This window comes from Nyctibius grandis, chromosome 7 (assembly GCF_013368605.1).
Source record: "Nyctibius grandis isolate bNycGra1 chromosome 7, bNycGra1.pri, whole genome shotgun sequence".
NCBI lineage: Eukaryota > Metazoa > Chordata > Aves > Nyctibiiformes > Nyctibiidae > Nyctibius > Nyctibius grandis.
In genome coordinates this window covers 42796001-43051564 of record NC_090664.1, presented here as the reverse complement: position 1 = coordinate 43051564, position 255564 = coordinate 42796001, and the positions used below count along the sequence as shown (strand labels likewise).

Genomic DNA, 255564 nt, shown 5'->3' with positions numbered 1-255564 from the left:
TACCACAGCCCGAAATACGAGAGTTGGGTGCTTGCAGCCACAAAGGCTTCACTCTTTAAAATGCTTCACACCAGATGCAAAGAAATCCTCAAAGCCATGAGCTGCTGCTGGGTGCTGTAAGCGCTGGGTTACTGCCACCATGCAGCAGAGCCAGGCATGAACAGGCCCCAGCAGCCCCCACCAGCACGGTCCCGCCATGGGACATGGCACCCAGCACCACAGCCTCTCCCCCAGCCTGGCAAATGAAGCCTCTCTGGGAAAAAACGGGCAAAACGAGCTAGCCAGCAACCTGCCAGCCCATCCCTGCCTGCACACAGCCAGCACACAGCACTCCCCAGCTATGGGCAGGGGCACGGATGGAAACTGCAGACTCAGAAGCCAGGGCTGGGGGACACAGAGCTGTGTTTCTCCCAGGCCCAGCAGCAGTTTGGGCTGCTCTTAAAGACCTCCACTGATGGAGAGGGTAGGGTCTCCCAGACGGTCTTACCTAGCACGTAATTCTCATCCCACTCAGAAAGTTTTTCTCTTTGCACATCTAAGCAGCCCTTGCTGCAGTTCACTTTCATCTTTTTCCTTACTCTGTCCTTATATATTGCTTTTATCCCATTCTGCAATGTATATGGTGAGCTATTTTTCCCTGTGTCTCTACACACCAATAGTAACCCATGAAACTATAAAAGGTTACTGCAGCTCACATCTCCTTCTTCTAGACTAAGCAAACTCAATCCTCTTAAGCTTTCCTTGGATGTCACACAGCTGTCTGGTTTGAGCATGGGATAGGGAAGCATGAGTTCCCATCCCCCTCAAGGAGATGCCTTCAGCAGTCACCTATTAAATAAAAATAAGTTGCAGAATAGTCTTCACTTCTCCATCACCCTTTGATACCCACCCTCCCGTCCATCCCCAGCCTTTGCTTTACAGGTTTGTCCAACCCCACTGGTGTGTCCTGGAAACTCCCACTGCTGATTGCCACAGAAGGTCTGATCTGGGTGTCCCTGAATCCATCCCTGAATCCCTGATTTCCTGCCACTTCTGAGACTAGAGACCTCCCAACTCCCAGAGCTATGTGGCAATCAAGACACGTTTTGCTTCCCAAAGCAATTAGCCATCACTTAGGCACCTATGCAGATATATGCACCTATAGCAGAGTGGCTTAAGGTCAAGTGCTGTAGCTGTCGTGCCTAAGCACTTGCTGGAGGTCTGTGCCTGCCCTCATAGGGTTTTGAAGGAGAAAGGTGTGCAAACCAGCCTGCTTGACATCTGTGGGGACATATCTTTGGAAGGAGCAAAAGCTCTGATTAAGAGCTGATATATCAAAGTGCTCCAAAATTTACATGCCTGCTCAGAAGCGTTGGCAAGGAAAACTGGCATTAAGTAAGTAACAGGGAGGAAGGTGAAAACAATCAAGTGCAGCCACCCTAGCACTACGTGGCTGAAGTGTTCGCTCTTATCCTTTCCCAGTATGACAGGTTTGGGTGATGTCAAACCCCCAGTAACTGCAGTTCTCACTGTCAATGAGAACAAAAGCTTCGCTGAAGCACCAGGGACCAGAGCACAGGTAGAAAGCGCTGCTCCAAGAGCTGGGCTCTGGGCAAGGGTGATGTAGCCTGAAGCAGCACTAGCAAGCTGCCTCCCCAGCTATCACCAGGGCACTGCAAAGGGATGCACCGACCCCCCAGATACATGCTTTGGAGAGGGAAGAGGAAGAATTGCTTTCAGAAGCTGTTACCAAAAGCAGCAGCCCTGGCACAACCTGCTGCTGTCTCCCTAGAGTGCATTGTAAAACCTCGCAAACATCCTGGATAGGGCCAGTGCCACGAATTGGGGCAGACCCTGGGGTTCCCCTCTGCTGCTTGTTGCCCATATTGCATCCCTCTGTGGCTCCTGCAGAGAAGCTGTGGGTGCCCCCTCCCTGGCAGTGTTCAAGGCCATGTTGGATGGGGCTCTGAGCAACCTGGTCTAATGGAAGGTGTCCCTGCCTGTGGCAGGGGGGGGGTTTGGAACTAGATGATCTTTAAGATCCCTTCCAACCGAAACCATTCTATGATTCTATGACTCCGTGGTACCCACGTTGTCCTGCCCTAACCTCTAGCTTCTGTGAATCAGGTTGTCTCGGGGAGAGCTGCCCTGCTGGCTGCACTCCAGGGAGACAAGGCAAAGCTGGAATTACATTTCTGCTCACGGCGTGAAAGCCAACACCTGAAGGACAGTGCTGTTAGCTATGTTGTGGCAGCTGGAAGAGGATTTTGGAGACAGAAACACTGAACACATTTAGCTTGATTATAATTTTCAAGACAAAGCTGCTTGTGACAACGAATTATTTAACTTGGAGAGGTTCTCAGCATCTTATAATTATGTACAAAAAATCAAGGCTCTGAACGTTAAGAACCAAGATTAAAGAAAAAATAAGGTACTAGCAGATTTTTCCTAGTCTAGCAGATTTGTCTGACAAATGAAAAGTAATTACCTCTGTATTACTCTTTCACCCTGAATTGGTGATCAGCACCACACCTGCATCACCAGTAAGGCTGTGGCAAAGCCTGAACTTCCTGTCATTTCCAGCACCCATGAAAAGGCTGCACGCTACCAAAAAGCTTCGATTTAAGCCCTGAAAAGAAAATACTGTGAAGCCATGCAGTAGTATTTTGGGGGCTAGTAATGCTCTCCCACAGGGCATCGCTGTGTGGAAGGTGTGCCCGAGTGCCCTTCCTGACAGATAGCTCCAGGCCTGCAAAGCAGAGCCTCCGATTCCCTTTTTTTTTTGTTCACACAAAGTGTTCCCCAATCAAGCCACAAAACTCTGGGTGAAGTTGGAAGAGCTGGAAATTATAACTCAGGGCAGAGCAGATGGCAGAGTCACAGTGACTGAGTTACTGCTCCTATGATACCACCGTCTGGGCCCCCTCCCACCTGCCCTGCGAACAAACCCTGGCAAAGCGTTTGCCCTCCCCCAAAGCCCTATTCCCCACCAAGCTGGCCGGCAGCATCTCGCACTATTGCACGGAGTCACTTTTTACATTAAAGCCCTGAAAAGAGAGGGCACACGTAATCAGGAGGAGTCTAGTGCTCTTTTCGCAACCATAACCCTGCTCGTGTTCAGCCCAGCAGAACAGCCCTGTTCGCTCAGGGTGATGAACTCGTATCTGTCAGACTCTTTCCTAGGCAGGTGAAATATCTAACAAATTCTGGCCCCCGTTACCCACTAAGCACAAATCGCTTCAGAATTGCCTTGACCTGATCACATCGGTTGTCCTTGGTCCTGGTCATCATTCTCATTACCTCTCCTCTGCAGAGCACACTCATGAATAGCTACCAGGCTGCAAAAATCCCCCCTTCTTATCCCACTCACTGAGATGTACTCTGGATACAGCCCTGCATGGGCAGGAAGGCCCTGGCTCCTCACCCAGCCAGCCACGACAACCTGTGGCAAGGCTCCCAGGGCAGCTGCAACTCATGCCATCGTGGCTCCTGCCGCTATGGGCACAAGCAGGAGGCAACAGCCTGGGCCAAAGGTGGGCTGGATCCTCTGACTGAAGAGCGCCTTGGAGAAGACAGGCGATGCTCACCAGCCCAGGGACTGGTGGGTTTTCCAGGGAGATTTTGGCCAAGTCCTCTCCTTGCCTGAGACCTCACACTCCTTTTCTGTTTGCTCAACTGCCTTGCAGGGCTTGGCTACCAGCACAGTTAAGGTTACAGCTCATATTAGAAATACCCATCCAATTATCTGTTGGGCCATGTTTACCCTGTATTTTCCTGGCTGCAAGTAGTCATGGAAGGCACACACCACTCACCTCAATGAAGCCAGCCGGTCCGGGCATATGGTCTTTTTATTCTCACCTGCTTTCTCCTAAAAAGTGACATGCAAGAGCTCTGAGCTCCCCTTTAAAGGGGTCTTGTAGTCTTCCCTTTGAGAGTGCTGCGAGGTCTCCGCCACGCAGTGATCTGTTCACAGCATAATTATTCTCCGTCAGGGCCTCAGAGACTGCGAGAGGCTCCTGACATTTTTTATTGCCTGGAGAGGGGTAATTTTTCATTGCTTTCCTGAGGACCCTTGCACTTCGCAACAGTAATGGAGCATCCAGCTACACCGAGCTGCAGCCTGCAGTTTATTTTTATCTCTTGATGGACATAAGCTGAAGGACTTCCAACTAAGATCGGGAAAATAGGGAAGTATAAGCCAAGCTGTTAAGCAAATTATTGCAGAAGCTCATAGCAAACCACAGAGTCTTCCATGGTGGATGTAACATGATTTTGAAATTACAATAACAAGATACTCTTTACCAAATACTAAGCTATAAGTAAAAAGTAGCAGGAGAGAAGGGACCTCAGGTTACACTAAAATAAATAAACTCTCAAATACAACCAGCAATATCATACATGCCTCTAACTTTGTCTCCAGCTACAGATCTAGAGGCCAAATCCCTGCTGCAGCTGGTATGTGGTTGTGTCAGCTGAGCTGCTGGTGGAGGAAAGACATCCCTTCATCTCTGGGATACACACTAAGGAAAACAGAGTCCAGAAACCTACTTTGGCAGGATCCGCACATCTCCAGCTAGTTACTGCATTTTTTCACATAGTCTGTTTAAAAGTAAGTAATTGTAAGAGAGAGCACTTTTGCAAGCAGCTGGTAAGCAAACAGCAGAAAAGGGTTGAAATTTGAGTTCGGATTTGAAATGCTGTCACATGTAAGAAGTGTTTTCAAATACTTCAAATTTAACATCTAATTTGACTTAGCAAAACAGATGAGCAACAACCTACAAGCCTGAAAAACAAAAACATCTGAGTTTTGCCAACCCTTCCCGGTGATTTGCCAAAGAGTAAGTATTTTAGTTTCCAGCTCTTAAAGGGAATTAGCTCTGAGAATGAAACTGTAAGGCAAAAAATAAATTATCATCTTTTCATTTATTCTTCTGGTAGCATTCCTAGCGCTGCTGAAGAAAGGCAGGCGGGCTGGGCTGCCTTCTCCCCCTTACAAAGGGTACAGGGGGGCTGGGGGGTACAAATAGGACTAGGGGACACTGTCCTGGGCAGGGCAAATCCTTGCTCTGGAGTGAACAAAACGCCTTTCTATCCTCCAATTACTTCTCCCTTACGTTAGACAATCCACACTTAGGTCATAGAGTAAAAGTCAGTCTATTTTCTTTGGCATAGTCTAGGGCAAAAATGAGTACGATGCTGCTTTGCTCCAGACAAGGGCCTTTTTTTTTTTTTTCTTTTTAAACCCAACCCTAAAATTCAAATTAGCCCCCAGCTCAAAGCCTGTACCACCAGGGCATGAATACTAAATAGCCTGCTCCCAGTCCAATCTGTTCACTGCCTGGCTAATGATTATTCTCCATAGAAACCCTACAGGAGTCAGTTATTATTCTCTCCTCATGCACTTGTATCTCTCTTGTATTTATATAAGATTAAGAAGCCCTGTTAGGTTTTTACCTCTCTGATTGGAGCTTATTTTAACCTCAATTAAGCCATCAGCCCGGCTTTCTGAAGGCAGAGCAATAGCATAGCCATTATCATTCTCTCCACCTTTTGTATGAAAATGATGTTGAGGATTGGTTGCTTTGGGGATTGCTCTGTGGCAGGTAACCAACGCCGGGAGTCAGGGAGGATAAATGGTGCCAGACTCCCAGAGGTGCCGTGGCACTGTGTAATTATTGTTCCAGACAGCTGAAAGCAGCAGGGTTTCTGGTTCCCCTGCTTAGTTTCAGTCTGCCATGATTGCTGGCACAGAAAGATGCTGATTATAAGTAAACATTAATTATGCCCTGCTACCCCACTGCTAGCATCGCTGGGCTTGCAAGCAACAGAAGCACAGTGCTGCGCTTGGCTCCCACTACTGAAAAACCATCTATACAGACTTCAACGTCCAGGTTTTCATCTTGCTTGGTCAGAGGATGCTGCTCCTAAATACCATCCTCATGCATAGCTAGAGTTTTGGTGCTTTTTGTACCACTGCTTATGCGCTGTACTTCAATGTTGTTGCTAAAATAATGACTAAAGTACTTATTCTTTGAAGAAGGTGAGCTCAGGTGATGCAGCAAGCAATTCTGTTATCTGCTCCAGAGCAGACGAATCATTTTAGCATCTTTAAAGGGAAAAAAAAAAAAGAACAAGGCAAATAAAACTTATCAATCATCCTATATGTCAAGGTAATTTTTTTCAGATGATGTGTTTTTTTTAAATGGCAGCCTATTCCTCCTTCATTTTTTTCTGTGGCTTTCAGATTTCTTTTTTCTTTGCTAAAAGAGGCTTAAAAATGCAGAGCCCACAGCGTCGCAGATGGTAAACACTGCTCCTCGAGTCGCGTGGACAGTTACAAAGTGATTTCTGTGGCACTTGAAATGCAGCCTCCAACGCTGATGGAATTTCACTGTGTCGTGATTGCACCGCACTGCAGTGAAATAGGTTCAATTTGATTATCTGGCTATTCCATTTCGCCTATATTTACAACCCGCCTGACCTCTGGGGGAAGGGGAGGACAGGCAGCCAATCATGCCGGAGACATTTCAAAAGGTCAAAGCAATACAGCGTTTACCACTATAATTCACAGGCTCCACAATTCGGAGACTGTGCTCCCATGACAAAAATTGGCAGAAGAACATAGTTAATGTGAAATATTTGTCCATTCCCAGAGCAAACATAGAAAATAGAGAATGTTTTAAAAATTCTCCCCTTTCTCCTTTTGGCACACAATGATGTGCAAGCTCATAAAAGCAGCGCACGGACAACACCGTATTTTTTTAGAAGTTGCCCCTGACTGGTGCTGAAAGGTTTCTGTTGGACTGGCTACCTGGGAGCTGACCCCCCCCTTGTACGCAGCCTCAGCTCTGGTGTTAACACATTCACAGCCCCACGGGGATGCTTTTGAGCATGCTGCTGCCGCTGCCGCTCCCAGATGGGTGTTACCCTCCGCACCTCGTCTCCACCATCCCTGGTCAGCAGTGAGGCCGTGCTGTCCTACGTCGCATCAGTGGCTCAGGGGGCTTGGGGCTCAGGGGGCTCAGGGGCAGAAAGTGCAAATGTTAATTAAGTTTCATATGCAGTCCTCCCGTGCTGAAGTACAGACTCATTAAGGTCATAAACAACCACCACCCTTTCCAACTGGTTAGCTAATAAAATAGTGTGATGACTCCAAAGCATTATTTTAAAAATCTTGTATATTTAAAAGGCCCCAAAAGTCAGGAAGGAAGAAAAGCAGCTTTAGGCTTATGCAGATCAGTGCAGCTACCCAGTTCTGATTTTTCCATCACTCCCAAGTCTGGGTCCCAGGTCTGGGTAGCTACACAGTCTGGGTCCCAGGTCTGGGTAGCTACACAGTCTGGATCCACATTTTGCACGTCTTGTCTGATTGTATTTATTTAAACACTGTTTAGTCTTAAATCTCCACTGAAGTTAGGCTTGCCAGAGCTCCTGGGGCCAGAGGCGCTGTGAGTTAGAACAGTTTCATTTTGAAAACTGGACTGGTTTTTGTTTGTTTTAAAGTGAACACTTTGTATGACATCTCCTGAGAACTCCCGTCTATCATCTTACATGTTATTGGATTAATACAGGAGAGAGTGGAGTCTGAAAGGCAGCCGTAAGACCTACTTCTTAGCATCTTTTATCTTTGCAGGGAAGATCTATTTGAAAGGCAGCATAACAGAGCAGACTTGCTTGAAATAAGGTACTGCATCAGCTCTGCGAGCCAGCACAGGTCAGAAATACAAAGTGGTTCTTGTAAGGAAGCATTTCATTTAGATGCTGTATCAAGTTCGAAAAGGAGCACTTGGGGCTTGTGCTGCCTCTCCCCGCAGCTGCCATGAGCTCCTGGTCCTCCTCTTTGTCCCTAACAGAGGTCTCTGGTGGAAGTCCACCACTGCTCAGAGCTGAGTAGATGAGATTTCTGTCTGGGACAAGGGCGAGCACTGGCTTGACTAGTGCTGCTTGGACTGTTTCAGGCAGAAAATAGTTTGTTCGTGTAGCTCCCTCCGCTCCAGGCAGCAACACACCGTACCACCACCTTCTGCCCAGTGTTAACAGGGGTGTTTGATGAGACATCAAAATAATACCAGCTTGCAGGGAGGGGAAGAAGAGGAAATAAGACCTGTGTGCTGTTGAACGTGATAAGGCAAAAGAGCGAGGAAGAAAAAAGGAGCATGACAGAGACACAGACCATGCTTGTAAAGCATGTTCAGGTCTCACACACAGAGCATCTGCCCTGCATCCCAGCTCACCTTCACAGAAGGAGTACCCAGCTTGGGCCAAGGAGCAGCTATCTGGTTAGAAGGTGGTTGAAAGCAGCTTCTGCTCATGCACAGGTCTTAAAATGAGCTTTGCACCTGAGGAGGTAAGTACTGCTTTAACGTCGCAGTACCCGGCACCAGCTGGGTGTACTGCAGGACCAGGGAGCAGGACACGGTTAGGTGAGGTGTTTAGGGGTGTTTCAGCCAAGCTCAACCACTGGCACAGGTTTGGGTTTTTTCATACATGGAAAAGGCTACAATTTGCCTTCACCTTTGGTTCTTTTTAATCGTTCGTGTTTTGCTCCATCTCCTTCCATTTTTTTCCCTCACTCTTCATTTTGTGCTTCCCATCCTTCAGCAAGAACCACTGACCTCCACCCTCCCCTTTCCTGAAGCATCTCAGTATTTATAACTGTCAGCAGTTCAGGCTGTCCAAAATTCTTTAATCCAAGACTATTTTCTGGTGGATTATAAAAACCACCAAAAGTGGAAAAGTTTGGCAGGGTTTGCTAAGTGGGATTTCTGCTTTGGTTCGTGATCTTTGAGAGGAGCTGTCACAAAACCTACTCAGAGAAGCCTCGGAAGGAGTTCAGGAGAAGACCCTGAGGTGCCAGACACCTCGTCAGGGAGCATTGGCACATATATTGCTTGAGACAGAAATTCAGAAACCTGCTGAGAGATCACCCTCATGTTAGTGATGGGCCTTTGCCATCTCCACGAGGCCTGACCAAATTTGGCCAATTTTTGAGCCTCTGAAAACTCTTCAGATGGCTCACAGGCAATAAATGCTGGATGGAGTTTGCCAGCTAAAATATCTCTGCACTGAATGTGCTCCAGCTGAGGGGCAGCGAGAAGCCAACTGAGCTTTCCACGCCTCCCCTCGTGGGGCACAAGGAGTGGGCTGGGGCCTCATGGAGCACTGGGGATGAAACTACCTGCTCAAGAGCATTTTCCTTCTTCAGTAGTGTTTGTTGGTGCCCGGGGTGAATGCGTGATTGTACAGAAGAGACATTACCTGTGGTTAGTAAGACTGAATTTGTCAGTAAAAGACCAAATTAAAGTCGTTTTAGCAACCTTAATTTTAGAGTTCCTTTTCCTTTAGCCCTCAACAGCCCTACTTGAAGCTGTGTGGATAGATGAGATAGATAGAGATTCCCGCTGTAACAGGGCCACTGGAGAAGTTAATATTCACTGTGTTTAAAATATGCAAAAATTATGGCTTCTGTGAGAAACATGTTCATGGCATCGATAATGTCAGAAGTGTGTCTATTGTTCATCAAAATAATTGTTTAATTATTTATAACTCCATATTGCATTACCGAGATTTACACACCTGTTCAAATAACAGAGTTGCTTAAAACAGCAAGATGATGTCTTTATAGAAAAAGCTTGCGTAATGGGCATAACCTCATCTTGGCTAGGCTCTATCATAGATTGTCTATAATCTTAAATTACCGGGGTACGGAGTAAAAAGGAGATAAACCCAGCAGGCTAAGACTGGGGGTGGGGAATGCCGAGAAGGGTGAGAGACAGCGTCCGCAGAAGCGAGCTTCTCCCCACAAGCAGTCTGGAAACAAAGCTCAGCAAAAACCTTCGTGGAAGTGAAGCAAGGGATAAAAATAGCAAGGAAAAAAAAAAAGAAAACAAAACAAAAATACCCACATGAGGAAACGAATGTATCTCCAAGGCCAGATGAGAGAGTAACTCAGGAAATGTTTCTGCAGATAAGACAGCTCAGTAAAAAAAAAAAACCAACTCCTCCACCCCACAGCTCATGCAGTGGTGGTGGGAGGATTGCATTCACTGGACGTCAGCCGTAGCTAACCAAGGTGAAGGAAGGGCACTGTGTTGCTTTTACGGCTTACAGAGACCATGGCTGCTGCAGAAATTGGCCAGCAAAAAAAGGTCAAAATGCACAAAACTCTGCCAAAGCTGTCGTCTGCAATGTCAGGCACATGCATGTTGAGTGGAGCTGGCAAAAGGCGTCCGAGGAGCAGCTGGCTGAGGTGGAGCTGCAGCAGGCTGGAGCTGGCCAGGCCAGGTAAACAAATGCCCACGAGCAACACAAAGAAATGTTACACAACTAACACAAGGTTGCTTACAGAAAGCCTACAAAGGAAAAAATATCCTGTTGTGCTTCTTGCTAGCAAACCTCCTTCCCTAATTTGTTTCTATTTAATTCCAACAGTGAGCAGAAGGAAAAGCTTTAAGAAGAAAGAGGACAGACCTCTAACCCAGCACAGAGTCCTCCAGGCTGTTTACAGCCCTCCAAACAACTACAGCTATGCAGCCTTGACATTCCTGGTCTTTTACAACAAACTAGGCATTGAAACAAGATTTTCCATGTTTGCTTTCTTCACATTACAAAAATTAGAAAGGAACAAAAAAATTACAGGCTACACCGAAACACACAGACCCAAAGGGACATTCCTGAGTGTCTGCCCTGCGTCTAACCCTGGGCTGGCACGTTTAACTCAGCTGCTCTGGGAATGCCAGCCACGTCAACGGCCATCACAAAGTTTTCCTGTCATGGCTGTAACTGTAGCAGCAGGTTGGTGAAGAGCCACAGAAGTGTTAGAGGAACTCTATGGTCCACACGGGCAGTCAGTGCCACCATCCCTCAGAGGCACTGGCATCTGTGGCTTTAGGATCCCTGGAGCTTTGCCCTGCTGGAAACAGAGACAGAATCACCAAAGGAATGAGGTTGGAAGGGACCTCTGGAAGACATCTGGTCCACCCCCTGCTCAAGCAGGGACACCTAGAGCAGGCTGCCTGGGACCACGACCAGACAGTTTTTGAATACCTCCAAGAATGCAGACTCCATCTCCCTGGGCAACCTGTGCCAGTACTCGGTCACCCTCACAGTGGAAAAGGTGTTGTCTGATGTTCAGAGGGAACCTCCTGTGTTTCAGTCTGTGGCCATTGCCTCTGGTCCTGTTGCTGGGCACCACTGTAAAGAGCCTGGCTCCATCCTCTTTGTACCCTCCCTTCAGGGACTGACATACATTGATAAGATCCCCCCTGAGCCTTCTCTTCTCCAGGCTGAACAGTCCCAGCTCTCAGCCTTTCCTCAAGCGAGAGATGTTCCTGTTCCCTAATCATCTTCTTGGCCCTTCATTGGACTCTCTTCAGTATGTTCATATAGGTCTGGTACTGGGGAGCCCAGAACTGGACACAGCACTCCAGGTGTGGCCTCACCAGTGCTGAGTAGAGGGGAAGGATCACCTCCCTTGACCTACTGGCAATGCTTTCTTTGTCTGTTGCAGCCCAGGACACCATTGGCCGCTTTTGCCACAAAGGCACGTTGCTGGCTCATGTTCAACTTGGTGACCACTGGGGCCCTAGGCCCTTTTCTGCCAAGATGCTTTTCAGCAGGGTGGTCCACAGCAGATACTGATGCATGGAGTCATTCTTCCCCAGGTGCAGGATTTTGCACTTCTCCTTGTTGAACTTCATGACACCCCAGGCTGGCCTGAACTGAACCAACAGCCTTGCATAATCTGACCTGAAGACCCGAATCTGGCATTTCCCTTCTCTACCTGCTACTCCTCAGAAATACAATCTAGGAGGCTTGCTCTATACTCAGTTTAGACCCTACAGAAAACACATCAGTGTTGGAAAGTTCGCTTTCCCACCAAATAAGCATTTCATGGCAGTATCAGTACTGCTGGTACCTCCCTCCCCTTTCCTCCAGCTTCGCCATCAGAGCACTCATGCAGCATGGGTGAGCCCAGTGTTCAGCGCCTTGCCTTGTTCAGCAGGTACCAAAGGCCCCCATGCTATGGATGCTCTCCACTCGCTGATCACATGATGGCCACAGCTGCAGGGACAGCAGTCATCCTTTATCACAAGCCACACAGCCCAGCATTCTGCTTGCTCGTCATCCCTCCTCTAGATAACCACGGGGCTCTTCCTCTGGTGTTGGGGCACCTTGACAGGAGACCACAGCCACACCACTGGCCTGGGACAGACCAGAGCTCAGGGGAGCAATAGTGACCACCCAGGATGGAGGGAATACTCATTCAAACCCCACCTCTTCAACTGGTGCTGCTCCTACCAGGAGCATGGCACTGGAGCCATCCTGTCTTCGTCTGGCCTGGTCTGGAAAGAAAAGCCTTTTCTCTCAGCCTATTCTATGGTGACTACTTCAGGAAAAAGTCTGGGTGATGAACCCCTCACATGGCAGGACCCATGGCCCTAAGCAATATACCTCCTGGGTGACAGGTCATGCAAAACCTCTTGGATTATCCTTTTATATGGGGACCACACTCTGCAAGAAATGGCATTGCAGCACGAAGACTTTTTGATGACTTAGGCTTTAGGCTCTTGCAAAGAAGCAGCAGCAGAGGGGAATAAAACCCAACCTGCCAGGGCTTCTTCGGTGGCTGGCAGACAGTGAATCTCTGGCTTCTTCCCTTCACATCACAGGTTTATTGACTACTGGGATCATGGCTGTACCCACTGCCAAAACAAAATGAACATTCGTGCCCAAATTGTTAACAGATGTTGGGAACATCTCAGAAAATATAAAAACTCCTAAATTGGTCTTTCACTGAGAGATTAATACTATAATGTCATCCCTGCACAGTGCCGCTCACAGTAATCTGCCAAGCCAAAGAAAGTAACTAACAAAGTTAAGACTGTGCTGTAAGTCCAAATAAGGGAAGAGGAAAATGGAAGTTTATCTTAAGCTGTCCTTAGCTCACCTTATTGTGTCTAGACATGGCAGGTTGTCAGAGAACTAAGTGCCTTGAGAGTGGGTGTGCAGAAGATCAGGTCCCAGCTGAGCTCCCAGATAAGCAAAGCATGGCTGATGCTTGCAGACTGGAGCTCACTGGGAACCTCAGCAAAGCACAGTTGGATTTTGAGCCTGTGTTTTTCAGTCTCCCGATGTATAGAGGCACAGGGTGAATTTGAAAACAAAACCAACATTACAAGTCTTATGCAGAAAGGTGTGAGACTTTTGCTACTCTCCACTGCCTCTTCTGGGCATTTTGGAAGGGTCTGAAGAACAGCTTGCTAGAGACACCTCCACGGAGCATCCTGCCACCTGTTAGCTGATTTATAAAAGGAAGACAGCTTAATGTCAGCGTAAGGGCAATACAAAACCCGTGAAATTTTGCATTGGCTATGATCTAACACTGCAAACCCCCTACATGTACACAAAAACCACCCTCAAGTAAGGAAGATCACGTTGGATGAGAGGGGGAAGCTGGATTGTGGATTCAACAATTTTGATAGAAAACATATCCAAAGAAAAGGGCTACTAACACTGAACTATTCACCCTGCTGCTTAGCTAAGAGTTTAATCTCCCATGTGCTGGTGCTCTTTGAAACTATTATGGTGCAACAGAATTTGCTTGAGACATGGGGTTTTAAAGAAAGGCTTTGACATGTTTTTCCTTAGAAATTAGTACGTAAGATGCAGCAAGAGAAGGCGATCAAGGTGAGAAAGATTTGGTTACAAAGAAGGAAAAAGACAAAAGCCAAATGGAGCTGGGAAGGGTCAATAAGCATGAGCGGAGAGCAAAGCAGACTATAGCAATTCCATCGTCATTTTGCTCTTATGCCAGTACTGTATTTTGAAAACACAGTGTTTTTCTGTTCCCTGCGGCATATCCCACAAAGTCATGGGCTTGCTCTGCCAAAAGCCTTCAAGTTAACATGTTGTATATTTATATAATTAAAGAAATAAGAGGCCACTTCATTCACGGTATTTAAGCCTATATATTTCAAGATTTAAACAGGTTTTGAGTGACAAGGCTTAGTAAGGTTATTCCATAATTGCCTACTACGAAATTCTTCTAAAGTCTCTGACTGCTGCTGCAGACAGATGCTGGCATAGCCAGGCCACTCAGTACAGCAAATTCACCCTCTGTATTTGCACACATCCTTACACTCACCCCATCCCTATCTGAGATCAAAGACGACGACGTGTCCTGGTTCACAGCATAGCAGGAGCTGAAACTGGAAATGACATGTTTAGAGAGTGGTCATTTAGCACGAGCATAGGCTTCAGGAGTTTCCACTCGCCTTGATATTAAACAGGTGTTAAACAGTAGGCAATTTTGTAAGTTTCTTTTAACTGGAAACTGTCTGAAAGCAACAAAAACCTCACAGAGGAGGTTTTGTGAAATGTCAGAGGGAAACATCTATTATTCGAAAACCTAATAGGAGGAAAGCACTCCAGTTAGAAATTTCTCTTTTGCGCATTTTCCCTGTGCTGGGCAGTGCTCCTCTGGGACTCTCACTCTCTCCTGCCTGCAGCTTTGCTGGTTGAAGGCTCGCTTGCAAGTGCATAAGTATCTAGAGCTGCTAGAGGTTCCGTCAGGACCCGAGCCACCAGAGAGCAGCCGGGGTGAGGCAGCTCAGCATCACACAACCTTTTCTGGGCACGGGAGGCCATGCACCAGCTTAGCACCCTTTTGCCTCTTTAATTTGCTGCACTTCCAGCAAAACCTGACTTTTAAGCACCGCCAGTGTTCATCAAATTGTGTTGGTTAGGGGGAAATAAGATGATTTCAGGGCCTGTCCTTTAAGTGAAGTTTACTGGGGACATCAAGGAGGACTCTAAATACAGGGAATAACAGGTAGGAATGAATGATGAGCGCTTACAATATAGGCAGATTCATCATATTCCTCCTCTCAGCATCTACTGTTGGCCACCAGCCATAGGCAACTGGGCAACTCAGACAGGGATTTTCCTAAGGGATAAATTTGAGATGGCTCCTGAAAAGCTGTTGTTTCAGTTGCGGGCACAGCCCTGGCTGCTCTGCTGGGGCTCAGGGAGGGAAAATGATACTTTTCAGAGCATTATGCAGCTGGTGATTCAACCTCCCCTGACATCGTCTCCTTTGCTGCCACAACCTCAGGCGCAAGGATTCTGTGCATCCCCGGTTTCCCACAACCTCAGAAACACTTGACAAGAGCAGTTCAGTGGTGATGCAGTGGGTCCTAGGACAGAGCAAATGGGTTGCTTTTCTATCTAGACATGGGGCTCGGCGTCTGAACTGGGTCTGATGTACACCTTGATATTATCGATATGCAAAACCAGGAGACCTGAAGTAGATAAGCAAGACACACTTGGATTCTTATTTCTACAACCATTTCTTTATTTTTCAACTCAGCCTGAGAGCAGCAGGTGTTAGTATGTTCCCGCATAAGGGGAGAGAGGTTAGCACGAGGAACAGCAAAGTTTTTCCCCTCTGTTCCATGAGCAGGTGATGGCTAAAGCAGAAAACAAACCCAATCCTGGGGGACTTTTGTTAGCTCCGTTCAGTTTAGGGCAAACTCTCTGAGCCATAGACGCTGATTATTTACTGTTGTGCTCTCAGCTTTAAACTTCTCAGTGTGACTGTTTTGGGTAGAGTAAATAGCTTTTGTTTCACTCCTCTGCTTGTCTTTGGCTCCTGCATGTACTGGTTTATTGGATTAAAACACACAGATTAAGGGGATAAGCTAATCAACCAACAGGCATTGAACTCTTCAAGGCTGGAGCAGATGGTGGTGCGGTGCATACTGCCAGCTCAGCCTCAACACCCAGGAGCATCGGTCCTCCCAGTGCATGTCACTGTCGGTGTAGAGACAGGTTTGCCTTAGCCATTGCTGGGGCATCACACCCACAGGCGAGCACCACCACACATGCCCAGATGAGAAGTCACATCCATGTCCTATTCACCCGGACTCACCTTCTTCTAGGTCTGTGTGGTCCCGTTTGGTCTGTCTGCACCTGCACTGAGATCTCCTGGCATAATTTTAGACCCCGACCAAGTACTTTGTCCCAGCAAAAGCCTCAGGTGAACTCAGCTCAGGGCATGTGACACGAAAACCCATAAAAAGGACATGCAGGCATTTGTTAGTCACACATTTTCACAGGGCCCTATTTAGCCAACAACAGATGATTGGCACAGGACGGAGCTTATGCATGAGGCAAACCCTTACCAGGCATCCCTGCACGGATTCACTTGGGCACAAAAACCATGTGCTAGCGAGTGGGCTGATGGCAGGATCAGGGTGCTGGCTGACATGCATTTTTGCAACCCCCAAACCTTTAAACAAAAAAAGCAAAAAAAAACCCGCTTGTTTTTTTGGGAAGGGAAAGAATGACACACGTACACACGTAGGCACTTTATTGTCCGGGTGTAGGCTCAGCCAGATACGGTCTTTTTGTTTTTCCTCTGAGTGATCTCCAGAGACACCACACTTGAATTGTCCCGGCTCTTTGCATGGGATGTTTATTGCTGTGTTACATCTCCACGGTATTTGCTATAAGCTAGGCTCCTAAAATGCTTAGCGTGAAGTCCCTTTTAAGAAAGTTATTTGACATTCATCTGCTGCTCAGTTCCAGGGAAATTTACCTTGGACAGGCTGCAAAGTTATGATGTAAATACGTGTAGCTTCACATTACAGAGCTAACCCAGCCCCGCCTAAGGACCCAGCACTGAGCCCGCAGGGGGAACCCAGCAAATGACTGTTCAACCCTCCAGCAAAGTGCTCTGCCCTCCCCAGCAGAAGCAAGACTCTACCTTGGCAGACCATCGAACCCCGTGCCTCACACTTCACAGCTGGTGCAGTGCGACAGCCACCTCCTTGCTGCAAGATGTACGAGCAAGCCATCCTAACCACCTTTTCACGTGGCCATCGCAGTCACCCTCTCCTCCCCTCCACCTGCTCCCTCGCAGTCCTGTTTCCCATGTCCTCCCCTATGGTTAGCGATACTGTTGCAGGTCCATCCATAATCTGCCTGTGTGCTGGTCGTAAAAGAAGCACGTCTGATGCACAGCCATCAGCTCACAAGGCAGGCAGTGCCTTGAGCACAGCAGATTCACTTCATGAGTTACAAAATAAGAACAACCATCCCATTTTCGTTATTCTTCAAAAAATTCAAAGTGGTGCAGGAACCCTGACCTCAGTAATTGCCTCCTCCTCCAAGGCAGGAATTATGGGAAATAAAAAGGAGACAGTTTCTCATCCAAAGGCACGCTTTTAACCTCCTAGGAACACACGAAGGTGATGCAAAATGCCCATGTTTTGTCTGCAAAGGTCATATTGGGCTGAGACAGTGTGGGCTGACCCAGCTGGGCATGGGTTCTAAAAGCAAATAATGTGCCCTGAAACACTATTTCGGCATGTGTTCCTACTAGAAACGTGGCCAAAAGAGAAACCCTAGAAGCATTGATGGACAACAGTTTCACGTTTAAGGGAAGTCAAGACTGTGCTTTCCAGTGCCACAGCCACCGCTGCACAAACTTAAAAGCCCCAACCCACTCCTACCTGTGCTGTGCAAGCCACTTTCTCCAGCCTCTGCCCCATTTGTCTCCTTTTCAATTGCCTTGATTTTGCAGACTGAAACATATGGACACTTACTGCAGGAGCCTTTTCCCTTACAAAACCCCAAGTCTTGAGTGAAGTCATGAGCTTTGTGTGAATGGCTTAACCCTCACTAATTAGGAGCCCGCTTTTTAAGGATATATTTTTTAGGCTATACTGACATCTGCAGGTGCACCATAATGGATTTTTGGAAATTAGACATGCTATTGTTGATAAAACACCCTCCAGGTTTGCGAAAAAATGATGATTGCACTGCTCTGTCTGAAGGGAGTAGAGGAGCAGTGCAAGTTCCCACGAGAGGGTGCTGTGCATTTCAGTGGCCAAGCTCTGCTACCAAACCCACGCTGATGCTGTAAGAGAAGACTTAATTACTCCTTGCTCATGAAATTGTTCTCAGGCCAGTAAATCACATCAGGCCAACACAGTAAAGCACCTGCAAGCTGCAGCTCCTCAGGATTAGCAGAGAGTTCCATTTAGGTATATTTTTTCTGGTATTCTAACCTGTGTTGACAAATGGTGTCTTTAGTTTATTGTTAAACTAAAGCCAGAGAAATCTACATTTGGAAAAATGCAGAAGATTGTAGGTGAGAATGAGGGTCAAATTAACTTAGGTCATCGTTACTTGAACTTAGAAACACTCATCAAAACTGTATTCAGCCAGAATATAATGCACTTTACAAATGTTCCAAATTTTCTACAGTTCTACTCTCATAGTGAAGAAGTATTACATTTCTCCTTGCTTGCAAAACTGCAGCAAGATGCCATGTGTTCTTCAAAATCAAGAGGGATTCAGAGTCTCTTGACTTTAATGAAGCTGTACACAAAACAACCCATGAGAGATGCGACTTGAAGCAGTTGAAAGATAGAACGAAGCCCAGGCGCCAAGACAGGCGGGCGTTTCTGCAGCCTAACGTATGCCTGGAAGTTACAGAACTGAAAGAAATTGGCTGAAGCTTAACTACCCATGACAGTAGTATAGTATAACAGTTTTGCAAAGGTGAGTTGTTCTTAGATAATTTCTTCACAAATTAAACATACACAGAGAATTATCCTTGTTTTCCTCCCAAAGATTTTTCTGGCTTCTAAAAGTATTCTATTACAGATACAAGGCTTTCTGCTTTATCTCATCCTCAAAGTATTTCAAGGCATGAGGACTTGGACAGCCACTGCGTTACTTCTAGGCATTCTTGAAGTATTAAAAAAGAATAAATCCATGAAAACAACACACAGTCCTTTTAGTTTAAACAGAGAAACTTCCAGTATCTAAGCGGTAATTTGTTTGTCCCACATCAGATTAAAAACTCAGGCTCTTTGCCCACTGCCTAATAGACCTCAGCAGGCCCCCATGCACACCTGAGCACAGGAGCCCCCAGAGGAGGGGGCTGGAGGGAGACAATCTGCACCTTCTCCCTCGTAAACTGCCCTTGTGCAGTCCATGCTCAGGACCTGCACTGCTGAGCCCACGAGACACCTTGCAACTCATGCCAGAGGCAGCACGGACTGATCCGGGAAGCTGCTACTTTTTAAGATGAGGTTGGCATGGTTTAGTACCCAGTTATAAGAGGAATTATATGCCATGCAAATTAACCCCGTTAGCCGACACACAGAACAGCAGGAGAAAGCCAGGGATTAAGACACTCCTCTCTCTTATGTCAAAGGCCAGACTCTGCTCACTTTGTCTTTCCAGATACTGCTACTGAAGTCAAAGAAGCTACCGGAGCAAGTAAAGAGAAGGGAGTTGGACCACGGGAGTGCTAATGCTAGAAGAGCTTTCCCCCTCCCCAACCAAAGTACTACCTCTGAGTGTTGTCTCAGTGACTGTACTGGTGTAGAGCTGCCTTTGACTGCACCATTTCTGAGCTCTGATCGATCCGGTGGGTGCATGGAGAAGCCGATGAGGTGCCATCTCCTCTGTGAGCAGAACAGGGAAGGACTCAGGCAGCCTCCTCTTGTGCTGAGGACTAAATGTCCCAATCCCAGTGTACAGGAGGAGGCAAGTCAGCTAAACCAGCTGTCATAGAATCATAGAATGGTTTGGGTTGGAAGGGACCTTAAAGATCATCTAATTCCAACCCCCCTGCCACGGGCAGGACACCTTTCCTCTAGACCAGGTTGCTCAAAGCTTCATGCAACCTGGCCTTAAACACAGCCAGGGAGGGGGCAGCCACAACTTCCCTGGGCAACCTGTGCCAGGGTCTCACCACCCTCACAGTAAAGAATTTATTCCTAATATCTAATCTAAATCTACCCTCTTTCACTTTAAAACTATTCCCCCTCATCCTGTCACTACTTGTCCTTGTAAAAAGCCCCTCTCCTGCTTACCTGTAGGCCCTCTTCAGGTACTGGAAGGCTGCTATGAGGTTTCCCCGGAGCCTTCTCTTCTCCAGGCTGAAGAGCCCCAACTCTCTCAGCCTGTCTTCATAGGAGAGGTGCTCCAGCCCTCCCATCATCTTCGTGGCCCTCCTCTGGACTCGCTCCAACAGCTCCATGTCCTTCTTATGTTGGGGCCCCCAGAGCTGAACACAGTACTCCAGGTGGGGTCACACGAGAGCAGAGTAGAGGGGCAGAATCACCTCCCTCGACCTGCTGGCCACGCTGCTTTTGATGCAGCCCAGGATGCGGTTGGCCTTCTGGGCTGCAAGCACGCATTGCCGGCTCATGTTGAGCTTCTTGTCAACCATCACCCCCAAGTCCACGGTGCTGTCCTCTTCACCGTGCCTGGAAGGAGCACCCGAGGGTCAAACTGGTGCCTTGGAGCAGCTCTCAAAAAATTGTAGCAGAGCTTAAAAATGACTCCAGCACGCATTAGTGCAGAGTGCTAGGCAACTACAGACCAGGAGTATGTCAGAATGAGAAATGAACTCCAACCAACACCATGCACTCAGTACACAGGACTAGATTTACAAAAAAAAAGGGGTTTTAAGCTCTTATCTGCCAACTCTAACTCATCACCTTGAGTTACGTGCCTAAGCTGTCTGCACGCTGTATGATTGAGGGGAGTCAAACACCTATGAATAAGGAGTGATGAAAACCAAGCTGCAGGGTGAGGAGTTATCCTGCACAGCAGTTTGGAAACACCCAGGACAGATCTTGCTGCCTCCCTGTGTACCCAGATTGGAAGTCCCATGGTAAGAGCAGTGGCTTATTTCCAGCTGAGATTCACAGCCTTGGAGCAACAGTGTCTACATCCCTCCAGGCACAACTGTCTGCACCCTTTTATAATCCTGTAATGGCTTATTGTCTGATGAGGCAAGACACAGAAGTACAGCTCTTCCATGCCTTGATGACTTCGGGCATGCCCCTCCCAGCCCGGGGTGCTCTCAGTGAGAGTCTGAGGTGGGGGCAATGTGGCTTTTCTAGCCCCTCTAGCAGGAGTCACTCCTTTTGCAGTGCAAGAACAGGCTGGAAACCTGGAGCCGAAGAGGTTCAGAGAGACCAAGAGACTCACTCAGCAGATCATGTCCTATGTGTGAGCTGTGGAGCAGCTCAGCAGCCCACAGGACGTGTCCCAAAAGTCCTCAGCAGCACAACATCTCCCAGGAGTTCATCACTTGGCCATAGCTTTGCCACGTGGATGCTCACATCCTTGTGGTCAAATTCAACAATACAGCAAGCACACCCTCAAGCCAAGCAAACTAGCCATGAACCCATCATTTTCATCATAGTTTTACATATCTAGAGACGAAATAAATCTCCTCATCTCTTTGTTTCCACAAGAGAAGCCCTGGGGCAGGTAAGCCCTGCAGTATACCTGCCATACATTGTGTGCAGCACAGCCAACAGCCATGAACATGAGACAGCCATGAAACAGGTGAGGAGGAGAGGATGGGTCCAGTTCTTATACTGCCATTCCAGCAACGGTAACTACCTTGGAAAGTGATCCACAGGAGGACACAAGGGCCACATGCTTATTTCTGTGTGTCAAGAGTGTTGTAGTACAAATCACCTAACAGATGGAAGCAGGGTCATAAAAGCCATGGCCATAAAAGGCAGGGTGAGCCTTCCTCTTCTGTTATGAACATTGGACATTTAATAAAACAGGGAAAATTCACTGCATGCAAGACCTGCTGAGGACCTGTGCCGAGGACCTTGCTCACTCGCTGACATGACACAGCTTTAGTTCATCAAAGAGAAACATGAGTGCAGGTAAAAGTCTCATCCAAACCCTACTTGCTGAAAGTGATGGGGAGAGGAGAAAGGAAAACAAACCTGAGTCAGGACCTGGAATGTATGTTTTGGTTTGTGTTTTGTGATGGTCTAAACCTGAAGTTTGATCTGAGAGCTTCTGAAACAGAAGGAATTCAAATTCAGGTCCAGACTTCATATTTGGATCCATTCCAAGTAAAACTAAAAAGGACTGTCTTCTGCTGTCTGAAGGTTAGACACCTTTATCTGCCAAACTGTCTGTTACCAAGCATGAGTTTAGCACAATTTAAAAAAAAAAAGAAAAAAAAGAGGGGGCAGTGGAATACATTTATCTGATTTTTAAGTAGTGATTAAATAGTCTGGATCTGAAAATGCCAACTATGAGGAAATAAGACACTAGCCCAGCTCTGAAACGGGGAGTTTTCCAAGCTATTAAAAAACCATGTAACATACTGTCAAAATAAGATACAGGTAAACAAGAGTACAACAGGTGAAAAATGTGACTGCTAGGGGTGTGATGACTGTTCTGTTTGCACAAAACATTAATTTCAAGGTACTTGAGCATCTGTTATATACTTACTTCTGTTCTGCTAAAGACAATAAAGCAGGTGAGAATCACTTACACCTAAGAGATCATATGTTTGTGAGATGCTGGGAGGTGCACTCAGCAGAGAGAGAAATGCTTTCACTTCAGGGGAGAGCAAAGCAGACCGAATTTCTTCTTTGGACAAAATGCTCTTTATTATTGTAAAGTTACTAAGGCAAGTGATTTAAAATCATGTACACAGAATACAGCACCTGAACTACATGCTTCCTCTTCCTTGCTCCCAAGACATTAAACAAGAGTTTTGCTTTGGCTTTTGTGGACAAATATAGAAAGGAAAGTTAAAAGTGGTTGCTTTCCTTTACCCTTTGTACTGCATCCTCTCTTAAATTGTCAGGAGGGGAAATTGGACATGAAACGATGGCTCCCAAGCAGGTTTCTACCTCTAAAGAGAAACTCCCAGGTGCTTAGCTTAGAGCCTTAGGGGAGCAGCCCCGGGAGGACACATGGCTGCTGGGCTACTCTCCCGGGCAGGCCCCTGGGGCTGCTGGAATAACATGTTTTGTCAGCCTGGGGCATTTGGTGGGGAGCACCTGAGCTGTATATATTCCCCACTGGAAAGCCAACACTAGCCTCACTGTGCCCTCTCGCTCACCTGCCGCCTCCTCCTCAGGGCCTCCAGCAGCCCAGAGCCCCCAGAGCCCTCTGTCTTCTACTTATTTCTTTTGTAAAGATGATCCCAGAGTGTTTTGCCTTTGAGCCCTTCCTGTGCCCTTGAGGGAGGAGGTAAGGTAAGATCTGGGGGGGAGACGCACACGCTCATCAGCCCAGGGGTCCCCCGCACTGCCGCTGGGGAGCCCCCCGGCAGGATGCTGCAGCCCCTGGGAGGGGACCATGCCGGCATCGATAAACATTGTACCAGCGCTGCCATCATTAATCCATATGCTTTTTAAATAGACAACATAAACCTAAATAAAGCTGGGGAAAGTGTATATATAAAAATAGCAGGAAACACTGGAGACTTGCAGTAGCATCTTTCCTATACTTGGGGGTTTCCTTCTGCACAAACACAACAATAAATAACAAGTGCTTCAACTAACAGCTATAAATAGCATCTCGTGCGCACACTCAGATGATTTACATGCTTGCCCTGGAGTGATTGGGCTGGAATGAGTTGCAGCCTGTTCCTCTTCCTACGTGGCAGGAGTTCTCCCATTACCTAAGCTTCATTGTTTTTACCCTTTTTATTCCAGGGCTTCACGCATGGCTTGCTTGCTGCTCGGTCCCTTCCCGTGTCCAGCTTCCCTCCTTGCTAGCATTTCCAGCGACGGAGATGACACCTGATGGTGAGTTGATCAATGGCTGGTTTCCTTCCTCTGAACTCACCCCATCCCACACACACCACAGCCCATCAGCTTCCCAGATGTTCCCACTTGGTTTGTTTTCATAGGATATTTGAAAACATTTCAAATCCACTAACGGCTGGATGAAAATAATTCAGGCCTCAAGCAACTGTGCTGACTTTAATCATATGTGTCCTGTTGAAGAGGGGACGCATACACACACATACTGTACACACTCTTTTCACACATGTGCAAGTATACATGTTCTCTGATGCAAATAACATGTTTATTCTATTGGTTACTCTTGGTATGAAACAGTACCTTTTGAGACAGAAAATACGGCATAGCGCCAGCAAGAAGTTTGTGTTATTTGGATTGTTATGGCAAAGGCACTGGTGGAAATTTCCCTTGGGAAAATACATAGCACCTGAGATTTCTCCTTATATTCATGAACATATATAAATGAGCCTTGATTGTATGAATTGCTAATTGAGAAGATGAGGTTTAACTCCCCTTGCTATCCCGCCTTCATAGATGTAGAATTGCATTTGCCGTCTTTAAAGCTTTCCTGCCATCTCAATTAAATAGAGGCCAAAAAAAGGGGACTACTTTAGTAAAATACTCAGGGGTTCACAGACTTTTTAATCTGGTGTGCCAACCCTCAGTCTTTTGAACTACAGCTCCACAGACGAATGCCATCTCCTCTGCAACCCACATGTTGCTGGAGGTGGTTCAAAGACATATGGGGAGTGAGAGGCTGTTACAAGGAGAAGACAGCACTGCTTGTGCTGAAGGCGGGAAACAAGCCAGATGAGAGCTTGTGATGTACAGATGAAGTCGAGACTCCACTTGCTTGGCCCACTGCTCTGTCAGCCTTGGAACTCCCACAGGCAACCGCAGAGTCACAACCATCGACTGAGAACTGTTGGCCTAGGAGAAGTCATCTGCTGCTTTGATATTTCTTGTAGGGAGATATGGAGGCAGACCTCCTAGTTTATCACAGCCCCGTGAACATTCATGTTTCTCAAGCAGCAGTAACAACTGCAAAGAGGATGTGCCTGCGCTGAGGCTCCACGCAGTTGCAGGGTGCTGCAGAAGGGCTGGAGGCACTCCCACTTGTGAGGATTGTTCGCATGCAGCTGGATTATGCACATGATTGCTTCCAATGTCCACAAAAGGTTGAAGAATGCAGAGAAAACAGCTCAGACAATTGTTTATTTGTGTTAGAAAAGGAAAAGAAAGAGGCGCTCTCAGCGTAGAGCATCGATTCATGGCCAACCACATGTCTATGGGACTAGAATAAGCAGTGCCTCCACCAAAGGAGGTGAAAGCTGGTATCTCCTGCCAGGCTGAGCCATGGCACCACATCATGCTTCTGTCTCACCACAAGTGACAGGACAACCTCTCCCTAAGTTGAGCTCAGCAGAATTAGGGTCTCAACCTCTGTGCATCTATCAGTAGAGGGCAATGTAGTTGCAAATAACTGACCTGCTCCTGCTCCAGGTCCCCAACCAGCAGAAGGCATAGACCTTACCTAGTATTTCATATTGCCACGTGTGACCTAACAGTGTATCCTGCTGTTATGTGCCATGTTTAACATACCAGTAACACTATGTCATGCAGCTGATACTAGAATTAAGGTGTAGGGTATTTGTTTATGAAGGCAAGTTCCCTTGCGCTCACGGCTATTTGTGGCAGGGGGAAAGGAGGGGACACAGAACTGGAATGGATTTCCAGTGGGCGTTTGTTTACTGTGCTTTCGATGCACCGGTTTATCAGGCCAGGGAATAAGTTATAGCTTCCCAGCCTGCCTGTCTGGTTGCAAATTCCAGTCTGTTCCTCCAAGTTGAATATAGAGAGCAGCTGGCTGAAGCTAAATGAATAATACTGTCTCACAAAACAATAGTGCTGGGTTCAATAGGTTGCACAGACATCTATTTTGAGTTTGGATATTTAAAGACTAAGGAGGCATGACAGGCACATTTATGGGGCAGCAATTACCAGCAGCCTGCAGACTGTGTCTCGGATGTGAACAGATTAACACCTTCCTCCCTGTGTGTGTCAAATACTCCAGTAAAGAGTTCACCTCTACAAAGAAAGTGTCTCTGAAGAGCTGACAAGTCCTTCCACTTCTTGTACCTTCAGCATTTGCACATTGGATAACCTAAGGAAGAAAGTTTCTGTGCTACTATCAATATAAGAAAGAAGTGATGAAATGTAAGGCTGTTGTTTTACTCCATCCTGTGCCTTTTATTAGTGGAAAAAGGCAGAAAGATCTAACAGGCCTTTATGGTTCATAGTTTTCTAATTTCAGGGCAAACTCTTTTCTCTGCAAGAATGAAAGCACTGCTAAGAACATTCTTAGCACATAACGTGCCTCAATACTTAACAGCAATTATTGCTCTTTGAAAGCCAATGGACAACGGAGGTTATTTGCTGTTTTTGAATACAATCAGAGCTAGGATATAAACAGATATATAAGTTGCTTCTGCAGATACTTCATCTCTTTCTGTTTCATCTATGAATTCCTGCACACACCTATACTCCAGAAGGAGACCAGATTCCTGTTTCAGGTAGAACCTACTACTCTCTATCCATTTCGGGTGAAGCTGAACACGCGCAAGAGAGCAATTTGTGTAACTTTGTGGCCTGAACCTGCAAGTTTTTACTGAAAAGCATGGCTCTCAGGACGCTGTCATGACAGATTGAACCACTCTCAGGCAGGGCAGTGCTAGGATGAGGCCTTAAAATGTATTTGTTTTACAACCCAGTGTCATCAATCTGGAAACAAGCAGTTATAGGAACTTGCCAGAGCTTTTATAAGCTCATGGTAGCTTCAGGTACTTGAAAGCTCCAAACTTTGACTATTCTTTTCAGCAGGAAGGAAAAATACTCTTGTTTAAATGGTGCTTAAGGGAAAAATTCAATCTTTCTTAACAAGCTCACTGGCCAGTGTCCCTGGGGTTAGAAAAAGTCCTGATCATAGTAGGAAGTGACTCTATAACCCAGGTTTAGGGGCTGAGATATAAATGAACATAGCATCAGAAGGCTCCTTGTCCAGGCTTCCGCTCATTAGCAATGTGGACTGTCCCACAGCTAGCTCGTGCAATAAGGCATTACTAGTTTCATGACAAGTAATTCAAAATACCTACTAAAAGAAATTGAGCTATGTTAAAAAAAGAACACTAGGAAATCCAAAAGAGTTATTCATGCCAGCATTTGCTGTCTTTCCTGCAGTTTTGAAAGCAGCACATTTCTCATATTTCATCATGTAGTTTTATGTGCAGCAAACAACTAGGACAGTGAAAACAAGCAGCGGACAGAAAAGCTCAGCAAAAAATATAGTACACCACACTTCTGACTTTTGTCTGAAGATGGCACATGACACAAATGCTTTGGGCTCACCAATAATGTCCATATTAATGAAGCTGAGCATGTGATTACATGCTTTGCAATACTAACAGTATTTAGCCAAGGCTTTTAGAAAGCTGAAAAAGAAGTATATAATCATCTGTAAGAAAAAAAAGGTTCAGGTTCAGGTTGTGATTTCAAGAAAAAGTAGAACTAGCGTTCCAGCAGAATTAAACTTTCACAGCTGTATTTGTGTCACAAGGCTTATATCAGATAATTAAGGAGCATATTCCCACAATCCAATACTGCACACCTATTTACCTGGTTAATCTCCCTAAGGTCTCAGTAAAGAGTGGAAGGCTTTTTTAGTGTGCAAATCAAAGAGCCTAACCTGGAACTGTGCTCTAAAGGACAGGCTTGAGGAGACCAGCTGGCCAGTTTGGCCTGCACAGTGCCTTAGAGACATACAATAATGTAGGTCGGAAGACACCTCTGGAGGTCATCTTGTCCAACCTGCTGCTCAGAAGAGGGTCGACTACACCAAGTTGCTCAGGGCTTTGACCAGCTGGGTTTTGAGTATCTACAAGGACGGAGACTATACAACCTCCCTAGGAAACCTGTGTCAGGATCTTCTTTTGCCCCCTGGATGAAGTTCCAGCTGGTGTCTGCTGTCTCTCACCCTATTGCTGTGCACCACTGAAGAGTCTCGCTCCATCTGTCCTTTTGGAGAACCCCCTCCTGAAGCCTTCCCTTCTCCAGGCTGAACAAGCCCAGCTCTCTCAGCCTCTCCTTGTACATTATCTGCTCCAGACCCTTCATCATCTCTGTTGCCTCCCCTGGACTCACTCCAGTTTGTTGATGTACTGTAGAATCCAAAAGTGGGCACACTGCTCCAGAGGCAGGCTCTGTGTGGAGAGGAATCTTATCCCTCAGCCTACTGCCTCTGCTCATGCTCGTACAGCTCACTGTGGAGCTGGCCACCTCTGCTACGGGGACACACTGCTGACTCATGTCCAACATATGGTCCACCAGGACTTCCAGCTCCTTCTCTGCCAAACTGCTCTCCGTCCACTTGGCCCTCACCTGTCCTGCTGCATGGATTTGTTCCATCCCAGGTGCAGGACTTTGTGATTGCCTTTGTTGAGTTTCATGACGTTTTTCCCAGTTCATTTCTCCAGCTTATGTTACCCCTGAACAGTGGCAGCTCTGCCCTCCAGCATGCCAATTATCCCCCCCCGGCCCTGCCCCATTTCGGTATCGTCTGCAAACTGCAGGGTATAGATATAGGAAATAATTAGTGGGACAAAGTGCATCCAAACCCTCCGAATAAGCCATGTTTGAGACCTTCTCTGCACAGCACACTGGGGCAGCAGTCACATACAGCCCTCCTGGGAGTCAGGTGTGGGGACAGACACTCAGCACCTGGCAGTGCTGGTTCCACTGGTGCAAACTGTCCTGCTGCTTGCAGACAGTCGATCCGGGTGCCTGTCTTGTGTCGGATAGTCAGAAGTGTAGGATCACAGTGACTGAATGTCTAGGATACGTGTCCTGCCCTATCTGGAGGATTTGTTGTTGCAATAATGTAATATCAGGACAGTAAGCAGGAGAGAAATGTCATTATGTTTGTTATCAATCCTTTTGCCATCAGCCTGCACTGCTAAATTTTTAACAACCACGGGCATGGGAAATAACTTAGAATCTCTAACTGGGCTGACAGTTTCCCCTGATTTTAGCAATTCACTTTTTTGTCCTGATTTTAGAGTGCTTTTGCTGGGACCAGCTCTGTCCTCCACTGACAATGTTGCAGCTGGTCCAAATCCAACGGGCTAAATGCTCTGTTCCTATCTCTTACGATGTTTTACCGCTCTCAAAACTTTGCCAGAGCCATGTCTCCAATTTGAATTTGATCTAATACAAGTCACAGCATCCAGACAGCGAAGCAAACTGTGCAGGGAGCGTGGCGAGCCCGACCTCCGCTCACCGCCCCGCGACGCAGTGTGGTGCGGCACAGCTCCTCGCCATGGCCTCCTGCCCGGGCGGCTGGAAACAGCTCTTTGTGTCCGGTGGAAGATACCAAACCCTATTCTGTACCAGGGAGAGCCCTCAAGCAAGAACAAACCACTTCCCCTTACCTCATGCAAATGTTATTCGGCACAAAAGGTTACGCCGTTTCCCAGGGATGTGATTACAAAGCCAAGGAGACACATTCGCACTGCCTATTAATAAACGTTTGGTTAGTTAGACAACTTAAATCTTTCCTCTATACGCTGAGTGTGTTGGCAGTACCGGCCACGCAGGGCTCCCAGCTTCGCCCTGAAGTGTGCACAGCGCTCCCTGACTCCACGCTAAATAGGCTCCCACCTGCTGCGAGACCCGAGGAATCACTTGGCGTTGCTTGCTTATAAATAGCATACACCTAATCCGAGTGCTAAATTAAATTAGACTTAAAATATTCACACAGTCTACAACTGGTTCCCTGCTAATGGCAGCTAACACCTACACTAGTAAATGCTCTTTTTCTCTCCCAAAGCTCTTCCCTCTGAGGCAGCTCTGGCAGAGCTGCTCACTCCGAGCGAGCGAGGCTGGGACAAGGGATGCGTTCCGCCTCTGCCCCTCGCTGGTGTCAAGTCTGCTGTCCAAGGGGGCCACCCCTGAAGCCTTCTGCCTTTTTTTTCCCCTCAGAAAGTTCCTAAGTTTGCTATTTTTGCATCATGCACAAAGTACCAGCTCCTTTTAATTTTAAATATTAAAAACAAGAGAAAAAAGTTCACATCTTGCATTTTCAGAGATGCTGAGAGAGTGTGTACTGGGCACCTCTGAAAACACAAACCAGTATTAATTCAAGGTGTCTTAAAGGTCTTTACCTAAGATCTTTCATTTTCTCAGCAAGACACTGAATACAGAGATTGATGACATGGCCTTATAGTTTAAGGATTGCTGCATAATTGTTTCTACATAATAATACGATAAAAGGTGCTGTATTTTTAGCACCTAACTTTGGCCTAAAAGGCAACTTGCCCTGCTAGACTTCCAAGGAACTGCTGCAGGAGAAAACAGCTGCTGCCGTACATGCGGTTCAACAAACAGAGCCTGTATCTGAGCAAGTAATGCCTAGCCCAGGCTCCCGTGGCTGCCTTTACCAAGTTGGATGGTCCAGAAATTTGCAGGGCAATCAAATCTGTTAGCAGATGTGAACAACGAACTGCCTGGGTCAAAGCCCAATAAAAACTGTCTCCCCAAAACAGAAAGAAAAGTTTGAAACTTCTGGAAAATTAATTTTTGTATTTAAAAAAAGGAAATACTTCTCATTTTTATTTTAACCTTGACTTATGTTTATCAGAATGGTAAGGATGGGTAATTCAGAAAAAAAAAGGCCTTTATCTCTGGCCTGAGGAAAGTATTTGAGGGTTCACTCTTTTGTAACAGTTTCAGCTGCCAGACTGAAAAAAAAATCCATTATTCATACAGGTCTTTTCAGGATCTCTCAGCCTACGTGTCCCATATGGCAGGATTTAGGCTTTGAGAAGTAGAAAATATCAAATATTTGATGCAGTTTTGGGGTGTGGGGAGGAGAGAAAGACTAAGCAAATGTTTATAGTTCAGGTTCTCTTTAACCCATGTTAAAAAAAGTCTTTGAAAGCCACTGTGGAGGCAGCATTTAACGTGTTTAACCCAGAACTATATCTTCTGGCAAGATGGAATTGAGTAAGAGGCATTAAAAACAGCCTTCATAACCTCTATAAAGCCCTTGTACAGTTCCTTTCTGCTGGTGGTTATGAGCCTTGTTCTTAGTGGTGCGGAAGCTGTGCCAAAAACTGTATCCCTGTAAACAGGACTTCTGACTCCATCACTTTGGAAATGATAACATAGCAGTAACACTCAGGGCATCTGAGGAGATGACAGGCAGAGTTATAACAGGTACAAAATATTAATCATTTGCAAATTGTCTATTATTTGCCGAGTATTGTGTAAAAATAAAGATGCTGCCTGTTCTGACAGGCATATAGACCTTGGTGTTTTAACCAGTAGCATGCAGCCAGACTGCTGTGGCTGCAGGGCGAACCACTGCTTTCCTGTGCACTTCTCACCAGCAGACCTACACGTTAAAAACTGCTGCCTAAACAGCACAGCCACCCAGCAGGAAGGATGAAAGGGAAACCAGGCTTTTGAAAACGGTCTTTCTATTCCTTGCTTTACCTCAGAGAGCGTGGGCAAGCCAAAGGCTCAGGTTCCCCATCTTTAAAAGACTGGTGACAGCACATCCCTCCAAGGATGCCAAAGACATGTACACTTAAGACTGTGAGACTCTCTGACACTAAAAAGAGAGAAGTGTCCTAGACAGCCACAGAGTAGACAGGCTGCCCTGGAAAGCCCCGAGTGAGGAATGTGGCTCAGTATTTGCAAATTATAGTTGACACTTTTTTTAGGACTTAGTATTTTCTGGCAATGATAACACCCTCAAAGGAACAGACCTATAGTCTCTTGCAAATCACACACTAGAGCAGATGTCATATTTCTGATGCTTTTGTCCATTACTTGTATTTTTGGAACTCTAAAAACTCCTAAATCCTCCAAATCTAGATTGAACACACTATCTGTGTTGTAACATATGTATGCATAGCTGAAACCCTGGTTACGACTGTCAATAATAACTAGAGAACCCTAATGTGCTTAAATTTAAGCCCACTTAATTTGCAGAAAGCTATTCAGGTGCTGCCAGTCAAGCTGGGAATTTTAAGAATATTTAAGTTGTTGATTAAGTACTTAACATTACAGGTTAATGCAAAATCGTCTGTCCTACTTTTCTTGTGGTTATATGATGACCTGTATAAATATTGTTGTTCTGTCTCCTTCCTTCCACTGCAATCAGATCCACATCACCTCAAATAATCTATAACTAGAGGAGGTGCAAATGTGCACTCTCGTGTCAGGCTACCCACTAGCAACTTGTGCTGCTCATTTGCTCTCAGGGATGAGATGCAGATGTCCACTAGTCGTGCATGTGAGACCCAAACAAGGCGGGAGGAAGAAGTAGAAAGTCCACTGAGCTGTTCCTCTTTCCAGACCTGTAGTGAGGTCTCGTTGTGTGGGAAGGGAGGACAGTGCCAGCAAAGGTGTGGATAGGAATAGACACGCTCTTCCAAAAGCCTGGTTTTCATTAGAGCTCCAAAGTGCTATGAGTAGAGGTGAAACTGGCAACACGAAATCCCTCTCTACCCAAAACAGCCCCCATCTGAGAAAATCCTGACCCTGTCATCATTTTGCATATGAAAGCGGGAAGGTGAAACTCTTTCCCCTCTAGAGGCTGGGGATTTGTGTGCAGGACAGAGGGCCAACATCACAGAGCAGAACAGAGCATTTGCACCACCAGTGCCAGAGCTTTCATGGTGAGGCTTTGGTTTCTTTTTTCTTGAAGTCATAGACTCTGCAACAAGGGTTTACAGGATGTTTTCAGTATAAAACAAACTAAAATACACACAAAAGCTCCCCAGCAACTTTCTAATCCTTCTTAAAGAGAAATGCCAGAAAAGATGACCAAATGCAATGTAAAAGACTTGAAATTCAGAAGGTCTCCCATTCTTGTTGTGGGCTATTGTAAAATCTTGTGATTTTAGGCAGACGAACATGCTGCGTGTTGAGGCTCCCAGCATTGCTTTATTGAGCACCACATAGGCCAGAGCGATTCAGTACTTCTGGACTTAGAGGTGTAACTGGCCCAGACAACAAAGCAGAACTAAAATAAACCCCTTACTATGAATAGTGCATAGCCCCTGGTACTCCAGGAGACCAAATCTACCCCTTCAGCCAGTGTGTTAGCAGTGCTGTGCTACAAAGCTCCTATGCAGGTGTGTTTCTTTCTTGTGAACCTCATTTAGGGAAGAGGAAGCTGAAGACCTTAGATGCCCTCTGTCCTCAGATGTCTCACTTGCTGTGTTTGAGGCCAGGAACAGTTCACATTTACCTCCCCAGACATTGTTTCAAGAGCTGTAAAAAATCCAGTGCGGGGGTTGAAACCCATTAACTGGTTGGAGCAGAGATGACCTGGTGGCAATGTCCTCCACCTCCACATAGATTTGCAGAATGCACCTCATCTCCTTCAGCTACTGACATGCCATCCCCATAGCTGCTGCAATTACTTACACTTCTATGTGACACCAGGAAAGAGAATCATTGATTTCTTGCTTGTTTTAATGGAGTTTAGCAGCTAGAAGGGAGGTAGAACAAATGCTCCATCATCATCAGGTTCCCACAGGTTAGCACCAAGTGGTCCTCAAACCATAACTGGAAAAGCAGCTGATAAAGACAACATGTGCTGACATATACAGGGACTCAAAGTGATGGAGCGGTTCCTGGTACCATCCAAGGATTAGGATTTTTGGAGTTAGCTACACAAACCTATGTATTTGCTGAGTCAGCTTTTCTGCATTTGAGGAAATCAGATTACCACCTGCCTATTTGACTACTGGACTGTAAGGATGCAGTGGATCATTAAAATAATATATTCTTACAACATGATACACACGTTTATAAATGGCCTAAAAATCTACGTCTTGTAATAACGACACATGGAGTATGTGACTTTGGGTTGGTTTAGTCCTAAATGTACACGTGAACCGAACTAATATGTTGTTTAGTTCAGTGTTAAAGAAAATGCTCATGACTTATTTCTAAGTGTTTATTCTAGTATGTGTTCACTTCCCTGGGATTTGGATTTTTAACTGTATTCTCAGGGTAGTCAGGTTGTTGGTAAATATTCATTGGCAAAAACATCCCCACATGACTGGAATTCACTCCCAGCAGGCATTAAATTGGAACAGAGGAACAAAGGATATGCCAGACTTGATCAGACCACTGGTCTGTCAAACCTGGTGCCCTGCCTCTGGCAGCGGCCCATTCTTTATGCTTCAGACAAAAGCAAAAAAAAAAACCAACCAAACCCACAAACCCACCAGTCTGGAAATGCATCCCAGATACTTAACTCAGACTTACTACCTCATCTTAAGGAGCTGGGACTGGAGTTATAGAGAACGAAATAACTTTATACAGTATTTCAGAGAATGATTGTATTAAGTTAATTTTTGCTGCACTTTATTGATCATCTAATTAGGAGAGATCTTACTTTAATATTTATGCAGCTTCTGAGTTTCCCTGACACCACTGAAAATGAGCTGTGGCTTCTCAGGGGTAATTCTGGTGGGTGAGTGTCTCAGAAATCAATCAGATTTGGCTCTGGCAGTTTGACACACAAAAACTGCCTTTCACTTACAGCTTGGCAGCCCAAGTCCAGGAGAGCTGGACAGTGCCCTGAAGCCAGCACCTTGGGTGGCCTTTGCAGAAATTGGTTGATTCCAACAACTAGGTTATGCTTTTATTATTGTAGTTTATCCTGTATTAAGGCTTCTCTATGCCACCCTGCTCAGGACCCACTGTGGTGGCCCATGCACAAGACAGTCTCAGATCTGACACTCCCCACCCTCAAAGACTTTATGGTCCAGATGAGAAATTGTGGCAAGTGTATAGCATACTTGTATATGATATTGATCATCTCAGTACTTGAGACTGGCCTGACAGGGGGATTCAAAATCTGAAGAAAGTATGTCTAAAGACCCTTTTTCCTCACCTGGAAACAGAGGTGGTCTGATTGCTTATAGACCTGAAGAGGCTTGACCTGCACGTATGCCTGCCTCAGGCCAGTCTCAAGCACTTCAGCTGAGAAACCTTTGATGCCCACTGCACTGTATTACACAAGGGATATGTGTCATGAAGTCCTTGCTTTTGACCCTAGTAAACTGCAATCACGTATGTTGTGTGCCCGTGCTGTGTGAAACTAGTGCATGTGAAAAGTGATGCTCACAGAAGATGGGTGCAAGTGAACACCACTGACTGACTGCTGAGGAGGGTGGGCACAGTAAAAGGGACCAGTGCTTTGACCTTAAAAGCTGTTCTGAGCACATCCAGTCTGTATGGAAAACTCAAGTCAAGAAATGGACATCTGTGTTTTTGGTCTATTAACTTGAATTTGACAGCTTGGGCTTTGGCAGCCTGAAGAGATTAAAAGAAAAAATGCAGCCGAGATGAGGCTATCCTTGCACTAACACAGATAGCTGCGAGGGGATTAGAGATGGAAGGGAGGCTGAGACGCCAGGCACAGCGGTAGCGGTGGACCCAAAGCTCTGCAAACAGCCTGGTGCTCACTTTTCCTCATCTGGCAGCCATTTCTTTGAGGATTTGAGCTGCCTGGCCACTGGGTGAGGGTTTGCAAAGTGCCGGTGTGGAAAACATTTCCATCTGTGTTTCTGCATGCAGCTGCCAGCGGAGAGAAGCATGGCCTGGGAGTCCAGCAACACTCTGCACGCCCCATCTCCCTCAGGCATACCCTGGGCTGAGTGGCTTCGCTGATGGTTTCAAGCTCTTCCCAGTGCCTTTAGAGCTGGTACAGCTCTTACCCTGCCTCTAGGGAGTGTCCACGTGCTGACGGTAACTAAAAAGAGGAGCTCACATGTCTGACCGACATGGGGTATAAAACTGGAGGAAGAGAAAATGTTGAGTCTCCAATGGGTAACATAAATGTCCGAGTTTGTACATGTGATCTTATTTATGAGTAAAGTTCTTTTGTTTCATCGCCTTAAGAAAGGAATCGAGGTTTTTGCCTTATTGAGCCTGTAACAGGACAGCAGATTTAGAGAAAGGGACTTGTCAAATTTTTGCTGCTGGGAGTCTAAATGCCAAGAGAGATAGATGCATGCAATACTCATGCCAAGACATTTATTAACCCTTGCCACTGTTAGGACTGTGTCAGCGCACAATACCCTTCATCACACTGAAGCATCTAATGGTGATATGCTGATGACAATGAGATGTTAATGACAAAAGATTTTGCAGGCATTCTCCTTCGACCAGCAGCAAGAACCAAGAAGCTGAGACCGCTGTGTTGATTGTGGAAATGCATATATCCTGGTAAAGAGGCACTTCTGCGCTCAGAGTACTGCTGAACGTCATTCTGAAATATGTCAGTTTGGTGGAGGGGTAACTGTTCTAATACCCAACAGTGTTGCCTTCTGCCGGTGCGATGAAGGCAGGAGCCAGCTAGAAGGCAAGGGTCTTCAGTCTGTGCTGCTCCAGAAACTCACCCTGTAGCTGAGCAGCAGCACTAGCTGAATCTTCCAGATCTCTGAGAGCCTGTGACCACTCCAGCTCAGGGTCATTTAGCAATAACGCCTGATAGAGAGGACATTTCTTACAAGCTAACATGTGACCGCAGATGTTTTGAGGCTGAAAAAGAATCCAGTCAGTAAAGAGCAATAGGAAATGCCAACCTGGTTGGTCATTGCAAGTAAACAATTTGTTTAAAGGTGTGACTGGTAAGAGGGCAGGATTATACTCCCAACGCTTGTAAGGCTTAAAATGAAGTAAGGAGTAGAAAAGCACCATAAAAGCCCAGTTCTAGTCTCCAGCAAGGACAGAAACACTGAACATTTGGAATTATTTTTGATTACTCCTGTAAAACAGCATGCAGAGCCCTTATGGAGTGTCCAAGCTGCCATGTGGATTGTTCGGGGGAGCTGCGAGTGTCTGAGCAGACATATGGTGAGGTGAAGAACCAGCCGGTACAGGTTGACGCAGACACTGCCAACTCACTTTCTGCTGCTGCTGGGCAATTAGGCACATCAGGAACTCACTGATTTTTTTGTTCCTCTCCCCATGTTTGTAAGTGAAAAGATAAAATGTCTGCAGGGCTCACATACACTTTCCCTGCCGTTGTCTTCATCTGTGTCTCCCCTAAGCAGTCATCAAAAAATAAGACAAAAATAACAGTGTTTGAGCTGAATGTATCTCTGTGCAGAGGGATCAAGTAATGCCCTCTGCAGTATTCAAGCCTTGCCTTGGGACTGCATATTGCTCATGGGTGAAGCAGCCACACAAAGAGGGCTGTTGTATTGAATGAGTTCCTTCGGCACAATGAAAGTCTCTGCCATAAGAATAAAGCTCCTTTGTGCCGGCAGCGGAGCATTTCCAGCATGCGGCGGTGGAAGGAACACCCCTAGAGACTGGGCAGCATCAGGCATTTGCCATCGTCCTTTTCCAGCACGAGGCGTCTTGCTCTGATGTTGCCTTCTCACAGCGAAACACAGCAGCATTGATCTCAAAGAAACAAGCTACCGAAAGAGGCCTTCTCCTGCACCTGCCTCTCCCCCCAGGACGTGGGCTAGCTGAGCCAGGCCCGTGGTAGTCACACTGCTGTGGGAGGGAGCTCGGAGGGTGCAGAGCTGAGACCTCGCTGCTGCACGGTTGTCTCTGAAAGGGTGAGGGGACTGGGAACCGCTGCCGTGTGTATCCAAACCCTCCTGGGTCCTCCTGGCAAGGATGCCAGGCATGGTTGGGACACCAGCAGCTTGTAACCCCTTCTTCTGAGCCCTGCAGGGCCAGGGTTGCAATTCACATGATGGCTGGAGAGCTGGAAAGCCCCAAAGAAGCGCTTACACCCTGTGCAGAGATGCCTGTGTTTAAATGCTCTTCTGACGGTGGCCCAGACCTAGCCCATGAGCTGAGGGAGCCCCTGCCGCTGCTCCTTCCCGAATGAAAAGTGCTCTGTAAAGGCAGGAGCACTTGTGAGGGCTGTGCTCGAAACTATGTCTGAAAACAGATCCATGTCAACCAGACATTGGCTACCTCTAAAACCACATGAAAGGCCTGATTTTAAGATGAATCTGCCAAATGTGCATGGCAAAATGGCTGGTGTGACCACATTTCCCATTGTCCCCAGATCCAGGGCGCTGCAGTGCCATGAAGCAGAGCATTCATCCCTGGCAGCGCTGGCCAGGGGATGGAGCAGCCTCAGGCACCTCGATACAAACACTCCCATGGCTGCCAGTGCTCCCCAGCCCCGCAGCTGCTCGCTGGCAGGAGAGCAGGCAGGGCATGGGTTGTCCAAGCACTCAACCACTGAGCTGGGAAGTGCAGCAAGACCTGATTCCATCTGCTGTCACCAGCACAGGGCACTTTGCTGGCTTGTAAGGTGGGAGGTGGACAGACAAGCATGGTCTGCAGAGAAGCAGGAGCTGTTGGGTGGCTAATGGCAGCAGGATCTGTGGGAACCTTGGCATCTTGTTGGGCAGCACAGAAAATGTTTTTGTCTGGGTCTAGTTACAGCAGGACCTGTGTTGGGCAGGAAGATCTTTCACGGGGCTTGGGGGATGCAAGCAGAGGCTGCAGGTAGAAGGAAATGGTTCTGGATTTCAGGCTTCCCCTTGGTTTGGGGAAGGGATGCTGATGGTGGGAAAGCCAGGCTGAAGAGAGCTCCTGACCCATCGTGATCACTCCTGTTGACGTGGCATGAGACACAGCCCAGTCTCCTCTCCTGGGCTGAGGAGAAGGCCGACGGCTCCCAGGTACCTCTGACGGAGACTGCCAGGGCTTTGTCTGTGAGCAGTGGCTGCTCTTCACCGCTGGAATGCCTGGGGAATTTGTGCCTTAAAACCCACCCTGGCTCCAGCGCAATCAAGTGCTGGGACGAGAGGGACCAATTAGAGGGACCCGTGGAGAGCGGGAGAGGCTGCAATGCACTTGCTGTCACTTCAAAACGGTTTTCTTTTCTGTATATTTAATATGCAAATATTTAATGGGGTGTATTAGAGCATAACAGCCATAACTTGAGACGTTTCAGTCAAGATTAAACAGGTGCCGAGTCTTTCTTTTCAAGGCCCGGCACAGCTGCGAGCCTGCCCTCCCCAGTACGTGATTACAGGATGCTGCTGGAGCCTTTTCCACATCCCTCCCCCCTGCTGCCTCACCCGCTCCCGCAAAGACCCTTTTTTTTTGTCTTTCTGCAGGAGACTGTCCTCACCGTTCAAAAGGAGCAGGAAAAAAGAATCGTGATTTATTAGCTCTGGTGTAGAGGGCAAGGTTTTGACCTCAGGTGTGAATCTGAGAAAAATATTATTTTCCTGACAGCCAGCCCTCTCGGAGTGAATTAAAACTGCTATTGTGAGGAAATGGATTAAAGCCATTTTGGCCTTTATGACAATATCGAGGCGGTTACTTTATAGAGCGTCTAGGATGTAGACTCGCCCCAAGGTGCTTTATAATCATCGGTTTAAAGGGAGAGGATTTGCCTGCAGAGATGAATCAATGGGTGTATTTTATGAAACATTAATGACTGCTTTTGTAGATGTAAATTTGGGGGTACGCGCCTGCATCACTCCGTGCCTGTCCCGCAGCTGCAACTTAAGCTCTTTTGCTGTTAGTGAGGTTCATAATCCAGCAGCGCAGTTTTGCTGGAGGAGCTTTACATCATCTTCTAATGTAAACAATACTGTAAGAGAGCCCGACAGCCTCACCGGATTTTCATTGAGCAATGATTGATGTGAAAAGGGATGGAACTGCAGTGATTCTGCATCAGTCACAGCTCTCACTGGGCTCTAAAACTGACCCTGTTAGCACAGCCTGACTTGGATCATTTGTCTCAGAAGTACCAAGGGATTTTAAAACAGCTGTGGATTCAACCATTTCAAATGGGAACATATTTTTGGTTTGTGGTAAGAACAACATAAACCGTATGTGTTTCAGAACTCGGGCCTCAGCATTCCTGGCTTGTTTTGTCAGTGAGTCTTTGCTCTCCTCGGCAGCATTCACACATGCAGCTCCACGACGGCTTTTTTGTTTTGTTTTGTTTTTGTTTTTCCACTTCAGGTCCTCCTCCCTTCTTTTTTCCTCCTGCCCCCAAAGAAAGAGAGAAAGAAAGAAAATGCATCACCTTTGCTTTTTACAGCTGGGGAAGGTTTAAGCTGTGGGAATGCTTAAGCAAAGGGAGTATTTGTTTTTTCAGCCTTTGATGTATCCCCCATCTGATGTGTTTTCTTCTAAATGCTGTTGATCATACAAGTGCCTACTGGTAAAAGCAAGTACCAGACATCATGGCAGAGCCCTGTGCAGTAACTGTGTGCTGCCAGCCCTCTCTCTGTGTCCAGATGGGTGTCCCATTTCACTAATGCAAAACTACTCTGATTTTCTGCTCCTCTCCCCAGCCCTTCCCATCACTCATCCCCTTCTCCTTCGGCAGGTTCCTTCCCCGCTGACATTTGTTCCAAGGAATGATGAACCAAGCTTTGGAGCAATTATCACAGTTTGCATTTCCCAAACCAGCTTGCAGCGTGTGTATTAAAAACACCAGCACTAAAAGTCAACAGGGTGTAAAAGGTAACAGAGTCTCCCACCTCAAAGCTAATGATGTTTTGCCATGTGAACAAGAGCTGTGGATCTTAATTTGCTGGCTCCTTTCTCATTTGTACAATTTTCAGCCGTTGCTTAATGAGGCCCGCCTGGTTCCCATAATGTGATATTATATTATCACAATGCTCATGTTAAAGGCCTTATATTTCACCCCAAGCTTCTGTGGCTGCTCAGCAAGAAAGAAAGCTCTAATGTGCCAACTTGGATTCAAATTTTGCAGCAGGTAAATCCTGATTTTGGAAATGCTCCTCCGCTTTCCTTGCGGCCGAGCGCAGCAGGGGTTGGGGAGCTGGCGGCTGCTCAGTGTGCCTGCTGTCCGAGGCAGGCTCGGTGCTACAGCCAGCGGCTGGGGATTAATATCACAGAGAGAGTGAGAGCCGAGTTATTTCCGCAATCCGTTCACATAATGGATGTGAATGTCAAGATGCCGCCATCTGAAGTATGAGCACCTTGGAACAAAACAAAAAAATTACTGGCGGTGTCAGCTTTCAGGAATGCTTTTCAGAGGTGGTGGAAAGCTGCACACGCAGCACCGACTTCCTCCAGCATCTTCCTTTCTGAATAAAGGGTGGCCTCAGGCCCTCTCCTCTTCCTCCACAGGCAGTCATGCACAGATCTCTTATAAACTAAACCCTGTGCACACTTACTACAATGTGAGCAGCTTTTCAGCAGGCAGTTTCTCAGGCAGGCACCCTGCTCGGGGTGGATTTGTGGCTCCAGTGTGTGCAGACTCTGCCAAAGGGCTGTGAACAGATCAGAGCATCTACAAACCCTGTCGGAGCTTTTATCCCCCTCTTCACTGCAGACTGCCCAGAGCTCATGTCGGACATGACACATGGGCAGTGTCCCCTGTACAAACACCACCTCTGAATCTGGAGCTCCAGGACCAAGCTGAAGCTGGAGCAGGGTTTAGTGCTAACCAGGAGATGGCTGTAATCACCCTGATATGGAGCTGTGCTCATGAGCTTCCTGGCTGGAGGTGTAAGTACTGTCCACATCATCACCATCACCACAGTTGGTCAGAATAATTTACTCTGACTGTGAGCTCTGATTACACTGGAGAGCTGTCTACTCTCTAGCTGTTAAAATACTTCTCATTTGATCTGAGGACACAGATAGAGAAAGATGCATTGCTCACATCTTGGCCTTGGATGCCCAGCAAGCCTCAGCCCCCAGGGCTGGAGCACTGCTTTATGGCATTAGTGGGAGATTTCCACTTGTATTTTCTGTTACTGACTTTGCAGTGGGTCAGTATGTGAGAGGGTGCTGCTCCCCATTGGAAGGATCCCAGCCCAAACCCTGTAAGAGCTTTGTAAAAGGGCCATGGAGGGCAGAAAGGGAGTTTTTCCCAAGAGTTCCTGTATTTGGTGCCTAAACTGCACAGTGACTGATGTCTTGGAAATGAAATAGCCTGGCTGTTACATCAAAAGAGCTGTAAAAGTAATAATTTCCTCCCAAACAGGCATTTCTGCACAAAAGCGGTGCCTAAAGATTTTGTCAGTCAAGAACCCTCAAAGCCTGGATATCGCTCCTTCCCTGCCCCAAGTCAGCTGCAAGGACATCACCGATATCGAAAATATTAGATGCAAAATACATATTAGATCCTTGGATCAGACCCTGCCCACGGTCGTCAGGGTACTTCTAGGGCTGAACAGTAAGTATTTCCAGTCTCCTGTCCTGTGTCACCAACTTTCCTATCATGTAACGAAGCTTCATTTCTAGGAGAACAGGAGTGCCCTGGCATTCAGACCTGATTGCCGGATTAGAATTTAGATTATTCCATCAAGGTAATAACAAGATCTGGGATCACAATCTCCTGGAATAATTTAGTAAGCCATGCAAGGTCACTATTGCTTCTTATAAATATGACTTGGACATAATTTACCTGGCAGTAACTTGACCTGGAAGAGAGAGGTTTATCTTCTTGGCATGCTGTGTCTGGGTAGCTCGACAATTTCTACATAAATTTCAGATCTTTCATTCTCCAGCTGGTTGTTATTACTTATAATCTCTTAATGCAAAAAGTATTCCTTCCAGAGGCCCCTTTCCTTGCCTTTCTTACCTTTTTTCTTTTTTAAAAAAAAGGATTTATTGCATGTTGTTTTGTCTGAGGATCTCAGGCCCACGCCCTTGCAGCCATTAGAATTTGGTCATTGCGCCAAAAGTCTTTGTTATGTTTAGGTGCCTCTTCACTTCTAAATGTTATGCTATATTATAACATGATTAATGTGAATAACATTGGCTTGTGTTGAAAACCTTTCCTTGTGGACGTAACCTGTAGCATTGCTTAGAGTCCCTTTTGTGTGGAGATGACATGTGGAACAGGGGAATTACAGGATTACAGTAGAAATGGCGAAAAATTGCCAGATCCTGGCCTCTCTCGGGGTAGTTACTGTGCAGGTCTTACACTCCCCGCTCCGTCCCTCTCTGGGTGTCTGAGGCCGGCAGTGGGTCGCTGTCTGCCCACACTGCGCAAGCGCACTGCCCTTCTCTGTGTCTTGGGTCACCCTCCCTATTGCTTGTCCCCTTCCTTGGTGCCAGCAGGGACTAAGCAGCTCCTCATCACCTTCTCGGCCGCCTGCCAGATGCTTCCTTCTGCTATCTGCAGTGCTGCCCCTTCTCCCACACCTACTGCTGCTCTTAGCTGAAGCACTGGGGGATTTCTGCTGCCCTTTGAACCTCTCTGGCTGCTGGAGCATGAAACACCCCCTCAGCATTTCCATGTTCTAGAAAGGGCAGTTTCACTTCTCTTTGGGGTTTTTGGGTTTTTGAACCCCAGGAGGGCAGCCCACTGCAGACTCCGCTTCCTGCTCCTTTACCAGAAAGATCCAGCACCGAAGAGCTGCCCTGTCCTCGTGACTAAGTGCTGTGGGAAGCCCTGCGCTGCCTTCACCATCGTAAGGGGAGCGAGGGGGAGGCAAAGCCCAGCTGGAAGAAAGTTGTGCCTCTAGTGTCGGCCCATTGCTGGCAAAATCCGCTGTGTGAACTGACTGACGTGTCCCATCTTGGTCACCAATGGTCCCAGAAGCACGTGGCGGCCACCCCCGTCTGTGCAGCGGGGCTTCCCTGGGGGAATCCCGAGGCATGGCCCACGGCCAGGGCACGTGCAGGGTGAGCCCCAAGGGATCAGGGTGCAGGGGAGCACTGCGGGGTCAGCCTGCCCTGCTGCATGGACGCAGCCCCTGAGAGCTGGAAGGTGGCAGGCCCTTGGTGTCCAGGCTCAGCTTCACTGCCAGAGTAGAGAGTCAGTGCCTTGACATGCCTAGCACCAACACTGGGCTTAGAGGATGGCCACCAAAATGCAGTCACCCTAGAAGGCAAGAAGCAGCTCTCTGGAAATGGTATTGTGCATTTGGCAGAACATATTGGCCTTCAATAAAATATATTGCAATGCAAACATCCGGTGTGATATAGCCATTATAGTTGTTGTCTGGGCCTATGCAGTTTCTCTCAACAATCTTTTATCTTTTCTGCTATGATTATCTGCACCCCAGTCATTACCAATGTCTTCTTCCCATTATTGTTGTACCTCATTTTAGCAATGTGACAAACAGCGGCAGCCTCAGAAATGACAGTTTTAAAGAGTGATTAAACCCTCACCCACACTTTTAAATTGGGACATCTGAGAAAGAGCTTTTATGTAAGATGATGCAGAGCATTACAGCCATCCCCATCAGGCTGGTGTTTTTTTTTCCTCCTCCCTCGCCTCAAGACATTGCAATTTTAGCTTGTATTTGCTTTTTTTCCAGCTCATGACTCCACTTCTGACTGGAAGGCACAGCCTCTGAGCAGGGCTCTGCTGATGTCTGTAACATGAGCACAAGGCTGTCAGGGAGCAGACGGCATGTGATGAAGAGAAGCTAAACTAGGATGCTGTGATTCAGATAACTGCCTTCCCTATTTCTGGTTCTGCTTCAAGGTCCACATTCTGCCGGTCATTGTCTTGGAGGTGGGGGTTCAGGGCCACAGCATCCCACCATGGCCAGCAGCCAGTGCCCAGGACCATGGAGAAGCAGAACGTGCATGAAGCAGAGCACCAGCTGTGGAAGAGGAACCAGCAAGGGGACTGGGTTGGAAATACCCCAAGGAACAAACATTTTTACTGGTCCTGTTGCAGAAGCTGAAGGATTTCCTGCTTCTCCGGCGGTGAGGAGCACTCGGCCCTGTGCGAGGGAGCTGCTCCATCCCCTCTGGCTTCTCTCTCACTGCTTTTGCTTTTCCTGGGCATTTCTCAGCAACTGTCCCAACAGACCGTCATCCCTAGCTATTCCTCCCGCCGCTTAGTCAAGTGCCTGTGATGGGTGGGAGGTGAAGGGGGCTGCTCCTGGGGAATTTATCCAGCAACCTTTGAACTATGCAGAACTGTACAACTTCAGCAAAATTTTAATCTGCGCCTGGAAATTGTAGGGTTTTTTTTTTATTGAAAGAGAGGTTTAATTGAAAATTCAGGGCTATGTCTCCTGTTGGGCTATTACTTACGATGAGTGTAATCACTTAAAGTGAATTTACTTTTAAATTATGGGGCAGTGTCACAGGAAAGGAACATAATTTAATTCCTGTAAGAGAGTTGCCCACACACATCTGAAAGCGATGCTCTTCCTGCACAGCCTGCCAGAAGCTGGTGTCTGAAGTGCATAAACCTGCAAGAGGCAGAAAGCAGAAACGAAAGTGTTGCTTGCCAATCTGCACTACACAAAGTGCTAAGAAAAAAAGGTTGCTCTACCCAACACACCTATTTAAGTCTCATATCTCATGGCAAATATTACTGAAGCACCCATTTAAGGCTGTTCTGCCATTGCAGATATTATGGTTGATGACAAGAAGGAGTGGGATTAAAGCTGCTCTCGTTTGATGTTCAGTAGGTGGCTCTGGAAGGAGCAGCTGCTGCTCCATTCCCACAGGTCCATAGTAAAACCTTTAATGAGGCAACAAACAGTGACAGCCCTGTGCTGCAATGTTGGTTGCAAGTGACCTCTCCCTGCCCCAGCCAGTGAACCCACAGTGCCAGCAGACTGTCGGGGCACAACATCTGCCTGAACTTCACAGTTGCTTCGGCCCAAATCCTCAGCCTAAAACCCTTGCTCAAAGGCCTCTGCAGCCCCGTCTCCCTTCCCTGTCCCCTCTCCCTGCTGGCCTCAGCCTGCTTCTGGCACAGGCCTAGTTTTCTTTTTTTTTTGTTTTTCCTTCACAATTTCTGTAATTTCCTTTCTGTGTCCTGTGCATCTCTCTTGCTGTCTGTGCCCTGCCAGAGGTGTCTTCCCCACAGCATCTCTCCCCTCTTCCTCCATTCCCTCCCCAAATTTCTTTGCCCCAGGGAAATGACACTTGCTGTGGCTGGGCTGCTTCATGCCCTCCCCATCAGCTCTGCCCAACTTCTGCTGGGTCTTCCCTCTCATGTTGCCCTGTGACCTCCTGCATCAAAGTCCAGCCCCACCACTGCCTCCCTGTATCTGCATTTCCTTCAGGGAATCCTCCTGCTTCCTGGAGGCAATATTAGACTCAAGAGGACACAAGAGGTTTCTCATGTTCTTCCCCAGCATCCCCCCACTCACCAGCCGTTTCCCTACTGACAGCCCTCGTGGACCACTGTATGGTTTGACGGTAACAGCATCAACTGCATCTCTGCCTCTCAGTCACAGTCACGCTGTGCCCTGACTGTCCTCTGCACCTGCCTGGCATCACCCCATACCTGACATGCACACGTTTGCCTCCTGCTGTCTCTCTTTGACTCAGATCAGTCACCCATCAAGGTGGTAGAATATAGAGGGAAGGAGCTTACCCTCAGTCCCCACCTGTTCCTCTCTTTGCCAGGCTTTCCTTTCCTTTTTTCACCACCTTCTCTCACTCCATCACAGACTTTGTGTGTTAACGTGCCCCATTTTGATTTTTCAGTACACTCTGAGCAGTGGCAGTTCAGTCCTCTTCTTGACCCAGACTGACTTGATCTGGACTGAATGCCCTGTCAGTGTTCAAGGCCAGATTGGATGCAGATCTGAGCAACCTGGTCTAGTGGAAAGGTGTCCCTGCCCATGGCAGGGGGGTTGCAACTAGATGAGCTTTGAGGTCCCTTCCAACCCAAACCATTCTATGATTCTATGATTCTATGACTTTATTTTCTCAGGATTTTTTGTTACCTTTTTAGAAACCTTTTTAGCTCTCTCCAGCTCATGCTTTTCTCTCTGCCCCTGCCCCTGCCTCTCAAAGGACCCCTCCCATATATTTTTTTCCTCCCTCTTGCATCTTACGCTCAAAGGCATATTTAGATTAGAAGAATCGGAGAAGCCTGTGCTTTTTAAGTTTCAGCAATGCTCTGGTCTTGGCAGATTTCAGTGGTGTTGCAATAGATTAATCTATTGCCTGGGAAACTGAAGCACCCCACCTGTGTCCTGCCCTGCCCTTGGTGGTGACATACACTTGGACTAAGCCAGGTTTGATGTAATTATTCCTTCAGTATGTCTCTCTGGGCTTATTATTTATCCTGTGTAAGATCCACTCTTACCTTTTTATTTCTAACACTGACCACATCTCTCCTGCCATGCTCTCTCCTTTACCCCCGCATCAGCAGATCATTCCAGTTCATTTCTTAGCAAAAATTATGGGTCTTCGTAAGTCACAGAATCACAGAATCACAGAATCTCAGAATCAATCAGGTTGGAAGAGACCTCAGGGATCATCGAGTCCAACCGTTGCCCTTACACCACCATGTCAACTAGACCATGGCACTAAGTGCCATGTCCAGTCTTTTCTTAAACACATCCAGAGATGATGACTCCAGCACCTCCCTGGGCAGCCCATTCCAATGTCTAATAACCCTTTCTGTAAAGAAATTCTTCCTGATGTCCAACCTGAACCTCCCCTGGCGAAGCTTGAGGCTGTGTCCTCTTGTCCTATCGCTAGTTGCCCGGGAGAAGAGGCCAACTCCCACTTCACTACAACCTCCCTTCAGGTAGTTGTAGACTGCAATAAGGTCACCTCAGAGCCTCTACCGTTGTGCTTCTCCTTCCAGTCAAAAGAAAACAGAGGTGAAATTAAACCGAATTATTTCGGGTGTTTTCCTCTGCATATTTGTAATCTCATCCTGAAGAGCACTTCAAAAGAGTTACAGAAGAGCTTGTGATGACTAATACAATGCAGTCATGCAATTAGCACCATGCTCATTTAATAATCTAGTCTTAGGAAAGAAATTGCCATTATGTCAAGAAAATTTATCAAAACCCCAAAACACTAACCATCTGGATATCAGGATATCAGTTCATCTTTTCTCTTCTGTCACTCGCTGCTGTATAACCTGGGTTATATACAGCAGGTCTGTGTGTGTGAGCCCTTTTCTTCTTCAGAAGTAATGTTTTGCCACACCTTTCATGGACAACAACCTAGTCCAGGAGATTTTCTCCAGTGATATTTGGTGTTGGAAGTTTCAGAGGAACATCTAAGCTTCGCTTACACGAAAGAAAGATAATTTTTCCTGCCTCTACCTGGCAATAAAGTTATATGCTTAGGGAGAAGGATTGCCTCTTGTGTAGTTTTACAGTCCCTAGGGTAACTACAGGTACAAATCTTATTGTTGCCAGTACATGGACTCTGTGTTTTTTGTTTGACTGTTGAAAAAAAACACTAAAGCTTTATCTGAGTGGAAAGCTTTCCCTTGTCCCCGCGGTTTCAGGTGCTGTCTGTCTTTCATCTTACTCCATCTCCCCGCACAGTATGAGCTGGGGTTAAGTCGGGTGCACTCTGCCATACCTGCAGCACGGAAAAAACATTTTTAAGTTGTCTTTCACCAGCACGGTGGTGAGAAGTCAGCTGAAGCTGTATCAGGAATAACAGTGATTTCATATGCTGTGACTCCGGAGGAGAAACACATGTTGCAGCAAGTACAGGGTCTAAAATAATAGACACTAGGGGGAAATAAAAGCATGTCAGTGGGTGGACTGTTAAGCCCACACAGCCAAATCCTGAGTGGTCCTAAGCCCTCGCAAGCAACTCTTGTTGCCTTCAAGAGGACTTCAGGTGCTTCTCTCCCCTCAGGATCTGGCCACAGGGCTTGTACTTAATGAAAAGCTCTCCACTGACTGGGTAGAGAGTGAAACATTTTTGAGCACAATGAAATTATTTTTCAGGATTTATGTAGCAGGTAGCATAGATCGGGGTTTGTAACAGCAGTACCTGTTCCCCTGAAAATGCTGGTCATGACTTCTGGTGCTGGGAATACCTTGCTGCTTCTGGACTCGCTACAGCAAAACAGTGTGCAAAATGGGGAACAAAAAGAGCTGCTGTCGGAAGGGCTCGTAGGTAGCAGATGCCTGCGTGACCCTCTGGAGAGAGGAAAATCTCTTCATTCAGATAGCTTTGGACTTCTGACTCGTCAGCCTTTGGACTTCTGACTCGTACAACTGCATATTGTACAAAACAAAACTTATATTTCAACAAAAGAGACAGACTTCTTTGTTTCCACGTGGCGTGGAGAGGGTCCCATATGACTCTTCCCAGGGATACAAAGCCATTGCTAATAAATCAGCATTTCAGTGCTTGTCCATCACACAAAAGGCAAATCTTTACTATGAGATTGTCTTAATATTATTATTATTATTTAAAGACACTGAACAGAAGTGCACTAACTCGGAGTATTACTTTCAGTAGTTCCAACAATGTCTGCAGCACACCTGCTCTCCGTGGTCATTTCAAGCCAGCTCCTGCTCTGTTGTTATTGGCTCCATACCAAGAGCCAGCAAAGCAAAAAATTTTTCACTTAAGCCCAAACTTACTGTTCTCCTGTCAGCTTCCCTGTAATGTATTACTTCACCATGTCCTTTGACCTCTTGCATTACTTTGTAGAGAAATATAATTAATTGTGAGCCACAGCTTAGCTCTGGGGGTTCAAAACAGTTTCACATGTTTACTCAGAAATTAACTTTTTTCCTTCCTTTTTAATTTCCAGGTAGAAAAGGTGATGAGGGTTAAACAAAGCATTGCTCCTTCCCAAAGCTCCAAACCCCAGCAAGGCTGGAAGGAGCTGATGGGAGGGAGGAGGGCAGGAGGGACAGACCTGAAACCCCCACTGTGAAAGGGGGTTTCTCAGCCAGACCCCAGCAGCCAGAGCTGTGCCTGGGATCTCAGGTGCAGGAAGGAAAGAGGGACACCTCTACTGCACGAATAGCCTCAGCCTCAGAGCAATAAAAAGGAAAAGAAGATGATGTTCTAGAAGAAACACAAACCAAACTATGGTCATCTAGTACGTAACTACCTAGGCTCTTAAAGGGGTATGGGTACAATGCTGCAGCCCTGCAAGAAGCTCTCGCCATGCAGGATGGACAGTGTGGTCTGAGATCCCACCAAGAGCGCTGTGGGGGACCAGACATGGTGTGCAGTGGCAGGCAGCCCCGGGAGCTCATGGTTCAGGTGTATGGCAGCAACAAACCTGTCGCCTGGCATTCAGTGCACAGTCTTTGCCTTCTGGCTCCAAAGGGTTGCGAGCAGGAGACCTGAGACCAAGTTTGCAACACAATAACCTTAAATTTACTCTGTGCAGTTAGGCTGTAAACATCATAATGGGTTTCTGTGCTGAGCTGGGGAGCTGGCAGCCTAGGGCTGAGTTAAGGCTGCTGCATCCAAGATGCTGATTTTCCTTCTCTTAGCACCACGAGGGTGTAGGTGATGGTGGATCTCTGCAGATCATTCTGTGTTTTGAGGGAATATAATAAGCTACCACTGCCAGCAGCAATGTCATCACTTGACCTTCTCGTGTGGCCTCCCTCATGGGGAGAGCTCAGCTAGTACAGTGACATGTTCCAGGGGGCCAGGCCAACAAGAGTATCTTTGCTTCCCACTGAGAAATCAGGACACAGAAGAAGTATTAAAGTGACCTGCCACTTTCCTTTATTCGCACAGTAATTCATGAGGATTTGTCATACAAATGATGACAAACCTCATCACTGGAGGAGGGTCTTATTTATTCGTCAGACCAATAGCACCTCTGTAGCAATCCTACAATTCCATAGAAATCCTGCTTCATTTGCGGATTCTTTTCAGAAGACCCGAGGTGTTTTAGAAGCCCTGAAGGACCCACTTAAGCCACTTTTTCCATCCTCTTTCTGTTGCAGAATTGTTTCTTATGTTGCAGGACATGCTCACAGCCCATCTGAGGGCGGCCACTGCAAATCCAACATGTGGGTGCTGTTAATCCCACGGAATTTTCTTAGGAAATGGAGGGGGAAGGGAAGTTGCATATAAATACAAGAATAAACAAAAAACCCTCATAAAGCCTCAGCACATTTCTATTTTTCCGGTACTCAGAGCCATCCAGCACCGTAAGCAACAAATAACTGGAGACAGAGAGAGATACTCAGTAACAGTGAGAGAGGCACTTGGGTTTATACTTCCAAAGGGATGTGAGGTTTCTAGTCCTTATGAACTTAACAATAGTCTCCTAGCTGATACTCCACAGAAAGCCCTGATAATCCTTTGCAAGCCCAGTCAGCACCTTTGAAGTAAATGACAATGTTGTCACAGTAAGAGCTCTAAAGAGCTATGTTGGCTCTTACATTGCTGGAATACCATCTATTTTGTACCACTCAGGTTCCTTGAACCAATACCACTCCCCAGGCTTACAGCACCTGACATATCTGCCATCAAGCTTCTTTGCTTCTTTCTTACTGCTTTTCCCAAGCAAGCTCTCCTATAACATCATTTTTTCTGTTCCTTTTAACAGAAAAAAACCTGGCTCCATAATAAACTCAATATCTAACTTTGCAGGAATGTTATACAAACAGCCCTGTTGGGACTGAAGCAGCAACCAGTCGCTGGAGATCCATGTTTCTACATTCTCTTACTTTAATTCCTTTTCCTCAATGCAGTCCTGAAAACACTCTTGTGTGGAAACTAGCAGGAAAAAGGTCTAGATTTAATATCAAGAAAGGTGCAAAGCTAGTCGGAAAACAGACTGTAGGTGGTTTTTTTTTTTTTAAAAATCAACATTTCATTGTCATATTGGGAGGATTAACTAATGTCCCAAACAGGTTTGTCACAAATCTGGCACAGAGTTGGCAAAGGCAGCAGCCAAATGCTACTATAAAAGTCAAAGCTGGCATGTAGCATCGTGCATCAGCTAAGAAAACATGAAATCTCACAGCACAACGCTGATCTAATCGTGATACATTTGACAGCTGGATGCCAGAAAGTTCTTTGCAGCTTACTTAATGGCACGATGGAGTACCAAATTGGCAGGGTGACACCCTGCCCAGGCCTGGCATGGTACACTCAGCCTCAAGTCTATGGCATGAACCAAACGTTCAATGTTAATGCATGATGCTTCCCACAAGGAGGATGTAGTAAGCTGTATGAGATTGCATGCCCAAGAGTGATCTTGCCCTTGGTCATTTTCTATACACATAAGCGAAGCAGAGGGCTCAGTCCGGGGCACTAGACTAGATCGCATTGCACCTTAGCTGCTGCTCACCACCTACCATACTGCTCCAGTAACCTGAATGGGAAACCCAGTACCGAACGGAGCTTTGAGGCCACATCACATCTGGTCCTTAGCAGGAGTGGAATAAAAACCAGTTCTGGAGTAACTGTTTGTAGCCAGGGACCAGGAGGAGCAGCTTCAGAGGCAGCAAACAACCTGATATTTTTTTATCAGAGAATTGTCTGCTAAACATCCAAATCATTATGATATCTGATAAAGAAGGGAAACCAATAGTAATTTATCTGCAACTTTATGGTCTTTTGTGTAAACTAATTCTCCTTGCCTCTCAAGCACAAGTCCATACGGCCAATGCAGATTGGCTACTCTTTTAATACCCGAACTGAGATAAATGATCATCTTAGTTGTTGACATCCATGAGTCATCTATACCGTCCCCTATAGGAAGGCAAGGTTTGAATTCAAATTGGTTCTGAAAAGCACAAAGGAACAGACAGAAATTGAACAGATGACAGTAAAAAACACTTAAGAGGGAAATGTCAAATGCAAAAGTCCCCAACAAACAAGCCCAACCTCCAGCACCTGCCAGGCAGCAGTGTGCAGAGAGGGACCCACAGCATTTAGAGATCCAGAAGCTGTGGGAGTCTTTGGTCGCGTCTGCCCACAACACAAGAAAAGGCAAATGTCATCCTGGGATACACCTGCAAGAGTGTTTTATATAAGACACAGAAGAAATTATTGTGCTCTACTTGGCACCAGTGAAGTCTCAGCTGGAGTTTGGTGTCCAGTTCTCGGCACCATGCTTTAAGGAAAATGGAAGTTGGACAAGGTCATATGAAAGCTCATATAAAAGACAAAAGATTTAGAGAATGCAGCCTGAGAGAAAAGGCTGATGGAGTGGGTGTCTTCTGTGTGGAAATGGGAAGATGAGGGGAACCTAACAACACTTAACTGTCGGGCAGAAACCTGACTTCTTTCTGCCCATTATAAACTGGGGATGTGAAGTGTGATGCCTTCCACTCTCTGCTTCCATTTGGTGGGCTTGGTACAGCAGGACTGCTTTTGCAGTGCAAATTTAGACCACTTGTTAGAGCATTTTCAGGCCTTTAATATGTCCTTAGAGGAACCAGAACTTCCTCAGATCAAAGTCCCTCAAGATTCCCCTCAGGATCTGGTTTTGCGGTCGGCATTCATCACGACCAACAGCTTTTGAACACATTCAGTTGTCTGGGAGATTGTACGGCTTAGTCTTGCCTTAGTCCTACAATTAAGCTGAGACAAGATCTGGGACACAATGGTTCTTACTGCTCAGTGTCAGTCTGCCTAGTGACTTCTTGCTCTAGGAAACAAAACCTGGACACACAGGGCTTGAGTCATTGGCAACCTGCACCTGCCAGGTACGACACAGGACCTGCAGAAGACCTGCATGTTTCTGGACCAGCAGTTGGACTCAGATGGCGCTTCCTAGGGGAAAAGGGCAACTAGCTTGTGCTCAAGCAGCTGAATTGTGCCCGCTGCCCAAGCAGAGGAAGAAACTTCAGAACAGCAGTGTGTTTATTAAATAACGTAACACAGGCACTCAGTGCATGCATAAAGAATTACACCACGCTGCAGTGACACTACTGGGCAGGAGACGAGGTTTCTGTCCATCCTACAACAAAGGCTCCCAAACTGAAGCCTGGGGCATTCACAAGCACAACTTGTCCAAGGACCAAGTGCAATGCAATGCCCAGCAGGGCCGGCAACAGGATGCGCGTGTGATAGCCAAGGAAGGCAGCAGGACAAGGGGGATGGCTGGGACAGGGGCTTTTTCCCCAGCACGTTACTGTAGCCACATATCCCTGCAGGCACTGCCTCTCCGTCCCTTACTGGAGCCGTTACTCCCAAACCCTTTGCTTACCCAGGGTGTGGAGCTGGCACAGACCCGCATCGACCCCAGATCCTGTTTCTGGGCCACACTGACCAAGAGTGCAATCATGCACACTTCCTTCCACATTTGTGCAAAAAGCATCCACCCTACACGTATTTCCACTGTATTTGAGGCCTTGTGTAGTCTTGGCAGAAGTGGATGGATTTTGCCCAGAATACACAATTTAGTGCTAATTATCTCTTCCTGCTGGGCTTTAGAGCACAGAGCTTTCAGTTCAAGAACAACAGCTACAAGAGCTAATGGATTGCTCTGTTACCAGGAAGCAAACCCTTTGCAGAGCGCAAAGGATCCTGCCCCGCTGCAGGTCTCAGGGAAACTCCGCAACAATAGGAGGATGGAATTCGTTAACTCTTCAGGGAAGGAGAGGACATGGCCAGCATCGTAATTACCTTCTGCCGTTGGTGCTGGGGGGAACACCACAACACAAAAGAGCATCTCATCCCTCCCAAGGCATAGCAAATTATGTTGTAAAAGTAAGAGAAAAAAACCTCCCCTTGTTGGGTCAGTGAGAGGCTGTAGGAGAGAAAAGGAAGGAAAAACTGTGGCTGAGATTCATTCCCTTCCATGTCACATAGAGTAAAAGTCCATATTTTCTGCTCTCATTTGGGGTGAGTGTATAGGACATGGATTAAACTGTTGCTTTCCAAACCCCATTCCTCATGTGCATTTATGCCACATTTAGGATGGCCTATGGGCCTCTCTGCTAGGGCTGCACTCACAAACCACTTCTTTTTTGATGACAGTCCCTGAGATGGGAAAGAGATTTGCACCACTCTGCTGGCAATTCAGCCACAGGTGATGCATTAATAGTGTATGGGAGTCACACTTGGAGCCAATAATAATTTAGTTCACCTGCACTGGCACTTAACAATCCAGCAATAACTGCTACAGAACTGCTCTCTGCACAGCTAATTTAGAAGCTTTATAGACCTACATGTGGTGATCATTGGACTCTAACATTGACATGTTACCTGAAGAAGAGTCCAAAGTACCTCCTAGCATGTCGAGTATTTTGCCCGGTGGTGGCCACATCTTAGTTTCTCTTCCAAGTGCAGTCTTTTAAGTGTAGATGCTCACCTACTTGAATATCCTTACAAGTGTAAGAAATAAAATACTGAAATACAGAGCAGATGCTTCAGTACCTTGGACTAGATCCATTATTGACACATGACCAACATTACATCCTTCTCAAAGACACTTTCTCACTTGCTCATATGGTGCACAGATGTAGGCTGCTGGCAGCAATCTCTAAGGCAATGTGGGCAACTTCCAGATTTTCAGCTACCCTTTGTCTCCATTTCTTGTGCACAATTCTGGACAGTTTATTCTTATTTGAGTCTCTGTACTTATCACACTAATACATACTCATTATTGCTGTATTTTGTCTCCCTCTTGAAAACAGGGTAAGGAAAACACTGCTAGATGAATAGAACAACACCCAGCACTGGAGGTGAGGGATGGTGTCCATCCCCAGCAGCGTTACTGCAGGCCACTGACATAGTCCTGTGACCTGACTGCCAATGCGCAGAGGTTTCAGTGGCAGCTCTTCTAGAGAACTTGTTACTACCAGTGGCAAAGGTCTTCACGATGTGGAATCACAACTACCAGCACCAAAAAGTACAAGGCTGAAAGGAATGAGAATCCTTCTTCCTGAGTCACTTGAGGAAACAGCTGTGCAAAGCCTGACGCCCTTTGCTGAGACGATGGTGAGCATCTTCCATCATGTTCAGACGCAGTTTCCTGTCTCTAGAACAAGTTGTCCAGCAGTGGCTCACTGGGAAACACCAGAAGAAAAAAAGAGAAATACTAGATTGATTCCAGGGAAGATTTTCTTCTGTGAAACAAAGGTAAATAATTCAGCTGCTTTATGACTGGTGGTTTTACTGAGAGGTATTGCACAACAGGCTTAAATAATGCTGAAGTATGACTGCCTCCAGTTTTATCTGGCTGTAATGTTTCCCTTTAGCTCATTGTGTCTTGGAGAAGGTTGGTTATGAAGAACAAAAGCCTTTCAGGGCTGCAGTCTGCTTGCATATGAACCCTTCTTGCCCGACCACAGTAATAAACACGTGAACTACATATTGAAGTCATTCTTCATAATGTTTTGTCTCATAACATTTGAAATTTAAGTAAGCCTTTTACTTTTACAAATAAATATTGAGCTAATTGTGTTAATAAACATAAATCAAAACTATATTTTGGCTAATAAAAGGCATAACGTACTCTTTCCATCCCACATGTGGATTGTCCCGGTTTCCAGCATGAGCAGGTCTGTGGGGGACCAGCATGAGCAGCCACCACAGCAGAAATCAAAGCACCTGGACACCCTGACCCCAAGCCCCAGGAGCCCCAGCCTCAGGCCTGCGGAGGCCCATCTCTCCCATCTCCCTGCCTGGTTGTCCTGTCCTTACTTCTTGCACATTTTTAGCAGGGTTTGCCATGTTCGTTTTCTGTCTGGATGGTCTCTCTACCTTACCACTGTCCCGAGAGACAGGAGAGACTCGACCTCAGCAAACCTGCTGCCCACCTTGTCCAGTAGAAAAAGGAGCCATGGCAATCCCCGCCTTTTAAAGAAAAGCATTAATTTGGCTCTCTTCACACAACACTGACGATGTTCCACCTACACTTTCCCCACACATCTCCTCAAAGGGCAAGACACTTGTCTTCTCTCCCTTAATTCTTGTTTTTTTTTGAAAAAAATCAATTGAAAAACTGAGAGGCAAGTCCCCAGAAGAAAAATAGAGCTTTTTGCAAAAAATGATAAGCAGCTTGAAACAGATCTATCTGGGGGAGATTCAAGCGGGGTGGTTAGACTGTAAACGTTGAGCAGGCCCAGAGATGTACATCTGCTTTTGTGCCACCTCTTCCAGCCCAATGCCCTGGGTGTGCTGCAACCATGGGAGAGTTGCATCATGCATGTGGGATTTAACACATTGCAGCAAAAGTGCAGGAAAGCCTTGGCCTGTCTTCCCTTCAGATGAGGCTTGGGATTTGAGCAGTAAGTACAGGACAACCCATATTGCACAGGGCATCCGGCGATTGAAAGCCAGGCAACCGCCGTACCACAGGCAATGCTCCAACCCCATCCGCACAGCTACAGCTTTGCTCTCCTAGAGCTCCTACGCTTCACCGGCAAGACATTACTGAAATTAGATCCCCCAGAATGCCTGTGGATAATGACTTATACTTATCTTTCCTCTAAAGATAGGGAAACAGGAGCAGAGACAGGGATATTTTTCTGCTGTGGAGACTTTTCAATTATTTATGATTTTCATCCTTGAATATGACATTTGTGATCTGTGATTTCTGCCTCCCACCCAACTTATTCCTGCACTGGGGTAGGATGCGGGCACCTGGCTGTCCCCCGTGGGGAGCTCTGCCACTTGGCTTTGACATAAAGGGACAATGCTAGGCAGGAGGACCCACTCGGACCCCCACAAAAAATATATTGGGTTTTTTTTTTTTCAGTAGGGCAGTACACTGCTTGCTGGAGGCAGGGGGAACAAGGCCGATCTTTGGGAATTTTTTGGAAGCTTTGCTGACTGTCAGACGGATACCTATAAAAACACTTACGTGGGATCAGGTCTGAAAACACTGCAGGTTCATTCTCTTCACTGGAGGGATTTCATATGGAGACTAGTTTAAGACCAGTGAGGTAACGGACATCGATGCATTTCTTTTTTGTTGTCACAGCTGATAGAAAGAGCTGGTGTATGTATTCACTGACATGATGTAGACAGCAAAAGCTAGATCTAATGTAAGTGCCTTTAATGGCCCTTGGCCCCTCCAGCAGGCACCCAGAAGTTTCTGCTCCACAGGTGCCCAGGGCCACCCTAGTGCCAGTGGGTCATCACATCTTTCTTGCCCAAGGAAATGTGAAGGACACCTAGTTTCAAGGATCCCAAAAATCTCCTGAGGAACCTGACCTGCTGGCTATGCCCAGAGCCCATCGCATGTGTACTGATGATTTCTGCACCTTGTGAAACACAGACACAGCCGGTGTTTTCTTCTAAAGGTTGGGTGGAGGAGGTACCTGTCCCTTATGCAGCAGCTTGTAGTGAGAGTGCTCACCAAGGATGCCGTGCTGGTGCTTGTCATCTCCTGCTCCATCATGGTGGCTGAACATGCATGGACCGATCCTTGGGACACAGCAATCAGCGCAGGCGCATCGTCTCCACCAAGGGACTGCTCTTCCCATGGGATCAGAGACAGGTTCCCTCTGGTGCCTGGACTTGTTCATATGGTTCTTGTCTCCTCTTCCCATCCTCTCCTTTCACCCAAGTCCTGAGACACCGTCTAAAGAGGAAAACTTCCTCAGTAAAAGGAAAGGGAGTGTCCTAGCCCTGCTCTGAAATAGCCCGTGTCTGCTGGGTTACAGTTTTCAGTCACTGATGAAATGATGATGGGCGAGTTAAGCGGGCTGTTGGGTTCCTCCTCCTGACATGAATAATTTTATCTTTTGGACATGGGCAGAAGTGGGGTTTGAAGGAGCACAGCGAGCCCTGCCAGGTGCAGGTCCTGGAAAAACACAGGTTCTCAGGGAGAAGGACCCAAGTGTATCCCTGAGCCAAGGCAGTGCCAGCTGATTTGCATCACATTTTAGTGCATCCAGTTTTCCCTTTGCACCGTGTAGCTTCCCAACACGGATCCATGGACTTTATTCCAGGGTCAGTCCCTTAAGTCCTTCCTTATGTCTAGCCTGTAGCCTCAGCATGATGACATCCTGCTGCCAGCAGCTCATTTGTAAGCCAGGGAAAAAGACCCAACCCATTCTAATTTGGAATATGCTAAATGACTAATAGAGCTAATTGTGGCCTCTGCTCTTGTAAGAGCTTGAAAGTGAAAAAGAGCTGATGACGTAATAGGGCAAAGGACATTTTCTAGCTCTGGCAATATCTCAGCAGCCTGGACTAAAGCAGCCCTGTGCAGAGAAGGTGCCGTGCTGCCAGCAGCCCACTCTTGCTGGGGTCTTGCTCGCCTTTGTAATTTACTTCAGTTTTTGGCCATCAGTACAATCTTAAATATCACCACTCTTGGCTTCATTCTGGTACCTACCAGAACATACAGAAACCCTGTGATGGATAAAGCAAACCCAGAAGAGTAGAATACCTGTAATCCAGTCTCTATTTGTTATTTTTACCAAAAGCAGCAGCATACAGAGCACAGACATAGGAATGGGAGAGTGGGGAAGCACTATTTTAAGTCAACCAGCACAGGAGGTTGTTCTTAGCTCAAAATCAAAATGACCTGCTTGCATCATAAAATAAATGATTTTTTTAGCAATAGCTGGAAGTCTGAGCAGCCACATATACAGTGAACAAAGAAGTTTGTTTACACAACACTGGTTACACTGCATTTCAGGGTAACAAATGTCAGTGCGGTACTAAGAGCAGAGCAAACCCAGTAGTTTGGGTTTAACCATGAGCTGTTACTGCTGCAGACTGCAATGAGAGATTCTTTCCTAAATTGTTTCCCACCATTGATATTGGGGCACGTGTCTTCGCCAAATAAACTCTGTGCAAATTGTAACTCTTTGGCAAACCAGCTTTAAATTCAAGTGGTGAACATTTCAGAAGGGGAAAATCAAAGGCATTAAGAAGATTATGAACCTTATAAGTAAGCATAAAACATCTTCAAATCGCATTTCAGCTAGATCCACTACTGGGACCAAACTGCTCCACCACAGCTAATTCCTACAGGTGCTGCTGTCCTCGGGAGGCAGGGATGCCCTGGGCAGCTCAGCACGAGCTTGGTGTCTGCTTTACACCAGTGTAAAAGGAGCAACCCCACGACCCAACCTGCCTTTCTCTTGCTCTAGCAAAAGCTTTGGTGTTACTGAGTGAACTGATCCAGCTGAAAAATAACCCAGGAAAAATGACTGGTTACTTGTTAACTGGATCAGTCCTGATGGGGCTGTACCACGCTGGGAGAGGGCAGAGGATGTGAGGGGGATAGATTACTCCTTCCAGCAGCAGCAGCAGCACTTGCTAATACTGACTGCAATGCTTGTTGAATCACAGGCTCAGTGTTTGGAAATACAGTTCTCAGAAGGTTTAAACATCTGCTTCTGGGCATTCCCAGAAGTCCACCCACATCAATGTGCTGACTAATCCATCAGAGCCCACAGACCGGGTCTTCCTTCACCTGTATCGCTTGGGAAGCATGGTGAAACAGGCTTAAACCCACTTAAACCCTTTGGACTGAGCTGCACACTGGTGTGGGAATAACAGGATAATCCATGATTACACCTATTTTACAGCACTCATGAGGGACACATGAAACTTGCGCCCAGTTTTTCCATCTAAGTGAAGAGGTTCAAAGGCAGCATGCTCTGTTCTGGCCCTCCTGGAAGACAAAGATTCTATTATTGGGTTAGTTCTACTTTGCATGACAGAATTTCATATTTGTTTGGCTGGAGAGTGAAAAAATAAATATGATTCTTAGACTGTGACAGAGACGAGGGTGTCAGTCCTGTTGGCAGTGTCCCATGTGAATAATGGCCAGACACTGTAGTTAGTACCATAATTCAAGTCTCCTTTTTGAAGGGAGTGCAATTGTCAACTACTAATTAGAAATTCATATTTGCTCTTGTGTATTTTTTCTTTTCTCTTTTGCCCTCTCAAATGACAGCATTAACAAGAGAGCAACCAAACTAACAAAACCCTCTATCACCTTACCTACCTTCCTTGGCTGGACAAGCAGTGACAGTTGGGTCAGTCCCTGTCCCTGACAGGTGGCCTTCACAAAAAACCCTACAAGGAGCAAGATGATGTATTGGGGCAGCAGGAGAATCAGCAAAGCTTTCATTCTTTCCCCTCCGTAAGAGTCACCAGCAGAACTCGAACTCCCCCCAGACCAACAGCACGCTCGCCACTTTGCTTGTAGCAGCGATCTCTGCATCAGCCCATGCAGGGAGAAACAGGTACAAAGAAATAGTTCTGGAAGTAAAATGCTAGTGGCAAGCAACCACCTAGCCAAACATCCCACCAGCTGGTTTCTGGCATCTGCTGGCCCTGAATAAGATGCTCTTATTGTATACAAACTCTGAGTCTTTGCTGCTTGAGCTGAAGAACCGGATTCTTGACTGCAGTGTAACAGGACGAGCTTGTCAGGCGGTACAGCTGCTGGAGGGTGAGCTCCGCTGTGCTGCCGAGAATCACAGAAATGCTCCATTTGCCATATTGCTTCAGAACACACTGTATGCTAAAGTAAAAGGCAGATGGCTCGGTCATGGTAGCAACCCCTCAGTTCTGTTCCCAACTCTGCCTGAATTGCCCTGTGCAAGCCATATTATCATTCATCAGTTAATTTTTTATCTGTTTTTTTTTTTTTTTTTTCCCCCTAAGCCGGGAAAACTGGCCTCATAATCAGGGTTGGGAAAGATATAGAAATTGTGAAAACACTCATCACAAGTGCAAATGCTAGAATTCCTTGGTTTATAACAGGACTCTCACTAAGCTTCAGGACCTTTCAAGAGCACTTGACACAACAGATTGTCTTGGAGATCAAAATGCCAGTATGAAGAACCCTGATTAAAAAGACAAAAAAAAAGATTCTAAAGATAATGCCATGTTTTAGGGAGCATGAGTTGCTACTCTCAAGGATTTGTAATTTACAGACTGAGGGGTGTCTGTTCTCCTGCCTTGGGTGATGCAGGCTGGCAGCTCTGCCAAAGCACGGCTGCTAGCTCCTGCCAGAGTAATTCTTTCGAGCCGTCTAAATAGGGAAAAAAGCTGATTCGAGGTCAACTTAGTCAGCTTGTCTTGATTGAAGTCCCTGTTATCTCTGCAGCGGCAGCTGAGATCATTTGACCTGGTCAGGCTGTAACCATGACCACTTCAAACACTCCCTAGCTGGCAGCAGCAGCAGCAGCAGCAGCAGCAGCAGCAGCAGCAGCAGCTCGTGGAAAGGTGCTGCTGGCAGCACAACCAGCTCCAACTGTCAGAAAGGTTAAACCTTCCTCCCCCTCACTCCAACACTTACTACTCACAAGGACTCAAAATGAAGTACGTACAAGTAAGACAGCTGTTCACCTCCTGGTTTGGAGGAGACCAGTGGCAGCATTGCATTTAGCCTGAGCAAAAGAAATCAAGGACTGCTGTCCACATAAGTGTTTTTCCATTATTGGGGTGATTTGATTGAAGGAGGGAAAAAAATTCCAAGTACCCTTTTTGTGTATAGCTACATGACCTTACAAACCTGTTGTAAGGCCTTGCTATTTTCAGAATTTTGCATACTTTTCCAATGAACTTATTTCTTGAACATTTCAGTCCAGCTTTGAACAATTTGGTCCAACAGATTTTATTCTTGCCCACTGAAAAGAGTAAAATGCTCCCTCTATACCTTTGCAATAGCTTACCTGTCATTAAAAATTTAGCAAGTTTCACAGAATTCAAGGGTTCCAGTGATATTCAACCGTCATGCAGCATTTGTGCCAAAAGAGAGAGATCCTGAAGAGCAAGGGATGGAAACAGGACCCAGTCATACAAAGCGCTATCAGACTCGTGGTCTGTCTTTGGGCCCAGGGTATGCTAAAAGCAAACAGACTTTCCAGGTAAAAGAGGAACAGAAACTCATGAGGAATGACACAAAGTTAGTGTAGGTGTATTTCAGGTTTTTTAGGGTTTAACTCATTTATCCCCTTAATTACCGAATTAACACGCAATGCAAATCTCGTGATTATTACACAAACCCTACTCTACACAAAGATGAGCAAACCCCAAGGACAGTCCCCAAAACAGAAAGGTTAAAATCTAAAAGCAGAATCAGAGAACTCGACACTCACCAGAAAACCAAAGGAAAGACCAAAATGGAATTCTCAATATATGTATTTTAAAGATTACTTCCCATTGTCCTTATAATTTTTAAGGATCTCTTTGAGGATATGCTAGCTAGTGTAGGGGTATGGCCTTGGAGAACTTTACCTGGTTGTAGATTAATATCACATGACTTTCACATTTGGCATGCTACTACGACAAAACTTGCCATGGAAGTGCTCCTGACATCAGCACATTTCATGTTTAATCCCAACTATCAGTTTATTTTCTAATTACAGTGTTAAAAAAGAGCAGATTTTTTTGGTGAAGAAATGAAATATATCATAATTTATTGTTTCCCCTAGAGACAACATACATGCAATGTGTGTAACTATTCAATAACTTTTAAGAGTTAATTTGATCATCATAACCCTTTTGTATTCATTTTTTTGTGAAAATCAGACTGTGAAAATATCATTAGAACAACTGCCCAAGAAAAACAAGAACAATAAATGATAAAATACAGACTTAGAAGATAAGTCTAATATTGAATTTCCATTATGAAATTTAGAGATTATTCTAGTGACAATTAAATAAGCTATTCTGCCAAGGAAAGAGGAAAAAAAGACCTTCTGTGTTTAAGTACCAGAATGTGAACTGCAAAACATTCAACAAAACCTCCATCCAAGCAAAGAATTGTGCGCAGACTTACACACTGGTAGTAAATACATTAAAAAGAACACCCTTTCAAGAGGTGCTCAGGACAGTACATATCAAGCTCTTTCCTCTCTCCTCCTCCTCCGCTCAAAAGCCATCCTCTATCTTCACTACAGCCTCCATGAGCAAAATGGACTTTTCTGATCCTCAAATCATTACCTTCACCTCTAATGGTCTCCTGCACACTAGAAAGTATTTTCATTTCTCTGCTATAGACTTCTGTGTTGGTTTGGAGTGTGTCTGCCTGATCCATCATCGCTTTGATGATAAAAGCCCCAATGTAGCATTTTGCTGTGGCAAAAACTCTGCTTTTAGTAGCGTCATATTTTCTCTCTTGTAAACGGCTTTGCTTCCCAATTGCCACTCCGGCTTGTGGCCACCACCATCCCAGGCACCCTTTGCCAGCACAAACATCAGTAAAGGGCTGCTTGTACAGACACTGACTGTGGGTTTACTGGCAATAATTGCATTAAAATAATTTTACTCAAGAGTGCGAACATACCACTTATTGCCAGCTTAAGCAATTCTTACTCCATCTGTCTGAAGAATAGTGCCTTTTAGGGTAACTGTATTGTGTCCTGGGTTGATATGCCACGGTGCATTCTTCTTCTACTAAAATTTAACATAGCTATTGAAACACACTGGCACTCAAATTAGCCAAACTAACAAAACTTCCTGATTTCTTTTTTAGTATCCATTAATCTGATTATTTGTAATCCCATACAATTTTTTAAAAAAAAAAAGTTCAAGCTCATACGTACAGCATTGCTGAGCATTGCTATGTTACCAGTTACACATATGGATAGGCTGCTCCAGAAAACCAGCGAGTAGACAGCAACGTGGCTATGGAGAATTTGAGAATGCCATCAGAATCACCGCTGGGATGCCACACGAATACTACTAAACGAGGAGAAAGAAGTTAACTTCTCTTCAACATATCTTCTACTTTTGTCTGTAGCCTTAAGTCCCCCTTTCTGCTCCTGTTTGCTCAGCATCTCAGAAGGGTATTCCCCATCCCAGGGCATGGAACTTATTATTTACTTCTTCTGTAACATTCTTCCTATAGTTATTCTGTAATATTTTTCCTATTCTCAAATTACCTGACAAAAGAGGACATACCAGTATCACAATTTTGCAACTGAAACTGATTTTGAAACAGCAATTAATTATATTCTGGAGTCACAGAATGGGTCAGTAGGAGAACCAAAACCAGAACATCAGGCTCAGGTCAGTCCTCTATCCCATGCTGCATTCAAAGGACACTTTTCTTTTTGTCAGTCTGGACTGGTGACTGTCCCCTGACTGCTTAGCTAAGATGTGCCACACATGGTGAGCATGAGGAAGAAACAGGAACAGACAACAGCCTGGGCACACAGGGCAACTGATGTGCTTTTCATCTTCTGACCAAAGAAGAGGTCAAAGGACAGTGAAGTTTTATTAAAACTACACTCCATTTTTACTGCTCTTTTCCAACTTCTATTTATCTTTCAAGGCCAGAACACAAAGGCTTTACACTTTTGCTTTCACTTTTTTTCATGTGTGAAACTTACTCTCTTTGAAACTGCTTTGCCATTGACTTAGAGAGAAAGTCCACGTGGCAGCAGCTGGACTGCTTCTGGGACCTTGGTGGATGGACTCCTTCACAACTGCCTGGGCTTCTCCACACTGCACAGCTATCTGCACTGCAGGCAGCTCACTGACGGCGCTGCCAATAAAGCCTGTGTCTCCTAAGCACCTCCACGTTCTGGATGAGTTTACTCTGCTAAATGAAGATGCATCACAGTTTTTGTGTTTTGAAAATGGATAATAAATGATGTTATAAGGTCACAAACATCAGAGCTTAACAGATGCAGAATTCAATACACCAATCCATTTTGAAGATAAAAATGTTAATAATGGTTTCATAGTTTAAGTAATGAATATAAATTTTCTGCCCCAAACTGATGACATTTCCTGAATCAAAATTGCTTGGACTTTGCTCTCTATCCAAGCATAGTTTTCTCTTGCTTCATTTAAGGTTCTGGAAATCAAAGTTACTGGCCTTTCACATGCAGCTGTCACTTATGTGAGTAACCTTGGATTTACTACCATTCTTTGTTCAATTACACTAAAGACAGTAAAATTTTCCCGTTTCAACTAATGTCTCACTGGGTTTATTACTATAGACAAGTAAGATGTTCCTGGAATATGAAAAATGTGAAAAATCCTAAAATATTTTCAAAAAGGTGTGTTTCATTTCCTAGAACAGAGCAGAGCCAGCTTTACCTGTGAGAAATCCTGAACTACCTGATTGATTCTGTTATGATAATAATTACAAGGCAACACTATTGATGTAATATAAATGGTTATTTTTTTCAAAACAGCTTTCTCATGTTTACCTCAATGATATTACTGAATTAGGAGCTTAGTCCACTTAAAAGTGCAGTATTTGGTATATTGTATAGAAAAATACAGACAAAGTAAAACAATTAACATATGGGATAAATTCTTTGTATGAATTAATGTTGAGATAGTAAGATTAAGAATTATTCAAAACTTAGATATGTGAATATAAAACAACTTATATGATATTCATGTAAAAAACCCAAAAATTAACAACTGAAATCCCCTTTTAGGGATTGTTAAAGAACAGAACTTTGCTTAAAGAACAGTCTCCAAACTTTGGTTAAACTGCAAAACATTGTAAACATGCATGTGTAATACAACTTTCAAGCCTTCATACTTACATTACTGAAATTATATGTATCTGTAATGCTGGTGCCGTACCTTTGGAAAGTTCAACAGCAATATATACATTAGCCTTTTCACTAGCTTATTGCTAAATCAACAAAATAGTTATAGACCTCCTTCCTTTAAAAGCAGTCTTATTGAAAGAGAGCACTAAACTGTATATTAGATAGATACAAGAGAAAAAAAAAATCACAAAACCACATGGATCATTTTGAAAACTCAGTTGTTCTACTAACGTTGGTAAATCAATAAACTAATGTAGCAATCCCTTTGCCTGCACACAGTCAAACCTGTCTTTCACTTATGTGCTCCTTACGTGCAATTAAAACTGAGTATCGACACTGAAGCAGGAACCGTGCCCGAATAACATCTCCTAGCAATAATTTAAAACCATTTGCTAAATTACCAGAATAATGACAGTAAGTCAGACTTGTTGACGCATTTTATTGTGAGATGGGGAGTCTGGTAAAAAACTAGAAAATGACCATGATGTAACAAGGAACTTAAAAATGAAGTTTCAGATTTGTAACATACATACATGAATACAGGAACAAATTGGCACAAAAATGTTAAACATTGTTCCCAACACTGTTTATAAGATTATTCTAATTTGGCTTACTAAGGAAATGAGAGTTTTATGGTTAGACTAATCTCTTAATAAAACTGCAGAGCATCATGCTATTAGTCACACAGTGAATTTCAAAATTTAAGAGCTTTATATTAAAAACTGGGTAAAGGTAAAATGAATTGATTGCAATTGTAAAATTAATACATTCCCGTTTTAATTCTTCTGTTCTACAGTCCAAGGCAAGTATAAATGTTAACATAACACTGTTAAATCAAATCTCAATGCAAGAGAACCGATTGCATCTCTACTTTAAATCTTATCAACTTTCCAAATTTTCATACTAAAATATATTATTGTATTAATACAAACTACAGTATTATACACTACACTGTGTAATAAATAAAGAAATATAAAAATAAGACACATAAATATAAAAGTTTTCTAAAACTAAAAAGGTACATATGTCAGTAAGAAGGGTATTAATACTGCCAGGTTTGAAGACATACAGTACAAAATGTTGCACAGATCTATGAACTAAAAGAAATAAAATAATACTGATAGGTAAAAATCAGCTAACATTGTTAATAAATGGGGTCCATAATAACTAACATTTGAAAATACTTATGAGCCAGATAACACGTCATGTATGTGTCTGAAATTAAAGTAAACCAATAAAGCAATAAAGCAGATTAGAAAATTTCCCTTGTAATTATTGTAGAGAAATTCTGCAAGTCAGGTATTAACCCAAAATACCACCAAATAATTAAATAATGAAATATACCAGTGTTATTACTTCTCTGATGGCTGAGTGTTTTTTTCCCCATGATTAGTTTAGAAGTTTGATACAAATCAACAAATGCTAGTTATTGTAGGCCACACATTGGATAAAGGCTGCGCTGAGCCTTTATAATACTGATAAATGGCACTTACAGCACACAGGTCTTGCATAAGGCCAAAGGAGATACAAAGCTTCATATCATATCCTTCATATTGTTACTACATACTCAAAACACAATTACAAACACTGATTTTGACGACTTTGCTGTCCTTACCAGTATTAACACTGTTAGTCCCTGCAATCAGAACTCAACGACAATCTTTTCAACTACATTTTTAATCACATGAGTAAGAAACTTCAGTTCTTCTACCATCTGCTTTCTTAAGGCTAACAATACACTTTAAATGATAATATGCTCTACTACAACATCTAATGTCATAAACCGCTACCTTCTAGGTTGAATTTACAAAGGTAGCCAAGCACTGTTTGCAACTGCATTACAGGTTTCTGCAAAAGGGAATTTTGTAGTGCAGAAGTTCTCACATTTTAAAACATAAGAAAATACTGAAGCGGATTTAGGAAATGTTTTACCATAAAAAAAAATCATATAAATCTCTCCCAATTGTACAGCTTAAAAATTGATCAACTTAAGAATGAAAATTAATACTGATAAAACAAACAATGCCAGATACTTGTCTAATAAATCAGGTTTCCTACAACCTGTTAAATCTTTGCTTCCAGAGTCACTGTATTTTTCTAATCTGCTTCATGTTATAAACTTGTTCCTAACTTTGAAAACTGTGTGAAAAATTACTAAGTTTGAGGTTCAGGCACACCTGGATTTCTTTTTTTTTTCTTTTTCTTTTTTTTATATATATATTTTTTTACACAGTAGTGAACAGAAATCACAGTATGCAGGCTACTGCGTTTCCATGAAAAGCATGTATAATATAGAACGAACTTCATTACCAATTTTTTTTTCCTTATAGAAAAATCTATCATTTAAGCTTTATTCATTTTCTTCTTCCGACACCTGCCCATTATTCTGTATAACTTCTGGTTCTGCATTGCTTGCTTGATTTAGAGCTTCATCATTCTTGCTACCTTCAGTTTTCCTTTCTTCTTCTTCTTCTTCCTCTTCTTCTTCTTCATCCTCTACTTCTTCTAGTTTTCTACATTCTTTTTCTTCCTGAAGTCCTTCTACCTCTTTTTCTTCCTCCTCCTCTTCCTCTTTTTCACTGTCTTCCTCTTCTTCCCTGGTTAGACTCTCTCTCTCATCTGAGTCGATCTGTGATGGAGATGCCCTGACACCAGCATGCTCGTTATTGAGGACCTCCTGGCCTGGCTCCTCCTGCTCCGTGCTGTCACGCTCTTCTGCCTCTCTTTTGCAATAGGAGTAGCGATGATTCATGTGTTGAGAGTAAGACCCCGAGTGTGAAAACCGCTTTCCACATTTGTCACATTGGTAGGGTTTTTCCCCAGAATGCAGTCGCATGTGTTCGATCAAATGGTGTTTGTGTTTAAATGCCTTTTTACAGATTCCACACTCATGAGGTCTTTTACCTACAAAATAAAGCACAAACAATTAGACATCTTACAGCTGAAGTTCTAACAACACATATTGTTGCTTTGATCATAAAATGCTGTTGGTGAACGTATTACCAACAGTTAATAATTTTATTTAGCAAGACATTCTACTCCACGCATTCCCAGCCCGGGTTTCTCACCTGAGCCCAAACGACAAGGGTGCAGTGGTACATTGACACAATTACAAGGGTAATTTGTAAGTTCTTTAGGAAAACTGAACACAGAAGGATAAACAGACTCTCAGACGTAACTTCTAGCACAAAAAGAAGTGCAAATATAAGTAAATTAGAAAAGGAGATATTTTTCTTGCAGTAAACATTACTTTGACTCAAAACCACTTTAACTTTTCTACATTGATGGAAATTTTAAATCAACTAAGCTTTTATGTTGGTTTTTGTGTACCAAGTCCTTCTTCCACGTTATAGGTAAAAGGAAAATAATTCAAAAATCTAGGCTGGCACAGGTAAGTGCCTTATGTACAAAACTTGCTGACTACACATATATTAACAAGAAAAATCTGCTTTGTTTCACTTAGTTCTCTTTCAGCTCTGTTTTCCAGCTTTCTACTTTGTTGCCTTGTTTTTAGAGTCTCTTATAAACGCAGCATGAGCCTAGTAATGTTATTTTGATTTCAACACTCAAAGTTATTACACAAAACAACTTTGCACAGTCTTAGCCCAGACATAAAAGACACAGTCAGACAGCAGTTTTCTGGTCACACTATACAGATGATCAACACCTCCGTGCCAACTTATGCCAAACAAGCAGCAAGGTGGGTGTCGGTCTTTTCTCCCAAGTGATAGGACAAGAAGAAATGGCCTTAAGTTGTGCCAGGGGAGGTTTAGATTGGGTATCAGGAAAAATTTCTTCACCAAAAGGGTTATCAAGCATTGGAACAGGCTGCCCAGGGAAGTGATGAAGTCACCATCCCTGGAGGTATTTAGAAGACAAGTAAATGTGGTGCTTAGGGACATGGTTTAGTGGTGGGCTTGGCAGTGTTAGGTTTATTGTTGGACTCAATGATCTTAAGGGTCTTTTCCAATCTAAATGATTCTATGATACTGAGCACTGCACTTAATTTAAAAGTAGAATGGAAAGAACAATTGTGTTACGAAAAGAAGGAGTTCGAAGAGTCTCAGGACAGGAAAGGTATGGAAATAAGATAGTCTTAACGAATACAACTTGAGTAACTTGATCAAGTGGTAAAGACAAAAGGGAATTTTTTAATCTTTTTAATTTTACATGTGAGATGAAATTAAAACATTAATATGCAGAAATATAATATAGGCACCTAACCAATAAAAAAAGGAAAATGTTTTTAAAGACATCACAGAAGAAACAAGAGAGCGACAGTTATTAAAAAAAAGACTAAAGATACCAGAGCTGGAGCCAAAAGGAACAACTATGAGAAATGAAAAATAAAAATCAAAGCCAAAATGGTGTTCTTTGAGTTTACATTCCATGTCTAATGAATGGCTGTTAACTTCAGTTAATTACAATTGTGGCTCAATTTGAAAATCCTTCACACTAGACAGATAGACTGCCTTTCATGTAAAGTATCATACACATACATGATCCTTTTTTCTCAATTTATAATTTTAATATTTGAATTTTCTTAATTTATAACAAAGCAAGGTAAATTAGAAGTAATACATCCTTGATTAGAGGCAGTGGCTCACAGATGATTGTCCATGAGCCAGATGGAAGAAACTCTCCTTTTTCTATTCAGGGTTTAGGTCTTACAAATTTAAAGAAACATAGAATTGCAGTTCTGTCAAACAAATATACAAGACATAGGTTTCTAAAGAAAGCTGAGCACAGATGACAAGAAGGACTATTACACTTCCCTACACTTTCCAAGAACTGGATTCCAGTTGCGATTATGACTTACACACCATCAAGGAAATAATGATCTGAAACTGCTTTTCCTAGTGCATACCTGTGTGTTCATACTTATGTCTCAATAATGAGCTGCTCTTCTGGAATATTTTGTCACATAAATCACATGCATACATCCCGTTTTCTGTCTTTCTCATCTTTTTCTTTGGGGGTGTTGAATCAGAATCATTTTGATCTTCCACATTTGATACTCCTTCTGAGCTAGTGTCTTGCCTTTCATCCTTAAGAAAAATTACACAAATGGTTGAGTTCAATTAAAAAAATGCACTGATGCAGTACACAATTTATAAAACGTAAGATGAAGCTGCACTGTTATTCTCATTAAATTCCATAAACAGCCAAACAAAATTATTTAGACTTACATAGTCAAAAAAATCTTTTGCTGCATCGCTCTGCTTTGCAGTCCCTGCCACCACACAGATGCACAATTCTCACAGGGATTGGTTTTAATCACATCCAAATCTGACTGTTGACCAGGTCTAAGCTACACTGACACATCATGTTTTAGGGCCCATAAAATAAACGTCATGTTAGGAAGGAAAAGAAGACTGCAGACCTATAAGCTACCTCTGTAAGTTGGAAAAGCAAATTTGATATCTAACTGCATTTTTCAACTAATGTTTGTCACCCACATTTTGCTATGTTGTGGATTTTATGGAAATCAAGACTGTATCATCTTTTGATGAAGTTTTCACAAAAAGCTATTTAAGTTACCATTTGAATTTGCACATTTGACTACCCTCTTCCTCATAAAACTACCATGAATACTACTTAATTCAAAATTTGAGGGACTTCAAATGTTTCATTAATAAAAAGCTTTAAAAACATCATAACTTTTGTCTATTTCTAAGCATTTCAAGTGCTGAAGCTCACCTGTAAGAAGCACAGTTATTTCTACTGATATCAGCAGTACCACTACACACAGCATTAATTTAATCATATATTATCAAATCTGAATATAAAAATGTACATGTTAGCTACCTCAAATGTTGTCTGTCTCATAAACTCATATAAGCAGCCTTGTAACTCCTCAAGGCTCCTCAGTCTCTGGCAATACAGAAGCCTGCATAAAATGCTAAACAGCCAATTTCTAAGATTTAATTAGAAACGCTCAGTCTTTATCTGAGCCACTTTCCTGTTCTGCTCTGTCCCTACCTCAACATGCACAGGTGTTTCTCAGGAGGACTGACTTCGATTAGATCACATCTGGATGTACCCAGGTAGGAACAGGGCAGGATACAGGAATGGCAGATGAAGAAGATAAATACCCGCTCAACTTCCAATTGAGAATACATCTGAATTTTGTTTAAAGTGCCATTATGGTGCAGGATGAGTTCAGCTACTCTGCAAGCCAAGAAAGCAGAGTAGCATGAAGGGAGTAGCCAAAAGTTCCAGAGTTTATTTGCTGGATGTGGGGAAGAAGGAGACATGGAGCCAACAAGAAACACAAGCCATGACCTTACTTTGCTTTTTGATCAGGAGAATTAGACTGTCTTTAAAATACTGAGCACTAATGTCCTAGAAGACACTTCTGAATGACTGAATATGGTGAAGATGCGACAGAACTATATAGTTTCCGTCAGTCTGGACTCAAGCTGTCTGAGCTAACTAGCTTTGCAGAGGACTTAAGAGTAACATCTGTTACCCATTAACAATCAAGCCAAATAATCCTGATACCTTATATTTACATTTTTATTTAATTTATCTTGACAGTTTTCTGTTTGTTCAGCGTGGATACAGAATGAACACAACATACAGAAATACAGGGACCAAAGTACCTGATTTCCATTGGCTTGGGTCTGTTTTGGTGGTGTTTCTTGAACTGCAGGACTAACTGTAGTAGAGTATGTATAAGCCACCTGTGGAATCAAAATGGTTTGTTTATTGGCAGCGAGAGCTCTCAAGCATGGAACACTGTTCTGGTCAGCAATGGCAACAATTGTAGGTAACTGGGCAGTGACTGTAGGTATAGCAATATTTATGGGATTGGCACTTGGTGGGATTACATTTACAATAGGATCAGAGTCTGTAACACTGTTGTCCTTTTGTCGTTCTTTTTTTGCACAAGTTAAGTTCAAAGGTTCTTCTTGGACAGAATAAACACTGTTCTGGTAAACACTAGTTATGGTAGATCTTTCCAATAGTTCTCCATGTTGCTTTGGTAGCGAAAGGTCAAGAGGTTCAATTTGTGGCTCTTGTACACCCTCTGCTGTGTACGTATAACCCTGTGAATTTCTTGATGAAGAAAGGTTTAGTGGCGATGGGGATGGCGTGCTACTGTGTGAACCATTCGGAGTTGATCCCCCTGGTAAAGTCTGAGATTTTGTTGTATTGACAGGATTTTGAGAGTTATTTGTGCTGTTCTGGGGTTCACTTACATTTATAGTTGCTGCTTGATCATCATTATCTGTGGGACTGCTTAATTTAACTTGTTCAGGAGAAGATGGTCCAGAAGACTGCAGAGAAATTTGTCCAGCTTGCATTTTTTCAAACCACTTCTTTACCACATCCACTGGTAGGTTTACTGAATCTGCTATTTTTGAAAGCTCTTCTGCGCTCGGTTGTGCATTTAATGCATAATACGCTTTCAGGAGCGATAAAAGGTTCTTTAAAGGTGGCTGACCAGGAGATAAGTTGTTCTCCCCAGTTTCTGATGGGACAGGGGAGTCAGGCTTCTCAGCTTCTGTTCCACTGGGCTGAGGAAGCTGAGGTGGATTTTTCGTTTCATAGTGCTTTAATTCTTGAAGTGCATTAAGATCTCCTGGACAGTCATCACAAAGAAGACAAGTGCTATCATTGGTCTCTCCTTCAAAGTTCTTATCTTTCTCAGACTTCACTGTAAGATCTTCCGGTAATTTTTCATTTTTGCAACTATTTGTAGGAACAGAGTTTTCTTTTTTTAGATTTTGTGGAACAACCTGAAGTTGACTTGGCTGCTCCAAGCTGTAGTTGATGATAATTTTGGTTGTCCCATCTTGGTCAACCAAAGGAAGACTGATAGCTGAAATGAGGGAATGGCCAGCTTGTGGTATAGATGCATTGCTGATTGTTTCTTGTTCTTTGGACGCAAGATTAGCATGATTGTTTTCCAATACTTGCCTTATTACATTACCATCCACTGCCACTTTAAGTACATTTTGAATGTCACTTAAGTTGATGCTTATGGGAGACACCAGACCTACTGTTGGTAGAACAACGGCTTGCACCACACCCTGAGGAGAACTGGTTGCCTGCAATGGGCTACCACCACTAAAAACCCCATTCTGCAAAGGAGTTGAACAATTAATTCCTGAAGCAACCACTATGGGCTTGAATTCATAATCCACAGGTTCAGTTTTAATTTGGTTAACAGGAAGTTGCTCTTGCAAGGGTTTATTTTCTATCTTTTGTCGTATCTGTGGTCTTGCTGGGCTACCTGGTGATGCAGAAAGGGAAGGGGAGGAGCACTGAGACGTCTTGAGCCCTGACCGGGCTCGACCATTCACGGGCATCAAACCAATGCACTTCTTACTGCTTATGTGTGAACTGTATGAACCAGAATGGGAAAAACGTTTCTTGCAGTTTGGGCACTCATATGGCTTCTCTCCTAAACATAAAAAAAAAAGAAGAAAAAAGGCATATGCAACAGTTTACTAAGTTACAGCATAACTTCATCATGCAATAGTAACTAGAAAAGTACACATAAAAATGACCTCTCAAAGAGTCCTAGGGAAAAAAAAAATCTTACACAGTGAAACGAACAGTAAGAGCAACTATGTCACCTATAGCTCTGATCCTAGGGTCCTTTAATAAGTTTGTGATCCACTAGTAGATATAGGATGGAGCCCACATGATCATGATACATGCCAGTATTTCCCAGTAACTGTCTACATATCACATAAATGAGTCTATATGATACTTGCAGATTTCATTAAACTCCATTCAAGCAGTACCACTACTAACTTCAGAAGCTGCATAAACTACTTCAGAGTGGAAAAAAAATTAGAAAACGATTAACTAAAGAAAAAATGCCATAAATGCAAATCATAACTGTATAAGGAGCTACGCACATTTTACTGTGGCAAACTCAAATACAATATATGCGTATCTTCCTACAACACTCATCAGCTGAAAACCAGGCAAAGTTTAAGTAAAGGGAAACCAGACACATGTAGAAGACAGATGTATATTTGCCTTCAGAGATGAATGTCAGGTTAAATTGCCAGGAAGAGGTGCACAACTATGCCATCATTACACCCCTGGTAAGAGTTGGCTTTTCAGGGGATCTGTGCTACAGAGGAAAAGAGAATAGCCAAAACAGCTGGCTTGCTTCAGATTGAAAAGTACATTGACTGAGGCTCTCCCACTCACAGACACAGGGCCACTACCCTCTGGAAATGAAATGAAGATGATATTTGCTGAGGGAGGACTTCTAAGTGAGCTGCACTCCATTGATATTATCATGGCTGAGCAACTGATAAGAAAGGAAAAGCTGGCCTAAAAACTTGTTTTCAGACTTTCTGTCAATGGGTAGATCTGGGTTAAAGACAGAAACTGGGAATTTTGAGTGACTACATCTAACTTATTGTTATATTATATATTAAAATATATGATTATATATTAAATTTCTTATAAATTGGAACTTTTCTTATAAATTTAAACTGTTGTGACAGTATATCACAATCCTAGACTTGTGTCTTGAGGCTATTTTAATACGACTAGTCTTGAACGATGACAATCACAGCCACAGCAGGAAGCATAGTTCTTATGTCCTGATTATTATCAATTAAAATTTTCTAGCAAGGCTCATAACATGCTGAATGATCTGCAAAGACAGAAAAAACAGACAAGTGAAAAAGGACAAGAAGGATGTCCCCATTTCTTCTGCCACAAGTGAAGTTTTCCTCAACTGTCAGAGCTTAAGCTGCAACTTTAAGTCCTCTTGAGTTATTCTACATATTTCCTGCACACAGTTGAAGGCTGGAGTCAGTGCTTACAGAGTCCCAGAAGGAATAAAAAAAAGGAAAACACTAGTATTTTAAACTTAGACTTACAAGACGGATATCACATCGAAGTTATAAAGAGTAGAAATGGCAACATTAGTACACAATTCAATGATTGGTTTATTTACCACTGTGGATTCGTAGGTGCTCCTTTAGGTGATGTTTATATTTAAAAGCTTTTCCACATTCAGTGCACTTGAATTTTCGATTACCACTGGACTGCGTCACATGTCTCTGTAAGACAGAATTCATAATTACTGCATAGGACAGCATGTTGGAAAAACATCGTGTATTTTCACATTGTAACAGAGAAAATGCAATACAAAACTGAAAGGAATCAATCATAATTTTAAGAGACTGAAGGTGGGATGCGTTACGCATGAAAAAGAAACAAGTTAGAAGTCAGGTTAAAACTGAGCCACATGTATCTTCTGAATAAATCTGGTATAGTAAAAAGAAAAAAAAAAGCAAACCCAAAATATATTTGCCCCTTCTTCTAACTTCAGTTGAAGCTTGCACTGACATGTTATGTGAGTAAGAAGTTCCAGGATGCATGCTAATTGTACTTGTGAAAGCAAAAAAACCAAGAAAAACCCCAAGCCCACCACCCACAGAATATGTCACACAGGGCAGAGAAACATTAAAGCATATAAAAGTCTGTTTAATCAGTTGACTTGATTTTTCCATTTACTTGCTTCCAGCGCTTACTGTTGGCCTTGGATTCCTCTATGTAATGATGCCACAGGATTGCTCAAGAGAAGATGTCTCAGTGACAACAAAGGCACTCTCAGTCACAACTAATTATCAAAATAAATGCAAAAAACTAAATTAAAATAAATAACAATATGGAGGGACTTCCCAAATACACAGCACCAAACCTCTTCACTATTTGCATTGAAGCTTTGTGGTTATTTTGTTATGTTTTGCCTTGTGAGAGCATTTTAAGCTCCAAATTATTTTTAGTTTATCTTTACTGTTATACTAGTTTAAAAAAAGCAAAAACTAAGACAGACATGCAAATTTATGTAGCATATATGTGATGTGTATATGCAAGATATATAATTTTATCACAAACTGTATAAATTTATGAATGTGTATTTTTAAATACAAAAATTACATACATTTTAGAAGTTGAAGCAGCTTAATTACCAACATGAAATGGAGGAATTAGAAATTTTTCTGTTCAAACAAATTGTTTATTTAAAAAAACAGTGGCTCCTTTTTATAGAGCTGTTTGCAAAAAGATACTCTACCACCATTTGGATGCAGCTGCAGATTTTTGGTAACTGGGGCAAGTATTTTCACGAACTCATTAATAGAGCTATTCATGTACTCTGGGGAAACAGCCTGCCTACGGGCAACTACCACGACGTGCCTGGTGTCATTAACTTCCTCTGGTGTGAAACCGTGGCGGGGAGCTCCTACACCTAATTCTGGTTTACCGCAGTCAGCAGCGCTGGAAGCAGACGCTCACCGAGCACTAAGGCTATTCCCTGAGTGCAGACATGGCAACTGGAGGCTGAGATCTGCGCTGGAGAAGTGGGGATGAATAAAAAGGCAGGATGATGTTCCTGTTCTCATTTACGTCTTTAGATCTGAAGAACCCGCAGCCGTGCAGTTTGCTGGACGGAAGTCTGAGCACTCTGCTACGAGATACGCTGTCCAAACTATCAACCCTCCCCGTTCTACACCCTGTCCTTTATATAATACAGATGCTAACAGAAGACAAATTGAAACAAGATAATCTCAAATCGCTTCCAAGTACTCTAATTCGACAGTTCCCTTGGGATAAGCATTTGGTTAAGCTGCAGTTTCCACCGCTCAGCAGATACTGCTCCCCCTCTCCTTGGGGTGGGCTTCTTCCCACCTCCTCCCAGGCTCTGCAGCGAGGTCTCCACTCTGACTTATCCTCATTAGCACTTGACCCTTATTCCCGGGTTTGTCAGCTGTCTTTGGCTAGTCCACACGGATCTTCAGCTTTGCTTAACTAAGTCCCTTGAAGATGATGTTCTAGATGATTGTGCCTGACTCACGGTGTTTCACTTCAATGATCCAGCTTCACTGAGTCTAGAGGACTGTGTCAGGATTTACGTAAGCCTGCAGAGAATCAGTTATTACTGCTTGACTTGACATTATACAAGTTAAAGGATCTCAGCATATATACAGCTACTGCAGATGCTGGACTACATAAATATTAATATTAAATATTAGTGCATGTATTCAATCTGTCGGAAATGTTTCTGCTCCAGTTTTTAAAATACAAAGTTCTGCTTCCAAGGCATGGAAGCCCACATTTCTCTTATCAAATTTTTAATGAGTTTTCCTATTTTCCTGGTCATAGATATAAGCTGCCTTGAACTTTCTGCTAGGCAGTGTTTCCATCTGTTTTGTCTTACCTCCTTATATCTGTAATTCTTTATTCAGCTTTCATGCTGTCTCTCCTATACTTTTTTTTGGGGGGGTAAATCTGGCACATCCTCAGAGTTACTCTCCCAGGATCTTCTTTGAAACTAAAGGAGAAATCATGACTCTTCTCTAAAGTACCATTTTTGATACTCTTTCACCTTAATTTTCTCAGATTCAAATGGTTTCCCCCCTCTTCCCTGTTAAATCCACATTTTTCTGTGCCTCTGATGTGTTATATATTTTTAATGCACTGTACATAACTGCTGTTTTCTGCTCATTAAAGAATTAACCACAGCATTCAAGGAATACTCCTCTGCATTCCCTTTAGGACTGAAAGAAGAAACATCAGCATTAAGGTCTGTAACCAGACACTAATACATCCCTTATCAAATATTTACTGTGCATAGGACTAATGTCCACTCTTTTCATACCAGAAACTGAAACTAATTAATGGGAATCCTCAAAAGTTATTTGGAGAATAGGAATTACAGGCACACTGGTGTTTTTCCATAGCTGGTTTGGCCATGGTCTTCAAGAACTGACATTTCTCAGTGCTGTCCATGGCAATATGAAATTTTAACAGACTACCTATGGGTGCTTTGTAGATTGATGAGAAGAAAAATAAAACAAATATAAGAAGCACTTATTCATACTTCAACATCTTTTTTGTTGCTTCACATGTGAAAGCAGATGATACATATGCAGCATTGCCTCCTACCAGCCATTAAGCAGTGTAGGAGCAGCCAGGGGAACCATGAGGGATGCTGGGGATGGGGAGGACAGGGGGGACGAAGGACAAGGTGCAGGGATGGCTCTCAGCTCTCTGCTGCACCAGAAGTAGCCGCAGTTTGGCATATTTCCCCCTTCCTCAGAGGGAGGCACAGTGTGTGCATATCTCTTCCACTGCCTTCACTACACCACAAATTATCTTTGCTCATTGCTTCCTTGTACAGAACAACTACAACATTGTCGCATGCTAGACGTTAACCAGCTAACAAAGTTCTCCAAAGAATCCGCTTTCAGGTGAAGTCCTTTAAGAATAAGACATTAAGTTTTGAAGATGCAGCTATTTAAGATCCATAACCAGGAGGTCTGTACCAGGACTATAACCAGAAGGTCTATGCAAAAAAATTAATTTTCCATTACACAAATGATGTAACCATGTATATGCACATGAAGCCAATTTTGAAGACATGACAACTTTGTGACAATAACATAAACAAATACATATTTCAAATTTACCAAGTATCTAAACTATTGTAGTTTTGATTCTGGCTATTGCTCTAGAGAAAAACCACACTTAAACGTGTGTAATATTGAGTTCCAGATAGTTCACAGGAACAACATTTATCAAATACAATTGTGCCTTCAAAAGTATAAGCCCATTAAAATATATCTGCAGGAATACAATTTAAGTTTCCCTTTGTAGCAATTCTTCTGAGATTGTTTACTTGCTTCGTATTTTTTCGTTCAAACTACACGCAAATATGGGAGAGGCTTCTAGCCCTTCCAACTACTTTATTCGTCTGCTTTTACGCTTCTGGTTGGAAAAATTGAAAATAAATGTGGTAGTTCACAAAAAAAGCATTATACAAAAAGCATTCATAGATTTTATAGTTAGAAATACAAGATGCATATAAGATGATAGTAACGTTAAAGTGGAAGACTAGCCAATAAGAGAGCAAGATAGAAATGAATTGTTCATGGGAAATGTATGTGAATAAACAAGAACTGCTGCGTCAGAATATACTGGTGAGGTTATTCCAAATCCTGTGACAGTAAAATCCCTGCAGTAGGATGGCCGATACTGGTAACAATTTTTCTGGTATAAAAATGTATAATAAATTTTTAAGCCTGTTAACTTTTTGGACTTAGTGATATTTTGCAGAATGGAGGTTAATAGGCAATGTGTAAAAAGCATCTCCTTTGTGTCACAGCCTTTCAGCTTAATGAAAGTTCTGTTGGTTTGGAGCTGCAAGAAGTATTGAAGCACCTTTCCCTTTACATTCTTTTTATTATTCACTGTTTTGCATCTTTCTATGATGTTTCCGTTTTCTCTCTAGAGAGTATCAATCTTTTTAGTCTGTCCTCAGAAGGGAACATCTCCAAGCCCCTCCCTCTCCAATCTGCTGGTAGAAAATCTTTATCTTTTTTTCTTGGATAATTCCTGACTGTTTCACTGACTTTCAGTTGGTTCCTGAGCCTCAGAGTGCCTCTGATAAGCTATGGAAGCATGTAATTGGGGATGGATGATAGGAAACTGTGGGGATAAAAGAAGAGAAGAAAAAGAGGGAGAAGGGAACAGAATCTCAGGACCTTCCATAGTGACGAGATGGTTAACTTATGGAAGGCATTTCAAGGAACCATGCCCTCAGGTCAGCTCATGAACCACAGAAAACAAGCTCAGAATATCTTTAGCCTTTTTGTTGCTTTTAGCATTGAAACGTTGTTTTTTATGCACAAATTATTTGTATATTGTCTGATAGCATGGACTGCATTTAAAAACTGCATCTCTCAGTTCAAGCAAGCGAATCAACACAATAGTTTGTTTCTTAAGGGCAAAAGTGTAAATTTTAAATTAGCCAAATAGGATTTAAGGAAGAAAAATTTCAAGTATTTCACTAAAGATTTGAGATTAGACTTGAATCACAATTTTTATGTAATGTTAGCCAACGAACAGAAAAAAACTAATGACCTATAAATGCAATAAAGCACTTCTGAAAACTAAAATTTAAACCCAACCATACTGCCTAGATAAATGAAAGCACAGGGATTCAGATCTCATCCTTTGACAGCTATGGAAAAGGTCTGACTTCAGCAGCACGTTTAAGTGCATGCTCCAGGACTGGGACTTCAGCATGTAGATAATCTGATATGAAGAGCTTACTTGCTCTGTACGTTTTCGCTCACATAGCAAATCATAGCGTTGTTACAGAGGACAATAAATCCTTAATTCAAAAACCACTTACTTGATCTCTTCCTGATTTGTGTGATGTCATGTGGCGGTCGAGCTGCGTTCTGTACGCAAACGTGTAACTGCACAAGGAGCAACTAAAGTTATCTTCATTTTTTTCATGGCGATATTTAATGTGTTCCTTCAGAGAGGTAAAACGTTTGTACCCTCGATCACAATACGGGCAAGTAAGCAGCTGGGAAAATGCATCGGGCGTTCCTACGCAGGAGAGGCAATACACCATATTTAAATAAATGTAAGCTCCAAACTTACTAACATCAACAGACATGCTTTACATTTACATATATTACTGTAAGAAAACATGCAGCTGCTAGAAGCTCCATCTGTTTTAGAAAAGGAATAATGATAATTTATACTTTTTCCACAGGCATTACGTTACTAACTACAGTATGGTACGGTTGCCCCAGTGTACACTGGAGAGAGTCAGCACAATATGATTACCCAAAACCACGTCTCTCGGCAAGTCTGTTGGACTTCCCAATACAGCACTAGAGCTTCTATATATGTATTTCTATTTAAAAAAGTGGTCTGAAAATTGTGCAACATGGTTTAAGATCTAGTAATCTTTGTAGATCTGGTTAGCTCTATCACAGACAATCCTCAAATCCTGTTTACCAATTTAAGTCTATCACTGAAACATTTAACGGTCATCCTGTTTTCAGCTCCTAGGGAATAAATAACATCTGCAAGCTGCAGAGAACACTTTTTTTCTTTCTCCTTACCCAATACAGAATTGTAAGTGAAAAGACAATTGAAAAAAATTATTAGAAATGTGGTTTATAATTCTGATATCTGGACCTGTTGGAGCGAGTCCAGAGGAGGGCCACAAAGATGATCAGAGGGCTGGAGCACCTCTCCTATGAAGACAGGCTGAGGCAGTTGGGATTGTTCAGCCTGGAGAAGAGAAGGCTCTGGGGAGACCTTATTGTGGCCTTTCAATACTTAAAGGGGGCTTATAAGAAAGATGAGGACAGACTTTTTAGTAGGGTCTATAGAGATAGGACAAGGGGATAGTGTGTTTAAACTAAAAGAGGGTAGATTCAGACTAGATATAAGGAAGAAATTTTTTACGATGAGGGTGGTGAAAGACTGGAACAGGTTGCCCAGAGAGGTGGTAGATGTCCCATCCCTGGAAACATTCAAGGTCAGGTTGGATGGGGCTCTGAGCAACCTGATCTAGTTGAAGGTGTCCCTGCTCATTGCAGGGGGGTTGGACTAGATGACCTTTAAAGGTCCCTTCCAACCCAAACCATTCTATGATTCCATGATACACAGATATGTACCTGTTAGCAGGACATACTATTTGGCATTTTCTGTTCTGAATGATTAAAACACTGAACGTTATTGTTCAGCATCATGATTTTCAGGATATTTCCCTGGGAACTTACTGGGCTAGGTCCAACTTAAATTATTAATGCAAATGTGTATTTTTCACAATTCCACGGAAATCATATTGCAAGCCTGTAAAACTAACTTGACAATTTGTGCCCTGTGCCACTGCAACAACAGATTAAAATCTTAAATTCATTAAATTGTAATTTTTAAGATGCTACTGTTCAGCATATATCGTACTCGAATTTTGCAAAACTTGCAAACTGCAAAATATTAGTAATTCAGGTCCTATTTCTGTATATAAACAGGCATGTACAGAGTTTAAATTTCAGAAATTTTTTTTTGCTAACATATGTAATAATATAAAATCTCTGAAACAGCAGAACAAAATTCTTAGCATTTCCACTTTCACTGGTCTCCCTTAGACTCCAGCACAGTAAGACAGCTGCCAGGACTTTTTTTGTTCTTTTATGTACATTTTTTTAAATGACTGGAACACAACAACTCCTAACCCTTTATACAGGATGTTCGTTCTTTTGCAAATCTTAAATATTCAAATAAAGGAACACAATCTGGTTGAAACTGCAGTTTTCACAGGTTATGAAAGCTGAACACTTCAGACAAGCAGCACAGAACGCAAAAACAATTTGAACGGGTTTTGCCTTCAAATATTTCATGATGAAGATGCCTTTAATGTTTCATGTTGAAGAAATGAACGAAGTATGACTTCTCATCTAGCTCCAAAGAACCTTTCTCATTTCATTATGTAATAATATTTTCAAAGTCTATTGGAAAGTCCATATTTCTTAATGGGCTTCCATTAAGAAAAATAACAATGGGTCATTATTTTATTTCACATACACATTTTTGTATAAACAATGTTTCTTTTTTCTCCACTGCTGTCTCTTCTGGAAAAAAGCCTAAGCCTTTCGTCAGCTGGCTACCTAATAAAAGAACTTCTATCCAACAGATAATTTAGGGGGGTTTATTTAGAAATACATATATAAAAAGTTATAACTCCCCCTAGATTATTCTCATATAAAACTATTCTCTTGCTTCAGTCTCATTATAATTCATAGAAGTTTGTTCTGTTCTTTCATATAATGTTAGTGAATGGATTTATGAGAGCTTGAATTTTTATTTCCAGTTACTGGAGGTTACCATTTAGGTACCCATATAACTGTATCTCAGTGCATGTCTTGTTTCACAAAACTGACTAGTGATGTTTTTTGCATGATGATCCCATCTCTTATAATTATTTAACTAAGATTTTGTTTTTCTTCCCAACGCTACACTTGTATGCATCGTTGTCTTCTAAAACACAACAGAACTTTTGGGTCAAGTAGTTAGTACAATTTATTTCATAACAATGGAACTGGTGGCGTATTTACCATTTTCATCCTGACCACTAGCTTCTGGCGTGCCTTGTCTCTGGTCCTCCTCAGGTGCTTCAGGGTAGATAACAGCTGTATCTTCTTGTTGAAGGAATTCTTCAACATTAGGGTCATGATTTTGTTCATTTTCTGCATCAGAATCACATTCATCTTCTTTTACTAAGAGTGAAAAACAAGACACAAGATATGAAATGAAGAGTTTAAAAAGAACAAATGAGATACAGTAATTTACATTTTCAAATCACCCTCTATCCAAAGATTTCAAAACTCTTTACGATACTAGTATAGTATCAAGCCCTTTAAGATGCAGGAATATGCCAAGTTTTAAAACTGAGAACCAGTGGCATAATGACATTTAAAAATTTGACTAAAACACAGCTTGCCTCTTCAACTCAGTACCTCTTTATAATTTTAGATTTAGCTGTTCCCCTCAACTTCCCTAAAAATCTTAAAGGCAACATTAATTATGATTTAACTCTTGTAGTTTGAAGGCCAGCTTACAGTCTTGACTCTGTTTGCAAAAGTAAATTTGTTGCTTTCAAGACATAATTTTTAATGTTATTTAAGACCTGTTCATCAGCGCAAGCCCAGAAGATATTTAAACTCTGAATAACAAGTTGGCTGGCTGAAATGCAGCAAATGAACTTTGAGTGGCTTGATCTCCATTGTTGGAAATGGCTACCAAGAAGGCTTCAGATCTAGTTAACATCCTTCAACATTTTCCAGTTTAAAACTTAAGAAAACAATCAATGAACAACTGTATTTCAAAGTTAACAAATACTAAATTAAATATTTGTACGATAAATATTTGCTACCAAGTATTTGCCTAAATACATTGTTGATAAGAGTTTACTTTTACCATGGTGTAACATTCAGTGAGAGTTCTGCCTGCAACACACTAAACCATGACAGATCTCCTCTGCTATTAATAATGTGAGCTATATTTTTAATAGGAAGGAAAAGTTTTACGATTCATCTCTCAGTGTGAAGTCACATACTCAATTTATTCTTTGACACAATCTTTTTATGATACGAGACAGTCTTTCTCATATATAGACTATAATGTAATACATAATGTAGTTCGTCATACTTGTTTGGGGAGACTTGACCTTATAGCAAGTAAAAAGAATGCATCAATCTACAGTTTTAAAATATCTATGTTTAGGCTGTTTTTTTTTTTTTTAAAATAAGGCTTACATCAATAATATCTAACTATTTAGTGTTAAGTGCATTTAAAAAATAACACATCCAAATCTTTTAAAAAGCTGGATGGGCTATACATTAAATTTTCTGTCAACCAGAGAAATAACAAAATAACAAAACATCTGTTTTGGTTTGATTCTGAAACTGAAGATACATATTTTATTTTGCCTTCTGTATAATCAATGCAGAGGAGCTGATAATAACATACAGTATTAGCTTAAGTTTATTTTAGTATATTCATTCTTAGTTTAAAACACTATCTATTGACCTGTGCTTGTATTATACACAACTACACTTAAGATCACAGAATGACAGAATCACTGAATGTTAGGGACTGGAAGGAATCTCGAAAGATCATCTAGTCCAATCCCCCTGCCAGAGCAGGATTACCTAGATCATATCACACAGGAACGCATCCAGGCGGGTTTTGAATGTCTCCACAGAAGGAGACTCCACAACCTCTCTGGGCAGCCTGTTCCAGTGTTCAGTCACCCTCACCGTAAAGAAGTTTTTCCTCATATTTATGTGGAATCTCCTGTGTTCCAGCTTGCACCCATTGCCCCTTGTCCTGTCAAGGGATGTCACTGAGAAGAGCCTGGCTCTATCCTCATGACACTTGCCCTTTACATATTTATAAACATTAATGAGGTCACCCCTCAGTCTCCTCTTCTCCAAGCTAAAGAGACCCAGCTCCCTCAGCCTCTCCTCATAAGGGACATGTTCCACTCCCTTAATCATCTTCATGGCTCTGCGCTGGACTCTCTCTAGCAGTTCCCTGTCCTTCTTGAACTGAGGGGCCCAGAACTGGACACAATATTCCAGATGCAGCCTCACCAGGGCAGAGTAGAGGGGGAGGAGAACCTCTCTTGACCTACTAACCACACCCCTTCTAATACACCCCAGGATGCCATTGGCCTTCTTGGCCACAAGGGCACACTGCTGGCTCATGGTCATCCTGCTGTCCACTAGGACCCCCAGGTCCCTTTCCCCTACCCTGCTCTCCAACAGGTCTGTCCCCAACTTGTACTCATACATGGGGTTGTTCTTGCCCAGATGCAGGACTCTACACTTGCCCTTGTTATATTTCATTAAATTTCTCCCCGCCCAACTCTCCAGCCTGTCTAGGTCTCTCTGAATGGCTGCGCAGCCTTCCGTTGTGTCAGCCACTCCTCCCAGTTTTGTGTCATCGGTGAACTTGCTGACAGTGCACTCGGTTCCCTCATCCAAGTCATTAATGAATATATTGAATAGAACTGGTCCCAGTACCGACCCTTGAGGGACTCCGCTAGACACAGACCTCCAACTGGACTCTGTCCCATTGACCACCACTCTCTGGCTTCTTTCCTTCAGCCACTTCACAATCCACCTCACTACCCGATCCTCCAGACCACACTTCCTCAGTTTAGCTGCGAGGATGCTGTGGGAGACCGTGTCAAACGCTTTACTGAAATCGAGATAGACCACATCCACAGCTTTACCATCATCTATCCACCGGGTTATGTCCTCATAAAAGGCTATCAAGTTGGTTGAGCATGACTTCCCCTTGGTGAAGCCATGTTGAGTGCCCCTAATGATCCCCCTATCCTTGATCTGTCTAGAGATAGCACCAAGGACAAGTTGTTCCATCACCTTTCCGGGGATGGAGGTGAGGCTGACCGGTCTATAGTTCCCCGGGTCCTCCTTCTTGCCCTTTTTGAAGACTGGAGTGACATTTGCTTTCCTCCAGTCCTCAGGCACCTCTCCCGTTGCCCATGACTTAGTAAAGATGATGGAGAGTGGCCTAGCAATGACTTCCGCCAGCTCCCTCAGCACCTGCGGGTGCATCCCATCAGGGCCCATGGATTTATGGACGTCCAGGTTGCTTAACTGGTCCCTGACCCAGCCCTCATCAACCAAGACAGATTCCTCCTCTATCCTGACTTCCTCTGGGGCCTCAGGGGTCCGGGGCTCCTCAGGACAGCCTCCAGCAGTATAGACAGAGGCAAAGAAGGCGTTCAGTAACTCCGCCTTCTTTTTATCCTCTGTCTCCAGGGCCCCCACCTCATTCATCAGTGGGCCTACATTGCCTCTAGTGATCAGCGCTATTCCTCGTTCTGCTCTTGTTTCTAAAGTCATTAGGAGATGTGGTGCTGCAGCGGCACTGTGGCCAGCCCTCATGTGAGAGGACTGCTCTGTGTCACTGGTCAGCTACACTTCCAAAAGGACTTCCGAAAGGAGCCCAGACTATTCTTCCTCAGCTAAAATATGGTTTACAGTTTAAGACCTCTAGTGTGGAAGAGCACAGCAGCTTATATAGAGAGGTGGGAGAACTTCAAAGATTTCCGAAGAATACTCACCTAGCCAAAATTCAATAGCACTTTATAAATAAAGACTCAGATTAACAAATACCTGTACATCCAACTTCATCTGTCTGAGCTTCAGGCCCCAGGATTTCCTTTGTTTCTTTTCCAGCTGAAATAGTACATTTCACAAAAAGAAGAATGAATATTTAAAAATAAAAAAATCCAACAACAAAAAAAAAGCCACACACACCACAACAACAACTTATTATATTTATTTCTTCTGCAATTTTTTTCCATTTCTGTATTGTTTAGAAGAACTGCATTTAAACACAATGTTCTTTCAAAAATATGGATTCCACATTATTTCAGCAGTGTGTAATCAGTTGAACCACAAAGATATTCCATGGTTAAAGAAATGAAATCTTAAAAGGAAGCAATACTAAATACTAACCATTATTTGAAGAGAGGTAAAGACAGGGACAGTGTATTTCTCCAGCAAATACAGAGTCCGCTACTTAAATAACCCTATCTACAAATGCAGCTATCTGATACACAGGAATACTATTTCTAGAAACCAGAGTGTCATAAAGCAAATACGTTTACATTATTTTCTCCAATTAGCAGTTTTCAGAAGTGATTGATGATTTGCTGGTGAAGTCTGCAAACAGCTACCTACTACACTCTCTTTCTTGTTAATCTTCTAGAAACCACTTATAGGCTGCGATTGCTTAAACAAACAAGGATTTTAAACACATGCTCCCCACTTCAGATCAACTGTGCACTACAAAAATGCTTCACGTCTCATTTCCAATATCCACTACAAGTTTGCAGGTACCAGCCGTCCGTAGAAGTAATGCGTGGAGCCTACCTGCCTCGAAAGCTCCACCAGCTCCTGCCAAGCTACAGCATTCAAGGATGGAAGTTCTAACTCACTACAGGTTGTTGGTTCAAACCAATAAACGGCCCAAGTTGTTCCTAATTTACGTTCGTTGGGTAGCCTGGACCGGGAAGTTCCTATCGGAAAGCCCACTGCTGCCGTTGCTGTCAGTAGCTGGCTTACAGCAGGAGTGCGTCAGAAAGCTATGTTGTTTTTTTCACTGCTTTATCAGTAGTATGCTATGCTAATATATGGGAAATATAAGTGTTATTTGTAGTTTTATTATGGAAACCTTCAATGCCTCAAGAGCTACGCTGCAGAAAAAGACCTTTACATGATACAGGAGGTTAGGCTACACAACTGCTATGATCTGAAATGACAATTGCTACACTTTCATTTACCTTACTTAACTCTACTTCAGTGCAGGGAAAATTCATTCGGTTTGGCTAGTTAAAACCCCAGAACATTCCAGCTTTTTCATTACAGGAGAAGCCAATGTCTCCTTTACACAGAAGATGATAAATTCTAGGAGAACTTTAAGTTCTCAGACAAAACTAGCTTCCTCAAAGGAAAAGATCATAGAATCATAGAACGGTTTCGGTTGGAAGGGACCTTAAAGATCATCTAGTTCCAACTCCCCTACCATGGGCAGGGACACCTTCCACTAGACCAGGCTGCTCAAAGCCCCATCCAGCCTGGCCTTGAACACTGCCAGGGAGGGGGATCTACAGCTTCTCTGGGCAACCTGTTCCAGTGTCTCACCACCCTCACAGTAAAGAATTTCTTCTTGTTAATTCTGTCTACTTTGATAAAATCCCACAGACCCAAAATATGTGGAAGCTATATCTGCAGATAGTCATAAACAAGAAATACGCTTAAAAGGAAACTGTAACTCTTAAATCTTACTTTATTTTTAATTGTCATCTAGAAAAAATCCCCAAACAGTCTGTATTTTATTGGTCAATACTGGATCATGAACTAATTATATTTTTGGCTTACGATACCACAGATTTGGTTCAGAATTTCTAAGATGGATGATTGCACGCAGTGCAAATTTAAATCCAAAATTTAATTTCTTAAAAACAATCATCATGCAAACCCACTATTCTTCTTTAAAAAGGGTTTGTGATTTTTCTCCATTACGAAATAGGCTTCATAGAAGAGGGGGAATATCGAAAATATAGAATATAGAATATATAGAAATTTAAATTAGAGTGTCTCCAGCAAATTCCATTGGCTTCACTACAAATGAAAGATAACGCTTCCCAAGGGAATGTCAAGGAATTTATGGCATTATAGATTAATCTCAGTGAAGTTAAAAACCTTCTCAATTCTAGTAATCATAAGCTCTGTTTGATATTGTCTCTACCCAATATCTAAAAGTGGGGTATAAGACAGCGAGAAGCACTTTTCCACAGGGGGTGGTCTTCCTTAATGCTGCGGGAATAATTAATAATTTGAAAAATGTTAAGTCATAAATGTTAAGGCTCTGGGGACAGCTTCTAGCAGCCTTCCAGTACCTGAAGGGGGCCTACAGGAAAGTGGGAGAGGGACTTTTTACAAGGGCGTGTAGTGATAGGACAAGGGGTAATGGTTTTAAACTGAAAGAGGGTAGATTTAGATTAGATAGTAGGAAGAAATTCTTTCCTGTGAGGGTGGTGAGACAGTGGAACAGGTTGCCCAGAGAAGCTGTGGATGCCCCCTCCCTGGAAGTGTTCAAGGCCAGGCTGGATGGGGCTTTGAGCAACCTGGTCCAGTGGAAAGGTGTCCCTGCCCATGGCAGGGTGGTTGGAACTAGATGATCTTTAAACCGTTCTATGATTCTATAATGTTAGCTATGACTGATCAGCATAGGAAAGCAACTTTGCAATTGTGTCCTCAGAAGCCCAATCACCATGCTGCAAATACAACTGGTGGGAAGCAACGGGAAGGGATGCGATGATGGGGGAACAGATCTTAAGAGACTGTTACACCAAGAAGAAATCACAGCTCTGAATTCAAGAAGAAATTTGAGCTACGTGCTGAATGACTGCTTAAATACAGGTCTCCACGAATAGTATCTAAGGCATGAATATCCATCTTGGCATTACATCTGGACACACCAGATAACTGTAAAACATGTTCTCGGACTTCCGTATCTCATCATGGCTTATGAGCAGCTGCTTGGAGATGTGGTGGGACTTCCTAGGGTTAAATGCTAATGATTTTCAGATCACAGGCCACACGTGTACCAGCAGTGAACACGTATGACACTATCACTGTGTCATCGGCCAACTGTAAAGATCTCTGCATGGATAAGATAACTGATCAAATTTAAACCACTAGCAAAACAGAAATTTCGTTTGTAGGCAGAAAGACAAACCTCACTGAAATTTCCACTGCAGTCTTATCTTCAGAGAAGGGAATAAATTCCAAAGCCCATCAAGAGAGATTCTAATCTAAATTCTTTAGAGCTAATTTTCTGATACGCATGTAGCAAGCACTATTTAGAGCTTACAGTACTGCCTGGTTGTTTGCTTCTGTGAGTAAAAAGTTGATTAAAAAGATGCCATACCTTTTTAGCCTTCCTCCCAAATGAAATTAATACAAAATAGCACAGCAACCCTCCTCAGCAACCCATCCCGCTGAAAGAACATAAATCATCTTATAGCACATAAACTCAAGCTAAAATTTTATGAGTTAAAGGCATTTTTGAGTTCCAGGAGGAGCTTAAACAAAAAACATAACTTCATTATTTTTTAAAGGTTATTTCAAGGTCTGGACAATTTTTTTAAAATTTTCAATTTTTCAAAGCTATCTTAGTTCCAGGTCTGAGATCTCTAGATTTCCTACATACTTAGAATACATAACAATACTTTTTTCAAGTGTATTAAAATAATAAGTCAATAGGTTTAACCTTTGCTTTTAATTGTAGCATAGGTTTTACTTTAAACTAAAGCAAAAAAAAAAAAATCCTATTACAGAATCATTGCACACATGAATGCTGGCACACTGCCAGTAACTTGTGCAGGATACACGTGGTTCACTTTTTGAAACCCGTATGACTGTTTCAGTTAAACCTCTTGAGATACACACCTTATATTTAAAACACCTGTTCTGAAGGTCTTTTAGAAATTCAGTTAGAATGACTGGAAACGGAAGGAAACTAATCTGATACAGAAATGTTACGTGCGTTGTTTCTATTCTTGGGCATTTGTGAACAGAATAAATATGTAAAAAAACTCTGTGTGTCAAGTTCAACCAAAACCAGGAACTTTCAGTACTACTTTACTGATGAAACACAACTTGCTAAAACTGCTGCAGTGTAGGTTTTCTAAAAAGAGTCACCAGTCCTGAAGATGGTATTAGTGCTGCATGGACACCTACCCCAGTACCTTTCCCTGTATGAGAGAGATCACGTATTCAATATCTCTCTCTTCAGATTTCTAATATGCAACCAAGACTGATGATATGATTATCAGCTCACACCTTTCCTTCTAGGAAAGCTGTAAAAAAGTAAATAGTGCTTTACCATAGCAAATCAAAGCTCCATAAAACTTAACGTAGCCTTCATTTTTCTCATGCAGTTATCATCAGAAATTCAAACAGTTGATTTAAAAAAACCTTACTGTCAAATAAAAAACTCTCCAGACTGCTACAAAAGAGGCTTCAGAATACATAATTTTTATGAAAGAAGTTTATGGCAGTTTGAGCAAGCCTGTATGGCACTTGTTTAATCTTTTGTCTGTCTAAACACTGATGAAAGCCTGTCTATGTCAGCAATGATTGCCTACATCGTGATTCTACAATTATAGCAGAATTTGGTTCAAATGCTCCATTTTAGCAAACAAATTTTAAAAGGTTAAAAATGGTACATTTGAAACGAGGGGTCAAAAAAGATGCCATCACATGTCTAGAGCTCTGAAAAAGCCCCAGCAGGTTGTCTGAGGCAAGACGCTGTGTCATGACTACCTACTCCAGGAAATGTTCAGTTCAAAGGGTCTTGACCCAGCACCTCTATGAGCCATTGCTGCTCTTCACTCCATTTTTCAGGTTTCCTACACCCATGGCTCAAAGAGCTGAAGAAACAGTCTACACACAGCCCATTTTTATGTAACTGCAATTCCTGATAGATATAGCCTGCAGATATTATAGCAGAACGAAGAAAATTACCTACCTAATAATTTAGCTCCAAAATACTAATTTCCTTGCACAGCATACCTTGGCAATAGCAGCTATGTAAAAACAGGCTGAGTTGATGCTATTCTTTGAACTCTCAGCTGCTTGCTCTCAGCTGGATTGCACTTAGGGACCATATGACTGCTTTCCGTTTATTTAGATGTGAGGTCATGCAATTTGTCTTAAACTACCAGTTTTAACAAGGTGGATGCTAAGGAATTGCGGCTGGAGTTCAGACACAAACAGGGATATGTCTGAAAATATTCTGTATCTTTCAGGGGATTAAGGCCAAATTCCGCAATAAATTCCACTAATTTATGCATTTATCTCAATTTGGTTCAAATATAAGCATGCTGTGTGATATGATGAAACTCAGTATCTGATTCCACAGTAAAAAAAGCCCATTTCCTGATTGCTTCAAATTTTCAGCTTCTAAAGCTGCTGCATAATATGTACAACATATACCTCCTTCCAGTGTTCTCACAATACAGATTCATTATGAGTAAGATAGACAATTCTAAACCTAATAATGTAAAAAATATTTTTTCTGGCTATATTTTACAAGGGAAAAAGCAGAAGCAGCTCACATGCAGAAATTTATACTTGAATATTATTTTGTTTCATGTTTTTGGCTTACTGCTTACTCCCCAAGCTGAGCAAACCCTGAACCTTACTGGGAGCTACGGCAGAGACCTGCCATGCAAAGACTTGGAAAAACTAAAAGCAAGTAACTAGTCTCTGATCACCCTTGAGAATGCTGGGTTCACAGATTTGAAGCTCCTGTTTAACAATGCCAAAGGAATGAATGCACCTCTGAATCTGCCTCAAATATTAAATAAAGAACATAAAATATATTACAATAAATACATTGAAAATCTTCTTTTTTTTGATTGTGAATATTCCATGTTATTTCAGTAACAAAGTGACCAAAAAAGTTCTATAGAGTTTTCGTTTTGGAAACCTTTCTCTACATACCATCATCAGTGAAAATGAACGTACCTTCATCTTCCCAGCAACTGTTTGTGCTCCCTTCTCTTTCACTGTTTTCTGGTAATGCTGTATGGTCTGTTGGCAAGTCATCTTCTGGCACACTAGCATCACAGTCTGCTGCATCAGTTACACTTTCTTCTTCCACTATATGCAATTTATCTTCATCATCTGAATCTGAGTTTGCTTCTACCACGTTATTATAATTGGTGACTGTGAAAAGACAAAAAGCAAAATACTGATCAATATACTCTTAATTTACAGCATGGAGGTCCAAAGCTTTCAGTACTGTGGCCAGATGCTATCTCTAGGGCATCTGTACGGAGTCACATTATTATTTCTTCTTTCCATATGGGGATGGTGGTGGCTTGTGAGCAACTTGGACATAACGGCGGCACACAAGGAGACATCTGACAGCTGCTGGGCTTCCACCACTGCTAGGAACCATTATATCCCTCACTTCTGCACACCCAGCGTAAGGCTGCACAAGAAAAGCCAGCAGACAACTCCAGAGCTGTCTTCTGGGCCACACTGAAGCATCAGGCTTCCAACTGGATCACTCCAATATGGATACCAGCATTACTGTATGATTCCTTTAAGAATATTATGGCCTGGCCAATAGTCTGTGAAACACTTAATGCTCATAAACAACATCTTGTTACAGACAGATGTGTATAATGAGGATAGGCTGTATGTATATTGCAATCAGTGGAGTACAGCAGGTACAAACCTGCAGGAAAACAACTGGCACTGAAGACCAAGCAACCCCAGGCTGGGCACACTCCAGAGAGGGTAGCTCAGTGGCTCTTGTCCAGTCCCATGGAGCCAGCCCCTGCCTGCAGTTACGCACGTGAGCTGGGCTCACCCAGCCCATCTTCTCGCTGGCTTTTCCTGTAACCGATGCCACCCCATACTCCAGGTATGTGAATCAAGGAGCAATAAATGGGAACAATAAGGAGATTTGCTTCAGAAGGGCTAAGGTGCTCCTGATCCATGGTAAAATGCTCTTGTAGTTACACTAAAGATTCAGCAGGATGAATGTGAAAGGAAAAATCTCAGAGGTGACTTAGAAAGGAAATCTTGCAGAACATTTTCCCCAGCTACCATGTGTCCTGGTTTGGCCTAAACCAGGCCGATTTTCCTTTCAGTGATTTTTACTTTCAGCTCAGTCTCCTCTAAGTAACTGCATTTTCTGAAACTAACTGCATGTTTTTGCAGACAGTGTCTGCTTCCAGGACTGATAACGCTCGAAGTTTGTAGTTATCACTGAGGCACCGGTAGGGATGTTGTGCAGAAAGGCTCTTGCTGTACTTATTCTTGAGAGAAACCAAGGTCACTGCTGAATTCCTCATTGCTTACGAGTGAAGAGCCGAAGGGGGGTCGCAGCTGCAGTGGGGAGCAGACAGGGCAGGTGACCCAAAATTGACCAACGAGGGTATTCCATCCCATACACGTCATTCTCGGTATAAAGTGGGGGGATCACGAGGGTCTCGCTCTTTCTGCTATGGCCGGTGTCCAGGGAGGACTCCGTCTGTTTTCCTGCTGCCCCCGATCCCGATCCGTGCGTTCCTGAATCCAGCTCTCGACCGTCGCTAGGCCCAGGCTGGGCCTTCCCGGAGCCTGCCCTGCAGTGCCGGTGGTGACGTGGCTGACTTCAGGGGAGCTCAATCTTGGTTTTGTATATATATTTGTATATATTTGATTATTTCTATTATTATTATACTTTTTTTTTTCATTATTATAGTTTATTAAAACTGTTTTAATTTTCCAACCCAGAAGTCTCTCTCCCTTTTCCCTTTCCCTTTCCCTCTGGGGGGAGGGAGGGGGGATAACAGAGGGCATCTGCCGCAGGTTTAATCGCCAGCCCAGCTTTAAACCGTGACAGATTTATTGGCGCCCAACGTGGGGCTCGAGAGAAGCTCCGACAGGTTGCTCTGATAAGTCGAATCCCAGCTGCAGTGGGAGGAGACCCGGAGAGCTCAGCCAAGAGAGTATCAGATTTCTTCCTTTGAGATTTACAAGGGGTTGGAAATTAAAACAGATAGCTAAGATGATAATGTTATTTGTGAGCCTTGTGTTACCTCTTTTCTTTATAAAGCTTGTTTTAGAGTTATGTGTAATGATACCTTACTTGCCGTATGCGCTGTGTGTTAGTGCTTTCATGTGGTTTAACAGGGCGTGCTGGTCGAAATGTGTCTTTTTGGTATGGGTTTTGATACTGATTTATGTCATGATAAACCGGGCAGTTATTATTCCGATCTCTTATCTCTATGATACAATGATGGGCAGCTTTAATCGCGAATCCGTAGCTGCGCACACTGGGCGTCTTTTAACTGATTTTGATAGTATCTGCTCCTTTTTTGCCAAGCTGATTCCTGCAAAATTCGAACAGGGCATGTCGTTATTTTCGTGTGTCCTGAATGCATTACTGGTGTGCTATGTGATTAGATGTCAGTGCAGCAACAGCGGGAGGTATCATGCTGCCCCTGTAACCAGGAGAAAACACCGAAAGAAATCAACTAGTAAAGTGAAGGATGATGACTCAGAGGCTTCTAAGGCAGAGCCAGCACGGGACCCAGGTGAGGGCCCTTCTCAGTCAGAGTCAGGGCCTGACACAGAGGGGGGTTTCCTTGATCGTCTTTTTAAAGAAGGCCCATTACACAAGAAGGACAAGAAAGGTCCTTCTAAAGCAGAACAATCACAGGAGGACTCGGACTCGGAAGTAGAGATAACCTACCACTCCTTATCCCTGAAAGAACTGCGAAATATAAGAAAAGATTTTAGTCGTTATGACGGTGAGCCAATAATTACCTGGTTGCTCCGATGCTGGGATAATGGGGCAGATAGCATAGAATTGGATGGCAGAGAAGCCAGACAGTTGGGATCCCTGTCCAGAGATGGTGGTATTGATAAGATGCTTCCAAGAAGGTCGAACAGTATCAGTCTCTGGAGGCGACTCTTGTCAGCTGTAAAGAGCAGGTATCCCTATAAAGATGATGTTATGAGCCACCTAAGCAAATGGACCACTATAGAAAAAGGTATTAACTACCTTAGACAACTAGCTGTGCAAGAGATCATTTATAAACACCCTCAGGACATTGTAGATCCTGTAAATCCTGATGAAGTGGAATGCAACCGATCCATGTTCCGGAAGGTTGTGAAGAGTGCTCCACCAACACATGCCCATACATTGTCAATATTAGTCTGGGGAGAAGATGCTATGGCACGACCTAGTGTGGGCGAAATGGCTAACTATATGCGACAGTATGAAGATAGTATTTCTTCCCCACTGCAGGCCCGTGTCTCGGCTGTGGAAAAACTGACTAAGGAGAACAAGGACTCATTGAAACAACTGTCAGACAAACTGTCCAGGATCGAGAATAAACTTGACTCTCTACCTACACAGGCGCGCGTTGCAGCCTTTAGGAGGCAACGCCCTCCTACTGGACCGGCTCAAAGGAAACGGAACACGTCACGAGGTATCCTGTGGTTTACCCTGCGTGATTATGGGGAGGACATGAACAGATGGCATGGACAACCTACCAGTACCCTACAGGCACGAGTACGTGAGTTGCAAGCTAACAGAAATACCAGAGAGAATTTTTCTAGGAGGATGGCTGCTCCAGTTACCAATGAGCAGGACCCCAGTCAGGGTAGATGGGCCTCAAATCCTTTTTTTCCAAGAGTGAATAGGGGAAATGAAGGTCCAATCCCCGTGAGCAGCACGAATCCAATCTTTAATTAGAGGGGCCCTGCCTCTAGCCAGGAGGAGGAGAGGGATAACCGGATTTATTGGACTGTGTGGATTCGATGGCCTGGCACATTAGAACCACAAAAGTATCGAGCCCTGGTAGACACTGGTGCACAGTGCACCCTCATGCCATCGAATCATAAAGGGACAGAATCTGTCAGTATCTCGGGAATAACAGGGGGATCTCAAGAGTTATCTGTATTGGAGGCCGAAGTGAGCCTAACTGAAAATGAATGGAAAAAGCACCCCATTGTGACTGGTCCAGATGCTCCGTGCATCCTTGGCATAGACTACCTTAAGAAAGGGTATTTTAAGGACCCAAAAGGATATAGATGGGCCTTTGGTGTAGCAGCTGTAGAGACTGAGGACATTAAACAGCTGTCTACCTTGCCTGGCCTCTCAGAGGATCCTTCTGTTGTGGGGTTGCTGAAAGTTGAAGAACAACAGGTGCCAATTGCTACTGCCACGGTGCACCGACGACAATATCGCACCAATCGAGACTCCCTGATCCCCATTCATAAACTGATTAGACAATTAGAAAATCAAGGAGTGATTAGCAAGACTCGCTCACCCTTTAATAGTCCTATATGGCCAGTGCAAAAGTCTAATGGAGAATGGAGATTAACTGTGGACTATCGTGGCCTAAATGAAGTTACGCCACCGTTGAGTGCTGCCGTGCCAGACATGCTAGAACTTCAATACGAACTGGAGTCAAAGGCAGCCAAGTGGTACGCCACCATAGACATTGCTAATGCATTTTTCTCTATTCCCTTGGCACCAAAGTGCAGGCCACAGTTTGCTTTTACCTGGAGAGGTATCCAGTACACCTGGAATCGACTGCCCCAGGGGTGGAAACACAGTCCTACTATTTGCCATGGACTGATCCAGACTGCACTAGAAGAGGGTGGAGCTCCAGAACATTTGCAATATATTGATGACATCATTGTATGGGGTGATACAGCAGCAGAAGTTTTTGACAAAGGGGAGAAAATAATTCAAATTCTTCTGAAAGCTGGTTTTGCCATAAAAAGAGGCAAGGTCAAGGGGCCTGCCCGGGAGATCCAGTTTTTAGGGATTAAATGGCAAGATGGGCGTCGCCAGATCCCGATAGAGGTGATCAACAAAATAACAGCTATGTCCCCACCAACTAACAAAAAGGAAACACAAGCCTTCTTAGGTGTTGTGGGTTTCTGGAGAATGCATATTCCAGATTACAGCCAGATTGTACGCCCTCTTTATCAGGTGACCAGAAAGAAAAATGATTTTCAGTGGGGCCCTGAACAACAACAGGCTTTTGAACAGATTAAACAAGAAATTGTGCATGCAGTAGCCCTTGGACCAGTCCGTATGGGACAAGATGTTAAAAATGTGCTCTACACCTCAGCTGGGGACAATGGTCCTACCTGGAGCCTCTGGCAGAAAGTGCCAGGGGAGACTCGAGGTCGACCCCTGGGATTTTGGAGTCGAGGATACAAGGGTTCCGAGGCCAATTACACCCCAACTGAAAAAGAGATACTGGCAGCATATGAAGGAGTTAGAGCTGCCTCAGAGGTAATTGGTACTGAAGCACAGCTTCTCCTGGCACCTCGATTACCAGTACTAGGCTGGATGTTCAAGGGTAAGGTTCCTACTACTCATCATGCAACTGATGCTACATGGAGTAAATGGATTGCATTAATTACACAGAGGGCTCGAATAGGAAACCCTAATCGCCCAGGAATCTTAGAAGTGATCATGGACTGGCCAGAAGGCAAAGACTTCGGAATGCCACCAGAAAAGGAGGTGACACGTGCTGAAGAAGCGCCACCGTATAATGAACTACCAGAGGATGAGAAGCAGTATGCCCTGTTCACCGATGGATCCTGCCGTCTTGTAGGAAAGCATCGGAAGTGGAAAGCTGCTGTATGGAGTCCTATACGACGAGTCACAGAAGCCACAGAAGGACAAGGTGAATCAAGTCAATTTGCAGAGGTAAAAGCCATCCAGCTGGCTCTAGACATTGCTGAACGAGAAAAGTGGCCAAGGCTGTATGTTTATACTGACTCATGGATGGTGGCAAATGCCTTGTGGGGGTGGTTAAAGCAGTGGAAGCGAAGCAACTGGCAGCGTAAAGGTAAACCTATTTGGGCTGCTGAACTGTGGCAAGATATTGCTGCTCGGCTAGAGAAACTAGTCGTGAAGGTACGTCATGTAGATGCTCACGTACCTAAAAGTCGGGCAACTGAGGAACATCGAAACAACCAACAAGCAGATCAGGCTGCTAAAGTGTTCCAAATAGATTTGGACTGGGAACATAAAGGTGAACTATTTTTAGCTCGGTGGGCTCATGACACTTCAGGTCATCAAGGGAGAGATGCAACATACAGATGGGCTCGTGACCGAGGGGTGGACTTAACTATGGACTCTATTGCACAGGTTATCCATGATTGTGAAACATGCGCCGCAATTAAGCAAGCCAAACGGTTAAAACCTTTGTGGTATGGGGGACGGTGGTTGAAATATAAATATGGGGAGGCCTGGCAAATTGACTACATCACACTCCCTCAAACCCGCCAGGGTAAACGTTATGTACTTACCATGGTGGAGGCGACCACCGGATGGCTGGAAACATACTCTGTGCCCCATGCCACTGCCCGGAACACTATCCTGGGCCTCGAAAAGCAAATCTTGTGGCGACATGGCACACCAGAGAGAACTGAGTCGGACAATGGTACTCATTTCAGAAACAGTCTCATAGATAACTGGGCCAAAGAGCATGGCATCGAATGGGTATATCACATCCCCTATCATGCACCAGCCTCTGGGAAAGTTGAACGGTATAATGGGCTGTTAAAAACTACCCTAAAAGCAATGGGGGGTGGAACCTTTAAAAACTGGGATAAGCATTTGGCACAAGCTACCTGGCTAGTTAACACCAGAGGATCTATCAACCGAGCTGGCCCTGCTCAGTCAGACCTTCTACATACAATAGAAGGGGATAAAGTCCCTGTGGTGCATGAAAGGAATCTGTTGGGAAAAACTGTCTGGGTTCTTCCTGCTACGGGCAAAGGTAAACCCATTCATGGGATTGCTTTTGCTCAAGGACCTGGATGTACTTGGTGGGTGATGCTGCAGGATGGTGGAGTCCGATGTGTCCCTGAAGGTGATCTGATCTTGGGTGAGAATACTTAATTCTAACTGCATGATGTTAATTGCTGCATAATACTAACAGTGTTCATAAGTGTCTTTCAGGTTGAAGCAGTGGTGATGAGACCGGAGCTAGCTGCAAGTGGCGTCCAGTAACCTCCTCGAGACTGACATCTTTAACCTGCAACCCGTGGGCACGAACTGTGACAAAGCTCATATCATCTCTCCTACCCTGGGAGACTCCTAGCTAGATGGAAACCCACAATCCTGAACTAAATGAACTTGATGAACTTTTTTTTTTGTATAGAGATGAATCATAAACTAATGTTATCTGTATATATTTTAAAATGAAAAGTTAGTGGTGATCTGAGTATGACGTGAATGGTATGGAATAAGGGGTGGAATGTCCTGGTTTGGCCTAAACCAGGCCGATTTTCCTTTCAGTGATTTTTACTTTCAGCTCAGTCTCCTCTAAGTAACTGCATTTTCTGAAACTAACTGCATGTTTTTGCAGACAGTGTCTGCTTCCAGGACTGATAACGCTCGAAGTTTGTAGTTATCACTGAGGCACCGGTAGGGATGTTGTGCAGAAAGGCTCTTGCTGTACTTATTCTTGAGAGAAACCAAGGTCACTGCTGAATTCCTCATTGCTTACGAGTGAAGAGCCGAAGGGGGGTCGCAGCTGCAGTGGGGAGCAGACAGGGCAGGTGACCCAAAATTGACCAACGAGGGTATTCCATCCCATACACGTCATTCTCGGTATAAAGTGGGGGGATCACGAGGGTCTCGCTCTTTCTGCTATGGCCGGTGTCCAGGGAAGACTCCGTCTGTTTTCCTGCTGCCCCCGATCCCGATCCGTGCGTTCCTGAATCCAGCTCTCGACCGTCGCTAGGCCCAGGCTGGGCCTTCCCGGAGCCTGCCCTGCAGTGCCGGTGGTGACGTGGCTGACTTCAGGGGAGCTCAATCTTGGTTTTGTATATATATTTGTATATATTTGATTATTTCTATTATTATTATTATACTTTTTTTTTTCATTATTATAGTTTATTAAAACTGTTTTAATTTTCCAACCCAGAAGTCTCTCTCCCTTTTCCCTTTCCCTTTCCCTCTGGGGGGAGAGGGGGGGGATAACAGAGGGTATCTGCCGCAGGTTTAATCGCCAGCCCAGCTTTAAACCGTGACACCATGAAAAGAGAATAACTCATTTCCAGCCTGGAGATCATACCGTGAGAGTCTTGTGGACAAAGGATTACACGACAACACACACATTTCTGTCATATGGGAGCAGATTATTATTAAAATAGTCTTAGTTTGTAAGCACAAAAGATCAGATAAGGCCATTTCAATTTCAACTGTAAGGATTATGCATAATTATTTTCACAATCTGTTGAAATGTCTTGTTACTCATACTGAAGTTAAACTATTAAACATTTATGGAAGATCTATATGTGCATTACTTCTTTACTGCCAAGTTTGAACTTCTTACTGAAATGCTTCAAAATACAGTTTAAGAAAGAGAATAAATTTATCAATAAATAAACTAACAAGACTTGTCTTGGCCATGGTACTCCTTTAGTGGTTATCAGAATTATACCTGGGAGGCACATAATCCTGCTCCTTTGCAATACCTGCATCCTGTCACTGTTAGCACATGAGAAGCCAGACTTGATTCTTACATGGGAAATCCTGCCTATTAAGGTAGATAAATAGCAAACTAGACTTCTGAAGTTACTTTTTTTTGGAAAAAAAAAAGTAGATATTCTAGTCATTTAAAAATACATTTAAGAAGGGAAAGCGAGTAACATTATGAATTGACAAGCTACTTTCTCATTGAAAAATGTAGTACATCCCACTACTCATGGTATTGACATCTTCTAAGACAAAAAATTTAGGCAAATTGCCTAAATACTAGTATTGTCTAGGGAAGTGATCGTCCCTCTGTACTTGGCACTGGTGAGGCCGCACCTTGAATACTGTGTCCAGTTCTGGGCCCCGCACTTCAAGAAAGATGTTGAGGTGTTGGAGAGAGTCCAGAGGAGGGCGACCAAGCTGGTGAAGGGTCTGGAGGGTATGACCTACGAGGAACGGCTGAGGGAGCTGGGGTTGTTTAGCCTGGAGAAGAGGAGGCTCAGAGGTGACCTTATTGTAGTCTACAACTACCTGAAGGGAGGTTGTAGCGGAGTGGGAGTGGGCCTCTTCTCCCAGGCAACTAGTGATAGGACAAGAGGACACAGCCTGAAGCTTCGCCAGGGGAGGTTCAGGTTGGACATTAGGAAGAATTTCTTCACAGAAAGGGTCATTAGACATTGGAACAGGCTGCCCAGGGAGGTGGTGGAGTCACCATCTCTGGATGTGTTTAAGCAAAGACTGGACATGGCACTTAGTGCCATGGTCTAGTTGACATGGTGGTGTCAGGGCAATGGTTGGACTCGATGATCCCAGAGGTCTCTTCCAACCTGATTGATTCTGTGCTTCTGTGTTCTGGTCTATTTCAATCGATAAATTGATATTCACTTGTATTCTGTAACTAATTTTGCAAAGTAAAATAGGTACTGGAAGGGATGATGTAACATTTTGTGAAAGAGAAGACACACATGTACACCCTCATTAAAGCAGAAGAGATTTAGGAATTTATTTACCTGAGCAACGGTAAATGCAACTTATAAAAAGTTTAAGAACAGACACAAAACAGAAGGAAGTGGAAAAATTATTTTAGCCTGTTATCTTAGCTGTTTTTTACTGTGACGCTTAGATGCAGAGGATTATTCATATAAAATACCAATGTATTTACCTTTGCCACAGGCAAAAGAGATCAGCAAGAGCAGGGATCAAAATTTAGCCACAATATATATAGGCATAAGTTCAGATTTCAGTAACTCAGATAACTAATACTTGATTTTTAAAAAATAAATTTCCTGTTTAGTTTGGGAAATTAAGTGGAATCCCTTATATTAGATTTAGAGTGTTTTTTTATGGAAAATGAAAAAATAATCAGAAAGTTTGTCCTGCAGAATTACACTTACAGAGAAAACCTGTCTCTTCTCTTCCTCATCATATATTTTTTCATTTTAAATATATTCTACTCATTATGGCTCTATTTTTTCCATACATTCTCACAACACTGACTCACGTGCTAACTCAGCAAAATTTAGAAACTCCTCATCCTTCATAAAAATTGAGGAATAAACGGTCTTTGGGATTTTGCTTCCTTCCACTGAAGATCAGTTGTCAACAAGGCAACACAAAAAAATCAGCAAGTAATCTGGCTCTAACATTCCTGTTCTCCCCTTATGGAGAGCTTTGGGTAATCTGGGGGAAATAAACTGCCAACCTGCATCTAAAAGGGCTTGGCACATTCGGGATGGCCAGGCAACCCACACACTAAACACAGCACAAAGTCGAGCACTTAAAATTACGGAAACATCCATGTATCTATACACAAGTCTAACTAAATGATTATACGCTGCTTTCCCTCTACAGGATCTTTGCCTCATCTAGTGCAGTGATGGCAAATATGCAGGGAATGCTCCATTTTATGGAGTGAACTAAGTAATTGTAGGATCCTGCCTAATTTTTTCACATTGCAAAGTGATTACGCACTCTTTTTATCCCTATCAGCCAGCAGTGTTTTCAAAGCCTCAGTTATAGGATGTTAGCCAAAATGGGATTCCTCATTACATATCATATATAATGTTACATATTATAGATATTTATATACAATATATTACAACTATATATTATGTAATTATATGATTATATATTATATATCATTTCCCTACATGGCATTCAGCAGGAATGCTTCAAAACTTGTAATTAACTGAACTGTAGTAGGGAGATGGTATCTCCATTTTACAGAGAAGAAACTGGCTACTTAAAAACCAGAGGATTCTTTCAGCAATCCTGGCGTCACCACGTCAGCATAAGGCATTTTGGGCCTTACTTTTCAGAGGACTTTGCATTTTCCCAGCATTTTATATATTCAAAGCACACTTGCGTTCATTCCAAATGCAGCTGTGCTCAGAGCCCAGGCACCTCGGCCTGCGTGCCAGAGCAACTTGAAACATAGAGATCATCTCCAAAATAAGTGACCTTCCAGAATCACATAAAAACTCCTTGAAAGAGAGAGAATTAAAATTCACGTCTTTCAGTGGAGCTTTCAAATGCCTTAGAGAGCGTGCTTTTGATTCCTACAGCCCTCTACTTAAATTACTATGCTTTCCAGCAATTAAGGCAAGGGTTCTGGAGACAACAGCTTCCTTTAATAAATACCCCTGATTCATTCTCCAGGCACCATTCCTCCTGTGAAAAAATTATGTGATCACATAATTAAAGATCTTATTGTTACACATACATGCAAGGGACAAACTAAAACAGTTTGAACAACCTTCATTCTGACATTTTCCAACTTGTTTTGAATGCTTGACTTTCAAAGTCAAGGGTTTGATTTCAAAGAATGTATTAATATTCTTTAATAGAAATGATGGTTAAAAACCAATCAAACCCTGTAATTTACTGTATTTTTAGCTAATTAGAATTAAAATCCCCTTACATGGTACCATACTGATGCCTGCACGGCTGCAAAACTTGGCTTTAGCAGTGCAGATCTGCTCCTGGTGCCCTACGAGACTAAGTGGTGGCAGCAGCAGACTGCTTTTTTCAGTTGCTTCAGACACGTTTTGGCAACATGTTTCACAGCTCTTTAAAGACATTAAAGAAACCCTGGAACTACGGCACCCAGCATCCAATTCCAGGGGTAACCGTCCTCCCCCTCTCCGTTCTCCAGTCCAATTCTAGAGCCAAATTTAGACCTTCCCTATCCGCACATCATTTTGAGTGCTTTCTCCTCTCATCCTCGATGTTTCCTCAGAATAGCCACCACTAAAAGAAGCCAACAAGCTCACTAGCCTCACTTGATGCCTTCACCACAGCAACTGCTGAAGTTGGGAGGAATACATTTAATTAAACATTTTGGATAGAGATTGAAATACACTCAATAGAAAAGCAATATGTAGAGATTACTGCTTACAACCTCTGAAAGAAATTCAATTGAACATACATAAATGATGACTTCAAGAGGCTTCTAATTTGGCCAAATATTCCATGTAGAAAATAAAATGCACATGTAAAACCTCAGTCAGAAGAACAGTTACAGCTTTTCAATGAGCTAAGTGCAAATATTTCAAACGTCAGTAATATTTACTTTTAGTTAATGTCTAGTGACTACCTAAACAAAATAATTCAGCCTGGATCCCAGAAAACTGGCACAAACAGCAATCAGTGTCTGCACGATGAGACACTGCTCTGTGAAAAGCAAGGACAGATAGAGAGGTTATGTCACCCTCGGCCACCACCGCTCCAGGGACGGCCGTCAGCAGCAGGGGAGAAGCAGCACACCACAGACCGTAATCTTATCTTCAACTGTAAAAGCTAAATCTGACTCAGATCATGAACCATGGCTGTAAGCCTCTGAAAACAGGTCACCAGACAAGCACGTATGATGCATAACAGACATACCAGCCTATTCTGTCCACCTTATAGTAACTACATCATAAAAATGTACATTATTAAACAGTTTCATTATGAATTTCAGCTTTACTTTCACAGATCAATAGAAAAGAAGCACCCGCGGGTGCTGAGGGAGCTGGCGGAAGTCATTGCTAGGCCACTCTCCATCATCTTTGCTAAGTCGTGGGCAACAGGAGAGGTGCCTGAGGGCTGGAGGAAAGTGAGTGTCTCTCCAGTCTTCAAAAAGGGCAAGAAGGAGGACCCGGGGAACTATAGACCGGTCAGCCTCACCTCCATCCCCGGAAAGGTGATGGAACAACTTGTCCTTGGTGCTGTCTGTAGGCACATCAAGGATAGGGGGATCATTAGGGGCACTCAGCACGGCTTCACCAAGGGGAAGTCATGCTTAACCAACTTGATAGCCTTTTATGAGGAAATAACCCGGTGGATAGATGATGGTAAAGCTGTGGCTGTGGTCTATCTCGATTTCAGTAAAGCGTTTGACACGGTCTCCCACAGCATCCTCGCAGCTAAACTGAGGAAGCGTGGTCTGGATGATCGGATAGTGAGGTGGATTGTGAACTGGCTGAAGGAAAGAAGCCAGAGAGTGGTGGTCAATGGGACTGAGTCCAGTTGGAGGTCTGTGTCTAGCGGAGTCCCTCAAGGGTCGGTACTGGGACCAGTACTATTCAATATATTCATTAATGACTTGGATGAGGGAACCGAGTGCACTGTCAGCAAGTTCGCTGATGACACAAAACTGGGAGGAGTGGCTGACGCACCGGAAGGCTGCGCAGCCATTCAGAGAGACCTGGACAGGCTGGAGAGTTGGGCAGGGAGAAATTTAATGAAATATAACAAGGGCAAGTGTAGAGTCCTGCATCTGGGCAAGAACAACCCCATGTACCAGTACAAGTTGGGGGCAGACCTGCTGGAGAGCAGCGTAGGGGAAAGGGACCTGGGGGTCCTAGTGGACAACAGGATGACCATGAGCCAGCAGTGTGCCCTTGTGGCCAAGAAGGCCAATGGCATCCTGGGGTGTATTAGAAGGGGTGTGGTCAGCAGGTCGAGAGAGGTTCTCCTCCCCCTCTACTCTGCCCTGGTGAGGCCGCATCTGGAGTATTGTGTCCAGTTCTGGGCCCCTCAGTTCAAGAAGGACAGGGAACTGCTAGAGAGAGTCCAGCGCAGAGCCACGAAGATGATTAAGGGAGTGGAACATCTCCCTTATGAGGAGAGGCTGAGGGAGCTGGGTCTCTTTAGCTTGGAGAAGAGGAGACTGAGGGGTGACCTCATTAATGTTTATAAATATGTAAAGGGCAAGTGTCAAGAGGATGGAGCCAGGCTCTTCTCAGTGACATCCCTTGACAGGACAAGGGGCAATGGGTGCAAGCTGGAACACAGGAGGCTCCACATAAATATGAGGAAAAACTTCTTTACGGTGAGGGTGACCGAACACTGGAACAGGCTGCCCAGAGAGGTTGTGGAGTCTCCTTCTCTGGAGACATTCAAAACCCGACTGGACGCGTTCCTGTGTGACATGGTCTAGGCAATCCTGCTCCGGCAGGGGGATTGGACTAGATGATCTTTCGAGGTCCCTTCCAATCCCTAACATTCTGTGATACTGTGATTCTGTGATTTTCAACATATGTATTACAAGTGACACTGAAGACTAAATATTTATTCAATAAAAATAAATTTTAATATCGTTACTATATATCTTCTGAAATAAAGATGAAATACTCATTAAAAAAACAATACATCTTATGAACCATAATTACTTCTTTTCCTGTTGATCACTTTCTTGTGACAGTATCTTGATTCTTAAAGAATAAATGAGTATCTGTAGTTGAAGCTTTCACTGCTCTAAGAGTAAATGACTGCAAAATGAATTGCAGAAAATGATCTTTGCTATCTGTTTTTTTACAGCCCTAAATGCAGAGAAGATGTACGATGTTGCATAATTCTAATTAAAAAAAGAAGTATGTTCAAATGGAATAGCGATTAAAGTGCTAAAACAGAGAAATATATTATTTTGCTGGTTGAAAACAGCTAGGAAACCACAATACATATCTTTAGTCAAATTCAAATATGGTATTTAAAAGGAAAAGAATCTTTAGCTCTCCGATTTAAAACCAGCGAACCCAGGAAATTTAAGGTGAAGACTAACATTGTGGTGATGACAGACTGTAGCATACACTATAATGGGAGAGTACCCAAACAGCTGAGTAACCTGGGCAGCAGCAGAAGGAAAACTTCTCAGAAAGCTGGCAGCAGGTACCCGCTCACCGCTCCCCCATCCAGATCTGCCCTCAGAATCATCAGATAAGATGAAAGTTAACAGCTAGTTTACTTTACTATTCCCAACACAAATAATGGCCCAACAGAGTCCATAGCACTCAAATTCTGATAGGAATTTACCCAGTTCAACAAGAAAAAAATATGTGGTGGAATACATATTGGAATACACCTGAGATCAGGTGGCAATGGCACAGAACTGCACTAAAAAGAGGACAGGCTTCAACAGAACCAATCCGTAATCTCGAATATGTATTACCAGGGTCTAGAAGCATACAGAGGGAAGGATGCTTTGAACCTGATCTGTTACAATCTTTTATTTCAATACTTGCCAGTGGTCACTGTCTTTTATGTAGTCTGGTCCAACATTCTTACTACCTGACTCTTTTATATCTCTGCATACTTAATCTGCAATCCTACCTACTTCCAAAGAAAAAATAAACACAAACTCCCTAGAATTTTTTAAGAAGTTGGATACAGGTATCCAAGACATTTGAGTTCTGTGGGCTCAGTATCTCAACACTGAAAAGGCTGGAGATCTGGAATAGGTGTGAGGGATTCTAATATTTGAGAAATCCTACTTCTAACAGTTTTTCCAAGTTCTAATAATAAATTTTGAAAACCTATTCGAGATACTGTTAGAAAAGAAACCTTTGATTCTACAAACTGGAACAACTCCTGTGCTCTGCGAAGTGCATTCTTGGTTCACAGATTTCTGCTCTGACAGCCTATGGTCATCTCTTGGAAACCATTTACTCTCTGTCAGCTCAACTGAAAATCTTCACCTATATGTTACTTTGCTCTAGTCTTAAAAATATTTTAAGCAAAATACATTGCACAGGCAAAAACCTGATAATTTAGCATTCAGTATTTTATATTTAGATTTTGGGGTATACTATTAATTTTATTACTACTCCTGAATGAAATGTTGTGCTTCTGCCTCTCCACTGATAAGCTGCCCAGTACCTTTAGTAAAAGTTAGACCTTTACGTTCTTTTCACATTTTTCATCTCAGTTTAATGCATACATTTGAAATTAATAAGTAACTACCATGCAATAATATATACAGAACCATGTTATCATCTGAAGTAGAAACACAGGGAAGAGCTTAAGAAAAGGGAAGCCATATGTTGATGCTTCTCCTAAAATTCTCTGCCTGTTTCCAGAAGTTTTTGGCTCCTGGAATTCCTAAATGAAACGTGTTGTCTTCATACCCAATAGCCTAATTTTCTGGGAATTTGTCTGGTTACTTCTTGAATTCATGAAAAATCTGGCATCCACATTATTCTGAGGCAAGCAGTTTCACAGCTATGTGTTGTGGGAAGAAAGAGTTTCTTCTGTTGATTTTGATCCTGCTCTGCACTAGATTCTGTAACCCCAACCCCAGAAGTGCTGTTCCTGAAGGGCAAAAATCCATCATGGGACCCTGCTCTTCCCTCCACATACGTTGCTTTACTTTCATCTACTTAGAATTTTATCTGTCTTACTACCGCTTGGCTATTTGGAAACACTGTCATTATTTCCCAAACAAGTACAAACAACCCTTAGTGAAAACACTCGCTGCTTCCCCATCATGTCATAGGCTCCATCAGGCAGCAGGGTGACTTCCCGTTATATGCAGCCAGCAGCACCAAGGGGAGTGGAGGCAGCAGAACATATCATGTTAGGCAGCTTGTTGAACTCAGTAAAAATACACTGCAGTGAGATCTTGTTATGTCGAAAGTATGCGGAAACTATCATACTCTTAACTAACTCAATCAAGAAAAAAAAGAAAAAACTCTGCCAGAGATCAGTTTCTGAAATAATAAGTTTTAAATTTAATTTAAAAATATACTTGTAATTTTCAAAAAAGTCATTCTGCTTTTAAGAACAGTATATGTGCTATAACTGAATAAAACTGTATTTTATATATAAAAGGTTGAATCACTGTTTATTTAGACACATACACACGTGAGCGTGCTCACACAGGAAAAGGGGAACTGGATTCAGTCCTTCTGCTGCCTGAAGGGATCAAACTTACATCTCCCATGTGTGTTTATATAAATATATGAATAATTGTAAAACTGTAGGAGTAAATATTTACATGTACTGAGCACATTTCTGATAATTGTTTAACTAATAAAAATATCTTTCAAAATGTTTTTACACCTCTTAACTGAATATTAACGTCCAGTCAAATGCAGCTTGACACATATTTTGATTGAATATTCCGACACAATAAAATACATAAAATTCAAGAATCTTAATATGCACTAAGGTATATAAATCATCTCAACGCACATGTACTGGATTATTTGGTATTCTGGTCAACGCAAAGAAACTTTGATTTTAAAATAAATGCTCTGCAAGCAGACTGCATACTAAAACATGCTCTAAATGCTGTACCAAAAGTAAGACTGAATGTTTGGCTTGGCTTATGCAACACACACTAAAATCAATGGTGTAAATACAAATTTTCTGTCTTGTCAATTTTAAATCATGGTTTTAAAATCAATCAATCTTTGACATTAAAAACAAACTGACCCTCAATGCTGAATTTTTCTATTGATATGGCAAAGTCTGGAGCAAAGCCTGATGATCTAAGTCAGGACCAGCTCCCCAGCATTAGGGTAAGGGCTGCAACTCTGGCACTAGACTCTGAGATGACATAAGCGTTACTTGGAGCAAATCTGGCAAATATTCCAGCCTCAGTGATTAAATTTTTTGCTGCTTGCCTTTGTTTACCTGCTCAGTAGTTCAATTTAGGGTTAACTGAGTCCCATATGCACAATTACATTGGAACAGGACAGTTTGGTAGCGTACCACTTAGAAACCCAGAAGCAGGGTTTCCAGCGGGGCAGACACAGTGGAGTTTCTGCCACCAAGGTGAATAAAGGCAGCCAACAGCCAGCCAGGCTGTGGCTGCCACCTCTGACCACCGCTTTGGTGAGAGCCGCTGGGGAATCTCTGCTGCTTCGGCCGCTCCTGGCAGGCGGCTGCTTTACCAACTACTTGCTTTGCCTATGACTAACAAGAGTTCTGGGCAGAAGAACATACGTATTCCCTCCATCCCTCCCAAACAATTCAAACTACATACCTAAGACATTAGATTTTACTTCTGTGTAATTTCTGGGATGCTGAGCCCAACACTGAGTCAGAGGAGGGATCCAGAAACAAGTCCCACTGATTGTAAAGGATTTGTAAGAACCGTCAGTTCTGATGGCAAGGACAGCGAGCTTGTACCCACACTAGCAGGCAGGGTGGTGGAAGGGAAACAGAAATATATGGCGAAGCTGCTGACTCTGAGGACCTAATGTTCACACTCTCTGTTTCAGTGTGGTCTCTTAATAAAACTAGCTCTAGTCTGGTCTTCTGGAGTAAATTTTTGTTAGTGGTTGCAACACACTTAAGAGTGCTCCCAGAGCATTTAGTTTACAGAAGAGGCATGTGCCAAATCAAAGCACAGTAAGTGAGGAGATGCACTTAAAAAATACAGTCCTGATCTGAATTAAGACACTGAAGGATGTGTACCTGCAGCCAAACACCTCTGGAAAGGATACACAGTTCTTGCCTGCAGAGTCTGAAGGATAAAACTTTCCATTGCTCATTGCATTATAGAAATTATTAAATGTGTGCACCAAAATCTCAGCCTGTAGAGAGCAGGGACTTTTGGGGTCATCTACTCTGTTCCCCCCTCCTACAAGCAACCAGGTCATATACTCCCTTTCACAATTTACTTTTGAAGGGATCAATCAAATACTTGACAGACTCCTGAGTTCAGGACATACCAGCAATTGAAAGGAAAGCTATACGTGGTCTTTCCAAGCAGCCCAGAGCTTGTGGTGAAAGATGCCAGCCAGAACAAGCAACCACTGTCTGTTAGAGATGAAAGTGGATGAGGTTGTGTGACAAGTCCTATAGATTGAACCCCATACTCCTCAAAAAAGAGTCTGAATATATACCGCTAACAAACATCCTGACAGAGAAGCTGCAGTAGAAACACAGGAAAGCTTGAAAAGGACCTTTAGGAGACAGAAGAATGATGGCACAGAAGACATGGATGCCAGCGAGTACCCAAATCACTCAGCACTGCAGTGTGGGGTTACAGATGAGTGAATGGCAATGGAGCTCTAGGACTGGTAACAGGTTGTCATATGCAATACATATAGTCCAGTAAACGAGAGACCACCGCCACCTCCTCCCTTTGTGTTGCTTCTTGTCTGAAAACCTTTTCTACCACTCTCTTGAAATACCTTAAGATCACAGGCATGGTTGTTCCCATCTGCAGTACTGACTGGCATCACCTCTGAACATTGCCAAGAACCATCTAGTAAGATGACCTGACCACAGCAACCATATGTGTTTAGGTAACTCCTGAGATTGCAGATGACAAGTTCAACTGGGGACACTGGTTTCACACTCATTAGAAAGGATCACCAAAACTATGCAGGCAGACCTCTCAACAAGTGGCCTTAGTAGAGAGGACCTTTGGGTCACCAAGTGGGAGCTCTTAAAGTAGCCCACCTACTGTATAGTTTTAACTGTCCATCACCTGAGCAATACAATCACAGCAGCTGTACACTGGGACACTATAGAAGCCTTTCCTAGAAACGGTAGCCGCCAAACGCATGCCACTTTGAATGGCTTTCCAGATTCTGTAATGGTGCCTTAATGCTACATGTTAAAAAAATAGAGAAGTTACAAGGGTGAGAAACAACTTTAAAATCAACTCCAACACTCATATGAGAATTTATTTGCATGTAGAATTGACATGAGTCCAGAGACGAGAAGTAGGGAGTACACAGAAAAGTATTTCAAGTATCTAGTCTCGGTCCAATAACAATTTTAAAATACAGGAAACTATATGTTTATGTATATATACATACATACATATACATAATTACTTATATATTTTCAGGTTTGATAACCTAAAACTAGATTTGGAAATGTATACGTACACCATCATATAAAAATGATATAATTTTGAAATATTTCTCTTATTAGGGCTATTCAGAAAAGTAACTTCAATGTAATTTTCAGCACACTGCTTTGAGACTCTTCATTACTCTGCAGCTTTTCTGTGCTAAAAATGGAAGCTTTATAGCTTTGCAAAATGAAGGCTTTCAGTCTTTCAGTGAGACAGAGCGACTTGCAATAGTAATTTCTCTATTGGATTTGCAAATGATGTTTCTTTTTCTAATGAAAAAGCTAACTATTGTCCAAATAGTCTCTCCTTCTAGTCTCTGGATTGATGCAAATTCTACACGCAAATATGAAAATTCTCAGTGGCAGCATGAGTTGAAAAATGGTATTATTACAAGCTGCTTATAGGTTTGGAAATATTAAAAATGGTCCCAAAAGAAAAAAATTAACATTCAGAAACAAGACAGGTGAAGGTATATGAGAAAATTAACTGTACCCTATGCATGTTATCACCATTGTACAAGCCAAGGTTGCAGAGCTTTCTACAAATGAGAACTTAACTCTGTCTGTGTAATTCCATGCCAACTGCTGCTGTCAGGAAGTTTTACAAAAACTTACTTCTAAGTTTAATACTTTAAGGAAGTGTTTACAAAAACTTAGAGTAATGGACAGAAAGAACCGTATCCCCTCCCAGCATTTTTTTTTTTAAATCTACTAGAAGAAAAAATAATTTCAATAATTTCATTGCAGCTTTAAACATTTGGCAGGGGAGAAGCCATGCCTTGGTTCATTTTTCTCTCCTGCAGGTCCCCCATTTTATACGCTGTCCCTCAGGTAGCCTCATAAAATGCAGAAAAGTGTTCACTCATTATAGGTGACAAAACTTCTGCTATGCAATATGGAAGTTTTTACAAGTACTTGTATTTGTGAATGCATGTGGACAGAATAAATACCAAAGAGAAGGTGGAGACAGACACACAATGCACAGGCAGCAACTTCTGACTAAATCTCCTGCTCTCTGTCCGTTTTTGTCTTCCTAAAGAACACACGTAACTTTCCCACAAAATTATACTGACAGAAATATCAAATAGATAAAATCCTGATGTTTATGAATTTTTTTAAAAAATCTGAATTTTCAAAGAATATACCAATTCTGGTATATTCTGGGGACCAATTCTGGGTAGGTGGCAATGACCTAGTCATTCTCTGCTCCAAATTAAAGAGGCAAAAAGTAGAAACCTTTCCCTCATGTCCTATTTCATCCCAGGTAAGTTTGCATTTCTGTCAGCAGAATTAGTTTTAGACTCTATCATTTTACTCAAAAGACTGGAAAAAACAATCTACACATCCGACTGGTGTCCCTCACAGCCAAGTACAGTCTGATGGCCCCAATGGCTTACTGCATCCGAGACAACAGAGCATGGTGATCATCAAAATTAAGCATGAAATGTATAAATATCTGAGAAGCCTTCATCTTTTAGTACCTCCAGTTATGGAACAACTGGAAACACTAAACTAAACTGAGGAAAGGCTGAGAGGAATAACTATTTCCATAGGTTATACAGTCTGTTTTACTCTTCAAAAATTATCTGTCCACTGGTGACTGTATCACTCTGCCGTATGTTCAAAATGCTTTATTTATATGATCACCACATTGTTTCTACAGAGTTCCTACTCCAGCTGCTTGACATTTTTTTCCATTATAAAACTTCTCACATATAAAAGAAAGCTAGCTAAGAGAGGTATTAAAAAGGCACAGTCATTAATTACTTTCTCAGACAGGTTTTTAAAAACAGATGATTTATTACTGCAGTAAAAATTAACCCTTGCACACAAATAAATGTCAGCCTCTTTAAGATGAGCCACAGAAAATTGTCTCATCATTAATTGGTGGTGTAGGTATCAATGGGTATTGGTACTAGGTACCAATGGGTACCAATCACTTGGGAGAACGTGGTCAGTAAGAGGAATTTCTTTGATTGCAGCAAGATGGAGGTATTCATCGTAAGACATATACAGGCATAAACAACACACACGATAGTAGCATGCCTCAAAATTACATACAAGTTCCCTCATACTGACCAATTTGCTAAAAAAGTGCAATATCCTATTTCTGTTCATAACTGTAGCATAAATTGAATACAACCGTAACACAGTTGCTTTAGATTTATTCTTATTAGAGACTTAATCTGATTTACAGTTTGATAATTACCTTAATCCATACGCAAAAACTTGACAGCTGCATTTTAGCATTGTACATAAAACCTCAGGTTAGTACAAATGATCAGTTGTAACCAAAATCACTCCACGATGCTCACTCAGCCACTGCGTGAAATAACACCACTCCTGAGGCGCTCTGCACGGGTATCAGTTACAGAGCAGCCACTCGTGCCTCAACTGGCCTGAATCTTGTGTCATTAACTCAGGTATCATTAGGCCAGGTTAATTCTTCAGGAAGACACAGCTGACATGTTTATAGAAATGTATATTATATATTTCATAATACTAGTGATTTTATATAACATCATTACCTATATACCATATAGGTAATATACCATATACCATATACCATTATATATAGTAAATATTTATTTAACGGATAATAAAAAGACTAATTCAGGAGTACCAGTTTGGCTTATAAAGGTTTGAGATCCTCTTAGGTACAAGGCAGAAGAATGATACTCCCAGGTGCAACATGTTGTATACCAGAATAGCCTATTACAGCAATTCTTTCTTGCCCCCAAAGTTTTATGACTATCATGAAGTGCCATTAGAAAAGTCTTCAGCATTAAGAAAATTATACACATGGTAGAGATATCACCATAACGAACTACATGCCTTATGAAGCCCTGACATTTTTCTTTACCAATTCCTTAATTAATAGAACAATAAATTACGCAACTTTGAACAATGTTGCATAAATATAATCTAAATTAATAAATTATAAAAATAAATTTATTTAGAAAGTATAATTTTATTTTCATTTAATATTTCACAACATTTTTTCTTAACCTCTAAGTAATTTCTTCAATATACTTCTTGAAGGAAAGCTAGTTTGTCAAATGCATAATGGTCAGCTATTTATTCTGACTATAGGTTTAAACACTCCAGTAGTATTCAGATAACTCCCCTGGCTGTCCCCTGCTTATGCCACAGAACAAGGGAATTATTCTTCTTTTTAATTTGTCTTTTAAGTTGACAAGCTACATTAAGGCTTCACTCTGATTTCACATAATAACAGAAGAGCATTTTTAATGGTGTTCTAAGTTTCAGTTTTCAAAATATGGGTCCTGACTTCTTGATTCACGGTAACTAATTTGTAGATATCATATGTTATTATCACAACAGACTGTTATATCCAACATTGCTAGTTCACTTTTCCTGAAACTAAAAATTACAAAGAGATGTTAGAATACCAAAATGCAGATGGACATAGTTTCATTTTGTAATCTGGTCGATCTGGTTTGCTTCATGTAGCTTTGCATCTTGAATAACATGAGTTTATTACATATACTCATATATGACATGTACATAATTTTTTTGCATTCATATTCACAGCTAATCAACCAAAACATTAGCAGTAGAAAATTACTGTCTGGGAGTGGTATGACAAGTTCCAAGTCTCTCCAGTTTTTAATTATCTACTATATTTTTACAACACCCATTTTTACATTACAGATTTTTCACATTACTGATTTTCAATCCTTTTAAAATATTAAATCACTGACCATTTATATAATTTATTTGTGTGAAGTGGGAAATAAAGCACCATCTAAATTCTAAGTGTGGCTTGTTCATTTTGCAAGATAATGAACAGCTATCATTCTCAGAAATCTATTGCAGCGTAGGAGCATGAATAAAAAGACAGTAAAAAAAAATGCAATGGATTTACAGTGTTTTACTGGATTTCAAGGGTAGACATTCCCTGGTGTTCTATTTAAACAGGTGGATACATGAGATTATGAAAGGTCTCATTTATCCTGTTTAAATGGAAGCACAAAGCTCAAGGAATAGTTTGATTTTCAAAAGATGCATTCCATAAGGATAATATACATTGCTAAAATGACAATGGGAAGTTATACGTTAGTGAATTTTCACACATTTAAATAAAACTTTATATATTTATACAAATCAGAACGAAACCTAATGGATATTTCAGTCATCATGTTAAGGAAATAAACATGTTTTGTCATACTAACCCCTTTGCTTCAAAAGGCTGCGAATGTAGTCCACAGCACACTTTAGCAAGATCCTATTTTTCTCTGAAGATCAAATAATTTATGATAGATACTTCCAAAGGCAGGGCTGTTAACTTCTTTAAAACTGTAATCTGGATTTGCACTGTTCCATTCCTGAACACAAATTGTTCACATACAGCTACTGAATCTCCCTGTGAAGGCAAATATACCCAGATTTTTGGACCGAGCACTGGACAAACCGGCTCATCAGCCCCCATGTCGAAGCAGAACCCTCATCTAGCCATCACAATATTTCACAGACATAGTTAGCCCATGCCTCTAAAGAAGGCAGGTTCACAAAGAAGGTACGAGAACGCTGTGAGCTTCCAGGATTGCACAGTCGTGCTGACCCTGTGACACTCCAGCTGCTCCCCAGCAGAGAGAGATGAAGATTCAAACCAGCACTGAGGAAGTGCTGCAAGAATGAAGAGGAAAACATAACACCCACCTCGCTACAACCTCCTTTCAGGTAGCTGTAGAGAGCGATAAGGTCTCCCCTGAGCCTCCTTTTCTCCAGACTAAACCACCCCAGTTCCCTCAGCCGCTCCTCATAAGACTTGTTCTCCAGACCTCAGACAAACCCAGCACAGGAAGAAGGGGTTATAAGTGGCACAAATGCAAAGATTTCCAACATTTTTATCTAATTTTATCTAATTTAAAGAATTTATCTAGTTTAAAGAAGCAATGGCCAAGCAAGCATTTTTCCAATCAGAAGAGAAATAGCTTTCCTTACTGAACAAAACTGCAGTAATTGGTTCTGTAACGTGACTGAGTTTCAGAAAAAGCTGTTCTGTCCATCGCCTCTGCTGGGCCCCTGGAGCAGCTCCCTTAGCTGCTTTGCTTCATTCAGCCTCACATTTGTTTCTTTATAAACTCCAAAATGAATTATTCCTTACATTGTTCCAGATTTTCCTGTCACAAAAAAAAAACCACAGGCAAAAGTAATTCGAATTTTTCATTAGTTTGTTGCTGTAGGTTTTTTTTTAATATGAAAGAGAAACTGAAGATTATCTGTAATTATTATTTGGAGGGGCAAATGAGATGTTGGCACGGCGTAGTAGAAGTGAGAAACAAGAGCTTTTTGACATTCTTCAGTTAGTGCAGCATTATTGCAATATGAGCGGAATGAATAGTAGCTAATAAGTTAATGCTAAAACCTTTCTTAAATATTTCTAATTACTTTTTATATTATGTAGCTACATGATACTGAATTTCCAAGAAAGCATGCACTCATGTTTGTACAGGATCAACACACAGCACAGTAAAACTTGTAAAAGGTTCCCAATAAATAAATACTTTAAAAAACAGTCCAGCAAATGAAGATGATTTAAAATATCAGTCCATAAAAGACAACTGTGAGATTTTAACAACGATATTGGAATTTACTGTACAGCAGGTATGTTCCAAGACTTGTTAATGGTGATGTACTCAATTTAGTCCAGCACCTCCAAATTCTCACTGTCTACACAAGGATGAAGTTAAACATTTTGAGACTTTAATTTAAAAGAGCCTAGCTGTTCCATTTGACATTAAAATTCGTATGTAAGGTGAATGAACAGTGATAAAGAATCTAAAAAAGGATCAACTACAGGGTAGCTTAAATAAAAAGACCAGTTTCCAAAAAAAAAGGAGAAAATCTCCAACCCCATATTTATTCATGTAAATGACCTGACAAGCAGTACAGGCATTCTTAAATTTAATTTTGCCTGTCTTTTGTAAATGAATGGAAAAGACAGTAAGAAAGAAACAAAGGCATGCCTGATTTCAGATGAATACTGAGGAGGACAGTAAGAAACATCTGTCAGTCACTTCAAGACAGAGACTTTCTCTTTGTCAGGCTACTACAAAAACAGCCAAGCACTAACAAACCTGGATGGGAGTGTTCGGCTTAAAAATAAAAATGTTTTGCTTAGGAGGCAAATGATTTTCAAGCTTGCTGTATCTGGTCTCTTATGAAGAGACAGAACTTCTAAAAAGGGAGAAAAACTTCCAAATGCCTTGTGAATTGTTTCTGACTGCTTCACAGCCAGTCTCTCAGAAATTTCCCAAGAGCTATCTGGTTAAAACTACAAGCCAGAGAGATACTGAAGACAGCAAAGGCATATAGTTACCTGTAGCTATTTTAGCATATGTAATCCTTTATTTTTATATACTGTATTTCTATAGCAGATTGTAGTTTTTAAGAATCTTGTTTGCTCTATCAGATCAGTCCAACTGCAATTCACTGACATGCTACAAAAAGAAGTAACAGCAATAACAATAACGCTAATAAATATAAGACATTTTAACCCAGTTACTCCACTTGTGAATCTTAGTAATGGACAGTCGTCTGTTAATATCTCAGGTAATAAACATCTCTAGGCTTACAACCCTTTATTTCCTAAGGGAAAAAGAACAAGGAAACACGGAGTTTGAAGAAGAATAAAGCACTAAAGTGTGATCAAACCCGTCTTTTGTTTTTTTGGGGTTTTTTTGTGTTTGTTTTTTTTTTTTCTGAAATGAGAAATATGTTTTCCAATCTCTGATAATTTTTCCAAGAAGATACCCATACCCATTTTTAAGATCCATCTAATCTGTTTCTCCTAAAAACAGTTGAGTCATCTTTATGGTTACAAGTGCGACTAAAATGATCACGATTTCCTAAAATGATCAGGGTCAGGGAAGGGGCTATGTCAACCCCTGATTACTTCTGGAGGGGAATTGAGTTTTTTGAAAGCTGTCATGCCATTAGAGATAGGGAGGTGTGGGGAAGCGTCTGAGGATTACGACACAAGCAGAGTCAGTGAGCAGAAAGCTACTGAGAAGTCACTGAATAGGAAATCAATATGCCCATGAGAGACAAATGGCCAAAATGAAGGTGGAAGGATGAGATGAACAATGTTTAAAAAGAAAAAACCCACAACTCCTCAAGGTAGCCTGACAGAAATAGCACTTCTGGGAAAGGCAGGAGCACAGGGAAAAAGATCTGTTCCCATCGTGCTAAGTGTAGTATGTAAAGACTCTGCATCTAACAGTTGTCCTAACTTTCCTTCCCAACACTCAAAGGTGTTACAGCCAGCATGAAGTGCTGCCTGGTAAAAATTCTAATGAAATAGTTGAAAATATTATGGTATACACCAGTAACAACCAAATACATCCATACTGCTCTTGGGATCCAAAATCAGATCGACAACTTTTCTCAACTCCTGGACTGGTAAGAGAAATACTGGGATGAACCTTTGTGGTTAAAGACACTGTGTAGAAGCTCGAGACATCTGTTGTGGACTGGTAAAAACTGAGAGATGCGCCTATGAAATCTCTTCCCACAACTTTTTTTTTAAAGCCTAACATGAGACATGAGGTGAAATAAATATCCCTCCCTGAAAATGAGTCAGTAAATTTACCTCTGCTTTCAGAACACCCATCTTTTTGCAAGCTGATATAAATGATGTATTGGTTCTTTTTAGAGGATGAGGAAACTAGAGAGATAAAGAGCAAAAAATTAAGAACAGACTCACAAGGCTTCACATTACGGTTTAAATACTACGTGACTTAAAAAACTCTTCAGAGTAAAAGTAAAAATCAACTTTGTTTTCCCAGCTAAATTTAGATCAATTAGTAATCACTGTACTCTAATAGGAAGCAACTAGTTTTTGCCATTGCAGGTAATCACTGTGCTCCGGAAACCAGCCGCTGTAAAAGGTACTGTAACAATACATCATCTGGCTCACTTATGAGGTCTGTTGATTAACAAACTCAAGGCCACACACGTATTCAGTAAGGAAAGGAAAAAAAAAAGAGGGAGTGGGTAATTAAAACTTTTCCAACCCCAACGTTACTACACAGTGCAGAGAAACACATGTGAACATTCCCCATGTTGGCTTCAGTCCAGGTTCCGTCTCTGACTTATTACAATGTCGTACTACCACTCATATCAACTTACAAGTCAATAAAAACTGTAAAAGGAACCAAACTTCCTTAAATTTAAACTCTACGCCGAGGAGTTTGAACAATGACATATGACTTTTGAGATGCAAAATCTTCAGGCTGACCAGGATGATGAGGAACTGAAGATAACTCCACTCAACAGTTAGTCGTATCATAATGTGCTTGCTGACCATCAATAAATAGTGTACTGAAAGGACAGCAGTACTGCATTCCCAAGTAACACAGAAGTGAGGTTAAATATACAAGAGGAGGTCAGAAAAGTTAGGAACCTTGAAGAAATAAAAAAATAAGACATGAGAGTATATATTAAGCCTATCCTATGATGTTTGCTCAACAGCAAGTTCAGGTAATTTTTTTTCAAATGAAAAAGTACAATCTTAGGGCATTTTTATGAAAATAAGCCATAAATAAACAATATAAATGCAATATAATGCATTTTAAGTACTTAGAAAAATTTACATAGTTCCAGAATTTTGTTATTCCAATTTTTTTTTATTAAATTCTGTCTATTTTGCAAAACTACATACTCTTGTCTTCAAGCCATATTATATCCAGATTCCTGTCTCCAGGAGAATTCCCAGGCATTTTGACTGACTACCTACAATGGAAACACTCAACGCTACAAACCAGCCAACTCCCGAGTGGAACGTCACACTCATTTTGGGCCAGCTAAAGCAGAGCAGCGTTTTGAGGAAGCTGAATGAAGAATGTTGTCATCAGCTAGAATGGCTGTAACAATATATTGTCATAATTTGAACACACCTGGGAAATAGCATCCTGCTCTGTATAAAGCACAATCTAGTTCTTAAGAACAGAAGTAATGCAGATTAATTTTACAATATATTTATTTAAACAATATCTAGATCTTATATTAGTCCATTAACCCAGTGCACTCAGAATACTAATTCTGTACTCTCTCATTTTAGTGCCTTTTGGGGAAAAACCAGTGAAATTATGAGCTAACACTTACGGAGAGATGATACACTGTATGATAGCATTTTGTTAGTAGCCACTTATTCTATTAAGAATTTTTAAAGGATCTAGCAAAATTATAAATTCTTTCTATAATTCTACTGTGATTTGTACCATTAAGCATGGCAGTGCAGTAATATCAGTAATGTTCTTAGTAATAAGCCAATATGAAAAATTAAGTGATGAATTTCTGTACCACTTATTAACTTTGAATAAACGGTTCTGATGTGCACAGTAAGATAACAAAGTATGTTCAGGTCACTGCTGAAAAAAAACACGGTAGTGAAGAAAAATAACTACCAATTTTTGGTTGTAAGAAACTCAAGATGCACTTGAAAGCCCTTGCAAAGTTCTGACATAACGTCTCCAAAATAATTTAAGAAGTCTCGTGTTTTACATTGTCACCATGAGCTGTACAGACCTACAAGGAGCTACTTATTCCCATAAACCAAGACACAAGAATGAAGAGAGGCTTTAATTACTGCTCACCGCTAAAATGGGTCCACTAGGTCAAATGAGATACTAGTAACAGCAGAGCAGAAACTGTAAAGTTATTTGTGCTTACCAGTGGTATGGATAAACCCCGAGTATTACCTGATTATCAATGTTATCTACAAGCTCATTGATATCTATCTATGTTCTTACAAAAAACTGAATTGCTTCAACGTGATTTGCAACTAAATAAGTCACAGTACTTTTTTCCTTGATTCTTATTTTCGAATAGCAATGAAAAAAGTACCTGATTGCTTTCCTAGAGTTAGAGATATTTCGAATCCTAACCTAAGACCAAAAACATCAGAGACCAGTCTGGAACGTATCACTCTCATCAGAAAGACAGATGTCTGACTGCTTGATCAAGTTCATTTGGAGCTACTATTTCTATTCGGGAAGAACAACATCTGATTTTTCCAAGTAAAAATGGATTTCTTCGCTCTTATTTTAATAATACACTATAGACAGATCATTAGACACAGAGTAAGTAATTAATTAGCCTTATGCAGTTAAAGAAATTTTTTTTTAAATAATAAAAACGTCAGCCACAAATACCTGCTGTTCTGTGCACTTGTCAAAATGCAGCTTCCCCTCAGAAAAATGAGGCACAACTGAGCAGCATAAACGTTCTACCAGCAGTTTAGCAAACAAGGAGCTGTCAACTTCCAATAAGCTATTATTCACACCTCTTTAATCACTGCCACAGAGTTGATTATAAATAGCCTCATACATTTTTAAATAAGGTCATTCTGAAATGAAACAACAAAGAGGGTAGTAAATATTCCAGTACATAAGCAATTTAAATTCTACAGCATAACTGAACCGTGTGTTCTCAAATATTCAGTTTAAAGAAAGCCAACAAAACCGTTCATTAACTGGTGCAAACAGTGTCAGAGGCGTAATCTCTGTGAGATCAATAAACCAGCTCAATTATGTGATAGTTTGCAAACAGATCTGGAAGAAATGAAACTATTACGACTTGCTCATAAAAATCCAGCTCCAACAGCGTTATTTACAAATATACAGTAATACAAATTAAGTTAATACAACACATGCCTGGTATGAGTAAATCTACTAAGCGAAGATTTTACATGAACACAAAGGAGATCCTCTGTGCTTTCCCAGAAGCAGAACACAAATAAACAACTTACTTATGTAGAACCCTGATTCATACGGGACCCTGTTTTCTACTTTTCTTGACATTTTAAATAATTAGAAATGAATACATAAAGAAAAACCAGGAAAGAACTGCGCAAGTAAGAGTGAGCTCTTATTTTTTCCCTCTTCCCCAATTTTTCTCAGGTTCAAGAATACTTGATAAAAAGATCTGACAAAATAATGCTAATAACAAATCTTTACAAATTAGCTTAGGGGAAAAAAGATAAAAATTAGAAATATTTACAATTTTGTGGAATTTTTCTCAGAAACATTATAATAATTGCAGAAGTTAAGTTGACAGCAATTTAAAGAAGTTAATTTAGCGCATCAGAAAAAGAATCAGAAGAAAAAAAATAACCGAATAGTTCCCATCTTACTGACCCCCTACTGAGATGTTACTGTGGTAAGTACTGGAACGCTCCTTCCTATTACAGGTTTTGTTTTTCTAACTTGATATCCATCTTTCTAGATAGACACTTACCTGTGGTTTTCCAAATCACAAAAGAAATGCCTACTCTTACATCGTGCTGTATCCCCCCAAACATCAATAGTCCTTATTGCTCCATTGTGGATAGTTCATTCCAGAAAATGGGTTCCATGACTAGGGGACCCCCATACCCACCCCACCTTTCTGAGGTATTTAACTCCTTTACAATATAAGCCTCACTTATTTGCTAGATTTAGCTCAAAGGCATCTTGAGCATGAGGTGAAGTTTATTTAGTTCACAAGCTGCTACGTATCTGATTCTTAAAACTAACATTTCACATGAGCAGCAAACACACCTCAATCTTCCTGGCTGGAAACATACCTTAATATTACATGTGACAGTGTCATGTTTAAGTATTCATGTATTTGGACAGACACAGGAGGCATGAGTTGATTCTGCCTGTACTCCAAGTTGGCCATGCCCAGAAGCTGTATCTCCATGGCACTGTGCCTAACCTCACAGCCTTGCTGCATCTTCTTGCCTTTGCATGTTCTCACCATAAAGCAAGAGTGACCTCCCAGGTAAAGAGCATTCAGATTAATTAAGAACTTCATAATTATCAAAATCTTTACCTACACCCATAAACACCCTAGAAATCAGCATAAAGGATCCGCTGATGGTTTGTTCTCAGTCTTTTCCCACAGTAGGGCAGTACTACTCTTCTACGCAGCTATACCTTCTAACTGGATTCCCATGTCCTAAATAAAGCATATTTCAGCAGCTTACGCAGTGACAGGATAAAATTGCAGCTGACTACAGCAAGATCTACATAAACGCAAGGCATGACTTCAAGGAGTAAACTTTGCTATTTCAGTTCCCAGATAATACAGAAGTAGAAAAGGTTCAGACGTCAACAGACATCTCAGAACATACTCATTCCCACAGTAGGCATGCTACTTTTTCATCTAGATCCGTGTCATTTCCCTCACAATAGCCCTTACTGAACACTTAGAAAAGGGAAGACACCAACAAGAAGTCGGGAGATAGCTTATACAAAGAAACACTCCTTCTCAGCCTCAATACCACCAAAGTCTGGTTCATGCCCCAAAGCCTGAAAACTGTTTTTTTAGGTGTACGCACTCCAGCTACCTTAAGTTCTATAATTTGTTTCTAGTAGCTAGGACAGTATTCCAGATAGCTGTAAGTTTTATTAACTGTCCTTTTTTTTTTTTTTTACCTATGAGAGGGAAATGGATCGATGTCTAAATAGAACCTTTTTTTCCTCCAAAAAATAGGCACTATCTTAACGCTTTAAGTGCATCACCTTCTGTTGTTCTACATTCATTGATAAACCATCCCTGCTTTTTCCATTTGTTCTGTAGAAGACAGTTTTTCTATACTCCCATCCTAACAACTTTTGTTAATGACAAAGCCTCTTACGTGCTGTTTAGAATATGTTCACCACCAGAGTTTTCTGGAAGAAACACAGAGTCAACTATATGTGATTGCTTACTTGTAGGAGCATTTTGGGAGGGAGGGGTTCAAGCTCTTCTTAATATTGAGAGGGCATCTTCATTTAACTATCTGCACCAAAACAGAAACCCTTCTTCTCATTTGATATAGGTTTATAACCTGGTAATTGTGAGAAGTCTAGTGTACAGCAGTTTCGGTGGCTGCTGCGAGTCTCACAATAGTTTTCTTTCAGCTGTTTCACAATCTTGGAGAAGCCATGGAGGAATATTAAGTTCTGATAAACAAAAGAAAGAATTGTGACATTTCCCACCACAGTGAGAAGAGCATAGTTTGGATCCACAAAGCACAACAAACTGGAGAGGTGACAAGACTGAACTGTGATGATCTTTCAGGACAAAGCTACTCAGCGCTACTGTCAGAGATCAAGAAAGCTGCAGCCTGTCCTGGCTTCGCTGGGGTGGAATCATAGAATCCGTCTGCTGTTCAGAAAAGCTGCATTTTTGAGAAGACTGCAGCACCTGATACAGTAGGAACAAAGTTGCTGAGATACGTTGGTTTAGTTTGTGGCCAGCCATGGTATGTGGGTTTCCATGGTGATCAAGGCCACAAGCAGTTTCGAGTTAGCCAGGTGCTTAAGCTATGAGGAGCGACAGCCAGGGCATCTGACCCAGGCTGGCCCGCAGACGTAGTCCATACCATACCGGCGGCTTCCATGACACCGGGCCTGCTTATGCCGGATGGGGAACAGCTGAATCAGAAGGGGAAAAGGGTTATAGCCCAGAAGTTGGCAGGGCTGATCAAGAGGTCTTTAAACTAGGTTCGATGGGGGAGGGGGATAAGACCAGGGCAGCCACAAATGAACCTAGGGGTGACAGGCCTGTGTCAGGGGCAAGGCCGCTAGGCCAGCTGAAGTGTGTTTACACCAATGCACGCAGTATGGGCAACAAACAGGAAGAGCTAGAGGCCACTGTACAGCAGGAAGGTTATGATGTGGTTGCCATCACAGAAACGTGGTGGGATGACTCTCATGACTGGAGTGCAACTATGGATGGCTATAAGCTCTTTAAGAGGGACAGGCGAAGCAGGAGAGGCGGTGGGGTAGCGCTATATGTTAGGGAGTGCTTGGACTGTGTTGAAATTGAGGAAGATGGTGAGGATGACAAGGTTGAATGTTTATGGGTGAAGATCAGGGGGAAGGTCGGCAGGGCGGACATTACGGTGGGAGTCTGTTATAGACCACCCAACCAGGATGAGCAGGCGGACGAGGCGTTTTACAAGCGGCTGTCAGAAGCCGCCCGGTCGCTGGCCCTTGTACTCGTGGGCAACTTCAACTTGCCGGATGTCTGCTGGAAATACAACATGGCAGAGAGGAAGCAATCTAGGAGGTTCCTAGAGTGTGTGGAGGACAACTTCCTCATGCAAGTGGTAAATGAGCCCACTAGAGAAGTGGCCCTGCTTGACCTGTTGTTTGTGAACAGAGAAGGACTAGTGGGAGATGTGAGGGTCGGTGGCCGTCTTGGGAGTAGCGACCATGAAATGTTAGAGTTTTCAATAGTGGGGGAAGTAAGGAGGGGCAAGAGTAGAACTCCTGCCTTAGATTTCCGGCGGGCTGACTTTAGCCTGTTTAAGAGGCTGGTGGACCGAGTCCCTTGGGAATCGGTCCTGGAGGGCAAAGGAGTCCAGGAAGGCTGGACATGCTTCAAAAGGGAATTGTTAAATATTCAGGAGCAGGCTGTCCCAGTCTGTAGGAAGGCAAGCCGTCGGGGAAAAAGACCGGCCTGGTTAAACAGGGAACTTAGACTAGAACTTAAGGAAAAAAAGAGAGCCTACTTGCTCTGGAAGAAGGGTCGGGTAACTTGGGAGGTCTATAGGGACGTGGCCAGGTCGTGTAGGGAGAAGACTAGAAGGGCCAAAGCTCAATTAGAGCTCGATTTGGCTGCTACAGTCAAAGATAACAAAAAAAACTTTTACAAATACATTAACAGCAAAAGGAGGGTCAAGGAGAGCCTCCACCACTTGCTGAATGAGGAGGGTAGTGTAGTGTCAGGGGATGAGGAAAAGGCAGAGGTGCTCAATGCCTTCTTTGCCTCGGTCTTTAATGTCAAGACTGGTTGTCCTCAGGAGACTCGGCCCCCAGAGCCTGAAGTTAGGGACGGGGGGCTGTGTGAACCTCCCAGGATCCAGGAGGAGATGGTTAGTGACCTGCTGTGACAGTTGGACACCCACAAAGCTATGGGCCCGGATGGGATTCACCCTAGAGTAATGAAGGAACTGGCAAATGAACTTGCCAAACCACTCTCGATTATCTACCGGCAGTCCTGGTTAACTGGAGAAGTTCCAGCTGACTGGAAATTAGCAAACGTAACACCCATCTACAAGAAGGGTCGGAAGGACAATCCAGGGAACTATAGGCCTGTCAGCCTGACCTTGGTGCCAGGCAAGGTGATGGAACAGATCATCCTGAGTGCCATTATATGGCACATGCAGGACAATCAGGGCATCGGGGCCAGCCAACATGGATTCATGAAAGGCAGGTCCTGCTCGACCAACCTGGTCTCCTTCTATGACAAAGTGACCCGCTTAGTAGATGAGGGCAGGGCTGTGGATGTAGTCTATCTAGACTTCAGTAAGGCATTCGACACTGTCTCCCACAGCATCCTCCTAGACAAACTGGCTGCCCAGGGCTTGGATGTGTGGACTCTTAAATGGGTTAAAAACTGGCTGGATGGCCGAGCCCAGAGAGTGGTGTTGAATGGGGCAAAGTCCAACTGGCGGCTGGTCACTAGCGGTGTTCCCCAGGGCTCAGTTCTGGGGCCGGTGCTGTTCAATATCTTTATAGATGATCTAGACGTAGGGATTGAGTGCACCCTCAGTAAATTTGCAGATGACACCAAACTGGGTGGGAGTGTTGATCTGCTGGAAGGTAGGAAGGCCCTACAGAGGGATTTGGACAGGTTAGATAGATGGGCCGAGACCAACGGCATGAGGTTCAACAAGAACAAGTGCCAGGTCTTACACTTCGGCCACAACAACCCCATGCAGCTCTACAGGCTGGGGGAAGAGTGGTTAGAAAGCGGCCCGGTGGAAAGAGACCTGGGGGTGCTGATCGACAGCCGGCTAAACATGAGCCAGCAGTGTGCCCAGGTGGCCAAGAAGGCCAATGGCATCCTGGCCTCTATTAGGAATAGTGTAGCCAGCCGGTCTAGGGAAGTGATCGTCCCTCTGTACTTGGCACTGGTGAGGCCGCATCTTGAGTACTGTGTTCAGTTCTGGGCCCCGCACTTCAAGAAAGATGTTGAGGTGTTGGAGAGAGTCCAGAGGAGGGCGACCAAGCTGGTGAAGGGTCTGGAGGGTATGACCTACGAGGAACGGCTGAGGGAGCTGGGGTTGTTTAGCCTGGAGAAGAGGAGGCTCAGAGGTGACCTTATTGCTGTCTACAACTACCTGAAGGGAGGTTGTAGTGAAGTGGGAGTCGGCCTCTTCTCCCGGGCAACTAGCGATAGGACAAGAGGGCACAGCCTCAAGCTTCACCAGGGGAGGTTCAGGTTGGACATTAGGAAGAATTTCTTTACAGAAAGGGTTATTAGACATTGGAATGGGCTGTCCAGGGAGGTGGTGGAGTCACCATCTCTGGATGTGTTTAAGAAAAGACTGGACATGGCACTTAGTGCCATGGTCTAGTTGACATGGTGGTGTCAGGGCAATGGTTGGATTCGATGATCCCAGAGGTCTCTTCCAACCTGGTTGATTCTGAGATTCTGTGATTCTGTGATTTCTGTGATAAACGCCACACTCACTATACATTGGGAAGTTTGCTGAGGACAGGGCTCCTCCTCAATGGTCACCATCCCTGGAGGGGCTCGCCCATCATTCTGCTCCCGAGGCCTGCTCTCCTGATCGTTGTGACTGTCACGCAGTGTTCGACATCCAGCGTTCACTGTTGGGAGTGCACAGCTCAGGACCACTATATGGGCTGAATGTAACTCTGTATTCTATATTAGCATCAATACTAATATTACGCTTTTTTTAAATTTTATTAAATCTGTTTCCATTTCGACCCACGGGTCTCCTTCCCTTTTCCCGGTTCCCCTTCAGGCTGGTGAAATCCCATAACCTTTGGGTACCAATAACGATACTACATAGTCCCTACACTGAAAAAAGCACCCCAAAGTACAAAAGGGCCTAGAGTAGGATGAGCCCCCAAACCAATGAAAAACAGTAAAGACATAAAACATAATAAAACTATATCTGTTATTTGTATTTATTTGTATCAGAGGTGACCTCTATGAAGAGTAAAAAAGAAAAATACGGTTTGAGTTTTATAAAATATATATAAAGAATACACATATACATATATACTTACACACACATATATACGTATAAATAACTATAATTATTTATGAGGTGCCTAACATCCTTGAAAAGTGTTGCAACCTATTTGATAGTCAGGTAACCTACAGGGGACACAATATTATCGTAAATCCTGCAAGGGGACACCCCCCCAACCCTTGCTGTGTTTGTACTCTAACCATCTGAGCTGAGAACAGGAGCAGGAGTGGAAAAGGGAACACTGAAACAGAAAAGATACAACTCAGCTAAGAATCAAAAGAGTTAAAAAGAAACCCAAGTCTCACGTGATAGAAGAATATTACTCAATGTTAGGAACACGACACAATAAGTGGAGAAGAATGTGATCCACGTGCACAGATGAAAGTAGCACAAGGGCTACGCCCATATGAACTGTAAATGAGGATGAAAACCAATACTTACACAGTAAAAACTTTAAGAACTAGCAGGTGGGCAGCCCACATGGGATGAAATCTCATCTAACTCAATTCAAGTTTAGAGATAACATTCCAAAGAAGATCTTGGGGCACACACAAACAGGAATCTGCACATGAACGTGAGTTCACTGCAATAGGAACACTGCTCAAAAGCACAGCCCTCCTCTTACCATACTATAACTAAATTATTTTTAAGTATATAAATCAATGCTACCAAATTACCCATACCTATTCAAGACAAACTTAAAAACTACTCAAGCTGGTCTGCTGACCTGCTGATGAAAAGCCATACTTCATTTCTCACTTCTGACTCTCCTTGCTTCAAATACTCCCCAGACAGCTTACCTGCTGATAGCACAGTTCAAGCCAAGCTGTTATTATTACCAATAACATATACCTATGCCTTGCTAAATGCCTATCTACATTATTATAACTCATTTGGTACAGTTTAATGATATACTAATGCAAATCACATGGAATTAAATAGTTTAAGGACAGGTATATGTCTCCACTCATGCAACAGCTGGATTGAGATACAGTATGTTATCAATTGCACCTTAACATACTCATGCACCATTGGATACAGCATCAGAGGAATCAGTAGTAAACAACATCTAAAATTATGTTTTATTGTTTTGTTTTCCTCTTCGGTGGCTACACAAACAAAGAATTTCACATTTTTTAAAACAGAACAAAATTGGTTCTTCCAACGGATGCCTAGTGTACTCTGACAGCCGACCACCTCAGGAGAGGTCGGCTGCCCTGTAGAAGCACTTATTTCTCTCCAAGATCAAGTGGCATGAATGTAGCAGGACTAGGTCAGATTTCAGCATCTAAAATACTGACAACTAATTAGCACAGGTGACCCTTGTCCTGTATGACAAGGTACCTAAGGAAGAACATAGCTGGGAGAAGACACCTGGCAATCACCTGAAAGGAAACAGAGGCTTTTAGGGTTAAGGTGTACTTGAACCTCCACCCAGGAGTGAGCAGGTAAACAATGTGTATTAGCAAACTGAGATAACTTCCCTTGCACAAAATTCATTCAGCTTTCAGTTTTACCCCTGGTTTTCTCTAACATTCTAATTTAAATATATTTGTGAAGAGATATCTGAACCGTGCAGAAATTGAGAGTCCCACCTGAAGAAAGTATGAGGAGGGACAGCATCACAGGAGAGTAATCCTGGCCAAGTTTAACTCATTAGGAGCTACTATAAAAGGCTGATAGTATTACCACCACGGAACTAACCTCGCAGGAAACTAAGGCCTGCTGTACACTGCACAGAAGGGCTTGTATTTGTATACAGACTCTTTTGTAAGCAGAAGCGAGCTCCATCTGCCCATGTTCCACCTTGGCCTGATAAAAGCCAACGTCAACCTAAAACCCTCATAGGTATCGGAGCATTGTGCCAAGCCCAAGGAAACCCATCCTGCTATTTAGCCTGGCTTACTAGTGCAGGTGTGCTGCCATAGAGATACAGATCACCTGTTTCAAACTAATTCAGAGCAGCAGGGCAGGCAAACTGGAATCCAAAAAATAATATGTAACTAAGAATAAGCTTAAGGGGGGGGAAAAAAAGGCAGCAAGACCAGCTAGAAGCTCCTAAAGCTTGAAAACAGGAGCCACTCTTTTGCTGCAGGCGCCATAGCCCAGGCAAAGAGGTCTCTTGGTAAGGCAAGATTTGCCACTCCAAACCCTCTTCAGACAAATTTACAGCCTGAAAGAAATGAAACCAATGTCAAGGGAGTGTTCAGTCTTATTTCTTTCAAAAAAAGATTGTCAGTGTAGAAGGAAGCTTAATTTTGTCCAGCTTTTCTACCTCTGTCATCCCTCATGAGTATATTAATGCTTCAGTCCCTAACCCAGTCATGAATTGCCAGAAAATAAAAAAGCTGGAGAAGCAACAAGAGATCTAAAACATACTTAAAATGAAAGAAGGTTTGAGCATCCTAACATGAATGTAGTACAGGACACCATCTTTCTCATGTTTCTTTGCTGCTGTTGTAGAACTAGGAATGAAGACTGAAAAGAAAATTTGTATTTAGAAATTATGACACCGATCAGAAATAACATTTTATGAAGCCATTTTCCTCAATTTGACAATATCATACAGATATGAGTTTTACAATCCTATGACACCTACTCAAACTGTAAAGGTGCTCTTCAAAAACACTGGCCTTGTTTTTAATTCCTAGCTAGAGTAAAAGCAGAAAATAGATGTTTGGAAGTTTTAATTTAGGTGAGTCTTTGGTCCAGGTATGATCTACGAGATCTCTGTTAAACAGACTTGCATGAACCTGTGACCATAATTTAGTTTTTCCCACACATGTAAAAAGTTTTCTTCATCATTGGTCGTTGCCATGCAACATTTCTCTTCAGGAAGCCTGTAGTGCTTTCTTACTGCATTTCCATCAGTGATTCCAGGAGTACTTGCACACAGTGACAGTTGCTGATGCGCCCAAACAGAAATACATGGTGCAATATAGCCAAAGAACTAACTTGTGCAGCACCAAAGGAAAGGGATCCTTTTCAAGCTCAAAATACCACCGTAATCACAATTTCTTGTGATTAATTTGCTTGCTTTCAGTGTTCCCTACTGCAAGTAACTAAGAAGTTCTCAGATTCCTTCTGGATTTAGACTATGCTGCTTCCTTTGCTTTCGTGTCTATGTCTACACTGCTGATGCCAGATGACATACGAGGTATAACGGGTGCTTTATCAAATCCCTGGAGAAACAAATCAGGAAAACCAAATGACACATTTATTTTCTGATAACTTTAAATTGCCGCTAGGTACAACAGAACAAAAAGGTGGCACCTAATCTTCAGTTCTGAACTTTGCTCTTCTACCCTGAGCACAGGCTAATCTGGGCTCCTCAGAAGCCATCCTGCACAACTGGCCGTGCTGTACACGTCAGCCCACGTTCAGCTGTCCTGTCACATGGAGGACGTCTTCGCTCAGCTTACCAGCGGGGAATTTCCAAGAGAATTTGTAGTCTACCCTGCTGAGCAAAGGAATTAGAATGATGAAAAAAGGACCAGTGACAGAATGGCTTAATGTGGTTCTTGCCAATAATCTGAAAAGATGAGCCTGTTGTCAGGAAGTATCTATGGGAAGGTCCATTTTGCTTTCTAAAGTCATTCTGAATTAGCTACACATTGGTGCAGCTGGTAGGTCTGTTGAGAAGGAATATGACAGGAGTTTTTTCCTACTCTATATCTTAGAAGTTATATATACCCAGGTCCATATTTCAATCATCCTCAATGCCTAAGACGAAAATACATCAAAGGGTGACTTCTATACCCATTTTAATTTTTTAAACTCATTATTACCTCATACACTGAAGACAGACTACAAAAAGCTTATTATTCATAGGAAAATTTCAGTGAATTAATACAATACTCTTGAATTTAACGTACAGCTTCCTGGAGAAAAACTGAACACCCTCAGAAAGAGTTTTAGGGTCCATACAACCTGATTGCATGGGAACATAAGATTCCACTGTTACGAATAAAATAAGCACTACAATATTAATAGTAGTTCCTTTAGATGAAGGTTCAACTCTACACCTATGCCAGAGATGCAACTAATCTATCCAAAAAATATTTCTGTTCATTAAACCTAGTAAAATATTTCAGACAATAAACCTGATCACAACTTTTAAATAACCAACTACATTTGAAATTACCTCATATAAGCAGAATTTCACAGGTTCCCTCTGTGTTAGGCTTGCAAGGCATAATAACAAGCTGCATTTATTTTCAGAAATAGAAAAACATGTTTCAGAGAAAGACAACTTCTCCCATCTTTGTTTTTTTGCAATTATTCTAACACATATATGTAGTCTCCTTTGATGACAAAGAAATGCATACATTTACAAGGTAACTGGTGATGAGTCTCTAACCTCTCTTCCCAGCTGGTAAGGGAGAACCTCACACAGCACAAGGGAGGTGAGAAGCGCTGAGACAGAACGTGAAGTTCCCCAGACCTCTGCAAGCTTTCTGAAAGGTCAGAGCCCAGGGCTCCAGCCTCACGGAGCTCATGGCCTTCTGCTGACCATGTTAGAATGAGAGGTGAGAGCGGGAAGGAGGCAGTCTTCTCAATCAAGGGATCCAGAAATCCCAGGACAGGTGGAGATGGCAGCGTCAGACAGGCTTATGTGGAAAAAAAAAGCTGAGAAGCCATGTCCACAGATGTATATTTCTGTTTAATTTCTTCACTAGTAGCTTAGAGTGTGTTTTGTACACATCTGGTAGCCTTGTACACTTACACTAAAAATTGTTCTTAAGACTATCCTTTTACTTCCTCTGGTGGAATTCTTTTCAGGAAGTAGTTAAATGGCAACTTCTCCTCCCCCAGGTTAGTTAACCAAAATCTGTGTACAGAAAAACCTCATTTAAAATGTTCTCTAAAAGCACATTTGAAATAGTCATATTTAAGCAAATGACAAACAGACAGGTTTGAAGGTGAGGAAAAAAATTCTCATAACACAAAGTCAACTTTAAACTTGAAACTAAGAATTGATCTGAGAGATTAGGAAAGAGGAAATGGAAGGGTAAAGGGAAAGTTATTTTTGCATGGTACCATGTGAAATTAAAGGTTTTATTTAAGAAATGCTTATACATTACCTTCAGCTCTTAAAAAACAATTATTTTCTAACTTAAGCTCAGAAAGTTTCTAAAAATAGATTAATGATAAGAAATGCCACCAAATAAATTCTTCCTCCAGGGTCAGTGACAAGCAGCCAGAAATGTGCCATCTGCAAGCCGTGCCAATTAGATTATTTCCAGTAACGCAATATCCTCTATACCCCGACCATTAGGTCTTTCTTATTTCATCTAACTTTGAACAGTATCTCAATAACACATTATAGTCACAAATCAGCATTGATTCCATGACTCAGAGCGGCTCTGCAGGAGTGGCAGAACGTTGTATGCTGCACACCCTCTCCTTGCTGGGCCGTCCAAACAAAACTCTCCACAACACTGCTCTTTAGGTGTGATAGCAATTTCAAAGCATAAAGGAAATAATGACTGTCACTTCAACAGATAAAGATCCAGTCTTTACAGCACTTGCGAGGAGGAACTGTGCATTCAGTAACATGGAAGTCCTTTCAACACTGAAAAAAGTTTTCTGCAATGAGTAAAGGAGAAACAGAAATGGTGAAGCATTAGCATGTGCATGAATAAATAAGAAAATTCAACATTTTGTCAAGGACATCTTTATGCTTCAAGCAGAACAGGAGAGTGACCAGGCATTTTTACTTCTGCATATCTTCAAAAATGCAGTATTTATATGAAAGTCTTTTAATGCTCACCGGTTTTAGTTGCATTAGAAAACACATTCACAGGCTTCAAAGAAATTAATGTTACAGAAATCTTACACCTTCCGTTCCAATGTTAAACCACGAGAGACATTTTGTTAATGTATAGGCTAATTTCAGTTGTCTCACATCTGAATGCAATACCCTTAAGATGATTTCATGATATAATCTGACAGGGCTGTGGGGAAGTAAACACTTGCATACTGAAACCTTGAGACTTAGCTCATTGACTGTCCTTCTCTGAAATGTTTGGTAAGAGTACACTGACATAGTGTGTGGCTCTTGATGTGACAGTACAACCCCACATCAGCGTATCTGGGAAAAATTAAGGTTTCAACCATATTAATTTCATTTCAACAAAAAGATCCAAGTGACAGGCCTAGTAGCTAGAATCATCACCAGTTAAGGATTTCACTGATAAGAGAATTAAATTGATTGAAATTAATGAAGTTAAACAGTAAAAAAAAATGCTGATTGTAGGTCCTACAATCAGCCAGCAAACCATATGACAGTAAACCATAACAGACTTGAGAGTCCCCCTTAAAGCAATAGTTTCTTCTGCCGCTTATGTTTAGTATCTTAAACCATAAAGCATCACAAAACATACTTGAAAAAAGTTGAATTAAATACTTGAGAGGGAAACTGTTTGATCACCCATAGATTTTGCTATGAGAACAGGAAATTGTTACAGCCTGAGTGAAGTCTGAGACATGTAACTCTCTGTCAAAGCAGAAGAAAACAGAGACTACGGGCAAGAAGTAGCTGGACAAACTCTCCTGATTACAGAGTAGGCAGCATGCTAGGATGAAGAAAGGAAAATGCTCTTTGCTTCTGCTTCTTCCAGGCCTCTGGCTAACTGAATATCTTCTCCACGCCTTTAAGCAGTTCTCAGCAGCCAGATGGGTATCAACTTCAAATGCAAGCAGCTTTCCAGTGTTTCACTGGAATGAATGATTCAGTGAAATCTGTGCTGTCCTGCTCATTGATATTCTGTCCAATTTCTAAGTTTTTAATTAAATTAAAAATTACTTTCAGAATTTATTACATTAAAAAAAACATGTTCAACAGCCTTTGCTGAGCCAACAAAATTGCTATAAAACTATGGGTCCTCATCTTTGGAATGAAGAGAAAACTCCACGTCAGAACAAAGGAGAAACTGAATGCCAGCTCCACGGAGTGGCTGGCAAAAGTGCTCCTGCGGTTTTCAACATTATTAATATTCTGTTTTCAAAACAGCAAGACGTAATTCTTATGTTGTTCCTTTTCAAGTAAAAAGCTATTTTCACGTTTTCTGGTTTATTATAGCAATGCATTAATGATTTAGATACTTATTAAAAGCAAAATCCCGTAACCACTTGCTATGCAGTAGCCATTACGTGAGCAAGCTGTACCTCAGAAGCACATGAAGTGGTCTGAAATTTCAGAAGCTAAAAATAGTTGGCAGCTTAAAGCAAAACCAAAATTAATGGTATTAAACAATTTTAGTGCTTGAAAAAAAACCCCATCATAGCTTGAAACATGTATTATATTTTTGATACTGTACTAAATTCCCAATTTTAAAAGACATGTGACTGGGCATAACTGCTAGCTTTGAGATGAAAAATCAGAAGATTATTACTGTGAAAGGAAAAGAAAGTTAAAGCAGGTCTAAGGGTTTTGTTTTGTGGGTTTTTTTTGTTTTGTTTTGGGTTTTTTTTAAGACTTGAGATCTACCTCAAATATTTTTTCTTTTGGTCAGTGCTTCATTTCCCTGCTTTAGTTAAGATGTGTTTAGAAGCTGGTTTACTGAGCTTTCATGTAGGACAGATTAAACTACTGTTTTCAATAAAAGAAAACCATATTGCTGCAAGTGTACAATATCAAGGGTGTATAGGATGGAAACAGTACAATTAGAAGGAGCAAAGCTGTTAGTTTTCATTTTACAGATCAATAACCTATTTTTAAGAATTCTGCTAACAATATCTATGAAAATGTATTAATGAACTTGAATTCATAATACAGTCATCTGCTTTGTCCTCAGAAACGTTTTAGGATCTACAAATTGAACGTTGGAAGCCACTAGCAGATAGCCTCTGCATGGCACATGATACATCAATGTTCTGACTAATACACAGTTGTAGGGATTAATCTGAAAAGCATCGAGACTTGTAGAAGAGATAAGAGCAGACTCAGCATATAAAAATAACGCAGCATAGATTACATAAAAAACATAATCAGAAGTTAAGCAAAGAAGACTGCACAGATGAGTGCAAAATACTGGCTCTTTCTGCAACTCCAGGCTGAGCCCCTAAGACATTTCCTACAGCCTTTTCACTTACATGACCACCTGATATTTTTCCACATGACTTCTGTCTCATTCAGTGTACAAGATAGGCCATGCTCTCTCAGAGGGCAAGTACTCAGACTTAATTTGCACAGGCACCATTCAGTGATCACTCAATACAAAACTTCTTGCATTCCTTTTTTGTATCCACGTACTTAAACGTCTTCACAACACTCCTCTGACAACAGGAAGAATTGGCTCCCCGTCACAGAGAAAGTAAGACCAGATTTAAAAAAATAAAAAAAACCACCAGAAACCAAAGTGCTCAATAACTTGGAAGCTCAATTTGAAGTACTTAAGCCCAAGTTTTTAAAAGTATTTGTCATTTTGACAGCCATGTATATGTACAGATGAGAATTTCAACAGAGTGCAGCTGCTCCTGTGAACATCAAGTGCTTCTGAAGTGACCTGAGCAGTGGCTACACAGCCAGGGCAACCTCTGTTTGCTGACCACTGAATGAGGAACAGATGTGACGGAAAGTACACAGCTATAATTAAAGACCATCGTAACCACTACCATCTCAAGTATGGAGCAGCCACACTTCACATTTTGTGTACGCTCTTCTCCTTCAGCTGGTGACGGGGCTGATCTCTTGGCTTTTGCCTGCTCTGCGTAATGACTGCAATAACTCGGTGCTCAGACTGGATCCGAGTTGCACCTTTCTTTTCATCTCAACACTTTGGGTAATGTTGGCAATTTTGTTTTGGCTCTCGAGTTTCCAATCAGAGACCTGAAAGAATCTTGCATCGACATCTTCAAAAGATACTATTAACTAGATTCTCAAGAGAGATGTGATGGTTTTGCAGGCAGTTTTTCCACAATTTTTAAAACCTTTATTGTTTCATTATTTTTCTTTTTAGATGATATCCCAAGATTATAAGCAGTTAAGGAAATCTTGTCAAATGGAACCATGCTCATCTCTGAGGGTCAGCAGCAAAATCTTGCTGAGTAGAGTGGGTTTTCAGCTATGGATTCAATTTGAGAGATACTGACACCTAAAAACGATCATTTTGGGGACTCTTGTAATTATAAGAACTATTATGATTAGTAGCAAAAAATTTGTATCATTTAACTATTTATGATGGAATATATCTTATTTAAAAACCCTCTGATGATAAATAAATCTTAACAACAGTATACATTTATAACCTGCACTTGAAAACCCTGAATTTCATATACAGCGTCATTAAGGGTACATTACCAGCCACATTAGAACCTTCTTTCCTGATCTTGAATCTGCCATCCTTTTGTAACACATAGATACCTTACTTCAGTTAAAAAGCAAAAGAAAATCCTTACTCAAACCTTACAGAACATTGCATTCAGAGCTTAAGACAATCATTTGCTCAAATTTTACTTAATCAAACTTTGTGAAGTCGCTCCACAGCAAAAAGGAATTTTTAATAGAGACATGCACACTGAGGTGTTTGCTCTTTATGTGAGTGGGCAGCTAGAATGTATTGAGTTCTGTCCAGGGGCGGATCAGGAGCGAGTTGAGAGTTTGTGGGTGCGAATTAAGGGGCAGGCTGGCAGGGGTGATACTGTTGTGGGTGTCTATTACAGGCCAGCGGATCAGGATGAGGAGGGTGATGAGGCCTTCTACAGGCAGCTGAGAGCAGTCTCGCAATTACAGGGCCTGGTTGTCATGGGGGATTTCAACTACCCTGATATTTGCTGGGAGGCCTACTCAGCCAGCCATCCTCAGTCCAGGAGGTTCCTCCAGTGCATTGATGATAACTTTCTGATGCAAATGGTGGATGAGCCAACTAGGAGAGGAGCGCTGCTGGATCTTATCCTCACTAACAAGGAGGGTCTGGTTGAAGAGGTGAAGGTTGAGGGCAGCCTTGGTTGTAGCGACCATGAGATGGTAGAGTTCAGGATCTCATGTGGCAGGAACAGAATAGCTAGCAGAATCACAACCCTGGACTTCAGGAGGGCCAACTTTGGCCTTTTCAAGCAATTGCTAGGGGAAATCCCATGGGACAGGGTACTAGAAGGTAAGGGGGCCCAAGATAGTTGGTTAGCATTCAAGGACTGCTTCTTCCGAGTTCAAGATCAGAGCATCCCAACAAGTAGGAAGTCAAGGAAGGGTACCAGGAGACCTGCATGGTTAAACAGGGAACTGCTGGGCAAACTCAAGTGGAAGAAGAGGGTGTACAGATCGTGGAAGGAGGGGCTGGCCACTTGGGAGGAATATAAGTCTGTTGTCAGAGGATGTAGGGAGGCAACTAGGAAAGCTAAGGCCTCCTTGGAATTAAACCTTGCAAGAGAGGTCAAGGACAACAGAAAGGGCTTCTTCAAATACATTGCAGCTAAAACCAACACTAGAGGCAATGTAGGCCCACTGATGAATGAGGTGGGGGCCCTGGAGACAGAGGATAAAAAGAAGGCGGAGTTACTGAATGCCTTCTTTGCCTCTGTCTATACTGCTGGAGGCTGTCCTGAGGAGCCCTGGACCCCTGCGGCCCCAGAAGAAGTCAGGATAGAGAAGGAATCTGCCTTGGTAGTTGAGGGCTGGGTCAGGGACCAATTAAGCAACCTGGACGTCCATAAATCCATGGGCCCTGATGGGGTGCACCCGCAGGTGCTGAGGGAGCTGGCGGAAGTCATTGCTAGGCCACTCTCCATCATCTTTACTAAGTCATGGGCAACGGGAGAGGTGCCTGAGGACTGGAGGAAAGCGAGTGTCACTCCAGTCTTCAAAAAGGGCAAGAAGGAGGACCCGGGGAACTATAGACCGGTCAGCCTCACCTCCATCCCCAGAAAGGTGATGGAACAACTTGTCCTTGGTGCTGTCTCTAGACAGATCAAGGATAGGGGGATCATTAGGGGCACTCAACATGGCTTCACCAAGGGGAAGTCATGCTCAACCAACTTGATAGCCTTTTATGAGGACGTAACCTGGTGGATAGATGATGGTAAAGCTGTGGATGTGGTCTATCTCGATTTCAGTAAAGCGTTTGACACGGTCTCCCACAGCATCCTCGCAGCTAAACTGAGGAAGTGTGGTCTGGATGATCGGGTAGTGAGGTGGATTGTGAAGTGGCTGAAGGAAAGAAGCCAGAGAGTGGTGGTCAATGGGACTGAGTCCAGTTGGAGGTCTGTGTCTAGCGGAGTCCCTCAAGGGTCGGTACTGGGACCAGTTCTATTCAATATATTCATTAATGACTTGGATGAGGGAACCGAGTGCACTGTCAGCAAGTTCGCTGATGACACAAAACTGGGAGGAGTGGCTGACACAACGGAAGGCTGCGCAGCCATTCAGAGAGACCTGGACAGGCTGGAGAGTTGGGCGGGGAGAAATTTAATGAAATATAACAAGGGCAAGTGTAGAGTCCTGCATCTGGGCAGGAACAACCCCATGTACCAGTACAAGTTGGGGGCAGACCTGTTGGAGAGCAGCGTAGGGGAAAGGGACCTGGGGGTCCTAGTGGACAGCAGGATGACCATGAGCCAGCAGTGTGCCCTTGTGGCCAAGAAGGCCAATGGCATCCTGGGGTGTATTAGAAGGGCTGTGGTCAGCAGGTCAGGAGAGGTTCTCCTCCCCCTCTACTCTGCCCTGGTGAGGCCGCATCTGGAATATTGTGTCCAGTTCTGGGCACCTCAGTTCAAGAAGGACAGGGAACTGCTAGAGAGAGTCCAGCGCAGAGCCACGAAGATGATTAAGGGGGTGGAACATCTCCCTTATGAGGAGAGGCTGAGGGAGCTGGGTCTCTTTAGCTTAGAGAAGAGGAGACTGAGGGGTGACCTCATTAATGTTTATAAATATGTAAAGGGCAAGTGTCATGAGGATGGAGCCAGGCTCTTCTCAGTGACATCCCTTGACAGGACAAGGGGCAACGGGTGCAAGCTGGAACACAGGAGGTTCCACATAAATATGAGGAAAAACTTCTTTACGGTGAGGGTGACCGAACACTGGAACAGGCTGCCCAGAGAGGTTGTGGAGTCTCCTTCTGTGGAGACATTCAAAACCCGCCTGGACGCATTCCTGTGTGATATGATCTAGGGAATCCTGCTCCGGCAGGGGGATTGGACTAGATGATCTTTCGAGGTCCCTTCCAATCCCTAACATTCTGTGATTCTGTGATTCTGTGAGGTGGAAATGTAGGACAAACTCCAGCATGAATACTGAAGTTTTCACACAGCAATAAGCAAGTAAAAAAAAAATCTTGCTTTTACAAGGTAAAGTGTTACCCAGGTGCTGCATATATTTAATACATATTTTAATCTATTAGTCAGATGTTGGTTCTGAGATTAAATCTCAGAGTTTGGAACTGCTGTTATAAGGAAAAGCTGGTGAAGCAGATGTTTAAGAATCAAAAGGAAAAGAACAGATGAGGGCAGTATAGATATTTGTCAATTAATACTTTAGAAGGTAGGAAATATTTACAGCTATTTTTAGCCACTGCTTCCTGCTGTTTTGCAGACTTATAACATTTAAATCAAAGTGCCACTTGCAGGCTAAAGCTGCAACTATGACAACTTTTACAGGCTGAAGCTGTTGCAAGGAAAGGGAAAAAAAAGTCCAAACAGGATCTTTCTAACTCCTCTCGCCTAAGTGATCTGTGCCATATCAGCTTATGTTAGCCAGGAAGGATCTCAAAGGGTCATGTTTTTAGTGCTGTAATGTAAAACTAAACACTGAAAAACAGGGGAAAGAGAGTATCGATTCCTACAGGTTAAAGAGGGGCAAACAAAAAGGAAGAAATAAGCAGTGTTAAGAAAAAAATAAATTAGCAAAATTTCCAAGCAGAACAGATTAAGGTGACTAGTTACCATACTACTTAGTTAAAAATGCTCTCTGTTTTGTCTAAGGAAGTGCACTAAAACATATTCCATTTCAGTTTTACAGGTGTACCTAATTTAAAACAGCATGAAGCTGATAAATAGGGAAAATAAAATAATCGATTTCCTCAAGACTGCTTGTTACTCCAGTTGTCACATCCAATTCCAGCTCGTGGGTCATGCTAGGAAATCCTAAGTTACTACCATCAAGACAAGTTTTGTTTTTTTCTCCCTGATTCATTGAAACCAGAAAGACAGAATATATATATTTTTGTACAGTCTTAAAGAGGCAGAGAAATCCAGAAAAGGACCAATTCTTATATATCAAAGGTGGAAGATACAAAGTTTCACAAAAGTATTTTCTATGTAATGGCACATTACTGTTTTTTTTTCTCTGTGTCACACGAGGACGGTTTTACCTACCAAAATTACGTATTTAAAGAGCCAATAAAAAAATTACATACACACATACAAATGCCAGTGCATATGTGCATTTAAGGGGATAAAACTAAAAATCAGTGCCCTGAAATGCTAAACTAGTTTTACACATAGTGATACCTGGGTAAAAGCAAGCGTAATTCCAATAAAGGTATATAAAACCAACCATATCAAATGCCTTTTGAGTACTGCTATGGGCTGTTGGTAAAAAGCAAAACTATGTTAACGAAGTTTCTAAAACAAAAGGTTAAACATGGAAATCAATTTTCATACACCCACAATAATATAGAAAACGAAAATCCTTGCAAGCATCCACATATTCAGTGCTTAATTTGTTGAGAATGTTCTCAGTGCGTTTCGTAATAGCTGTTTCATGTTTTCAGAGCTCTAACTCGAAACAGATGTAAAAATCACTGCTTATTTTAACACACTGAACAGAACAATTATGAAGTGTGTGACAGTTCAGGCAGAAATATCAGTTGTTATCCATTAAAAACAAAGTAAGTGACATTTCAGGTAATTTACTACCATACAAAATAGCTGTTATTATTGTTGGTTTACCACTACAAAATCTCTCCCTATGAGCAAAACCCAACAATTTAGAGAAAGCAGAATGAAATGTAGAGAGAAAACCAGAAGGTCTAAATAGAAAGGCAACACCTTTACACTAAGATGATGAGAAAACTTCATACAGTGACATAATATAGCATACTAGATCATACAGAAAACATTCCATAAAGCAGAGATATATAAATCCTTCTAGCTTGACTTTTAATGTACGCAGACATTTTGATTCAGTAAGTTACTGGAGCCACACACTGCTGAAACTGGATGGTTTGCTGTTCTCCTTTTTTCATGCTGTTCCCTTAGCATCTGCTATTAGTCACAGAATCACAGAATCACAGAATCAGTCAGGTTGGAAGAGACCTCTGGGATCATCGAGTCCAACCATTGCCTTGACACCACCACGTCAACTAGACCATGGCACTAAGTGCCATGTCCAGTCTTTTCTTAAACACTCCACCACCTCCCTGGGCAGCCCGTTCCAATGTCTAATAACCCTTTCTGTAAAGAAATTCTTCCTAATGTCCAACCTGAACCTCCCCTGGTGAAGCTTGAGGCTATGTCCTCTTGTCCTATCGCTAGTTGCCCAGGAGAAGAGGCCGACTCCCACTTCACTACAACCTCCCTTCAGGTAGCTGTAGACAGCAATAAGGTCACCTCTGAGCCTCCTCTTCTCCAGGCTAAACAACCCCAGCTCCCTCAGCCGTTCCTCGTAGGTCAGACCCTCCAGACCCTTCACCAGCTTGGTCGCCCTCCTCTGGACTCGCTCCAACACCTCAACATCTTTCTTGAAGTGCGGGGCCCAGAACTGAACACAGTACTCAAGATGCGGCCTCACCAGTGCCAAGGACAGAGGGACGATCACTTTCCTAGACCGGCTGGCTACACTATTCCTAATAGAGGCCAGGATGCCATTGGCCTTCTTGGCCACCTGGGCACACTGCTGGCTCATGTTTAGCCGGCTGTCGATCAGCACCCCCAGGTCTCTTTCCACCGGGCCGCTTTCTAACCACTCTTCCCCCAGCCTGTAGAGCTGCATGGGGTTGTTGTGGCCGAAGTGTAAGACCCGGCACTTGTTCTTGTTGAACCTCATGCCGTTGGTCTCGGCCCATCTATCTAACCTGTCCAAATCCCTCTGTAGGGCCTTCCTACCTTCCAGCAGATCAACACTCCCACCCAGTTTGGTGTCATCTGCAAATTTACTGAGGGTGCACTCAATCCCTACGTCTAGATCATCTATAAAGATATTGAACAGCACCGGCCCCAGAACTGAGCCCTGGGGAACACCGCTAAGTGACCGGCCGCCAGTTGGACTTTGCCCCATTCAACACCACTCTCTGGGCTCGGCCATCCAGCCAGTTTTTAACCCATCAAAGAGCCCACCCATCCAAGCCCTGGGCAGCCAGTTTGTCTAGGAGGATGCTGTGGGAGACAGTATTGAATGCCTTACTGAAGTCTAGACAGACTACATCCACAGCCCTGCCCTCAAGCGGGTCACTTTGTCATAGAAGGAGACCAGGTTGGTCAAGCAGGACCTGCCTTTCATGAATCCATGTTGGCTGGCCCTGATGCCCCGATTGTCCTGCATGTGCCATGTAATGGCACGATCTTTCATGTTTTTCTCCATTTATGGTTGGGTATTAGCCCCACCCTAGCAAAATCAAACAGCCCAACTACTGCAGAAGAACAATAAATTAAATAATTGACAGGGTTTGGAGGCTGAAAGATGAACTGCAAGGAGACACCAAGCAGAGCAGCCCTGCCTATACCCACCGATCCTTGAAGGTGTCCAAGAAGATGGCAGATGATGTCCAGTGGTTGGTTCTCTGCCCAGAAATGTGAGTCCAGTAGGACTTGCCTGAGATAGAAGATTGCAAGATATAAGGCAGCCCTCAACTTCTGTAGCAGAGGGAGGTGCAGCGGGTGGGCTAGACAAGCAGCATGGGATCCACCAAGGCTAGCTAAATATAGTCCGTGAGCTCTCTAGCCTTGGTGCTACCTGCCAGAATCAGCACACAGCATGGTAAGGGGGCCTTCAGGTCTGCGTGCAGGGATGGGGATTGCACAAGCAGGTTCTCAGCAAGGTTCCTCCTCCCTCTCTTGATGATCAAGGTGTATCCAGTTGCTCTGAGAAGCTTTCAGGTTCTAAAGTGGTTTTGGTGGAAGACTGGCAGCTCAGAACAGTCTCCGAAAAGATCTTTTGATACGAGGGTAAAGGGCTGCTGGTCATATTGGAGCCCTCAGACACGACAGAGGAAAGCCCGCGCCAGAATGCTGCATGCCGGAAAGCCTCCACCGCACAGGAATCTCTACAGAGCCTGGAAGTAGAAGGTATGAACCTGAGTGCAGATGCAGACCAGGTCCTGTTACCACCCTCCATTCAGGGGAAACCTCAAAAACCATACAGAGAATGAGTGCAGGATACCCACTAGCTAGACCCTTAGTCTGACTCAGTGCAGACAGCCCTTATAATCAAATTGATGACTGAGCTGCAGAGAAAGAGGCAACAGTTTTGATGAGTAATTTTTGTCTTAGAAGACACTAAAAATCCTACACCAGACTTTAGTAGTTTGGCTCTGGTTGAATTGCACTCTCTTACCACTACGGATGCAAGAACAAATGGACAGCTGAGGTCAAGAGGCAGAAGAGAGGCTTTAATTATCTTGTCATCATGGTTGAGGGATAGCTCCCTCTTCTAACAGACCAGCAGGGAACAGACACATTTGTTGTTATTCCAAGAGAACTGTTTAAAATTATGCAGGATAGAATGAAATTTAAAGATCGCTCAATACTCAAGTTGCTATTAGAACACTGTATTTTCACTTGCTTATAAAAGTAACGTCAGCCAACTTTGTTAGAGTTCTGACATATAATCTAATTTAAGGCAAATACTCAATATGGAGCTTATCTGTCAAAAACCAGCTCCAATCATTTAAAGAAACTTGGATACAGGAAAAATTTTAAAACCTGAGCAAAATGCGTGTGTACACACACAAAAACCTCATCTTTGAGCATGGTGGCACCTCTACATTCAGTAGAAGGAGCTTGGTATGTTTAACAATCTGCAATTTATAGGGTTGGAATTTGCCTTTTACTGGTTTTGTCCCCCAGAGTTGGCCTAAAATACATCTTCAAGGCACTGTGGGAATAGGAAATTGGTGCATACTAATGTCATAAAAAAAGATGAGATCCACACCACCACATAGCAAGTCTCAGTAGGTTTTTTCAACTTTATCAGCTAAGATTTCTAAAAACTGTGGACATCCCCCAATACTGTCAGAGGTCTCCATGCTCCATTTTCCCCAGAGTAAAAGTTTCCAAGTTACAGCACCCAAATGGTTTTACATAGTACAGAGACACAGCCCCAGCAACTGAGTATCTTTTGTGCATTGACGTTATCTGGAAGAGTACTGCCACAGTGGCAGTTTTGGAACTTTACCAAGAAAAAGTTTTACAATCTATATTTAACAAACATGACTTCAAGGATAAAGCTGGTCTTTTTAAAAATGGATTTTCCTCACAGTTTTAGCTCTTTGGTTACGTAAGCACTGAAAACACAATCCAGAAGCCAGGAAGTTTCTCCTGTGCTTTCAACTACTCTGTGTGGACACCTAGGCAACATAGAAAGGAAAATGTGACTAGAATGCAAAAGGCATGAATGAAGTGAGGAAAAGGAAAAAAGTAGATTGTGGCAGATCTGGTGAGTGGGAAGCTGCAGGAAGCTAGCAAGGGAGGATTTGAGCCTACTTAGCAAGGCCAGTGGGAACTGGAGGGAGAGTCAGTGGAAAGGCAAATCATTTGGGCAAAGAGGATGGAAGACAGAAGAGGCGATTGACTAAAAGTCAGTAAGAAAAATGGTAGATAAAGGACTAACAAGTAGTTAAAGAGTGAGAACAGGCATGCTGAGAAGGTGGGAAAATTCTGGGAAAGGCACAAGCAGGGACAATCGCCAGAGCTGGGAAACTCTGGGAATGCAAGGGAAGGGACACAGACACACTATCACTGGTGCTGAAAGGCAGCAGGAAAAATACAGATTCTTGTAGCTCTTTTCCAGTTCTCCTGATAGACACAGGTGAGGTGGGGGCACAACTAGAAGGAACAGATTAAAAAGGTGGAAAAAAATTTGAAGAAGAAAAAAAAGAGGTCCAAGGAAGGAAATAAAGAATGGTAGTCAGAGAAAGGGAAAACGGAACCATGTAAGCTCCCATGAAGATACTGGTATACACTGAAGAAAGAGAATGTGATTGATACAGGAATTCTGAATAATGCAGTTGGGTATCATGAACAAGACTAAGACAAGTACCCAAAGATGGAGCAGGCGTACGGGGGATGAAAGCAAGATAGAAAGGAGAAATTGTCATGCTCGGAGGTGCAGGAAAAGAAGCAGAACCACCTATGCTTTCTAGAAAGACTTCTCCAAAGCTTCTAGTGGAACACATAGGTCCTAAGCATTATCTTTCTTCTCTCTTAGCAAACACTATACAGCTTGCTAGTAAAACATGCCTTCTCCTGTTCTACGGTGGTCAATGTACCTAGTAGCAATAGCCCAATGGTATCATTTCTTGTGGAATTTAAGGGTTTGCAACCTGCTGATGAACTCCATACAGGCTGACAGAATGAAACTAAAGTGAAAAGGTATCAGTTGAGGTTGTTAAGCTCTACTTCTCCCATTCCACGTGAAAATAAAGTAATATGAAACTGTTATTTATGTGGCCCTACCCACCAAAACTGTATTACTATTAGGTGTAAAGGATGCACCTCCATGGGAAGGAAGAGGATCTGTACGTGACTTTAGTATCTTTGGCTCATTTAGTCCAGAATTTGCAAAGCTGTGAATGACACAAGGATTGCAGTAAGACAGTCTCTTAGCTGATATAACCGCCTGCTATTCCTGACTTTGCTACACAGTCTCTGTTAACACCAAGAAGGCCATTCAGATCAAATTTCTTAGACCTTATTAATTATGCTACTTTCTCTGTTTTTCAGATATCCAACTTAATTTGCTTCTAAAGCAAACAGCTACTAAATAATCAGCTGCAGCTACAGCCAGTGGGAGCTGTTCTTGGTATTACAGTATTTCTGTGCTTAAGTCACGAGTTAAGCAGGTGTAAGAATCAAAGTATTTAAGAACGCAATCGTCACCGAAAAGTGATGGAAACCCATCCCTTTACAATCCCACACCAAAGAAGCACTATGAAAAGAGACAATTGTGAAGTCTTATAAACACCCATTTAGAAATAATTTTTATTTCAAAACAGCATTGAACATTATACTGTAAGACATAAAGCAACACATGGAACAATAAGGTGGAAAATCGCTGTGATTAGCTCTATTAAATATATACCACATCTGCATTGAAACTGGAGTTCTGTGGAAAAAATGCAAGTGATCAGGAAATTAACTGTAATTATCCATACACGTACATGCACACAAATTCACTGAAGAATATGTGCATCTGTTTTTGGAGGAGAAAGACAGAATAGAGGGGTAAAGTAGTGAGATACATATTAACTACGTAGTTTGACATGTTTTAACCTCTGAATGCTCACTTAAAGCCAAAAAACCCACGTTTAAGACATAAGAGGAGCATGTAGACCAAGAAGGACAGGAATTTAGAAGGGTCTCGCTTCAAGGGCTCTTTTTTCTTTTTAATAGAACATGGCTCTCAAATCCTAGAATACGATCTCCAGGTACTCCATTTGCTGCCGTGCTTCTTTCAAAGCTAATTACGTTTGACAAGATTTGGCTATCAACAATTAATTAAACCCAAAGTGGTAAATTATGTTCACAGCCAACTCAAAACATTAAAAGCTTCTTTTGCTGCTGAAGTCTAATAAGTAAAATTACCAGGAAAAAGCAACGGATTTTTAAAAGCAATCCTTTTCTGGTCAGATGCAAGTGTTTGTTTCTTGGTTAGAATATCCACAGATCTGCCAAAGGCTGAGAAGAAAGTAATGCTCTGCAGGGAATAGGTCATCTCCTCTACCTCTACACTGTGAACACAGAACGGGCGATGGTGACTCACTTTATATGCCTATCAAAGGCATGACTAAGGATGAATCTCCCTGCAAAATATAGTAACCCTTTGTCCAAAATAAACTTCAACACCTGTCAATCTTTTCTAGAGAATAAATATAAATTAACAGAACTGCTCATGCGTTCTCTCCTTTGCTACACGCATTCTCTTGAGCTGTACTGGAAAAGCTTGGTCTCAGAGGTTTGAGCTAGGATAAAAAAGAAACCCAGAGAAAGATTGGAATCCAACATGTAGTGCATATTTAGAGTGGGTGTGCTTCATTTGAAACAAAAATTTCCATTCCTGCAGTTGACGACTGAACAGAGAATATATTTTAGAAGTCTTCCCGTACAAGAGGTAACAGAAAAGGGAATGTTGAAGAATGGCATGCCTCGTACTGGTCTTGAAAAAGAAAGAATTTACGGCAATTAGATAGACTCTCTGGAGTCTGCAGCACTCTGGTTCACATGAAGAGTCGCTAAAAATCCACTGTTCCTATTTTTAATGGTATGTGTAGTCTCAAGGGGAAAATTTGATTTGACAGTGAATTAATCTGTTCTTTTGGTTCTTCTTACAAGAGAAGTAATTCTGCGGTAGCAGCAACTGTGTAAAGCAACTATAATGTAGGATTTTTCTTCCTTCCTGCATTACACTTGCCTCTTAGATTGTAATTTTCCTTTTATTGTTCTTTCCTGTTCTGCACTGGTTTTCGTATCATACTCATTTCAAATCAGATTACGCTGGCTACAGACTTGATGAAATGCTGTTGATATTTTCCCTTTATGTAATTTGGTAAATATGATAATCTGATACATCATGAACTATAAAAACCTTTTCAGTGTGCCAGTATCACAATTTTGATTTAGATTCATGGTGTGTTATGGTATCTACGTCCTTGGAGATGGAGGCTAATCACAACTGTAGTAATGAGAACCATTTGCTCAAAATAAATGCTTAAAATATAAATCAAGACTCTAAGAGAAGTCAGTTTTCCTACCAGAATTTCTACTGTGTTTCACTATAGTTCCCTCTCTCCAATTCTCACTCTCTATGCTTATGAAATTGTTCTTAACACTGGCAATAGCTATGCAGTTTATGTCAGTTGATTTTGTACTTTTGAAAAATGGATTTTACATACTTGATCTCACAATCAGCTGCAGAATGCAGTAGTATTTAGTTCCAAAACTTAGAGCAAAAACCAACTTTGATGAAACGGCAATTTCACTTGGGTCCAAGTCCAACTGTTTTCCAATTCTGCTTTCTACTTTTGTCTGCATCTATACCCTATTTGCCATTTTGAATTTTCAGATTGTCATTCCACCTCTTTTGAACTGTGATTCTACTTCTCATACACTTTTTGCTTAAAATAGTGCCTAATTTGTAAGAAGAAAAAAACTCCACAGTTTTAATAGTACTACACTTAATATTTATTTTCTTGATGTAGCTGCTACAGCACTTGACTATTTTTATTGCAGGAATGTCTGTTGAGAAATACGTTATTTATCATGTTAGATTTTAGTCTCTCTGAAAGATGAGACAACTACCTGTTCTTTTGATGCATATATTTGGAATAACAGATCAGCTACTTGTCCTTTATAGTAGGACAAATACTCTGCTTCAGTATTAGAGTTTTTGAATACACTGAATTTCATTTGTCCTTTTTGCCTTTCTAGCATGAAATCTCTCTGCAACTCCATGTCACCCTTGTTTCTATGACTCTGAATAACTTTACGTCATTAGCAGAAGTTACTGGTTTTACTATCCACTCCCTTTTCCAGGTCATTTATAACATTAGCAGTGTATTGAACAGCACAGATTCCAGAAGGGACACTCACACAAATGCAGAAAACTATTTTATAACCACTCCCTTTTTTCTGATACCCTCAATCTTAAATTAATTTCTCTATCCAAAGACCTTCCTCACCTTACTGCAGACTAGGATTTAAGAACCTTTAACAAGGGTTTTGGTTAACCATGCCAACTGCAACCCCCTTGTCCACCCGCTCTGTGACTCCTTTGGAGAAAGCAGGAGCGTGCCATCAAGCTGCTGGTCTGCAGCTCTCCGGACTTGCCCTGGATTCGTACCCTCCTTCCCAACTGTCCCATACTGAAACAGTCCTGGGCAATATGTTATAAGCCGCAGACAGCTCAGCCACTTCATTCGCATGTCATTCATGAGGAAGACGACATTTGATCTGGGGGTTTGTTGTTCATTCATTCCCCCACCTCCAAACTCTTAACAACCTGTTTTAAGGCAGTTTCCTTTTGCAAGGGAGCAGAGCTGGACTGAAGTGAACTTTGCCCAACCTACTACACTGTGAACACAGTTACCTAAAGGCATCCTTTTTTGTTCTGTGACTTTATTTTCTATACATTAATCAGTTTCTAGTATTACAGCAAGCTTCTTGTTTCTGATGCTTGAAAAACAGGCTTTAATAGTTTTCGGTCACCTTGTAAATTGTCCCCCAAACCCTTGTTTTGGCCTTCTCTTTGGTGTTTTTAGATTAAGCCTACCAGAACCTAACATACTTTCTATTCCCTATGCTGGGCATCATTTCAGCTTTATGAGAGGTTATCTTCCCCTTTCTGTAGTTCCGTTTATTGCACAATCTAATCATGCAAACTCTCTTGATCTTTCACAAAAGTCAACCACTTGCAGGTTACATGGCTATTTCAAGGCTTCAAGAAAAGTCACACCGCTTGCGGCTGCCCCTTTTCATTTCTTTTTAGGGTTACGGAATATTCTGACAGAGTTCCCAGTTGGGAGGGCTTCAACACAGCTACAAAGGACTTGTTTTGGACAGTTGCATCATCCCTGCAGGAATGAAATACAGTCTGATCACCGTTAGAACAATTCCTCAATAGCACCATTTCCAGTATCTTAACTTGGGTTCAGCACATAGTTTAGGGCAAGTCAAAACTAGTTTTCCTTGCAAGCTTGTAGAGGTTTGGTTGAGTGAGAAGGGGCACGATCCTGTGTCAGTCACTGAGCAGTCTGAGCAACCCAGGCTTTGAGCAAGGGTTAAGCCCAGAGCTAGCGACCTTGCACTCCCCTTGCACGGTGCAGAACAAAGAACCCCGTGGTGCCTGCTTCGCGGGAAGCAAAACTACATCCGGGAGGGGAGGGGGCGGTCACGGCTCTGAATATGTAAACCTATGGACCAATCACAAGTGCGATCGGGGCACGTGATTAACATATGCATAGTCTATATAACCACTGCTTTCTTTGTTAATAAACGAGAAGCTTCCATACTCACATGGAGATCACGTAGCTTACTCCGGACCGTTCCCCAGCACCTGCGAGCGCGCCTCCCCCGGTTTTCCCCTTACTACACAAGCTCCTCAGCAATCCGGTCCATGATATTTTTGCTGTCTGATGAAAGCGTCAAATTGCATACTGGGATGCTGACAACTTCTTGCACAAACTTATCACCCTCTCTAAAAGGAAGACCAAGCATGTCTATGGTCCTTCTGGAATCTGACAGTCTTACAATACGATTTAAAAGGCAGCTCTAGATCCTTCAAATTTTATTATCTATGAATAAAATCACTGTGGGCAATGACTTTATTGTGACCTTGAGGGGACAATAAAGTTCAACTGGGGACGATGCTATTGTGTGTATGTGCATATATTTACATACTAATGCCAGAGCATAACAGCAACCTGAACTGAAAGCTCCATCACCCCCCTTCAGCAATCACAGCTTTTATTTTTGCACTTCTGCAGCTCACTTGTGTGCTGCATTCTCCACTGTAAGTACCTAATGAAATACGTAATAATTTTCCCCACTGTATACTGTGCTAAAAGATTTTTCAATTTGTGAGAACTCAGCAGTGTTTACAACCAAATTAAACATTCCTTCTGAAAACAAACTGTCTTGGGTTAAGTTTGGGCATTAATAAAATTAATTCATTCTTTTATTTAATAAAAGCACAGAAAATGTATGAATAAGATGACTCAGATGTCTTAATGCTACGTTTTCTTTATTTTTTTTTAAATCATGTCTCCTATTAAGATATGCAACCAGAATTAGCTTTCATATTAGAAATATCTATGGGAAAGTCCATCTGCATTCAATGTTATCCAGGTCAGTACTGACTGATGGGAAGTCACAATGATTGAAACAGAATTTTTGGAAGTAATAAGCTCCTTATACCAACAACACTTGTATTATCATATACTGCTTCTTCCGAGCTCAAGATCAGAGCATCCCAGCAGGTAGGAAGTCAAGGAAGGGTACCAGGAGACCTGCATGGTTAAACAGGGAACTGCTGGGCAAACTCAAGTGGAAGAAGAGGGTGTACAGATCGTGGAAGGAGGGGCTGGCCACTTGGGAGGAATATAAGTCTGTTGTCAGAGGATGTAGGGAGGCAACTAGGAAAGCTAAGGCCTCCTTGGAATTAAACCTTGCAGGAGAGGTCAAGGACAACAGAAAGGGCTTCTTCAAATACATTGCAGGTAAAGCCAACACTAGAGGCAATGTAGGCCCACTGATGAATGAGGTGGGGGCCCTGGAGACAGAGGATAAAAAGAAGGCGGAGTTACTGAATGCCTTCTTTGCCTCTGTCTATACTGCTGGAGGCTGTCCTGAGGAGCCCTGGACCCCTGCGGCCCCAGAAGAAGTCAGGATAGAGGAGGAATCTGTCTTGGTTGATGAGGGCTGGGTCAGGGACCAATTAAGCAACCTGGACGTCCATAAATCCATGGGCCCTGATGGGATGCACCCGCAGGTGCTGAGGGAGCTGGCGGAAGTCATTGCTAGGCCACTCTCCATCATCTTTACTAAGTCATGGGCAACGGGAGAGGTGCCTGAGGACTGGAGGAAAGCGAATGTCGCTCCAGTCTTCAAAAAGGGCAAGAAGGAGGACCCGGCTAACTATAGACCAGTCAGCCTCACCTCCATCCCCGGAAAGGTGATGGAACAACTTGTTCTTGGTGCTGTCTCTAGGCACATCAAGGATAGGGGGATCATTAGGGGCACTCAGCATGGCTTCACCAAGGGGAAGTCATGCTTAACCAACTTGATAGCCTTTTATGAGGGCGTAACCCGGTGGATAGATGATGGTAAAGCTGTGGATGTGGTCTATCTCGATTTCAGTAAAGCGTTTGACACGGTCTCCCACAGCATCCTCGCAGCTAAACTGAGGAAGTGTGGTCTGGATGATCGGACAGTGAGGTGGATTGTGAACTGGCTGGAGGAAAGAAGCCAGAGAGTGGTGGTCAATGGGACTGAGTCCAGTTGGAGGCCTGTGTCTAGTGGAGTCCCTCAAGGGTCGGTATTGGGACCAGTACTATTCAATATATTCATTAATGACTTGGATGAGGGAACCGAGTGCACTGTCAGCAAGTTTGCTGATGACACTAAACTGGGAGGAGTGGCTGACACAACGGAAGGCTGCGCAGCCATTCAGAGAGACCTGGACAGGCTGGAGAGTTGGGCGGGGAGAAATTTAATGAAATATAACAAGGGCAAGTGTAGAGTCCCGCATCTGGGCAAGAACAACCCCATGTACCAGTACAAGTTGGGGGCAGACCTGTTGGAGAGCAGCGTAGGGGAAAGGGACCTGGGGGTCCTAGTGGACAGCAGGATGACCATGAGCCAGCAGTGTGCCCTTGTGGCCAAGAAGGCCAGTGGCATCCTGGGGTGTATTAGAAGGGGTGTGGTTAGCAGGTCAAGAGAGGTTCTCCTCCCCCTCTACTCTGCCCTGGTGAGGCCGCATCTGGAATATTGTGTCCAGTTCTGGGCCCCTCAGTTCAAGAAGGACAGGGAACTGCTAGAGAGAGTCCAGCGCAGAGCCACGAAGATGATTAAGGGAGTGGAACATCTCCCTTATGAGGAGAGGCTGAGGGAGCTGGGTCTCTTTAGCTTAGAGAAGAGGAGACTGAGGGGTGACCTCATTAATGTTTATAAATATCTAAAGGGCAAGTGTCATGAGGATGGAGCCAGGCTCTTCTCAGTGACATCCCTTGACAGGACAAGGGGCAATGGGTGCAAGCTGGAACACAGGAGGTTCCACATAAATATGAGGAAAAACTTCTTTACGGTGAGGGTGACCGAACACTGGAACAGGTTGCCCAGAGAGGTTGTGGAGTCTCCTTCTGTGGAGACATTCAAAACCCGCCTGGACGCATTCCTGTGTGATATGGTCTAGGCAATCCTGCTCCGGCAAGGGGATTGGACTAGATGATCTTTCGAGGTCCCTTCCAATCCCTAACATTCTGTGATTCTGTGATTCTGTGATACATAACTAAGTGATTTCAAGATCAATACATTGCAAACACATTTAACCTGAACCCTACAAGTGTCAGGCTGCACTGTCAAAAGTAGTATAAGGTCATGCCACCTAGCAGAGATGATACGCAAGTCTCCATATACACGTGAAAAAAATCCCTTAAGGACAGCTGTATAGAACAAAAATTCTTACCAATAGCCATAGTCACAAAACAAGAATTACTTTTATGCATCTCAATAGTGTTCACTGAGATTAAACTGTAACTAAAATAGCCTGACAGCTTCTCTTAAAAAAAAGTTTAAAAAGTGAAAACATTTATTATCTACTTTAATTTTTACAGAACTTCATTTTCAGACTTTGTTATTCATACGCATTTAATCATTTCCTTTGGTTTCTTCAAGCCATGAGGTAAAATTTGAAGGGATTATTTGCATCCAAAAAAGAAAACCAAAAAACCTCCAGCCAAATCAAAGTAATTTTAAGGCAAATTGACACTAAAATTAAAGCTATTCACAGCTAAAGCTTGAAGTTTGTTATATACCAAAGCTAATAAATATACACGCATCTCATATCCATTTTGACAGGATATCTTGAAGCTTAGGAAACTCTGAATTTCATATTTTCAAATATCTGAATCATCAAGGCTTGAATACTGTACTGAACTCTCAGACAGGTAAATATTTTCAGTAGCTGTATGAAAGTATAAATATGAAGAACTAGAATGTATTCATTAAACCCCATAATCCTTATCAGAACTACTATTCATGAATCCCATATTAGCAGCAGGAAATGTTTACAATACAGAAAACTCTAATATGATTTCCAAATGAAGAAAAATATTTTCTTGATTAACTAGTAAACAAGCTAGGAGAACATTATTTTATTAGATTTTTCAAGCTGCCTTGATACTACCAAGTTGCACCGTTTTTTTATCTCCCACTTCTGAAGTGCCTATTTTCATTTAGGGCATTTCTAAATTTCATATTGATTAAAAGAAAATTCCATTAGACTTACAGCTAAGTCACTAAATAAGGAAGCTGATTCTGCTTGATGATGAACACTAATAATTCTGTCAGCTTCAATGGAAATTATAGATGCTCTCCAGTCATGAAAATCAGAGAGTAGCTTTAGAGACAAAAAACAGGTCAAAAAAAAGTTTGAAAGTTGACCAAAGTTCACCTATTCTGTTTTATGTCTTTATTTGCTTTTGAAGGATCTTGCCACTAACATATCTTTTTCTTCTCCTATCAGGATAAAGATTTATTTTTTCATTTTAGACTAATATTTTAATCTGAGCTTACCACGCATTCTTCAAACATGACATGCACGAGTTCACCAACCACTGCAGTGAGGAAACAAAGGCTGCCAAAGGGTGTTCACTGGAAATGACTAAGCATCGGGCAGGGGCGTGGAAATGGGAAGGACAGGAGATCCACCTGTGACGGGGAAAAAGCCTCAGTGGGTAGTTAGTAGGGGTAAAATTGTTGCAGAACACAGACCAATGGGTCCACTGTTCTAACACAGCAAAGCAGTATCAGAACAAGAAGACAGTAGAGAACATTTGGCCAGGTCCAAGGTCTCGCCGTAAGTCCTATACAGAACCATCCTGTGGTCTTTCTGCACAAGTGATCATAAGATCCCAGCTCTGCAGGCCACGGGACATTTGATACAGTACTAAGAACAGGTGAAACTATTTATTACACACACCTCCCCAAAAACCAAACCACAAAAAACCCAAACCCAAAAAACTACAAGATTGTACCTGATTCATGCACGCAAGAGGGTTAGTTAGCTTGTAGTTTGGGACAGAAGACTGAAAGCCTGTTCTTAATTTCTGATGGGCTTAAGTATAGAATTTAACACTACAAAAAACCAGAAAAAGACAAGAACATGAACTGAAATTTAGCATACAGGAGTAAACATTACAGGTAGCTTATGTTAACTTCACTGTGTTTCAAGGGTTAAGTAACCAGGAGACAGTGGTGACGTAAGACAAAAGTTGAGATTTTCTGTTGACAAAAGGTCAGAAGAACTCCTCTTACTCACAAATAGGGAATAAATGTGTATTTTAGCTTATAATCATTCCATCTGATTAAGATAGTATGATCATATTCTATTACCTTGCTTTTTTTAATATAAGGTATCCTAAATAGTTTGGCACTGAATCTTTGCTCATGCAGAGGTTCTTATTCACAGATGTTTCAAACCCTCCTTGAAACTTTCATCTCCAAGCAGAGTAACAGGTCAGTTCTTTTTAATTTATTTTTTTTAAAACTTAATTTTGACTTTGTTATCTATTCTTCCTCCCCATTTACATTTCATTTTCATTTACTAGCTGTATAATTGCATGCAGTTATATCATCACAAAATTCATGCAATATATGCCTCAGCTGTATTGTTCTGCTCTTTACTATTCATTATAGTGCAGGTTTTGATACCTATAGCTAACTATTTCAATAGCTAGAGAGACATATTTAGTAATACTTCTTTACCTACTGCCATGAGCACCTAGTCTCTTTGATAATGGTTTCTTGAATGCTGTTGGTTCCTATCTAAACACCTGGAAGCCATCAATATGCCACAGCTGTGCAAAATTACTTTTCATCTTTAATCTGAAAGCAAGGAGAAAATAAAACTACTGGGGTTAAAATCAAAATTGTTAATTCTCAGGATTTGCTCTGAATTGATTCAAAGAAGGAGGAGAAAGAATGATCCTTTTTCAAGGGTCGGGGTTTTTCCCTTTCAACTTGCACAGAAGGAATATAGAGATCTTTTGCAGTATCAAAAGTAGTAACTGGACATTTTATAAAACCATTTTATGAAGATTTAAAAACAAGTTAATAATAGAAAAGTATTTTACAACCAGAGGTTAGGAACAGTTTCATAAAGGGCACAGGAGGGAGGGGAAAGGGTAGGAAATAAGATATGCTTTAAAAAAAATGCATTTAGCTAAGGGGGCGAAAAAAAACGTTTAGATGCTACAGTGGCATCTGTGTCACTGTAAGTGCGTGACAGGATTTTTGACAGGCCGGCATTCTTTACCAATAAAGTATGGTAAGTCCCTTCTAGCTGACCTTTCTGATTTCCTTTGAATTGCCTTATTTAACTATCTATAGCCTCTGCACAAATGTGCGTGTGGAGAAAGTATGTAGGTCACAGGAACATACTGATGTGTAACTTCAGTACTCAAATACTGAAATACTTGAAGTACTTTGAGGTACTAAATTTTTTTACTTGTCTTTAATAATAAAAATGTAGGACAATACTTAATTAGAATAAAATCTGTTCCTGTTTACATTACACACAGGTATCGACAATTAAAACATGAGTACTATGCATATACAAGCTTTTCTGCTCAAGGACTATTCATTTGGTATCTGTAACACAAACCAAGCAAGAATTCATCGGAAAAACAGAATACACAAAGTATTTTAAAGCAAATGGCATCTACAGAGTTCTACATGCAGAATCCAAAACTGCAGTATTTATAAATTTTACAAAAATCCAGAGAAAGCATATAGACATCACCTGTGACTTCCCAGTTATAACATGGCAATTACTACTCGTGGCAGTAGAAAGTCTGCATACCACCTCCAGAAGGTGCATTGACATTAAGTATTGGCCTCAATAGCTTAGCTCTTGAAACTGTATTATGCAAACAATGTCATGTGCATTTCCAGAAGGCTGAAATCTTAAAAGGAAAATAAGGTTTTTTTACTTTGAGTATTTTAATACTAAAGCTCAGCCAGGGCCTGATCAGCTTGAATGCTTTTCCAATGTGACTATTACAGGTTGCTTAATTACCTAGGATAAACAACACCTGCTTAAAGAATTGCCTTACTTAAACTCAATAAATACCACTGCTGCTTAAGCTTGTAATTCCCAGTTCTTCAGCATTTCACACTGTGCACATACTCAAAACTGTAAAACAGTCCCAGCACTGAAGTTCTCAAAATAATAACTGTCATAAAAGATCCAGACTACTAGTTTAAAGTAACAGATGGGACAAGCATTTACTTTTAAACCACATACTAGTTTTATGAAGAAAATCAAGAAATCTTAAAAAAAAAAATAAAAGAATTTGCTCAGCATGCAATTAAAAGGGCCAACATAAGAAAGAGACCTTCTCAAAGGTGACATCACAGTCCCAGAAAGCAGCGCCCTGATACAGATACAAGCACATACAATGGCAAAGTTCACTATATCTCTGCATAGGCTGAGGAAAGACTTGCATAAATACTTCCGTACAAGTCTCTAAGTAGGTCAAGACAGTACAGTTATGTACAATTACTCTTTGAAACAGCTTGAAGCTTCCTGAAGAATCAGAATTGAATTTTTTAAGCACCTTAAAACAATGAACATGACTTGTACCCAAACCAAATTTAAAAATATAAATCTGAAAGTAAAATATAAAATGTTTAAGATAGTTACATAGAAGTAAGCTGTTGACTAACAAATTCTCAAAAGCCACATAAGCACCAGAACTTCTCCTTCAGCATAAGATCAGCATGTGAACAACTCCACAGCTCTGAATCTGATCAAAAAAGGTAAGTTATGTCTCCCCCCGCACTGTAGCCTGTACTTTACTAATGCCTTATTGTAAAGAGAAATGGAAAGACTACAGCATTTGAAGGATAAAAATACTGTTTACCAAAAAAACCCCTCCACCTGAGAACTGATGTCGGGGATATTCCCACAGTGCTTTCAAGGATGAAACTTTCGTCCTTGCAGAGTGGCTTAGGCATCTAGTGGTACAAATTTTAAATTTGTCCTTAAAAAAGTTTCCTAACATTCTCCCAACCCCCCAAAAAGCATAATCCATGCAGACAAGTCAATGTGCAAAAATAGAGAGCTACAAGGTTTGTACACCCCACAAGAAACACGCTTTCAGTAGTCTTCCTCCTGAAAGACTGATGGTAGGGAGGAGACTTCCAAGAAAGGGATTCTGCCTGTATCTGTTCCTTCAAACACCGCTGAAAGCCTCCCTGCAGATTTCTTCTATAAAATGCCAGGTGAGATTATGTTGATTTACAGTACTCACATCTAGAAATCATAAGAGCATTAACACTTCAGCTAAATAGTGTACAATTGATAATTTTGGGAACACTGCTAAGATTTCTCCTTATAAAATTGTTTTCAGTTTGTAATATCAAAATACTGAGCATAAAAACCTCAAGATCTGTACTTTGTTGGGTTTTTACTATAGACTTTTCAGTTTACTTTGATTCTTACAGGCACAGAGGTAGACAACAGCTGCAGGGAAAAGTCTATGAGTAGTGTATCTTGTTTTCAGCTTATGCCAACAAGATGTCCACAGACTCAGAGAGCTGGTAACTTGTATATTAAACCCACACACAGAATACACACAAAATTCTTTCACAAGGAAGTTGTACCCAGAAAGAGAGGGCAGAAAGCTAATGCTTTATGGCTCCTTTTCAGACAGCTGTGTATTTAGGGAAAACTGATATTCCCTTACAAGGCATTACAAATGAAGTGACCAAAAGGGAGGAACAAGAAGTAACTAAAAAAAATTTACATTGACAGTTTGGAACAGAAAGACCTCCCCTGACTCTTTGACAAGTTTATGATCCCTGAGAAGCCAATCCAGGCAAAACCAGAGCACTCTCAATCAGAAAATCAAGAAAGAAACTGATTTACAGTGGTTGCGCTCACAGTCCTGTCCCATCCCGTGTCCCATCCCATGTCGTCGTCATCCCCCCACCAACTTCTAGCTTAATTGACACAAGCATCCTTCCGGCAATTGATTATTACATTTGTACGTGAGCTTTATAAATTTTAAATCTTCTCGTGTTCAGTAATATCACTCTATCCATGCATTCACCTACTTTGTTTTCTGTCCTACAGAGGGTAAGCCCATGTCCTAAACCCTAAATCCATGAAAGATACATAAGAAATTTCTTTAAGCAACAGTTTCATTTGAAGTTTTCTTGCAAATGCATTAGCCTTTGTAAGAGTATATCTATACATACACATGTATGTACATATATATGCGTATGTATTTTTAAACCAGCAAGCATATGGAGCTCTTGTTCAGGTTGTAAGTTATTCTGTGAGGAAGGGTCGAATGAGTTCTTGCACACACTTTACAATATGATCCAAAACCGCAGACTTAATAGGATGCTCATCTGGGTTATTTACCTCTTCAGTGTAGCAGTAGAAAACCAGGAGACAAGAGAGAAGGTGTGAGCCCATCATTCAGAAGTTACACACGTTCTCCAAAACAGAACCTGTGGTGCAGCAGGTGTATCACTCCTCCTCACATGTTTATGGAATAACTATTTCTGGCTACACAGTCAGAATCCACTGAATGCTTAATGTTCTTAAGGAAAGCTGCATGGCTTAATGGCAGTAACATAAGAGAAGGTCCATCCTCACTGACTAGGGCACTGCTGCCACTGACACACTGTCCCTAGCCCAGAAACATTTATTTGGAGTTGGAAGATGTAGCTAGAACATCACAAACAGGAGGAAAAAGGAGGAAGTTCAGGACCTGTATCATCTAACAAGGATCCTGGTCTTTTTTCTGATTATTCTCCCTAGCCATATCATCCAGAATTTTAATATGAAATTATCCCAGTTCCAAGCCTTTTATAAACCCATAAAATTATCAATTAAGGATACCAAGGGCAGGGGGGGGAAGAAAAGCCTTCAACAACAATGCTAATATAAAAAACACTCATGGAATTATCGTTTTAAATGTAGCCTGTTTGGTTTACTGTTTGGCTTAAAGCGTACAATATGCAATATGAAGAGCCATCGGGATCACGAAATACGGAAGTTATCTGTCTGAGCCACTTCTGTGTAACTTTGCATTACATAATGGCACAAGGGCAACAAAAAGAGTCAAGCCCTCTCTTTGACAAGGACTCTGGCTCATTTTGTATTTTTTAGCAGGCTCAATAAATATCTGAAACAGGACTGGAAAGCTATACTAACAGTCTGACATTCTTCCCCACCCTTTTGTCCCTCCCAAACAGACGAGATTGGCAGGGTTTATTGTTGCTCTGCACAGTAGAGTAATAGGAATTAATGCCATCATTGCGCTGGACTTGGAACAACTTCATTTCAACACACTTTTTAACATCAGTATGACAACACCATTGCAGAGTCTCTTAGTGTACAAAACTTTAGCCAAATATTCTCATATGTTACCATTGGCTGTTTGAACCATTAAAGCCACAGATATACAATATAAACTTCTACCTCTCTATTAACAATGAATTTAGAACATACTTTACTTTCTAGAAGTTTATGCATTTTCAATATTTCTACATGCCAAACATGAATGCAATACCTGCAACCATGCCTGTTCTATAGAAGAATTAATGGTTTGCTACAAGTTTTCCAAGTTCAATTCAAAATATCTAGGCTTTAAAAACTCACTATGTTGGTGGCAGTCTGACTTTGAGATCATCTAGAGTAACGTGTGTTCAATCTGTACACTTGATCCATTCCCAGACAATGATAACCAATTATAAACAAATAAAAGTCCACAAGCAGAAATGCATCAACCTTCTGTGGAAGTCCCACAGAAACGGGCAGATGACAAAGCAAAACCTATGAGCTGCTGTGCCAGGTTGTGCAGGGCAGAAAGCATGATGCAGCAGTTTCCATTAGCACCAACACTTGTATGCATCTTGCAAGAGCAGATTCTCTTTAAACAGTTTACAAGGACATTCTGTATCTTGTTCAGCAACTGAGATATGTCTAGCTGCCTTTCCTCGTCCTTCCTACTGCTGCTCTACGTGCTGAGGAGGGAGATGCAAGCAAAAAAAAGGAAGCTAGTACAAAGGATAGTAGTTTATACTGAGAAATACAGTTCAGTCTGAAAGGATTTTTTGAAATCCCTCATAGTACCAAACTGACAGTGAATATACTTAGTGCAGACTTACATCACTAATTCAGAGCACTATTCAGCTTAAACCTACATTAGACTGCTACATTAGATTAACTGTTTATGCCCCTTAAAATGAAGCATGGGAAGTTACATACAATCAGAACAAGTGTCATTTCTTCAGTTTCTTTCAACGTCGTCTTCATTCTTAACCAAAACCTTTTTTTTTTAAGCCATTTAATTGTAAGCACTTTTTCTTCTTTAAACTTACGTTGTATGTGTTCTTCTAAAAATCTGCTTTGTTTAGTGCAGCTGCTAATTAGTAACCAGACAGTTCTGGAAATGTTACAGGTGAGCAGTAACTTAGTTGAAAGAAGCACAAACATATGGATGTGGAAAGATTACAATAGAGACAGCTGAAGAGTAAAGGAGGAGAATGACTTAAAATTTGTAAGAAGAAAAACCCCCACTAAAACCAAACCCCATGAATGTTACCACAGGAGTGCCTTCACAAGGTATGGGACTGCAAACTATTATACTAATATGAAATGCTTGTAAAGCTTAAGTATCTACTTCATGCTGTGCTTATCACCCATCGATCTGCTCCATTGAAAATAAAATGTGTAAAATTTAAGATTTAGTCAAACTGCAGCTGTTTACGTTTTTCTGTTACTGTGGGACCTAGTCATGCTTTTTTACAAATAGTTTTGAATAATTTCAACTTGTTCTCCATTCAAGTAAGAGAAGTGCAACAGCACTTGCTTGTGTACAGCAAGTGCAAGTGCTCAGGATGGATACTGAAATGTCTGTTCTGCGCTGCTTTTTAAGTTTTTCCCTGAAATATAAACACTTTTTGTAGCTTGCGATACATTCTTCAGAAACTTGATTTGCAACTGTTATCCAAGATGAATATGTAGTTCTATACTTCTCTCTGCAAGGACTACTGCCTTTTTAAGAGATAAAATTCCTCCAGCAGACTACAGGAGACACACTGTTCTCATTGGGATGTTCTTAACTTTAAATGACTGCAAAAAGACACTTAAAAGTAGTACTTTTCAAGAGGATAAATGGAAAAAGCTGAATAGTTAGAGATACAAATGTAGGTTACCTAAACCAAGAAGATGCCTAGGTAGATGATGAAAGGCAACAACCATTACATATATAAGCCTGTATACTTCCCCCTGTCCCCCCTGCCCCCCCTCCCAGCATGAACAGCCTCCCAAACAGACTGTATGTTTAGCTTTATTCAACAAATTTAGAAATTTAGACACCAACTGCCAATAAATACCATCACTTGAAGATCAAAATCCCATTCTGAATTGATTAGATGTTGGAAGGATCATCTTTTATCCTGTTAATGCCCAACTTCCCTGTGAACAATGCAACTTAGTTAAATACATGGGTGGGCACACCAGTGCCCATGCATACTAACAAAAATATCACAGACAGTATTTGACAAATATTAACTGATATGAGGAGATTTCTACGGAGAATCCAGCATCAGTTTTACAGAAATGCTCTCCCTTTTCAACTTAAAAAAACTAAATCCCCAAAAACCCCCAAACCACCACAAAACTAACATTAAAATTGAGATTATATATTTCAACTTTGAAGAGAGACAAATAGAAGGCTGCAGTTTAAAAAAAAGAAAAAAAAAAAAAGGTCAAATATCAGTCTGAATTTCAGCATCTAAATTTAAGTATTAACCTTCATTCTACCCTCTCATTCCTGCATCTCATCTAAATTAGGAGACACAGATCATCACTATTTACAAATGGACCTACCAAGTCCAAAACCAGTTAATTATTTCAGACTGCAAAACACATGCCCTTCTGGGCTAACTAAATACCATAAGGACTCTTTTATTGGCATTTACACACAACCCTACCCCACACCAGACCTCTCAGTTGAGCACCCAGGACAATGCAGTTACAGATCAAGGCCATCTCCACACATAACCACAACAGCGGTTCAACACCATTACACTTCTACACCTCACATTTGAAACTTCTCTCACTTTCAGTGTGGTGTAAATACACACCACTCTGCCAACAAGGGTCTAGGGTCATTATAAACAAAACAGCCCCTTTTGCTGAAAATGTTATTAATGCCCTTGGACCACCAGAAGGATGAGTGAGGCTAACTGGAGACAGCATTAGTCTTGCTGGAAGGCTTTTTCCTCAACAGAATTCCCGTCAATATTGCTTGAAGTCAGGCCTTTCCTCTCTTCAAACTTTCCTTAAGGAACATCACAAGGTATACGGGAATGCTATTTTAACTTTAATAGGAGGCCTGTCTTCCCAGAACACAAAGATCCTCTAATATATTAGGACACCGACTAGTGTAAGTAGTTCAGCAACCTCCTTGCCCTCTTAGAATAGGGAACATGCCTAATTTGTCCTGCTTCACACCTCCACTCCCATCCTAGATGGGTAATCACTAGCATACTCTTTCTGCCTTTTCAGTTAATAAGACAACCCCTTACACTGTAGAAACTACCACTTTGGCTTCTTTTCACCTGGGAGTTCTAAAGCAGTCTCCCAAGCACAACTGCAACTTCAGTGAACAGAAGACCAGCTGGTAGAAAAAACATGAATTACAGTTTCAAACCTTCCTTGAGGACTGCTGGCGTTCACTTAATTCATGAGCTGGAGTCTTAAGGACAAGCAGAAACTGGTGGACACGAAGGCCCAGGGAATCTCCGCAGGCATGGGTGCTAGCAGTACGCCAAGTGAGCACAGTTCCGCTGTGAGACTACACAGTCTCCTGCAGAAACATTTTTCTTTTGTGTCTTGAAGTGCCCTAGGTTGGTACTTGAAAGCTTGACAAACACAAATTACACAGCTTGAAGAACCTGGATAAGCTGAGTATTTCTTTTAACTTTCTGAACAACTACACTGCCTAGCTTTCAATGACCTTTACATGTACTAAAAGCTTTATAGCTGACAGACTTGATAGCATAAGTATCTGAAGTTATTCATCATTATTATTTCAATAATTTGTCTGTTTGGCTATGCTGTCATTATTTGTCATCCTGCACAGTGTGAGAAGAGGTTATTAATACAAACAGACACAAAAAAGGTTCACACATTTCTGCAGGTGCCTATTTTCATATTGCTCAAGCCAGAGCATTTCTGGATGTGGTCCTGCTATGAAGGTGCAGATTTAAAATCTTGACAGGTATGATTTAGATATATTAATACCATAAAAGCCTTAATTATACTGACAAAAGCTGCCTTTTAATTTACTTTGTTCAGGAAATACTGTAACATGTACTATCATAAATTATTATTTTACTAATATAAACTGAATTTAATTCAGAAGCATCTGCAGTTATTAATAACACCACTTCTAGTTATACCCCCAGTGTACAGTTGTTCTCCATCAAGAGTATGGCTCTGAGTTACACAGTACTTCACAAAACATCTGCAAAACATTCAGAGGAACTCACTCCAGCTCAGTATTTACTCAAACCATGAACATAAGTTGTTTTGACTTCTCTTCTGAAACTGCATTCATGCAGTTAAGTTGATGTGTGTTCTGATAACTTGTGTCCTTGTTATATGAGGCATCTCTAGAGTGTCACAGTTGGATTTAATACTAGCAAAAATTATCATTCAAATTCTTATTTTGTGTTTCATTTGGTAAATAACCTGGTTCAAGTGCTATAACTTTATTTTTTTCAGGTAAACAAAATAAAGAACAGTCTTGGCAAAAAGCTTAAAATAATTATAATCAATTTTCAAAATGACTCTGCTTGAGGGATCACTCTCACCGGCTCCAGTCCATCACCACCCTTAAATAAACAGCAAAGTTTAATTTCCCCATCACTTTATGGCAGCTTGAGTTGAACTTAACAGTACATTTACTGTATGCTGTTAGCATTTTCTCCACAGCCTGGGAAGACTTTACCATCTCTTGCATATGCTTCCTTGAGTAGATTAAAGTCATAACAGGTCCTACAACTTTTCTCTGAACTTTCAACAAGGATATCCATACACTGAGAAGGAATCAGGGTAGCCTAGAAAACGCAGTTCACCAAAACCAAGTTTTAACTTCTGATCCTGTATTTACCTAAAGGGAACCTAAACTGAAGTCAGAAATGAAAAAAGGCATCAGGAGCTAAATAGTGCTAAGAAGATTCCAACAATTTCAGAGACTCTTGACAGAAAGTCATTTGGTCCATACTACTTCTTAAAATGGCAACCATAACACTCCTTATTATCGTAACACATGGAACAAGTAGCATAGCCAAAGCAGTGAGCTATTTATGAGGATACTAACTAAAATGCAAGTCAATGTGAAGAGACTAACAATAAGTGTTAGAGTCTTGACCTTTGGATCAAGCCTTAAAAGAGCTCTCCATATAATTCTGGGGAAAGTGTTTAAATCTGGCATTAAACAGACACAGGGAACTTCTCCAGTCACCTACTCCACTGCAAGAAGCTGGTGACTATCTTTGTTTACCAACAAAACAAACAAGTGGTTCCATATTAACCTACATAGTACTTTTAAAGATTATATAAAAATGGCAGTCAAAAGCAGCAAGTAATATCCTAAACATTAGACAGGTATGTACAGAAAGCAGATAATCATTATTGCACAGAATTTTCCATAGTAAGCTAAGGCTTAACAGCCATCTGCTGTAAGGGCCTGGATGTTGCTGACAATACTTAGGGGCTGCAAATTACCTAAATGGCTCTAAGTTATAGAGTTATATCTAAAGGCAAAGTGGGAGATGCTCTACATAAAACATTGGTCAAATTAAAAACACACAAACAAAAAAAAAACCCCCCCCCAACAAATAAACAAAACCAACCAACCAACCCCCAAACCAAACACACACTCTTCATTCACCATCAAGCAACCTTAAAGCCAGTGTCTACCATAATCCTGGAAAATTATTCGTTCAGAAGAGGAAGACACTGATTACCAGAGCTACATAGCACCAAAGACTGAACCCAACTACTCCATTCGAAGCTGGTGACAGCACAGGAGTCAAAGACACTTGGAAAAAATGAAGATAAGATTTATTTTTCCTCCATAGGGTGGAAAGGAAAGGGTCTTTCAGTGTAGCAAGGAAGAGCAAGTGTGTAATTTGTGAAGAAGCAGTGAGTGTTTATTGTGAGGAGGGGACACACCAAACCTCCAAATCCTTCAAACTAGACAGTTCAGGCAAGGTTAAAAGCAGTCACCTGTTTCACTTTGTCAGCAAGTTCTTTACCCACACTCACATGCTAGCAGAGAAAGAAGGGGAAAAAAAAAAAAAGGTGGAAGAATGACTAAGAGAAACAGTAGTGAGATGCAGTGTGGAAATATTGAAGTGGTTAGCGAAAAAGCCAGGCTTCCTTACTGCTAGCTAAATTGAGCTCAATTTCTGCACCTTGTGAAATTTCTTGAAGAAGAGTGTAATACGAGACAGGCATTCATTTCTTCGACCAGGTAGATCAAGGTTATTAAAGACAGGTTGGTTAAGATTACTTTAAAAGAATGCTTATCCTTCAATACCTCACTTATCCTTCAATACCCTGAGGCAGGATTATACAAGAAAAGAAAAACCCCTACGTTAAGTCCTCCTCATGATTTGACCGTGTGTTACATTTGATGCTTTCACAAAATTCTGGCCGTGGTATGCTTCATCCTTTAACTTATCAGTTTTCATTGTTCAATGTTAGGTAAGCCATGAATTACCCTTTTTCAACATCAAAAACATAACTATCTTCTTTCTTTCCACTTGAGAACAAAGGTAATTTAATTGAGGATTTTCCAAGACACGTCCATTTCTTTCATATATCCTTGCTCAAGATGCAAACGCTGCTCTGCTTAATGAGTTTGAAAGAGCCACTGTAAACTTAAACTCAGGTTTAAGCAAACCACTGTAAATGTAAACTAAGGTGTAAATGTCTGTCTAGCTGAACCTAGATAGGCTTTTAACCAAAGCAGAGGCTAACAAGCAACAGAAGTGTCATCCTCCATTTTCAGGAGCTGCAGAGGAGCAGCAACCACCTCACCAACTTCAATCATTACAGGTAGCTCAGAGAAGCACACAGATTAAAGCAACACCATCCCTTTCTAAACATACATACATGTACACAAAAATATCCACATACAACCCCAGCACTTGCAGGCCCAGACATTAAGACAGATAACATAAAAACCCCTCAGGCTACAATTACTCAGTCCCAGAAGCAACTGACGGACACAGTAGTACGTGAAGAGCATCACCAGGAACTCCAGGAACAAAATATTAACTCTTATTTTAGTCTGCCATGGAAGACCGAGCTCTTCAGTGCACCTGGAATCAACTTTTCTAAACACACTGAAAGCTGCTTTAACAAATATGCGAGCGCTGTACATTCTACAGATCTTACATCTTGTGCAATGAAAGTGATAAACAGAATGGGTATTTCAATTCTTTTCTGACAACATCTGTCTAATCCAGAGATTCAGTTAAACCACACTGCATGCGTAATTTGCCTCATCCCTTAAAATGTGTTACACCTTCCACAGTCATGTAGAAGTTCTGGACAGGTGTGAGCAATGCACCTGTGCCCCTTTAATTCCGCAGCAAAGTCCATTCAACATATATACATACACTGCACAGGGAATTCCTGTTCTCAATACACATTAGTGTATCCACACAATTTGTGTGCACGTGCTACCTCATGTTGTACAGAAAACAGATGAAAGACAAACCTCTGTTCTAGTTTTCTAAATTCAATCCTAAAACTTACAGATCCAGAACCCCAAGTTCAATATTTAAGTGAAGAGAAATGACTATCAGGTTACATTCTGTAGTTGGTACATGAAGAGGTGTCTAGATAAAACACTGTATCTTATATTGAAATACAGACCTTATGGTTAAATACAGATGAGTTTTTAGATTCAGAAGAAAATATTATCAGCTTTCTTCTGCTAAGAAATAGAAAATTAAGTAGAAATAAAAACAAGCAAGAAAACTTAACTCCAGTTGTCTGAAGATGCTCGTCTCTGTCCACCAGACAGAAGTTCCTAAGCTAAATTTCTTCCTTCAGTGAGTTCCTTTAGATAAATTGCATGAGATGAAGATGTAGTTAACATGCAAAAAGACAAAAGTTTAATTGTTTCCGGATTCCCTATTCATGACCTCCTGTGAAACTTTAAACAAGGCCATTTCTTCAGGAAATGCTGAAACAACTCAACATGTGCAAAAGTGGTTCTGGACACATCCCATTCCCTTCAGAAGCATCGCTGTTCTAAAGTAAAAAGCTTTCAGCAAGGTGTGAGTAGTCAATGATGCCACTAAAGGTTTCTAACAGAAAATGTATACAGCAGAGGCAGCCAAAAAAGCCTAACAAATAGCCTCACAAATCTCATTTTTATATAAAGTCAGAAACACCCTGGGACTTTACTACCCCCCTAACTTTTTTTCCTCTATTGCAGTCAGAGAACACTCTCCACTTCTTGTAAGTCTGTGTCCTAGTTTCTAGATCTTAAGTGATAAAAACATATACTAAAGACCATAAATTAAAGGAACAAGTCTCAACTTCCTCAAGGTGTGATGCTATCTTAAATTTACCTTTCTAGCCTGAGGATATTAATCTTCAGAGTTTAAAACACAGTGAGGGTAGGGAAAAAACATACTTTTTAAAAGCTTCCTACTATTGTCTTAGAGTAACTCAAACAACAGGCTTATGTCTAACAGAAATTACCTCCCTGTAATGATATTCAGTCTCATAAATGGTTTCCTCCAGCACCCCTTGCTCACAAATTGTTAGATGCTTAACATGGTTTTGTTCATAGAGATACAAAAAGGACGTTACCCCCCAGCATACACGAAGCAGCATGCTTTTCTGGAGCCAGGACCTCTATGCTTCTAGGTCTTGTATGCATTACTCTAAGACGCAAAATGAGGCCTTGCACCACTCCCTAGGAGAGAACAAAGGCTTCAACATGAAGTCTATCACAAGCTGAACGGAAGGATTACAATAGTGAAGAGTCACAAGAAATACAAATATCCCATATATTTAATTTTCCCATCATGATTTGTTTTGCTATACAAGGATCCTCAGTGCAACAGAAAATACAAGAGTCCTTTGTGCAGAGGGCAAGTGTAGCTGAAATAGTGCCAAAAAGACTGACATGCTTTTTGCTCCATCTGCCTGCTAAAGACCACACAAGCAACCAGCCAGCTGTCTCTACTGTTCATCTCTAATATACAGAAGTTCCTGAAAAGACACACAGAAGTCCCAAAACCCCTACCCACACACAAAACCACAGCAAAGAAAATGTAATGCTGTTCTCCAGAAGAGACTGAAAGAAAGAGGAATCAACAGGAAGATTGCAAAGAAACTCCAGGCAACTTTTGGTTTTGTTTAGTGAGGATGAAAGGGAGCCTTATATCATGCTACAGCAGCAACTCTGTGTTTGACTAGTAGTGGCAGTACTCTTAAAATCAAGGAGATTCAGCATAACTCTAGCATGACATTAAGAAAACAATACATACAAGCCACTGTTTTAAAAAGCAATTATCTCACGGGCTTTTGGTAAATCCTACCACTTCATCAGCAAAACCGAAAACAAAAAAAAAAAAATACAGGGAGTGGGGAGGGGGGGGAGATGCCCACAACAAAAATGCTACTGCCACCTTTTCCTTTTGCAATAGAACAGGGCATTAAACAGGATAAAGCCTAAACAGACATAAACGTAAAGGAAATCTTACAAATGTATTTAGTCCCACCCCTATAAAACCATACGAGTCCACACTGTTTTTGCCTCCATAAGTGAAAGATATACTTAGCCACTGGAGGGCTCTGAAACCTGAAGATGTACATATTGGTGCTCTACTGCAAGTATTTTTTACTTACCTTTTCAGACTTGAGAAGCACAAACCGTGACCCTTCAGCATTTACTTAATGCTACTATTACACTTTGATCTCAAACTTATATACATGCTTTGCTTTAAAATGAATATTATTCCCTACCTCCCCCAAAAATTCACATAGTTATATGTCATGGTATCATGATCTGTGGGGGTTTTTTAATAAGATTGGAGTAGAAAAGTCATTCATAGTGCTGAATGTTAATGAAGCTGGAATTACGTCTGAAGACTTGGGAAAAAAATAGGTTTACTTTTTCCAAACTTACATTCAGTTCTTGGCAGAAGAATATTTAAAAACGAACACCAAGATATAACCCAGTTTGTTTTCTTCATCCCCTCAGGTTTCTTATTTTTTAGCTGTAGTGGCTTCAGACTCTTTCTTTGCCACCCAGTTACTGGAAATTAGATTTCTTCTTGGAAGTATGTGCCACAATTGCATGTTCCAATACATAAGCCAACGCAAACTTGCCCACTATCCTAGTAATTAGAACTGACTCTCCAATATTTCATATAGACAGATAGCTTGGGAAAGCCTCACAAGAAGCTCTATTTTAAATTATACGTTCTAAATAGACATTGAGACAGAAGAAAGAAGACTTAAGACATCCTTGATTTTGATGCTAAAAGTAATTTTCAGGCATTATTAGGCAAAGGATTGCCCAAAGGAAAGAATGACATTTTTAGATAAAGAAACTGAAGGTATCTATTTTGATACTGCTCCTGAAAAGTTATGCATGACTCCTAAAACTGATCAGTATAAGAAACAAGAAGTCAACACAGGAGTTAAAAAAAAACAAAAACAAACCACCAAAACAAACAAAAACCCAGAACTCTATCAACTATGATTTCAAGTTTGGTAGTAATACTTCATTTACTTTTTACTACAAATTAAATTTCTTTATACCACCAAATGTGATGAAAATCTTCTCTCAACTAAAGAACAGCATACCCCAACGAGCAGCATGACTTAAAGTACTTTATACTTTTTTCCTCCTTCCCTTTTCTGAGTTCTGTGCTTAACAGCAGGGCTTTTTTTGGGATGACACTCAATTAGGATCCACTTACCAAATAATTTAGAAGTTCATAAAAATCTTCAGAAGACTTAACTTCCACAGAAGAGTTATTCAACGGTCACAGGGGTAATTTCTAATCATATGTTTAAATCTGTCAAGTGCAACTTTTTCAGATTCATGACTTTGGAACAAGTATGGGTAACTAAACCCTCTTCATAGAAATCACATTATTAATGCAGAAGTATGGAAAGTCTATATAATATTGAGTTGTTTACAGTTAAGCCTTCCGACTTTAGAGTATGAATGAGAACTTTATTTGGACATGAATTACGAAGCAGCACTGTATATGCTTCTGCCCCTAAACTTAGAATCATAGAATAGTTTGGGTTGGAAGGGACCTTTAAAGGTCAAACTTCCACATGTGCTGCTATTGCCATCCCTCCCATGGTAGAACATAATAAAGTATTTTATTGTGACTGGCCGCAACTGAGAAAAAAAGGACGAATAAAATAAGAGAGAAAAGTAGAGGGTGTTGGTTTAATACTGCTGATGCAGAGGAAATTTTTTTGAAGTGGACTAAAGTCTATCTGAAGGAGTTTAGTTCTTGCTGAAGTTTTTTTTTTGTTCAAAGTCAAAACTCACAAGTCACTTCCAGTAAAAGTGGTGTGTTAATTAGTTTTAAACAGGTCATAAAAGAGTCATAGTTCACATACAAAGCAATTTAACCATTCACTAAAATCCTATTCAATAGGCAATGAAGCTTAACAAACTGCTTCTTCCAGAGGTCTAGCAAAGACAACTTCCAAACACTCCTGAAGTGAAAATGTATGTGTTGACCTCTGTTAGCAAAACACATCCAACATGGAACTTGCAGACAGATTTCCTCGCTTTGGCCGTGCTGCACGCCCCCCACCCTGCCCCCCCCCCCGCCCCCCCCCCGCCCCTGCAAATGGAGCATTAAAAATCACTGTCAGAAAACTTAAGTGAATTTTTCCACAAGTTGCCCAACCATAAAATGTATTTTCGGGAGGAGGAGGAAGCCATCATTAGCAGTTAACACTTACAAAAAGTTACTGCAAATCTATGTGCATTAAGCCAGTCTCAAATCCATAGAAGTCATGTAACATCTCACTCCCCCAAAAGAGGGGAAGCAAACAGATGGAAGATGAAAGGATGGGAGTACAGAAGACGCAGAGGGAGAGACTCCCTTGAACAAAATAGCCAGTTCTTAGATTTCTGAATCATACAAATCCAGTTGCTTTAATACAGCTGACTATGATGTTAGGTGTGTTAAATCTTAAATTTGTCTGCTTGCTGAAACTCTCATATTAATATTTTATTCTGTTACATAATGCTTCCTTCACGCACAGCTAAGCTCCAGAATCTTATACCTTTATGTAATACAGAGCTTACAATCCCCCTCCACAACCTTCCCCCACATTTCACATTAAATTAAGATGAAACCAGTGCACCTCATCCCTCATTCCACAGCACAGAGTCTGCCGTGTCTCCTTTCACGTCTGCTTCCCTGTGCATCCCTCTCACTGCAGCCCACCTCCCTACAACGGGTGCAGGAGCTCTGAAACACAACCCAAGGCCACTCCTGGCTGAATATATCCCAAACACTGGAAAATATTCCTGCTTTTCTTCTTCACCCACAGTATGACACAGAAGGAGATAAGCAGTTGAGGAGGAGGCCCACTGTGGATGGTAGGGGATGAACTTACAACAAACCAGTAGTTGCACAGAAATGTCTTCAGCCCAGGTAAGTGCAAGGGAAATGGTTGTAAAATGCACACAATAAATGTTTTTGAAGAACACGGCTCCTTCTTCCAGTGCTTTTCTGGTCACACCCTAATAAAGTCATCCCCTTCGCTGCTCTTTGACTAGCATAGTGGCAAACAAGGCTGTCAGAGAACACTGAGACTTCAATAAAGCCCATAGCCTCTCAAGACAGTGTTTATCGACAGTTACCCTTTCCTTTAGGGTTTTTATGTTCCCATAATACCTGGGATCAATTCTTCAACGCATCATGGAGGCAGGAGGTCTTTACAAGAGACTTAAGAGCATGAATCTGGTTGGCTTGAGTTCATCTTACTATTAGCTGAAAATGAATGACAGTATTCAAATATTAAACTGTGAGGTTTACTAGGGAAAAATACAAAAACAAGTTGGGCCAAGAAGCAGAAGACATCTTGTTCCAATGCTTTCAATTCTCACTCAGGGTTGCTCTTCCACGTTCAGGCTTTATAGTGTATATTCAAACACGTTACAAGTCCCTCCATTTCTATGGGAGTGTTTTCATTCTGCTTTTATCAGCTCCTATTCCCTCAGAAAAAGCACCACACCAACCACCTGTACTTAAAGTATGATTTCTGATCATTCTTCCTGTTTTTCTTAAGCTGCTTTAAAAAAAAAACCCTTAGAACTGGTTTTCTCTCCTTGAATTAAAGCACAGCCTTAAGTCACGTCAGTTCTCCTGCGACTAGGCTGGTCCCCAGAAGCCTGAAGCTTCAGGCCTGGGACATCTCAACTCCACAAACTCCCTTATATTAGCTATGCCTGCCAGCTGCTCTTCTCTTTTCATATATAAAGTAATCTTTAAGCAGCATATGGCCTTAACTATGTGTGTATGTTCTGGCAGGTTCAGGCTAAAAGGGTTACAGGCCATTTGTCAAGCCGTATCACATTTCCTCCACGCCCTTCCTCTCATGAGTAACCCAACGCCGCTCACAGCTAGAGCGAGATGCAGAAGTGCGGCCATGACTGAGCGAAGGCTATTATTTGAACCTAGCAAAATATGCTGGTGCGCACATAGTGAATCATGGCTATTAAAATAAAGGACATGACACAGCAGAAGTTAAATTGATGGGAAATTAACGGTTAATCAGGCTTGAGGAGAAAAGCCTGGTTCTCCAAAATCACAGTTTCATTGGGGTACAGCCCTCAGTTCTTGCATTTGGTCAGCGGGTTAGACAGCCACTGGAACCGCTGTACACCAGCACAAAAGGGAGGTCGTGCTACGCCACCCTTTAGACTCATGGGCAAGGAAGCCCACGCTCTACGCACTCAAAAATCCTGTTCCACTCTGTGCAGCGTGAGATTTGTAATTGAAAGGCTTTGCCAGTATAATACAACCAGTCAAGTGATGACCTGCATAGTCCTATTAAGAAAAGGACAGTTCTAGTAACATTTACTGGCTTATCTTAGTATCCCCAAATGTGTTACAGGAAAATCAGAGTTTTGTCAATATAAACTCCTACATGATTTAGGGAACTTCTACTGCCACGTCTGTATCAGTCACAAGTCACGCTACCACACCTCTTACCAACACCGCTGAAACCACTGTAACCAGGACGAGTTTTCAGTACACTGCTATCTTGGCTTTGGTGTCCTACTTTCTCTGAAGTACAGTAGTGCTTTGGGACGAGGTATCAACAGATGGCTGGAATGTCAACTTCATTTCCCCCATCCACAGCTTCACAGACAAGTTTCTGCACTTCACCATTAAATCCATCTACTGGGTCAAATTTTTCCCCTTTCTCTTCGAAGTGAGTTAATTGCATACAACAAAAAAAAAAATCTCTTTTCTTACTCAAAACAAACACAATAAATCTTTATATTAACAGGGATGGCAATCATGAGGGATCACACCAAAAGCTTTACCAAGAGAATCATTCTGTTTCACATAGGTCAGCGAACAGGACTTTACAATAAATACTTCAGTAACAGGATAAGGACTTTTTCCACCTCTAGGCCAGACACCTTTGGAGAAAAACACTAAATTAGTTGTTAGTGTATTTAATTATGGTTGAAGAAAGTCTGTGGATGCTTCCATACTGGGGAAAAGGCCAGTAAGTTTCAGAAGTTGAACAGTACAGGTATTGCAACACTACAGGAATGAGGAAATCCATCCTGTTTACTTAATGCCTCTGAATTTGATCATTCCTAGATGACCTACAGGAACACTGACTGAATCCAAGTTCATCATAACTATTAGGTACTACACAGTGCAAGAATATGCTGCATAAATCTGCTTAGATATCTACATGGGTAAATATGGAATAATTGGCTTCATAAAGCAACTTGTGAACAGGTGGCTGTGTTTCAAAGCTTTTTTGTCCAAATACAGTGGTGGCCTAAAGCTTGAGAGACAGCAAAAAACCTTCTGTTTTGAAAACCTTCAGAACACACACCTATAAGACCATACAGCATACGGCAATATACATGCTGAACAACATGACAGCAGCATGCAGCAATACAGTCTGGATTTACAATCGATTCTACCAACTCTGTCCTTATTTCTTATTCCAAGTGACTACATAACACTACTTGGAGAACGAGAATATACCACAGTGTCTACTTGCCTGATCTTGCTGAAAGTTAGTTCTGAGATGCCCTAAAAGAGGGGGTTCCTTGCCTGACACAAGACCAAGCAGTTATCTGTAGAAAATACTCTCACCTTGGGACATGCTACTCTTGGAATTGCTTACCCTATTTCTAATGGAAAGGTTTGAGCTTAAACAACAAAAGCAAATTACAAAAGTTGGCTTCTGAAGATATTTCTGTGCATAAAGTTTGTCGTGAATTGTTAAGTATGCCATTAAAAGCATTTAGAGCACAACAAAAGAACCACAGGAATGCCCACTCAAGATAAGGCTAAGTATCATTCCTACACCTCAAGATGTTAAGAGTTCAACAGCAAAAGCAGACATAACTTCAGTTCCCTGCGGTCCTTTCTCTCCCCCATCCACTAACATTCATAAAAATGGAGTAAGTTGGGGGAAGAGCACATCTAAGAGGCCACCCACGTCCAGATTAGTATTGTCTGGGAAATACAGTCCTTTGGTGCCCTTTGTGTATGCTGAAGAGGCATCCATCCAAATACTACAGAAGTGCCAAAACATAACCAGATCAACTTCTCAGGATTGCAATTAGCACTGCAGTAGTCCTCTCTACTAAGACTATCAATGGCACAGTATCACAGAAGACAATTACTCATTTCACCTATCTCACTCCAGCGGTAGACTGGAAGGAAGGGACGGAGGCAGCACAACATGTTTATACTGTGCAATAACACAGGAGCATGACAACATTCCAAGAAGTTTGGTCATTTAAAACATAATTTATTAGCAACCTGCACTACAATCCCCAAAAAGCTGCTAACTCTTCAAGGGAACAGCTTTCAGGTTTGGATCACTGAAAGTACAGCAGCAAAGTTGTGTTCTCCAGTTCAAAACACAAGTTGGGCTCTTCATTTACAGCCCACCTCCACAGATAACAGTGGAAGCCTTTAATAGTACCTCTTTCCATACCTAATATATTTTGTTAGCTGTGCTACTTATTAATATAACAATAGCATGTGGCAACCTGGAATCAGAAAAAGCAAAACTAATACCAGTGACATTTATTTCTAAATGTGAATACCTAGATGCTGAAACCCTGAATTACTGAACTGGAGTCTGAATAGCTTCTTACCACCAGCTAAATGCCACACATTTTGCCTGGAAATAAGCTGCAAAACAGACTGTCAGACATCTTTGCATTAGTTTGTTTTGTGGTTTGTTTCATCTATCCCAACCACATTTTAATTTTTTTTTTTTGAGCTCAAAGCTATAGAAATGCTCTTTATAGGACTTTTCCTAAACTCCTACACACTCTAAGCTTGGGACAAAAACTGCATTTGTTCCATGCTTCTCATACTGGTTACACAGGAGGCTGGATCTATGGTAGTGGTAACTGTTTTAGGACAAGAAATTCTCATCTGAATAGAACTTTTTCCTCCTTTTTCCTCTCCCTTAACATTCATTAATTTTCCAAACCACCCCTGACAGTTGCCTGCTTTCTACACTGAAAAACTGTATCAAACATTGCTAAGCATTTGAAAGAAATTCCTTATGGGTGCTTTTCAGAAGTTACTCCTCAGGAAATTCTTTGAACCTACCCAAAAACTGTTCGACTCATTTGAAGCGGCTTCACTTGACTAAACAGCTCTACTAAAGTGTGCAGACCATACATGTCCCTTATCATGTAACTGCTGCTTTGGTTGTTCAAAATAGCCACTGGAAAACAGCGATCAGCTGTCCAGACTCCAGTAGACACCACAGCAGGGGTCTTACTTTACCAAAAATTGCTTGATATACCTCAAAGGAAATCACTGACAGATATGATAATGTCGTTAGCGAATAATCCAGTCACACAAGAGATGCCGATCAGCCACCAAAACTGTCGTTACTTATTTTTTTTATCTCGATTCCACGGCAGCAGGAACTTGCTGCTGTTACTTGGCAGCAAGGAAGCTACTGAAATACTGAAGTTGTAAGCAACAGGTTGACTTTTTACTTTAAAAATAACATACATTTTCCTGACCTGTTCAAAGTAACGAGAAGGTACATAACCAGTTCAAACAAACTCCCATTACAAAAACCAGTTATTTAATACAAATGTCCCTGGCCCTAGCCCTTCACACACAAATACAATACAATTCTACATGATTATTACAGGACTGTTCTGGGTCGTTACTGACCTTACCAAAAACGTCAGAAGTTTTTGGTAACATGACAAAACTCCTGAGCACCGTCCTAAAACAAAACCAAGGCTGAATTTCATATTTGTGTATTTGGTATATTCATCACATTTAGCAATTTATACAGATCTTCTACACTTGCATACCTGGCAGAAGCTTTTTCATTGTCTTTGCAATATAAACAGAAAACAGTGAAAGAGCACAGCAAGAATGCAAGAACTGGGAGAAAAGGGGAAAAAAAAGAAAAAGACGACACAGGGAACTATTTCATTAACTCAAGAGAGCGTTTGGGATGAAATGGATGCAGCCTGGTCTAGACTTGACTTGAGTTGTTCTAACATAGATCATGGATTTTTTTTTTTCCCTGCACCTGATTAACATTTCAGTGCTGGAGTTATACCAACAGAAACTGCTAGCATTGATTCAGTTCAACTCCTGTTACACAGTACTGCAACAAGAACACACCAGAACAATCACATCTTCCAAAAGAAGGAATAAGTCTAAACAATTTACAAAAACTAATACATTTTCCTGTCATGTATGTCCCTACACTTGGGACAACAAACACTTTAAAATCCCTACAACATCCAGAACTTGAAGATATTTTTGTTTTACACTGTTGAAAGCACAAATTTCTAGCTGAGAAGGTAAAAGAACACTCTCCCAAAACAAAAAAAAAAAATCAATTAGGATACACTTCCTACAGAGATTCCAACTTAAACAAGATGCAGTCTTAGAAAGCCTATGGTGCATATTGTGTGCACTACACTAGACCTTAAGAAACGCTGTTCTTTTCAAGAGTTTATCAAGTTAGGAAAGAAACAGATTTCCTGAACCAAAGTAACTATAACTCTGTTGCTTGTGGCAAAGTAATTTGTCGAGGTGCAACCCACGATTGGGATTGTAACTCTTCACTGACTTCTGCAAAGACCTACATTCTACATCGAACAGAACTACACTGCATGGGAATATTCCTCACCAGGTAACTCTTCCTCCCAAAAAACTCTGTTCGTTTTCATTTACAGGAGGATATTATTAAGTGAGGTTATGAAATATTACTTGTTCATATCCAGTAAAGCAGACATTGGTTGATCCGTGGGGAGTAATCTCATACAGCATTACTGTCACCCAGTAGAGTCCCCCAGACAAGTCCTGCACCATACAGAAAGCAGACAGGCTCCTGGAGCTGGCAGCATTTCAAAGCTGATCCTGGCAACACCAGTGCCATTTGCCAGCTGTGCAGTTAAGGGTCAGGTTGGACTGTGCTTCCACAAGGCCAGGCACCTTAGGTATGCTGAAGCACAGAGTACACAACCAAACAGCACACGCATTCAGCGGAAAACAAGCTCAGAGAAAAAGCAAACATGTTGGATCTGCTGCACTGCAGGTTACGTCCATTATAGACTGGCTGCCAGCTGTGCTAGCAAGAGCCTATAGAAGAGTGAATTCAAGAGAGGAATGGGAAAATGATGATGATTTCATATCCTCATCATCACTTTGCAAAATAGCTGGGATCTACAGAGTTGCAGGGATGCTGCTACCAGCACAGGTCCTTTCTCCTTGCTGATCCACTTGAAGCGCAGCAACTACTTTTCTTCTTTTCTTCCCTTCTGGAAGACACAACATCTAACTGATATGGGGCGGGCATGGTGGTGGTGTTTGCTTTAAAATCAAAAAGTACTAGATCCGCACAGTGCTATAAAAAGTGAAATTGCAGCCTTTCTGGGTAATGGCAGAGGTTTAAGGTGCATTGGCACAGAAGCAAGGATCAATCAATCACCTTCATCAGTTATTCCACTCAATGAACAGTAGAAAAGAAGATCTGCAGTATTAGCAACACATGCCTTCCCTGCCACCCTAGTCAATAGCATGTCATGTTTAAAGCTGGCTTTAAAAAATACTCAGACACCTTGAGGAGAAAAAAAAATAATTTTGTAACAGAGTGATGTTAAGAGTACACCCACTCCTTGCTGAGTATTTACAAGCCAAATGTTGGTGCAGTGCCGTGCTGTGCTGAACTTGGCATGCACTTTCCTACCCCAGTATCCCTGGAGATGTAGGCTTTGTGGTTCTCTGAACCCTAACCCTAACCATAACACTAAGAACAATGGGATGTTGGGGCTCAGACAGAGGTCCCACGCACCAAGGTAGGCAAAGATTAGAAAGGTGTGAAGGGAGCAATGTTGGTGCAGTGTCATGCTCCTCTTGACATGTCTTTTCCAGCCCCAGTGTCCCTGGAGATGTAGGCTTTGTGGTTCTCTGAACCCTAACCCTAACCCTAAGAGCAATGGGATATTGGGGCTGAGGCTGATGTCACAAGCACCACGGGTGTCCCAGATCAGAAAAGTGTGGAGGGAGCGATGTTGGTGCAGTGCCGTGCTCTTCTTGACATGCCCTTTCCTACCGCAGTGTCCCTGGAGATGTAGGCTTTGTGGTTCTCTGAACGCTAACCCTAACACTAACCCTAAGAGTAATGGGATGTTGGGGCTGAGACAGAGGTCTCACGCACCATGGTAGGCACAGATTAGAAAGGTGTGGAGGGAGCAATGTTGGTGCAGTGCCATGCTCCTCTTGGCATGCCTTTTCCAGCCCCAGTGTCCCAGGAGATGTAGGCTTTCTGGTTCTCTGAACCCTAAAGCTAACCCTAAGAGCAATGGGATGTTGGGGCTGAGGCTGAAGTCTCAAACACTGTGGGTACCACAAATTAGAAAGGTGTGGAGGGAGAAATGTTGGTGCAGTAGCGTGTTCCTCTTGGCATGCCTTCTACAGCCGCAGTGTCCCTGGAGATGTAGGCTTTGTGGTTCTCTGAACCCTAAAGCTAACCCTAAGAGCAATGGGATGTTGGGGCTGAGGCTGACGTCACAAGCACGGTGGGTATCACAGATTAGAAAGGTGTGGAGGGAGTAATGTTGGTGCAGTGCCATGCTCCTCTTGGCATGCCTTCTCCAGCCACAGTGTCCCTGGAGATGTAGGCTTTCTGGTTCTCTAAACCCTAACCCTAACCCTTAACCTGAGTAGTGGGATGTTGGGGCTGAGGCTGATGTCACAAGCACTGTGGCTGTCACAAATTAGAAAGGTGTGGAGGGAGCAATGTTGGTGCAGTGCCGTGCTCCACTTGGCATGCCTTTTCCAGCCCCAGTGTCTCTGGAGCTGTAGCTTTGTGGTTCTCTGAACCCTAAACATAACCCTAAGAGCAATGGGATGTTGGGCTGAGACAGACATCACAAGCACCGTGGGTGTCACAGATTAGAAAGGTGTGGAGGGAGTTATGTTGGTGCAGTGCTGTGCTGAACTTGTCATGCCCTTTCCTACCCCACTGTCCCTGGAGATGTAGGCTTTCTGGTTCTCTGAACCCTAACCCTTAACCTAAGAGCAATGGGATGGTAGGGCTGAGGCTGATGTCTCAAGCACTGTGGGTGCCACAAATTAGAAACGTGTGGAGGGAGCAATGTTGGTGCAGTGCCGTGCTCCCCTTGGCATGTCTTTTCCAGCCCCAGTGTCCCTGGAGATGTAGGGGCTTTGTGGTTCTCTGAACCCTAACACTAACCCTAAGGGTAATGGGATGTTGGGGCTGAGACAGAAGTCCCATGCACGGTGGTAGGCACAGATTAGAAATGTGTGCAGGGAGCAATTTTGGTGCAGTGCCGTGCTCCACTTGGCATGTCTTTTCCAGGCCCAGTGTCCCTGGAGCTGTAGGCTTTCTGGTTCTCTGAACATTAACCCTAACCCTAAGAATAATGGGATGTTGGGGCTGAGGCTGAGGTCACAAGCACCATGGGTATCTCAGATTAGAAAAGTGTGGAGGGAGCAATGTTTGTGCAGTGCCGTGCTCCCCTTGGCATGCCTTCTCCAGCCCCAGTGTCCCTGGAGCTGTAGGCTTTGTGGTTCTCTGAACCCTAACCCTTAACCTAAGTGTAATGGGATGTCAGGGCTGAGGCTGAGGTCCCTTGCACCGTGGATGGCCCAGTTTAGAAACGTGTGGAGGGAGCAATGTTGGTGCAGTGCCATGCTGAACTTGGCATGCCCTTTTCTGCCCCAGAAAAAAACACACAAACACAAAAACCACACAAACACAAAAACCACACAAACACAAAAACCACACAAACACAAAAACCACACAAAAAACCAACCCAAAAAACCAACCACAAAAAACCAACCACAAACACAGAACAAACAAACAAAAAAACAAACACCAAACGCGCACACAAACACGCGCGCACACAAAAAGCAAACAAACAAAAAGCAAACAGCAACGAATACATTGTACAGTGGGACTATCTATTTTTCTTCCCAATACAACAACCCGGTTGAAAGAAATTTGGGATATTAGTTGTAGACCAAGAGCATCTCTGGCTTACTGTGGGCAGTCTGCTGCACATGTGACTGAGAAAGTCAATATGGCAGCACCCAGCCCCAGAGGAAGTATGGCCAGGTGCATTATTCAAAAACTCAGAAGTCTGATATTTGAACAGGTAAGTAATGTAAATAATCTACAGTTCTACCTAAGCAGTTTTACTTGCTTTTCTCCTGATATAACCCCAAGAATCCATACATCCTCCTACAATCACACACAACTCAATAGTAGAAGCGGTGTAAGAATCAGCTATTAATTCACTTCCCAATTTGTCTGTTGGGGCATATAACAACCCCCTAACATCTCCCAGATTTCCCTAGTACTGTCTGTGGAAAGCCATCACAGAGACCCATGCTACTCACCAACTCTTTCACAGCAATGTACTTTTACCATGGGAGAGGGATGCAGGCATACTCATTTTAAGCAAAGACATAGTGTAGAAGATACACAGTCAAGTTATCATCTAAAAGAATATTAAGAAAAACGCTGCATCTATTCTCCAAAGTTAGAGATGCATTGCATGCATGTTATCTTAACTAAACTGCACCTGAATAAGTTTTTCTTAACTTTTCTTAAGCAACCAGTATTTGGAAAAGTTTCTCAGAACACAAATACTGGAAATTTTGTATCTAGACTGTAATTCATTCACAAATGTGTGAAGAATTGTGTTCCCCCCACCCCTAGTTAAAAAACAGATACCAGCTTGATGATCCAGTCTGATAACTTGAGTAGCAGAGGTCACAGAAGTTTCATCCACCAACCTGAGAAGTCCACAGTTTCTGGTTAATCTGGAACCTACTATTTAGAAAGGCTTTTAAAGCCCATTTAACAAATTCACTTATGGACATCACAAGCCAACTTTTGATAAACTTCCCAATTTTAACTGTCTTTTAAGATCTGGTACATAGAAGCAGAAGCTATGCTAAAAGTAACTACCAAGAAGCAATATATAAATCTTTCCCTGCCAGAACTACCAAACTTTAGCTTTCACATCTTCCTTCCTTTGAGCTACGACACTTACCACAACACGTGCTACCCTTCTGTCAGGTAAACTCAAACTATGCTTCTTTACTCTCAGCACTAATAGTTTTACTGCAATGTTTATGTAAGGTTTTTTTTTGGTGGTGGTGGTTTTGGCTTTTTTTTGTTGTTTGGTTGGTTTTGGTTTTATTATGAACACAGACACAATCTTTCCTGTATATCATGCTATGCTGGCAACAATTCTGAAGAGCTGGCACAAGAAGCAGGCATGATATTCTAGCTCTGGTCTTCACTAGTGACACATAGAACTGCAGCACTGCTTCCCTGGCATTTTCCTGCCAACAAGGAGCCATTTCTGAGAGTCCTGGAAGCTCACAATCAGTTAGCTACCACGAATCTCAGTGTCTTTCAGGACCACCCCTTCTAAGGTACACACACATTCACATCAGTGAACAGCTACAGTCTGAAGAACTTTCTAGTAATTATTCTGTACTGTATATACAGTAATTTTTCTGTAATTATACTCTAGCTGAAGCTAGCTATTCAAGACTGAAATCCCCAAAAGGTCAATATGAAAAGTTAGCAAGTGAAGATTCCTTCTGAGTAGATAATCTCACTTACTTACTGCCACATATTGGACAAATTATTTTTCAGGCCACCAGTTTCTTCTATATTACATTTCGTAAGTTTGAGAGTGAAGGGAGTTACAGTTTCCTCAGTCTCCTCCTGAGAAATCTGTACCTGAAAGAATGGTTCAAACAATCCCATCACTTGACCTCAGAAGCTGAGATTTTACAAGAGACGGTTACAAGCTGAATTCCTACAGGATATCGACTCCGTGTTTCATCAGTCCACAAATTTATTGCAATGGTGCAAACCTACTCCCGTTCTAATATGTCTCTTCATCTCCATAAATAAAGTCAAAAAGACTAAAAAAACACTGTACAGTATGAACACTAAAAGATGGAAGAATTTCAGCTAGAGCTTTGCACAATGTGGGAGACTTAACTAAAGCCATCTATTTGTTTAAGCATCATTCTTCAGGTTCTTGTCTGTGCCTCCCCCAGTCACTTCACTAATTAAGTATAGAACGTATCCTGTGTTTAGTGAGCACTCTCAATATTGAGGACACAGCAAAATCCAAGCTGTCTGCATACCCAGAGGGATGCTCTCTGGCTACAAAGAAACCTTTAGAAAGGAAGTATTACTATAATAGGAAGAAAGAACAAGGGAGTACAAAAAGATACTTTTGTGTCTAAGTTGCTCAGTTACACAGTTGACTCTTCCTTGATCTGAAACAACTAGCAATTACTCTAACCTCACTGAACTCAAGGCCATTGCACTGAATAATTCACTGAAATTAAAAAAAAAAAAAAAAAAATAAAATAATCTTAGCTCTTCACAGCAACATCTCAAACTTAAAAGCATCTTTTCCCATTACCAAACCTCCCCACTCCAATGCCTCACACATCAGTTTCACTTGTCATCATCAACTGAGTGCAAAAGTACTATTTAAGAAATCAAAACAAATCAACGTTTTAAGTTAAAAGCTAGTTGTGGCCAACTCTGATAGCACATGCAACTGAATAAGAGAAAACAGAACAATTTCATTGCTGTTTCCTAACAAGACTTCAAGATAGCATACTGATTGCAAGGAGCTCATTCGTTTCCCATTATGAGACAGCAAAAACTTCACTTGAGTCATATGGGTCCAGATACTGCTCAACACCAAAATGTTCTGAAGGGAGGTGCATGGGGCAACGGGGGAGGCAGGATGTCTGCCGCCCAGCTGAACAGAGATACCAGTCTGTGAGTCCAGCAAACTGAAAGATACTTAAGATCAGACTGTTAGAGAAAGCACTGAGACAGGTATCATCTTCAAGATGTAGCTTTTAGCACTCAGGAATTTTAACCACCATTATCATTTTCAAAAGAAAGTAATGCAAGAGAGAACTCACAAGGGGAGTTTTAATAAAAATAACATCAAACAGTTTTTCAACTGTGAGAGATAAAAACAGCATCAGGGTGAGATACTGCTCACATACAACCAAATCTAGATTTAGGAATTTATAGATCAACTAGCTGCCTAAGTTCCTACTATAATCAACGGTATCGAAAGAACTATTCTGCTCATCCTAAAGCAGATACCTATGTTCAGTTAGCTGAGTACCTCTTGAGATCCACCGACTAGGTCTTGACAGACTATAATGGGAGTGCAGGCAATGAGCTCACGCTCTGACATCTAAATTTAGGTGCTCTAGTCTGTCAGCCAGCCTTACAGTTTATACAGCCAAAGTACATAGGCATGCTGATAGGCCAAATGTACACATGCTGTAAGCAACTGCTAGGAGAACGGTCCTTTAAAAAACCCTTTTCTGAATAAGGACTCTCATGAGAAAATGCGAGTCAGTATAATAAGAAAGCCTGCTCATGGGGCACGAGTTGAATTCCTGAACTATGTTCCATACAAGTTTCAGCCTGCATGAAAAACAAATAGTTTCTAGATATACATAAGGAGGGAGAGGCTCTGCCCTACAAAAGTTGTCTTCAAAAATAGCAACACATCTGAATGATTTCCAGCACACAACTGGTCAGGGAAAACATCCCTCATTCATGAACTGTGTGAGCAGGGAAGGGCTGACAAGGATTTCTCTTTTTAATAAGTAAGCATTATAGTTATGTCACATTTTTCAGCTGCTATATATATATATACATAGTGCTGGACTTACAAACTAGAAAACTAAATAAAAGGTTGAGCGAAAGAAAAAAAATTATTATTTAAAAAAAAAGAAAAAATGCTACACAACAGAAGCCATGAGAATTTGAGTTAGGGCATGCTCAGACACTACAATATGACAACAAAGTACCACTTCCCTGAATTGCTGTAAATTGACCACTTGTTCTTAATCTATCCCAATTGCGAGATAAAATAAATAAAGAGGATAATCTCTGCATCCTACGCCTTCCATAGATCCACTTGTTGACAGAGCCAAGGACTGCATCAATTACTTGCCCACAGAATAACACTGGGGCCACATGTTTGACAATTATGCAGGCTAACATCCTTCTCTCAGTCCCTCAGTATCACACAGTCGAAGAAAAGGGCAGAAGAGCAAAAGCACAGGCTACATTCTTGACCCTTGAGATGCCAACAGTGGGCCTAGTGAGGTGTTCATCTGCATCCAGCTTTCTTGGTGACCAGGATCCTCCAGGGTAGAGGATGACTGACACCTCTGTCTACAATTCATTAGTTCTTTCTTGTTTAGGTTGCCTGCCAGCTTGACCAGCAATGACTTTCATTCAAGGACCAGGATGTAAAAGCACAGATTCAAGCAGCAGTTACAGGGAGATCTGACTGAAATCTTGCTGTAAATAGCATGACATGGATTCTGCATTATTCTGTCTTCTTCAAGTCTCACAAAAACTGTCATTTCCACACTTTTACTAAGATTTCATCATGACCACCAGAACTAATGCTTTCCCTAAACCTTTGCTTAACAGAATTTTATTTCCTTCATCTAGTACTTTGTCAAGTCATTCCCAGTAGCAACCTTTCCTGAGCACATAAATTTGTAATTATTTTGATTGCCCTCTATTCCCTCTTGGCTAGTGGTATGGGATTGGCTTCAAGAAAAAAACAAACCAACCAACAAATAAAAACCCCAGAAAACAATTCCATGATACTAGCAGTGCAGAACTGTCACCTCGCTTAAGTCTTTAGTAGTTGCTACTTAAATGTAGATGAGGCCGTTCACATGTTCAACACACTTACATTCTTTCAGAGCTTGAAACTATAGCGGGGCATAGTGGCTTACTGCAACTGTAGGTTTCAGTACGCTTTGAAGGAACGCCCTACACCAGTGGGCTCCAGGCCTCGAAAGACAGGCTTTCCAAATAAGCAAGAAGATTCTGCAGTGTGGCAAGTTGCAGGGGCAGATGAGCTGCAGGACCCTCACGTGGCAGGCTCTGGTCAGCTATTCCGCCAGGAAGAGCGGCTTTTAATGTACTTCTGCCTGTGACTTTATGGTCTAAACTATTCCAAATTAGACAGCCTTTAAGGCATATTAGCGTTCATTCATTCCTCCATGCACCTGTGTTTAGGACAGTAAGATAAATGTAAGATCAGACATGTTAAGTTTACATTCCTGAATTGTCAACTGTTGGTATTGCTGAAGTATATAGCTGCCTCTTCAAACTAAACAGCATTTGAGATCAACTGTGAAATCAGATCAGCAGCACACAGCTAGATTGTTTTGCTGTTTCCGTGATGGATTTTTAGCATTGTATCAGTTCTAAAAATAAGAGCGCTGTTACCTCCTTAATATTCATATCACTTAAAAGAAATGCTGCTTAATAGGTTTGACTGGCTGTTCCCTGCTCTGCCACTAATTTACTCCCTTGCTTCATCTCTCTGTTGCATGTCTTCCCACCTGAAGCTGCCAGACGGCGAACAGTTACTTTGACCTTCTTGGAACACCCTAAGAGCAACTATGGATCTACTCTTTCGCAAGCAGGTACAAAACAGCAGGTTTGTTTCCTTCAGCACTGGTCCTCCAGTTCAGCCTTGTCACTTCACAGCTGGTAGAGCTGCTTCTCCAAATCCCACCTTCGCATCACTACAAGTCAAAAAAACCCCAAGAGAACACAGCAGATTTGGCAGCCGATAGACTAGCCACAGGAACATTAGTTACTAGAAAACGTCCCTTAACATCTCAAGACTGAAACAGTCTTGAAAAGGAGAACATAAAGAAAAGAGAAACTCTTACACAGCATGTAGTTTCATAGCCTGACAGTAGAGGAGAGAAGCAGAAATGAGAGAAGAAAAGCTGCCATTATATAACAGCATAAGTGGCATTTTAAGAAACGGAGCTTTGATTTACCAATTAAAAAACCTTGATATTGCAAAAGTGAACATTTGACTGTTGCCTTTTAGTTCTGATTAATACAAGCAAAGGATTTTCTGGTATTATTTACAAGTGCCCAAGATTAGTAGGTAAGAGCTCATAAACAGCTCTGAAAAACATTTATCAGTTTCACTCAACTACGGTGGAATTGTTCAGAGTTTTGCTACACTGTGAAACAGTAAACATTGTGGTAGGTGGACATTTTAGATATAACTTACTAGTTCACAACCTGCAAGAGTAGGGGAGTCTTAAGGTGCAAGTTCTTGCTGTTATTAATGTTATACAACTAAACTAAGCATGCAACAAAGACACTACAGTTGGATACATAGGCTTCTGGGTGCAGGCTGGTGACACTCAGGTATGTAAGCGCAACATCCAAAGAAGTGGAATATGGCAGGTTGCGATGGGAAGGGGGAGGGTGAACAATCGGCAGGGGGACCCACACAAAAAAATCACACCATGCTGCTCAGCCTGTCTGAGATCCTGAGCAAAATTATCTTGGCAGTGTTGAACAAACACACTAAACCTGTTCCTTAAAGCGGCAAGAGATGATGATGACAGTAGGTTCCCCAGAATTACCCTCCTAGAGCAGTAGCACTAAGCATTGTGGAGGATGAAAATGTCTGTCTCCAACACATGCAAAACTTGAAAGGATGCAGCTAACAAGGAATGAAAGCCATTACTGAAACCCTATCAGACTGCTTCCTAACCCCAAATACCTCTTCTGCCCTCCTGGCCAGTGGCTACTGCCTCCGTAGCACAGACAGCTAACGTTCCAGCTCATGTGCTGGGCTGTGACCTGTGAGGCTGAGGACTCCTTCAGTTGCTTGTGCGATGGAAGCAGGAGCCTGCTCTGGGTGTCCATGTCCAGCAGCCGCTCCTCATCAGCCACCCCAGCTTGCCCGCATCAGGCAAGAGAAGCAGAGCTCTGCTCTCCCCACAGCACTCGTTCTCTCTTCCAAGCTGGACCAAAATAACTCAATTCTACTTTAAAAAAAAAAAAAACAAAAACCACAAACATCCAGCTTATCAGCAAGTCTTCATGTGAAAGTGTTTTAAATCTGGAAATTGGGTGCTGAGTGAAGTGTATTTGCTTTCAAGCAGAATGAACAGATGCAAAGATATCTATGCAAAGATAGAGTAAACAGCAAAATGCGTGGAAGCAGCTAAAGGGAACTGCAGATGTAACGCAGAGAACGTCAAGTTGCAACGTTTAGTTTAAAAAATAAAAAAGCACACTCATGCTTTAAGAATGACTCTTATTAGGTTTAGTTAAAAAAAAAAAAAAAAAAAAGAGAGAGATCTTGTTGCTTAATGTTGCTTTTACTCTCTGAAGTTAATGAGGGCTAGTTATTCCCTAGTTTGGAAGCCCTTGAAAACCAACAAAACCCCCTCTTTACTTAAAAATAAACTTTGCAAAGTTTGATTAAAAAGTAAACAGAAAAACCCCAAACAAGTGCACAGGTAAGGTGGAAAATATTGGCCAAAGTGTCAGACTAGGAAGTGTCGCCCCGCGAGGAGTGGGGGGTTTAGGGGGACGTGCTAAGCCATTTTGGGCAAAGCCTCAGAAGGCGCAGGGTAAATCTACACAAGCTGAAAATCCACAAGTCGGAGAGAAATTTCCCACAAGCGTCGTGTGAAAGACTGCCTCCTTATACTCAAGTCTTTGAATAGTGCTTTTCTTCTGAAACAAAGTGTATGAGGTACAGCGAGCAAACTGTAAAGGTAACTAGGCCTTTTGTCATATAGTTCCTCCACCCACTTGTACTTTATCACACAATAGCTCGTTTACAGATTCAGACCACTCCAGCTCCACACGGAAACAATCCTGTATTGTGAAGTGAATCTACCACAGGAGTAAAATCTAAAAATAAATACTGCAAAAAGTCTGTAACAATCCTTTAGTAGAACTCCATGGTTCTTCCCTTAGAGACAAAGGTTTTCCCAATTTGAATGGGTAATAACAGACTTAGTCACTCCTTACTTGAGTATGACTAATAGTCTGCAAAAGCAAAAAAATACATATGTACCGTACAGTATATGAAGTTGTTCATCTCTTAAAATAAAAAGATGATTTGCACTGAAGCAAAAGTAGTTGTAGTATAAAATCCATGTTATTTCCCCTCCCATCTCCTGGGGAGAACAAAGCACTGTGTAACACACACCCATTTCTGCATGTGCTACCCAAGACAAGCTATATGTGTTTGTTTACATCAGCAGATACGTGCAGCAGCTACAAAATAGTGATGGGTAGAACAAATAGCAAATCACATGGATCAACCAGCAATCTGCCTAGTCAGCTGTACATTAACGCAAGTAAATCATGGGAGAGCAGTTAGGTTGTTGGGAAAGTCTGGAAGAAAAGATGGATACCCTACCTACACTCTACTTGCACTTTCACCTCATAGAGAATAGTTACTCCATCCCCCACAAGCCACTATAATAGAATAAAGATAAACGCGGGGATTATGCCAAGTTGACCCCAGGCTTTGTTCTTTCCCTCCAAGCACATTCAGTGAAAAGGTCTAAACACACATCTGATTTGACAAGCATTCAGATTCACAAAGAACGTGGTGAAAGTGAAATCATACTTGGGGCATTCATGGGTCCCTATGTCAAAGGTCATTCAGCAGCGTTTCAGCTGCTGCTTGCCATGACTTAAAATGAACTAGTTTAAACCCCCATCACCACAGACACCGACATATAGTTTGTGCCAGCCAAGAATATTTCATAGCATATTTAGCAAAATTTAGTTTAGAGATAATATAATTTCTGGACAAACATTTAATCCTCACAACTGTCACCATCTCATGTAGAAAAGATGAATAATTTTCCTTTATAGACAGATTCTTGATGTCAACTCACATAATTCATCTGCAGAATACTGAAGTATTATTAGAAAGAAGGTCTTAACAAAGCATTTATATGCCTTCCTCCTTTAAAAAAAAAGTTTTTTTTCTAACTAAGGGTTGATCAGTTGATTCAAGCAGAAAAAAAAGTCACATTTAAATCATTTAGCTAAACCAGACAGCCCAAAAAGCTTTATTAAATAATTTTCATTGATTTTCTCAGTTTATCAAATATTATTCGAGTCTTCCCATGTTCATCAAGGATGTTTAAAGAACGTGCATTAGAAACTAACTTGAAACAGTAACAGGCCAGGCAGCTTCAGGGCTATGAAAAGTGGGGGAGCAGCAACTGAAAACCTGCTGAGAAATAACAGCAGTGCAGCAAAACAAATGTATTCTTCCAAAGCCTTTGTGAAGCTTGCTCTCAGCTATGGGCAGCACAGTGGTAAGCCCAGCTGTCGATTCAGCAAGCTGCAAGACTGTCACTCCAAAACAGGTCACAGTTCAGCAAACAAGTTGTTATCTGTTTTTACTGTGACTTGCTAAAAAGCAGCATTTCTGAGGCAATGTTTTCCTAGGAACAACTATATGCATTTATGCATTGCATATAATACCGCATGTTGTCACCAGTAGACATCAGTTGACGTCTTCATTGGAGAAAATCTCAAACCTTACTTTATTACTGGAGGGGGTTTCACATAAGGATGCTGGTTTGCCATAGCTGGCAAGCAGACATGCTTCTGTCACTTTGTTAGCGACCCAGACTTCCCCAAAGCTGAATGGTAGGGCATCAACATCTCCTACTACTACCCCTAGCTCCTATGCCAAGGCATTTTGAGTGCATCTGCCAAAAAGCAGCCTCTATTCCTTGAGGTTTCCACCAAAGGCATACAATTGGGTAACGATAGACATAGGACCCATAACTGGCTGCTTCTCAAGGAAGTAGCAAGACAGCCCATGTTTAGTGGGACAGGCACCATTACCTGACAGGAATCAGTTGCATCGCATGCTCCCATCTCATACACTCAGGCATCAATTTAAATAACCTTTGGGCAGAACACAGCCTTTATCCTTTTGACAAATGGGAAAAAAACCTTCTCAAGGAAGTACAAAATGTGCTTGTTCTTTTTTGCTAAGGAAATAGGCCCTCTCAAGCCTCCAGATGCCCAATATGACTTCTTCATCTGCACCCTTCCCCCATGAATAACTAAGAATCTAATTTAAATAGAAGACTGACATCATCTGAAACACTGAATATTTTGTTCCAGAGCTCTCATGCCTAAATGGAAACCCACATGTAACAGGCCTTCCATGAGTGTCCCGCTTACAGAAATGGAGAAAAACATCAAAAATAAGGACACACTTCTAAAGGGTTTAGGACAGGAGAGATGACTAAAAAAACCCTTGTTCTTCCGCACGGGATACTACGAGCATGACAACACACACATCACAAGGCAAGGCAGGCCTCACTTCCCTCTGTCCCCCAGTGGGAACAAAGCACATTGCTTTCCTAATGACTGGCAGGTCGTGTTCAGGATAGTATGGAAATCCCTCCTGTTGTATCACGCTGCATAAGCAAACAGGTTGGTCATGCTGGTGCAGTTGCTTACTAGTTTTAGATTATTCTGAGTTTTGTAGATGGCTGTGATGGCTACTGGATAGTTTAGGAATGTGAGGTACAGAGGAATAAGATTCAATAAAAAAACAAACAAACATCAGAGGTATTGATTAGAAATCATCAATAGCATCCAAGATAGTACTATCAACATGCCTTTGGCTGTGTGGTTTTCTAGAACACCCTTATGAATCAAAAGGAAATCTAAAGGCAAGCACATGTGAATGAATCTAAAGATTTTCAACACGTGCTTCCTCCAAAACAGAGCTTGACACTCCTTGTTCTCATACACTACTGGCTGATCTGCTGAGGATTACATTTCAGTCTTTGCACGTTACTGAAATTAAAGAGTTCCTGAGTGTAACAGACAATGTCCACTGAAGTACTCCGGAATAGTCACACAGGTTTTGCAGAATTGCATGAATTGCTCCAGGAAACCTAAACCACTTATTATTACAGCAGAGATAATCATAAGCCTTATTTAAGCTCAGAAACATTGATTTGGCTCTTTTGGTAGTGTTTTTTTCCCTTCTCTAAAATATTCTTGCTTGGAAGAGGAGGAGGAGGGAAGAAAGGAGATAAAAACACACTGTAGCTCTGCATATCTTAAAATCTTGAAGTTCTTGGACAGCTAAATGAGATAGCATGACAGACTTCACTACCGCATACAGGAGGGAGAGCAACATTGTACTGATGCTGTTAACTTCTCATAGGAACTACCTGCTTCTAGGATAAGTAAAAAACAGGAGGTTTTTTAACATTTGTCTCTGAAGCATATCTAAGAGACTCCTTCTATTCGCAGAAAAGAAATCCCACAAAACTGAAGTCACCAGGATTCACATAGGGCCTACAACACATAGAAAAGATGGCAATGAACAATATCTCAGATAACAAAACCACATATTCTAATTCTTCTGCTGCAGAAACACACTTCTGTTCTACCTACAGAAAACAACAGACAAATAATACTGAGGTAACTACATGGTTCTAGGCTGAACTAGTGAGCAACAGCAAATCACTGTAAAACCTATGAGCTTCCACATGTCAACAGCACTGCATTTGTCAAAGCTTAAGGCAAGGGTTGGCCATCAGGATTCACAAAAGCAAAATTGGGGGGAAGATACAAGAAAGCATCTTCCAGGCCTGTATCCTCCAGGCATCTCATTTTGTGTCAAAAATTGTACCTTTGTACAAGGCCTTCTGTAATTTCATAGATTATATACATTAGATATTTTACAGAGGAGACTAAGATCTTGCCTCCTCATCCTCACTACAATCAGCAAACAAAAGACAATTTGTCCACAGGAAGTTTTAAAATACATTGTACTTCAAGTTAAGTCTAGTGATAAATACTCTGAATCGGTTACCTTTTAAACCCGAAAATACAGATTTCCAGGTTTGAGATTTCTCCCCCATGACACCTCAGGCACTCCATTGCTCTGTGGCTGGTGGCCATAATTATCGTGTCCTAAACTCAGGGTTCCAGCTCTGCTACACTAGCACTTGCCAACAAGAAACAACAAAGCGATCTTAAGTATCAACCCAAAAGCTGTAAAACTGAAAGATAATCTTGTTTATTAGTACTAGGACTACATTTTACTAACGTATTTTTAAATACAGAACCTCAACCATGCTAGTTAACTAAATGTTTATTTTCAAACTAGCAGTTACAAGATCCAGTTAAAGTTCTCAAATATTCCTAGTTGCAGTGAATTTGCCCAAAAGGGACGTTTGGAAATGGTCTACAGCTTGGTCAGACAGACTGACATACCATATCACTTGCCACTGATTAAGAGCAATCATGCAACTTTCGGAAGTGAGAACAGTAAGTTTCCCCCCACCCCTGGTATACCTCATCACAAGACTTCTTTTACGAATGTTTGGAATAATTTCACACAGATCCTTTCATACCTGTAAACTTTCCTCATACACGGTATTTGAACCAGCTACTCCACTGTTGTAGCCTAAATACCACAGAAAACAGCAAGTAAAACTATCTGCCAAAAGAATAATTTTTCTCTATTACCTACATACCTTTAAGATAACAAAACCTGTATTTCCTACATTCCCTTCTGGTTAAGTGAAGTTGAGCTTTCAGCTGTTTTAACACTCCGTCTTTGGTATTCTGCAAGTTCCCAAATCTGTCCTGAACACCAGCCATGGCACAGCACTGTAGCCATGTCAGACTGCGTCAGTCCAAGGCAGCACTACCTTTCTCGGTAATGTGCAATTATAAAAATCACACAAAAGATGAGAAGAGTTCTAGATTTTTGATTCATATTCATAAACGCAACTTCCCTAAGGTGCATTAATGTGCAACATACTGCTTTCAGTAGTGCCAATTAAGTCACAGATGTTGAAAGATTTGTAAAATGTGTAGCTACCTCCTTCCCCCATAAGAGACTTCACTTTCTTATTTTTACTCACATGTCTTCGCACTACTTACCAGTGACTGCAGAAACTAGTGGCTTCCTACTGTAAACCACAGCAATCACATGGGGCAAGGAAAGAGGGGAGGAGAAAAACCCCACAGATCCTCTCTTAATAAACTAGCCTGGAACGTATTTTAGTTGTCACCATCTACAGACTACCCGCTGTTTGAGATAGTTAACTAAGCTTCTGTTTTATCACCAGCTTCCTTCACAAGCAGCTACAGTCTTCAGCGCCATAAAACGATCATATGATCATAGAAACAATTCTGAACTGCAAAATAAAAATGCATGTAAAGTGAATTAATACTGCTGTCAAGGGAGCAGCGTCTGTGGAGCTCTGTGGTATAATTAGTCTCAAAAATCACTCTCAGTTGTTTTCTTTTCTTTGGGGGGTGTGGGCAGGCTTTATTGGGGGAGAGGAAGGGAGAGAAAGAAGTACACATGAAGTACACGTTTTGAAGAAGGGTTTTCAGTTCAAGAGACTGGGAAGAGTTGGTGTGTGAAGTGCAGCTAAAACAAGATCTTCAAGGGACACTGCCCATATAACAGATAGAATATACGTCCAGAACAGCCACAATGAGACCTGGCAGCAGCTGACAGAATGAAAAAAATAACACAAAGGTTACTCAAACAGTATTCCTATTTTATTTATTACAAGTTGTAATTTGTACATTTTTCTGCTAAAGCCTAGATTTCCAGAGTCCACTTAGGTTGTATCCACAGTGACATACTGAACAGACTCCGGCAAGAGAGACAGACTAAAACAAATATCAGTCAAGAGGCTTCTTTAAAATTCAGCATTTTAGGACAAGTTCTGTATGCTTTGACAATTCCTCTGTATTCTACATACCGAACTGTTTTTATACTGACTTGCCAGTTAGTTTGGAAGCCCACATTTATCAGCTGTCTTCATTTCCCAAGTAGATGCAATCCAGGAAGATCCTCTATGTAGCATATATTAAAGTAGTGCATGTGTCTTTTTTTTTTCTTTGGCAGAGCACTTTTTAGACCTTGCATCCCATAAAATAAATAAACAAACAAATCTTCTTGAAAGCTGTAACTGGAAGTTAGGAAGGCAAAAGCAGCCACTACTGCTTACGGACACAGTAAACTGTAGACAATTGAGAGATTCTTATAGTGGGTATGTATAGCTGTGAAAAACCTTGATAGGAATCCTAGCTATTTTTCCTGCTACTGTGCTTCTGCACAGAGACTTGTGCCTCTGCTTGATCCAAGTCACTACAGCTTTATATTTTATATCCTCCTCCAACATCTGGATTCCCTCTGTCTCAGTCAGCCATGTTTCTGGCCCAGTTTCCTTCAAATCTATATTAGCACATCTTCCTAAAGACTTAATAAACCCAACACACTACTGCAGGGCAGATTATGTAATCCTGTAACTAATCAAAACACTAGAAATAAAAAATATAAAAGAAAAAAAACACACCTGCATGGTGAAAATGAAACTGAGCCCCCATGCTATTACTCCCTTCCTTCCCCCACACATATACAGCAATGAGGAATAGCAAATAGTACATCATCCATTTAGCTCATGGGTATTTTCCTGCTAGAAGGATCTTCAGCACTACTCCAAAAAGCACCTAGGAATACTTTTGACAGTTGAAAAAAATTAAGTTTATTTTACACCCATTAACATGATCAAAAACCACGGGCTACTCTCTCCATCTCCCCAATACAGATATCCTCCATGGCAGGCTTGTCATTTTTTGCTTTATAATGGAGTCGTTTTATCGTATGCAAGAAGCCTCAGGCATTTTGTGCAGCCCATTACTCTTTGCTGCCCACATTCAGATGGCTAATCTGCTATCAGCCAGAAGCTTGACAGACAAAAGGAAAAGGCAGGAAAACAGCACACACAGTTGCGCGTGTGCACACACACAGTGTTTTGACAGTAGACCCAAGAACCAGCAAGACATACATTTGATTGCAGTCGGACTTAATGCTTCTGTGGTTGGAGGAAGACGCATGAGTTCTTTAAAGGTAGACAGGCTGGGGAGACATTTTAAAAAAAAAAAAAAAAAGCTTAAGTCGGATGCCGGTTAAGATACATTAAGGCACAAACCTGGAGGCCTTTACTCAGTAAATGAGCACCTTGGAACTTGCAAAGTCACAAACGTCTTTCTATTCTGAGGATTTGCTATACAAGACCTTCAAAATGCTTTAAAAAATATTGGCAAAAGTAGAAAGATGAAATAAGGGCTAAATATAAGCAACTGTAAATTCTTAGAACAAGATATTTGGCAAGTTTTCAATTTCAGCACATCTGTGTTCTCACCTGCTCAGAAAAGAACTCTGATTTTTTTAAAAAGTTGTATATTCTTTCCTATATCCCAAACTATTGTGACACCATTCATCTGCAAAACCAAATGCCGTGAAATGATTCGCATATGATACTGCATAACAAGGAGCTTTTTAATCTTTTTTTTTTTTTAAAGGTTGGGGTAATTAAATGGAGAAGGCTTGTCACTTCATGCCAAAATAAAGAAAACGCCCATATTTGCTGGAGTTCTTAATTACCTTACTTATTTTGTTTCTGAAGGAAAGCATCTCAGCACAGTCAGAGGCAGTACTGGCAAAAACATTTTTTGAGCATCAGATCTACAGACAACCATTTGCATCAAATACCTTGTACAAATTTTCCGTTAGAATCATAAACCTCTGTTGTGTGTTATGATTTTTATTCAGCTAAGTCTATTCATATCCTTTGCAGCTGGAAAGCTAAAGCTGTCCCTCTTGTGTGAACTGGCTTAGCTCACAGAAACAGAAAGTCTGCCACCAGTTTTAGTCACTCACATGTTGAGGTACAAACCTGGCTCATCCTTTCAAGAAGTCCCTCTTCATCATGTAACTACCACATCAGCTATGCAGGCTGATCCCTGAAGGCATGATTAATCACGTGGTGAAATACAGAGAACTATGGCATGTTACACTGCGTTATGTGTCACTGGAACTATTTCCCGTTTCCTATGCTACAGCTACCAATTCAATTTTGCTTCTCATTTCTGTTTAAGTTATTATTCCACTTTTGTGCAGAAAGAGCCTCCCAGCATTTTGACTGCAATATAGAACTGATTCTGTCGTACTTCCACTATTTGTTGTAAGACAGATTTAGGGTTTCAGGAATACAGTCAATTTAACATCTGGAAAAAGTACAAGGTAAGCCTTACGATGAAGAGCAGAAGTTGTCAGAATAGTCTTTTCCACATAACCTTGACACCACAGAATCAGTCTCTGTGGTTTTAGTACCATTACAACACTGTTATGAACAACAGAAGTTTACCTTGTGTTACTACAGGGGGCATTCAAGCCAGCCTAATAGATTAATTACTGGATATAATAACTATACATACGTATGTCTACACAACAAATTCCTGCTGTAAAAGCAAATTCACTCTCAGCACTCAGTAGCTACAATGTTTCAAAACAGGTTATTATAACAAGTCATCCAACAATCTACTCCTGTCTAAAGTTTAAAGTTGGGAAGAACGGTGGTTTTTTTGTTGCCTTTGAGTCACAGAAGTTCTGAAATCCCCCATGAGTCTTGTCTGGGAGGAAGAGTACTTCTCTCCTTCTGTGACCATCTGCAGCACCTCCTGAATAGCAGCACCATCCCTGGCAGTACTCTACAACCTTATCTTTCTCTCCCACATGTACAAGGTAAGAGGGGAAAAAAATACATTTGCATATGTAATTATGGTGTAGCTCAGCAGTGAGCAAAAAATTACTGGAAGTTGAGAATAGATATGCCCGATGACCACACCTTAGTTTTTCAAATGAAAATGCTTTGTAAGGAAGGGGAAGGGACAGCAGCAGGGAAGGAAGCCAGTCATTACAGCTCCCAATCTGCTTCAAAGTCCTTATTCACCACCTCATGCACTTTGTGGGGCCAACTGTACCTAGGTCCTTCCTGTGAACAACAACATAAAAATGAATCCAGTAGTGTGTGACTAGTTCTGCTTCACTTGAATTTACCGAACAGCTGTACCAGGAATACTAAGGAAAAAAGGAAAGGCTATGGAAAGACATAAACAAAACAGGATGGAAGACTAAACAGGTTACAGATTCTGAACAGTACCTCCTTTTACAATCTAGAACTTCACATGACTTACAGTAGATAGCATACAGGAACTTAAGAGAAAGAATAAAATGGACTAGAAGGTGGGAAGAAGGAAAATCTGATGCATACCTGAAAGGACACAAGGCAGAAATTCCTCAAGGTATTGAGAAAAACTGTTTAAAAACAAGTATACTTAGGAAAAAAAGGACAACTCATCTCCCTTGTGTTTTTGGGCATTAAGAAAAATGTTATGGTAGATTGGGGGAGGGGGAAGGTGTTCGCAAAAACAAACACACAACCTGCTTCTTTAGACCAAATATATCAGTTTAGCAAAAAGCAACCTAATCCCTGTAATTAAGGTCTGATTTTTCTGTTCTTTAGTTTGCACTTTTTCAGCTTGAATAGATTTCCCCAGGGCTTTTTCAATCATGCCACATTTGTGATGTTTTTTAATTTCATTTTGCTTTCTTCCATATACATTCTGTGGACAGATGTCACTACAAAATGGAACAGAAAACTGCCCTCAATGTCTGTCAGACAGAATTTGAAAAGGGATGTTTGCTGAAATAATGAAGACCTTTCATATCACAGTAACTGAAGGTGCTCCCTAGCATCACTGGCCCAAGTAGCATTTGATCCTAACAAGGATAGGCACACTAGGTTCATAGGTAAAAATACTCTCAACCACGTCGGACTCTTTTAACCCTTTTATTTCAGGTGTCGTCCATGAAAGTCACTCTCAGGATCATGGTGAAAGGCCAAGTTTATAATCCATTTACCTCTGGCGCTCTTGCCAGCTCCTCCAATGTTCCTGATCTAACGCTTGACTTGTGAGAAGCTAAAAAACAGAAGAGCTTGCAGAAAGACAGATGATATCTGCATCAAATCCAAAAACATACTTAAAAGTAGTACATAAGAGATAGTTAAGGAAGAGTTGTTTCTTTTCCTTCTGATACACTCCAATATCATACAGGGTTCTTAGCATTTAAAGGAGTACTTTTACATGTCCTTTCCCTCAAGAAGGACTGCTACTCATACTCATGGATCTTAACTGGATAGGATGGAATGTCATCTCAGCACAGAATAGAATTTCTTTTTTACTCTCTCTCCTCAGTCATAATTGAATCCCCTAACACATCCGGAAGAACATATTCATCATTAGACATGCCCATTTGCTTTACATAGTTCTCCAAAAATAGGATAGACGGAACACATTGAAGGCAGAGCAACGATGGAGATGCTACCAAACAGAAAGCAAATATTTGTAAGGGAAGCAACAAAGGACGCCAGTTTTCAGGTTTTAGCCTTTGGGTGACAGCACTTGTTAACCAAACTGCTTTAGAACAACAGGGGTAAAGTCCTCACATCAAGGAGACTGTGACAGCTGGGAACGACAGCTGAAAAGGAGAGAACTGAAACAGGCTGCTTTCAAACAGTACTAACTTCTCAAAGATGAGAAAGCATATTTTTAGGTAACTTCTGTTGCTCTGAAAAAGCATGTTAAAATAAAAGATACAGTTACATTACAGTAACGGCATCAGAAACAAGCAGAGTGAGGCAAAGTAAAAAAGCCTCCTTTTTTCCCTATTTAGGGTTCCTTTGGGGACAAATGTACGAATCTAATGAATCCTGGTTAATATGTTCAGCACTAACCAACTGAAACATTTGAATCACTGCCTGGCTGCTCCACATGTAAAGATACAAACTTAAACAAGTTTCTCCTTTCTGCTCTACCACCACCTGTCCTCCTAACATGAATGTAAGCTGCCAGGTACTCATACATGGAATCAGATGTATAGGCCCAGACAGAGGAAGAGAAGACTCAGTACATATATTTTTTTACTGCCTGAAAGGTGCTTACATACTGCGGTGACACGGGTAGTATTTTTCTCAGGAGTACTGAAATAGATTTATAAAGCTATGCTGCATTTAACTGCAGTCAGTATTTTATCTGTCAAGTCTCACTCTTGACTGAGCTTCCCATTTTCCTCCACCACCGCACAGGAATTCTACTTACCTATGCAAGAGAGGGACAAATAGATTATTAAATAAACAAAACTGAGGCTCAACACAAAAGGAAAACTGAAAATAATCCTTGTCCTCCTTTAAAAGAGGAGGGCAAGCAAAGATTAAAAAGCTACAACTGTTAACAGTTTTTAAAAATATCAAACTTCTGTTACTCTTTCCAATAACTTAAAAATAAGACACTAGGAATTAAGACAGCCAGAAAAGCAAACCAAGACTGTCAGAAATACTCATGCACTTGGTAATTAGCTCAAGAAATTGACTCGATCAGAATATCAGAGGCAACGGCTTAGTGAGAGGGTTAGAGAACTTGCCAATGTAACATGGAAGCAGAAAGCATTACAGAAAACTGCACACATAAAATTCCCCATAGAGTCCCCCAACAATCCAGTGTTTCAAGGCATCATAGAATCATAGAATGGTTTGGGTTGGAAGGAACCTTAAAGATCATCTAGTTCCAACCCCCCTGCCACAGGCAGGGACTCCTTTCCTCTAGGCCAGGTTGCTCAAAGCCTCATCCAACCTGGCCTTAAACACAGCCAGGGAGGGGGCAGCCACAACTTCTCCGGGCAACCTGTTCCAGGGTCTCACCACCCTCACAGTAAAGAATTTATTCCTAATATCTAATCTAAATCTACCCTCATTCAGTTTAAAACCATTCCCCCTTGTCCTGTCACTACCTGTCCTTGTAAAAAGCCCCTCTCCTGCTTTCCTGCAGGCTCCCTTCAGATACCGGAAGGCTGCTACGAGGTCTCCCTGGAGCCTTCTCTTCTCCAGGCTGAAGAGCCCCAACTCTCTCAGCCTCTGTTCATAGGAGAGGTGCTCCAGCCCTCTGATCATCTAGTCAACTGAGGTCAAAGCTGTTTCCCACTGTGCTCTTCTCATGCAGGCAACCAGGGACCAGATTCATCGCTCCCTGCAAGGCCACCAAGGTGCACCAGAAATAAGGTACTAGAGCTTCAGTGAGCAGCAGACTACTCCCTTCCCTGTTCCATCCTTCCTCCTTCCCACACACGCCTTGCCCATGCACCCCTGCCCACTCATACATACATACATCTCTCTGCTCTCCATGGTGCGCTTGGGCTTTTTGCTGATTTTTTTTTAAATTATTAAAGATTTCAAGCAGCATTTCCCTCAAGAAGAAAGAGTCCCTGTCGAAACTGATCTATCACACTGTCTCGTGACTAGAGCTAACCATACATCTTCACTAACGAAGATACCAGACTGCTCTCCACACCTGCCTTGCCCAGGCCCCCCCGGCAGGAGCAGCACCCACCTGCACCCGTACCCACTTCCCACATGGCTCCACCTCAGCAGCAGCAGCCCCTGGTGACAAACGGCCATAGTGGTAAAACCTAGACTTGGCACGTGTTTGTCCCAGTCAAGTAGACTTTCCAGGCCTGACATTTATTTATACATTTCTGGGGAATTTTTGTTTCAAGGAGGACTTATGCTTTTTTATTTACCTAGCAATCATTTTCAAATTATTAGAAATACCAGCCACATGCTGAGACTCTTCTTTAGTCATTGCTGTCCCAACAAAACCAGTATCTGATTAAATCATCTCTGCCCAGACATTAACCTCTAAGAAAACAGTCTTCTAAACACTCTACACATCAGCGTAGGGATGTTGATGCTAACAGTGTAGGTCTTAACCCAGTTCCCTCCTGTTGTGTTTTACTTTTGTCTACCTACACATTACTGAACTTAAGATCTAGGAATAGAAAAAACACTCTGCAGACAGGAAACATAACCAGTGAAGATACTATCTTAATACCATCTAAAAATTACTAAAGAGAAAATCGAGTTTTGCATATTGCCACTTGTTTGCTGAAAGTACAAGACAATAAATATGAAAGAGTTAAAACACTTAAACTGAAAGGAGTAGTGACTGCTAAACCATAAATCTGTTCTTTCTCTTTAAGGCTCTAGATCAAGCCAAATGCAAGGATAGTCCCAAGGATTAAAAATGGATTGAGACTCAGTCTTGCTATGGACTTCCTGTGTGACCTTGGGTAAGTCACTTGAGAATTTAGTTCTCAAAAATAACAGGCCTATTATAGCTGCCAGAATGAAGCACCAAAGTTTCTGAGACCACAGATGCAAGCCAGGTCCTGCTTACTTGCCCATAACAGAGAAAATCCTACCTGGTGAGCCCTTTTGAAAAATTGAGATAAGTATGACCAGAACTTCAGGAATATTGATATTAATCACTTGAAAGTTCATCTGGAACTGTACTTTGAAAATTGGTATGAAAGCCTACATAAAACCAGGCTTAGTTCCGTTTTTCAAGCTCTTGGTTTGTGTATTTGTGTGAAACCTATCACAAGTAGAATCTGTGTGATCTCCAGAGATGCAGTATGTGCTGTTAAATAGTGGATTTACAGTCAACGAAGCACACCATAGCCTAATCAGCTTGCAATATCAATTAGTCAGAGTTTTTGAAATTACTACAAACAGCTAATGAGTTGAGAGCAGTGAGCTTATATTTTTTGTAAATAATAATGACTGAATTTAGAAGTAGGGATTCTTAGGAGCTGTTTGGCTAGCTACTGCAGTTCCAGCAGTTTCCCTGCAATAGAGAGCTGTTGCTCAAAAATCAGTTAAAAAACAAACAAGCAAAAATCGCACAACCCGAGCTTTACACAAGTTGATTTTATTTCTTTAACATAGTAATAGAGCCCCATGCATGTTAAAAATGTCTGCCATCCCTCGCTGGCATTTTAAACCCTATTAAATCAGATGTTTCCACATGAAGAAAGGCATTGAACCGATATTTTTACTTTAGTTTACTCCAGCCTCTCCCCCGACAGCGTAAAACTTCTGTAAGAAGAAATGACAGGTTAATACCACCACCTGACTCCCCGTGGGGAAGGAGGCAGAGGACGGCTGTAGATCCCCTTCCCCCTGCACCGCCGTCGGAGGAGCTCGCTTACAGAGAGCGAGGGCCTAACTGAAGTCAGCGACACTGCTATTAACGGGACCTGTAATAAAGCCCAGAGTTGACAGAAAGACTCAACGGGGAGGGACATCTGATATAACAGAAAATGTTCAACAGAAAATTGGGGCTGAGTTCACAGAAGTCAAATCATCAGACTTTCAACTAAAAAATTTAATCTGAAGGACTTCAATGATAGGGAAGCCCATGTCAGAGGGGAAGTTTCATCTGCTTGCTACTTTTCATGAACTGTTTCAGCAGCATGTTTACCAGTCCTATAAGCATGGAAAGCCATTTCAAGCAACTAATCACCTTACACAACCCTGCCTCAGGTAGCTAATTACCTTAAAACACGCTGCTTCACAACTGTCAACATAACAAGCGCTGAGTACTGAGAGAAAAATGAAGAGAAAATGACATTTTTAAGTGTATTCCCATTATATTTCTGTAGTCAACATTAAAACAGAAGTATTATTTCTTTATATGAGAAGAGATTTCCCTGGACTCAAACAGTTAATTCAATTGTCCATGTAGACCTGTTCACTGTGCCCAGCATTTTAACTTGGGCTACATTCCTCAATTCCCAAATTGCAATTTTAAATTAATGCTGGAGTGAAAACATGATACCTCGTGAAAAAGAAAGGGAGGGGGGCAAGAGAAGAAAGGCACGACAAGGAATGTTGTATCCCAAGCGTCACTAACACCTGACATCCTGCCAGCAGTTAACACCTTGGAGGTAACAGAAATAGGCCACGTTTTTCCCTTATTCAAAGGCATTTATGATCTTCTTACAGTCCTTAGCTTTGTAACAAAACTTTATACGAAATGATCTAATAAAAAGAGAGGAAATCTAACTGTAAAGCAACTGAAATAGCACTCTAAGAAGTCAATCTATATAACCTTTTAGTAATGAACCCACTGTTATCAGGGGGTACCAAAAAAAGCCTGCCTCATACCCTCGCCTCACATATACCTGACAGCATGCAGAATTTACTCAGTTTCCTACATTCTTCTTTTTACCATTAAATATGCATCTGAAGACCTGAGGGCATATTTATATTATTTTCAGAACATCAATATAAAAGGTTGATATCTTTTTCACCCTTCAGTAAGGGAAGTTTTAAATATTTTACTTGTTTTACTTGTCTCACAGCATTGCTGAAGAACAAGATGTGTTACTTTTAGTTTTGCTGTTTAATAAAAGTTAGGACAGTCCTATAATATATGTAAGAGATGCTAAGAAAGCAACTAATCGTGATCCTGCAAGCCAGCTCAGAATAAGAAAACCGTTGCTGATACTGAATCTATTTAAAGTCCACAGAGGATTCGCACAGAGTGGCAATGCAGATGACTGGCAAAAATCACATCCCTCTTTTCTCCTCCCCATTTCTCTATCAAAAGAGGAGAAGGGGAAAAGGTAGATAGGAAGAGAGACTCCCAACCAGCACGATGTTCCTGCTTTATCAGAATGGTGTTATCGTCCCAACGCTTCCCTAACTTCTTTGCTGTAGCAGATGTTTTCGTGTACTAGCCAGAAGTAAGGACAATGACACAGGATACTTTTCTTCAGGTATGAAGTGCCAGATTTTCTTGTAAGTGGAAGCTTTAATGGCAGCGCCCATCTGCTCTTTTGCTGATCTCCTGTAGAGGCCAATAAACAAGGCAGAAAAGGAACCAGCTCTAGAGTTAAGAAGATAAGGCTGTCTTTCCAACAGTTAATGCACCAGGATGGCAGCCATAAGTTCTGGCTCTCAAACACAGAGAGGGGGGGGAAAAAAGAAACAAAAGTTTACACTACAAGAATAGCTGTGTTAAGTTCATCAACAGATAAACAGAAGGAAACTTTACAGATAGGATAAAGTAAAAAGATAAAGATAAGATAAACAGAGGAAACAACTCGATGCCACAGCCCATTATTATTAACTGGTATACTGGATGTCAAGTGCAATCTCTCTCATAATCTCACATTCTGTGAGAAAGTGGGGGGGAAAAGGTAACAGGAATAGCATAAAATTGATTTAGCGTACACTATGAACAAGCCAGTTGCTGAAGCATCTCCTGTACGCTGATCTCTCATTAACAGAAAATATTAACCTATAAGAGCAAAGTGCATTTAGAGATTTAGAAGAAAAATAAGTCTCATACCTATTTATTTTAAAGGTTAAAGGGTTAACATTTTTCTAGCCATTTTCTTTAGTAAACATTTGCAAGTCAAACATAAACCCACTGCTGAGAAATCTCTATTATCCAGAATTTATTATTAAACAATCCTGATGCTTCAACGCACAATGACTTAAGTTGGTTTTAATTCCCCCACAAAAAAAAAAAAGGAACCAAAACCAGCCTAAAACAAAACATACTACAATTCTACCTTGCAGAACTAGATGATAAAGACTCGGAGGCTTTTTGTAACAAAACGGGTGCAGTGATGAGGTCCAAAAGTGAGGAAGACGAAAGATACCTGGAATGATACCACATCTTATACAGCTTTTGTTTTCTGGGAGTGATACGAGCTGCAGACAAAACGTTTTGTGCTAAACAGCCTCAAATCTGGTTTTCCAATATTAAGCACAAAGGAAAAACACTGACAGCAAGCGCGGTAAATAAAACCCTCCCTTGAGAACGAAAGCAGCAGACAGGAGGGGGCTGACATGCATGCAGGAGAAAACTAAACACCATCTTTTTTTCTACCTGCACAAGTTGCCATTTGCTGCAGCGATCGAGAATCTCTTTTCCCCGTTGATTTCAAAAGCTAGGTTTTCAGAAAATTTCTCTCTCAAGTCATCTGTTGATATGCTCTAAGAGTATGATATTCATATCACTGGATCTTTAAAAGAAAAATCCATTTTCTTTCCTGTTCAGGTAAACATGTTTACAGCTCCTGCACAGACACTGGGTGGTTCAGACTCACATGTCACACACATGTCGTCAGCAACAAGAAAAGCCCCTTTCTCTGATCATCAACATTTTTAATAAGGTAAAGAGAAAAGCACTTTCCAAACTTACCTTCAGCACAGGCAAATTGTGAGCTAAATATAAATATTTGCACTAGGACAAGGAATTAATAACGTGGGCGTGCAAACAAAAATACTTGCTAGAAAACGCACACAGCAAAAATAAAAAAGGCCTCCTAAGTTCAAAGCAATCCATTCAACTCGTTAGCCCCTGGAAAGGCCGTTATTTATCACCCCGTTACGCCCGAAACAGTCAGAATTTGAGAGCAGAAGCACTGATCGTGACTCTGATCTATTTCTGAGACCGTTCATTGCGTATGAAAACATCTCGGATCGCAGGCAAAAGCCTTCCGATCTGTGACCCTGCACAGGAAATGCCACATAAAACCTAAATTTGCCAAGGAAGGTTACAAAATCTCCTGCTTTACATCCTACTGCGAAGAGTCGCTACGAGCACCGAACTACTTCCCCATTTTCCAGAAAATAAGTACAGAGTGGGTGTCACGAGCGTTTATTCCCCCCGCCGTGTACCTTCCAAATGCATCTTAAAGTAACACACGTACCAAAGGGGGAAAAAAAAAAAACAAACCCAACCCCACAGCAGCCCTTAAGTCTGAAACGTAAATGTAATTCCTTATATAGACCGCAGCAGCTGGTCACACACGCACGGAGAACGGAGCGGGGGCCCCCGGCCAAACCGTTACCACCCATTATTATACAAACAGGTACCTCCGAAGCCAGAGGGAAAGCAAGAAACTTCGCCGCCCGCCCCCGCCGCCCGGGAGCAGCCCTCCCTTCCCCACCGCCCCGGCGGGACCCGGGGCGGGGAGGCCGGGCGGCCGCGGGGCGCCGCCGGGGACCAACTCTCGGCGGGGCGGCGGTGGCGAAAGCGGCGAGCGGGCGGCGGGGGCGCCGGCCCCCTCCCGCCGGCCCGGGGCGGCCGCGCCGCGCTGCCCCCGCGCGAATCGCTACCCGCTGCGGCCACGGTGCCTCCCCCGCCGCCGGTAGCCGCGCTCCCCGGGTGTGTCTTCCCCCCCCCACCGCCCCCCGGTGACGGCTGGCGTCCCCTCACCGCCGCCGCCCCCAGAAAGGCGAACGCCAGCCCGCCCCACGGCGCCGGCCGGGAGCGAGGAGCCGGCCCGCTGCCGGGCGAGCCAGGGAAAACTCCGGCGGGCGGCGGAGAGGCGCTCCCGGGCGGACGGCGGGGCGATCCCGCCCGCGGGACCGGGGAGGTAGAGGGGAGGCGGGCGGGGAGGCCCCGCTCCGCCGGGGCGCGCAGGTAACAAGTTTCGGAGTTGGGGCTGCCGAGGCCGGCCGGGCGGCGGAGGCTCCCCCGCCGCTCCCCGCGGGGCTCGGCGTCCCCGCTCGAGCTGGAGGGCGGCGGCGCGGCCGGGGGGGGCACCCCCGAGCCCGCTCCCCGCAGCGGCGGCGGGGCGGTCGCGGGGCCGGCGGCGGGGCGTGTGGGGGAAGGCAGCGTGTAACGGTCCCGGACAGGCGGCGGAGTGCGGAGGCACCGCTAGGCGGAGGAGGGAGGCGAGGCGAGGGAGGCACCAGGTAGCGGATATAACGGTGCGGAGGGAGCCGGGCTCCCGGCGAGGAGCGGCGGGGGAATTACTTTCGCGCCCGCCCGACCTCCCCCCTCCGCGCTCGGGACGGCTCTACCCGGCCCCCGCCCCGGCCCTGCCGCCGCCCCAGCGCGGCTGGGCCGCTGCCCCGCGGGCTGACTGACCGTTATTGCGCCTCGGGTTCGCCTGCTTCCTGCGCTTACACCTGGGGCCATCCGCCATGATCCTCTCGCTTGTGTCTAAATGCTCCAGTCACCTCCTCCCCCGCCCCCCCCCCCCCCCCCCCCCCTCCCCTCCCCTCCCCCCCGGACCTGGTTTACGACACTGGGTGGTTTTACTTTTACATCACCTTCCTACACCTAGTGCTCGGCCGGAACCTTGTTGCCAGGGGAGACGGGCGCTTTACGGCAGGACGTTTGAACGGTGGCGGGGGAAAAGTTGCGGCCGCAGGTACCGGGAGCGGCGGCCGCGGCGGTGCGGGGGGCGGCTGCGGCACCGCCCGGGGACCCCGGCCCGCAGGGGGGTGCGCCCCCCCCCGGCCCTACCGCTGGCGGCAGCAGGGGGGGATCCCCGCGGGGCGGGGCGGGCCCAGGGGGCGGGAACCCTAGCCCGGGGCGGGGAGGGCGGTGGGCGCCGGCCTCCGGGGCGGTGGAGTGGGATCCCCGCCAACGGCGCGGCGCGCGGGGAAGTTCCGCCCGCCCTGCGTCCGCCGCCGGCATCGCCGCGTTGAGGGCCCGGCCCGCCGCCTGCCTCCCGCCCTGGGCGGCCCCGCTGCCAGGTGCCTCCCGCCCCGGGGCCCTGCGGCCTGCTCGGCGCAAGCCAGCGGCAGCCGCCCCCAGGTACAGCGGGGGCGGGCGGGGCTGAGCCTGTGCCGGCCCAGCTTCCCCTCGGCCCCTCGCCGGGCACCTGCCTCCGGCGTTAGGGCAGCGATGGGGCTGTCACCGCCGCGGGGTCTCCTCTTCCCCCGCGTCTGCAGCCTGACCCCCGCCCCCCGGGCTCCCTGGCCGCAGCCCGCCCGGGGCGGGCAGCGCAGCGGTGTCAGCAGGGGCTGAGGCACGTCGTGACCGTCATCTTGCGTTACAGGTCTGATCAAGAAACAAACAGCTGAGCGAGAGGGATGCTGTTGCCACCGTATGTGAAATCTGTCAGTCTGGGGCTTTCCTTAAGCGTGCTCCCCACTTTTATGAAGAGGAGAAGAGGTATAAAATTTTATGGCCTAAAAAATAAAGAGGGAAGGGAGCCATTTTTTACAGATAATGAATAAACAGCCTCGTTTGGGCTTAATAAACATATTTAATTTATTAACAATGAAAACATTACAATCAAACACTCATACTATTTATTTACTCTTGCCTTTCACTTTAGACAATAAAATAATTTATTAAGTTTCCATTTCTTATTTCTGTTTTTTTTCTTATCCTGGGATGATTCTGTAGAATTTATAGTTCTGTGCTTCTGGGGAATGCTTTTATCCAAACAAATTAGATTTCGGTGAAAGCATTTCTGTTAATGGAATACTTTTAATAAGTAATTGATAAAATACTGAATTTGAGGCCTTCAGCTATCGTACATTGTCTCCACGTGCTATATGTTCACATGCTGTAGTGTATCACCTCATCTCATGGAAGCAACATAACATGTCTGTGGAAAATGAACTATTGAACACTGGCAGTTTGAGGAAATAACCTTGCACCTGAAGCTTCCCTAGAAGTCAGTCCAGTCAGAAATGCTTAGAAAAGAGGTATAGGGCTAAAATGGATGCAGAGTTAGGGAAAGATCTAGAGAAATTTTTTCAAAATTAATTGTACTCTCAGAAATGTACATGAGTTGTGGATTTGGGTACTCATATGAAAACAGTTGATGCCCTTCTTTACAGGAACAAATCATTTGTCTTATATCTCTCAAAAAAATGGTAAATTTAGGTGTAGTGTTTTTACATATGTATCTTTACCCAATGTGAACTGGCTGCTGGCTTCAACAATTTAATGAGGATCTACATGAGAATCATTAAAGGAGCGCAAAAAAATCAAACAGTACAAGGTGTTCAATGGACTAATAGAAGTCATTTAAAAGCATTAGATTTGGCATTCACTGGAAGTACTGAACCCCAAATACAAGGGAGGCTAAGAACCACAACATGAAACCAACTACGAGATGAAAATGAAACTTGTCATCAAAACTTTGAGTGAATTGCAAAGTTTAAGGCAGAATCTCAGTTTTGTCCTGCTTTAATAGTTCAACATCCTTGCTTGTCAAGTTTTTTGTACAGAAGACACCCATGGCTGTGAAACTGCTTGCAAATGAGGGCTTAAGGTGCTTGGGAATTCTTGGATGTTTTTGTCATTCTGTAGATGAATTTAACCAAAATACCATGTACAGGTTTTCATGCTAAGTTTTCAGTTCCTTAAAATTTGTCATCTTTTACAAGGTAGTTGCAAAAATAAAAATAATATGTATCTGTAAGTATATTTGTAACAATATTCCCCTGCATGCCCACACAAAATACGAGGCCCTTTCAAGTAACTTGTTTTCATTGAGTTTTGTCACTTTTCTCCTCTGGGTAAGAATTCTTGTCCCTTCATTTTGAGCAATTTATGTTTCCTAACAGAATGAGGAGAGAAACAGCCTCCTGGTGTTTGTTATTGCTCTTTTTCAAATAGCCATAGTGTCTGTCTGCGCATTAGTCTCTTGAGATTTCCAGGCAGCTAGGAGAAACCGGTGACAACTCTTGCTGCCCATTAGTTTCTGAAGAGCAGAACTGAAACTGGCAGGAGCACTGCTAGATCTGCACTGCTATAATTCTGACAAATGAGAAGAGAAAACCAAAGCAATCTTTGTATATGTTATCTTTGATACCGAGGAGGTCTATAAACTAAAAAAGCAGAGGATAGTGTTTTGCATCAAGTTATTGATTACCCCAATCATTCATTGTGGAAAGCATCTCATTCACGACTTGCAAATAGATATGTGGATGGGGTGGTTTTCTGAGTTTTGTTTTTTAAACTTCAATATATTTAGTCCAAGCAACTGGGCACTTCACATCTATGTGTACACAATTCCCGTTATTTACTGTGCTAAAAAGCATCACAATTAAGGATGCAGCCACTGTCAAAAGTGTTTTGGCCTAATGCATTCTTCTGATTCTGGATGGAAACCCACTAGTTAAAATTCCTGCTGTCTTTGTAGTGTTCTGCAATATATGAGCACATTGTATATGTAATTTAAACTGGTTTGTGCTGCAAGTAAGAATGAAAAATCCTGTTTTTCTTTATGGGGCACAGCTTTCAATCTGACTTTTCAGTCAAGGATGTAGGAATTAATCAATGTACTAATTTGCAAAATCTCAGGAAAGCAGTGTATTTTCTGCATCCTCCTAAATGTGGCAGGCTTGAGAATATGTTTCTTTAAAGGAAGAATTCTAAGGCAGCAGTCATCCATAATAATTAGTTTGTTTCCGGTGACATAATTTGGGTGGAAATTGAGGCAACCTAAATAGGCATAATGTAGTTGAAATGTCAGGTTGCGTAGCTGCTGTACTTCACCTTTTTTGAAATGTATTTCTGTTCTCTGAAGACAGGAATTGAAATACTTCAATAGTCACACTGGAGTATGGATGCTCGAAAACCACCTAATGATTATTGCAGACAGTTTTTACCATTTTAAAATAGTCATGTATGTTGTGTTATGTTTATGATCTCTTGAGTATGTATCATTAAATAAAAGCAGTCAGTCTTCTGTTGTATGCCTTCTCCTTATTCATGTTTGTGAAATGAAGTTTCACATCCTATCATCTTGAGTATTCTAGATTTAATGGTGTTCATTTAGTTGAATGAATTTAGAATTACAGTGGAAAATGACCCAGTGAATTGTTTCTTGTTTCATTTCTGGTTTGTGGAGATTCTTTTTTTCTTTTTTTTTCTGATTTCCATTAGTGAAACTTTGTTTTCACTTCCATGTATTTTCTTGGAATGTCAGCTCCTAAAATTTACTTTTCAATTAACGATTTTTTTTCTTTTTCAGAAGTATGCTTTTGCTCCTCCATAGAAATTGTAGTTGAAAGATTTACTAGGAGAACAATGACCCAGAAATACGCAGCTTGACTGCAGCTAGCTGAGGAACTAATCTTGAATAAAATGTGGATTTTAGAGATATCAACATACGGTTGTAGTACCGTTCCAGATGGTCTTTCAATTTCGATCTTTGCTTCCAAGTGAACCTAATAAGTTTTGAAGGTGTACCCTGGGATGTTGTACCGTCTCAAAAAATGGTAAAGCCACTTGAAATTTGCACATTCATTTAGAGTAGAGTTTGTAAATATTTATCAAGAGAAAATGCCCTTTTGTCACTTTCCTCAGCTTATAATTTTTTTTATGCTTCTGTACTTTACCATGAATTTATTTGTTCCTTTAAACCTTGAAGCTGTGTTTCCTAATAAATTGTCATGTCTTGCATGACTTGAAAAGGCTGTACCTGCTTGAAAGATTTGAGTATAAGGATGTAAACTGCCATAAAGCATCAATGTGTACATAGTTATATATAGCTATAATGACTTGCATATATGCGATTGACTTTTCAAAAATCTCCTTATTAAAGAAAAGTATTTGTGAAGATCACAAAGGCCTTCAAAACCATTTTTCTTTCTCTTGCTCTTTTTTTGCCCTACTTGTTGCATATTGTTTTTCTCTTGAAAGCAATTAACCTGTGCTGATACCTATGTCAGGTTGGCATGCTGTATAAGATAAACGTACGGAAACATAACCAGGGCCTGCAATTCCATTCTTATGCTAATTTTAACTTCAGATGTGATCTCTGTTTCAGAGCCTTCACACAAGCAAAAAATGATTTTAGAAAAGGAAAAAACTTGAAAAGGTCATTCCACGTTCTTCATCCAGAAGGCAAATCTTGCGTGTTCAAAATGGAATTGGAATGCAAATTTAAGTAAAAGCGTTGGATTGTGAACAGTTGTGATTTTTTTGTTTGTTTTCAAAGTACCTGGAACTGCAGTTGAGAATGTCTGCTTCAATACTTACTTTTCTACTACCAGATGCAGTAGCAAAATACTGTATCAAAATATTATTTTTTGTTTTAAATTACATCTGAACTTGTGAGTGATCAAATTACAGTTGTAGTGCCGTTAGATTACCCAGTTTTATTAGTAGCACATTTTCCATTCATCTTTGTTTATGATGACTCTGCATAAGTGTCCTTGTCCATTATATTATCTAATTAAACACTAATGTATTGTGAATATTTTCGCATATGGTTCATGTTTATTTCCTTCTGTAACTTACACTCTGTTTCTGATTTAGTTCTACTCCCCAGCCCTCTTGCTGTTTGCTGTCTCACAGTTTTGTGCGATTGCTCATTTGGCTCTCGTTTGGAGTTATGCTCTTTGTTATGATATCTGTACAGCTGGCTCACTCGGCTCTTTAATTCCCAACTTAAAATGGATTTCTTAATTACTTCATTGCATATTCTTCTCATTTATATTTGGGGTTTTTAACTGCTTGAACACATTCTCGTGTTAGATGTTATTCATTTGTTATCTCTAATTTGTCTTTTGTTTTTTTCTCACTGCAAAGTGCATAATACTTCTGCAGAAAATGTTTGTTAATACATAAAGGAAAGCTGTTGTTCTGGAGCTGCTATAGTTTCAGAGCTTGCAGTGTGTATTCTGAATATGCAGAATTAACATAAAGAAAACCAGAAAAAAAAAGAATGAGAGTCTACCAAAACAAACAAATAGATACAATTAAAAGTCTAATTTTGCTTAAGGGAGCTTAACAAATCATCAGTCAATGCCATAACTGTAATGGTTATTTTCTGAGATGTGAACTGAAACTTTGGTGTCCTCTGGTCTGATTTTCCTATTTGGCAAGGTAAGGGTCTGTCTGATAGACACAAAGAGGTGGTATTAAAATGGACAATCATATGTTTGAAACTCAGATGCACAGACCAAATTTCTTGGCACTATAGAGCTATGTAAAATCTAGTGTAATTATATCTGAGTTTAGTTTACTGGAGCAGGGAACAGCAGTTCGGTGCAAGAATAGATCATGTGTCGATAAAGCATTGGAAAAGGATTATGATTCTCATGTAAGGCCATGCATATCAGGAATTTTTGGTTGCAAGATCAAACAAGGAAAGCCTACTTTGGATCCATCCAAACAATAAACTTTTCTTTTTTTTTCCCTTGTGGAAATAAAAGCTTAATAAGATTTTATGTGGGATCAAATAGAAGATGTCTTTTTTGCCCAAGTATTAAAAGCTTGGATTAGAGCAATTGTTACAAGCAGAGCAGGTGGTCCAGGGGTTTCCATGAACCAAATGATTGGAAAATTCCCTTTATTAGGTTCCCTCTTCTTACTGGGGAGGTTTGAACAGAGATGTCTATGGTGGGCAGTACCTTAGATCACAGAGCTTTAGATATTCTGGAGAACTCTGATTTTCTCTTATTGATACTGACTAAAACTGTGTAAGTACTGGAAGAGGGACAAGAGCCCCTGTGTCATCTTAAGAGAAATACTTTAAAATACTCTACTATTCTCACCACTTAGATAAATGTCTGGGCATTAGGTTATAATCTTTCTCTAGTTCAATGACTATATGAAGTATTTTATAGAAACAAAAACATTCATCAGTACAGATGAAGACCACAGAATCACAGAATGGTTAAGGGTTGGAAGGGACCTCTGGAGATCATCTAGTCCAACCCTCTGCTAAAGCAGGTTCCCCTAGAGCATGTTGCACAGGGTTGTGTCCAGGCGGGTTTTGAATATCTCCAGAGAAGGAGACTCCACAGCCTCCCTGGGCAGCCTGTTCCAGTGCTCTGCCACCCTCAAAGTAAAGAAGTTCCTCCTCATATTCAGATGGAACTTCCCATGTTTCAGCTTGTGCCCATTGCCCCTTGTCCTGTCACTGGGCACCACTGAGAGGAGTCTGGTCCCCTCCTCTTGACACCCACCCCTAAGGTATTTGTAAGTGTTGATAAGATCCCCTCTCAGTCTTCTCTTCTCCAAGCTGACCACCTGAACTGTTGTCTTTAGGAAGGTGAATTGGCATCATTGGTGAATGATGATGATTCAGATTTATTTGAGGAGAGGATAAAATCGAACCTTGGTTTTTAATATCTGGGTGGAACTCAGTGACTACTGGGCCTTCATATTAAAGATGGATTACACCCAAATTTTCATACACGCAGGGCATGTTCTGAATGGCCCAAATCAGTTTCTGCAGAGCAGCCAGGTAGAGAAAACATAAGCTTGAAGATCTGCAGGTGGTTAGGTAGAGTGAAGAGCTAGGCAGCTATAGGGATGACCAGAAGCAGATCTTCACATGCACGGAGAATTTAACTGAAAAATCCTGAGTAACTAGGATTAGCCAGAAGCTGAAAGCCGTGATGGAGACCTTTGGATTTAGATGCCTGCAGGATCTTGTCTGACCGCTGTTTTGCAAATACAAAAGCTACCTGGAGTAATAAAATTAAAATTTTATGTGTTTTAGATAATTTTATTTCTATTTAAAAGACTCATTACCTATTTCAGTAGCTGTTGGTAGGCACTCATTGAAGCAGCTGATTTCTTGCAGGCGATGACTAATTCATGTTTAGTAACCGTAGTAGGTGATCATGCGTGGGACTTAGCTGCCTTATGTAGAGTTTTACTTCTGGGCTAGTCCCTCCAGACTGCCTCTGTAGCTAGTGGGGATCTAGTCAGGAGAGCCTAGTAAACCTCACAGACACCTAAAGAAGTGAGATGAATCCCACCCCATCTCTTACTCTTGATATCAGTCCAGTCAGTGAGATGTGTTTTCCTGACACGAGGTTGTTGGAGTTTATGGAGATGACTTCATCTCTCTGCTCTAACTTTTTCTCCCAGTTTTGTAGGGTGAAAAGGCCTAGAATTTGTTGCCTCACCTGCAGCTGGTGTCTTTTTTGCTGAGTATCTTCAGACACCATTCCCTGATAAGGCCATACCAGCTCTGTGGATTTTCACATAATGTACCATACATCATACAACACCAAAGGCAACAAAAACATTTGTTGTGCTATGAAAAAGATGTCTTTTTTTAATATATTTGTAATCCAGTCAAATGTTTATAAAACATTTAGGGAGTCTTAGCATAGACAGGATAACTGTGGAAACCTAATTCTCAAAACCTAAAGCTCAAAGTTTGTTCCTGCAGCCAGGCGTGCTGGTATTTGGATTCATCATTGCAGCATCTTGAGGAACAGGGCAGAGGAAATTTGCTTAATTGTTATTAATAATAGTACTTTGATGCCATGACCTTTATTCTAAATAACATCAAGAACTTCATGGGATTCATTGCTAGTTTTAGGTATAAGATTAATTTGCAAAATGGAAAAGCTCCTCACTACAATAGCATTTATACATACAATAGTATTTATAGCTTCTGTTACATTTTTATCTTAACATTGTTGCTTGCTTAAATGTTTATTCCAGAAGGTCTGAAAAATTATGTTTGCAACTACTGTTAATTTCCCCTATGAAAAGCAATTTACGCACAACTATTTTTCAGAGTCTATTATTTTGAGACATTTTAACTACAGTCTAGTCTTAATCTGAGTCAGACTAAATCACAGTCACATTTTCTCTTTAATAGTAATGCACTACATTAGTTCTACAGCCTCTGAAACAGCATTTTAAGGACATATGCATTGCTTGGGTGTCCATTCTCCTCAAATGGATGCATACTGATACAAATCCTAAGCACATGGTTTTCGTGCTGTCTTCCCAGCCTCTTTCTTGTGGTATAGTGATGGCTAACCTGTTCTGTTGACTTGGGCAAGGCTGAATTAAGAAAAAGCAAACAGACCGACCTGTCCATTGCTCTGACCACCTAGACTGAAATGCCAAATTCAGCAAACAGGCTGTTCTTCATGCATAGAAGAAAATACTAGACAGAGTATCCAGCCAGCCAGGGGTCACCAAATGTGCCAGTGCAAAATCCATGGCTGAACTGCAATGGAAATATTTTGTGTAAATTCATCTGTGTGTTCTTTTTCTTGCTTGCTACTCAATGCTGTCTCTCATGTCCTACTGCATGAGAGCTCAGGGTGCCTTTCTTCACTAGTTTTTCTTACCTTTCAGAATATCAAAAAACACGCACAGCAATTTTAGATAACATTTGTGGTGTCTGTTGTTACATTGCATCTGTTTGTATAACACACACACATGCATAAAGCTATTTTTAAAGATTATGAAGGTCACAAAGTCATGGGCTTGGCCTACATTCGTGATCCCTTGGTTATACCCACATCTGCCTGCCCCATCCGTCTCCAAGAGATTACTACCACCATAGCTGAGGCTGCCATTCAAATCCCTGTGTATTAGCAAACTGAAACAGCAGTAGTTCAAATGAAAAGTACTACGCTGGACCAGCAGCTGCAGACTCAGTCTTTCTCTAATTATTCTTTGAAGTGGCTGAAGAGGTTACCATTTCCAGTTGTATGATCAATGTTGTTTTCAGCTGTTCCAGCTATATCCAGCATGGATGGCAACATTACAGAATGGAAATATTAATGCTTCCCTTTTCAGTCATAGTGTTTTAATTTTTATCCCATATTATGTTAACTACATTACCCCATCTTTTCCTGTGCGTTGAGAAGATGTGTTACTCGGCAATGTATTATATCTTTCCTCCTTGTTCAAAATAGTTCCCAATTCCTAATCATTCAGGTTATGCAAACCCCACTCTGAAGACGATCTTGGAATTTCCATGGAAGACAGTTCTAGGCAGATACTTACGTTTGATTTTGACTTATATGACATGCAATATATGGAAGGTCATACATCATGTCAGACACGTTTCATTTATCAGAGTTTCCTTCCCAAGTGCTTTGAGAAACTAGCCAAAATCACAACATGGTAAATTCCTTAACCAAGAAGAATGTTTGAGGATTCATTTGGACTTTTTTGTTCCAGCAGCATCTACTATAATGATAACTACCAGCTAGGTGTATACATCTCTGCATCTCTGCAGGGGAGCAGTATGGGGGAGTAGGTAACAGAAAAGCTCCAAGTACTTTTTATTCCACTTTTCTGCTGGGAAAAAATTCAGATTTCTCCAAACCTTTTGCTCTTCCCCATCAGAATCTCAACAAACTCATCAGGAAGCTCTTTCTTCCTCAATTAAAAGAATGTCAGAGACACTTCATTTCCCTTTTGCAGTCCTACTTGAATCTAAATCTGCATTTGACATTTCATGCTACGTGCAGTTCCAGCAGATGTAGGCTCTGTGGCCTTACAATTAGGTACTATGTTAAGTGATATCTAATTTTAGGAGATGCCATATGGCTTTCCCTGTATTTTCCTAGGTAATTTATGAAAGGTAAACATGCTGTTTCATTACAGAGATCCACCACTTCCTGAAGTCCTGGGAAGGTGCATGCTTCCTAAAGACGATCCAGTGCTCCTTGGACTGCAGTCCATCACCAGACTACGTAGAGCCCTTCCTACCTTCTAGTTACAGATAGGATCTCAAAAAAGAAACATAGGGATGGATTAATATCAGGATGTTGATCTGGAGCCTGAGAATATAAGTTTCAGGACGATGATGTAGCAGTCATTTTTGTATCTTTCCCATTAGAAGACGCCATTTGATTTTAGGAACTAGTAATCTCCGATTTTTAAGTTATTATTCATTTCAGTGTAAGAGACCTCTCTTCTGTTGTCTGACCATCTGGGATCCTTTTATAAGAAAAACATCATTCCAGTATTAGAAAGAATATTTCAGCTTGCCATATTTAATCAGAACATATTGAAGCAAGATGCAAAGCAGGATCAGATGAAAGCTAAACTCCTCTGTTAGATGCTAAGTGAGTATAACCTTCCTGTCTCAAGAGACTCAAAGAGTTTAAGAAATTACTGGCTTAGTGTTATGCAGAAAATAATAAGGAGCAGTCATTTAATAGTAATAATGGCATAGTTAAATATAATTATAATAAAAAAACACACAAAGATTAAGATAATGTTGATTACGATATATGTTAAGACATCTTAGTGGTTAAGATATATGTCGAAGACGGTGTCAGGTTTGTCACCGTGCATGTCCCATCAGGGATTAGATCACATTCCACAAGGCTGAAGGTAATCTCCTTGTTATCATTTTCCATTATGAAATTTTTGGTGCTGCTCTGTCAAGCTCTAACCACGTGTTTCCTAAACAGAGTCCATCTGACCAGTTGTCAGCCACTTTGCTTGCTGGCACCACATCTGTCACTCGGAGCCTGTTCCCTCCTCACCTGACAGTGCTGCTTATCCAAATGTTCCCAGAGTGGGGATCTACAGAAGGCACTTAAAGAAGAGACAGAGAAGGCTGTTCCCCAGAAAGCAGCACTCTTTGAGAGGAATACAAGGAGATTTTTGGCTAGTGTCTCACCACATTCTGCTGAGTCGAGTCAGCGTTAAGTGAATACAAATTCTGCTTTGGGAGTCCTAATTACAGCTGAGAATCTGAGGAAGTTATGGAAGGAAACAGGAGGGCTGGAGTGCTTTCATAGCCTCTTCTTTTGAATAACCAGGAAAAATACAAGGAGAGACCCATGACCCACAGCACCCGAGAACTGCAATGCAGGCCATACCCAGCTTCACCCCTGTTGATTTCACAGAATCACAGAATCACAGAATGTTAGGGATTGGAAGGGACCTCGAAAGATCATCTAGTCCAATCCCCCTGCCAGGGCAGGATTGCCTAGACCATGTCACACAGGAACGCGTCCAGGCGGGTTTTGAATGTCTCCAGAGAAGGAGACTCCACAACCTCTCTGGGCAGCCTGTTCCAATGTTCGGTCACCCTCACCGTAAAGAAGTTTTTCCTCATATTTAAGTGGAACCTCCTGTGTTCCAGCTTGCACCCATTGCCCTTGTCCTGTCAAGGGATGTCACTGAGAAGAGCCTGGCTCCATCCTCATGACACTTGCCCTTTACATATTTATAAACATTAATGAGGTCACCCCTCAGTCTCCTCTTCTCCAAGCTAAAGAGACCCAGCTCCCTCAGCCTCTCCTCATAAGGGAGATGTTCCACTCCCTTAATCATCTTCGTGGCTCTGCGCTGGACTCTCTCTAGCAGTTCCCTGTCCTTCTTGAACTGAGGGGCCCAGAACTGGACACAATACTCCAGATGCGGCCTCACCAGGGCAGAGTAGAGGGGGAGGAGAACCTCTCTTGACCTACTAACCACACCCCTTCTAATACACCCCAGGATGCCATTGGCCTTCTTGGCCACAAGGGCACACTGCTGGCTCATGGTCATCCTGTTGTCCACTAGGACCCCCAGGTCCCTTTCCCCTACGCTGGTCTCCAACAGGTCTGCCCCCAACTTGTACTGGTACATGGGGTTGTTCTTGCCCAGATGCAGGACTCTACACTTGCCCTTGTTATATTTCATTAAATTTCTCCCCGCCCAACTCTCCAGCCTGACCAGGTCCCTCTGAATGGCTGCGCAGCCTTCCGTTGTGTCAGCCACTCCTCCCAGTTTTGTGTCATCAGCGAACTTGCTGACAGCGCACTCTAATCCCTCATCCAAGTCATTAATGAATATATTGAATAGAACTGGTCCCAGTACCGACCCTTGCGAGACTCCGCTAGACACAGACCTCCAACTGGACTCTGTCCCATTGACCACCACTCTCTGGCTTCTTTCCTTCAGCCACTTCACAATCCACCTCACTACCCGATCCTCCAGACCACACTTCCCCAGCTTAGCTGCGAGGATGCTATGGGAGACCGTGTCAAACACTTTACTGAAATCGAGATAGACCACATCCACAGCTTTACCATCATCTGTCCACCGGGTAACATCCTCATAAAAGGCTATCAAGTTGGTTCACCCCTTGGTGAAGCCATGCTGAGTGCCCCTAATGATCCCCCTATCCTTGATGTGCCTAGAGACAGCACCAAGGACAAGTTGTTCCATCACCTTTCCGGGGATGGAGGTGAGGCTGACCGGTCTATAGTTACCCGGGTCCTCCTTCTTGCCCTTTTTGAAGACTGGAGTGACACTCGCTTTCCTCCAGTCCTCAGGCACCTCTCCCGTTGCCCATGACTTAGCAAAGATGATGGAGAGTGGCCTAGCAATGACTTCCGCCAGCTCCCTCAGCACCCGCGGGTGCATCCCATCAGGGCCCATGGATTTTTCATCCGCAGGACTCCTATTGGAGAAGGATTTTTGGGATGACCCATTGATCAGTAGCAAGTCCCTAAAGAGCTGTCTGTAGTGGGCATTACTCTAAGATCTGCCACCATCGGTGCTGTATCTTTTGTACACACAGCTGCTGGTGCTTAGTGTCCATTTCTCCTTGCTTAAATTGATGTACATGGCATGTGATTATTTTTTTAGTGTATTTAGTATTTTGTAGCAATTTATATCATTATGAAAGTGTTTCAATGCAAATTGTTGAGAGTAATCAGCCTGTAGTTGCCCTTCATTCATCTAAGGGCAGTAAAAAGCGGTTACGATCCTATCTTGCAGTGACACAGTTAAAATAAATCCGTTGCCGCTAACTTAACGGTAGGCAATATTGTCTGGGGTTGGCCGTACAGATGGAAGGAGGGATGTGTGGAAGTGGGTGTCAGTGGCATGCAGCCTGCAATGCTGCTGATGAAAAGACAGAGAGAAGCAACAAGAGGAGAAGTAAAATTGTGCTTTGGGCAGAAAGTCCAGCAGAAGAACTTTCTTGGCAAAGTGCTGGCTAAAACCAGGCTTGAAATGGCGAGCAAAGAAATGGCCTTGTAGTGTTTAATTCCTGCTTGGTTAGAGGAGCCGTAAACCAGAGGTTTCTGCAAACTCTTCTGGTTTGCATTTAGCAGCCAACAGCTTCTAGAGCGGATCAGGGCACGGAGGGGTTTAGGTCAGCCCTGCCTGATGCTCCCTGCCTGGCTCTGCTCCGGGCTCCCTGCAGCGCACAGGGACATCCCTCTGCCACCCCTCCCTGCAGCTCGGGGAAAGCGCCCATTAGCGCCCTGCTCAGCAGAACAAAGCAGCGAGATCCGGATGGAAGACCCTAAAGCATCAGCCGGCAATTAAGGATCCTCAATTAGGAAGAGCCTCGAGGCAGGATGATGACCTATGTCTGGGAAGGAAAGGCTGGGCTTTAAGTCAGTGGCAGTAGCTTGACAACTCTTGGGTTGGGTTTTGTTTGGTGTTGTTTTTGGGGGGGGTTTGGACGGGGTTTTCTTTGCGGTTTTTTTTCTTTTCGTGTTTTGTTTTGTCTCTCATTTTAAATACCCTTACTTTATATCCCTAAGAGTTTTAGAATGAAGTGCTCCAAAACAGTGAAGCACAGATAAAGAACAAAAGAATTTTTGATATTTGAACCAGTAATCATCCCCAGAATTTTGAGTACGAATTTTTGATACACAGTGTTACAAAAAAATAACAAAACTACCTGTAGTGGGACATCAGGGAGACCTCCCAGAAAATCCTCTGAAAATGAGCAGTGTCTTGAATCTGTCGAAGTGAAGGTGCAATGGAGTATGATCTTCATTTTTTGGCACAAACTGCCTTGCTTTCAGCCATTTTTTACACTTCATTTTTGTCCATCCACTTTCAGATGTAACTAATCTCCCCTGGGTGGTGAGACCAGTACTGCTGCAGAAACCGTCCCACTGCACATTCCGTAATAAAAAATACACCACAACAGGTTATATTTAACAAGGAAAAGAGGAATAGAAAGTGGTACATCTGCACAATGAATATAATATAGCATTGACTTGGAATTTCCTGACTTCAGCAGTCCCTCCAAAATAATAATGCATTAATAGAATTACACTTAGTTTTCTGCTTTTAAAAGGAAAATATTTGAAAGCAAAAGTCTTTTCATCTTCCAAGTTCTTCTGGCTCTGTGTGTGAGATAGTGGAAATAACACAGGACTGTGTAACCACAGCAAACAAGCGGGGTGAGAATTCTGTAGCTGCTCGGCTGGCCTGAAGCAGAGCAGTAGTGAAGGAGAAGCCTGGATTTTGGATTTAATAGGTGGATTTCTTTTTCCCCCTAAACTCCATTCATTTCTATGGATGAAAATAAAATTATTCTGTTGTAGGCAGAACTGGTGGTGACCTATAATTAAGGATGTCTGACATTTCCATTATTAGAGGCAGGTTTTAGCTGGCTATAATTTCAGCTGTTGATTGGTTTCAATTTTAACTGATTAGGCAGGAGTTTCCTTTTCAGGATATCTCTTGCAATCTGACTTTTTCTTGAGAGGGATGTGGTAGAGAAATAGTGAGAAGTTCAGCAAATTGTTCATCAGTATCTATAAAGCAATTAAGCAAAAAACCATTGTTTTGACCATATAGAGAACTCTAAACTTACTTAAAAGTTGGCAAAGAAGTCACCCTCTTGTTGGGATGTCTTTTCTGCTTTCTGTGGAAAATCTCAGCTGATACATAGGCAGTAGAAATTTGTTCAAATTTAGCACATGTATGTACAAAAAAAATCCATCATCTACTCCGAGCATGCTCCAAAGCAGGGACAGAATTAGCTCACTGAGGAATGCTTGATTGATCCATCAGTAAAAATGCTGAAAGGCAGCAGAGATATGTACATATTTAACCTCCCATCATTTTTAACTTTAGTGGGGCTTAGCTGGTGGAATGTATAAAGTTATTTTTCTTTCCTGTTTTACCAGTAAAATTCCCTAATATAGACAACATTTCAGAAGTGTAGACTTTATTCTCACTCTTATAAATGAATTTTGTCTTTAACATCACTGTAAAAACAAAAATATGACCCTCTGACTCACGGACTTCTTCCTAGGTGTTTTTCTAGAAGGCATTACCAAATGCTCTTTGGGTACTGACATTTTTAACTATATCAATAAAAATATCTATGATGTGTAAAGATTACATAGTTCTGGAATCTTGGTCAGTGGAGATCAATCGACATTATCTATATATAGCTCTACATCTTATCTCCTTTATTCATTAAGTCCAGTTTTAACATCCAGCCCGTTGCTACCAAACAGGGATATTATTGATGTGCCATAGTCAGAGCCTCTGGTTCTGAAGTTTCCTCAGTGCTCTACCGAAGTAAAAATCCCTTCTGCCCTTCATTGTCCATGTATCCTCCCCCTATTAGTTTTTTTGTCATCAATAAAATTTTCTAAAAAATAAAAAGATATAGAACCTGCGTTACTAGTGGCAAAAAAAATGGCCTTACTATCGTTTACAGAAGCAGTGCCAATCTTTTGTTTTCATGATAAGAGAGCCAATGTGTTTATTTTCCTTCGCAGGTTACTCTGTGTGTCAATAATTTAAGATACTGGGGTTTGACACTTCAGTGTTTTCCCATGGGAGTATTTGGAGGTAAGTTCACAAACCAACAGGTTTAAATGAGACATTTTGCTTCTGGTTTGGAAACAGCTCTTTGAGCTGGGTGTACAGTACACTGAACGCCAAGGGGCCTGACTGACGGGCTAATGCCATCATGGCCAAGACTCCCCGAGATGGTGGTGGACACTGGGTCAGGCCCTAGAGGTTATCTGTCTTCTTCCCTTTAACTGCAGGCTTAGAGCAAGCCTGAGCAGCTTTTCCTGTGGTGAGCTTAAGCGTGGGATCAGTGCAAATGCATATGTTCTTGTGGCTTCCTTGGACCCAGAAAATCCGGTGGGAGTATGTAGGCAACTTAGTCGTGATTGCTGCAAGCTGTGAGCATGACCAGGGTCATTGCAGAGCTTCAAATCTTCTTGAAGACTATGTTAAAGTTAATGACATCGGATATGCAACTGACTTACAGCGTGCTGAAAGCATCCCTCCTATATAAGATACAGAAGAATAAACAATGTGTACTGGGACTTTTCTGATGTGCAAGTTTAACACATTGCTGCATCCCAAAATAATCTAGGAAGTTTTGCTTGTTTTTTGTCTTTTTTTTTGTCAGATTAAAGATATAATACTGATTTTTGCAATGTGTATGGTGTTTACAAGTTCTAGAGGATAATCAAGGTTTTGTCTACCACTTATGTGGTATCTACCTGCTGCATGTCCTATTATTTAGCTTAAGGGGAAAAAATGTGCTGGCATTATTTTTTTCCATCTGCTCCGTAACCTCTGATATTGAGCTTCTAAAAAGCTCAAAGCAGACTAAACAGGTCACAGTCAAAACAGTAAGGTTGCTTTTCATACATTCTTTAAATCAGATGTTTTAATTATAGTTTTTAGTTTGTTTTCTATTAGAAAACAGGTCCACAATGTGGTACCTATCTTCTTCCATTTGAATCAATAAACAGAGAAGTCATGAGAAAGGGACCTCTTCCCTTCAGGGAGTCTTTTCTTGTTAATGTTGACTCAGGTTGTGAGTGCTTATTCTTGTTTTCTTTCCTCTTCTGCCTACTTCCCAGTCTTTTCTCTTTCAGTTCCCCCTCTTGTTTCCCAGTGTGAGATCTGTTGCCTTACACTTGGCATGTATGCATTTGTCCTTCGTATTTACCTGCCGTGTTGTGAGTGCGCTGTATTTTTCAGTCTGTGTTGTGAATGTAAGCTCTTTAACCGGGCTGAATGATGCTTTTTAAGCCTATCAAAATTTCAGACATGAGTTTCACATTTAAAAGAGAAATACTTCAGCTATAAATAATGGATATACACTTCTAAATAACTTGTGAGACCGGTTTGGAATTACCCTGAAGGTTTGCCTCCCACCTGGAAATCGCAGTACTGGCAGAGAACTTCATGCGCTTGCAACTTGATTAAATTGAGATAAGTTATCAAATGGTCTCACTTTTTCGGTTTGCTCTGTGCTTTGGATGCATAGTCAGATTTTATAACTTCTCTTTTATGGTTAGCTGAGTCCAATTCCTGCAAAGACTTAACATGTATGTTTAACTTTCTTTTGGTTAACTGCCTGTGTAAAGACTTTAGATTTGGGACCCTGATTAGTTTCTTCCTTGCTGAAAAGACCACTGTAAATTGCAATAGGGAAACAGAAAAGTCCCTTAACAACTTTTAAGGAAGCTTTTAAAACAATAATTTGAGGATGTACTATTTAAAGTGAATTGCATCAGAAAGATACTGGGTTATTTTGAAATAAAAGATGTCTGAATAACAGTGACCTGCTTTTTGTGTGTACAGGCTTCACACTGCACACTAGGAAATGCAGAAACTATTTGGAAAGGAGCAAATAATCAGAAATTGAAGTGTAACCAAATTCTGTGGGGTCCGAGGACTGCAATTCCCACTCATTTAACTATGAGTGCAGGATATATTGGGTCTCTGCAGACTCCAGACACATATTTGTTTTACTCTGTATTGCTCCTGTGTGTCAGCTCTGAAGGGCTTCTCCTGTGATCTGGAAATAAAGGAAGGTCAGTTAAAATAAATACCATAAAAGGACAGAATAGAATTTTTCAAATTTTAGAGACATTCTCTATCTTCAAATTCCCTCACTAGACCTAAGTTAAAATAATGATCGCAATCCAAATATAGAACATTTGCACTGTCCTTTTCCAGGCCAGATGTGCTGTGTTATGTAATGCCATTTTAGGGTGATTGCTGGAGCTTGGAGTAAAAGGAAAATGAACACATTGTAGTTATTGTTCCAAAGAGCAAACGTCATAAAAAATGTTATAAAACTCAAGGCCTTAAGCAAAAAAATTCTAGAAAACACAAGTTCTCCACAGAGCCTTGCCTACATAGAGGCTGAACTCTCCAGAAAGGTGCAGTCCAGCCACAAGCCCCAGAGGTTATGATAAAATGAGAGCCCAAATACACATCCCTGCACCAGCACACTTTACCCAGATACAAAAGCATTGTAACTCCTAAGAGCTTATTCCTCCAGGCACAGCACATTTCTAAGTTAAATGCACCACAGCAGAAATTTTCTCCATATGCTTTTCAAAACCTGATTAAATAAAAAACATCCAAAGAAGTAGTTGTTGATCCGTATGTGCAACAGGCTTCCCAGAAATTCTTTGTAAATAGAGCATCAATGTTTTCCACTGTTCGCAGGGAGGAAATTTGCTGAGTTCAGACCGCTGTAATCAAATCCACATTGCAAAGTCACAAAAAGAGAAACAAAGGACAATCACGGTCCAGTTTTTGCACTGTGGATGCATTAATCGGACTCCATTTTCTTCACGGCTTCGGATTGCATTCTCACAGTGACGTGCCAGCCTCCTGCCTCTGTTGGTTACGTAGCTGTCCCCTCTGTCGCTGCAACCAGAGCTGGGACAGCACACTTGCCACTTGAAGCGTTTCATGGTTGTGATCTCAAGCAGAATACCAACGTCTACGTGGAGCATTGGAGTGGCAGATATACCAGGAGGAGGGCTTGGAGCATCTATATTAAGCGTCTAAATACATATAGGGAGCATACCATGAGAGTCACCAAGCTCAGTCGACTCGGGCAGCGTTTATTCTCTTTCAGATCTCTCTTCAGTGTGAAGAAAATTTTCTTCCTTTTCAGGCATTCTGTAGCAAGAGCAAAAATAGGAACCTGCTTACGCCTGGCCTGTCTGCAGGGAGGTGAGAGCAGGTGAGGACAGAGGGTGCTGTGCTGCGGGTATGCCTGGGGCACAACCTGCACAGGAACTCACTGTCCCTCACGAGAAACGTGACCTTTAACGACTCACTGGTTCCTGGAAGGGATGGCAGAGCAGCTATGCTCTGCAGAAGCAGCAGAGGAGGCTGTATCTGAGCTCCGTTCCCTGAAGGGCTAAGCCTTGGGGTGTTTATATTTTAGGCACCCTTTACCTCCTCCTCGAGGACTCATGATGCAAGAGAGGATAAATAGTCTTTCCCAGGGCTGTGTAAGAGAAACCTGCTTCCCTGTGGGAGAGGGACTCAGCAGTAAATGGGCAGCATTTGTAGACTATTAAAGTACCCCCATGGCTTCAGACTCTTTGTTAGACTGACTAAGGGGTAGGAAAAGGCAGAAAAGGGTAGGCAGTTTGGGCACAGCAAATACCAGTAATGTGCCAGCTCTTTTTGCCGTGCACTTTGTCTCTGGACCCAGCTAACAGGGCCTGTCCGTGCCCAGTTAGAAATCTCTGACTTGGCTCTGGGAAGGCTGGTGTGCCTGCACAGCCCTCAAGCATTGTTCAGAAAAGCCAGCGTGGGTTTTCAAACCCATTTAGTTCTGCAAATGTGTTTCATTCCTACAGTATTTCTAGATCTGTGTCCTTTTTTTCCTTTAGCATCAATAACATCAATAGGAGAGATTTGAAGAGAGCAATAATATCTTCTCTCTGGCTTTATTTAGCAGGTTTTTTTAGTCTCATAAGGTAGTTTACTCATAAAATAAACTGCTTAACCTTGTAACCTTACTCTGCACCTATCCCAATTTGACTTTGTGTCTTCTGAATGTGAGGAACCCAGTTATTAAAAAGATTTCAGGAGAGGTGTCACCAATGCCTTGGACAAGAGCCTGAATTCTCTCCATGATCTGCCAACACTTTTTTGTATCCTATTATCATGTTTTGCATCCTATGATCGTGTTTGTCATTTCTCAGGACCGCACTGACTCGTAGGCTACAGTAATCCTGTGATCAACCAGCACTTTCATATTTATCTCTCTCCTCTGTTGTTTCCATTTTGTTCTTGTTAGTTGAAGCTCTTGATCTCACACTTTGTGCTTTTCAGTTCCAGTTCATTTCTATTACCTCAGTCCCCCTTTCTGACTCTCTGAAAAAAAAATGCTATATTGATGATGCCACCTTATCCTCATTATTATCTATTCATTTTCTTCAAGGCACTGGGATTTTATGTAAAATAATAATGTAAAACTCTAAGTAGGAGAATCAGGAGGCCTTGCTTTTTTGTTCTGAGTTGCATCGATTAAGATAATCTTAGACATCCTGTGCCTACCCGCTGCACCAGGGCTGGTAGCTTGTGGAAAGCAAGTGTTGCAGTAGCTGGCAATGCACACAGAGTCTGCAGCTCACAGGGAATCATTGTAGGGTTTTTATGCAATTGATTAAATGATATTGTGCACAGTCATCAAAAATGGAGCTTCACAATATATGTAATGATGTGCTTTCTTCCAATCTTTGCCTGCGTAATATCAGAGGAACATCTATTTCTAGATAAAATAAATGTAAATGGATATAACTGAGCCTGACAAAGTTATCAGACTTCCCAGTTGCTGGAGGTAAACTGAGAGAATATAATTTCCCCATCCTGTTCCCAATAAAATATTTTAAAAACTCACAGGTGGAGGATTTGCTGCTTTAGGGGCCCGGTACAGCAGGTCTCTGTGTGGTCATGCAGCAGAAACAGCAGTGATCCGCGTGTCCCACAAAAGTGGGTTTGACGAAGCAGCAAAGATTTTATAGTAGCTGAAATATAAATAAAGGAGAAAGGCAAATGTCTGAGGATGAGTCAGCCAAGAGGTGAATGCATTTTCTCATAAGTGGGCTGTTCTGTAGATCATACCGAGACTTTGAAACCAAGATAAGGCTGCAGAGTCTGTGCTTGAACTTTTTAGAAATCTTTGATTAACTGCTAGAGGATGACATCTAAAATGTCCCTGCTCCTTTCCTTCTTTCTTTTATTCAGCTCCTATTTCTTTAGCTTTCTGTTCTCTTGCCTTTTACTTTTTGTCTTTTATTTTTTTCTCTAATTAAATATAAATAAAAAGGACTGCGTGTTCTGTGCTGTCACATACGATACGTAACTTCTCACCAGCAATCCCACATTCAGTAGTGATTTTAACTGACAGTTTGTAATTAAAGGAAGATAGAAGGTTTATAGGTTTCAAGTGCATATCTGCATTTCTTGTCTTCTGGGTGGTTTATTGCAAACTTAACAATGTGTAGATCAGGACTTTTTTTTACATGTGTACATGTATAAATATTTCTGCTTTTATATCTGATCAGATTAGTATCATTTAGGTCACCTCTAGTCAAGAAAGCCATGCTGGTAAAGCAACATCAGCTAGGGGAGTGATTGAGGTTTGGGGTTTTTTTTCCTTTCTGACTGGGGAAAATGTGAGTTTAATGTGCTGCAAAACTAGAAGAATCCCCACAAGGACGTAGCAAAAATTCATGCTTTTCCTGGGAGAGTTTGTTTTCCTTTGGGTAAAGCTCTACAGGTAAGATTACTCTTTTTTTTTCTTTTTTTTTTTTTTTTCCCTTTCCAATCATCTGTATGCTGCTTCTAATGGAGGCCAGGCTGCCAGCATGGCTGCGGCAGCGTGGCTCTGACAGCAAACTTCCTGCCCGAGCCAGAGATGACACTTCTCTGGTGCAGCCCTGCCATGGGTTGGACTTCCAGCATGAGCCAGACCCTTCCACCGCCGCTCAGGCTGTGAGCGGTGGGTCAGCCGGGGGTGAGAGGAGCAGTGCCAGGAGCTGGCCCTCCATGCCTGGGAGGCTCGGCGACCTCCGGCAGCAGTCCTGGCTCCCTGGCAGGAGCCGGCCCTTGGCGGCCACCGAGCCGATGTATTTCCCCACGTCCTGCCAGCTCCAGGCAGACAGACCGGCTGCGAGAACAGCTGCAGAGCAGGAAGAGAACCCAGAAAGAGCTAAAACCTGATTTTGAACAGCAGCGGTTGGGATGGAGGATGCCTGATGCAGCTCCGCTCCCTCGACCGTGTAAGAGATTCCCAGTGGGACTGTTCTCACACCATGATGGCAGTGTACAGCCCTCCTGCGCAGCATATAGCCCTCCTGCAGGAACGCTTCTGTGCTAAATGTCAGGAAGCAAACCTGAATGCATTCACCTACACTCGAACAGGCGAAAAACCTTACATCATTTAAAAAAATTTAAAACTGTAATTTTCATGATATAAAATCCGATGATCTGAAGGTGAAATTATTTTCTTCTTTAGCCTTGTAGTGAGTTGGCTTTTGGAGAAGAGGCTGCTTCTTTTATTATAATTCTTCATTGTGATAGCTGGGATTTCTTTACAGAGGTGATCTGCACTGCTTCCCGGGAGACCTGAAACGATCCTCCCCAATTCTGCTTGGAAAGCCACGCCACAAGGCGATCTCAGCTCCAGGTACACTTTCCATAGAAGAGAATGCTGTGAAACAGGAAAATTGATTCCATCCTGGGTTCTTTTCACACCTAGCTTGGCAATCCCACTTCATGTTAGCAGAAGTACTAAAGGCTGGGAAAACTTAGTTTGTGCTATCATGCTGCAGAGCTCACCACAGCCTTCCTATTTGGTCTGTCTTTACTCCCTTTTAGGATCAGTACTGCTCACTGGGAATTTGTTATGAAGTAAAAGCCTTAAATGCAAGCTACTTCCCAGGCCAGTAAGAAATATTTAAACACTTCAGGCATTCAGTCTGTGATTCAGAGATTTATTTATAAAACTGTTGATTTTGGGACACTAAACCATTGCATTTAAACTGCAGAAGTGAGTCATATTTGTGGGAGGTAATTACTACCAGAAAGTACAACCAACTTTTGTAGGTTTCTCTGTAAAATGTCCACTTATGATCTGCAACTACTAAAAATAACATGCTTTGTTGAATTTCAGCACAAGTTATCTTTACAGAATTATGTGGCTTTATACATGCATTCTGTTTTCCTGACATATGATAAAATAAATGACTCACATGCCTGAGAAGTTATTTGTGTGTTTTATGTGGACTGTCCTCACCAGGTAACTTGTTCAGCTTATGTACTTTTCATGAAAAACCAAAGCCTTTGTGGTAACTACTAGAGAAAAGCCATTTAACATGGGAACAATGATTGTAGCTAGCACTTACGGTGTTTGTTCATCAGAAAGGTCTCTGGATTTTTTGTACTATCCAATAAACCAATAATCTACTCAATCTGTTCTTTTGTCTGTGGTTAATAGATCTTGGGAGCTGAAGGAGTTCCAGATGTCCAACACCTGCAGAAGCTACTTGCAGAGCAGGAGGGAACTTTCCTCATTATCCCTCAGTCATGACTGAGGAATTCAAGTTTATTTAACTTGTGGTCACTTAGCAGCACTCCTTACCAGCAGATGAGTCAGATGCTATGCCACCTGTCCCAAGAGAATACCCTGCAACTAGGTTCAGAAAAATAATGTCATCCATTCTGGCATACTAGGCTTTGAACAGTTTTTCCCATGTCAATCAGGGAGAACTTAAGGTGCACCATAAAACCAAGCAGCCTTTCATTACTAGCAGACCAGGAATCATTGCTAGCAGACCAAAAATGGAGTTGTTATCCAGAATTCAAACTACAGTCCTCTGAATATCTTTTTCCCTTTCAAAATGTGCAGTTATAGAAGAGGCCTTCCTTTACAAACTGCAATTACCTGTGTCTGCGATTTGCCAGGAATCAGGTAGTCTCTGCTACAATTCCAGGGAATCTCATGACCAGATCATGGTCAAAAGTCTTTCCCCTGTTCTCCCTGCTTCTGTGAAGTGAGTCCACCTCCCACCAACTGCATAGCCTCCCTGAGGTGGTGGGGGTCAGAGATGGGGAGGGTGGGATTTGCACTAGCCTTTCCATAGCTTTCTAAGGAAGAGAGACAAATATTATCATCCTTAACTATGCCTCTTTGAGCACCTCCACCCTATTCTACCCATGGTTCTTGGACAAACAAACAGTTTATTTTTCCTGGCTTTTTTTTTTTTTTCTCTTTCCTTGGATCAGGTTTTAATTACCAGCTGGCTCTGGGCAAATGTGCTGCACTTGGCCATGCCCTTTGTTTGTCCTCCCTTTCAGGGGGGCTGGCTGGCAGAGGGTTTGTCTGCATTAAGGGAGCTTCCCATGCTGCTGGGATGCCTCTCTGATGTGCCCACTCAGGAAGAGGGCTGGGTGAGGGCCAACCTACACTTCAAGACACCACGCATAGAAGGGTATCAGCTGGTGGTCAGGGAAAGCAAGGACTGTCTCTCATCAGCATTCAAGTGGACTTGGGTACACTTTAAGTCACAAATTGCATCTCTGAGGTGTTGTATCAGTACTACTTGCTACAGCAGAGTAGGGTTGGAAGGCAAATTGCCTTTTCCCTTGAATTCACTGTACAGGAAAGCAGGAATTACAATTTCAGTCTGACTAATGGCCTACTTACTCTAGTGTCTTCAGCCAAGGAGCAAGAGTCACTAAAGCTTCAGTGAAAGAGATAAAACCTGGTAATAAATATTTATATAATAAGATGCTTTTTAGGCAAAATTCTTCCTAATGTCAAAGTTATTTTTGCATGAGAAGTTCATGCAAAGATGAGCACAAATCTTTTCTTCTGATGACTTCTTTGGTGGCTTTAAAAAAGGAAACAGTTGCATCCCGAACAAAATGCTGCAATGGCCTTGAAATCAGAAAAATATTTCACAAGATAGCCATATGTTATGGCTATTGTTTCACAAGATCACCACTATCAAAATGGGCTAAAGACAGAGCTAAGCATATGTTTTTCTGTCTCCACAGACATTTTAGAGTTTTCATTGTTCACATTGGTTGGAGAATCAGATGGTCCTTTCCATACAAATGGCAAAGCAGTTTAATGGCTGTGAGCCTTTAGCAACCACTGTATTAGGGTTTCAGTGATCACAGGTAATAAAGTTAAATGCACTTGCACCGAAATTAAGCATTTTTTATGTAACTTAATTTCATAATCTCAAATGAGATAATTTTTGTCGGTAGTTTTTAAACTTCCTGATTTGAGAAGTTAAGCTTGACTGTCCGTCTTGCATACTTTGCCGAGGGGGTCTCCGTTAATTCCTCAGCACTCCCTCAAGCCTTTCAGAAACCCTCCAAACAGCTGCAGGCTTTTAGGAAAGCCGGTGATCACCACTGAGCGTTGGGCTGTACCGTCTGTACCGTGAGCTGAATGCTTTGAGGTAGGCGCTGTGTTTGTTAAAGTGCATCTACTTTTATGACTTATAATTTTTCCTGCAGCAGTGAAAGAACACCATATTCTGCTTCACTCATGTATTTAGATCTGCCCAGCAATTGTCTAGAGCTGAGTTCCCATATTGGCAAAACACTGCTCTCCCTGTGCTGGATCCCAATGGGTGCTCACTGGGAAGAGCCGTGTCCCAGCCACATCTCCTGTAATGCTCCTGTACCATCCTGTCAGTTTTTTGCTGTTATTTCACAGGAGGGAGAAATATGAAGGATAAGAATCGTATTAAAATTGTTTGTACTTCTTGAGACTGATGCACATCCCATTAAAATATGTTTCTGTGTTATAGTTACTCAGTCGTCTTCAAGATGTCACTGTCGCTTCAAAACAGATAAGCCAGGGATGGAAACACTGCTGAGACTGTGCTGCTAGCCCTCAATCACTAACGGTGAGGCCAAATATGGTTTCTGGGGAATGTTTGCTGAAATACTGGATTCAGGCCCCACCTCGAACAGGGGGATGCTGAGCCAGCCCAGCTGAGCTCCTGCTGCGTCCATTTCTCCAGACAGAAGAGGCGAATAAAAAACATGATCCTTCTGGGAGGACTTGACTAACAGCGACGAGGGCTTGGCTAGAGGGTTTAAAGGGGTTGCCAGTTAAAGGGTGCCCCAGCCCTGGCACTCACAGTGGGCAGGGCAGGGGTGGCATGGGGCCGGCGCTGCCCAGTCCAGCGACTTCTTGCACCCACAGCCCCTGTTCTCCGCACAGGCAGCGGTAAAGGGCTTTTCCAGCTTCTCAGCTCAGCCGTCACTACAACATGGCCCCTTTCTCTTGCTCTTTCCTGTAGCTACAAGCTAATGCTCTGGGTTAGGGTGAGCATCCTCCTGGGCTTTGCTTCTGTGGTGCTTTCTCTGGGCTTCCCCCCACCATGGTCTCGCTATTTTTAGGCATAGTTAGTTGGTGCAGCCTCCTGTAAACTACTGCAAGTAGAAACTCCTTTATGGTATGTCTCCTTTTCTAACAAGGAATACCTTGCCAGAGCACTGAGGGGACCAAGCCCAGACCTTGCACCAGGAGAGATTTACTACGCACCTTCTTGCTCCTCTGCCCTTCCGACTTTGGTAAAGACTATCTGCCTTGTAGCTTCTGCTGAGAGACTTTTGCCTGATATGGAGAAGCATAAGAAAGGCTGCCTGCAGACAGACAGACAGACAGATAACTGTGTTTTGGTACAGAGCTTGAGCTCTGCAGTCTCTGTTTTAAGTGTTTGTAAGCAGAGCCAGCAGCATTTTCAAACCAGTTGCTTCCAATGATTCACTTTCAGGGGACCTAGAAGTGTAGTGGGGATGGCAGGGATAAAGACTGGTCATAGACTACTCATAAAAAGAAAGAAATTTTAGTAGAACAATTTAAAAGCTAGCTGACAATTTGTTTGCCAAGTTTTAGTTCAGTAGAGTTGAAATGGCCAAGTTTTTAATGCCAACAATTGAGGTTTGTAAAGGAAATACCAAACCAACCTTGGCAGAAAGAGAGGCGGACATTAAATTACAGAGCAAAGACTGCATTTGCTTTGTAGGCAGAGAAATAAACAAGTTTCAAAAAAGAAAATCAGTTTGAGTTTTTCAGTTTGAGTCCTGCGCCTAAGCAAAAAGGGGCTGAAGCAGAAAAGTGCAAGATTTACCAGTAGCGGCTGAGCTCAAGCAAACACCCAGCAAGCTGTACAGAATTGTTGGCGAGCGGAGCAGGGAAGGGGACCGATACAGGGAAGTGCTGCAAAAATGCTCAGAAACTGTTGCTCAACCTCATCATGTAAAGATTTAAAAAAAGCCCAGACCACAAATTCTTGACTGTTCTTATTTCAGCAAGTGCCAAAAAGACACATTCTTTAATGTATACAAAGGTTTTTCTTGGATACAATGTTGACAATATACACTTGTCATTGGACATTTGTGTAATTTTTCCTGTATAATGTGTAACAGCATGCCCCTGAATTCCTGCAGCAGCAGCGGGCCAGCTAAATTCACTGTGAGCCCTATCTTCCATCCAAGAGGCATTCCACTGAAGTTGGAGAAACTATTCACTGCAGGGGGACTGCCAAGGCACACTGGAGCAAGGATAGCAAAATCTTCTCCTGAAATATTATTTCAGTCGTTTCAGTTTTATAAAGGACAAAAGAAGACATTACACATTGCGTGGGCAGACTTATTTGTCCACTCTGCAAGGTTGAACGTATTTCATCCAGAAGTGACAGCGGTGCCCGAAAAACCACTTCTCAGAATTAGTAGGTTTATTTTGTAGTGCAGCTTGCCAAACCCAGGTTTCCAGACCCAGTAATGGACATCAGAGAGGTCACAGTACAGAAGTGCCAAAGCATAGGTGCTGGTTCTTGTACAGGACCAACCTAGAGAGAACTCGATTGAGCAAATTCTGCACCATGCAGATCCCTAACACATGCGCTGTATGTATGTTAGTGACAGAGACTGGCAGTGGCCATAATTTCTAGACCACCTTCTTCAGGTTACCTGTGAATGACCATCCTCCTGTTTTTAACTTGCTAGCTCAATGCAATGCATTCCTGTTCAGTTAAGCAGATGTCATGCTGCAGCAGAGTAGTTCTGGGGTTTCTGCTGTAAATTATTCATACCTGGAAAAAAAGCACCAGCTAATATTTGGGTATGCCATCACATACAGCAGTCACATATACATCCCTTTTGTGATGGTTGTAGTCATTTGCAATAAGCTGCTGCAGTGTTGCTTACTCTGTGCCATGCTTTTCTGTTCTTCCTCAATTGTCCTTTTCTGTAAAATAGTGTTTAATAAATTTTAAGTAAATGTGGGAGTGCTTTATCATGGCAAATTTGTAAATCTTGCAATGCATAGGAATATATGGACTATTACTGCTCTTCCTTAATCAATGTACCAACTTTGTAGTTTTAACCTGCCAAATAAAATCAGAGATAAGGTTTACTGAAGAAATGATCTGTAGCAGCAGGAACACATTATTTAATTTTCCTTATATGCTCCTTGCTAGAGGTAAATAAGATATCATTGCAACACCATTCACTCTGTTGTAGCTCTGTCTGTGTCAGCATTTATGTTACGAACCTCTTCTTCCAGGGCTTTATAACTCAGCCATAGAATGCACTCCAGCCTGAAACTTGACACACAAGGTCGCAGTCTGGCAGTGACTTTATTTTACAAAAAGTGAGAACAATGCAATATCTGTTTGGCCGTATCCAAGTTATAATTGTTTAGGTTCTTAGCGACAGAGCCGGCCTACACGGAGAAGCCCGCACAGTACCCATCTGCCCAACACATCGCTCCAGCCTTGCCCTTTTCCGGTCACCATAAAATCCAAGCGTGTCAAAGCCCAAAACGTTTCATGAAGTGTTGCACACTGCAGTGAGTTTAATTCGGAAGGTGAGGTTTCAGAGATGGTGTGCACTGCACTTTTCCAGGCAGCGCTCCCACTGCGAGCAGAGCTCAGCTGAGCTCCCAGGCGGCTTTTCATGGTTCACAATCAAACCCCAGACCTGCTCTGAAGGGGAGGAGCAATGCCTGTTTCACTTGCACTTGTACCTTCACTTCGCAGAGTGTGAGCGTTGCCTCTCACGGGCCCTGCCAGGGCCTGACTCTCCTCTCCCCTTCACTTCTCGCCCTACAGCAGGAGCGCGGCACCTCTCCGGACACCGCTGCCCACAGCCCGGTGCAGAGAGCCGGGCTGCCTTCCACTTGGGGGGGCCCGCGGCCTCAGCCAGCCTTTAATTTCCTATCGATCAATCAGTCACGTAGGAAAAGGTTCCATAAACAGCAGAGCTGTTAAAATCATCGGGTTTCACGTTCAGAGACTGCCTTTGCCGTGCCCTCCCGCTGGGCTCGTTGGGAGTTTACAGTGTCACAGTGCCCGAGGCCAGGCGTCCTCCCTCAGCGCAGCCCTCGGCCAGCGGTGGGGAAGCAGTGCCTTTGCCACGCGGCCACAAACCTCCTCCTTCGCAGCGGTTACCTACCCAAAGGCCCCACCCAAAGTTTCCAAGAGACCTCCTGGCATTATCACAAGGCTTTCTTCTCCTACTAGTACTGGAACATAACTTGGATAAGTTTACATCCTTGGGTTTGCCACAAAATTTCCATTTCCAAAGATGTTACTGTGTTAAGACATGAATACTATTAGCAGAGCAAGCAAAGCACCTTTTTACAAAGCACATCTACTCCTGCTCTTGCTCCGTGCCACACCTCAGGCTTTCTCCTCCAGCTTCAAGAACGTGTTTTGGCTCTCTCTGCATCCCCAGTCGAACTGTGGAACTGTGTTAGCTCTAGCTGAGTTGACCAGGTTTGATATACACTTACCAACCGACAATTATAAAAACCATTTAGAGCATATAACTTATAATAATATGCAGATTCTGAGTGATACTATTATTAACTATTAAAGAACATGCTTTATTTAAATAAAAACAGAAAGGTGGATGACATTTTATCTAGAATCCATCTTTAAGGCAAAGTTATGAGGTGTAGTTTCCAAAGATTAATTCACTCTCATCTTACGATATTTCCTTTTGGAATTAAAAAGCCTCAGCCCTCCAGGTTCTCTCCATTTCTCCACTGCAGATGGTGGAAGATCATGATATTGATTGCATGTGTTTAAAAATGAACTGTTTGCTCCTGTATCTTTAAACCAAGAATAAAAGACTACTCTTAGGAAAAAAAAATCATGAATGTGGTTTTGGGTATGTACATGCAAAAGCATATTATGAATAATGCCATCATCTTAAAGTATAACTCAAATAGACACCTAGCATTCTATAAAAATGAATTTAAAGAAAAACAGGCATGGTGTTCTGACTTATTTAAGCCAAAGTTTGCATTGGATGTACATTCAGGGCATATTTGGCCTGTATTGTTCAACTATTTATGTCATTTGGAAGGAGATTATTTCCAGTTTCCAGCAATGTAACTGATTTTCCAAACTCACTGACAATCTGTAACACAGAAATAGAATCCCAGCAATTAGGTGATTAAGTCACTAACACAACCAATTCAATTAAATATTTGGACTCCATTTTAAAATTTGTTAACTGATAGCCAAGCTGTTTTGCTGTGTCTGTGGAACATTAAGAAATGGGAAGGAAATAAATCTTAATATTAAAATATGCAACCTGTCATAACAAGGATTTGGGGAGAAAAATAGCCAAATAAAAAAAACGTGATTCAACTTTTAAAAAATTGAGCCAAAACTGTACATTGCACACTTACAGAACTCCATAGAGTTACAGTCATGTACAACCTCCCTCCTGAATGCAGAATAAGACCTTGTTTCATTAGATTTTTTTCTGGGCAGGGAAGGCATATACATTTTGTGAGCATAGTAAACGCATACATTAAGCAAGTATGTTCACCCTTACATTGGAAAAGCAGGACAGCTTTTTCTGTAGTGGTCCCTTTTTTAAAAAAATAACCACATGGCTAAAGTGCCTATTGTCAACAACTTACATTCCTGAAGGAAAATGATAGCAGAAGCATCCACCTAGCAGACCGTGTCTGAAATGCAACATTAGCAGAAATATTGAACTTGTGAATCTAAATAAGAAAATACTTCCATGGCAGCAAAACCAAATAACTTGGAAATCTTACAGAAGGTTTGGTCTGATAAATTGTTAGACTGAGTCTGAAATTGGAAGAGGTATCTCCTTTGTTGTGATGTTATTTGTTTGTGGTTATGGAGACAAGATGTTTTTCTCAGTGCTGAAACCCTTGAAATGACTGGCAAAATTCAAAGAATGAAAATATAGGTCTCAAGTGACAAATTGTATAAAACAAATCTCATCAGCTTTCTTGAAAATTTTTCTTTGAGTGTACGAGTTCAGGAAATAGTCTGACATTGTGAAGAAAACGGACTGGACAATATTTCTTTTTCTACCTAACACTTTGCCCTTGCTGGACTTAGTGGTTACGGTCTGGTGGAACAAGCATGCTGAGAGACAGATTTTTCTGCCTGTCCACCAAGCAGCTGAAGTGGGGACCCAGCCTTTTCCTTCCCATCCCACAAGCAGTGCATCAGCTCCAGCCCAAAGAACCAGTGTCATCAGGATAAAGCCTTGTGGCTTCTGTGGCCTAATAAATCCTTGGTTTTATCTGGAGACCCAAAGGAAAGCCATCTGGACTATGATGGTTGCAATTTGCACACTTGTGTTTGCATATGCCATCAACTGAGCACGGCCATCAGTTGAGAACACCTTTTGATTGCTACCAGTCCTCAACACGTGAAAGGTTTTCTCTTTCTTAACAATTCCCTGAGTCATTCAATGCTTCTACTTTATCTTTGGCCCTATCTAGGGGTGGTGTACGTAAACCAGATTAATTTACCTTGCAGAGGTTGTCACTCTCTGTAACATCTGCAGACCCAGATTAACACCTTGAAAATCTTGTTGGCTAAATCATGTCAAGTGCTTCTACCAGGATCGAAAGCTATCACAATTTGGTAACACACTTTCATCCATCACCTATGTATGATCTCTCATTTGCTTTCTGGTCCATGATTTCTAGAAAGTTTATTTATCACAGAACTGCTATCTGAACTGTGGTCTGACCTGACCAAAAGACAGCATTGTTTTGTCCCTGGTCCTTTGTCATACCAAGACTAGATCAGGCTTCTTGCTAATATAGCCGCAGGTGAAATACATGGCTGTCACAATTCATACCTGTGCACTAGCGGGTAGCTCTGACCTCCTGGCTGGAACGGGAAGGTGCATGGGAGAGAACAATGCCAAAGATTTGAAGGAAAAGTCCATTTAAATTTTTTTATTTCAGTTTGCACTGTAAAGCAAGTGTGTTACTTGCTTTAATGAGTAAATATGTGTTTTCTGCGAGAAATAGCTTCAGATTACAATAAGAATTTGATCCTATGAAACATTTTATTAATTTTATTCATTCAGAGAGCTTTGGAAAGGTGATGGATCCCGTATCCTTGACCAAATCAGCCTATCATTAACCAAATTTAACCCTTCACCCCAGTAAAAAAGAAAGGGTAATGTAAATATTGCTTAGTCTCATTTTCCGTATTCCCAGTGTTATTATTTCAGTGTCACATGGGCCCTCCACACATATTTAAAGTGCATATGCTGAGAGGAGCCCTTTGACTCTCCCCTTTTTGTTATTTCAATGTTCGGGAATGAAATACACTGTTTATGTGACTCCAGTCTTTGCACTTGTTCATATGCTATGTATACTGTTCATAACCTAGGTTTATAAAATGGAATGACCTCAGCCACCTAGTTTTCAAGCCCCCGGTCCAGATGTTGACACGAATCCTTCAGTCTGAAGCTCATTTCTTTCTTTATGTTATTGATAGTTTTTATTTTATTTTTGTATTTTTTTCCTTGCTATTTAGAAAAATGCATAATTAAAATTAATGAATCTTGGTATCCAGTCTTCTCCCTCACTGAAACTATAAAACTCCCTTAGAGGCCACAATTTCTTTCTTCCTCATTTATTTACTTTTCAAAAATGTGCTTCTAAGAAGTTGTGGTTTCTCATCATTGCAGAAGACAGACAGAACTCTGTTAGTTCAAGATACCAAGACAGATTCTCCCCTAATAGAAGACATGCAATACTTCTGGAGTGGGACCTGCAAGCACGTGTCTTACCTAGTTGGAGCAAACAGAAGAGCCCAGTGGAAGTAAATTTTACTGTATAAAATGCTTTATATTTACAAAGTCCAAATTTCATGATATCCCAGAATTCCCTTCCTAGCCCCCTCCCCCTCAAATAAGGAAACATTGTTATCCTTGTTTTATATTAAAACAATTATATTATGACATTTGATTTTAGCTTGGGATGAATGAGAAAACAGAAATGTCTGACTTACTTAATCTGCCATTGCACCAGACCATCTAAGGCTTTCTGTTCTCTGTGCTTATATCACTATATAGGAATAAAATATTCTTTGCCTCTTTCTTATCACTTGCTTTTATTCAAATAAACCTTCTTCTTTTTTTTTTTTTTTCTTCTGAGAAACAAGTTGAACTTCTGGAATTTTTGGTTCCCTCTTTGTGAAATAGACCCAGACACCCTTGGAGGAATGTTTTAATAAAATGAGTGATTTCAAGGTAGGAGGTCATGCTGGTAGGAGGTCTCGAGCTAGACTCTGGATATATGAACCCGCACGGAAGCTGGGGGAGGAAAACAGCCTGCAAGGCTGAATATTTTGGAGAAGGCAGGAAAAGGTCAATCCATGTGCACATGGCTCGGTGCTTGCTGCAGGTGCAACGTCTTCGTATATCATTGACTTTATTTTCCCAGCTTTGGCCCCAATGCTTGATACATGCTGTTAGCAGGTTGTGGGATTAACAGACTCCAGGAGTAGATAAAGCAGTATAAATTGGCAGAATGAGAGTCAGAACATATAAGTCCTGGATTTCCAGGCAAAAGATACTTTGAGCAGGGGGCAAGTGGGAGCAAAACCTGAATGCTTGTACAGAACCATGGCCATAGTCATGAAAGGAAGAAATGGAAGGTAAAGATTTTAAACTTATTTCCTTCCTCTTTCTCTAGCTCTTAACACACATATGAAATTACAAGGAGTGAGTGAGACTTCAGCAAAGAATAATGCCCAAAACACAGGAAGAGTGGATAAGAGTATTGAATGAATAGCCTATTCCAAGGCTGCCCAAGAGGAAGACAGAGATTTATACTACACAGATGAGAAATCTGGCATCTTCTATGAATTTGGAGACATTAAATATTCCCCAGTTAATGACAGGGTCATCTGTGAGACATGTGCTTCCAGCTTGCAGGAGTGATTGGTGAAAGAAGCAGCTCTAAACCATAGATAAATGCCTCATAATAGTAAGGGCCACTAAACTGTCCTGGGAAAAAAACTGAAGACATGAGGGCAGAGCGGATATGGGACACCAGAGAAAGCTGTCTGTCTTCTCCTGCACTGTCAGAAAAATCATCGATTCTGTTTGTGAGTGCAGGCTGGTGAACGGGGCACTGCTGAGCAGCAGGGTTAGGTGGAGAAAAGCCACCAAGTGCTGGGTCATACCACAGACCCATTCTGTGGCCAGTAAGGAGATGCAGGCAGCTGTTGAATCATCTAAAGCTGGAGCTTTTGTCACCAGGAACATCCTGCTCTTCTGCTGGAGGAGAGAGGCTGGGTAGATCGCTGGGCAGTACCAAAATGATCCTCCGGGGAGGAAGCCCATGGGGGACTGCAGCCTCTGAGAGCCTGAGATGTGGCTGAAGCTAGAAATAGTCTCCCCCGCCACTCTCCACAGGGTGCACCCGTGACTGCCAAGCTGCAGACCATTTGTTTTGGCGAGACAGTGATAAAGGACAGTCAGGCCTGCACAAACAGGCATCATTCATCCTCTAATCCCAGCGCAGAGTGGGTCTGCCCATGGCTGGGAGAAAACTGTCAGGTAACCAAAGCATCTGCACCGTCCGGAAGCAGTTAAACAGAATATTGAAAAGAATTATTAATGGCTGAGGAAATGCTACCTAATAGCATATGGAATAGCATGCACCACTTGCGGCACGGTAACGGGTCCTGGCTTTCTGAGACAGATGAGCCATTCAGCCACCTACCAATGCCGGATGCAGCTCCTGGCAAGTAACGCTTGGCAGAAATGCCCCTGGGTGTCAGGCCAGGCGGAGAGGTGCTGCAGCACGACCTGACCCACACCAGTGACTCCCAGGCATCGCAGGGGTACTGCAGATGGAGCCGTGTGCCAGAGGAATCAGGCAGGAACGTGTCACTGTGCTCTGCAACCTCAGCACAAATGTCAGAATGAGAATATTAGGGCAAAATTCACCCGATGTTAATCCTCTACATCTGACGTCTGTTGATTTCCCAAGAACGTTGATTGACAAGCCTCAACCAAAATAAGAAATCTGGCCATTTGTGCAGACAGGCAGCTGTCTTTCCTCATCCTGTAAAGCCCAGGAACAGGCAGGGGGAGACCTTGGTGGCCTCCTCAGTGAACCACCAGCCTACATCCCTATGGGACAACCAGAGCTCCAGCCTGCTGCCTCAGGAGGACAACTGTGAATAAGGCACAGCCAAATTCAGCAGCCCTGGGCATTTGCTAGCAAAGTACCAGCATACCCAACAAGAGAGCAAGACCGAGAGAAGAGTTTCTCTCCTCTATTTTATTTGGGTCCATTAATTCAGCTTTGAGTTTTTGAGCATCACTAGTATCCCAGAGAGGTCCTGATGACACATGTAATTACACCAAGCAACTACATGAAGTTTTTTTTAGTAGTTCAGTAGAAAATAAGGTATTGCCCTTACAACAACATCCAAATTACATTCCTTGGAGGAAAGTAAGTAGTAGTTAACACATGATGACACTGTGTTGGGAATGTCTAGGCATGTAACAGAGCACTGAAAAACTCTGGGTGCTATAGAGCATAAGGCAGCTCATGGCCACTTGTAAGGGGATAGTGCCAAAGAAACTACCCCTGGTGCTTGGTAAGAGACCATCCATGATCATGGCAATAGGCAGAGCAGTAGTCCCAGCAGACTGTCATCAGGAGATGGACATGCAGGCAAGCCAGTGAGTAGCTCTGCCAGACAGACTGGGATGCTCAGCTGGTGTACATCAAACAGTGCGAGCTGTGTGAGCATTGAGTGATCAGGGCAGCAAAATACCAACCCTAAAACAGAGTCAGAACTGTCTTGTTCCGTTTTAAAGACAGGAACTACATGGTCATATTGAATTGTTACTTCTCTGTCTAAAAAATGGGCATTCAAGCAAGAACTGAGATCATGAAATGCAAGGTACATTTTCTCAGACAGTAGGCTGTAATGTAGTGAAGCAAAATTCAAATGATTCGGTACCATGGGAATCTGAGCACCAGACCTCTTCCCTTGTATGCCTACAAAACAAGTGAAAGGCAGGAATGACAGTAAAGAGCCAGGAGCAAAAACTGCACAGACAAAAAGAGATGTCTACTCGGAAATGCTGTGCCCTTGCAGCAACCCTCCCAGGGACTAAACACCAGCTCAGCAAGAGACCAATGAGTAGGAAAATCAAGACCCCAGGGTAAGCTGAGAGACAGGCTGTCAGCAGCCACAGGCATGATGATGCTGGGACAGACCAGCGGCTCCCAACAATAGAGAGAGCTGAGGGTAAAGCCACTACAGGACAGTGACCAAGTGGAAGACCAACCATCAAGCAAAAGGCAACAGTGTGATCTGCAGTTAGGCATGCGGCATAGCTGGTACTCAAGGCAGCACTGGGGATAAAACTGAGGACAGATCAGCAGCAGGCAGCTGGCAAGCACACCAGAGAACAAGGAAGACATAGCAAGATCTCAGGAATTAACTGATTTGATGCAGGAGTGCTGGGGAAATGAGTGTCCCAGGAAGCCAGAGGAGTAGCAGGGCACCAGCAAGCAGGACTCAAGCAGCCAAAGAGGTTTGAAAAGCCCTATCAGTAGCAATAACACAAAAATATGTGGAAGGCTGGACTGAAGGGGAACACACTTGAAAGACAACAAGGCTCAAAGTACCGCTGGGTAGTAGCAGTAAAAGTCAGAGCTTGGTTCAGGCTATGAAGAGGTAACTACATGCTCAGCAATAGCTGCCAACATGGTGACAATAAACAGCTAAGAGGAGAGATTAACGACCTTCACAGGTCTTGGAAGAAGCATGCGTGGCTGCAGTGAGGGGCTTGGAGGGGGCACCAGGAACTGCATCTGCGTTTGCTTGGCTCGAATGGCTGCAGTGGTTCAGGTTTTACAAGTGTGGAGTCCTTTCATGTTGTTGTCCAGCGCCCAGAACATGAAACACTTGAGGTGAAATCCTGCCCCCACTGAAGTTAATGGGAATTTTGCCTTGAGTCTGTTTTCTCTCTGCTCACACTATCTGGTATAAGGAGAGACAGATCTCTCCTGAGAGAGAGGGAGGGGGAAAAAAGGAGGCAAAGAAAAGCATTAGTGCAACTTTGCTGGTGAGCGTGTGCCGGGGGCTGGAGACAGGGCTGATGTCCCTTACTGCTGAGGACTGAGGCAGGCCCAGGGCTTGCTGAGCTGAAGAGAGACAGGGAGTAGGGCCGAGAGGGCAGGAAAACCCTCAGCACAGAGGGAAGATGAAGGGGGGAGCTGGCAGGAGAACAAAAGAGCAAACTCAAATAAGAGCTGCAGCAAGGAGCTCCCAAATGGCAAGGGAGGACCATCCCCACAGGGCAGGAGGGTGGGCAGGAGCAGGCCACCAAAAAGGCACCTTGGCAGCACCAGCAAAGACACAACAGAGTTGGGAAAAGCATGGGGACAGGTTTCCCGCAATGCGTCACTGATGTCTTAGTTTTGCTGCTGCATCATCAAGGCAAAACACACTCCTGCTGTACTGCTGGGGTGGTTAACTTCAGGGCTTTGAAAAATGAGAACTGGGTAAGTTTATTTCTTCATGGTCATCATGGGAGGAAGGCAACAACATTACCATCAGGTCTCTGTGTATTTCAGCAGAAGACCTGAATCCTATGGGTTAGTAAAAATCAAGTGGCAGAAGCAAGGAGATAGGAAGATCACATGCAAAAGGTAGTTCAGTATCTGGAAGTTGTGCAAGATGCTGCTAGAGGAGAAGTAGCAGCTGCATGCATCTGAGCTGTGCCAATTCCTTTGACTCAAGCAAGTAGTTTTCCTTATATCTTTGGAAGAGACTATGGAAGACACAATGAAAGACCTTGCAGAAGAGGTCCTTTCCTTTAGCTGAAAGCTACAATTGTGATACATACAATTCCTGATTGTCACAGTGCTGAAAATGCTACAAAAAAATCAGAGAGAAAGGAAATTCCCACAGTAGAGCTGCCAGTGACAGATGACAGCAGTGCCGAGAAAGGTAGAAAAAGAGCCAGAGCAAGAGAAGTCTGCGGGCAGACCTGCTTAGGGCTTTTTTTTTCCCTTTGTCTGGAACGTTTTCTGATGGGAAATGCCCACTTGACTATATCGACATTTCCCTTTTTCACATCCTTCAAGAACACGTCTGAAGCTGGCTGCTTGCCTAGAAGCCTCTTGTCCCTCTCCGGCCCAAAATGGACATGAATTTCCCAGGAGGCTGCAATGACCGAGTCCGGCATCTTTGCCCCGCAGGACCTGGCAGCGATGCCAAGGTCCTCATCCCACCACCCACAGCACCAGCGCTGGGGCAAGGGGCTGGGCTGGGCCACCATGAGCTCTTGGCAGAGGGAATGGGCAGGCACTGAGGAAGCAGAAACCTTTCACTTTTCACTCTCCTCATTCATGTGGAAAGTAATTTCTGGGAAAAAAGACTGTGTTTTCTATGTTCTTTCCTCCTGGACATAAGGGGGACCATCCTTGGTGCAGACACAGCTCCCAGGGCCTTGTGGCCGCTGGGCTATTGCATGTCTAGCTGGTAGCCAGAACCCTTCCTGTCTCCACACAGCCTCAGCTCATCCCTCTGCACCACCACAAAGAGTTGTTCCCAGCTCATCGGGCTGTTGTGAGGCCTAATTACCGAGTGTTTATGAAGAACCTCATTCATTAGAGAAGCTTGAGCTATATAAGTGCATATTATCATTTAGGATACTTCAAGATGAAAGGCACTTAAGTGCTTGACAAGCTGAGAAAGCAAATATATACAGGAATCACACTGTTAGACTCTGAAACGAAGCATCTGGGCTGAGACGTAACAACTGTTTCAGGCGGCGGTGAGGGGCAAGAACAGCAAACCCCTGAGGTTTATCTAAATGTCCCAAAGCAGCATCAATGCTGCTACTCGGGGGGCTGGCTGGGGCAGAGGGGGCTGCCAGGGGGACCCCGGCACTGGGGGTCACCTCCCTGCATGGGGAGTCTGAGCCGAGGGGCAGGATGGCTCTGGCTGGGCACTGCTGGGCCACTGGACCCCCGCTGGAGGCTCCCACATCTTGAAGGATACGACCAGAGGGTTTGCAGATGAAAGCTTCCCCTCGTGATTCTTTCCCCGGGAGAAGAGGAGAAGGAAGGAGGACGGGGATGGGAGAGGTCATGTGCCACGTGTCTGCGCCAGGGCAGGTCACCTAGGAGGGCAGTACAAGTTCAGGTCAGGAAAGATTCATCGAGCCACGCTTTTTATGGCTATTTTGCATGCATAATTTTGAGCTGAAATAAACACCAGTAGATGATTTAAGTCCCCTCCAACAGGCCCTGTAGCGTTTCAGAGGTATTAGCAGTTTGCCTCCAATAAGGAGTGCTCTGGCTTTCCGTGATAAATCCGTGCTACACCATGCCTCCCACATACACAAGTACTCTATTTCTGCAGCAAGTAGAGATAGCAATGAAGAGGCCTGGAAGAATCTACAGAAAGCAGATTACTGAGTACTATAGACCATTTAAAACACATGCTGTAGTAAGAATGAACCTTTTTAGAGTGTCTTCATGAGCTACATCCTTGGTTTTGCTTTGCCCGAGCTAGGGGTCTTGAAAAGCACTAGCATTTCAAGTGCTAGAAAATTCAATAGCATTTTTGCCAAGTTCCTAAACAGCAGAGGATTAGTATGTATTACTAAATTTCTTTTTTTTGTTCAGTTTCTTAAACTGTGTACAACACCCTGATATCAAAGCAGAATAAAAAATATACTGGACTATATTTGAAGACCTATTACGGAAAAAAAAAAAGCTGAAGGAAGACTTCTTAGGTACTTTCTAAGTTGCTGAGCCCTGAAGTATGTGTGGCAGTACACAAAGCCTGAACCAAAGGACTCCACTCATCTGACTTGTATATTTTTTCTTAAGATATGGGACAAACTGTTGAATATTTGCCACCTAATAATCATGGGGTCTTTATTTCCCAAAAGTCAGTGCTCCGATTTATGTTTTAATTCAGAGGTCACCCATTTTTGTTTCACTAATTGCACTCTCAGAGGAGATCTTATCATTTGCACTGTCCACTTGTGCATGATTGCTCATTTTTTGTATCCTCTGCTCTGCTCTCCTCTCCCCTCCTATCGACCTCTTGGCCTGAGTCACATTATTACCATAACTTCTAAGAACATGTATGGTCAAATCCAAAAACCTTCACTGGCCATTTTAGCAAGGCTATTACGTATTCTGGGCTGTGTCTCTGTTTTACTTTTTTTGCTAGAGCTTTTATCTCACAAACAAGAGTAAGTTATCCAAAACATTTGGTAGGGTCTAGACTAATTCTTTTTGGTTTGGGAATTATAAATAATCAAATCTTGCTGACAACACTTTGTCAGTCAGTAGAGCTTCATGGCCTTGGAAAGGATCAGGAGGGCTTTTCTCTTTTAACAAACCCTAAGCTGCGCGAGTGCCACAGGGCATAACCCATGCTGAGCTGAGTCTAGGGCTGAGGAGGGAGAGACTGTAGGGATCACAACTCGCTGTGCAGGACAGCTGGGGGTCTCCTCCCAGCTCCTGCCATGCACCAAAGGGTCATGTCCCCCTCTTTTATCATCCCTGTGGCATCCTCTGCTGCCTCTGACGTGCTCTCACCAGCCCTTGCTGTTATCTTTCTCTATAGATGTAGCACAGAGGGGCTCTGTTTCTGCTTTGTGCACACAGGGGCCGGGGCCGTTAGTTATCTACAGGACCATACGTGAGCAAGAGAGCAGTTATCGGCAGGTCACCTTGCAGCTCACCAGCCAAACAGAACTTAAGCCTAAAACAATAGTTAACATTTGCTGGCATCTGTAGTCTACTTACATCCATCTGTATTGAAAGAGACCCTCAACTGGGAGTCTGGAGAGTCTTAAAACTTCCTGAGTCCTTGTGCTGCTGGGCATCTCCACTCTAGGTGACTCCCAGGAGAGGCATTTTGCTCTCTGCATCTCTAAAAGTGAAACTGTTTTTACTCATATTGCTGCGCTCAGGAACAAAAGTGTTGGCCCAATGCTGATAAAGACACACTGAGCTGTTCTGATACTGACATGACAGTACACATTAACAGTAAGAAATCAATATTACTGAATGCCACTTTTATGTGAATTTAAGGTTGCAGAAAAGGTAAATCAACCTTATGCTGTGCTGTATAAAACCAGGCTGTTATTTTACAATGAAAGAGTGTAGCACAACACAAGGAGGCAGAGTATTGTCTAACTTGTGCAAGCATATGGATGTACCTTTTATATTTTATTCATATTTTCTTATGAAAAAAACCCAGTGATTTAGAGGATTTATAATAGAAAGGAACCTGTGATGCAACCAGTACCTTCAGGTCCCAGTGGCAGATCTGCAGCACCTCTCCCAGCAATGCCTTACACAGACAGGGACATGTTCTGAAGAAGACTGAGTTCCCTCCAGCATCATTGACATCAAGCTTAATTCAGCAGGATTCTCAGATAAAGTTAAATTTCAGCAATGTAGGATTCCTTGCAGTTCAAGTTTGAGGCTTTTGAGAACTTCAGCATCACGTAGAACAGTTCCTGAATACATACAAGGTGGACATAGAGGAAACATGATGCCCCCCCTCAAATATGTAGACATCAGCAAGCAGGTGTCTGTGAACAAAGAAGACAGTGGAGGAAGAAAGGATGGGAGGAATAATCAGACAAAAGGCAAAACCTAGTCAAGGGCAAATTCACAATTAGTGTATGATGCAGTATTGAATGCCTAAAGCTCCACGAAGTCCTGAAAGTCTGAAAGTATACAGCTGAAGGCACAGGCTGAGTGGACTCTTGTTAGCCCTGCTGAGGCTGGAAGATATCTAACTCGGCCTTTAAATGTTGACTGTTCTGAATGGAGATATGAGAAACACACTTTATCTAACACAGAACTTGCTTGATCTGGTGTGCCAGCTTCAAAAGAACAGCTGCTTCAAGTGCATTTCCCGAGGGTTGATTAAACATTGGAAGGAAATTTCCAGAGTCAGAATTTACATTGTGGAGAAGTAACTTGAAAAATAAAACACAGCCTATGTTTAACAGAATGCTTTTGTACCAGCTGCTTCTGGAAACAGTTACTCCAATGCAGAAAACTTAATAATATTCTGTGCTGTTGCATAAGAACAGGAGAGGGATATCAAGTAAGCAGAAAGTCGTTCTTTACCCAACTTCACAGATACACAGGAGGGAAACAAATGCCAAAAATTGCTAATGAGTGAATGAAATGTTAAAAGTTTTTCTTCAGTAGTAATAACAGAAATTTTATTCCATGCTTGTCATAGGGGTAGGAGTAAGGAAGGATGAAGAAGGGAGGTGGTGAATAGAAAAACCATTCCACATCACAGAATCACAGAATCACAGAATGTTAGGGATTGGAAGGGACCTCGAAAGATCATCTAGTCCAATCCCCCTGCCGGGGCAGGATTGCCTAGACCATATCACACAGGAACGCATCCAGGCGGGTTTTGAATGTCTCCAGAGAAGGAGACTCCACAACCTCTCTGGGCAGCCTGTTCCAGTGTTCGGTCACCCTCACCGTAAAGAAGTTTTTCCTCATATTTAAGTGGAACCTCCTGTGTTCCAGCTTGCACCCATTGCCCCTTGTCCTGTCAAGGGATGTCACTGAGAAGAGCCTGGCTCCATCCTCTTGACACTTGCCCTTTACATATTTATAAACATTAATGAGGTCACCCCTCAGTCTCCTCTTCTCCAAGCTAAAGAGACCCAGCTCCCTCAGCCTCTCCCATAAGGGAGATGTTCCACTCCCTTAATCATCTTCGTGGCTCTGCGCTGGACTCTCTCTAGCAGTTCCCTGTCCTTCTTGAACTGAGGGGCCCAGAACTGGACACAATGTTCCAGATGCGGCCTCACCAGGGCAGAGTAGAGGGGGAGGAGGACCTCTCTCGACCTGCTGACCACACCCCTTCTAATACACCCCAGGATGCCATTGGCCTTCTTGGCCACAAGGGCACACTGCTGGCTCATGGTCATCCTGTTGTCCACTAGGACCCCCAGGTCCCTTTCCCCTACGCTGCTCTCCAACAGGTCTGCCCCCAACTTGTACTGGTACATGGGGTTGTTCTTGCCCAGATGCAGGACTCTACACTTGCCCTTGTTATATTTCATTAAATTTCTCCCCGCCCAACTCTCCAGCCTGTCAGGTCCCTCTGAATGGCTGCGCAGCCTTCCGGCGCATCAGCCACTCCTCCCAGTTTTGTGTCATCAGCGAACTTGCTGACAGCGCACTCTAATCCCTCATCCAAGTCATTAATGAATATATTGAATAGAACTGGTCCCAGTACCGACCCTTGCGAGACTCCGCTAGACATAGACCTCCAACTGGACTCTGTCCCATTGACCACCACTCTCTGGCTTCTTTCCTTCAGCCAGTTCACAATCCACCTCACTACCCCATCATCCAGACCACACTTCCTCAGTTTAGCTGCGAGGATGCTGTGGGAGACCGTGTCAAACGCTTTACTGAAATCGAGATAGACCACATCCACAGCTTTACCATCATCTATCCACCGGGTAACATCCTCATAAAAGGCTATCAAGTTGGTTGAGCATGACTTCCCCTTGGTGAAGCCATGCTGAGTGCCCCTAATGATCCCCCTATCCTTGATGTGCCTAGAGACAGCACCAAGAACAAGTTGTTCCATCACCTTTCCAGGGATGGAGGTGAGGCTGACTGGTCTATAGTTACCCGGGTCCTCCTTGATGCCCTTTTTGAAGACTGGAGTGACATTCGCTTTCCTCCAGTCCTCAGGCACCTCTCCCGTTGCCCACGACTTAGCAAAGAGGATGGAGAGTGGCCTAGCAATGACTTCCGCCAGCTCCCTCAGCACCCGCGGGTGCATCCCATCAGGGCCCATGGATTTATGGACGTCCAGATTGTTTAATTGGTCCCTGAACCAGCCCTCATCAACCAAGACAGATTCCTCCTCTATCCTGACTTCTTCTGGGGCCTCAGGGGTCCAGGGCTCCTCAGGACAGCCTCCAGCAGTATAGACAGAGGCAAAGAAGGCATTCAGTAACTCCGCCTTCTTTTTATCCTCTGTCTCCAGGGCACCCACCTCATTCATCAGTGGGCCTACATTGCCTCTAGTGTTGGCTTTACCTGCAATGGATTTGAAGAAGCCCTTTCTG

The 255564-nt window shown here is 42.4% G+C and overlaps 1 protein-coding gene and 1 long non-coding RNA gene across 5 annotated transcripts; one reads left to right on the top strand and one right to left on the bottom strand.

The window, feature by feature from the left end:
* Window positions 1–66141: 66141 nt before the first annotated feature.
* ZEB1 (zinc finger E-box binding homeobox 1) lies at window positions 66142–211088 on the bottom strand. Of its 4 annotated transcripts, none has more exons than XM_068404708.1 (10): window positions 210994–211088; window positions 93157–93357; window positions 87229–87291; window positions 83635–83796; window positions 80907–81109; window positions 75660–75765; window positions 72928–74135; window positions 72328–72408; window positions 70590–70770; window positions 66142–68626 (listed from the first exon to the last, which is right to left on the bottom strand). In XM_068404708.1, exons 1-10 carry the CDS (start codon window positions 211049–211051, stop codon window positions 68073–68075), a joined length of 2817 nt encoding a protein of 938 aa, XP_068260809.1. In that variant the 5' UTR covers window positions 211052–211088; the 3' UTR covers window positions 66142–68072. The 4 variants fall into 4 exon arrangements, with proteins under 4 accessions (XP_068260809.1, XP_068260808.1, XP_068260807.1 ...); XM_068404707.1 differs by adding an exon at window positions 157182–157316 and having other exon boundaries at window positions 72328–74135; window positions 210994–211072; XM_068404706.1 differs by having other exon boundaries at window positions 72328–74135.
* LOC137665555 (uncharacterized) lies at window positions 210386–215160 on the top strand. Its single transcript, XR_011048522.1, has 4 exons — window positions 210386–210543; window positions 211193–211279; window positions 211913–212028; window positions 214850–215160. It is a non-coding gene; the product is annotated as an uncharacterized lncRNA (long non-coding RNA).
* Window positions 215161–255564: the final 40404 nt, after the last annotated feature.

What these genes read in the sequence shown, in the direction of transcription:
- ZEB1 (XM_068404706.1), bottom strand. Translation starts at nt 211,051, where the DNA reads ATGGCGGATGGCCCCAGGTGTAAGCGCAGGAAGCAGGCGAACCCGAGG. An exon ending in GAACCCGAGGCGCAATAACG is followed by an intron (nt 93,358 to 210,993) that starts GTCAGTCAGCCC and finishes GTCTTTTCACAG; the next exon opens with TCACCAATTATAATAACGTG. An exon ending in CAGTTGCTGGGAAGATGAAG is followed by an intron (nt 87,292 to 93,156) that starts GTACGTTCATTT and finishes GTACTATTTCAG; the next exon opens with CTGGAAAAGAAACAAAGGAA.